This window comes from Zootoca vivipara, chromosome 5 (assembly GCF_963506605.1).
Source record: "Zootoca vivipara chromosome 5, rZooViv1.1, whole genome shotgun sequence".
In the NCBI taxonomy this organism is placed as follows: Eukaryota; Metazoa; Chordata; class Lepidosauria; order Squamata; family Lacertidae; genus Zootoca; species Zootoca vivipara.
This window is the reverse complement of record NC_083280.1, coordinates 44,353,366-44,640,007: the sequence shown is the minus strand read 5'-3', so window position 1 is coordinate 44,640,007 and position 286,642 is coordinate 44,353,366. Positions and strand designations below refer to the sequence as shown.

The window sequence follows — 286,642 nt, the reverse complement described above, 5'->3', positions numbered from 1 at the left end:
AAGGTAAACGGCGTTTCCGTGTGCTGCTCTGGTTCGCCAGAAGTGGCTTTGTCATGCTGGCCACATGACCTGGAAGCTATACGCCGGCTCCCTCGGCCAATAATGCGAGATGAGCGCGCAACCCCAGAGTCGGTCACGACTGGACCTAATGGTCAGGGGTCCCTTTACCTTCCCTTTACCTTTAATTTCAGTGTACACTAGTTACTATGGCTATTGGTCTGTTAACAAATGTTTTGTGACATTAATTTGCACAAAAATTCATCTAAATTGGAAAGTCTATTGAATCATTGATTGCCAATGCAAGCTGGCAATCTTCCAAGAGGATTCCATGAATCCAATATGCCTGGTACTGTATAGCCAGAGAATACTTTTATTGGTTGCGATACTATTCTCCCACACACAACAGTTTGAATCCAGTATTCCAAATTGCTGGTTCTTCCTGAATACTTTCCCCTCTAAACTATCTGAAGAAGTGTGCATGCACACGAAAGCTCATACTGATGACAAACTTAGTTGGTCTCTAAGGTGCTACTAGAAGGATTTTTTTTAAAAAAATTTGTTTCGACTTTCCCCTCTATTAACTTAAAAGTCACATACTGTATTTCTAATGGTTTTTATTATTTTTCTCACTTCATCCAGCTTCTCACATTTTGTAGAGAAAGCAGATGGTCTCAAAACTGGTATTCCCCCACTCCCCCAACAGAAAAGTATTGCCACATACTGTATATGGCTTTAGCGGGAGAACACATTATACCCTTCCCAAATTGGAGTGGGGTGGGGGGATTGTGGGGGGGAAAGACCACACGGTTGCTTTGGGAGGGCAGGATGTTCTAAACGTCGAGATTGTCATAATAAAATTTTATTATTCAAAACGTTACAGACCTAGAATTTGAGATTATGAAAAATATCTTTGACAGCGTGTTCAGGGCATAGCTGCCAAGTTTTCTCTTTTCTCGCGAGGAAGCCTATTAAGCATAAGGGAAAATCCCTTAAAAAAGGGATAACTTGGCAGCTATGGTTCAGGGTGGCGAGAGATAGGCTAGAAATTAAACATATTCAATTCTAGAAATTGTCACAGTCCAAGTTTATAAATGTCAGCCAAGCAATGCAGAATAAAGGAGAACAGCAACGATTTGTGCACTGGGTGGATTGCACAAAGAACTCACGCTGTAAGGCTCTCACACAATGGAACTACAGGTCCCACAATCCACCGCGAAGAAAAGCCTTCCGGCCCAGTGCAAGTACTGTACACTTTCGGAAGAGTAACAGAAACATCACATTAGGGATATAAAATGATTAGCAGACGGATCCCTTCAACTTCCGGGTTCGAATTACGCTTTTTTCGATGATGAAAACTAAGATTTTACTTTGTGACTGGTGGGTAATGTCCTCCCACCCTCACCCCCCCCCCAGGTAGCAGCACAGTTATTGTACGTAACTCGGGCTACCTCCAACTTGGGATAACAATACTGGGTGGGTGTAACATGAAAGGGGGTTATAATGCTATATCGCAGTATTCTGAATTCGCAGTAGACGTACAATACAACTCTTCCCTTGTCTTCTGAGGTAGACGTATGGCCAACCAACCTAACGGAGCTGTAAGGAATTATCGGCTGTAGCCAAACTCTAACCTGCAGTGTTCAGAAGAATCTTCACAGCACGGATGTTGAAAGCCAAGCTCTCCTATCCGCACCTCTGCAATATATGTAATGCACTACATTTTCAATGGAATTTGAATCGGCAGGACTATATTTTTAACAAGGCTGAAAAATATTTAAATGCTCAACTTTTCTTTTTTTTAAGGATGAACTCTTCTCTTGACTGCTTTGTTCTGTTTGGGAGTGGACGCGCTAAGGCACAATCGCGTAGCTACCTTAAAGCTTTGCCTTCTCACTTCCGCCCCAAGGCCTTGTATTTGATTTCTTATCGGAAACACGAAACGACGCGTTTGATAAATGCGATGGCCCCCTCTACCCTTTATATCTCTCGCTGAAACCCCGGACGAGCCAACAGGAGGAGGGCTTTCCTTTCCCTCGACAAGAAACTCGGTTTCCCAGCATGCTTTGCTTCGCGTCCCGAGCATGCGCTTTGCCGCCTGCGCTGTCGCTTGCTTTGGCTTTGACTGAGGCGGCGGCGGCGGCGCGCGGGCGCTCGCCATGGAGTCCTACGATGTGATCGCGAACCAGCCGGTGGTGATTGATAACGTGAGTCCGGCCTTGATTGGGCCCCTCCGTGCTGTGACCCCCTGAGGAGGTGGGGGCGGGGAAGTTCTGTCGCGATCCCTGCGGGGCGGGCTGCTGTGGCCTTTGATTCCCTCCTGGAAGCCGTTCGGCGCCTCCTCCTCTTTCCAGGAGGCTCCCCCTTCCTTTTCATGCGGTCCTTCGTGCACCATCACCTGCTTCCCGAAGCTGGTCCTTCTTGTCTCCCTTTCGATGACCCAGCCCGGGCTCCCATTGGCTGCTTCCTTTGCCAGTCAGTCGCTGGGCGGTGCATTGCGAAGAACAACAGAGCCTTAATTAAGGGGTAGTTCACGCCCTTTGGCCTTCTTCGTCCTCTGATTGGCTCCTTATGTTGCTACTCGCCTGGGTTTATCCACTCAGGCTTCAGGACCCGCCTTTTTGAAGTTCATTGGCTATTATTGGAGATTAGACTGGGCTAGTTGTTCTTCTTGACCCTTAAATTTCGCCTGGTTTGTTATGATTGGTTAGTGGTGGAGAAATGAGTATGTGGTCTGGTGATGTTCTTAAGAGTCTACGTAGCCTCCTGTGATGCCTCGGTTGTGTTTTCTGCTTTCCTCTGGAAACCAATGTCCATTCTCCTAGCAGGCATTTCTGCAGGTGGAAGCCAGTGTTATTCTTACAATCAAGTGGTGTGTAAATTTTATGAAATAAATAACAATAAACTACTAAAATGCGTAATATTCCCGTTATTCTCCTTAATCATGTTGCCTCTGCTAACCTTTTTGCTTCTCATTTAGAAGCATGAGCTTGTATCACACACCAAAGAGGCTTCAGTGCTTTTTCTTCATTCTATTTGGCCTTGGGCAGTACAGTGAGTTTTTCTGCACTTTCATTGCCTGTTTTCTAGTATGAGGGCTTAATCTGCCAATTTAAATATGTATATAAAGCTTCCTCTGAAATCTCTGGAAGTGCAATCTTTTCTTACTAATGTTCTGCATTAATGGACTTTGTAGAGTTGCATGCTGGGTAGCTTGTTAAAACTGACATTATTTCTCTCCTGTATCCAGTGTCTCCTAAATATTTAAATAGCTAATAGATGAGGGGATCATCAGAAGGCACATGACACAGCAACCTTGCTGAAGCTAGGATGGAGATTTTTGGGGTACTTTACACATACACCTCAGGGGCAGAGAGTGTGATATATTAAATAAAAGATCATTTGACTTGTAAGCTTAGTATTTTAAAAAAAAATAAAAAAAATAAAAAAATTAAGTTCTTAACCAGAACTGTACGGTGCTGCTAATGCTATTGGGGGACAGAAAAGCAGTAAATTAAAACTGTTCAGAAATCAGGAATTTAATCTATGGAAGGTTTAGGGTTGGAAGCGGATTTTTGATCACTCCACCAAAACCTCCCCATCCATTTGATGGATCATGATCATAACATAGACATGTGGATTAGTTTGCAAGGATAATTTACTCCAGTTTAATTTAAAAACAACACCAATAGGATGGTCTAAGGCAGGCATCCCCAAACTGCGGCCCTCCAGATGTTTTGGCCTACAACTCCCATGACCCCTAGCTAACAGGACCAGTAGTCAGGGAAGATGGGAATTGTAGTCCAAAACATCTGGAGGGCTGAAGTTTGAGGATGCCTGGTCTAAGGGCTTCTCTGGCTCTTTTCTTTTTTAACCATTGGAGCAAATAGAAATGTTTTTTTTTAAAAAAAGTAAATAAGCAAGGGATACCTTCAGACTACCTCGTAACTGCTCCATAAATATTTTTTTTAAAAAAACTGAAAGGTGTGCAGATTTATTTAAGATTTTGCCTTAAAAATTGAATGGATCTATGACAGAATGAATTAAGCTGAATTAAGAGTGTTTGACCAAACTACGGGAGGCAGTGGAAGACAGGAGTGCCTGGCGTGCTATGGTCCATGGGGTCACGAAGAGTCGGACACGACTAAACGACTAAACAACAACAAAGAGCGTTCTGTACATTTCTATATGGAGTGAGGAATCTCTGGTCTTCCCACTGTTCCTGGACTCCAATTCTATTATTGGGGTGTTCCAATTCCCATCAGTCCCAGCCAGCATATCCAGTGGTTAGGGAGGATGGGAGTTGTAATTTGGCAACATCTGGAGAGCCACTGGTTCTGCATCTCTGAACTATGTTTTCTGAAGTGCTTTGCATGCTGTTTTTCCAAGGGACTTGCAAAAGCAGATGTTGCCCAGATATGTGCAATGACTCTGTACAGTATTCTGTTAAGTTACTAGGACATATGATCTTTGGCTTCAGTGTATAAGTCATACATCTGGTTTTATCCGCTGCATTTTTTCTGTATCTTTAATGCACTCTGCAACTTGACTGGACTGGATGAGAAGAGCGGAAATAGGATTTGCTCCCCCTGGTGGTCACAACATAGACATTCCAAACACATTTACAGTACAGTGGAACCTTGGTTTATGAACACTTCGGTTTATGAATTTTCGGTTTATGAACACCACAGACCCATCTGGAACGGATTAATTCATTTTCCATTACTTTCAATGGGAAAGTTCGCTTCAGTTTATGAACGCTTCAGTTTATGAACAGACTTCCAGAACCAATTACACCCATGCTTCAGTTTATGAACGCTTCAGTTTAAGTACTCCGCGGACCCGTCTGAAACAGATTAATCCACTTTCCATTACTTTCAATGGGAAAGTCCGCTTCAGTTTATGAACGCCTCAGTTTAAGTACTCCGCGGACTGTTTGGAACAGATTAATCCACTTTCCATTACTTTCAATGGGAAAGTTTGCTTCAGTTTATGAACACTTCAGTTTATGAACAGACTTCCGGAACCAATTGTGTTCATAAACCGAGGTACCACAGTACTATCATGGAATTTCTGGGGTGTTTTGCCATTGTTTGCACGGATTGGGATGGTTACAGATAAATCACTTGTGCTACATTTAGGCTGATGCACTGTTTAGTTTATTTTTTACCAGAAATATTACAGGAACTGAAGCACCTTACAATAATGGTCTGTTTTTCTATAATTGTCTTCCATTCTTTTCTGCTCCACAGGGCTCTGGCATGATTAAAGCTGGCTTTGCAGGTGATCAGATACCCAAGTACTGCTTTCCAAACTAGTAAGTAGCTTGGTGCATAATTCTGGATTATATTATTGAGTCTCCATGAATTCCATATCAAGTGCAGTGCCTATTGTGGAGAAGAGTAGGTCTTGGGTTCTACACTGGCTCTGGGACTTAAAACTACAAGCTTTTCAGATCTGCCTTGACTGGCCTAATACAGGGGTGTGGTGGAGCAGAATTCCTTAATACTAAGGGCTTTGAGATTCTCTGTAATACCTGCTTATGGGTTTTGTATCCTTGGATATTCTTTTCAACTACAAACCGACCCTAAGTCCTCAACTCATTACTGTATTATTTCTGTACTGAGATTTGCATATGACACACCGTCCATCTCTGGTTTCTCTTCAGATCGTATAAATCTTTCGCCTTTTATCAAGCACTACTTCTTAATCAGTAGTTCTAGGATGGTCTCTCAGCAGTAAACTGAGGAATAAATTGTACTATTCAATCTATTCCTTGTGTTGTGAGATTATTTTTTCCACTATGTCTTACAGCGTGGGCAGACCAAAGCATGTTCGGGTTATGGCTGGAGCTTTGGAAGGTGACATTTTCATTGGACCAAAAGCAGAGGTAAGGCAGCTGTATTGTGCTCCTCTGTCCTTGGGGTAAGGCACCTGAAAAGGAAAACCTGCCCCCTTTCTTTAGTTCAAGCCTTTGCCTTACCATCACTTGCCAGTCATATGGTTTTTCTGATAACAAGTTCAGGATTCGGACACCTTGCCCAGAATACCAGGTCACATTAGCAATATCTTGGAGTCTGAAGGCCTTTAGTATATCTGAATGCCTTGTTTATGCATAACAGAGCTTGCATAACGTGCACATGTTTGTTAAGCAATAGGGCACCTCTGATGTGTATCGTGCATCATTTCTGCTGCCAGTATAATTTACAATTCAGGCCCAGTAGCTGCTGTGGACTGGGGAACCTGTGGCCCTCTGGGTGTTGTTTGACTACAACTCCAGCCATCCCTGACCATTGCTTATGCTGGCTGGGGCTGATGGAAAATGGAGTCCAATAACATCTAGAGGGCCTCAGCTCTCTGAGTTCTGGGTAGGGTTTGGGAAATGGTTGTTAAGTCAGTCCAGATAACAGTTTGTGTTAAGATTAATCACTGAATAGCTCTGCTTGCCAAAGTCCAGACCTGATCAAATCAGTGAAAAGTGAATGCACCAATGGAGAAGAGCTGATTTCAGGACAAAGTTCCTGATCAGTCTAACATGTGCTCTGAGACCATCTGACGACTCTTCCATGGTCCCTGATTTTGAACCGTGAACATTCAGAATGAAGGAAGGACAATGGCTACAGTAGCCATCTTCATATTTGTCTCCTTGTTTCTAAATAGAATAGAGATTCTCGTCAACATTGCTTCCATACTGTCAATAACATATTCCCTCCTGCACAAGAGGCATGTTGTTGTTGTTGTTGTTGTTGTTGTTGTTGTTGTTGTTGTTGTTGTTGTTGTTATTTAAATGGTGCTGCTCAGTTGGGTTCCTGGAAAGTAGCTCCATTAAGAAATGAGCTACAAAGTCTCTGTGATGGACACAGCGGGTGATTTATCTGGCCTCCCCTCTGATTGACTAAGTGCCTTGTTTTGTTTTTTTGCTTTTGCTTTGGCCAGGAGCACAGAGGCCTTCTTTCCATCCGCTACCCTATGGAGCACGGCATAGTGAAGGACTGGAATGACATGGAACGCATTTGGCAATATGTGTACTCAAAAGACCAGCTCCAGACCTTCTCTGAAGAGGTGAGCTAACTTTATATCCACAAGCCCCAATTGGCCATACAAAGAGAGCCTCCCATATCTGGTTTGGTAGAAGTGGTTTGCACCCTAACTGCTTTCTGTACTTGCATTTTCCATTCTTTATCATCTATCCACTCACAACTATCCTGGATACAGCTCCCTGTACTCACTAACGTTGAGGTTGTCATGTTTACAGGGTTTTAAGATATGTTTGATGTAATGTGATTTCACTGAATTCTTAAAAATACCTTTGTAAGCTGCCCAAAGGAGTTGGATGAATGGGTAGTACGTAACCACAGAAAAGAATTAAACGAAATAAGTTCACTGAATCAAAACTTAATGGAGAAGAGCATCTGCCTGGCCATTTGCTTCAACTTGGGTTGTTTTTCCTAGTGCCCACTCTGCATTTCAAACGTTTCTGCTTGACTGTTAATCCCCTTTCACATGAAGCACTCTGGAGCATGTTGCAGGGGTGGGGCAAGCACCTCTACAATGGCAGCTTCTTCAAGATCATTGTGAACCCTGGCTCAATTTCACTTCTTTCAACCTATTGCAACTGGTGACCAATTCTTCCACTGCCGTATAAAGTCTTGGGGTTGCCTTTTCGTTGCTTTGGGAGACCTGGAAACATCCATATGACCACTGTCAGAACCCTACTCAGCCAAATCTTTTGTGTCCCCAACCACCAGCATCCCGTGCTCCTGACAGAGGCTCCCCTGAACCCACGCAAGAACCGTGAAAGAGCAGCTGAAGTTTTCTTTGAAACCTTTAATGTGCCAGCCCTGTTCATCTCCATGCAAGCTGTGCTTAGCCTGTAAGTACTTCCCCCCCACCCCCCACCCCCCACCCCTTTTGCTTCCTTGGAACTCTCTTTCATGGAAGAGGCGGCTATTAATGGCTACTAGCCAGGATGGCTATGCTCCACCTCTTTTGTTCATGCTCTGTTCCCTGGTTTCCCACAGGAATCTGGTTGGCCACTGCGATTATAGGATGTTGGATGGGCCATTGGCCTGATCCAGTAGGCTATTCTTACGTTCTTTGGAGGAGAAACCTTTTTTTTTTGCAATGCAAAACAAGGGTTTGCATGGGGTCCGTTTTCCCTTAAGAAAGCGCGCTGGCCGGGGTGACTAGCTTGTGTAATCTTGTACATTTATTCAGCAGTACATTGTGTTCAGAAGGGCTTACTCTCAGCTAAGTGTGCACAGGATTGCATCCTGGATCTTGTCAAAGATCACATCTTGAGAAATGCTGGCTTCTTGACTAAATGAATGCTCAGGTGTCTATTTGTGTAAGAATTTATCACCATTGTTTGTAGAGTTCCTTCCAGTTCTTTCTGTGTCAATTCTAGTTATGTTCTCCAGCCTAACACTTTCTCAGAGCGTAGCTGTATAGTATAAACTTTATCCCTCTGTGGTCTGAGCCAACAAAGTATCACCGTCAGTGTGTTTTTGTTTTTAAAGATAGCTCCTTAGTTCTAGAGAAGTCAGAATGAATTAAATTCAAGCTACAAGAAAGAAGATTCCACCTAAACATTAGGAAGAACTTCCTGACAGTAAGAGCTGTTCGACAGTGGAACTTGCTGCCAAGGAGTGTGGTGGAGTCTCCTTCTTTGGAGGTCTTTAAGTGGAGGCTTGACAGCCATCTGTCAGGAATGCTTTGATGGTGTTTCCTGCTTGGCAGGGGGTTGGACTGGATGGCCCTTGTGGTCTCTTCCAACTCTATGATTCTGAATTGTCCTGGAGTAATGATTAGTTTAGGAAATGGTGTTGGGGAGTCCCATTAGTTAATGTTGACTTCTGCAAATTCTTTTTGTGTGTGTGTGTGTGTGTTCTGAAACATATTTCCTGTTTGCAGTTATGCGACAGGGCGAACTACGGGAGTGGTGTTGGACTCTGGGGATGGGGTCACCCACGCGGTTCCTATTTACGAAGGCTTTGCCATGCCCCATTCCATTATGCGGATTGACATAGCCGGCCGTGATGTCTCTCGTTTCCTTCGTCTTTATCTCCGGAAGGAAGGCTACGACTTCCACACATCATCTGAATTTGAAATCGTCAAAACCATCAAAGAGGTGCCTGGGTACCTTTAGTCTTCTGCGGGAACTGAGCGCTGTAAAATGGGCTGGGCTGCCACACCTGGTGTATCTCATCGTATCCAGCAGGGTCTGTGTCGAGATTTCAGGAGGGCTTGGGAAGAAAGGGCTGCGGCAGCTGCAGATGCCTCCTGAAACTGAACTTTGAGCTCCAGTGCAGAACTGCCTTTTCCCTGCTCTTCAATGGCACCTTCCCTTAGCACTAGGTCCATCTCTCAGACAGAAAGTGAAGACCAATCTGTGTTCAGAAAAATCACATGATACATCCCTTCTGGGGCTATTTCAGAATGTAGGTGTGAGGTAACAAGTCCAAACGCTCCTTCATGCCAGAAACCACCTTCAAACTAGTACAGGCATCCCCAAACTGTGGCCCTCCAGATATTTTGGCCTACAACTCCCATGATCCCTAGCTAACAGGACCAGTGGTCAGGGATGATGGGAATTGTAGTCCAAAACATCTGGAGGGCCGAAGGTTGGGGATGCCTGAACTAGTACATCCAAAAAATGAACATAACCCTTCTTGCTACACAGAGAAGTGTTTTTAAAACCTACAAAACGGGGAAGCTTTCAAACATGATTTCTCCCCGCCACCACTTTCTGAAGTGGTAGAGTTTTAGGAAGACTTCCCAAACATGCCCGTGTGTTGACACATTTACATAGTGCAAACCCTTTCATAGTAGATGTCATTGAGAGCAGTGTGTCCTATGCTTGGCATATTATGGGAGACCTCTGGTTAGCAATCTCATGTATAGAGTGCTATTGTGTCTGGGCCAAGAGTAATGTGGGTATTCTCACCAGTGTTTGTGTCTAGTGTGCCTTTTAAACGAATGTGCTTGACTGACCACCACTCTCTCCTTGTCTTTCTTCCACAGCGGGCCTGTTACCTGTCAGTAAACCCACAGAAGGATGAGACATTAGAAACCGAGAAAGCTCAGTACTACCTTCCAGATGGAAGCACCATTGAGGTTTGTGCAGAGGCGGCCCTGCTGGAAGTCAGATGTTAAATAAGTTATTATTCTGCAGATCAACAGACTGGTTAGGAATTGCGGCTGTTGTCTGCCTTTAGGCCTGTGGTGTTCAACATAGGAAGTAAAGTCTTCCTGAGGAAATTTCTAGAGGAAGAAAAAGCTCCAGCCCAAGTGTTTCAAGTGTTATAATTGGACCCTGAGGCAGAGTATATCAGCATGTCCCTACCCAGCATTGTAGTTTTCTTGCCTTTGGTGGCTCTGTTCCTCCTCATTTGCTGTGTCAGTGGACACTGGTGAGGCTTAATGAATCCCCCTGGCTAATTGCGGGGAAGTGCCTTCTGTGGCGCAATGGCTCAGTGCATCTGACTGTTAACCAGAAGGTTGGTGGTTTGAGCCCACCCAGGGACAGCTGTGGGTGGGCAGGATTCCTGCATTGCAGGGGTTTGGACTAAATGACCCTCAAAGTCCCTTCCAACTCTATGATTCTATGAGTCTATGATTGTTAACATGGAGTGCAGGTGTAGTCTATTCTAAAACTCAACAAAGGTGTCTATATATATATACAGTCTGTTAAGTTCCCTTCTTGTTGATTTCCTAGGCATCATATCTGAAAGAATCTACTATGCTAGCTGGGTCACTGTTGTTTTTTATTAAACTTGGAAGAAAGCTTGTTTCTTAACTTGATGGAATTTAATATGACAATGTTTGAGACTTGGCTTTGATAAAACAGACTCTTCCTCCAATATATTTGTTTTTTTAAAGTTGATAGACCAGCCCTGCAAACAAGCTACTGGTCAGTAACAATTTTTACCAGCTCAGTTCCCTACAAATACGTATGTCAGTAACTGGAGGTGCCTTCTCGATAGGAGTGTTTTCTTCACTGGGAGAGCTTCCTTGAGTTTGTCTGCTCCAAAAGGCTGAGGTATATGGCCTTTGGCTCCGAGCTTCTACATGTATATCACTTCAGGCAGAGGGCCTTCTCAGTAGTGGCGCCCGCCCTGTGGAACACCCTCCCTTCAGATGTCACGGAAATAAACAACTACAGTACCTGACTTTTAGAAGACATCTGAAGTCAGCCCTGTTTCTGGAAGTTTTTAATGTTTAATGTTTTATTGCTTTAATATTATTATTATTATTTTGGGAGCCACCCAGAGTGGGAGGGGAAACCCAGCCAGATGGGCGGGGTATAAATTAATTTATTATTATTATTATTATTATTATTATTATTAATTATTATTATTCCTCACTATCAGACTGCTTATATAGGAACAAGAAGGCCCACTCTCTCTTTTGTGCTGTTCGCAGATTGGCCCTGCCCGTTTCCGAGCCCCTGAGTTGTTGTTCCGGCCAGATCTGATTGGGGAGGAGTGCGAGGGGCTGCATGAAGTCCTGGTTTTTGCCATTCAGAAGTCTGATATGGACTTGAGGCGGACACTCTTCTCCAACATTGTTCTCTCTGGAGGCTCAACACTCTTCAAAGGTTCTTTCTGTTGGTTCTTGGTCTTTGGGGACATGCTCGGCCTTCTGAGCTTAACTTTAGGCTCCTTTCTATCCCTTCTTCCTTGAAGCTAGCAAGGTTTACATTAGCTTCCCAGGAGTGAGGATTGGCAGAAGGAACTCCTTATGGTTCCTTTCCCTGGGGAAAGGAGAGTTCCAGAAAGATGCTTGTTTCAACCCAGGTGGAGGAGAAGGGGCTTTATATGCAGGCTGGGTATTTGAGGAAATAGTATCAATGGCTTCTCCTCATGTCTTCTACATAATACCAAAGGGACATCATTATTCATCCCTGCTTGGATGGTTTCCTTCCTTCCATTGCATCATTTACCTGAAGTATGTCCCAACTTGTTAAATATTTTCTTCAGTGAGGAGTATGGGAAAGAGATGGAGCACGGCACCATCCATAGTGGAGGCTGCAGGCTCCTTGTCATTACCAACCGGGTGGGAGGCAGGGAGAGAAGCAAAAAGAGGGAGAGATTCCTCCACCACTACCAAGTCCCTAAATCAAGCACTTTGGGGATGCAGGGCCTCCATCAATTGGGGGGAAAGAAGCCAGAATCTTAATCAGCTGCCTTGAAACTGAAGTCGACTTTTGTCTTTGGTTCAGGTTTTGGCGATAGGCTTCTGAGCGAAGTGAAGAAACTGGCCCCCAAGGATGTCAAAATCAGGGTAGGTAGAGTTTTCTCTAGGCTTTTGCCTCTCGGAAGGTAACCCATGGTATTCTCAGCAGAACAGTCCCTGTGGGAGATGGGATTTGATCATCTTCTCTGTATAGTGGGTGCATTTGCTTGCTCAGTGTGAGCAGTTCCTCTGTTAACGGCTGTCTGCAGGGTCCTCTTCTTTCCGCACAGCCCATTTGCAGTCATGTGCGGAGTGGTATGGAGACAGCATTGGAATCACTGCTCTGTGCTTTTAACTCAAAGATACCCAGACCCTTCCAAAATCACTCATTCCAGAGGTTTAGCTGTCCATTGCAACAAAACTGGCAGAGTCGCGTGATACCTGAAAGACCAGCATATTTATTGTGGCCAGGTTTGGGGAGCCAAAGTCCATTTTGACATACGCAAAATATCATGGCTTCCTCTGTGGCTTCTGCAGTCGAAATGGAACCCAGAAAGGCTGCCGAGAGGCTCTCTACCCTAGACTGCAGACCAGTTGGATGGAGCATAGCTGGGACTGATGGGAAGTGATGGCAATAATATGCTAGGGAAGAACTTTGTGAGCTTAGATTGTGGAGAATACTGGCTCCCTCTAAATCCACCTTTCTTTTATTTCTCAGATATCTGCTCCTCAAGAGAGATTATATTCCACATGGATTGGGTATGTACAGCATCACTCCACTTGCTGCACTGGGGAAGCTCTCATTCAGGTGGAGGAAGAAGTGACTTGCAGCCAGTGCAAAGGAAGAAACTGGCCTGTAGTCATATCCAGTGTAGTGCATAGCTGCCAAGTTATCCCTTTTTTAAAGGGATTTTCCATTATGCTGAATAGGCTTCCTCGCGAGAAAAGGGAAAACTTGGCAGCTATGGTAGTGTGGATGTTTACATTTTTATTATTTATTGAATGTCCTTCACCATAAGGTCCCAGGGTGGGTTACCATAATAGAAAGAGACAAAATTAAAACCAGTTAAAAAAAATTCCATTAGCTACAGCTAATTACAGTGGTACCTCGGGTTACAGACGCTTCAGGTTACAGACGCTTCGGGTTACAGACTCTGCTAACCCAGAAATAGTACCTCGGGTTAAGAACTTAGCTTCAGGATGAGAACAGAAATCGAATGGCGCGGCGGCAGCGGGAGTCCCCATTAGCTAAAGTAGGAGCTCGGGTTAAGAACAGACCTCCAGAATGAATTAAGTTCTTAACCTGAGGTACCACTGTACTATAGTTGTAGAGTGGTGTGGTGGCTGCTTTGGAGGATGGTGAAACTGCACCACAACTTAAGGATGCTACAGAGAAGAGGAGAGATACCCTAGCAGGGCAGTCTGTGTGTTCTCCTAAGAGGGATGGGGCAGGTTGCTGTTGCTGCTGTAGCAGCGCACATTCTTTATCGTGTCTGCCTTTGGGGAATCATTTCCCATTTCTTTGTCTTTTGACGAACTTTTCTTCTGTAACAAGATTTTGGGGCATGTTGTGGGGTGGCGAGTTGATTCGCCCAGAGCCCAGGAATCCATGGTGACCTCGAGAACTGAACGCCACCTGCAATGTCCCCTGCATGTGCGCATGAATGAAAAGACGAAGGAGGGCCACCTCTTCTGGCATTAACGTTGAGAAACCTCAAAAAAAAAAAACCCGTCAGTTCTCCAGAAAACAGTTTGAATACTAGTAGCTGTAGAAGAAAGGGAAAATAGCCACATGGCCAGCCGAGGCCTAGCTGACTTCCTTGTCTGGTCTTCCCCACAGAGGCTCCATCTTGGCTTCACTGGACACATTTAAGAAAATGTGGGTTTCGAAGAAAGAATATGAGGAAGATAGTTCCCGGGCAATCCATCGGAAAACCTTCTAGCCTGGCAGCATTCTGGGGTCTCCTTGGAGCGTTGTTCCTGTTCTCGGCTCGCTTTCCTGAGTCAGTGTCTGAGGAGCTCCCCACTGGTGTGTATGTGTATGGGTAGATGAGTGCCAGCAGGCCCTGGACTTTCCCGAGGGAAGGGAAGGCTGGGGTGTTCGGCTTGACTTTTGATTGGTTTTGCAGGTGGCAAGTGAGAAATTGGAATGAACCTGTGGGCAAGCTCTGTTCCTTTTTCAGCTGGCCCATAGACTTTGTTTTGGGGGTGGGGAGGGGAGTACATTTGTGTCGCAGAAGGTGGCAAGTATGGCTGTGGAACTGAGCAACTTAGCAGGATGAAAACGAGAGTTCGGCAAAGCGGCCAGTGCATAGGGCTCCCAATGACTGGTGGAAGAACATGGGCCACGTTGAAGGTCCGTCATGGCACTCTGAGCACAGCAACTAGCTACGATCCAGTTCCTCTCAGTTGCTCAGCAGTGGTTTTTTAGATGGCCAATTCATCGCCTCCCCCCTCTACTTTTAGAATTCTCTTGCACACAAAAGCACATTCCAAGCTGTTACAAACCCATTTACGGTTGTGTGTGTGTGTGAGAGAGAGAGAGAGAGAGAGAGAGAAAGAATCTGTAGTACGGTGTGTGAGAATCTGGACCACAACAGGATGGTTGGAGCAGTTAATTTTAGGAACTAGTTTGTAATGCATGGTGTAGAACAGAAACACCCTTCCCTTTTTATTCTAGACAGTCCTTGCTTTGGCATCTGGTGATGAGACAGTCGTCCGTCATGCAGCCAAGTGCCCAGGGCCACTCTGCAATGTGGCCTCAATTCTCTTTTCCTTCTGCCAAGCCCCTCCCCTGCCTCATGTGTGTTCTCACGGTTTACAGTGTTCATTCTTTCCGAAAGGCCGAGGCTTTATGCCCACGTCACAATCCCCGCACAAAGAGGCTATTCAGCCACGCTTGCTGGGAAGCCCCGCAATTGCTCTTAGAATTTATTTATTGAAAGCTTTTGGTGGTAACTGATCTACTAACTGGGCCCAAAGTTAGTTTCCCCCATTTTTATCTGTCCTACTATCTACTACACGTCCTGTTTTAACATGTGCACCGGCACTGGGAATACCATACTTGCTTAGTAGCGTTGGGTCAGCCCTGCAACTATCCCCACTCCTTAGAGTACCCTGTTACTTTGGGAGTGGCTGTTTCCATGAATGCACCGCAGGATGAAACAAAAAAACTCTGTTATAACACTAGGAGTTGAGTAAGAGGCCCCCAGAGGGAGGCTGTCACCCCAGAGTTAATTGTCAAGTCCTTTGACTGCTTCGGTACTGCTACAGAAATGGAATGGAAAAATCATCTGCTTTGAATCAATTTTTTTATTCTTTTTTAAAAATATACACATTTGGTGCTTCTTATTGTAAAGGGTTATTTTTGTTGTTTTAATGCTGCTGCTGAAAACCAAATATTTCACATTCTTGGCCACTTAAGTGTTAGAAGATGAGACAGCAGGAAACAAGCATTTTGTCTCTCTGTAGGCAACTGTTGGAAGAGAAACTTCAGTAGGAAGCGAGTGTGCTGGGACTCAAGAAATCCAAGGTGGAGGCAAAGTAGTGTCCTGTTTGTTACCACTGGTTGATTTTGAATGTGGACCCCTTGTGCTTTGGCTGCAAACTTCAGCTTTGCCCTTCAACTCACTTTCTCAGAAAATGTCATGAGGATTAGAATAGGCCATTTAGTTTGTTAGGAGCAACCCGAGTTCCTTCAGTGGATAGGGACTTCTTCAGGGATAGGGACCTCTCATAACCTCTCCTACGCAATAGATAGGTGTTAAAATGCAGTGCAAATTTTGTGTATTATGCAACACACACACCAATGTTAAAAAAACACACCTTGCAAATAAAAATGTGAGGTAATAACTGTGACAGTATAAGCTTTCCTTGTCCTTCAGTCCCTTCCTAATTGTAAAAGCAGGTGTGCCCTTAGGAAGAGTAGCTGCATTGGAAGTTTTAGGCTTCTCTATTAGGATAACAGGCTTACACTTGGAAAGAAAGTGGATGTATATCTGAGCTAAGCAAGAGCTGATCCACAACCACCTTTCCTCCATTCTTTTCAGGACACCTTTTTTTTCCCCTGGGAAAACATGCTCTTTAGCAACCTGAGTTAACGTTTGCTCCGATTGAGCACTAAAGAGCAGGTTTCTGCAGGAAAAGCTACAGGGCAAAAACCCAAACAGTCAGACACAGAGCTCTTTAAGTGCAGGCCCGTGCCTGGAAAGAGTGGAGCAAAAGGCAAGTGTGGGTAATCCCCAAGAGAAGTTGTAGCTGGTGTTTCAAAGACAGACATATGCTACTTAAGGGAATTTCCCCTCCTGCACCTGCAAAGAGGATGTGCTTGGGCAGAGCAGTGCCATTGGTGGGTCCTGATTAGGATCTCAGCAGTATTCTCTTCTCTTTAGTTCCAAGTAACATGGCCCATAGGTGATGTATCATGAAGCTTCCCCAAGCAGGAGTGGGCAACACTGCCCAGACAGCAAATGCTGGGGCAATGTAGACATTTTTGCAGCGCGTGAGGACATAGCCACTGAAAGGTAGCATAGAGCCATATTGCAATGAATGATCTACTATAGTTTTTAATCATCTCAGGTGTCCCTCTTAAGACACATACATGGCCAGGAGACCCCTCTCTCCCCTGGGCACCTGCGGCCCTCCAGATGTTGCTGACCTTTCATCAGGCCCAGCCAGCATAGCCAAGGATTAAGGGTAAGAAAAGTTGTCCAGTAACATCTGGAGGGCCAAAGGTTCTCCTTCCCTGCTTCAAACAGTAGCAGTTGTATTAATACATCTTCACTGAACCAAGCCCTGTAGGTTTTTCAATTGGAGTAAGATGTCATTTCTCCTGGAATGAGCCTAGCAGCTAATGGTTTTGAATGGAGTCCAGATCCTGTTTTAATAAGCTACACTCAAATGTAAAGGTTTGTTGCATCCCTGAGTGAGGCCTTGAAACTGGTCTTCTCTGGCAGTTCCTATTCAACTTAGCTGCTTGGGTTTTCAGCCTGGGTTCAAGCAAGCATGCTTTTGCTATGGGGGAGATGAAGCTTGAGCAGCAAGTAGATCTGAATATGATTGCTAACGGATTCCTTGCTTCGACACATCATGCTCACTTGGCGGCAGCTGCATAAAGCTTGTTGGGGTGTTTTGACCAACACAGAGAGGTGGTCCTAGTGGTGATTTCAGTGGAACAAATACCAAAGGGGTCGTCCTGACTATTAGCTTCTCCCCTGGCAAGATGTACATCCATCAGGGTAGCCCGAGATGTTTATGGGAGGGTCTACACAACTTATGATCTTCTGCCATAAGTAAAAGAGAAGGGCTCATATTTCTTGCCTTATACTAGAAGAATGCCATTGTGTTTGACCTGCCTGATGTCTAAAATACCTGCATACCCAGTGCAGGCTCATCTATAAAGGCCTTGATTCTCACACAGTTTCCACCGGGAGTAGAGCTTTTACCCCCCCTAGTAACTGTTTGAAAACATGTTTTGTTTGTGTTAATGAAATGTCTAATTTCAAATATAGGGGGCTAGTCAGTAACAATGACAGCCAGTGCATCTCAGCTTCTACTGGTAGATGTGACAGAGCTACCCCTAGGTTAGTGTAATAGTCTCTTTCAGGCAATGCGTAGGGGAGGAGAGAGAATCCTAGAACTGTAGAGTTGGAAGGAACCCTGTAGGTCATCTAGCCCCCTCCTCTCTGGTCCTTTGTTTTTCCCCCTTGTTTTTCCGCATCAGTTATCCGAAGCAGCAATGTTACACAATGAACAAACTGACAGGTGCTTCCTACAATCTAGCATTGGTTCTATCAGGCTGGCACTGTACTTTGCACAGGTGTGTGAGCCACTGCTGGGTGCCGCCCAATGTACTTAAATAAAGTTGTTAATATACAATATGTAGTCTGTTTAATGGGGTCGTGAAAGATCTGGAATATGAGCAAGTGCCATTCTCCTTACAGCTATGGCAGCTTACTCAAGATAAAGGTTGTGAAGATGCTGCTTACAATAGGTGCCAACATTTAGCTTACCTATTTGTTCAGAACAGACGTTCCCTAATTCTTAAGCTAATTACTTCTCCTTTATACTAGAACCTTCATTTATGGGCTTAATATAGAATAAATTAGTAGTAGAGCTCCAGGACTCGAAACAGCAGTTTGGCTTAAGAGTTCTAATTCAAACAGCAAATGCAAGGAATAAGCCAACAAAGTTTTCCTCTTGTAATTCTCCATTCTAGCACGGATTTTGTACTTGTGCAGAGAACAGACCTGTCTGTGACATCCCATCTTCTCTGCACACTTGGTCACCATCTGCCTGGGATGGAGAATCTTTTCAGCTCAAAGGTTGTGTTATCTCAGGGTCAGGTTTCAAGAGGCCACATGCCAGAGCAATGGATGTGATCCTCTTTTGTATAGCAAGGTGCATTCCAGCCGTGAAAATGGCTCTCCAACCAAACGAGGCATTCTTGGAGGTGGGATAGAAACACTAAAATAAATAAAAAGCAGGTGCTTGCAGGAACAAGGACACTCTACAAGCTGGTAAGGACATCCTACAAGCTGTGCTCAGTGTTATAGTTGAAGGCATAAGAATTTCTGGCTTGGCAAGAGGATAAAATCTTGTCACACCAGCTCTTCAAAAGAGCCCTCCATCTTGATTACCGTGTACATTCCCAAAACACCACCCTACAAAAACAGCTTTAAAAAGAAAGACATTTTAATGAAACAAGTTTTGACGCACTTGGCTTGTTAAATTAGAGGAATAAATTACAATGCAGCCATCGAGTGATACAAAAGTGATACTGTAAACATTTTCTCATCATCATTGCTCTCACAAATTGAGAGGGGAAACGGCAATTACAGTGGCTGGCTGGGCTACCGCCTGTAGAAACTTGAGAACGCTTCCCCACCCCCTCCAAGTGCCACCTGCTTCGGCACACAAAGAGAAGGATGCAACTTGGTCCCAAGGAGATCTGGATTATTCCGTTTTCTACAACGGCGGCCAAAACCAAGGGCGGTCTCAGACCAAGAGCAGAGGGATATTCCAGTGAAGGTAGCTGTTGAACTCCGGGGGAGGGGGTGTCCCAGGCCTCTAACCCTGATTCACGTAGCCAGCTGCCTTCCTCCTTCACTGCTTGATGAAGGCAGGATGTGATTCTCAATCCCTCAGAGACCCAAGAAGATTCGGCTCCGGAGTAACTTCAGGGAAACCTGGCATTCCCCTAGCTAGTCATCAGAAAAAAAGGAGTTGTGGGAAGAGCAGGACAGTCCTGAAGAAATTCTGCTTGCCCTTCCTAAGTTGCAGAGACAATATGAGGAGTGAGGTAATTGCTACCTCTAGGAGGAGCCTGAGGGAATAACTCAGGAAGTCTCTCCTACCTCTCTCGGCTGTAATCTACAGTCTAGTAAATCTTTTTGTCATTAGGTGACGGGCAACTTCCTGTGACTGACACTCTGCAGCCAAGCTTGGTTTTGCAACTGTCAACTCTCCTCCAGGGCAGGGCATTTCTTCAGAAAAGGCATCATTTCCCCCCCTCAGCCTTGTGCATAGTACCACTCTCCAAGGTCTTGTCCACTTAAGTCAATTCTGTAGGGACTAGCGTAAGTCCAAATTGCTTTGCTCATGAGGAGGAAAGGGAGGATGACGACTAGTACCTCAAGTGTAAGTCCCAAAGGCAGGATTATCAAGTTGCCCTTGGAGATTCCTGTGCTGGTAAGTACAGTATAATAGCTACAATCTTAAAAAAATACTTGGTCCCACAGAAAAACTAGAATGAGTGTCTCCTGACAAAGGAGGCTGGTCTTTCATCCTAGCAAAGGGATGGGGGAATTGTGCCCCCCCCCCAGATGATGCTTGACCACAGCTCCCATCATCCCTAACCATGGGCCATGCTGACCAGGGTTGTCAGGACTTGGGGAAATTTTAGAAATTCATTCTGGAACAGCTTCATCCAAGGTTAAGCCCGTTGTGGCGTCAAAACTTGGTGGCCAGGTATACCTCCAAGCTTCTGGTGACACAGCTCTGCATCCACCTCACAGACCCCCCACTTTCAGCACAAATCCTGCCATGGCTGCCATGGTGTAAGAACGGGGCGCACTTGTTCTCTTGAAAAGGGTAAATTCTGAGAAGTAAGAGTGCTGATTCCCCACAGAGAGCATGTACTATAAGTCAAGTACCTGGATGTCTTCTGGAAGGAATCAAATCACATTTTGGAGAGATTCTGGTTTTCACAGTTAAAGTACGCCCTGATAGGATGGGTGCAGGGAGCGAGGTATGCCAAACAATCAAATCCAGTGCAGAGGGGAAGGATGAAAATATCAACCCTACTTCCTAGCACCCAAATAAGAGCCAAGGCTCTGTGTATGCAGTTCCCAAGAGGTTAGGATACAAGTACCAGGATACTCCTAGTTTACTCAATGTTTCCCCATCAACTTGTTATTAATATACAGCATCTTTACCTGACTACTTATCTTCCCAGTGACTTCCTCTGGAATGAATAAAAATAAACATGATCAGCAAGTCAATATTAAGATTATTTTTTTTAAGGCAAGGTGTTGACTTTTTCTGGACCAACTCTGGCTGAAGATAGCAGATGCAAGCTTTTAACACTCTCATGCCCTCTTCAAGGTGGATCCTACACAGTCCTGCCTTGGGGGGGGACTCCAGAGGTATATTATTTATTCAATTTCCAAACTGCTCTCTATCAATTAAGATCCCAGGGCAGTTTGGAACATTCTGTATACATTGGACAACAAAACAAAAACATTAGAACCATTAGTAACTAGTAACCAAACTGTATCAATACTGCTTGTAACCTTCATCAATTACAGTTGGCCTTACTGAATCCATTTCCCCCAAAGGTTTGGGTAAGGAGGTGCATTTTTAAGTGACGCCAAAAACCAAGTAACAGCAGCACCAACTCAAAAGCTTCCACTCACCAATTTTAACCAAGAAGAGTATCAGTTGCCCTTTTTCTTCTACCCATGCCTTGTTGAGTTGATTCTGCAAAAGTCCATAACGACCAGTGACATTTTCTGCTGATCCACAGGAAAATTAAATGGTCTTGATTTCTTGGGACTGACTTTCCGTGAAAGTCTGACGCTGAGCTTTCACTCTCTGGAGGCGCTTCCCATGCAGGCTGAATTGTGACCAGCTGAGAAGCTGCAGCAATGCACATGTGATGGGGACAAAAACAAGGAGGTAGAAGCAGCCCTGGCGCAGCGTCGGTTCCCAGGCTGTGTTGGAAGCCAACTTGGGCTGGGCACTCACTATGTTGCTCAAGGCATCCCGCTGGAAAATGTCGTAACCTGGAACATAAATTACTGAGTAAGCTGAAAGTGGACTTGTTGACATTATGAGTGTTGAGAGTGTCCAGTTTTGATCTAGTTCAGTGATGACCAAACTTGGCCCTCCAGCTGTTTTGGGACCACAACTCCCACCATCCCTAGCTAACAGGACCAGTGGTCGAGGATGATGGGAATTGTATTCCCAAAACAGCTGGAGGGCCAAGTTTGGCCATCACTGATCTTGCAAAACAGACACTGTGATTTCTACTTGAAACTTCTTCATTTCTTCCCTCTATTACGCTAGCCGCAAATCCAGGGGTCTCCTTTCCATTCACTGGAAGCGGCAATCTGTGTGTGAACTTTCTTTGTTAAAGGGAGAAGGCAGCACCTTTTCCCAAGAATTAAGTTTTCTTGGCTGCTTAGGAGAATCTGCTTGGAGGGAGGGCTCCATCCTTGAAACATGAAGAGGAAATCCCCTCCCATCCTTTCCCTTGAAAGGGGTCCTAAACTAAGGCCTGGGGGCCAGATGCGGCCCTTGCAAGCCAATTGTGCGGCCCCTGACAACCTCCGCTGCCGCCCACTCTTATCGGTGTGACGCAGTGCGGCTGCCCATCTCCGGGGCGGCGCGGGGCCAGAAATAGCTTGCGCGCGCGCACGGGCTGGAGGGCAGGGGAATGTGCTCCCATACGCGCACACACAAGCTATTTCTGGTGCCGTTACAACCCGGAAGTGCACAGGAAATGACGTCTGCGCATGCGCAGAAGCCATTTCCGGTGCCGCGACGCACCAGAAAAAGCAAGTGCACACACGTATGAGAGCACGTTCCCACGCCCTCCGCACTATCGGCGCCAGAGGAACCGACCCGAAGCCGGGGTAAGTTTGGGGACCCCTGCTCTAGTCAAAGGCACCTAGAAAAGGTTCTGAAAAAGGCAGCCAATCATCAGGGGAATGGGGCAACTCCCCTATGAGGAAAAGTTTCAATGTTTGTGACTTTTTCACTTAGTGAAAAGGGAGTAAGAGGGGACATGGTAGACATGCCTGCAGAGTCGGTAGAGCATGAGACTCTTAACCTGAGGGTCATGGGTTCGAGGTCCATGTTGGGCATATGATTCCCGCATTGCAGGGGGTTGGACCAGATGACCCTCGGGGTCCCTTACAACTCTACAATTCTATGATTCTATTAAAAGGATGCATGTTGTGGAGAAAGTAGACACAAAGATTTTTCTCCCACATGTTACTTGAACTCTGGGCCATCCAATGGAGCTAAATATTGGAAGATTCAGGACAGACAAGGAAATACCTCTTCACAGACAAAATGTGGAATTTGCTCCCACAGGAGACAATGACAGCCACCAACTTGGATGGCTTTAGAAGAGAATGAGATCAATAGCTACTAGCCATGATGGTTATGTCCGACTCTTGAGTGCCAGTTGCTGGGAATCACAAGCGGGAAGAGTGTTGTTGTGCTCAGGCCCTGCTTGCAGGCTTCCCATCGGCTTCTGGCTGGCCACTGTGAGAGCAGAAAGCTGGACTAGATGGGCCTTTGGCTCTTTTAATGTACTGAGGAAGTAGGATCTGTGCATAACTAAGCCCCCTAGCCTGCAGCTTCAAGCATCCAGCTCACTAGAGACAGAGAAAATACTGAACATTCCACTGTGGAAAGACAGTCTTCCTTAATGGTATGTTCACGTTCCAGCAACTGAACCCTTGGAACAGTGTGTCCTGAGCAGGGACGCAACATGTCAGGATGGGGTACAGATTGTACAAGCTACACCCAAGAAATATCCTGCGGGGGTGGGGAGTCCCAAATGAATATCCTCGCCTGTATTATTAACAACTATCGTCCACTCTGAGGTCAGAGAAACCATCCATTGTTGTCATCTCAATTCCCATTCCACTGTTCAGCCATGTGCCCAGCCCATCACCTTACCTGTATAAGCACACAGGAGCCAGGTGCCAATCAAGGGAGCAAAGGTCTGGCCTGGTTTGGTTACCAAGGCAACCATGCCAAACAAGAGGGCTGAGGCAGCCTGCTGCCTTCGATTCAGCACCAAGTCTTCATCTACCAGGTCGGTGACCACCAAGTTCAGCAGCTTACAGGTTCCTTCCGTGAACACGCGGTTGCTGGGGAGAAGAGAAGAACAGGAAGGTTAACAGCAGACACAGGCACTGTGGACCCTGAAGGGGGGTTGCAGATAAACGAAATATATACAGAAGAACCAGTAAAACCTACTATTTACATACTTGGGGGTACGACCTACAAGGAGGTAGTAGAAAACAAATGGGGAAAGGTCCTGTGGGTTTTCACCACAAGCAACCCTTAGCTATTTAGCACATTTTTAAAAAGTCCATTCCACAAATTCATGAAAGCTGGATTTTTATTTAAGAACCAACAAACATTGAAGATAAAGGACTCACCTGTTCAGGGGCATAGGAAGATAGAGGCGGTGGGGGCGGGCCGCCCAGAGCGGCGCAATCCCAGGGGCGCCATCGCAGCTGCCCATCCCGCCCCCAGAACGCGCGCCACGTCCCTGGGGGCAGCGCGCCTGCTCTCCACCCCCGGGGGCGGAGCATGAAGCTCCGCCGCTGCACCTGTTGCCTCTCTGAATGATCCTGAGAATACACATATTCTCGGCAGATATAAACAGCTGAGCACACAGCTAGGAATTCACAGTTCAGCAGTAGCAGCGAATGTGATACCCAACCCTGGAAGTTGATGGGCTATAATTTTTTAAATCTTTATTTAGATTGTTTCATAGTAGAAAGCTATCAAGGCGGAGTACAGAACACACAAAAGCATGTTCCGAAAATGACAATTCTCACCACCCCTGACGATTGGGCCTTTATGGTTGGGTCTGATGGGAGATATGGACCAAGAACATCTGGAGGGTATTGGCTACTCTGGCCTAGAGTCTAGCTTTGGCTCTATGACTCATAATACATGCTTAATCAACTACCCTAATGCCATGTTTTTCATACCCAGGCCAATTTCCCAGGGCCTTAGCAGGAGAGTGGGGTACCTGGCTATGAAGAAGCAGAGCAGGTAGATCCAATCTGGTCCAGCAAGGAGCATAATCACACCGAGAAACAGCTTCAGGAAGAAGAGCCCTCGCACCACTGCATATACCCCCCACCTCTGGCAGAGAGACAGGAAGTAGAGGTTGTTGAGATGAGGAGCCACGTAGGAAACTCCTAAGGAGAAAAACCAAATGGGTTCAAAGAGAGCAAGCATTCAGCTATGGCTCACTGTTGTCATAAGGAACAAATGAGGTATCAACGCATGCAACCAGCAATAAATAAACTTGCATTCTGTTGGAAACAATAAAATTACACTTGAGACCATCTGTTCAAGCCCAGCCTTCAAAAACCTTGTGCCCTCATTCTTTGGACTGCAACTCCCAGCTGTAGTTCAAGGAGTAAAATAGTCCTGGTTGGCATAGCTTAAGATTTCACTCCAACCAACACACTAGAGGCAGATCTAGCAACAAGTTTTCATCCTTCTTTCACAGCAGCTGCATTTATCTGAATTTTGGATAAATCTTCCCCATCCAAATCCCCACCAGTTTCTAGGCAGATCTCTCTAGTCCATTTCTAGAAATCAAACCTCCGCCCCTCCTACTCCCAACCTTGGACTCACCAAGCAGAAAGGATCCCATGGAGAGTGAGATACGATCAGACAGCAGGTGCTCCAGGAAGAGGGGAAAGAAGTTGTTGTTAAAGTGGCAGTGAAAAACCTGCAAAAAGACATTTGTGAGACCTCTAAAAATGGCAATTAGAACAGTAAATAATGTATCAAACCATAAAACAGGAATCTTCATTCCAATCACACACAAACATGCCACATGGGGAGGTAAATGGAGGTGTTATGCCAAGACGCTCAGAGTGTAGAACAATCTCTAGGAGCACAGGAAGAGAATAACTATCGCACAGGGAGGTGGGGGGGGGAGGGAGAGGAATGCTATCTCGTGGGCTCTGCTTTGACACCACTCTCTCAAAATTACCCTGAAAGGCTGTGCTCCAATCATTTAAGGTGCAGAAGAAGCTTATTTCCCCTCATCCCACACCATAGGATGGCTGTGTCTATATCAACATCTGCCTGGAGGTAAGAGGAGGGCTGATGCCGATCGTAACACCAGTCTTCCCAACTTTATCAGTTACACTGGGCAGGAGGCTGACCTCAGGAGCAAAAAAGATTTATTCTGTCATGTGGGAGGCCACCTGGACTCTGACAGGTGGGCCCATGCTACACCTACCTGGATCAGGTTCATAGAGACAAACCAGAGAAAGTTGCGGTGTCGGGAGAGCTGCTTCAGGTACTCAGCCAGAGTGATTCTCTTCTCTTGTTGCACAGATGGATGGTCGATATACAGTCTGGAGGAACAAATGGACACATTTCAGCCAGAATCGTGTGATGGATAAGGTGCCGAGTTCAAATTTGTATTCAGTCACAGACTTCACCTGGTCGAGCGTGTCACTTTTGCAGTCTTACAGAGCTTTTGAAAAGATAATATAGGATAGTATCAAGGCAGTCACAAATGAGCCCCTTGAAATGGCAGAATGCAAATGACTCTATGTTATTGCGCAGCCAATTTAGATCCTGTAACAATAACAACATCACACTGTTCTTAATGTTCTTACCAGAGAAGTCTGCCTTTGTCTTTTTCGTAGAATATGTTTTGAACTAGTTTACAAAATCAAAAGGCAATAAAAAAGACAATTTATGCTTGATTAAAAATTGACTAGGATAAAACTACTAGGGATTAACTAGTATCACTGAATTAACTCCAGGACAGAAGGCCAGAACCATACTTTTTTTACAGAGAAACATTTGGAAAATCAATTTGACAGCCTGTTCAATATAGTATTTTGCCCCCGTTTTTTGCTACCAGCATTGGACATTCTGTGGTGAGATCTATACACACTGTGGATGCTAATATCTTCTTTCATCCTTCTGCATCTCAGAATACTGAAGCTAACACTGTTATAGAAAGGGAGGCAGAGCAAGGGCAAAGACTGGCACTCAGCTATCTCTAAATATATTTAATCATATGAGGTACTGTAGAACACCTGGGCCTTAGCATCTATTGAATTATATGCAGTGCTCCCCCCCCTTGATATATGTTTAGGGCAGGGGTGTCAAACTCAAATTCATCGGGGGCCGCATCAGCAGTTTCGTCACCCTCAAAGGGCCGGTAGTATCTGCAGGACTATGTGTCCACTCTTTATTATCATAAATTATTGTCACTGCATTCAATTATTACTGTTTTTTGTAATAATATAAGTAATAACTAACATAGTCAGAATAATGGCAAGTAGATATTCAAATGTACAATTATTGTACAATTTATTGAAAAATGATTTTTGGTAACTGCACTGGGTGGTGGAGGCTCGCTAGGGTTTCATGCAGGAGCTTTGCAGAGCTTCTGGTACCTGGAGATGCTGGGGTCCTTCTGCATGCAGGACAGATGTTCTGCCAGTGAGGCACCACCCTTCACCAAAGGGACTGGCTGAGGTTGACTCACTGGAGCTGTTCTCCTGGTTCCAGGGTTTAAGGGCCAGAAGTATAAAGCAGCATCCTACCGTGTTTTCCCTTTTTTAAGACACCGTCTTATAACTTTTTTTCCTCAAGAAAACACAGGGTGGCTTATTTTCGGTGGGTGTCTTTTTATTATTATTACTGTAAGTGGTTCCAGCAGCACGCACAGAGGTTCATCTGGACCAGAGTCTTTTTTTCTTCTTTTTGGTACCAGGTGAAAACGTTGTATTACCCCAGACTTTTTAGATGTGGTTTTATGACCATGTTACTGCTGATTTTTTTTAAAAAAATGTGTTCTCCTTTAAAGTTGGTTTGAATGAGGCTCGGGGTGCGCTGCGTGCGCTGCTGGGTGTCGACCCAAGCCCCTGGGAGCCGGCAGGAGGAGGAGGAGGCTTGCTGGGTCGTCACCCAGCAGCGCACACAGAGCGCCCCTAGCCTCCGGCAGCCAGCAGCAGCAACGCTCCCAGAGACTCGGGGTGCTCCGCGCGCGCTGCTGTGTGACGACCCGACAAGCCTTCTCCTCCTCCTGCCAGCTCCCAGAGGCTTGGGACGGCACCCAGCAGCACGCACAGAGCGCCCCGAAGCCTCTGGAAGCCGGCAGGAGGAGGAGGAGGAGGCTTGCTGGGTCGTCACCCAGCAGCGCGTGCAGAGCACCCCTAGCCTCCGGCAGCCAGCAGTAGCAACGCTCCCAGAGACTCGGGGCGCTCCGCGCGCGCTGCTGGGTTACGACCCGGGAAGCCTCCTCCTCCTCCTGCCGGCTCCCAGAGGCTTGGGTCGGCACCCAGCAGCGTGCGCAGAGCGCCCCGAGTCTCTGGGAGCGTTGCTGCTGCTGGCTGCACTTTGAATCCTCCTGCTCCTCCACGCGGCGCTGCTGGGTGCTTTGTCTGTGCTTCAGCAGCAGCAGCAGCAGCAGCCGTTTCCAGGCGCCGAGCCGTGGCAGGAGGAGGAGGATTCAAAGTGCTACAGAGCACTGCTGCATCACTGAGGCTCGGGACTCTCCGTGCGGCGCTGCTGGGTGCTGACCTGGCAAGCTGCCTCCTCCTTCTCCTGCTGTGGCTCGGGGTGCTCCACGCAGCGCTGCTCCAGCCGCCTTCCTACCCCCCCAGGCCCCAGCTGTTTGTCGGCGCTTTGTCGGCGCGGCGCTTCAGCAGCAAGGTCCCGCTGCTGGGTCCCGCTGGCTGGGGCGCTCGGTGGGCCACATGACGAGGTCTGGCGGGCCGGATTTGGCCCCCGGGCCCTGTGTTTGACACCCGTGGTTTAGGGGTACTCTCAAAAGTACAAAGATTCACCAAATGTTTAGGGGTATGCGTACCCCCAGAAAAAAAATTGCACTGATTATATGTGTTGTTTATCCTGCCTTTCTAAAAGCAAAATTACTTTGCAAAATACACACAGAGGGAGAGAGACTTTAAAAGTACGATTTCTTAAAAATACAGTAAGACCATGGCTAGTACTAAGTAGGCACTGCTCCCAACCTTGATAGAGGAAAGGAACAAGAAGCAAGGTATCTCCAGAAGACAGGCCTACTGTGCACCCACTTGCCAGCCAGACCCTACTGCTTATGCCCGCTAGACACATCCAGAGTCTGGTATAAAATCCCATTAGCCCAGGTACTGAAGCCATGGTCACAAGTAGGTAGTTAATTCACTGTGTAAAAGCTTTCCATCACACTAGGAAGGCATGGCTTCCTTGTCCGGGGCCCATCAACCATGGATCAAGAAGCCCAAATGCATGCTTGGTTTTTAAACAAAACTTCACACATATTACTTACAAATCACTCTCCCTAAACTTGGGAACGTTTGTGCCTGCTGTTTCAAAGGACAGTCGTCAGACCTCCACGCTAACCTTGCAGCGTGTTGACAAAATGTCCGATGTTGGCCTACAAGCAATACACTGTGCTCACTGGACAGCATATTTAAAGGGAGAATGGTTATTATGCAACCCGGCGACACTCACTCTTTCAAAGCTGCGTTTTCATCCCACTTCACGCGTCCCTCAGTCTGAAACCTCTGCCTCAGGAGCCATGTGGCCAGGGTAAAACCAACTGCCGAGCCGAAAGCCAGCACCACGCAAAATATCCGGAAGGAGAAGAAGTCCTCCTTGTTCCACACAGCATAGGACATGAAGACAGAGAGAGAGCCAATGGCACTGAAGAGTGACGAGTAGAAATTGAGGCCGGTCCTGTCCTTTGCGGACACAGCGAGGTCAGCGAGCAAAGCGTTCTGGTTGAGATCCACCATGGTGAGGAAGCTGTCGTACAGGCAGAGGCAGATGAGAAACTGCAGGCCTGGGTTGGCCCAGGCAATCCAGAAAGCCAGGAACGACATAGCAAAGAGGGGGCCATTGCGGCTCAGGGCCTTGAGTCTCTTCAAAACCACTTCCGGAGTGGAAATTGCCACTCCAGACCTACAAAAGAAGAAACATATTGCCCATGAAAACTGGTTGGGCCTCCTCCCACAACTATAAAATTACATAGTAGTTTTCCTCCTCCTCTTCAGTCTTTTCTGTTATCTGTCTAACTCACCTTTCTGCTACCCTCTTTCATCACTGTTTAGCACTCTGCTTCCTGCTTTGTTTTGATTGCCTAAAAGTTTGTACCCCATTAAACCTCTCTCTCTCTCTCTCTCTCTCTCTCTCTCTCTCTCTCTCTCTCTCTCTCTGTGTGTGTGTGTGTGTGTGTGTAGTTTTCTCAAAACCATTCTAGCAGGACAATTTGCTTTGTCACTCTGGACACTGGCCCACCTTCCCTCCATTGTCATCACACACGTATATATATCACAAACTCCTTCTGCAAGTGTGGACCTTCATGCAGCAACAGTACCATCCACCCACAGGAATAAGGCATCAGCAGGCTTGGAAGAATCCAAAGTTTTGCAAAAGTGTGGGGGGGGACCCGCAACTTAAGGGGATGAGGACACAAAACAGCTCAATAAGGACTGAGCATGCTCAGGGGCCACAGTATACTGTCTGTCTGCTGTAGAAAACCAGAAAACGGGAGAGGAAGGGAGAGAAACAGCAGTTCCTTAAAAAGAGCATGACTGGCTGGAAGCTTAGACTCCACTGCAAGTGTACTGTTGTAGGTCCCACTTTTGTTGTTTATAATGCTCACGCTGAGTCATTGTGCACACAGGAAATGGCCTTAAACTGACTTATACCATTGGTCTACCTCCCAACTCAGTGTTGCCTGCACTGACTGGCAGGGGCTCTACAGGGTTTCTGACAAGGGTCTCTCCCAGTTCTTCCTAGAGATGCCAGAGATTGAACATGGAACCTTCTGAATGCTGGCCCTTCCTCAAAGAAGCTAAACCCGGATAATTCACCATCACAGTGTGCAAATTCATCATTCAGGGAAATAAAAGCAAGTCTCCACTATTTCCAAGAAGAGGAAGTGCATATGTAGAGGATAAAACTCATTACTGGTACCAGACAAGGAGGGGAGGGGGGACAAGATGAAAGGCTAGTCAAAACGAGGCCCACATGTACAACTGAATGGGTTAAAAGTTGTGAGAGTTGCCTCCAGAGAAATATGCTTGTTAAAAGAAACTAATCACTTAAACATGGTCTTTCAGTTGTCTCCTTGACCCTTCATAGCAATTCAGCACTCTTTAATATTCAGTGCAGGACATAAATAAAGCTCTGCTTACTGTTGCGTGCTAAGGAAAGCCCGATCACTCAGCCAGCCAAAGAGAGGATCGTTGAGGCTGTTCCAAATCAGAAACACAGTCTGGAGGAAAAGCACAGAATACCCAGTGAGACAGCCTGTGGTTAAAACCACTTCAACATCCAATTCTCCTGCTGCAGACACATAATTATTGTTTTAGTAGTTAACAATGTCCGGCTTAAAGACTTCTGCAAGCAATAATGGAAATGGTCACCGATACACAACAGCTTTTCTATGCTAGTGCTCTCCAAATCAAATACTGCCCTTGTGAATGGTCACTTTGTTGATTTTAAGTTTGACATAGATAGAATCACCACCACACACCGTACTTTTGGCACTTCGTTGCCATTTAATCTCACTATTTACCAAAGTTTCAGACAGAGACAGCTGTCAACTGAGGACAAACATTTAGGAACCTTATTCACAAAAGCTGTGCCATAAAATATACACCACTATTAGCCTTTATGATGCCACGAGCCTCCTTTGTTGTTTCAGAACCCAGTTATCTATCTCTGACAAAGCAGGGGGGAAATGTAAGTTGTTAAAAGTTCAAAACTCACCTCTCCAATCCAGAAAGAGAGTTTATCAATCTTATATACAGAAACAAAGGTGTCCACGTAATAGAGGAGGAAGACGTTGTGCAAAATGGAAATGAAGAGGGACAGAGACCCGTAGACCACCGCAACAGGCAGGTTGAAGAGGCAAGCCAACAGCCTGAAACCCATGGTGGCTCACTCAGAGTCCTTGGGCTGCCCACATCACCTCCAGTTCCAGTAGGGTCTCTCCCTCCAGCACCTACTAGTTCTCGGATGGAGCCGAACCATCATTACCCCTGTCAGAGAGACAACAAAATTGTGCAGTTCAGTTTCTTAGATTCAGTGCATTTCCTCTCCCTGACCCACCTACCATCACCAAAAGAACCAGGTCCATTTAGCTTGGAGCAATAAAAAAATAAAATAAAATAAAATCCAGCTGGAGGCAGTTTTTGCTCTCTGGTTCAAAAGGAGATTTCTAATAGGATTTAAAAGCTAAGGCTGTCTTACAGTAGCAAAGAAGGTTTGTTAAGCCAGGGCATCAGATGGCACAGAAGAGGGCCTACTGTGCTTTTATATGCTGCCTATAATGCTCTTCATTGTCTGCTTGAGACCCAGATTAGCTTGTATCCATAGCTTCAGGTGAGAGTGTAGAGGTGAGGAATAGCTAGCAGACCTGCATGGAGACACCAGTTGCAGAAAACGGAGCTGTCTCCTAGTTTCCATGAACGGCTCAAAAACAAGGCCATCCCCAATGCCAAAAGTAGCCCTTCAGCTCCCTACATTTACAACTTTAGTGGGCAGAAGATAGTCTCACCTGTGTGCCTTCCGTTACAGTAGAGTTAAAAACAGCTGTTGTGTGTCTAAGGTAATGGGAGGAGGTGAGCAAAGGGCAGGGGACAAATTTCATGAGCAAGGCATGATGGCAACAGTGACCCTTTGCTGTTCCTTCCTCTACATCTGAACACTGTGGTTCTATTTAGCCATCCTATCTAACAGCTGCCGAATGACTTGCTCAAAAGTAACATATCTACAGCATGCATATCCCTATAGACCAGCCCCTTCACTACTGTGTTTTATGTTGTAATCCCACATTTTAAAGCCACAATGTTTGAGGTGCTAAGTTGTTTAGTGCAGCCAATGGATTGCACCTGAATCGACAGCTCTCACACACCATTTGTTCTCAGAGCACAACTGGTTTCTTCTGAGGGCTACCCCACCTGTTCTGTTTGAGGATAGCCACTGATCCATCATGGTTAAAGGAAGCACGCGTGGGCTCCTGTAGCCCACTCCCAAAACACAGACTGGGAGTAAAACCACACCATTATTTGAAACTGATCATAATAAAAGAACTTGGGGCCATTCAAGGAAGCTGAAGTTTGAAAGACTCAGGATACATGGAAGTACTTCTTCACAGTGCACGTAGTTAAACTTAAGAAATATTCTTCCACAAGATGTAAAAAAGATAAAACAAATTCATGGAGAATAAGGCTATCAATGGCTACTATCCCATGATGGCTGTACAGTCATACCTTGGAAGTTGAATGGAATCTGTTCCTGAAGTCCGTTCGACTTCCAAAACATTTGTAAATCAAAGCACGGCTTCTAATTGGCTGCAGGAAGCTCCTGCCGCGCCGCCAATCGGAAGCCGCATCGGGACATTCAGCTTCCAAAAAAAAGTTCGAAAACCAGAACACTCACTTCCAGGTTTCACTCATTCGGGAGCCGAAACGTACGAGTACCAAGGTGTTTGACAACCAAGGTACGACTGTATATTATTTCCTATATTGGCTGCGATGCACCTTTGAATACCAGTTGTTTGGAATCACAAGTGCAGAGAGTGTTGCGCAGGCATCTGCCTGCCTATGTAATAACAGGAAGGGAATGGGGAAGAGGAGCAATCCATGCACTGCTTATTGAATTGCAAGGCAACAATGCATACAGGCCTATCTTGCCCTGGACACTGTTTTAACTTGCCCCAGATGAGTGGTTATTGTCAAGTCCTCTTTCAGTAGCACATCACTACCTAAAATGAATTAAAAATAAATAATTGCACTACAATACCTTGCAGAGATGACACAAGCAGGGATGAACTCTTGCAGCAGTGGCACATTGGTTCAGTCACTGCCTTAACTTGAAGGCATTAGTGGGTAACATCACTAAAAATGAAACACATACATCCTTGCACTGAGTGGCACATTGGGTATTCAGAAGTGGGCTCAGTTAATCTTAGAAACATTTACACATATTTATATTTTAGCAATGTGGCTTGAACAAAATGATTAAAATTAGCTCAGAAGTGTTAAATTCAGAGTTAGGGCCCAATACATTATTACTGTAATGTGAAATAAGTATCATGATATCTTTCTAGAGTTAGCCTGAAAATGAAACTAGGAAGTTTCACTTTTTTCCAGCCACATCAGCTTACATGTTTCAGCAACATGCAACCACTTCTTCATACAAGAAGGTATAGTCATAGCTTTGACTAATATTGTAGGCAGCCTTTTCTGTCTATGCACTCATTAGTCAAAATGCTGCCAAGACATTACTGAGAACCAAACTATGCTTCCCCACATCTAAAACGGCAGATGCTTAGCAGCTTGAGCTAGAAAACGAAACTATGCTCCCAGGGATTTATGGACCTTGTGCTCTTAGAAAGCACAGAAGAAAGCACATAACACAGTTTGAACACTTAATAATCAAGCCTCTGCTGGAAACCGAATGGGGTGGAAAGCATTTCCAAGCAAAGATCAAACTGACATACCTAAGTGTTACTGATAGTTGATTTTTCTCATTGTCTGTTCTAGACTGTTTTAAGTTCCTTGGGGGCAGAGAAATGTCTATTTTTACATCTATAACTCTCTAAGGCACCATGACCAATAATGGCACCATATCAATCAAAATACATTGGCTGTGTTCTCATCCAGAGACCCTATTGTGTCTAGTTGGGAGGGGATTGGCTGTAAAACACATAAAGCAATAGTAAAACGACCGACCCACCAAAGATTCAGTTGCATTTGCAAGACTGAGGCAGAAAATAGCCGGAAAAGGTAACATGGGTTTCGCCACAATGCCTCTTTCAACATGCTGGAAATTACACCTCGAGTTGCCAGGTGAAAAGAGTTAAATGCAACCAAGCCCCAGCTCCTCTGCCACATCCAGGAGTATAAAGTGGACGACGAGACATCTACACACACCTCTTACGACACCTTACAAGCGGACTGCTGAATAAGCTTTTGGTGGGCTTTGTAAGTCCACTTCCAGCCTTCATCTGGGTTACAAACGGAGAGTGAGAAAGGCATGATGATTCAACAGAAAGGCAGCTGGGCAAGAGGCCAGGGAGGGGAGCGCACGCGTTCCTCGCAGGGTCGGTGCAGAAACTCCTGTAAGCGCAAGAGATCCTGGCCAACTCATCACGCACCTAACTAACCGCCCACCGGGAGGTAATTTGCTCTTACGCGTCAGCCCAAACGTAGCTCTATGGAGCAGGCAATTAAGGCAGAATGAATGGGGAGACACCATTCTGCAATCGGGCGGAGTGGGGGGAAGAGAGGAGAATCGTGACAAAGCCCTTTAGCAGGCAGATCATTACAAACAGGAAAATAATCGAGAGCCCACCTTCTTCTACCCTCCGACTGTACCTGTACCTTCGGCCCAGATTCGCCCTCTTCCTTATCAAACTTGCGCAGTCGTACTTCATTTCCCACTAACCCGCCCTCTTTTACACGGCGTCAAGCGACTCCTGCGCGGCGGCCATTTTTGACACTGAAGGAATCCTCCTCTGGACGCCATCTTTGATGCGGGCACGACGGGCAACGGCTGTTCAGCCAGGGGCCAATCGCAGGGAGGTAGTGTTTTTCCCCTCCAGTGGGCGAGGAGAGAGAGGCTCCTGATTCTGCGAAGAGTGTCTCCTAGATTTCGATAGAAGTCCTGAAATTTATATTCTCCCCGGTTTTTAAAAATTAAATCTTGAAACCCATTTTTAAATTAAAACCCATTTATTTCCTTTTTTAAAAAAAGTTTACATTTTGTTATTCAGTTTATAGTCTCATCGAAATAGTTCTTCAAAACAATAGGTTTTTTTTATCAACTTTTTTTAAGGTGAGGGCATTATTACATTGTTTTTTATAATATAAATATACCCATATTTATTTAATTATAGGCTTTAATGCAGCAAAAGGTATTTCTATGTAGTAAAACAAGTGCATACTATGATCTGACAAATTATGTTATTTTTCTCCAGTCTATAGTGATTTGTCTCCAAAAAGACTCAAAAAATGTACTGGGGGAGAAATGTCTATTTAAAACATTTTCAAAACTTATACTGTAAAATCACAATAAATTCAACAAACTCCAACTTCAACTATATATTATTACCAACATACTGTACTGATGTTTTCAATGGCATTTGGACTGCTCTTTCTGTGTTTTGAGTTTCTACTGGCTCCTCCTGATTTGATTTATTCATTCTGGCTGCTGTGATGTTTATTATGATTATGTTTTCTTGTGTTAACTGTTTCTAGCGGTTAACTGTCTTGAAACACTGTAAAAAGGTAGGATACAAATCTATAAATAAAACATTCAAGTTAAATTGCCTTAATGAGCTTGCTGAATGTTGCCTGTAATATTTTTCACAAATAAAATGTGTTATCGAGGCAGAATTCAGAATTTTAATCTTGAACCACATGAGGATATGTGGAATTAAATGTTATTTAAGGTTGCAAACCTAACTCCACTAACCTGGGAGTAAGTTCCATTGAATTCAGTAGGACTTAATTCTGAATAGACATGATGGGAGTGCACTGTAAACCAGTGTGTGTGCCTCAAAACCAAAATAGTCTGGGAAATATGGGAGACAATGGTAAAGGAAATAACAGTGGTCAAAAAACCATTTGGTATGTTTATTTGGTCTTCCTGAGAACTGAGAACCATGTATGAGTCAGAGGATGGTGGTTATTCACAGTTCCATGAATATTATTTTATTTTGTCTCTCCTATTGTTACTAATAAATGATTCACATATTCCACTTGCCCAGGGAGGGCTATCATACAGCTATTTGTTTAGATTTAGAAGTAAGGAAGAAGGCAGCTGGGATGCGGGTGGTGCTGTGGGTTAAACCACAGAGCCTAGGGCTTGCGGATCAGAAGGTCCACAGAAGGTCGGCAGTTCGAATCCCCACGACGACGGGGTGAGCTCCCGTTGCTTGGTCTACTCAGAAGTCTACTCAGAAGTACGCTTTACAGGATTACTGCAGTCTAAATGCAATCTTCCTTTGCAAGAAAGGAGCATTATTTATTTTTATCCATGTGAATGCTGCAGGTTTGATCCACACTGCAAAGTCTAACAAATAATATTGAAGGATAATAAGAAACCTGCCATTAAAAGGTTGCATTTATCAGGTACGGTAATAGTCACAGGCTAATGAAATAACACCTTTTTCTGGAGCTTCATCTATATTGTTCATATGTTAATTGGTTCCTTCTTTGCATAATAACTGTAGACAGCTAAATTACCTCAGCTGCTTAATGTGGCTGATAAAATTAGCTAATGGCAGCTACTTAGCTAAAAGTAACAAGAGGACCTAGGTGATTACACTTACTAAGCTGTTCAGTTACAATGTTATAGCAAAAGGTGTGTGTACTTGTTACTATTACCGTAGGTGGAAGAATAGCACTGGGATTCAGTAGATGCTGGTTAATTGAAAATCTAGTGGAAAATCTTGTTAAGTAATATTTTAGCAAATCTGAAAATAGTAGTTTTAGGTATTATTAATTTTAATACAAAGCTCTCTGATTTACTTTGGTCTTACAATTATACAAGGTAAGTCTCTATTATTACTTCATGACTACAGATATTAAAACTATTATTTTCTTATGGCTCCCTTTTGAGTACATTGTTGAGCTTAACTTTGCAACCAGGACTCCCAAGTTCATAGCAGTATAGTTAAGAGCCTCTTTAGAAAAAATAACTTTCTTAGTCTTTTCTAGGAGGAATTGTTATGTCTCTTTTAACAGTTATGATCTACCCGCATATTCAGCAGCAGATCTTCCCGACATGTATTTGTGGTAATGGAGAAAACTTCACCTGTTGGATTGCTGCTTGTCATATAACTGCTAAAGGCAGCTAGAAAAAAAGGAAGCAACAATAAGGTGAACCAGTAGTATTTTCTGGACTGTAATGGATAAAAGAATCAACTTGTGTTGATTTTGTTTCAAACTATGATGACTAGAGGCAAAGGGGGTGGGGGAGGTTTGTTGAGGAAGGGCCAAGGCCATCTTACCCATTAGGGTTAGTGGCGCCCTGTGCCCTGGCGCCCGCCCATCAGGTGCACCCAGCAGCGGGAGTCGGGGACCGACCAGGAACAGCTGCGAGGGCATGCCGGCCAGCGGCGGCAGCTCTTCCTATGGCCAGCCGCGCTCTCTCCCTTCCTGCCTGGGAGAGGAGGCAGCAGCAGCGGCATGCAAAGCTACGCGGTGCCATTCTCCGTCCTGCCCGCCCCGTGCCAGTAGCGGGACTGCTGAGGAAGCCCATGCGGCAAGCAATCCTCGAGCTGCCCAGTGCAGGAGGCAGGGAGGACGGGGAGGGGGTGGGGCACTGAGAATGTTGCCCCCCGCCCCTTCCTTTGAGGAAAAAGGTGGAGGAGGGATTCATTCAGATTTGGGGTGGTGGGAGGGGAAAGCTGAGGGGGTGGCGCACTACCATTAGGACTCAGTTTGGAGGTAAGGATGGTCTCGAGAGCGTGCTTTCCATGCAGTTAGTGGTTAAAAACAGACAAACACCAACAAAAAGTCCTTTAAAGACAGGGGCGGGTTTTAAGGTCCTATTAGATTCAGCAGGGCTTACTCTCGGGTAAGTGCAGTTAGGGCTGCAGCCTTTGTGACCCAAGTTTTGTGTCCTTTTTAGGTTCAGGATGTCACTGCTTTACCCCCCCCCCAAACACACACACCCCACAATATTTGAAAATGTCAGCTTTGTACTTAAACACAAATTGGCTGGGAACTTCATTCTCTGTGTCTTTGTCAATTTATTTAAAGAACAACAAACTGGTGATTGCTTTAATTCTTTGATATGTGGTGATTTGAATCATGAGGATGATTTAGAAGAACCTCTGAGCCTTGAATGAGTCTTGCTTTGGAATTGAGGACTTCATTAGATTTTCTTCTGCCTTTTCATTTTATTTTGTTATAAGGGCTTGTTAGAGATAATGTGTAAGCGTGGTGTCAGCTCCCTTAAATAAAAGGTCAACAACTCTGGGAAACGGGGTGGGGTGGGGCGCCGGAGGGATCTTTGCACCACGGCGTCAGATATGCTTAAGACTGCCCTGGGAAGGGTTATAGCTCAGTGATGGAGCATTTGTCTCGGGTTCAATGCTGTACGTCTCCAGGTAGGGTTGAAAGAGATTCTTGTCTGATATCCTGGAGAGCTGTTTGAGTCAGTAGACAAAATTGAGCTAGCTGGATCTGTGCTTTTTTGCTTGGTATAATGCAGCTTCCTGTGTTCCTCAACACCTAAGAGTTGTGTAGAAAGGGGTCAGCAAACCTTTTCAGCAGGGGGCTGGTCCACTGTCCCTCAGGCCTTGTGGGGGGGGCTGGACTATATCTTTGGGGGGGGAATGATGCAAGAGCCCCACAAGCCCCAGTGGCTGCTTACCTGTGTCTTGCGAGCAGCAGGGACTGGCAGCAGCGGGATGATGAGTGGCGTGTGAAAGGGCTCTGGAGCGGGGCTGCTTAAAATGGCGGCCGCTTGAGCATTGCTGCTGCTGGCACCAACAAAGCCGAGCCTCCTTCCTCCTCTAGGCAGGGCGGGGAGAAGCCAAGAGGAGGGAGGGAGGAGGCACCGCCACCACCACCGTGTGAGGGCGAGGGAAAGAACACGCACACTGGTGATCCACATGGCGATTCCTGGACTGTCTGCAGGCCGGATCCAGAAGGCAATTGGGCCTGATCCGGCCTGCAGGCCTTAGTTTGCCGACCCATGGTGTAGAAGATGGCACTTTGACAGGTGTAGTTTATCATATAGGAGTGAATCACACACCCTCTCCATTTTTCTCCTAAAGATGGAGAAACCATGTTCTCCTTAACCACTGATCCAGTTTCCTGGATAGATCTTAGCAAGTGACATTAGCATATATCAGAAACCTTCTAAATTGGCATTTTATTGGTCAGTCACCTGTGTTTCATCTCCCACCATTGTGTGCCAGAAGTCTTAAAACTTTCTCTTTCAGCTTTTCAGTTTAGAAAATACTTTGACTCCAGAGTCAATGGCAAGATACACTGCAATCCATACCTCCCACTTGAGTAGTCCCACAGATTTAAATTGCATTTATGTAGTGTAAATAGCTTGCTGTTTAAAATATCAGCAGTCATGTTGGCATGTATAATCTGAGCTTCCTGCATCAACATAAACTGTCTGGTGCACTTTAGAGTTAGCAAATGTTGAAACATCATCTCTTTTCTCTGCCTTCAACCCCCCCACTTCTAGTGTTAGGCAAGTATCCAAGCATCTGTATAATCTATGTGGTTTGGTGGAGATGAAAAATGAGAACAAATTCATCCCCCATCCCAAATATAAAAGAATCATTGTTCCCACGACAATACATTCTCTAATTTGAGTGCTCTCTGCTGTTGTGTTGTATTGCACCTGTGGCTTGGAAGCCTTGCTATCAATAGCATGGAGGAGGGAGAGGATACATATATGAGGAAGTTGGCAGGAATGGTGGGGGGGGGAGGAGAGACAAGGGGAAAGTACTGTTGGTGGTTAGGATCTTTGAGGAAAGCAATAGGATTATGAGGATGAGGCAAAACAGTGGTGCTAAAGGTTAAGATCTTAAGGGACAGAAAGATGGGTGAAGCCAGACAGTAGGGGAAGGGAGATGTTCCTTCTTCTCTCCCTCCCCCAGTGGGTAGGGGATGTTATGTACTTACATATCAACCAAAACCTTGACTGCAGGCCTCTGGTCTCTGTTTATGTTGGGTTGTATTTATTTTCTTTGGCCTGGCAGATGAGGCTTCTTCTTACATGCTACTAATGCTGTGACATGCTTGTTCAATCGTTCTTCTGACAAACTGCAGGTTGTAAGCTTGTTTCTGGAAACCATTCAGCTGTGTAACTGCATCCTTGACTCCTCTAGGTGCCAAATGGTGCTGTGTTTTTCTTTCTATACTATCGGGTTGGGGGGATATGTGTGTGACGCCAACTCCCACAAATCTAAGAATTTCCCCAAACAACTTTTTTTTTAAAAAAAAACCTGTTAAAAAACTCCACCACTGATAACTGCAAAGGAAAATGAAGACTGCCCTTCAGTTGATAGTAAGTTGTGTCTCCACTTTTTTTAATTCTCCAAAACTGCTCCATATGAGACACTGGCAGCAGAAGGTTTATTTGGGGGGGGGAATTAGGGGGTGAGAACTACCAGGGGGAGTCTTGGTCAATCAAGAAAGATGGTTAAATCTGCTCAGACTTAATGATGAACATACAGTCATGCAAGAGGGGAAAAAACTTTTTTTAAAAAAATGGTGGTGTGTGAGCTGTGCATCAAGCCCAGACACAGAAAAGTGAAGAAGCAGTGTGTGGCCATCTGTGTGATGAGATGCCTATTTCTGGGGATCTAATCAAGAGACAAAAAGCAGAGTTGAGAAGCTTATGCCCTCTCCTCTTTGGGGCGGTCCAGCTGGTGCTCCAGCTGTGGCAGTGCTAAAATCATGGGAGAACACAACTCTCCTCGACTTGGGCCAACCCCTTGTTGAATGATGAGGTAGTAGACTGCAGGCAGGGGAATCATATTTTTAAAAGATACTTCTCAACATTTTTAAAAATAAAAAACACACCTTACTGCATGTAGAAAATGCTGTAGAAGAGAGCCAGGGGTATCCTCAGACCTTCAGGAAGCACAGACACTGGTTTATTGTTAACAGCATACATTGATAGGGATAACCAGGCACTGACCAGAGCCACCTCTGTCTCTGGTGCATTGGTGTTTGAAGCTGTGTGTATATGCCAGGCATAGGCAAACTCCAGCCCTCCAGATGTTTGGGACTACAGTTCCCATTATCCCTGACCACTGGCCCTGTTAGCTAGGGGTGGTGGGAATTGTAGTCCCAAACATCTGGAGGGCTGAAGTTTGCCTATGCCTGGTATATGTCATATATATCCTGTAGTTTCTTGAGAAATACTGCAGTGTGATGTGTTTTCCATCAAGCCAGCTGCTGTCCAATTTGAAACTGTGAGCCACATTCACTGCACAGTTAAGCTTAGGTTTGGGATAGCTATTGCACATGTGTGGATCATAGTTTAATGGGGAGCAGTTCTGTGGCGTTGCAGGCATGGGGAAACCAAATACCGTGTTTCTCCGAAAAAAAGACACCGTCTTATATTTATTTTTCCTCAAAAAACACACTATGGCTTATTTTCAGGGGGTGTCTTATTTTTTTCCTCCTCCTCCTCCTCCTCCTCCTGCCACAGCCGGCATTGCTGTTGCACCTATCACTATGTCTTATTTTCGGGGTATGGCTTATATTCCTTGAATGCTTAAAAATCCTGCTATGACTTATTTTATGGCTACGTCTTATTTTTGGAGAAACAGGGTAGGTAATGTGCACCTGGTGAAGACACCCCCATGCTTGAAATGCAGCAGGGAGACACTTGAAATGCAGCAGGGAGAAGAGACCTGACTGCATTTGAAGCCACAAACGTATGCACAGCCATAGATAGGGGAGGAGACTGACCCTATGCTTCTTACCTGAATTTATGCGTCATCATACCTGTGCCTGTTGCTGTCTGCCTAGAAACCATTCTTCCTTGGAACATGGCCTGAGTTGGTCGGTGCTAGGAGCAGCGGTTACTACAATAGAGCCTGCCTCTTTTCCAGAAGAGTTGTGCCTGAATCCCTGCAGCAAGGGACCACGTTTCTGCTTTAAAAAAAAGCAAGGGGGAGCAAAGTAAGTGGAGCCCTTGAGACTCTCCCAGCTGGTTCCCCCTCCCCCCCCCATTCAAGTGTCTGCACCTGGTTGCTATCCATTTCTGTGTTCTTTTCTCCCAACAACAAAGCTTGAAATCTGAGCTTGAGGGGAGAGAACCGTTGAGGACTAAGGAGCCAGCTAATTATGTTTCCTTGCCTACCTCCCGCGCTGTGCCAGAGACACTAAATGTTCAGCAATTGCTGGTGTGCCACCCCAGGAGTTGCTAGCACTTTAACTGGCTTCAGTCTTTTAGTCTCATGGAATCCCTACTTCCTACTTAAAGGGCACAGACTTTGAATACTTTGTAAATTTTGTAGACCAAAGTGGAATTATCAGGTAGGAGGGAGACGGCGTGTGTGATAGAAGAAATCAGAGCATGTTGTTGAGGGTTAGATTTATAGGATCTTGGAGCAGGTGAAAAGTTGAGTAAACAATCGTGTAAAAGTCTTGGTTTCAGGTCTTAGGTCTGTTCAAATCTGTTTTCATATTGGAAGTGACTGGATTTTGATATTTAATTACAGTAGTTGAAAAGGTATCTTTTCTCCTTGATTTGAAATAACGTTGTGGACAATGAGAGGGGCAGAAACATTATAGCTGTCCTCATTTGGCTGTCGTAACCCAGAGGCAGATCTAGTATGTCAGTAGCAGTAGCAGCAGCTCCTCAACTTCTGATGGTCATCCTTGTTAGTACCAGGAGATGGAGTTGGTGCTCATTTGCTACATCCAAATGGAGAAGCTATAAGGGTGCTCTTTACAGGGTGATATATTATTGCAGTGACCTTGACATTATGGAAGTTCTCCCCAGAGACAAGGAGTGGACAAACGCTTCAAATTTTTAAGTGGGCTTTATTTTGGGCTGCTGCTGCTTCATCAAGACTGTTATTTTAGAAAGCTGTTTGATAATAGAAAGCATTTATATTTTCTTGGAATTTATTTTGCTGATCATTCATTTTGATTGACCTATGTTCTTAAATATTTTTGCTATTAAAATTGTTTTTGAATTATAGTGTGCTTATGAGTGGTAGACAGGCTTTGGGTGGACTGTCTCCATAAAGGCAGCCTATAAATAATTCTACAAATAAATTAGGACAAATAAAACAGTTTTTAGTGGTAGTAGAACACTTTGGCAGACACCCAGATAATTACTTGTCATGTCCTGGCTCAATTTATTAAGGCCTGAAAATACTTTTAAAATCTTGTTGTCTGATGTGCATAAAATGAAGTATCTATTTGAATTGCCTTGCTGCAATTTCTGTATCCTGGCAAAGCAGGAGAGTGTAAATAGACAGCCTTATAAAACTCTGTGTGAGAGGGGGCAGTGGGAAGCTTGCTAGTTTTTGCTTATCCGGCAAGACCATTATGGGTCGGCAAGGCTTGTCCCAACGGGTTCCAAAGCCACTTAAGTATTATAGTATTATAGTATATTGTTTAAGGCACATGCTATTGTGAAAGCTCTGTTTCTAAGAAGCGTGTGTTTGTCTTGTGCAGCCAGGCATGTGATGAATCCTGGTATGCATCACACTCTTAAAAGAACAGCAAGCCTCTCTCAGTTTGACTTAGCTTCTGCAGGCCCATGAGGACAGATAACGAAAGTGTGTGGCTAAATATGTAGCTTTGCCGCAAAGCGGTGGTAAACTTTTGTAATGAATCAGCTTGTGCACATTTGCCTTTGCCACAATTGAGCACCTCTTACATTTGTCTCAACAGCTTGGGAGAAACCAGATGTGAGAAAGTGATGCTTGCTTGAGAAGAAATTGTATGCACCTTCTCCCAGGATGGCTCTATACTATCCAACTATGATGCAGACCTTTCCTTATAACTATCTGCCTCTTGGGCCAAGTCGACCATCAGATACTGCACACGCCCCCATGGTCCCTCCAGTCCAGATGCACAACTTCTACAACAGGCCTCTTGCTGTGATTATGGACAATCACAATGGTTACAACGTAAATCCAGCAAACCAAGTGGAGTACCATCACATCCATGGTGCAAATCCTTACCTCTCTCCTTACCCTTTCTGGTACTTCCCCCAAGTGAGCCCTCTTCCTCTGTACAACCCCTATGCTAACTATCCTCCTTATGCAGCCTACCATAGACCAGGCTGGGAGGTGTGGCCCGAGGGATTCACCTTGAGAGGAGAGCTCCATTGGGGTAAGCTGGAGAGGATTGTGGGACCTAGGAGGGACTTGCCGGAATTCGTGAAAGACGATCTCAGAAGGGTCTATGGCACCTATCCAAGGACGGATGTTACCATAACATACCACAGTGGGGAATTTATTGTGAAAGGGGACCCTAGAGTTGGAGAACAGGAATACAGGGTAGAGAAGAGAATAATCCGAAACGAACCCACCCCAACCGCTAGTGAAGCTGAGGACAGCAGTGAAGACCGCAATAGGAAGAAGAAAAAGAAATCAAAGAGATAAAGCAAGTGGTTCAAATAATACAGACTGAACACATATCCCTCTGTTTAGACCTAAGACCTGGCGGCAAAACTGAAAGAGATTTTCCTGTGACATTTTTATAGGTTCTAATAACTTTCTTAGTAGCTGTTGTATACTCACTAATATGCACACTTACTTTTCTCTTGTGCTAATAGGAAGATGTTGCTCATTTTGTCAACCCCTGCTCTTTTTTGAGCGACTCCAAATGAATGCCAGTAGTGCAGCAGCCTTTCAATTGGATCAACAAAAAACCTACTTATTTCTGGCACATTATCTTCCTAGTAGTACATTACCATTTTGCACCATAAATTCTTCCTGCCCCCCTCATTGTTGGAGGGATCTCTTTTCTTTCTTTCCTTCCCCCACCCCTGGCCAAGCATTGGCTACTTTAAGTAAATGTCCATAGAGTTCACTATGGAATTATTCAGAAACTGAACCCGCGGTCACAGTACAAGGTGATGGTATACTGAGAATCTGGTCACACTGTGACAATGGACACACAACATACATAAATAGGATCAGAGTACCTTTATTTTTAACATCAGCACAGACAAACCTATTGTGAATTCCACCTTCTGTAATATGTTTTATGCCATTTGTGATTCTTTCCTAGTGAGATGAACAATTGTAAAGAGTTCTGCTTGGCCATCAGGTTGCACTTTGTATATATGCAAGACATAGAGCATTTTAAATAAAGGAAAACAAGCATGTTTTACTGTGTGAACATTTCTTTGTGATAACTTATTGTAAGTAGGGTGGAAAGGACTGTTTCACATAAATAGTATTGTTTATTTGTGGGGCACCTGCAGGCTTTAAAGAATGAAATAATTCCTGTCTTATCACCAAACTGAAGTGCAGATGTTGTAGTACAGCATAGCATAAGATTATCTGCTGGTTTCAAGAAGTACACAGAGTTCAGGAATGAACAAGAGGATGGATATAGTTGTAAAATACAAATAATAATATTATGATTTTGATCCATGCACTAATCTTTTGAGTTCCTCCCTAATGTGGCTATACTTCTCTTAGAGCAGATGGGAAAGCTCTGTAAGCTTCATGGTGCAGTATGAAAAGAGTAATGAAAAGACTTAATTTTACTAAATATACCCTGTTTGATTAAGCATATGGGTCCATACATGCTGTTGGGACAATATTGAGGCGGCCAAGCTTTTCCTTCACGCCATGTATAAGATTGAAGCCTTTTAAAGTGAAGAATCAAAGTTAAATTCAGTGGGACATGGGAATAAACATGTTATAGGTTTGGGCTGCACATCTAAAGTATTGCCTTTTAACTTAACAATGCTAACTTTCTCAGCCATTGGTTTCATACTGTAACTTGTATGCAGATAGTCACACTCATCTACTATTTTTACACAGAGATGCCACCCATGTTTTGGCAAATGTAGCGAGTACAGGCAACACACCTTTTACGTGTGTTCAAAGAATGCACGATCGTGACACGTGGGCTGTTTTTGGACCCAGAAGAGGGCGTAACGGGGGCAGGGCAGGCTTATGCTTACACAGCATCATGCTGTCACTTTTAGGCTGATGGTATTTCTCTGTAGAAAGAGGTGGTGGATGGATTAGAAGCTAGTGTCAAAGTGCAGGTGTGGCAACATCACCTTAGCTCCATCCAGGTTAACGTGGGGTGTGCATGCATGCAGCTGCTTGAATAGGAGAGCCACCGAAAAAGGATAATCCAAGTAAGATGGCAAACGTTCAGCTATATTGGCTTATGGTTATGTGTCTTGATGGATCCCCTTGATGACACACAAGATAACACACAAGAGTAAACTCAGCAGCTCCTGGAGTTTAGTTACTGTCTAGCTGTAGAACTGAATCCACGGGGCGTTTCAATTGTTCCCAAAGCCTATGGAATTCAGTTCTCAGAGCTAGGCAGCCATGGGGGACTCCTGCTGGTTGAAGCAGCCATCTGTAGGAGAAAGCCAGATGCAATTATGTTACTAGAGATGTCAAAATCCTTAATATGACAACATAGGTGAAAAACTAGTACCCTAGATTGGTAGCATTAAAAAGAGAGACTACCCAGTATCAACTGCTAGCCATGGTGGATTCTATGCTCTGTCTCCATAGTCCAGGCATGTCAAACCTGCGGCCCTCCAGATGTTTTGGACTACAATTCCCATCTTCCCCAACCACTGGTCCTGCTAGTTAGGGATCATGGGAGTTGTAGGCCAAAACATCTGGAGGGCCGCAGGTTTGACATGCCTGCCATAGTCAAAGGCAGTGATGCTTCTGAATACCAGTTTCTGGAAACCACAAGAGGGGACAGTGCTCTTGGGCTCAGGTTCTGCTTGCGTATTTCCCATAGACATCCGTCTGGCCACTGTGAGAACAGGATGCTGGACTTAAATGGGCCCTTGGCCCAACCCAGCAGGCTCTTTTTATGTTTTTAGTACTTTTAAAAATAGGAAGTGTACAGGTTCCCCTACCTCTGCTACTGCAGAGGGTGAGAATCTTAAATCTTAGATTTTTTTCTTTGTCCTCCCATATGTTTTGAGCATGCCAAATTCCTGGTCTGCTTTTGCCCTCCTTTTTACCCATTCCACTGACATCTTCATCGGTCTGTGTTTAAACTACTCAGCTGCTGACTTCTGCCTCCTCTTAGGCCCTAGGTTTCTTCTCCACCAGGACAGAAATGGAACCTGCTGATTAAAAATAAATTGTGAAATCCAGGATTTTTGTATAGCTGTGATTGGGCAGTCATGTTGTATCTCTTCCACTCCCACTAAAATGATAGCAAAAAAAAAGTCGCTGTATTTTGTGTTCAATAGTAGGTTTGTTGTCTCTCCGGATGAGTTACTCTTAAAAAACAAAAAACTCAACAACCCCGTGTACTCATTGGTGAACTCACTGACCTTGTGGACGATCATAGGGCTACTTCTTGTTTTGTTACTATTTGTTACTATATGAGTATACATACTTCTAAATACTTTTTGTTCTCGCAACTAGGTAGAAGCCCCTAATTATTTTTGTGTGGCTACATGATTGAGTTGGTCTACAAATACTGCTCTTTTACCTTGCTGTTGGTACAATGGTGATCATGTTATTGTCACATAAAACAGGAACTCCTCAGAATGTCATCAAACAGCAGAAAACCTCTAGTACCATAACTATCCCAGCATTAAGCATTCCCAAGGAGCTTCAAAATATGGAGCAGGGAAGGGCCTGGTCTATGAGTTTTGAAAATGTAGTTGCAAGCTGAAAAAGTTTTTCCCAGCAGGAGAAATATTTCCAGATTGGTGGGGGCCAGAAGGATAGGTTGCTTGATGAGATGGCTTTAGAAATTCAAGAATAACAGAAACCGGGGATTTAGCCATTTTACTATATGTATGCCTGAAGAACCTCTCTCCGGATGATGCTACTTAGACTTGCTAGGGCTACACAGTAAGAAGATTCTCATCTAAGACGAAGGATATTTTGGATCAAGTGAGATGCATGCAACTCTTCTTCATCATCATCATAAACTGTGTGATAATCATCATCATCATAAACTGTGTGATAATCTGGCCCAACCCAGGACATTTTGCAGCAAGATGCCCCGCTCCCCATTCTATGCACAGAAGCAGACTCTGGGTTGAATTTTACTTCAAAATTGGTGAAGGAAACTCTGGGCAAAGCTGTGGAGGCTACCAAGCCTGCTGCTTCCAGGTGTGGTGAAGGAAACTGCCTTCACCACACCTGCAAACAGCAGGCTAGGTAGCCTCCACAGCTTTGCCCACCAACAGAATAATAATAATAATTTTTTATTTATACCCCGCCCTTCCCGATTTGAAAACTGGGCTCAGGGTGGCTAACAGTAAATATGAAACATTAATTAAAAGCGACTTTAAAACAGCATAAAATACAACATAAGTATAGCATCCATGTCAATAAAATTCAAAAAATTCAGGGTTATTTTTTGGGGGGAAACCCAGTTTAGTAAACATCAAGTAACCACCAGGGCCAATTGGTCAAGTTTGGTCCAACTGGTCAAGTTTGGTCCGGCTAGGGCCAGCAAGGAGACCAGGGAAGAGTTTAAATGTGGGGTCCCCAAAGGGTTTCTTCATAGGATCAGGCTAATTCAAATTGAAGGCCAGGCGGAATAGCTCTGTCTTACAGACCCTGCGGAAGGGGATCAAGTCCTGCAGAAGGGATTGGTCTGGGGACTTTTAGGAGGAACAGGGAGGGGGGGGTCTACTGCCCTTCAGCATCTGTCTTCTGAGGCGGTCTCCTCATTCTGTCTAATGGTATGGTCAGCCCAATGTGTGTAGCAAGAGCAAACCTTTGCCAGGATAACAAAAATGAGGGGCAAGTAAAAAAAGTTAAAAACAATAAAAGTGGTTTGGCCTTTGCAAGTTTAAAAGGGTTTATGTGTACAGGGCAATGGCTTGTGGAAACAGCCCAAGAGCTCTCCTTCAGACATAGGCCTGGCCAAAGCTGACACCAGTCTGCTTTCATTCTTGTGTTGTATGAGGGCAATTGGGATCCTCCCCTTCCAAACTAACACCGCCAAGCCTCTCGTGTGGTGGTGCCACAGCTCTGGAATGTTCTCCCCCTTGAAATTTAGGAACACAGGCAGCTGCGTTAGATTGAGTCAGACCATTGGTCTCTTCAGTTCAGTACTGTCTGCATTGGCTGGTAGTGGCTCTCCATTACTTCAGACAGGGACTTTCTCCGAGCCCCACTTGGAGATACCAGGGATTGAACCTGGGACCTTCTGCCTGCAAAGCAGGTGCTCTGCCACTGAGCTATGGCCCTTCCCCAATTTTTCAGGTGTCAGGCTCTGTCTTTGGGTGTCTTCCACCATAACTTGAAGGCACTTATCGACATAATCTTTTTAATGTGTAGAAACTAATTCCATTTCTGTCCATTCTAATGTGCTGCGTTTTTTTACCCTTGTAGCTGCTAGGTTATCCTCCTAGTTTTTCCCTCAAGTCAATTGTTGTGAGTGCAACAATGGGAAGTAGAAGCTGTGCTTTATTTTAGTTTTACACAATCGTCTCAGTATGCAGCTGGATGGGGGAGTATAGTGTCTCCGAACTGCTGGCACTCAGTGGGCCGGCACCTATTTTCTTCCCTCGGACTGTGATCTCAACTGACTTCAGCAGTGCTAGTACTCATTGCATTCAAGCCAGTTCACTGTGGCAAAATATGTTCTAAGTAGGCAGAGACTGTGTGGTTCAGATAAGTGATATGGAATGTAGGAAGGGGAAGATGTCTTTCTTCTGTTGTGCAAGTTCCATGTCTCATACTCATATCCTGCCACAATACCCATTACCCAGTTCTACAACAGAGTAGCTAATCCTTTCTTTTGCAGCTCCCACACATGAATCCTGTTTGCTGGATTAGCACAAAAGTGTTTCTGCCTTTTCGATTGGCGCACAGGGATATAGGAGAGACACCATTCTTTCAAAAGGAATATTGCCAAAAATAATAATCGCCTAATCCAAATATGTTCTTTCCAGTGACTGCCCATAAATATTAGAATAAGGCATGTTCTTGCTTTATTTCTGGCTTACTGCTTTTGGTTTATTTGAAACAAACCATGGCTCAGTTTGCCACACCAGCATATGCCTTGTTGGAGTGGCCCAGGCAGCAGAATTTGAATGGGGACCTGTATAGCCCGGGCAGACACATATTCATGATTAAATCAAAGTTTAAGACAAACTGTGGCTTATCGTGACATGTGAACGAAGCCACGGTTACAGACAATAGTGCAGCAGCTGCATTTGCATGAACGCCTAACCCTATAAAAGAAAAGCCTACAGTTTAAGTCTATAGTATAAATCTAAAGTATAAGTGCTGAGGCAGTTATTTACACAGCCCCTTCAAAAGTTCTCTATCTTTACTTATTAAATCTTTCAGTAATATGATAAATTTTTATTTATTATCCCCACCTGACAGAGGCAACTGAGGCTGAAATTGTGACTTGCCAACACTTCTGTAAATTTTAACTCTAATCCATGTTCAGTTACTTGTCCTCAGTGAGTTTTACTCTTCTCTCTCTCTCTCTCTCTCTCTCCTTTCTCTCTCTCTCTCTCTGTGTGTGTGTGAGAAAGAGAGAGAGAGAATTGAATCCTGATTATCCTTAACTCAAGTTTATGCAAACTACTTAAACTGCATTTTGTCAGATACCACCATCTAACTATTCCTACTGTTAAGATTTTTTTTGCTTTCCCATCTATTTAACCCAAATTTTATGTTCTTGCATCTTAAACAATCTCACCTCTTGCCCTTCCTTTCCTACCCACCAAAAATAGAACCCCTACTCAAACACACCCTTAACTGTTGACCAAAACAAACAAGAAAAATGTACAAAACACTAGTAGTTTGAAATGATAGATCCTTCTTCAAGAACTATGTATGCTGCTTTGATTTGGAATACTAGCCTACGGTGATACTTGCTGAGATTTAAATTTTAATACTTCAGGTTCTAGAACCTACAAAATGTAGTTCAAACAAGAAAAAATTCCCACCATACAGAGATGTTTCTCTGCCTTGAGAGGCACACCTCTCATTTTCAGCACATATTTTCAAATAGTGATATGAAAACAGCGCTTACCTGTTAACTCTTTTCTGCTGTAGCTCCAGCTGTTTCTTCCTAGACTGCAGGAGAAAGGCAGCCAGAGGCACTTAAATATGACAAGCCACTTACTCACTTCTCTTCCTGGACTGCTGAGGCAACTTCCACTGTCCCCTCCTTTTCAACCTTTTGGTTTCCAGGCTTTTCTGAGAAATGAGGAAAGCGTGGGAGGGCGAGTCAAGCATCCCGCAGAAACAAGCCTGCCAGGATCCAGTTCTCAAGAAACTCCCTGGACCTGTCATTGCAGCTGTCTATTCCCAGAAAAGGAAAGAACGCGTGAAAATAGAAAGGTGAGCAGGAGGGCAGGGAGCCATTTCTGCTGGAGGCTGCATTTTCTCCTGCCTTGTTTGAACAGAAAAGGAGGGTCCTGCCATCTCTGTTAGGTTTCTCTTCTCCCCACACCCCACTTCAGCTGAAGGACAATTGAATGGCTATCAATATTCTTGTTATTTCCAGGTGCATGCTATAGTGACCTCTCATTACAAACCCTTCTGGTCTTCTGGTCCTTAGTTATCTATTGATACCCAACTAGGGGAAAAACAGAATGGATCATTCCAGGTGCAGTGGTTGCTTCTTCTTGTCATAAGGGCAAATTTACACATGCTATTCAATCCAGGTAGATTAAACAAAATGTCTGCATGGACTGACAACCAAATCAGCCCTGCGGTCAGCACCCCCGGGCAACTGTTGGGCCCCCAGTTTTGACAGGGCTCACCAGCGCTGATTCCTATCCTGACACAAACCTCCAAGTCTGGGAGTAGCCATCTTAGTTTCCCACAATGCCACAGACCCCCTAATATTATGCCAGCAGGTTTTTTGGCAAATGTAAATGATCACCAGGTAATCCCATAGCCATGCCAAACCTGGAGCCCTTTTTGAACGAAGCCCATGAAGTAGTTGTGTGACCTGGTCCTCAAGTTCAGGGTCATTTCATATTTACATATTTACATATTTACGTATTTGTAAAATATTGGCACATGTGCACATGAAGGTTGTTTGTTGTTGTGCCTAGGGATTTTTTTCAGGCAGAACTCACGGGAACTCAGTTCCAGCACCTAACAGGTGGGTTCCATTGCCATTATAAGAGAACAAGCTCATGGTGAGTTCCGGCAACCTCTTTTTTCTAGAAAATTGCACTAGTTACAGCACCTACAGCTTCCCAATAACTCACTGAATGACTTGTCTAGAGCTACTCAGTCTCATGCTCAACACTGCCATCTGCAAGAACAGCCTTCCTCACTCTGGTATCCTCCAGATGTTTGGGACTACAATTCCCATCAGTCACAGCCAGCATGTTTTAGTCAAAACATCCAGGTTGTGGAAGGCTGTGCTGGACTCTAGCAGAGGAGAGAGTTAGAACTGCCAGTAGTCTGCACGTTTCATTACTGTGAAATGTTACACATTAGAAGCAAGAGCCAACTTAGGACTGCTGAAGTGTATGCTTGTCATTCTGTGATCCTTCCTACCTAGGCAGCAAAGGCTGAGAAAGTCAGTTACTCTGAAAGAATGACCTTTTTGCCTAGCCATCATTAGAAAGCACAATAGCCTATTGTTTATCCAATAAGGAAAACCAGAAATTTCCTGGATTCTGGTTTACAGGAAGCATAGAAACAGCATGAATGGAGGCAAGGAAATTAAAACTGGAAGGACAGATCAACAGGAAAGGTGATGTTTCTCTGGAAACACATCTATGATACTCTGTGCTGATACTTGCATGAGAAATTCAATGTGGAATATATTATTATTTATTTGCTTAATAAATTTATATATTGCTTACCTACAGTTGCCTCTAATCATTGTAAAGAATGTTCTTCTTTTAGTGTGTGTGTGTGTGTGTGTGTAATTTTCAGTGTCCCACAGTTGTCTGTATCACTGTTCTGAGCATGTTCTGAGTCTGTGTTGCATACTTATGATTGCATTCCTCCTTCCTCCATCTCCTTGTTTGGTTTATAAGCCTCTTGGGGCAAAGAACTGCAATGCCTCTTCTTTGGAAAGCATCATGTACATAGAGAGATCCTGCTACATAGAATAATATAATTGTAGAGTTGGAAGGGACCCTGAGGGTCATCAAGTTCAATCCCCTGCAATGCAGGAATCCTGCCCACAGCCTTCTCTGTGTGGGCTCAAACCCATGTTCTGGTTAACAGCCAGCCACAGCTGAGCCAGAGTATAATAGCAGATGCATATTTCAACAAATAAATGATGAAAACGTTCTGATGAAATAGCATCATGATCAGGCTCTTATCCCCCACATCATGATTTATATAGACAATTTAGGACAGTCTGCACTGGTGTTTCAGTTTTTGCTTTGGCGCTCTCTTATCCTTCCCACTCACTGGAAACAGTCTCACGGTAGCCCAACAGAGAGCCAGTGTTGTGACATTTGTTGTATGAGGTTATGAAATACTTTCAGGTGACAACTTGTTGGCATAGATCACTCTGGATTTTTGCAGTGAATAATCAGAGAAGACTCAAACCATTTTTATGCTAAACAAAACAACCCACATGGCACCCTGCCCCATGGAGGTATAATAATAATAATAATAATAATAATAATAATTCCAACAGAAGTATTAAAATACAATAATTTATTAAACATTAAAAGCTTCCCTAAACAGGGCTGCCTTCAGATGTCCTCTAAAAGTCTGGTACAGTAGTTGTTTTTCTCTTTGACATCTGGTGGGAGGGCGTTCCACAGGGCGGGTGCCACTACCGAGAAGCAATTGTCCCCACTTCATACAGTCCCTTTACTATGCTTTTTACAGGACTAATGTTAGAATTAATAGCACTTTACTTGTTCTGAGGAATTAACATGGCTACTGCGATTGTCCTGGCTTTGTGGATTAGGTACTCTTGAGCAGTGAGAGGAAGCTACTCAAAGAGTGCAACTGGCAGAAACTGACAGGATGTTTCATTGAAACTATTTCATTGTGTACTGGAGCAAAGGGGAAGAATAGGGGTTTTCTAGTTCACTTTTTAAAGTTATAGTTCCCTGCAAAGATTTTAATATTAATTTGAAAAAGCGGAAGTACCTATCTTTTCACAGCAGGGTGGCCTTTTGTTTCAGTTTGTGAAGTAGTGCTTGATAATTTCAAAGAAAAAGACACAAATTAAGGCTGTGTCCACCCTGTACCTTTACAGCACACTTGAGACACATTATTTCCCTAAAAAGTTCTCTCTCACAGTTCCCAGCAACCCTTAACAGTGCTTAGAATTATTAGATAACTTCAATACATGTACTATAATTCTTTGCGGGAAAGAATGTGCTCTGGATGTGCTAGTGTGTAACACAGCCTAAAGTTTAATGTCCAGTTCTTAAACCTAACAACTAAGCAAGGTACTACCTATGTGCACATTAGTCCTGAACGTAGAACTTGCAGCTTTCTCAATGCACAAGTCTCTCATTTGGCATTGTTGCTACTTGACTGTACACAATTAGCTCAGTTTCCGTGGCACTTGTACAAGCTTTTGGGGAAGGGGTTTTATTTAATGGTTTTCTGTCTCAGGTACCAAGAAGTACCTGCCAACCTTTTTTTAAAAAATGCAAATGTTTCCAACACCCTTTGTCCACTAGTTCTTATGATGTATCTGCGATCAGATATTTTTGATTAGCCCCATCTACATCACATAAATGTGAGTAATTATGTAAACATCTGCATTTTTATTAAGAAAGCAGTCAGTATGCTTAAGCATTCTACTTCGGGGTACAGTATAGTTAACAAATTATATAATTTACTACTTTTGACTATCTTATTCAAAAAGCTCTACATACTAACAATAAACTTTTATACTACTGTGTTCTCCAGTAACACTGACATATTTTCCATGCCAGGATAATGTAATCTCCCCCCCCCCCCCCATGATGTTGCCAATTGAGAAACTATCATGATTGGGCAAATCACATTTTTTCACATCTAAAGAGTTTTAATACTTTTGAGTTGTAAAGCCTGAAGTGACACAAAAGCACAAAACTAGATTAAAAGCAGACATTTGCTAGGATCCAAAGGGAGCCCCCACACATGAGAATCATATCAGAATTTGCCTTCTGATAGTAAAGAAGCCTAAGAGAACCACTATAGCAACTCCTGCTTGAGTATAAGAAGCTGCAGGTACAACCCTGCCCCACCACTTTTGCAACTGCATAATTATTCCCTACACAGTAGATTAGTCTTCTGTGCACAAAATTTTATGGACCTCTATTCCGCATACAAGGGGCGCGAGTGGTCTAAACCACTGAGCCTCTTGGGCTTGCCAATCAGAAGGTCAGTGGTTCGAATCCCTGCAATGGGGTGAGCTCCCGTTGCTCGGTCCCAGCTCCTGCTAACCTAGCAGTTTGAAAGCACACCAAAAAGTGCAAGTAGATAAATAGGTACCACTCCAGCGGGAAGGTAAATGGTGTTTCCGTGCACTGCTCTGGTTTTGGTGTTCCGTTGCGCCAGAAGCAGCTTAGTCATGCTGGCCACATGACCCAGAAAAACTGTCTGCGGACAAACGCCAGCTCCCTCGGTCTGTAAAGCAATATGAGTGCCGCAACCTCAGAGTCGTCTGCGACTGGACTTAACTGTCAGGATCCTTTACCTTTACCTTTTTATTCTGCATACAGTATTGTTTGTTTTAGCCAGTGTGGTATTGTCCAGATGCTGTTGGACTCCAACTCCCATCAGCCCTTGTCAGAGAATTGCCAGTGATAAAGGGTGTTGTAGTCTAACATCTTCTGGAGTGCACCAACCCTGCCATCCCCCATGTTAATCCCATCAGTAGTTTAACAGACGCTTTGATGGGCAGAGGAATAAGACTCTGATGCTTAAGTGCTAAGCTAAGGAGTTTAGTGGAGGCACTGAGGGTCTGTTTTAAAAAGCATGACTGGAGCTGTTAACCATAATACAGAGGACATGTCCACCTGGTTGGTTCTTTGATGAAAAATGTTGAACTAGAAGAGTTAATTACCAGTCTGCTCTTGGCGGTACATGATTGATCTCTGCAATATTAGGGGTGGGGAGGTACTTAATCATTCCCAAGTTGTTTACCTTTAAAATAGTTCCCCTCCTCACCATGTTTCCCCGCTGTGTGTGTGTGTACTCTCTCTCTCTCACACACACACACATCCACACACCCCAAGGGATAACAGATAGTAGTCTTCCTATATTTTTCTCCACAGGGTGAAAAATAAGCTTGAAGGATGACACAGAAATATTGACCATGAAGAAGGGTTAAATACCCTCTTCTTCCTATCCAGATTGCAAGCACCAGCAGCTGCTTTTCATTAAAAACTAACTCAGTTTGTCACTAGAGGCACTGCAATTTATAAAAGCCTTCTGGTTTTTTTTTAAAGGCACATTCTTTTCAAGTGCAAGCCACCTTTGCAGCAGAAGCGAAACAGGGATTATTGCAACATGAAAGGGCCTTGACAATAGAGGAAGTGGGCAGTGATTGATCCCGTTTAGCAATGCATCAGGAAGCTGGAATATTTACAAGTAGAGCAAGATGCGACATGAGAGTTGGCAGCAGTGTCAATGCCCTTTGTCAAAAATCATCCAGCATTTCATTTTTACATCATACTATGTACTTTTTTGCTGGTTTTCTGAACAGAACTTGCTTGAGCTATTGGCAAAGACTGTAACCTTAGCTCTATTTACTGGAAGTAAGCACCTGTGAATTCTGAGTAGATATGGTTAGAACAGCAGCCAATGTTTCAACACGTGAATGCAGCTGTTGCTATGTTTGCTTTTCTATAGCATTCCAACAACAACTAAAAATCTCCATTATTACTTCTTGGTCTATAATATTACGGATCACAGAAAGAAATTCGCTTTTGCTCTGAGAGGTACGCATCAAGGTACATTTTCCCAACCGTGGAATTAACATAACATATTAAATTCCACATTATGGATTTCTACCTCCTTCCACAGTCTATGCTAAGATTCAGATGACTTGAACAGCAACCTTTCTCTCTCTCCTCCACCACCCTTCATTTTTTAAAACATCCAGCCTGGTAAAGAATTAAGAACACAGAAGCTTTGCACTTTATTTTGTGACATTTTAGTTGGCCTAATCAAGGTGTTGCCCTAAAATGTATTTTGGAATTTGGATGGATTCCTTAATCCCTGAACTGCTGCATCTCTGTGACAAGGTCCTGGATCCCAATTTACTGGTTCTGCAACCCATCCCATGGTGATTGGACAAAGGCAGAAAAGGGCATATATCATCTTCAGCGGCTACCTCAGCTAGTGCTATTTCCCTTCCTGATAAAGTAGGATCTTGTCACCATATTTACCTACAGGTTAGACTACTGCAGTGTGCTCTCTATGGAGGCTTACAGCCCTTGAAAAGCATCTGAACAATTCAAATGGTGCAAAGATGCTGCTGCCAAATTGCTGGCTGAGGTCAGCTGTTTAGGACATAATACATCCACCTTGTTCAACTTGCGCTGGTTACCTGTTAGTTTCTAGGCTCAAGATAAGGCACTAGTTCAGACCTCTAATGATGTAAACAGTGGTAGTGGGTTACCTTGGGCCTGCTGTTTTCCATTTGTACCTTTCTGTATGCTTCATTTAACATCTTGAGGCCTTGCTCCTGGTACCACTCTTAAATGAGATATGGGAGGCAGCCATGAGGAACAAGGCCTTTTCAGCTGCAGCACCCAAGAGAGGTTTGTCAGGCCCTGGCACTATTCTCTTAGGTATTTGGATCAAAACCTGGTTGGCATAGCTGCCAAGTTATCCCTTTTTTTAAGGGATTTTCCCTTATGCTGAATAGGCTTCCTCGTGAGAAAAGGGAAAACTTGGCAGCTATGCTGGTTGGTCCAGAGGTTTTTTAAAAAATACTGTATTTATTTAGTTATTGTTCTTTTGACTTTGATCTTTTAGTGCTATTATTTCTATTATATATGTTGTTTTTGTTACAGAAATTACGGGGGGGCACATCTTTAAGTTGTTAAATGTTACAAATATTATGCATAAATGTATCATTTCGACTTGACAGCTCAGGGAAGTTACCTAGCTTTAAAAAATCATATAAAATCAACTCCTTTGCCAGATTTCTCCATTCCAAACCTATTTTGCCCTTGAAAGGGGACTCCAGGAAATGCCCAGAGGTGATAACTGCTGAGCTGATGGTTGGCCAAAGAAAGCTTAATCCCATCACCAGACTTGCCAAGGGGTCCAGACATGCAGAGGTGTTTGCCTATGCTCATCTTATACCTGGGTCTTGCCCTGACATGTCTGCTTATGCTAATCTTGAACCAAGGACCTGTCTGGACATAATAAAAAGATTCCTTCAGTAGCACCTTTGCTAGTGTAACCCCTGTCTACCCCTCCCCTTTTGTGACATGTCAGTGATGTAAAGATAACGTATCAGTGATGCTGTGCGAACTGTATTCTGGGATGTGGTGGGAAGTTTTAAAAGTCAATGTTGCCCTATACTCGGGGTTCGATCCTTTTTGAACCTGTTGCACAATATGTGGGATGTGTCACTCATTCAAAGAAGTGTCAGTCATTCCAAGAAGGACCAACTGTCATCTGTGTCAGTTTGTTTGGGCCGTTGAACAGTTAAGCTGCTGCTGCTGATAGATGCTATGAAGGAGTTGTTAAGACTCACTAATATGTAACATATAGTTTATTTTGTAACCTAAGTATGAATCTGACAGTAAACTAGTTTGTTTTCTTATAACACAGATTCATGTGTATTGTTTTTAAGAGGTATAAAAGGGATTCACAACTAAGAAAGATTCTAATGAGTCAGCAAGCCGTTTTGCTGCTGTGCAGACCTCAGTAAGGAAATGTTTGACTCTGCAACTAAAGTATATTATAAACGTTCCTACACAATAAACGTTGGTCTATGCTCTTTGCTCCGGTTGTTGGCTGGACTCCTTCCTTGGGCTCTTGCCCAGCAAGCTAGGTGGATTTTTCCGTAACATTTTGCTGGTTTTTAATTTTGTTGCCATTTTACATATTGAACGTATGATGCTTTATTATGTGAGCTGCCTTGAATTCGCATCATGAAAAAGCAGGATATAACTTATTAAATAAGCATAAATGGTTCTGCCTCCTCTTTATCTTAGCAGAGTTTGGATGCTTCCAGCCAACAAATAAGAGATTCCCCCCCCCCCACTAATGCTATACTACGGTAGCACCAGCCTTATTCAGTGCTAGCAATTAAGCACCATTTACCGGTAGCTTCTTTTGCTACTGCTCTGAGAATTTCCAAATTTCTGCACCTTTGTTTAAAAGTTCTAATAAGTGAGAAGTTCTGTCTTGTTTCCCACCCTCTTATGGAATAGACCTGAGTTGTTGTGATTTTTCTTTAAATTTCTAACATATTCGTAGTGTCAGATTGTCAAGTGTGGATAGGCAAATCAGTGTAAAGGTTCTCATGGCTTCTGTACCTTTAAATAGAAGCCTTCTGTGTCTCTTCTGCTGCTAACGGTTTCCTGTTGAGTAGAGTAGCAGCATTGGTGAGTCGTAGCTCTTCTTAGTTGCCCCTTTATGTTAGTCCCTGTTTTTTTGGGGGGGGGTATGGGGTGTGTTACAATTTAATTTATCCTATACAGTAATATTGTGATGGAAAAGCCTAAAAGAGCTCAGTGGGGAATTCAAAGTTGGGTGCAGGCACTTCCCTATGTCTCAAAGTGTTTTGCCAGGCTTCATTAATTTACTCTTTAACAACCAGCTAAACACTTTTGACTTAGAAAGTCCTTCTGGGAGGCCCAAATTCAGCCTTATTTTTAAATGTGCCTTTTAAAACTGGTTCTTGTTTATGAGCTTTATTTAAATAGATAAATCACCTTGTATGTTGTTTTGGGGGCATTTTATAAAAAAACAACATTATTTATAAATAAAACATATAAAGTTTGTACAGTAGGGTGATGACTTTTTTCATTTTCCCCCTCAAAAATTATTTCCTGTAGCACAAATGGATGAACTTTTGCCTATTAATGACTAAAATGAGGTATATTCCATTGAAATATTTAAAAAGGTTACACACAAACTGTTTTTATTTTTTTTGTATGCCATTTTACCATTTAATGAAATTGTATTAACAATTCTATATATATTTCGTCTCAAATTTGGACACAACACCACATTCCACAATGGGGAGTGTTCTTAGCAACATAGGGTATACAAATGTCACACCTGCGCAAGGTAAAAGCCCCTTTTTGGCACCTAAAAACTCAGCCAGCAGACCCTGCCAGACATGCTGGGAAAAGAACCTACAGGAGAGGTAGCAAAACATCGTCCTCTAGTGGCGTCTATACTGTTATTGCAGCTTAAAAAAAGCTTCCTTGTGTGTTTGATGACCCTATATAATGTTGTATATATGTGACTCTAAAGCTTGGGTTCAATTTTATATCTGCTTACAGTGACTTCAAAAATGGTCAAAAAACTGATAAATAAAATTTTTTAAATCATTTTGTGCATGAGGTTTTTTTATATCAAATCTCTTTGAAAGTAAGATTTTATCTAATCTTTAATGAAAGCTCATCAAATTATGATACAGGGAAATGAGGTTGTAAAAAAGTCATCACTCTATTGTACAGTTATCAAGAACTGCTGTCACTCAGTACTCTTCTTTAAGGGAGAGTATAATTACAGAATGTGGTTGCTAAGTAGCCTTATACTACTCTCTAGTGGCCAAGCTAGGAGATTTACAGAGGTGTAAGCAAAGAGCAACCTTATGAAGAGTATGTACAGTATTTAAATAATTCTTAGCAGCCTCTCAAGGCTCACTACCCTCACGTGACTGCTTCCAAAACATTTTGACCCATAAAAACCTCTCAACTACAAAGTTTCATTAACTTAAAATTTCTGCCACAATTCTTTTAGTCATTTTGGCTAAAACACCACTGTTTTTTATGGTTATTTTGGCTTCATTTTTTCTATGCTGTTACCTCTGTGATATATTAATAATAATAATAATAATAATAATTTTTATACCCCTCCATCTGGCTGGGTTTCCCTAGCCACTCTGGGTGGCTACCAACAGATTAGAAACAGAATAAAACATCAAACGTTAAAAACTTCCCTAAACAGGGCTGCCTTCAGATGTCTTCTAAAAGTCAGATAGTTGTTTATTTCCTTAACATCCGATGGGAGGGCGTGCCACAGGACAGGCGCCAACACCGAGAAGGCCCTCTGCCTGGTTCCCTGTAACCTCACATCTCTCAGTGAGGGAACTGCCTGCCAGAGGGCCCTCAGAGCTGGAGCTCAGTGTCTGGGCTGAACGATGGAGGTGGAGATGCTCCTTCAGGTATAACGGGCTGAGGCCGTTTAGGGCTTTAAAGTTCAGCACCAACACTTTGAATTGCGCTTGGAAATGTACTGGGAGCCAATGTAGGCTTTCAGGACCAGTGTTATATGGTCTTGGCGGCCACTCCCAGTCACCAGTCTAGCTGCCGCATTCTGGTTTTTTGCATATAAAATCGCTCAGATTCGGAGGGAGGTAGACTCCACCGTGGGAGCAGGGCTGGGCCGGGCCGGGGGAGTGCTGGAGCCCTGTCTAGTCATGTTTCATGGGATCAATTTCAATCTGTTACCTCCGAGGATGTGGACAGGCTACTTGGACGAGTGAAACCAACCACCTGTCTCCTTGACCCTTGCCCCTCCTGGCTAATAAAAGCTAGCTGGGAAGGGCTGGATGATGGGCTCCGTGGGGTGGTAAATGCCTCCCTCTATGAGGGAGTATTCCCAGACCCGCTGAAAGAGGCGGTCATTAAAGCGCTTCTTAAAAAACCATCTTTAGATGTGGCTAATATGGCCAACTATCGCCCAGTCTCAAATCTTCCATTCTTGGGCAAGGTGATTGAGCGAGTGGTTGCTGAACAACTCCAGGCATGCCTGGAAGAAGCGGACCATTTGGATCCCTTCCAGTCGGGATTCAGGCCTCATCATGGGACTGAAACTGCCCTGGTCGCACTGGTTGATGATCTCCGGCGGGCTAGGGACAAAGGTGAGAGCTGTTTCCTAGTTCTGCGGGATCTCTCAGCGGCTTTTGACACCATCAACCATAACATCCTTCTGGATCGTCTAGAGGGGTTGGGAGCTGGGGGCACTGTTATACAGTGGTTCCACTCCTTCCTCCTGGGCCGTGTTCAGAAAGTGGTGGTGGGGGGATGAGTGTTCAGACCCCTGGGCTCTCACTTGTGGGGTGTCTCAGGGTTCTGTCCTCTCCCCCATGCTTTTTAACATCTACATGCAGCCGCTGGGAGAGATCATCAGGGGGTTTGGGCTGGGTGTTCATCAGTATGCGGACGATACCCAGCTCTACCTCTCTTTCAAATCAGAACCAGTGAAGGCAGTGAAGGTCCTGTGTGAGTGCCTGGAGGCGGTTGGAGGATGGATGGCGGCTAACAGATTGAGATTGAATCCTGACAAGACAGAGGTACTGTTTGTGGGGGACAGGAGGCGGGTGGGTGTGGAGGACTCCCTGGTTCTGAATGGGGTAACTGTGCCCCTGAAGGACCAGGTGCGCAGCCTGGGAGTCATTTTTGACTCAAAACTGTCCATGGAGGCACAAGTCAATTCTGTGTCCAGGGCAGTTGTCTACCAGCTCCAACTGATATGCAGGCTGAGACCCTACCTGCCTGCAGACTGTCTAGCCAGAGTGGTGCATGCTCTAGTTATCTCCCGCTTGGACTACTGCAATGCGCTCTATGTGGGGCTACCTTTGAAGGTGACTCGGAAACAACAACTAATCCAGAATGCGGCAGCTAGACTGGTGACTGGGAGCGGCCGCCGAGACCACATAACACCGGTCTTGAAAGATCTACATTGGCTCCCAATACGTTTCCGAGCACATTTCAAAGTGTTGGTGCTGACCTTTAAAGCCCTAAATGGTCTCAGTCCAGTATACCTGAAGGAGTGTCTCCACATCCATTCTGCCCGGACACTGAGGTCCAGCACCGAGGGCCTTCTGGCGGTTCCCTCGTTGCGAGAAGCCAAGTTGCAGGGAACTAGCCAGAGGGTCTTCTCGGTGGTGGCACCTGCCCCGTGGAACACCCTCCCAACAGATGTCAAAGAGGAAAACAACTACCAGACTTTTAGAAGACATCTGAAGGCAGCCCTGTTCAGGGAGGCTTTTAATGTTTAATAGATTATTGTGTTTTATTTTTCTGTTGGAAGCCGCCCAGAGTGGCTGGGGAAACCCATCCAGATGGACGGGGTATAAATATATTATTATTATTATTATTATTATTATTATTATTATTATTATTATGGATTAGTTGTAGTTTCTAGGTTACCTTAAAGGTAGTCCCACGTAGAGTGCATTGCAGTAGTCCAAATAGTCCAGATATGTTGTTTTGTTGGTAATATTTGGTTTAAATTTTATATTGAATGCATTTTTATTTTATGTTGATGCTTTATAATGTGAGCAGCTGCTCTTAATTTATGTCAGGAAAAAATGTGATGTACAGCTTAAATTGTTTAAGAAAATTATTATAGGAAATTCTGTCAAATAATACAGCTTTATGAGTGTAAAGAACCATTAGTTAAGCTGAGTAGCTTGATGGACCTAGAGGGGAACCTCTAGTCTACAGAACCAATTAGACCCCCCCCCCCATGCCTCATTTGGTGGCAAGGCTGTTTTGGCCAAGCCAGGCCCACTGCCCTATACCTAACAGCACATATGATGTCAGTTGCAGGGCAAGCAAATGTGTAGTTGGGCCAAAAAGGGGATTGTATGCACCACCAGAAAATGGCAAAGTCCAGGGCTTGCACAAAGCTGCTCTGAGGCCCTAATCACTCACTGACAGGGTTTATCCCAAGTCACAGTGTCGCTGTAGAACTCTGAGGTCAACAGTCAATATGATTTTCTCACTGCACCAGCTGCAGGAGAAAGGTCTACCAGGTTTGCATGTTTAGCACACTATGTTAAGGAAGTGAGTTGTGGGCAACTTACACCTGCCTGGAGCGATGCCTCAATGCTTTCTATATGCTCTGCATCAGGAAGGTTTTGGGCATCACAGAGTCTCAAACAAGGATGTGCTCTTCCACACCCACATTCCCAGCATGTTCACCCTTCTGTCTCAGTGACGTCTACGCTGGCTTGGTAACATCCACAGAATGGAAAATGGCAGCATCCCCAAGCATGTGCTTTACAGGAGCTGGCTTCAGGCACTAGGCTTGTTGGCAGACCAACTCTGCATTACCAAGGTGTCTGCAAACATGACATGAAGGCTGGCAACATTAACCCCGCTGGCATCTTTCAAAGATGACTTCAGTGCCTAGAGACAGACAGTCAGGTGGTGTATCCACAGCAGTTACAAGAGTAGGAATGACTACTGGGAGAAACGCAGAAAGAAGAAATACCACGGTGCACCTGTAGCAGCAAAACTGAATGCCTTCATCTGCCCTGCCTGCAATAAAACATCTCTCTTCTGTATTGGTCTTTATAGTCACAGCAGGTGCTGTAACTCTCCAAAGGGGCACACTTCCATTTTCTCCCAAGACAGACTGATGCCAACAGCAATTGCTGGTGCTGCATAGAGCCAAAATGTATAGAGCAAAATGCTTGTGCCAAGATGAGTTAATTTCACTGTGCAGGTGAAAGCAGATTACCCCACACCACACTGACAGTGTGTTCAAAACTCCCATTGTTCTAGGTGCATTTTGTGACAGGGAATTTCATTAGCATGAGCTGTTTCTGAGCTCGGCACAGTACTGCACCTAAGATTTCAGATTAAAACTGCAGAATGGAAGGAAAGGAGGACCTTTCACTTCCAGCTATTTTCTAAAGACTGGAGAAGAGACCCTCTTAAGAATATTAGGGGGTGGGCAGGGAAAGGACTAGACCATATGAAAAATGAACAGTTCATTCATTTTCAGCTTTGTATTCTTGTTATTAAAAAAGTGTGCCTAGGCATTCCGTTGTTGCGCCCATAACCTAGGTTTAAGGTGCCATTTAGCTCCTAACTTTCATATGTTTCTAACACTGCACTGGCATCAGATGATTTGCACATGGGTAGCCTTGTCTGCCTGTCAAACTTGGCCACAGGCTAGAACCAGTTCAACAGCAATGGTGTAAGGCTTCATGTGTTAATATAAGCACCCTGAATTTGGCTTCATAGCACGTTGACAGTCAATGCAACGCCTTTGGAACTGGCGTAATGTGTTGTTACTTTTTTGGCTGCACAGGCCAGATCCTCATCTGGGTTGGCCAATTTGACAGGTAGGCAGGACCACTCAACTTTCAGTTGACTGACAATGATGTCAGGTGATTTGGTAGTCTAGCTGGGACTTGCACCTCACGGGCAGCAAGGTACAGTACAGTTAAAATGTTTAACAGCAGTTTCAATGCAACTCCCTTCCTGATACGGAGCAGGTTTGTAATGAATCCTGCAAATCAGCTGATGATTTGCTATATGGTATGTTTATATCTTAAGTAGTTTTTATTATGTTAAATTGTTATGCACCACTTTGGTAGTAGTATTTATTCCGTTTATATCCCACCCTTCCTCTCAAAAGAGCAGAGCGGCAAAGGTATAAAAACCTCTTTGAATCTGAATCTACACGTTCATTTTAAGTAATTACTTTAAGCAGAAAGTGAGTGCGGTGAGATGAATGCTGTGTGATCTACTCCTGCAGCTCCTTCCTCAGGTCAGTCAGCTGCCTGCTGCTTGTGCAAGTGGAGGACGGAGATTCATTTGCTCTTCTTGAGAGAAACAGCTGAGAGGATTGGGCTCAGAGGGAGGGGGGCAGCTGCTATTCTTTATTTCCACTTTCCCCGTTCACTGTCGCCTCACTGCTCTTGGGCAGTGGAGCATGCAGAGGAACCTGGCCAGAACCTCCACACAAACCACAACAACATGGCAATCCTGCTTTCCTGCGCGTCTGATTTGAGTTGATGGCGTGGGAAAACACAAGCGCAGGGCCATAACCAAAACCGGCTGCCCGCCCTGCGTTGCTTCCACCCGCGCGCGACAGCATCCTCTCCTCAACTGAGCTTCGGGGTTCATCCCACCATCGGCAGGCGAGAACAAGCGGCCCGCGCGCGCGCCTTCCCGCTGGCCTATCACAGCAAAAGGCAACGCTTCCCCCCCCCCCCTCACTCCCGCGGGAAGGAGCCAGAAGCAAATTGCATAATCGGATGAGGAAACCAGTGGCTGGTTTTTGAACGCCGTCCGTCCCGGCAGCCAATCCGAGGTAGCTCCTGGCTCTCCATCCCGCCCCGTTCTGCCACGGCAGTCTGGCAGCCTATGGAGGGGAGCGCCCTTCCCTGAGCTCCGCCAATCCTAGTGCCGCCTCGATAATTCTCCGCCCGGCCTTGCCTCCTGACCCCGGTAGTGCCGTGCTATGGAGAATGGAGCGCTCGGAGAGCAACGTTGTTGCCTGACAGAACCCACACATCGAGGCGGGCTGCGGCGTCCGGCGGAGACATGACCCAGAACTTCAGTAGCAGCTCCGCCGCGGGCACCCCCAAGAGCCACAGTAAAGCGGCGGGCCGGGGAGACGGCGCCGGGGGTGGCAGGTACTGTAGGGCGGCGGCGGCCACAACAACTCCCACCAGGCAGCGTGCCGGACGCGGGGGCGAAGCTCCCTGGGTGCCGCCAAGCGGCCTGTCCCACGCACGTGCCTGACGTGGGTTGGGGTGGGTAGTTATGTGGCGGGGGTAGGCGGGGGGGGGGTAGCGTCTCGCTTGCGAACTCTGCTCTTTGTAAAGGAAATAGCCTGCAAATAAAAATTGCCGTTAAGTGGAAGACTGTCTGGGCTAGAACCTTCACACCCTCAGGCGCTAGATTTTTCCTTGCAAGGACTTTTCTTTTTGAGGGTCAGCAGGGTGGAGCCATGTTATTTTGGAGGGGGCACTTCACAATATGCCATTCGGTGGTGGTGGTGAATTGTTCCACTTTCTGCTTCTGTGTGAGCAATAGAATGATTAAGATTCCTCTTGCTATCCTAAACTCAGATATATAAGCTAATCACCAAATGGCACCTTAAACCTAGGTTATGACTGCCACGACAGAATGTCTAGGTGCCAATCTTTTTTAAACAATGAGCCGCCTTATTGTTTTCATTATTTTTCATTTCTATACCACTTTATATATTAAAGAAAAAAAATCAAAGCGGTTTACAACACATTAAAACATCAATTGAAACAACCCAGAATAAAACAAATTTAAGCTTCAAAGAAAATATTTCAGATCCTTCTCTAAGTGATATTTTGCTTTCCCCATAATTATTTAACTACTTAATTTATATAGCTGCCCCATAGCAGAAGTACTGTAGGAAGTCAGTATGCTGTAGTGATGTCAGACCAGGACCCGGAGATCAGAGTTCAAATCCACACTCATTCATAGAGCTCACTGGATGATCTTGGGCAGTCACAACCTCTTAACCAACCTCACAGGGTCGTTGTAGGGATTAACTGAGATGGGGAGGTGAACCATGTACTCTTTGGAGAAAAATGTGGGATATAAATGCAGTAAATATGGCCGTCTGCTTACCTGCTTAAGAAAGCTGGAGGGGCCAGACAGATGGAGATGTCACCAACCTGGCAATCCAGAGATCTCCACAGGGTTGCAATTGGACCCGTGCCAGTTATAAAACGTGCCTGGCTAATTTCGGACACTGTTTCTCATTGCTAGGTTGCCAAAAGAGAGAAGGCAGGTAGGCAAGCGCCTTGCCACTGTCAATTCGCCACATGATTTCCGGGGTGGGGGCAGCCACTTCTGCTTGGCTGCCTACTCTAGGTAGTAGTTCTGGGTCTGATTCCCACCCCTCTCCTCTGCCCAGAGGGAGAGAGGAGACTAAGGAATGAAGGGAGCTGCTCTTTTGAACTGCTGTTTGTGTACCTGGGTTGGGGAGGAGGAGCAGGTGCTGCTGTTACTACAGGCAAAGCTCCAGGGGACCTTTCCTTCTGGTAGCTGATAGGAGAATGGCACTGATTGACCATCCCAAGATGCTGAGGCCTTGGCATCTGCTGTACAGTACTACCCCACTCTCCATGGGAAAACATTAAAAACAGCATTTCCTACCTGTAATCTGAAGAGGTGCGACTCATCTACCGCCTCAGGATCCTTCTTCCCAGCTCATACTGAATGTGCACACAGATCCACAACTGTCCTTTGGGACCAGTTATTCTTAAGTTCTACAGCTCCAGACAACTCCTGTCACTCAGTCACAGCATTTTTAGGATGGGTCATCACCTTGTTGCTGGATCATCACCTTGTCGTGGTGAGTGGGCTTGCATGTTCCTATGACCCTTGTGAGTGAAGCCGTTGGGAATCTCGTACTCCCAGCAGGGTCACCCAAGGCGGTAAGGTCAAAGGGAAGGAGCTAGACAAAGAATGATCTAAGAAGTCCTCAACGGCAGAACAGACGGATGATAACAAGCGGTATGTTACAACGGCTGTGAAGGCAGATGAAGGCTGCAGCAGATAGGAATCTACCGGTTTGTCATGACTACTTCATGCCATCGGAACAGAGCCCTACTGCGAAGACAGCGTTGGTCAGCGCGCACTGATCTACACACATAAAACAAATTCACGCACAGGCGTCTTCCAAAAACCCAACCCAAACCCCAAAAGGCCCATGGTGATCGGCAAATGGTAACGGGGGCAGGATCGTGAAATCTGGAAGCCCCTAGTCATGAACTGGAATATGGGCATAGTGACAGATAGAAACAAACCAGGTGGAACTTAGTGAAATATTCTAAGGCAAATTGTATGTTAACAAGGGGACAGCCAGATATTTTGTGTACTTGCAAGCATGACACTGTAAGGGTGACTGCTTTACTGTGTGTTCATAAGCCCTGGTTTTCTTTATTAGAAGTGTGTTCCTAACCGTTGTTGCTTAGTAGCTGTTTACTGCAATACCTAATAGAATTCAGTGCATCTTTTAGAAAGCCATCCAAGTTAGGCAGTTCTTAGAGAAAAAGATTCCATAATTATGCATTGTGTAAAGTACACTCTTTCCTGATCTGTTTTAAGATGGACAAATCACCTTCACTGATTGGGTACTGTCCTAATGTGGATTTTGGATTTTTTGTTATGTCTTGCCCAGCTATGGTTTGTGCACTTTCACTGTGTGACCCTGAGCGCTGTTATATGACAGAGAGAGTACACAAGCAATTAATCTTCTAACAGACACAAGAAAATTTCTCTTCAAAACCTATGAAATTGTTTGATAATTATGGAAATCAAGCACATTAATTTGCATGGGCTTTTTTTCAAAAAGCTGAAGAATGTTATTAGAATTAAGTATGGTGTGAAGAAAGAGGGATAGAGGGAAGTTTCTCTCACATAATACCAGACACTTCACATAATACCAATGCAACTGAATGTTGGAAGATTAAAGACAGACAAAAGAAAGTATGTAGGCAATAAGCCTCGGCCCAGGGGTGACACCTAATCCAAGTCTCAGACAGGTAGCCATCAAGATCACAACAAGAGGTAACCCAGGAATGGATTCTGACTTGGAGAACAAAGAAGATCATGAACAACTTGACCAGTTGGGTCAGGAAGTGTAAATAATTTTATTGTCTTGTGTTATCGGGTGTCAGGGATGGGTAAAGGGCGGGAAGGATAGCTACTTGACACCCATGTACCTTCCCTTTGATGATGTAGAAATGATGTACTGATGATGAAAGGTGGAAGGGACTGGAAAATTGGGGAACTAATAAAAGTTGGGAGCACCTTCTGCTCGAGGTTTGACTCATCTCTTTGCAAGAGGAGTGCGGACCCTGCTATAGCAGTTTTGCTTACTCAAATTAAGGTCAGGCTTCTCAGCCACTTTGCTTTACGTTTTGCCTTGGTCTTGCCTGTTTTCTTAAGGACTTGAGACCAGTCGGTGAGCATTTTGGTTCTTTTCACTGAGGGTAGCGCTTTGTGTTGAAATTACTAGAGGCATCTGAGAGAGAGTAGTGTATGAGATCCCAGCAGTTTAGTCCTGGCTACCCAATTTCTTGATGTGTTGATGCTTTTTTGGGGGGGGGGAATTACTTTGGGTAGGCTAATACAATTGGGTATAATGTTTCTGATGGTGGCAGCAGTTTGTGGGGAGGAGGTGATTAATTGCTTTCCCACCTGTAGAAAAAATAAACAATTATCGGGGATGAGTTGCTGCTAGTATAAATGCTTAGATGGGAATATTCATATCAAAGGTTCAAATCCTGCTTGCTAAGAAAAATGATGTTTTAACCTGGGCTGCTAACATTGCTGTGGTTATTATGAGATAACCACAACAAATATTCTTGGAATACATTGCTTATTGTCCTCCCCCCCCCCCGCCAAGTTTTTAATCTTGAATTTATTCAAGCATGGACATCTGAACTTTGTTTGCTATAAATCTAAAATCTTTTTTGACCTCCTCTCTTCCATCTGAAATACTACACCTGTTTTTGTACTGAATGTACTGTAGCATTGCTAGCCTAAGATTAATTAACAATGACATAAATAATTTATACCTTATGTGCCTTTCCAGCTGTGTGACAGGCAGATGGTTGTTAAACCATTTCTAGTATGGTATTTCATTTACTGTGTGGAGAAAGTGTCACCTGTTGTTGTATCTGCCAGACATCTTATTTCTCTTATTTCTAATGTATGTGTGGTCCCTGATACATTTTAAGTCTCCTTCCCCACCTGCAAAAGAAGACATAAATTTTCATATGGCGCATCATTTGTATGTGTTTTTTTGCAGAGGGTCCAATCCACATACTGTGTACTACTGGTAGGCCCAGAAAATTATGTTGGAATCCCAGTGTGGTTAAATTATGAAATTTGCAAGAGGTCGTGATGAATACTATCAATTGACACAGCTTTAAAAGAGTACTGTATTATTGGGCACATTCATGGTATAAAGGACTATGAGCATATGCTACCTCTAGGATCAGAGGCAGCATGCCTTTGAATACCAGTTCTGGGAACAGCAGTGAAAGACAGCTGCTCTGCGCAGGTGCTGCTTTTGGGCTTCCCATAGGCATCAGGTTGGCAACTGTGGGAAATAGGATACTGGATAGGATAGCAGGGCTCCTCTATGAGCAGGTGAGACTTTTTCTTTATTTCCTTTTCCTTTTGCTATTGGAGTCCTCATTCTTACTTTTGCAGAATCAATGTCCATGGTATTTCTATCCTACCTGGCTTTCTTACTAGGAGGACAGTGAACCAGTCTGGGGAGAAATGAAGCAGACTGCTGTCTTGGTTTTTACTGCTCTCCATTCTGATAGTATCTCTGCAAATGTTCCATCCTAATACAGTAAAGGTAAAGGGGACCCCTGACCATTAGGTCCAGTCGTGACTGACTCTGGGGTTGCACGCTCATCTCGCATTATTGGCCGAGGGAGCCGGCGTATAGCTTCCAGGTCATGTGGCCAGCATGACAAAGCCGCTTCTGCCAAACCAGAGCAGCACATGGAAACGCCGTTTACCTTCCCGCTGTAGCGGTTCCTATTTATCTACTTGCACTTTGACGTGCTTTCGAACTGCTAGGTTGGCAGGAGCTGGGACCAAGCAACGGGAGCTCACCCCGTCACAGGGATTCGAACCGCCGACCTTCTGATCAGCCAGCCCTAGGCTCAGTGGTTTAACCACAGCGGGGTACAAGGTAATGCAGTACAAGGTGACTAATACTAGGCCATGGACAGCATGGTACCCACAGGGTTGGTAGGATTGGGACCAGAATAGCAGTGAACCTCTAGGGTAGATCACACAAGAAGGCCTACCTAGGAAGGAAGGTTGCATACATAACAACCTTTGTGTGTAAGTGAAAAAAGGTTTCACAGGTGTGTGGGCTGCTTGATTCCCCCCCCATGCAGTCCTTTGTACTGTGTTTAAATTCTCTTCTGAGTAATTTTTATAAGCTAAATATCAAATCTCATTTTCTAGAAGAATCTTCATCTCTTTACAATGACTTAACAGCAAGAAATGCATGGTGTTTTTTTGTTCTTGATATCTTTGAAGTTCTGGTTTGGCCTGTCAGCAAAATCTCAGTGTCAAATTCTGTGCTATCGTGTCTTGAACCCCAAGAGGATCTGTTGCTCAGAGAAGTCTTAGCACTGATTAAAACTACAACCACAATCTCTTTTATAATGGAGACCACTCTAGGTTCCGGCATGCAATATTACATTTTATGTGTGCAATTCCTTTTTTTTTAAGGCAGTCTTGAAAGCAGAGTTAGAAAAGTTATTCACCACATAGCTCCTGGAACCTGGGCTACAGGCATAAAAACAGAATGGCTACTTGCCAGTACAGCAGCACTTTCTATTTAATTTTTTCCAAAATTCATGAATCAAAACTTCACAGCAGTGACAAATGGTTAATATCATATTTTTAATAGCAATTCTTAAGTTGACACCACAAATATAAATGGATCTCAGCCCCTGCGGTTGTGGCCAAAATCATAAGTCATTTGAATAATTAATATTTACAAATACCACTGGGTGGTTGTGTATGCACTAAGTAAAGTATTGTGCTACGTTTGAACTTACATGCTTGGCTTGGGGAGGCAAAGTGGCACAGAAGGCAGCATCCAGTGATCTAGCAGCAGTCTCATTGTGGGGCAGAGCAGGGAGCCAAGGCAAATAGGCATGGAAGGCCTAGGATAGTATTGTATCAGTGACCAGCTGAGGAAAAAATGATACTGTATTCAATGACAGTTTACTTGTGCTAAAGTTCTTTTCCATTCCAAAATATATTTCATTTAGCTATTCTAAATTTTTCTGATTGACAATAAAAAAGTGCCTCTTTCCTGCAAAAAAGTACTAGAGGACAGGAGGCTCATGATGATGATGATGATGATGATTTATTTGTTCCCTGGTCATCTGACTGGGTTGCCCCAGGCTTGCAGATCATATGGACAGACCGTGAAACTTTTAATCAAGGCAAGAATATATGAAGTGTGTGTGTCAATGTTTTACTCAAAGCCATAGATTGATTTCTGGCTACTTTTTAGGAAAATGAGGAGGGCAAATAGCTCGCACTGGCTGCAGTGGCACCAAAAGACGCATATGTTTTGGTGCCACGCTGCTGTGTGAATCAGCTGATTTGTGGAGCAGCACAGCACCCAAAGAGGTGTGTCTCTTGGTGCTGTGCTGCCCCGCATTGCAGCCACACCAGGCAGACAGATGGAGATGTTGGTGTCAAACCTGGTTCCTAGACATCTCTACTGCCTCACAAACAGCCGTTGCCTGTTGTGAAATGTGACTGGTACCTGACTAATTTTGAACGCTGCTTGAAAGAGGAAAAACAATGTAGACAATGTGATTTTAATTTCTGGAAAACTAGTTAAGAGTGTAGATTTTGAATTTCTCAGAGCAGCTGGCTGGCTGCATCAGGAAGGAGGGAGGTCCTTGTCAAATGAGGTGAAGGCTAATGCGGAGGAGTGATCTGGTTTACTGTACATAGGCACACCACTCCCTTCCTGGAAAGTGAAACTAATCTTGCACATAGAGGATGACTGCTGCAAAGAGTCCCAAAGAAAGCTGAATCAAAAACTATGAATTCTAAACCATCAGATTATCAAAGGCAGTCATAATGAAGTTGGTGAGTTTCTTGTGAGTTTTTTGACACTCATAAGACGTGTCAAGAGGGCATAGGAATTCTGCCAGAATTAATGTTGGTTAGAGTTTTTTTTGGAGAAGTATGATTTAAAGGTTCCATTCTTACTATTGATAAAGCTGGATTAAATTATTATTATTATTATTATTATTATTATTATTATTATTATTATTTTGCCTGTTATGCTTTGTATTATGTTTTTATTTTTGATGTGCCGTAAAATGTGTTTGTAATGCTATACACTGCCCTGGGATCTTTTGATAAAGGACGGTATATAAATTTAACAATTAATTAATCAATAACACTTTATACACTTGCAGGATATGGAAGCAAATACAGATTTAGTTCATAGTTTTTACTGTTTGCACTAAATATATGCTAGATTAGATCACTCTCCCAGACATCAGGAAATTTTCTAGTGCAAACCTAAAAATTGCTAATTTTCTAGGATTCAATCCACATAACTTGCTTTAATCTGAATGCTGAGCCCCAAAAAAGTGCCACGAGGCAAAAGCAGATTCAAAATTCTAATAATTACTAGCAAGTCATGCCTAGTTCTGAATGTTTAGGGCACTGGAAAGAAAAAAGGAGCTGGGGTTCTGAGCTGCAATGACAACCTGTGGGTCTTAAGTGAAGATGTGGTGTTAGAAAACAAATGTAACTTCAGGAGCTAAGTAAAAGTACAGTGCGTGCAATAACTGTTTTGAATTTATCTTGAAAGCGTTGAGACAATTCCCAAAGAGTATGTCAAACAGAATTGCAACTGTACCACAAGACAATTAATTGGACCTTGGGGTCAAAGTATCTGCCTATTGATGATGCTTCCATTTGCCTGATTCACTGCTCGGGCCTTCTTGTCGGGCTAGGTAATTATGCCACGTCTCTGTATTGTGTGTGTTTGGCTCAATCAGTCAATTCCTGACATTCAGACAAACCACAGATTACATGGCTCTGGAGGAGGCTGATAGAAAGTAACCAAGGTCAGAGCATAGAGGAGGCTGACAGGAAGGAACCAAGGCCAGGAGAGTGAACTATGCAAAGACACAGAGCAGCCTCTTATAAATGTAAACTAATTCTGCTTTGATGCACACACTAGGTTTGCCTCCTACACACATACAAAGCATGCAATGTACTTTTCTTACTCTTACAAACCTCTTACAAGTTGTTACTCTTACAAACCTCTTACAAGTTATTACTTGTGCATTGTTTTTCAGGTGTAATAGTAAAGTGTACCTCCACTATTGGAAGTCTGAGAAATACTACGTAGGCTAGACTCTGCAGGTGTGGCTGCAGAGACCCTGTTCTGTATCCACATCACTATGCATTGAAGTTGGGTTGCAATGAACTTTTTTTTTTTGGGTGGGGGGGGTGTATCTGATCCCATTGTGGATGTTCAGATTGTGACATGAGTAGCAGGAATGGTTCTGTGAATAGAAGCTGTGGTTTCAATAGTCTGATTGTGGTTCCACTTTCTCATATATTCCACAAGTTATGACACATTTGCCAAAAAGGTTTGCCATTGCATGACATCAGATTGTCAGTACAAAATGCTATCTGCCCAAACATGTTTAGAATCTATCCTTTTGACTTGACCTCCCATTTGCTATATAAGTTAAGCAGTATGTTTGTATAGCAGTATGTTTCATGAACTTGTTTTTTCTCTTATAGGAACCACTCTATTACTGACTTCTTCAAACCAGCTCCAAATCAAGGTAAGCAAATCTTTCTGTTTATAAAATGTCTAGTACAGTATTGAGATTTGGAGCTCATCTCATATTACAGTACTCTTTACTGTGAAAAGCATGAATTCCTGTACAGTATAGGTGAAAATTGCACAGTTCTGATTTATTGCATGTCTGGAAGCAACTGCTCATGCTTGCATCACATTCTGCCAGGCTCCCTGTTTACCAGGCAGAGGAAGGGGCAAGTTTCATAGCTGGTGACAAGTCTCCCACAGTACTGGGGATGAGATCCCCTTGATTTGGATACCTTGGTTAATCCCAGGCAGTAGTTTCACAGCAGACCTCTAAGCACTGGGCATGTCTATAAAGAAATCTTGTTCACATCAGGAAGTGTAACCAATGTGAAGCTTATTAAACTTGAAAATGAAGTATCAGACATTTGAATTGCATTTAAACTGGCATTACTTTTCAAAAATCCAACAGATTTTTGGAGTCATTTGATTGTTTAGGTCAAGATTACTATGAGAGCCACTGCAGTATTTGGATGAGGATGATTATGGTGTTACCAATCTTGATTGCTATTTATTAATGTTTATTTAAGAATTTGATTTTAATGGTTGGAAACTTGAATTTTATTTTTAAAAGTTTGACCTAAACCAGCCATCTCCATTGTGGTTCCTTCCAAATGTTTTTGAACTATAGTTCCCTCCATCCTTGATTATTTGCCATGCTGGCTGCGGCTGATGGGAACTGGAGTCTAAAACATTTGGAGGGTTCAGGGAGGCTGGACTGATTAACTCACACAGGAGAAAGAACATCTGTGAGACTTTGTTTGATATTTATATCAGCAGCTGGGAAACAATCGTGAAAGTGGAAAACATCTATGTGACTGTAAGGGGAAGATCTGGATTATTATGAACTTGAAGGACGATTTGAACTTTAGAAAAAAGACGGCAGTGGACAGTTGCGAGGAATTCCCAATTTCTTGAAGCATGGGAACCCAAATAAAAAATTCTTTAGATGATTTGGCATAACATTCGGTCTGATTGATATATATATGTGTATAATTTGAAATATTGAATGTGATATAATTGGTTTTAATTGGAAAATTAATAAAAATATTTAAAAAAAAAAAAATAAAACATTTGGAGGGTTCTAGGGTGGGGAAGTTGATCTGTGCTATCTGGTAGAATCTCTTCAGGTTTATTCTTTGCTTCCCAATCATGACATGATGGGAGGGGGGTCAAGCTAGCCACAACCCTTGGTTTGCACATAATGTGAAGCCAGCGCTAGTTTGTTTTCTTCCCAGCGTGGCAACAGCAGGAGCGACTTTGGAACTTTTGAGCAGCATGCAATAGCACTGTGCTCATAGTTTAAAATAAACCATGGTTTAATGCAGGCTTCTTCAAACTCAGCCCTCCAGATGTTTTTTGGCCTACAGCTCCCATGATCCCTAGCTAGCAGGACCAGTAGGGATGATGGGAATTGTAGTCTCAAAACATATGAAGGGCCGAGTTTGAGGAAGCCTGGTTTAATTTGTTGTGTGAACCAGTTTTGAGATTCTGGTATTTTTTTTTATTAGAGTCGAACCTTGGTTCCCAAATAGTTCCATTTTGGAACGTTTCGGCTCCTGAATATCGTAAACCCGGAAGTAAATGCTCCGGTTTTCAAACGTTTTCCGGAAGCCGAACATCCGACGTGGCTTCTGCTTGAGTGCAGGAAGCTCTTGCAGCCAATCGGATGCCACACCTCAGTTGGTGAACATTTCGGAAGCTGAATGGGCTTCTGGAACAGATTATGTTCGACAACTGAGGTTTGACTGTACTAACTTTCTGCTTTCTTTGTTCAGCATTTGTTGATTAACATAGAACTCTGTTATTGTTTTTCAGAAAAAAGAAATGGGAAAGCTGGGCTTTCAGTCTCATATACGGAGCATCCTAGAAAAAGCATATTATCTCCAAAACAGAAGAGAAGGAAGAAGTTGTCAATTCCACCACCCAATCGGAGTCCTATAATTGAGGCCTTTCTCAGAGGTGCTAAATCTGAGAAAAAGGACTGTCCAGATAATGGAATTTTTATGACATCAAAGGTTATGCATCCCAAAGCTGTTGCTCGGCAACTCTTCACAACAGATGGGTCCTCAGACTGTTCTTTCATATTAAAAGATAATATATGCACAAAAAACCTTGAAAAGAATGAAATATCTCCTGTTCGAACAAGGACACCATTAGTAGAAAATAGTAGAGAATGTAAAATGGACTACATGGAACTAGACACAGCTGGTTCAGGCTTGACTAAATGGGCTTCAACAGCAGAAAATGACAGTTTGAAAAAGGATAACCACACATGCCACCAAAAAATGGGTTGTTTGAAGATACCACAGTTTAGCCCAATTAGGTCTTCATCCCAGTTGTTGTCGGAAGTTGTTTGCAGGGAGATACAAGTGAAGGAGAAAAAGATGCTATCTAAGCAACAACCTTTTGGCCCTGTAAATAAATCCTTGGAAGCTAGCTTTTCTAACCAGGTATGTTAAAAGGGGTAATAAATACCAAAGCAATGAAGTTCTTTAATGATGTAGCATTCACAGTATTATCCAGTTATGAAATAGTAAGTATACCTTGCTGCTCTGGTCACTTAATATTTAAGTTACCGTTTGGGGATTTTTAAATAATATGAACTTTGGGGCTCCTTTAAGCTATTTGCAGTCTTAAGATTTGGAAAGTAATGGGCCTTGATATGGCATTGCCTTTATTTTAGCAAGGATGCTGCCTCTTTTATTTCAGTTTCATGCTAGTTTAAGTATGACCAGCCTCTGTATTATCAAAGCTGCTGTACTCTCCAGAAAGTTGTCAGGAAGTATTGCCACACAAATTGATTACACACATAGACAGTTAAAGTCTGTTATGGCTATTAACTGTGGACAGACCAGGAATCCCCTTTAAAAACAATCTTATTTAGTACATGTGTGCTTAGGTAAGCCCAAGGCTGTACTTGGTGGTTGCTCTTGGAACTATTCTGGGATGACTTAGCACTTACACAAGTGCCAGTCTGGGGTGGGGGTGGGGCGGTGGAGAGACTGTAGCTACCACCAACTCATTCATCATTTACATCTAAGTGAGTGTCAGTTCTGGGTATCCATAAAGAATCAAAAATATACTGACACAAGCATACTTTACTACATACTGGTGGCTTTCCAACCCAGTACTTGCCTTTTACATAAGGTTGCCAGACTCAATAGAGGACAGGACTTCTGTGCCTTTAATTGCCCTGCTCTCTTTTGAGTCTGGAAACCTTAAAGAGAAACCAGCAGACCCTTTGTTTAATTTCCAAGCAAAGGGTCTGCTGGTTTCTCTTTAAGGTTTCCAGACTCAAAAGAGAGCAGGGCAATTAAAGGCACAGAAGTCTTGTCCTCTATTGAGTCTGGCAACCCTACTTTTACATTACATCAAGCATAATTTCCAGAATTTAGGAAAGCTTTGTGGATTGGTCAGAAAACTAGACAGGGCAAACAAAGCATTAATGATTTACTCAGATATTATTAAACACACCTCCCCAAATAGAATCACATTTCTGCCTACTACTATTTATTTGCCATAGAAATTATGGAGATTAGGAAGGAATAGTGTACAAAGTGTACAAAGAATCTAGTTACCTTGGCTACCTTACTGGTTGAAAGGTTGTAACTGTCTCAGCTGATATCATTTGCATGTGAAAATGTGCATAAGTTCACATTTTTCCTTAAACGCAATATGAGCTGTCAGAAACTTAATGGTCAATCATCACAGCAAACTTGGCCGGTTATTGCTAAAATGACCTGTGGATGCTTCCACATGATAGTTTACTGTAAACGCAGTGTTTTTCATGCTAGGAAGCTTTTTGTGGTCCACATGATGTCATCAAAATGTCAGTCCATACTTAATCTTTGTTTAAGTTGGAATTTCCCTTTGAGAAATTCCATGAGTTACGTAAAATGAATGGCCTGCATTTGAAGTCAGTGCTGGTGTGAAAGCACCTTAGCACTTTTTTGGGGGTGGGCAGTTTTTCATGAGTGTGATGATGTCACTCTGCCATTTTGTTTTTAGCAGCACAAATAAAGCAATTCGCTGATCGCTCCATGTTGAAGGCACATACATGGTACCTATATCAGCCTCTCTTTAATTTTTAGTATGAAAGATTTAAGTATGACTGCTCTTGCACAAAATTATGTGTGTGCACGTGCCCCAAGAGGATATAAACAGGGTCAAAAGTTGGCAATTATTGCTAAGCAATGTGAGGAAGGAGCTGACAGGATGTGGCTCACAGATACCTTACTGAGCAGCTGAAAGAATGATGGTGGCTGTAGCCAGGTCGGGGTGGTGGCAGCCTGTTTGGAAGGTGCCCTGCAAGGAGGTCCCTTAACCAGCTGGTTTTAGTGTTCAAAATGTTTCTGGGTTGGATGATCTATAGGAAATCAAAAGCAGTAGAATGCATGGCACAGAGTATGGTAGAAATGAATATATTTGTGCTACAGGATCAAGCCCCTTCCTGCGAGCAAATAACTCCCTCACACCAATACTTCCAGTTTTGTCTACTGTGACACATGCTGGGAACATTTGCTCTTGGGTTTTTCCTTGGGGATTTTTAAAAGGGAAAACGTGTGTGTACATGTATACATTGTATGTCAGTCACACACACGGGAAAAAATTGATCTGAATACCCTGTGAGAACACCCTCCCGTAAAAAGACCCTGAATATGCAATTTCCCTTTCCTGCGTCAACATCCAGGTTGAAGTCTGTATCAATGAATCCATTATTAATGATAAGTTAAAATATTTGAGAGAGTTCCTTGTGACTTGGAAAATTATCTCTCCACTTCGTGTGTGTGCTTTGTTCATAGTAATCTCTGCCAAGCTGGACAAAACAGCTTTTTCCTCTGAGGTTTTAAAGCTATCTGTATAAAAGTTATAAAGAAAATAGTTGTGACTATATGCAGCCATAATCGTGAAGCATTTGCCTTATCTCTGCCATTTAACCTGCCTGCTCTGGGGATGAAGAGGCATATGAACCCCATAGTATTGTCTTGCATTAAACATATGAGGATCATATGTGTGCCTACATCCTATTTATTTGGAACCAGGTAGGCATATGAGAGAGCCCTGGCCACATGAGAGGGAAACATAGCATGGTGTATGATTACTGCCAGGTAGTTTTTTGCAGGGCCTGATAAGAGCGTTCATTTTCAGCACAAAGGCAAAATAAATATTTAAAGTTTAGGCTTTTTGTTTTAAAAAATGTGGCCATTTTTACGTATTTTAGTCTTCTGTTCAGCAGTCTCGCACATTTCCTTCAGGTCCATGTGTGGAATCGCAACTATCACTAGAAGCAGATATCAGGCTTTTTTGATTCCACAATACAAGTTTGATGGGTATGAAATAATGGATTGAGCTCTGAAACCGATCCTCAGTTATCAGTGTGCTTGCTTGGGCTGCCTAAAAGTAAGAGCATGCAAAGGCAAGCAATAGTAGTTATAGCTGAAAAGTAAGTACTAACTAGAGATTCAACCTGTAGCTCCTGCCTTCATCAGATGTGAGGAACTATTGGCCCTCCAGCTGTTGCTGAACTACAGCTCCAATCATCCTTGGCCCTTGGCCATGCTTGCTAGATCTGATGGGAGTTGTAGTTCAGCAACATAAAAGGCCATGAGGGTTTTCAGGTGACCTATGCCTGTCCTTTTGAGCTTCATTTACACATTTTAAAAGAAAAATACGTGGAATATACTTTAGGGTCCTATGACTGCAAATGAAAATTTTCATTGTCCCAAATAAATTTGCTGTACCCATAAAGCAACAATACCATACAAGGCATTGTCAAATCTTTTTTGCATCTGCTTATTTGTAGGATACCAGAGGTCTCTTAACAAAAAGATCAGACTCTACTTCGCGGGAATCCTTCTCAGGTATGAGCACAGCAGCTAATGATGTAGAAGAATTGGAACAAGTAGCTTACTGCACTGTAGTAACTCCCCGATTGATGGCTCCAGTTGTAACTAATTTACATAGAGTAATCCAGTGCATATTTACATGAAAGTAAGTTCCATTATGTTCAGTGGAGCTTGCTGTTAGGTAATTGTGCATAGGACTACAACCTGAATAACTCTATTTTCTTAAGATGTTCTAAATCGGGTAGACAATGTGGTGGTGCCCTCCAGATGTTGTTGGACAAGGCCAACAAACAATTCTGGTCAGCAGTACCCACCAACATCATGGGCCCAGTTGGCAGTCTAGATTAATACAGTCGTATACCTTGGATCCCGAACACCTTGCGGGTTGAAATTTTGGCTCCTGAACGCTGCAAACCTGGAAGCGAGTGTTTGGTTTGTGAATGTTCTTTGGAACCCGAACGTACGTTTTGGCGTTTCTGAACGTTTTGGAAGTCGAATGGATTTCCGGAACGGATTCTGTTCAACTTCCGAGGTACCACTGTCATTGACATTCTAATCAAACAGAACTTTTTCAATGATGTATCACTATTTTAGAGGCCTTGCATTATATAATAATTTTAGTTCATTTTCATTTCACAGCTGAGTCCTCTTCAATGCAAGCTTCAGAAGCAGAATTTCCTTCAGGATGGGCCTCTGATGAAATGATTAACATGAGAAAAAGCCAGGCCTGCCCATCAGTATACCCTGACTCAATACCTTTGTTGGGAATATCAAAACATAAAGAATATTCCAGAAAACGAAAAAGGAAATCTTTAGAAACAGATATGAAAAAATCAAAGAGGTCCATTGTACAGAGGTTTGATGAACACAATTTTAGTAGTTCACTGGAAAAACATAATTCTGACTGCTCAAAAAACAGAATGTTTCCTCATGTTGACTTGCAGGTAGAGGTTATGATTCCACCTGACAGTGATTTGCCTCTTCCCGTAGAATATATTGATGCTGAAGAAAATGGATATAACAGTATGGCTACAACAAAAAAAGATTGCCAAATCCAAATTACAGATGCCAAAGAGAGTCTGTTACAGACATTCCCAAAAATTTGTTTAGAAAAGGTGATTCCTTTGTTTCAAAAAATAGACCTTAAATCCATTAAATCTCAAGAAAAATTATTTTCCAAACAGTCAGCAGAATCTGAATCACACATTCTGCATAATAGTTCATGTGAAGCACTGAAAATGATGGTTCATCCACCTCTCACTTCTACTTTGCCTTCAGAAAATAATTCTGAGCATCCTGTATTATTGGGAGATAATGTTCTGTCATCAGAAGATTTGGATCTTGGCACCATCTCTAGCTCTTCAGACGATTTAAATGAAGGTTCCAACCTAAGGGCGTGTATTTTGAACAGAAAACCAAGTCACCTTTGTGATAATGTTGAGACCTCTGGCAGCAATATGGACAGCAGTGATGAAGAGATTCTCTTGCCACTTGAGAAAATACTAGCCCAGGGTGCCAGACCATCTGCAGAAAACCCAGAACAGAGAAAGGATGAAAGTGGTAAAACAGACACCATGAGTCCGTCACAGAAGATTCCTGTAAGTGGTTAAAAAGCTCATCTTAGTTTAGGATACCATTTGAATGGTTCAGATGTACGGTAATTATCTGAGGCTAATAAGCCATGCTGTATCATGTGCTTCTGTGCTTACTCCATATTTCTCCTTGTGCACTGGGCTTCAGCAATTTTATTCTTTTTAAAACAAAAAACTACAATTTCCTGTTGCGTCCAGCTGGGGAAACTGATCTAAACTCTTATAAACCAGGCTATGAAACCCAAGAGGAGAGAGGCAAGAAGTGAGCCTGCAGGCACAAGTCTTGTTCTCAGGTTGGAGAGCCATGGGCTGGGGTAACTGATGAACTGGACTGTTCTGTCTGTGTCAAATGTGAATTTCTCTTGAAGACCAGTATTTTATAGCACGGGTGGGAAAAGTCCTGGGCAGGTTTCCAGAGTTTTTGCCAGAAGTGACACAAGTAAACACAAGCTCATTCTGGTTTAATGTTTCCATTTCAGAAGGAGTACTGTTCCAAGGGGCTACTTTTACTTTGATAACTACAGTGGTGTTGGTATGTACAGTTAGGATGGGTACACGCAGGAATATAGCAGTCATGCAGAAACCTTGTTAAATAGGTATTATGACATGCTGAGAAGTCACAGCTGCTGTTTCTGGTACCTGAGTGTATGCCCTTCCTCTGTCCAAACAGAAAGGCTATCTTATATTTTCTCAAGTCTGCATCCAGGCTCGGTTCATGTGTTTTGGTACCTTAGCTCCTAATCAGAGCCATAGGCAGATGGGTAGAAGCAGTAGGATTTTGGACGGCCGAAGGCCAACAGGGAACCCAGACTTCTTCTTTTTTAAGCTGAGTTAAGTGGACATTTCTGGAAAAAAGTAAATAAGTCAAATTAGCTCAGATCTCCATCAATTTTCAGGGAATAGAAAATATCCCAGGAAAATTGCCATTTCAAAATATCCCAGAAAACCTGTATTACTTGAGAGAGTTTGTATTGCCCATGTGAAGATGGCATCTATCTGTTTTATTGCACCTATACATTTTGGGAACCTGTGGTGGTTTCCTAGCTAAAAAGAAGCAGTGCAGTCTTTGCAATAGAGGATGTACAACTTGCACACTTTTTGTATTTTTCCTAGTTTCAAGATTTTCCTTAATCTAAATGGTGATTGAGAACATGCAAAGTAGTGGTAGCTACAGTATATTCCTGCGTATAAGACTACTTTTTAACCCAGGAAAATATTCTCAAAAGTCGGGGGTCGTCTTATACGCCGGGTCGTATCTCTTATACGTCAAGTATATCCCAAACTGTATTTTAACTGGAAAAGTTGGGAGTCGTCTTATACACCCAGTCGTCTTATACGCCGGAATATACTAATAGAACAAAAATACTTGTATTTTAAATTTTCACTCTTTGTTTCAGCTTTTCACAGCTTCTGTTAAAAATGTCGATTACATGAATCACCTGGAGGATATCTTGAAGGAGAAGGAAGCATTCAGAAGGTATGTATGCCTGTGTGTCTCCTATCCCTAGTAATGCAATTTAGGATCACCCTCCATAAACATTATGTTGAAGAATGATACGACACCCTTGTTGGTATTGCCCGCAATGAATATACTCACCTTTCACTTAGTAGCAGGCTATTTTCCCCCATATATGGCATGAGAAAAGAGTGGAAGGGCATAAAATTAGCATTGTTTGTTTAGTTTTGCACTATGAAAATCTTCTACTAATCCATCGGATATTAATGGATAAGTATCTTCCTGTCTGCAAGGGTCCCCATTTCTACCTTAAGTTATAGTCTTTTTTTGTAGTAGTCTTCATTTTGAACTTGTTGAATTTAAAATATGAGATGGTTTTCAATGTATCAATACAGTCATACCTCGGTTTAAGTACGCTTCAGTTTGAGTACTTTCAGTTGTACTCCGCGGACCCGCCTGGAATGGATTAATCCACTTTCCATTACTTTCAATGGGATAGTTTGCTTCAGATTAAGTACGCTTCTGTTTAAGTACTCCGCGGACCGTCTGGAACTGATTAATCCACTTTCCATTACTTTCAATGGGAAAGTTCACTTGAGGTTATGTACGCTTCAGGTTAAGTACAGACTTCGGGAACCAAATGTGTACTTAAACCGAGGTACCACTGTAATTTGATGAAAGTCATGAAAACACTTGTTCTAGAAAGCCTGCTTAATGTTACAGGGTTTCTAGTGGTTACTAGGTTTGAAGAATAAATCTATCAGCCTTAAAAAGCGGTAATATTTGAAGTTAGTTCCTCACATGCCATCTACTATTTCCACCCACCATTCTCCCCTCCTTGTCATTGTAGTAGAGATCCGATTGACTGTCCTGACCTTTAAAACCTGGACAGCTTAAATTTGCTGTTTCCTATAGGGAAAATTCAGTGCTCAAGTATCAGTGCATGTGGATCTTTTCTGGTTTTAAAAGGCTACACTTTTATGACCAGAAGAGAACTGTGCTGCAGCTGCCATAGTGCTATGTTGCTTTTTTATGGTAGTATGGAGTTATATGAAAATTGGGTGATGACTTTCATTTTCCCCCTCAAAAATTATTTCCTGTAGCACAAATGGATGAACTTTTGCCTATGAATGACCAAAATGAGGCATATTCCATTGAAATATTTAAAAAGGTTACACACAAACAGTTTTTAATTTTTTTGTATGCCGTTTTACCATTTCATAAAATTGTATTAACAATTCTATATATATTTCGTATCAAATTTGGGCACAACACCACATTCCACAATGGGGAGTGTTCTTAGCAACATAGGGTATACAAATGTCACACCTGTGCAAGGTAAAAGCCCCTTTTTGGGACCTCAAAATTCAGCCAGCAGACCCTGCCAGACATGCTGGGAAAAGAACCTACAGGAGAGGTAGAAAAACATCGTCCTCTAGCGGCGTCTGTACTGTTACTGCAGCTAAAAAAAGCTTCCTTGTGTGTTTGATGACCCTATATAATGTTGTATATATGTGACTCTAAAGCTTGGGTTCAATTTTATATCTGCTTACAGTGACTTCAAAAATGGTCAAAAAACTGATAAATAATTTTTTTAAAATCATTTTGTGTGTGAGGTTTTTTTTAATCAAATCTCTTTGAAAGTAATATTTTATCTAATCTTTAATGAAAGCTCATCAATTTATGATACAGGGAAATGAGGTTGTAAAAAAGTCATCACCCTAATGAGAACTGATCTGAAGTTTATAGGATCAGGAAAGGTATCTAAGGTATATCAACAAATCATTGGCAGCGGGGAGAGAGGGAACTAGCATGCCATTTAACTGGTCCTGGGGCAATTGGCATTCATTGTAATTGCTTGCTTAGTTGAATCCTGACCACTGATCATGCTTTGCTGTGGTTGATGGGAGTTCTGTAGTCCAGAACATCAGGAGAGTACTGCGCTGTCTACACTGGCTTACTGCAGAGTTTGTACAAAGAATACATATGAATCTATTGATTTCTTGTGAAATAACATTTTAATAGAAAAAATGACATCAATGAATTTTAGCAATCTGCTCTATGTTGCTTTTTCTAACTCCAGTAACAAACAGAAATACCAGGTGCCTGTTTATAAGAGAGGAAACATGCCAATATTTAAACTTGCTCTAAGATGTGCTGTTATAGTTAGAGGCCAAGGTTCTTTTTAAACACCCGTCTCTGCATTACAGGATAGATGAACTAGAGAAGCAGCTACAGCAAGTCAATTGGGAAGTTCCAATAAATTGTCAACATGAAGAAGACTCTGATGATGGTGAACTGTCTGCAGAACACAGGTCTTCCTTCTAATTAATCCTTTTCTTGTGATCATACTCAATGAAATATTGTTTGTCTCATTGACCACTGTAATCTACCCTCCTACTGGCTTTCCAAAAATTTCCTTTAATGTCTCTCTGGGGTCCACTCTTATTCATCATTTATATCCTGTATACATGATTGGCAGTTGTAGTGTTAGGCCATGGCCTGGTTTAGATGATTTACAGTACTGTCATAAATTATGTTTCAGGGTGGTTATCAGGAACCATCAAAGCAAATCTGCTCCCCTCCTCCTCCTTTGTGTGTGAGATGATGAGTGAAAACTTTCACTTTAGTTCAAACCATAGTTCTGCATTTGATAAAGACTTTAAAAGATAGTGGTTTGTTTAAAACAAATCAAATCTCATATCCTGGTTTATCTAACTTTGGTTAGAACAAATCTCAGTTCCGTGAGTTCAGAAGTAACCTAGAACTGTGGATTATTCTAAAGTAAAAATGGACTTTGCACTCCTGCGCAGTGGAGGAGAGGGGAGTCAGATCATGTCCAAGACTTTCCATGTCCCCCCCCCAATCACTTAACCATGACTTAGGTCAAGGATAGGGGGCCCGTGTATTGCAAATCCCATCATGTCTAACCATTGGCTATGCTGGCTGGCTCGGATGGAAGTTGGAATCTAACAGCAACTGTTGGACATGATGTTGGCTGCTCTTGCTCTAAGTGGATAAATGTGTGGGATAACAGTTCATTAAACAGACTTTAAGGGTTATACATTACTGGTGTAATTTTGTGTTACAGAGAATTTTTAGAAAGATTTGCATTAATCAGTGATGCTATTCCTGACCAGCACCCAGGAGAAAATATATTTCATGTAGTACATACTGGGAAAATCTTCAGTCATCTTAACCTTGATTTGAGGAACTCTGGGTTTCATCCTCAAAATCCCATTGAAAAATATATTCTCGGGTAAGGATGGTTTTTAGTAATGTCCATTTTCTTAAAGTATCATACTAGCAAAATGTGTGGATAGCTATGTATGCATGCTAGTTGGTAGTTTGCCAAAATCAAAGAGTCTTCTGTCCCTAATGTATGATTGCTACCCTTATTAATCTTCAAATTGGAATTAGAGGTTGTGTTTATTGAAATGTGTCAGTCAACTTTGTGGTGCCTGTTTTAAGTGATCAGTTTGTAATTTACTTAAAAGACCACTGTAAACAGTTAAAATCTTTGGCAGGGATGTAAAGACACTTGTAATGTGCAATGGTAATAATGGTTTTAATGGTAATTATGGTTATATAATAGTTAGATAAGAGTAAAGATGCAGTAAATCTAATCTTAAAGATGGAACCTATGTAGGGAGGGAAGGAGGTCTAAGGCAGGCATCCCCAAACTGCGGCCCTCCAGATGTTTTGGCCTACAACTCCCAAGATCCCTAGCTAACAGGACCAGTGGTCAGGGATGATGGGAATTGTAGTCCAAAACATCTGGAGGGCCAAAGTTTGGGGGTGCCTGGTCTAAAGAACTCTGTATTTTAATGTTTGAAATCACTATGTTTTATATGTATATATTTCTTTCAAAAACTGAGAAAAACCTTTTAAAAAAAGTGATCAGTTTACCTTTTAGTCATGAAAAATATTGTGTACCACTTTTCAACAAGCCTAGTTATTCTTGCATCTGATTTGGCTTAAGCATCACCTGCATCATACGTCAATCTGTTAGCAAAAGCACCAGTAGTTGGCATCATATGCTTGTGCAAGAATTTCCTACGAGTCTGTCAAATGAGGCTGCAGTTCTCCTGTTAAAGCCTCTGTTATTGGGTAGAATTCAACATTTTTCTCTTGTGGTTCAGTCTGCGCAAGCATTGCAGTTTGCCAGATGGAACAATCCTTTCCTCCCCCAAATGCTTTTTTTTGGGGGGGGGGTTTTCCTGACCCCTCTGAACCAATTTGTGGGGAAGGAGGGGGAAGCACCACTGAACAAGCAGAAATCCTTGTGCAGGGCTGCCACTGGAGGGGCTGATTAGGTGATCCCACCCTGTTTCCTTATATCTGATAGTTTTTTTTGTTTCAGGTGTGGTTCTTTAAATCTGAGTTTTAATGCCCATGTTAACTTTGAAAACATGAAAGTGATTCTTGGTGGTTCTTTCTGCAGATCTGGAATAACACAGCAGCTTTTTGTAATCTCTGAAGGCTTGCTTCTGTCGGCTTACCACAATTCTCCATGTCCTGTTCCCATTTTAAAATGGATGTTTCAGGTAAGATGCATCTTATTTGATGTTGCATTGGATATCTGGAAGCCTTATTAGACTGAACTTCAATTACCGTATATTCCGGCGTATAAGGCGACTGGGCGTATAAGACGACTCCCTACTTTTCCAGTCAAAATATAGAGTTTATCCCAAACTTCCAACACACACCAAATAAAAATTTTCTGTATCTATTCCTCTCCCCGCTTTTTAAATACCAGTAAATGAAGCCAAAAGAGAGACATCAGTGCTTAAATGCACAGATGTTTAAATGCACTTACTTGCAGGCATGCTAAGAACTACAGGTAGCATTTTGAACTACCGTAGATTTCATTCGGAGGGAGGGGAGGAGAGGTGGAGAGAGGGAGAAGGGGAGGGAGCGCAGCCCAGAGCCGGTTCCAGGCACGGAGGCGAGTGGGGGGGGGGAGAGAGAGAGAAAGAAAGAAGCTGCTTTCCTTCTGTGCACGCTTTATTTCCGTGCTTTTCTTTCCCCTCTTCCTGCAGGGAAATAAAGCAGCAGTTGCTTACACGCGCGTAAACGGGTGCCGCTTTCTTTCTCTGCAGGGAGGAGGGAGGGGGAGAGAGAAAGAAAGCAGCTGATTTCGGTGCTTTTCTTTCCCCTCTTCCTGCAGGGAAATCAAGCGGCAGTTGCTTACATGCGCGTAAACGGGTGCCGCTTTCTTTCCCTGCACGGAGGAGAGAGGAAAGCTCCGTGAGGGAGGAAAGCCCCGTGCATCCCCTCTTCCTGCACAGAAAGCAAGCGGCAGCTGCTTACATGCGAGTAAGCTGCTCCTGCTTTCTTTCCCTGCAGGGAGGAAAGCCCCGCGTGTCCCCTCTTCCTGCACGGAAAGCAAGCGGCAGCCGCTTACATGCGAGTAAGCTGCTCCTGCTTTCTTTCCCTGCAGGGAGGAAAGCCCCGCGTGTCCCCTCTTCCTGCACGGAAAGCAAGCGGCAGCCGCTTACATGCGAGTAAGCTGCTCCTGCTTTCTTTCCCTGGAGGGAGGAAAGCCCCGCGAAAGAAAGCGGTGCCTGCTTGCATGCGAGTAAGCTGCTGCTGCTTTCCCTACAGGGAGGAGGAGGAAGGAAAGCCCCATGCCGCGTCCCCTCTCGCTTACACGGTCGCTGCATATGGCGGGGATGCGGCTGCGGCCGTTTTTGAGCTCCCCCACCGTATGCGGCGACCGCAGAATCTTATACCCGGCGTATAAGATGGCCCCCCAACTTTTGAAAAGATTTTCCTGGGTTCAAAAGTCGTCTTATACGCCAGAATATACAGTAGTTTATACCTTCCAGTTTAGCTTTTCTACGGTAGATTGCTAATGTTCTGCATGCACACACTCCCTGGTTCCTGGAGCATGAGCTGTTGGTAAATCCTGAGAATTAGAGAGCGGGTATATAAAATAATTCTTCAGTTACAATTCATTCTGCATTAACTCCTATCTAATTTAGGAAGTGTGAGCACACTTTTAAACTAGTCACATAATGTCAGAAATGTGTAATGCCTTGCATTTCATGTTGATCACTTGCTTACCTCTTCTCTCTGCACTGCCAGCAACCTCCAGGCTATATAATAATAATAAATAATAAATTTTTATTTATACCCCGCCCTCCCCAGTCAAAAACCGGGCTCAGGGCGGCTGACACCAACAGAATTACGATAAAACATAAAAACAATTAATTAAAATACAGATTAAAATACAGTATTAAAATTTAAAGTGCAGCCTCATTTCAAGTAGGCCATAAATCCAAGCCATGAGGGAGGAAAACACGGGTCAGGCTGAGTCCAGCCCTAAGGCCAGGCGGAACAGCTCTGTCTTGCAGGCCCTGCGGAAAGATGACAAATCCCGCAGGGCCCTGGTCTCCTGGGAAAGAGCGTTCCACCAGGTTGGGGCCAGTACTGAAAAGGCCCTGGCTCTAGTAGAGGCCAATCTAGCCATCTTATGACTCGGGATCTCCAGAATATTATTATTTGTGGACCTTAAGGTCCTCCGTGGGGCATACCAGGAGAGGCGGTCCCGTAGGTACGAGGGTCCCAAGTCGCATAGGGCTTTAAAGGTCAAAACCAGCACCTTAAACCTGATCCTGTACTCCACCGGGAGCCAGTGCAGCTGGTAAAGCACTGGATGAATGTGATCCCGCGGCCGGGACCCTGTAAGGAGCCTCGCCGCGGCATTCTGCACCCGCTGGAGTTTCTGGGTCAGCTTTAAGGGCAACCCTGCGTAGAGCGAGTTACAATAGTCAAGCCTGGAGGTGATCGTCGCATGGATCACTGTGGCCAGATCGGGGCGAGAGAGGTAAGGGACCAACTGCTTGATGCGGCGGAGATGGAAAAATGCCACCTTTGCTGTGGATGCAACCTGCGCCTCCATGGAAAGGGAGGCGTCAAAGGTTACACCCAAACTCTTGGCTATTATTTCTCTCCATACTGGCACTGTTTCACGAGTCATAGGAAGGATGCCATAAGTACAGTCAAACCTCAGTTGTCGAACCTAATCCGTTCCGGAAGCCCGTTCGGCTTCAGAAATGTTCGACAACCGAGGCGCAGCTTCCGATTGGTTGGAGGAGCGTTCTGCACTCAAGCAGAAGCCGCATCAGATGTTCAGCTTCTGAGAAACGTTCTAAAACCGGAGCATTTACTTCTGGGTTTTCGGTGTTCGGGAGTTGAAACGTTCCAAAATGGAGGCATTCGGGAGCTGAGGTTTGACTCTGTACACCAAAGCTGTATTCTCCTCATGAAAGGGGATCAGATTTGAAAGCCTATTGTATCTTTACTGCCATACCAAAATAGTTTACACAAGGGAAACCATGGGATGAAATAGATTATTATATGGTTGACTTCAGACATCCCTAAAAAAGCCAAACCTTAACTCCTTTTGCAAAACAAAGTTTTGCGATTTGAACTTCCTGAGCCTTCACAGTAGATAGATTGGAGGTACTTGAGCTAAATAGGAAGGTAAAAATGGAGAATATTTTGTTTGGCTGGAGTCTTTTTAGGATGGCTCTCTTAACACTTGCAGATTTGGCAGAATTGCATCTGTGCAGCTTTGTTTAAAGATATATGCCCCACTTTTTGATTATATGCCAATTTGTAGCAGAATCCAGAGCATCCTTTCCTTTCCTTTTGTAATCCCAGAGAAACGGGTGGCTGGAACAGAGTTCTATTTGGCTGGGAAAGTAAAGAAAGCTCCCATCAGCTGCTCACTCTGTTGCGAGGCTGGTCTTCCCATTGCTATCATACCCTTCCTGTGCAAGAGGAGATGCAACCTCCCAATGATCTCCCAGCCAGTGACAGACACTAGAGCACCATTACCTTTCAGTTCTTGTATTAAAATAAGTTCTTCTAAAAGTGTTTGACTTTTTAATATGCTATCAAATGCACTTTTAGCTAATGTATATCTGAAAATTGTCAAATGATTCCATCTAGCTTTACTCTGTGAGCATGTATTTTCCTTCTTAAAAAGTTAGCATATTATTCTCTCCCACTCTCTTGTCCTTTCTCTCAAGCTTACACTTAACTTCTTTAGTTCGTTATGTATACACTTTACGGGCCTGAATACTTGTCCCCAGGAAATACCCAGGATATCTTTCAGTTTGGAAGTCAAGGATTTAAGAGTGCTGCCTTCACTTTCCCCCTTGTACAGCAAATTGGAAGAATATTTAAAAGACCAAAACTTAGAGCAGCAATGGTTATTCTTATTTGCATTAATCAACACTACAGTATTCTTAACTACTAAGACTGATTCACATTTCTGGCACATCAGATGGCATTTGTACTGTATTTCAGTAATTCTTCAACACAATGCAAGAATACAGAATATGCAAAAGTTCTAATTGTCTTAGATGACCTTCAGTTTTGTTTCAATTAAACAGATGATGTCAATTCATCCAGACATTTCAATGTCAAGAAAGATTTTGGATATGTTGATGTCATTAACAATTAAAAATGGTGAGTATTTGAAGCTAAACTTCAGGAAGAACTTGTAGTTTTTACACATTGGGAATAACTTGTAGTTTTTACAAATTGACACAAAGTCTTGCAACAGTCTTCTCCCTTTTCACATAATTCATTCAAATGTAATTTGGTTGTTTTACCATCTAATAGAATTATTTTTAGTTTAATGTGGCTCACAAGGTTCCTTGTTAGGCACAACAATCTGGTGATGAAGATTCTGCCACTTCCTAAGCTGTTCTGGCTCACGGGAATGGTGGGAAGGCCTGCTTTTCTTAATTTTTCTTCTGCCATTCCCCTTCCAGTTGTGATAGATGGGAAAGAATTAACTTACCAGCTCTAGGCTTGGATAGCTTTTGGGAGAGTATTGGGAATGAGGGACCTTAGGATTCTGCAAATCCTCAGATGTTCCTGGAATACCTTGTTTCAGGCTGTATTTTCTACAGGCATGCTGGGGAGCCTTCCTCTTCACCAATTAAGCAGCATCTAAACTGCCACATAAGGCCTCCTCAGCCACCAAATGTCAGTTGTAGAATCTCACCCTAAGCCTTGTTCACACACCCTTCTGGTACAAAATACTTACCATTGAAGTAGCAGAGTTATTAGTCCATGAGGATGTGCATTTACAAGGAAATCACATGTTGTTTGTCTTGATAAGTTGAGATTAAAAAAGAACTATATAATGAGACCATGACCGGTACCGACTATATAAATATTTCTGTATCTTTCTTGTGTTTATATGCTTATATATTTTCTGCCATCTTTCCCAGGTTAATCACACTGACAGCTTATTTGCTGCTTTGAAGATGCTGCTTTGTAGCACAGGTGTACAAGAGTGGTGGGAAAATATTAAAATAGTACCCTTTGCCTTAGAAAACACTACAGTGTCCCAAAGAACATACCATGCTCAAGTTGCATTCTGCTATTTACTTAATGCTAATGAGTCTCCTCCGCTATCTTCATAAATTAACTACTTAAAGCAGAGCTCATGTCTGAGGGAACTCCATACATTAGCACTGGTATGCTCATTGTGCTTTCTGTTCCTCTGGTTTGGGAATAAATGGCCAAGTGTTATCTCTCTGCAGCTTCAGCTAGCAACGACCAGCCAAGGCCATGGATTCCATCAATATTTGATATAGCAACTGTGCTGCTGAATATGGGTGTTCCTTTCAGTGCACTGTTTCCTCTGCAAGATTTTCAACCTACCTTTTCTGAGGATGATATAATGTAAGTGTTTAGCATCATATCAGTTTTTTCAGTGGATTCATTAGGGAACCATAGAAATATTTGCCACTTCTGTAGGGATCAGATTAGCATGTTTCTGTGGTTTGCATTTAAGTAGGGATTTCATGCTATGCTTTTATTATCTCTTCCCCCTCCCCCGATACATATTTTCCTCTGTCCTGAGACCTCAAGATGTAGACTCAAATTAAATAACATTCTAAGTTTTATGTTCTATAACGTCCTACAAATGTGTCAAGGCAGATCTTTCTAGAGTAGTTCATTTTGTCAAAGTGTAATAAATTTAATGGGGGAAATTCTTTTTTTTTTGTTAGATCTGAAATGCATGAGACTATACGGAAAAAACCAAGTGGAGACATCTTTGGAAACTCGGTTCCTATTTTTCATCTAATAGACACTAACCTTTGCAATATGTCCAAGGTGAGATAGACCCCCCCACCTTTTCCTGTTTTTGAAAGTTCTCTTGTGTAAGAGAACCATATGTGATGATTGCTGGTGATAGTCACGATTCACTTGTGCAAGTAGTTCCAGTTGTGAAGCAAAATATTTGTGTAGTGATAAAATACAGTTATGGGCAATATATCCTTCTAAGGTACTTAAAATAGGAAGTACAATCTGCTTAAGCATTTCTTGCAGCTCATTGTTTAAGGATGAGAAATTTAGTCATCCACTTAATTCTTTTGATATCAGTGGGGCTGAAAAGTACCAAATTTAGCTGTCCAAAGTGTTTACTCTTTGTAATATGGTGCATGGTGTGTGTGTGTGTGTGTGTGTGTGTGTGTGTGTGTGTGTGTGTGAGAGAGAGAGAGAGAGAGAGAGAGAGAGAGAGAGAGAGAGAGAGAGAGAACTTAAGATGACACTGATGATACCCTCTGACCAGCAACTGTCAATCCAGCTGTAAACAAAATAAGTAGCTGGTAGATCTTGACTGTTAAAGCTTTTAAAAAAGAACTTTCTTTCAATGAGCAGTCTGTTTCTTATTGGTAGTTAGCAGAAATTGATCCCTGATAGGTTCAAGTCATTATCATCTCATTTCTCCCCTTAAGTTTCTGCGGCTCTGTATAAGCATATTCCCAGAAGGTTACACGGACAAAGAAATATTTATGTTGCTGTTGCTGCTGCTTAAACTAAGTTTGGCAAAAGAGCTGAAACAATTTCCCCTAGTGGACTTGGAATGCCTTGTTATAAAACTGCTGGAAAATATCAGAGAGTGGGATACCAAGGTAACTGCATCAATAAATGTTTAGTGTAATCTGTGTAAAATTGAGCTTAATTTTGCAAAAACCTTCAGAATTAGTGTGTTTAACCATGCCTTGAGGGAATCGCTGCTTTGGTTGAGCTCCAAAAGAAATATAATACTTTAAAATTCCAATCATTTGCTGATAAATACTACTTGTATTGGAGACACTGATTGGAAATATTCTTTTTTGTCTAAGAAGTAGTAGATGTGTTAAACTGCAGCTACAGTGGCAGTGAAGATAACACGGTAACCAATTTTTATCTCAAAAGTAAGCATAGATATTACAAGAGCACACTATTGTATCCCATAACATGTTATGGAATACTTATTAATTGGAATACCAATTCCCTCTGGAAGGAGGTATAGGGTCGTAAAGACCAGAACAAGCCACCTGAGAAATAGCTTCTATCCAAGCGATTTCAGTTTTGAATGCAGCGAAAGGTAGTCTGAGGGAGGGTCTGTATTCAGTTGTGGGGTATCAGAGTTTTAGGGGGCAAATCAGGAGGGGCATAAGAGTTTTTAGGGGGTTAATTATGTATAGGTGGGATGGGAAGTGAGTCTATATGCATTTTTGGATAATAGGCAGGTGGTTGTAAGTTTGATGTAGATTCTCAATTTTGTTGTTCTGCATGGGACAATGACAGTAAAGATTATCATATCATACCGTATTGTATTGAATTAAAGGAAAGCCACTGACTCTTGTGTGCATTGTATTGGAACTTTTAGATGTTTTTGCATTTGCTCTTAATTTCTACTAAGGAATGTTTCTCTTGTCTTTCTTGTAAGATGCCTGAGTTATGCCTCGCAATAAGTTACCTGTCCAGCCACCATCATGATCTCTTATGGCTGGTTCAGTTTGTCCCAAACTGGATGACACGAGGAAGGTAAGCCTCACTGCAATACAGTTCAATCTGCATGTTGCTTCAAAACACACAGAGAAACCACTACATTGTAGAAAATAATCTTTACTTAAATGTTATCGTTTCAGACAAGTAAGAAGGCATCTTAGCTTGGTAGTAATCTTGAAGCTTCTTAAAACCCATGTGAAAATACCCAGCAGCCATGACCAGCAGGTACTGTACAAACTCGCTTTATTAAAATATTGAGTTCTTAAGAGTTATCTTTATTACACTAATCCATGATCTTCATTGACTATTTAACTCTCCAAGCAGCTTGCATGACTTTCCTTGGGAGGGCATAAAATCCCAGAAGAACTCTTCTTTCTTTCAACCCCTTTTTCCTTTTATATTCCTTTTGTGAGCAAGGGAAACTTAGTTTTTGCTATTTACATAGAGATAACTAGGCTTCCCTCATTCAGGGTCTGAGTATATTAGCTCTTGCCAATCCTAGGGCTGCCTTCTTGAAGTCGCAGACTAAAAGAGGTGTTTGTTCCAAATGGTGTCCAGCTCCTCCTGCGCTTTAGAGGCTGACTTCAGCATCCATCAGTTCTAAAGGAAATCCTCTCTAATCTATTTGGAACATACTGCTGCTGTTCCTCTGCAAGCTTTTGAGTTGCTTCAGTGCTGTCTTGGTATTTTTATTCTATTTTTAAAATGTATGCCGTCACTTTTCTTGATAAAATAAACTCAAATTCTGTGCGCCCATCTTGTTTGGATTACCACCCAGAGCTGCTGCTCATCAGTACAACTTGACTCTGCTTGCTATTACTATCCCTCCTCTCTTTCTCATTCTCGATGACTCCCAATAAGATGTTTGCCCTGATTCATGTAACTTCAAAGTAAACTAGAACCCAAGAATTCTCAGGATTCATGAGCATGAATAAAAATTTGGGAGAGATCACATACATTAATTATCCTCCAGACTTTTGTCTTTACAAATGATTTAGGCTTGCTCTTCTTAATGGTGCCAAAAGCCAGGAAGTATTAGTAAACTGTGCTCCTCTCTAATCTGTGTGTCCCCCCCCTCTTCTTGGGATTACATAGATGTCACTCCTGTGTAAAGAACTAGTGAATATGAAACCTTCAAATCTGTTAAAGAGAATATCTGAGACAGTGGAACACCATGATGGTCTTAAAGAAGAGTCTTTTCTTCGTCAATATGAACCAGAGGTAATCTCCAGACACCATTCCTGGAAAAGCAGGGTCCCAGGGTCAAACTTAAGGCAGGCTGGGAACCAGATGGGCATTGAGTGTGTTGGTTATTTGTGTATAAGAGATGCTCATATCTCAGAAGGCAAGCATTGGCAAGGTGGGATGAAGTGAATGGATAAGAAAAGAGAAAGGGCTAAGTTTTGTGTGTGTGTGCAGGGGAGTTACTACTTTTTTATTGTATTGATTATCCTTTCGGGTAGAATAGTATAATATGCTTGAAGTTCTTTGCACAGCAGATCAACAAAGCTCCTGAGCAGATCAGCAGAGAACATACTGCTTATCTTAGCCCATCTCATTTTAGAAATTAATTAGGACAGAGTTTGTCCATGTTTTAGACTCTACCTAAAAACGTGTCTCTCTCAAGATCAAACTGATTCACATTTAGAGCCAAAAGTGAATACCAGATAACAACAATGCGTCAGTCACTCTCCCCAGCAATGTCTTCTCCTGCTAAAATGAGTGCCCAGATATCTAGATTTACATAGGTGCTGATTCCTCTGCAGCTTGTGGAACAGTCCAGGACGAGAGCTCAGCTATGTTGCACTATACAATATTGCCTTGTAAGCCTGCTTTTGGACTGTAACCTATCAAGAGGTATAGACTGGGCTGTGTTAATAAGCTTGCTTGTATTACAGCAAGCCCTAAAGCCACAATAAATAAAAGGCTTATTATTGCCTACTCATTTTTTCACCAAAGTCACATTAAACACCACTGTATTCTGGAAATTGTCCTTAATACTACCAAGGGCTGGTTCACATGTGACCACCATGTAGGTGGTACACTGGATGTCAGTTTGTGTGTTTGGGGGGGGGGGGAATTGGCAGTATGTGTGATACAACTTTTTGTTATAATAGACCCTTCCACTTAGATTTTGTTGTATATGCGTTCTATATAACTTCTGGCTTCAGCAAAGACGGATTGCTCTCATTCCAGGAATACATACCTGTCACAGTGGCCGGAGTGGACTACTTCAGAGTAACGACGCTACGCAGCTCTGCATTTTATTCTTTTATTGGTGCTGCGTATTTACAGTGCTCAAGTCATTGCTATTTACACGGAGCGATGTTGTCAGTCGGTTTCAGAACCTCCTAATGGCTTTTGGCGCGTCTTTCTCCAACACAAAAGCTTTGGCAGACCCATCCTCTTGCCCCTCCTCTTCCTGCGTAATTCTGGAGTTGGAGGGATGGGTCTTCCCCCCTTGCTTGCCCCTTCCTGTCCCACCTGGGACCCTGGCTCCTCTACCTTGCCTGAGCCTCGGACACGACTTCCTGCTTCCCCACTGGAATCGGAACTCTCCCTGCTTTCCCCTTTGCTCGGGGACGGGCTTGAACTCAGGAGGGGAGGGACTTCGCGATATCCCCTGTCCCTCACATCCACCCCCCTCCCAAGCTCTCCTTCACCCCTCCCCAGGCCCCCCCCATGTGTCGGTGACGACTGGAAGCCTAAGAACTCAGTGCTCTCCGAGCCCGTTGGTGTGAATACCTCCCCCCAGTCCTGCGAGCCCCCCCCTTCCGCCTGGGCGGACGGGAATCCCAAAAAGTCCGTGGCGTCAGAGCTGGTGGGGGTAAAAACGTTCTGCCAATCTGCTCCTTCCTCTGACTGGGTGGATCTCGGTGACACCCATACCTCATCCTCTGGTTCCTCAAACTCCGCTTCCCAGCGCCATGGTGAGCTGCTCTCCCGTGCCTCCTCCTCCTCCCCCTCCCTTTCCATGTGCCAGGGCTTGGGTCTGTGGGGAAAGAGGGCGTGAAATTCTTCCACCAAGAATTCCTCCTGTATCTGAGTGGCTGGGACCCATTCATTCTGGGACGGTGGAGCATCCTCCCATGCCATGAGGTACTCCAGTCCCCCCACCCCCCACCTTGAATCCAGGATGGCCGTGGCCTCATTGAGTTGCTCCCTGCCTTCCCTCTCCCCCCCTCCCTCGGGGGTTTGTTCGCTGTCTCGGAGCCTGCTGCTTTCCCTGTACGGCGACAGCAGCGATCTATGAAACACTGGATGCACCCTCATGTCCTCTGGCAGTGCCAGCCTGTATGCCACCGGGTTTACCTGTTGCGTGACCGTGAAGGGGCCCAGCCTTTTGGGTGCCAGCTTTTTGCACCTCCCTCTGGTGGGAAGGCCCTCCGAGGACAACCACACCTTGTCCCCCACCCTGATGACCTCCCCTTGTCGCCTGTGGCGATCTGCCCCCTTTTTGTACGCTTCCTTGGCCCTCTCCAAGTGGTCTCTGAGCTGCTGGTGCACCGTCTCCAGTTCCTCTGCCCAATCCTCAGCCTGTGGGCCCTCCTCCTCCTCCTCCTCCCTCTCCCTCTCTGGGAAAGATCTGAGGTCGCGCCCGTAATTGGCCTTAAAGGGCGACACCCCTGTGGAGACGTGCACTGCATTGTTGTAGGCAAATTCTGCTAGTGGCAAGCGATCCACCCAGTCCGTTTGCCGCTGGCTGACGTAGCATCTCAGGTACTGCTGCAGAATGGCGTTGACCCTCTCCGCTTGTCCGTTGGTCTGCGGGTGTCTAGCCGTCGACAAGCTGACCTCCACCTGCAGGAGGTTCATGAGCCGCCGCCAGAACCTGGAAACAAATTGGCGGCCACGATCCGAAATAACCCTTAAAGGTAATCCATGCAGTCTGAAAATGTGATCAACAAACAGTTTGGCTGTCTCTTCTGCCGAGACTGCCCTGGCACACGGTATAAAGTGACACATTTTGGACATAAGGTCCACCACCACCAACACTGCAGTCTTACCCCTGGACGAAGGCAGATCTGTGATGAAGTCCATGGACACCACTTCCCACGGCCTGTGTGGTGTGGCTAAGGGCTCCAGCAACCCTGGTGGCGCTGCTCTGACCACCTTCGCCCGCTGGCAGGTGGTACAGCCCCTTACATAGTCTCGAACATCTTCCCGCACCCCTGGCCACCAGAAGTGTCTCATGACTAGGTGAGCGGTTTTGTCCCTTCCAAAATGCCCCGCTGTAGGGTTGTCGTGCATCTGCTTGAGGACCGTACGTCGAAGCTGGGTGGTGGGTAGGTACAGCGCACCCTTGTAGAAAAGCAGCCCTCTGCGTTCTGCAAAGTCTTTTGCCTGCTCCCTCCCCCCTCTCAGTTCTCTGAAGATGCGGTTGGCAAATTCATCCGCTGCCGTCAGTGCTGTGAGTTCTGCCTCGCTCACCACAGCTGCTCCGCAGGACCATGCCGACGGGGGGAAAATGTGCCTTGGGGCTGGTGGCGCCTCCTCCTCCATGTACTCTGGCTTGCGGGAGAGGGCATCCGCCCTGACATTCTGCTCCCCCGGGATGTAGTGGATGGAGAAGTTGAAGTTCGAGAAGAACTCTGCCCACCGTATCTGCCGCTGGTTGAGCACCCTGGCAGTTCTCCAGAACTCCAGGTTCTTGTGGTCTGTGCACACCTGGATGGGGTGCTTCGCGCCCACCAGGAAGTGTCGCCAGTGCTGGAACGCAGCGTAGATCGCAAGAAGTTCCCTATCAAACACTGTGTAGTTGCGTTCAGGCTGTGTCAGCTTCCTGGAGAAGAAGGCACAGGGTCTCCACTCCCTGTTGGCGTCCAGTTGCAACAAAATTGCGCCCACAGCTTTTTCAGAAGCATCTGTCTCAATGCGTAGGGGCGCGTCCTGCACCACATGGAACAGGTTTTGGTCTGAGGCGAACACTCTCTTGAGGCTTTCGAACGCTGCTTGCGCCTCTGGTGTCCACTTGAACTTCTGCTTGCCTCTCAGGCAGTCCGTGATGGGAGCCGTAACGCGAGAGAAGTTCTTGATGAACTTCCTGTAGAAGTTAGCGAAGCCTAGTAGGCGTTGGGCATCTTTGCGCGTCCTGGGGCTGTGCCAGTCCAGGATGGCCTGCACCTTGTCCTTGTCCATCGCCAGCCCCTTGTCTGACAGCTTGTAGCCCAGGAAGTCCACCTCTTTGGTGTGAAACTTGCACTTCTCCAGCTTCACATACAGGTGGTTCTCCTTCAGGCGTTGCAACACCTCTCTGACATCTTTCACATGCTGCACTGGGTCATTCGAGTAGATAAGGATGTCATCTAGGAAGACCAAGCATTTCCTGAAGAGGAGGGACCCCAGGACGTGGTGCATGAAGGCCTGGAAGCATGCTGAGCCCCCTTGCAAACCGAAGGGCATCACCAGATATTCAAAAGAGCCCAGAGGCGTGAACATCGTGGTTTTCCATTCATCTCCTTCCCGGATCCTGATCAAGTTGTACGCCCCCCTTAGGTCCAGCTTGGTGAAAATCTTGCCCCTGCGTGCCGCTGTCAGGAGATCATCCACTCTGGGCATGGGGAAAGCCACGGGCTCTGTCACCGAATTCAGCCGTCTAAAGTCCACCACAAGACGGCGCTGTTGCGTGTCTTTCTTGTCCACCCAGAAGACCGGGCTGCCCCCTGCTGCCTTGCTTTCCCTTATGAACCCCCGCTTGAGGTTCTTGTCGATGAAAGCGCGCAGATCCTCCAGCTCCTGGTCTGACATGGCGTACAGCTTGGCTGGGGGTATCGTCGCCCCTGGCACCAGGTTGATCTGGCAGTCAAAAGGCCTGTGCGGGGGTAGGTGGTCGGACTCCGCTTCGCTGAAGACCTCCTGCAGGTCCCAGTACTGCTTGGGTATTGCCTCACCCCCTTTGATATGCATGGTGGCCACCGTGGCTATCGGAGGCCCCTCCCCTGGTTGGTGCTGCATGCAATGTTCCAGACAAAAGTCTGACCCAAACGTGATGCACCTCTGGTGCCAACTGATGGAGGGGTCGTGGCGCGCCAGCCAGCTCATGCCCAAGACGATGGGGGGGTCTGAGATGGTGGTGACGTTGAACGCCAGTGTCTCTGAGTGCCTTCCCACCGTCATTCTCATGGGGGGGGTTTGATGTGTGATGGCCCCTCCCAGCAGCTCCCTGCCGTCAATGGTTGCTACGTGCAGAGGAAAATCCAACTGCAAAAGCTGGAGTTGGTGCTCTTCTGCAAAGCTTCTCGAGAAGAAGTTGGCGGACGCCCCACTGTCAATTAAGGCTAGGACCGTCAGGGGATAGCCGTTTGGGAGCGTTAGCGTCACTTCTAGAACCACTCCTGCTCTGGGAGGGGTGGGCTGGCTCTGCACCTCTCTGTGCGGGTGGGCGGGCTGGGGCTGTTGTCTGCTGACTGTGCCTGGCTGCTGCCCCTTGTCTCCTGCAGCCAGGCTTTCCCGTTTCCCTGCTGTGGTGCTGCGTCAGTGGGGGAGGGCACCACCGTTCCCGCCTTTCCTTGCCACTCCCTGCGATGTGGGCAGTCTCTGACGAGATGCTGGGGTGAGTTGCAGAGAAAGCAATTCCCGCCCCTTCCCTCCTTGCGTCTTGGCGCCGCTGGGGTTTGAAAAGCCCGCGCGCGCGCGCTATCAATCTGCATGGGCTCCTGGTCCTGGCTGGCTCCAGGCGTGGCCTGAAAGGGTTGTTGAGGGAGTGGCTTCTCCTGCGACCGTGGGAACCAAGCCCGCTTTGCGCGCGTCGCTTGCTTGTCGTTCCACCGGGATTCCTGCCTCACCCCCACCGCCAGAGCTGCTTTGCTCAGCTGATCCATAGTACTGGGCTTTGGACCTCTCGAGAGTTCATCCTTCACCTCCTCGCTCAAACCCAAGTAAAACGCAGCTTGCATGGGAGGCGAATCCAAAACCCACCCCAGTCTGTGCACCAGCATGGTGAATTTCGCCCAATATGCGCGAACTGTCATATTTCCTTGGCGTAAATTATGCAGTTCCTCCTTAGTCTGGTCCAAATGACTATCGGACGAATACATCGTCCTCAAACCTTCTAGAAATTGTTGGACATTTTTCATGCAAGGATTCTTGGTTGCGATTAATGGTCTTAGCCACTCCCTGGCTGCTCCGGTGAGATGTTCCACAATAAACGCTACTCTGTGCTCATCATCGGGGAACTCATTCTGGTGCAGCTCAAGAGCATACACGATCTCAGTCTCAAAGCCCTGAAACTCCTTCGGGTCTCCATTGAACTTGCTTACAAGGGTCCCTGCTCTCCTTCCTGGCAGCACTTGGACTTGGGGAGCCCCTCCCGCCTTGTTTTTCTCTGCATCCAGCTTGTTTTGGAGGTCTACCGCCACCGCCCTTAAATGCTGCTCTTTTTCCTGGAGCTCTCTCACCTGTTCCGCAAGTTGTAGCCGGTCGTCCTGGACCTTCTTAGTCTCCTCTTTAGCTGCCTTCAATTCTCCCTGCGCCTGCAGCGACAGCTGTTGCAGTTCTAGCTGGGCTTGCTCAGCGATCTGCCGCCACTTCTCCGCCTCGGACACGCTCATCCCGGCAACTCCGAAGTAGCCCAAAAATGATTAGGAGGTTGCTGTCACAGTGGCCGGAGTGGACTACTTCAGAGTAACGACGCTACGCAGCTCTGCATTTTATTCTTTTATTGGTGCTGCGTATTTACAGTGCTCAAGTCATTGCTATTTACACGGAGCGATGTTGTCAGTCGGTTTCAGAACCTCCTAATGGCTTTTGGCGCGTCTTTCTCCAACACAAAAGCTTTGGCAGACCCATCCTCTTGCCCCTCCTCTTCCTGCGTAATTCTGGAGTTGGAGGGATGGGTCTTCCCCCCTTGCTTGCCCCTTCCTGTCCCACCTGGGACCCTGGCTCCTCTACCTTGCCTGAGCCTCGGACACGACTTCCTGCTTCCCCACTGGAATCGGAACTCTCCCTGCTTTCCCCTTTGCTCGGGGACGGGCTTGAACTCAGGAGGGGAGGGACTTCGCGATATCCCCTGTCCCTCACAATACCTTTCACACTGCACATAGACTCTTTATTGCAAGCTGGTATTATAGATGCAAATACCTATGTAAATGCCCCATATTTGTGCTATTTGTTTGCTCAAAAAATGGTGAATGAACTGATTTACTTGTCTGGGCATATTTGCACCTAACTCCTGGTTTATTGAGGCTTTGTTGATTTTTGTTCCTTTACCTGCTGCTTAAGAACCAGTTCTTAATCAATTTATATTGATATGTGGGTAGTTGAAAGGGGTAAGACACAAGTATTGGACTACTAAGAGCAGAATGTGTAAATCTGCTGTAATCTTGCATTGTTGGTATACTTTGGTAATTGTTGAATCTCAGTGCTATTTTTAAAGCAGTGGTAAACACACTAAGATGTATAGGATTTTCAGTTTTCACTGAGCATCTGTAAAAGTTGAACTGCCTTCTTTGTGAAAACTGATTGTTTTCCCCCTTGAAGTTGGCAACATCCTTACTACTAAGAGCTAGGCTTAATACTTTCTGTTCATTTTCTAGGCATACTATCTGGCCTATGTTCTTCTTCACTTGGTCAGGGAAGCTAGCAATTCTGAGGTTACAAATTCTAATCACAGGGTAAGTAATTGATATTTTGTAAACCACTTAGAGATTGTAATACAATCAAGTGATATTTAAATGGTGTGAAATTTTTTTAAAGTTAGTGTGTATGTGCTTTATACTACAAATTCATGGAAATGGTGGTCTACTGGTTTTGGCTGGGGTTACATTCCTCATCAAGGTAAAAGGTTTGCTTTTAGATTGAACTGTGTTCATGAAGGTTCAAATATCTTCTGTAAACATTTTAATGATTTTAGCTACATGGGTTCCTAGTTTCTTTCTAGGTACAGTAAAGCCCTATATAGTGTAGGATGTTGTTGTTGTTGTTTAGTTGTTTAGTTGTGTCCGACTCTTCATGAGCATATGGACCAGAGCACGCCAGGCACTCCTGTCTTCCAATGCCTCCCACAGTTTGGTCAAACTCATGTTCGTAACTTCGAGAACACTGTCCAACCATCTCATCCTCTGTCGTCCCCTTCTCCTTGTGCCCTCAATCTTTCCCAGCATCAGGGTCTTTTCCAGGGATTTTTCTCTTCTCATGAGGTGGCCAAAGTATTGGAGCTTCAGCTTCAGGATCTGTCCTTCCAGTGAGCACTCAGGGCTGATTTCCTTCAGAATGGATAGGTTTGATCTTCTTCATGGGACTCTCAAGAGTCTCCTCTAGCACCATAATTCAAAAGCATCAATTCTTCGGCAATCAGCCTTCTTTATGCTCCAGCTCTCACTTCCATACATCACTACTGGGAAAATCATAGCTTTAACTATACGGACCTTTGTCAGCAAGGTGATGCCTCTGCTTTTTAAGATGCTGTCTAGGTTTGTCATTCCTTTTCTCCCAAGAAGCAGGCGTCTTTTAATTTCGTGACTGCTGTCACCATCTGCAGTGATCATGGAACCCAAGAAAGTAAAATCTCTCACTGGCTCCATTTCTTCCCCTTCTATTTGCCAGGAGGTGATGGGACCAGTGGCCATGATCTTAGTTTTTTTGATGTTGAGCTTCAGAGCACATTTTGCGCTCTCCTCTTTCACCCTCATTAAAAGGTTCTTTAATTCCTCCTCACTTTCTGCCATCAAGGTTGTGTCATCAGCATATCTGAGATTGTTGATATTTCTTCCGGCAATCTTAATTCCGGCTTGGGATTCATCTAGTCCAGCCTTTCGCATGATGAATTCTGCATATAAGTTAAATAAGCAGGGAGACAATATACAGCCTTGTCGTACTCCTTTCCCAATTTTGAACCAATCAGTTGTTCCATATCCAGGTCTAACTGTAGCTTCTTGTCCCACATAGAGATTTCTCAGGAGACAGATGAGGTGATCAGGCACTCCCATTTCTTTAAGAACTTGCCATAGTTTGCTGTGGTCGATACAGTCAAATGCTTTTGCATAGTCAATGAAGCAGAAGTAGATTTTTTCTGGAACTCTCTAGCTTTCTCTATAATCCAGCGCATGTTTGCAATTTGGTCTCTGGTTCCTCTGCCCCTTCAAAATCCAGCTTGCACTTCTAGGAGTTCTCGGTCCACATACTGCTTAAGCCTGCCTTGTAGAATTTTAAGCATAACATTGCTAGCATGTGAAAGGAGCGCAATTGTGCGGTAGTTGGAGCATTCTTTGGCACTGCCTTTCTTTGGGATTGGGATGTAGACTGATCTTCTCCAATCCTTCCACTTCTGAGTTTTCCAAACTTGCTGGCATATTGAGTGTAGCAGCTTACAGTGTAGGAATTACCTCTCCCAATACACAGCCTATTTTGGGGGTGTTTATTGTTCAAATCGTTAGTTTCCTCATCACCTTACGGATTTTTATAATTGGAAAGACAGGATATACCGTAACTATAAGTAACACCTAATATTTTTTAAATCATACTGTTACTGAAAATGTAGATAACAACTTGAGTTTCAGGGAAGATGTCACTTTGAAATGCTTTCCCCAGTATTTGCACATTTGATCAGGAGAAAATTAACTCTTTTAATCTCACATTTAGGAATGGCTGGTGAAACTCTGCACTGCTTTGGAAAAACATGTAAAATGTGATATTAGAGAAGATGTTAGACTGTTCTATAAAACTAAGGTGAGTAGTCTTGTACTTTTTTAATCCTCAGAAGGTAAGAGTCATTGTGAGGACACTCTGCTCCCCCTTCCTCATATGCAGGCAAATATGAGTAACCTTGCACATTTGAGGAGTTTGCTTCCATTACTCCAACACCCTAACTTGGCCAGGGCATAGGTTTTCTTTTGTGGACTTCTGATTTCAGGGCTGCTTCTCACACTTTTATTAAATTGCAAGAGTGCACTTCAGTCCTGCATTTTTAGGTCTGATGAGAATAAGGTTGAAATAGAGGATGATGTAAGCCCTAGGTATCTGATTCGTCTGTGTACCTGTATATTCTGGTGTATAAGACGACTGGGCATATAAGACGACCCCCAACTTTTCCAGTTAAAATATAGAGTTTGGGATATACTCGCCGTATAAGAAATACGACCCGGCGTATTAGACGACCCCCGACTTTTGAGAAGATTTTCTTGGGTTAAAAAGTAGTCTTATACGCAGGAATATACAGTAAGCCCACTGTGTTCATTGATGCCTACTCCCAGGTAAGAGTATGTAGGATTGCACCCTTAAGCATCCTTTCCCCCAATTGGTTTCAATCAGTTTGTTTTCTCTTTCTAGGTAAAAGACTTAGTTGCCAGAACATACAGCAAATGGCAACAAATGATTCACAGTTCTCGGCTTACTCAGGTACTATGCAGTTAAAACAGCTTTTCACATTGCTATGTGATTTACAGAAATATTGTAAGTCTTCAATGTAATGGTAATGACACAGACTTCTGGAAGGGTGTCTTTGTGGCATGTTATAATGAATAAGTTTGCTCTTCTAAGAGGTGAGTAACTCTATAGATTAGCTAATAGAAGTTTGGATGTCAAAATAATGCTTGAGGGGTATGTAGTAGTAGTAGTAGTAGTAGTAGTAGTAGTAGTAGTAATATTTATACCCCACCCTTCCCGATTTGAAAATCGGGCAGCAAATATGAAACATTAATTAAAAGCGAATATGAAACATTAATTAAAAGCGAATATGAAACATTAATTAAAAGCGGCTTAAAAAACAGCTTAGAAACAGCATAAAATACAGCATAAGTATAGCATCCATGTCAATAAAATTCAAAAAATTCAGGGTCATTTTTTTGGGGGGAACCCAGTTTAGTAAAGGTCAAGTAATCACCAGGGCTAACTGGCCAAGTTTGGTCCTGCTAGGGCCAGCAAGGAGACCAGGGAAGAGTTTAAATATGGGGTCCCAAAAGGGTTTCTTCACAGAAAAAGGAAAAGGGAGGATCAGGCTAATTCAAATTGAAGGCCAGGTGGAATAGCTCTGTCTTACAGGCCCTGCATGCATTATATATTTTTAAAAAACCATTCTGTAACAGCCTGGAATTATTCGAGAATGAAGTGTAACACATTGGCTACAGAAACAAATTAGTGCAAATGTGCCTGGAAAGATGAATGCATCACTCACGCATGCTGAAAATATAAAAGTGCAAAGGGACAGAAATTGCCTTACTAAAAAGAAATATAATGGTTAGTTAGATTACAATGCTTAGTTAGTTAAGCCTTTAAACTGGAAGTTGTGTTGATCTGTATGTCAAAGAGGACATAAATTCCAACAAGCTAGAACTCCACTAGTTTAGAACTGGGGACATACTATCATTCCCCTGACCAAAATGCCCAGGCTGATCTTGTGATGTAGAAGGAGATCAATGGGGCATCCAAAGGAAAAAGTGCTGCAGTAATGTGTGGCTTCAGTTATCTTCACATAGACTGAGTGCATCTGTATTCCAGTCATGACAAGGAGGTATCCTAAATGACTGTGTCCTAGGACATGTAACTAGCCAGATTGGTGACAACCCTGGACTTAATCTTAAAGTGGCACCCAGGACCTGCTGTGAGATATGTGTTGTTGAACCAGTTGGTAACTGTGGCCATAGTGCTACCAAATTCAACATATATGTAAGTGGACAATTGCCAAGGAAGTCCAATATAGTCACATTTTACTTCAAAAGCAGAAACTTCCCTCAAATAAGAAGTTTGGTAAAAAGGAAGCTGAAAGGGAAAGTCAACAAGGCCAAATCTCTCCAGGTGCTTGGGTTCTTTAAAACCACATTTAATAGAAGTTCAACTACAATGAATACCACAGACCAAGAAAGGTGCCACTAGGGCAAGAAGATGTCAGCATAGTTAAAGATCAGAGTCAAGGAAGCTGCTGGGAGCTAAAAGGCTTCCTTCGGAAAATGGAAGCCTTGTACAAACGAGGAGAACAAAAGGCAACACAAACTTTGGCAAAAGAAATGGAAGCAAACACTAGATGCATCGGAGAAGCATATTGCTATAAACAAATATGAGCAACAAAAAGTTATTTATTTTTATTAGAAGCTTGAGACTAGCTAAGGGAGGTGGTTTAACCCAGTGTGTGGCTGTTGTGAAAAAGGTGAATTCCATGCTGGGGATAATTAGGAAAGGAACTGAAAAGTTTCAGTGTCACAATACCATTACAGTGGAACCTCTACTTACGAATTTAATCTGTTCCGAATGCACATTCGTATGTAGAAACATTCGTAAGTTGAAACGCGGTTTCCCATAGGAATGCATTGGGAAAGGATTAATTTGTTCTGGACGCTCACCTCCCTCGCTGCCCTGCCCTGCGCTCGCCGCTGCTGCTGGATCGGGCCCTCGCCGCTGCTGCTGCTACAAGGCCGGCTCTCCTGCCTTCGGCTTCTCCGCTCAGAGCGCAGCCAGAGCCGCCATGGGTGCCCTGGCTCGGCCTCCGACGTCGCCAGGACTGCAGCTCCCATCACCCTGCCGGGAGAGGTGGTGGCGATCATAGGCGGGGTGATGGGAGTTGCAGTCCTGCCGACGTCGGAGGCCAAGCCAGGGCACCCGTGGGCGGCCGTGTGGGACTTGGGCTCACATGGACACGGTGCGGGCGGCGGCAGCGATGCGGAGCCTCTCCCGGCGGGACCAGCAGTACCGGGCGGGCGCCTAGGCCGGGGCGGCGGCGAGGGGCGGAGGGCGCTTCCTTCGCATGGCAGCTCCAGCTGCGCTTTGAGCGGAGAAGCCGAGGGCAGGAGAGGTGGCCTTGCATTAGGTTTAGGACAAGCAAAATGAAGTATTTCTATGGTATGAATTAAAATGTGTCATTCGTAGTGGTCATTAAAAGAGGATTGGACTGATTCAAGGGGAAGAAAGCTGCCATTGGCTGTTAGTCAATGATGGCTATGTGAAACCTCTAGATTCAGAGGTAGCATGCCAAAGAGAGAGAGAGAGCATAAACAGAAGAGGACTATTGACTATTGTATTGTTTTCATGTCCCCATCATGTGCTTTCTAGAGGCATCTGATTGGCCACTGTGTGGAAACTGGTGCTGGAATATATAGATACATATACATACTACACATACAGCTGACTTTCAACTTACGCTGGAGATACGTTCTGGGGATAGTATGTAAAGCCAAAATCACGTACAGTGGTACCTCGACTTACGAATGCCTCGACTTCCGAAGGTTTCGACTTACGAAGTCTGCTAACCCGGAAGTATTTTTGCTGTGCGGGCATTCTGCACCTGCGCAGAAGCGGTGCGTGCGGTTTGCGCATGTGCGAAATGGATGCTTCGACATCCAAAGGTTTCGACTTACGAAGAGCGCTGCGGAACAGATCACCTTCGTAAGTCGAGGTACCACTGTATAGTTAAAACATTGAGTTCAGTGGCAAGTGGGAGTGCCAAAGTTTTTTTCCTGGACACCCACCCCCTTTCTACCTCTGTTTTATTTATTTTTAGTATTTTTGCCAAGCACTTAAAGCTGAATGTGCACAAGTTAAATGTCCGTAAGTTGCAAGTTATCTGTACATACAGGTCTTTGGTCTTACATAGGGCTGCTATTGAATTAACTAAAGTTTTGTTATTTGGTCTAAACCAATTTTGAAGTTCAATTTATTTTTATCTTAGGGGCAGATTCATGATTTTTGGGTCCCAGAGTCTTCAAATGGATAGATTGAAGAGAATTTCAAAATGGACAGTATGGCCAAGAAAATAAAAGGATGAAGACTACAGTGTGGCCTAAGAAGAAAAATGGCAGTAATCTGGATATCACCTCCACATATTTTATATGATTCTTACTTTGTTCTTCCCTAATAACTTAACTGAACAATGTTTGTAATTAAGAATCTTTTTAACATTGGGAAGGCAGCTTTTTACTGCTTGAAAGAAGAATGTCTTATCCTGTTTAGATGGAGTTGATAAAGAGTTAATATTTTTAAAAGTAAGGGTAGTTTTTATTTTTTGTCGTGCTTGTTACTATAAAATAGAACTATTCTAATATCTCTGTTGCATTTTTCCAAAGGACAGGACTGTGTAATTCCTTCCGTGAAGCAAAATTTAGAAACCACTGTATTTGTTTTGGAATGGGCAGGAAGTGCTAAAGTGAGCCTTGTGTTTAGAAAGTGATGGGGGAGACACTTGAGCTACAGTCCTCTATGCAATTGGAAGCAAATCTCATTGGTTCCTTTGGAGCTTATTTCAAAATGAGTGTACCAAGTGTTGCAGCCTTTCACCTGTAGACACATTCAGCTGCCTAAGCAATTGCGTGTCTGTAAGCTCGACCTAGTGAGCCCAGTTTTAAGTTTTCAAGGAAGTTAAAGAGATTAATTACAGTTCATACTTGGTTTTAGACTATGCATAAAAATTACATGCTAATACCGGTACAAAATATATGTTAGTCAATAGTCTAGGGGAGTCAATGTATATAAATTCAAAGAAGAGTTTATTCTCCTGGTCATGCCACTATAGATACTATATGTGAGTTATGTGTAGATCTGAATATTTCACGGACATCTCAGCCTTAATGCCAATAAATATAAGGAGGAGAGAGATTTTCTGAATGCTTGCACTGCTATAAATGTGAATAAACAAATTGTTAGAGATCATAACAGGAATTAAAATGTTAATATAAAGAAGTAGAGATAATATAAGTCTAAGATCATTGATTTTTATGAGGAGACCCTTTTGGCATTGTGTTTAATCCTATTTATCCATTTTAAGCAGAAGTATGCAAAATAGATTGATAAAGCAAGATGGACTACTAGTCAAGGGGCAGTTCAGCACTGTTATATCCATGGGAGTTTTGTCATTGATTTTAGTGGGAGAAAGTTTGTGCCCAATTTATCATTTCACACTTTCAGTGCTGCTCAGAATTTGTTGGACCCCAACATCCCACAGGTTGAGTGGGAAATGCTACCTCAAAAGGGACTAGTTTCTTTTATTTCTTTTTTGTAATGGGGAATATTTTACAGACCCTGCATTCCACAGCCAGTGTCCAGAGATTGCAGGGAGTGTGCAAGGAGATTGCAGGTGGGGGCGTCACTGATGTTTTTTCTTTGACCTGCAGCACCTTGTGACCTAAAGGAGCAGCTTTTCCAGCCAGGGGCTACAGTGAGAAGAGAAATGGGGAAAGCCCTAATGTGCCTGCACACTGTGCATCCCTCTCTGGATCCTGTCCTATAGTTAGAAGCCTCCTTTGTTGTTCATTTGTACTTTTGAATATACTCATGTATAACTTTTTTTAAACATTTCACATTAACTTTATAAAGTACAGAATATGCCTGCTCTCCCTTTGCCACTTTACTGTATCTTGTGTATTATATGAAGAGATACTATTTGTATTACTTTTCAAACACACTTGGAATTATCCAGGTCACAGTTTAACCACTTTTTTTAATGAGACAAAAGAATAAGAATAAAGTATGAAATAACCATGTGTATCTCTAAAATTTATATGTGAATATGAATTCAGGCATTATTCCTTACACTCAAGCAAATGAGATCCTTAGCACCATACCTCTCCTGTAAGGGGACCCCTGACCATTAAGTCCAGTCGTGACCGACTCTGGGGTTGCGCGCTCATCTCGCATTATTGGCCGAGGGAGCCGGCGTATAGCTTCCAGGTCATGTGGCCAGCATGACAAAGCCGCTTCTGGCAAACCAGAGCAGCACATGGAAACGCCGTTTACCTTCCCGCTGTAGCAGTTCCTATTTATCTACTTGCATTTTGACATGCTTTTGAACTGCTAGGTTGGCAGGAGCTGGGACCAAGCAACGGGAGCTCGTCACAGGGATTCGAACCGCCGACCTTCTGATCAGCAAGCCCTAGGCTCAGTGGTTTAACCACAGCGCCACCTGGGTCCCTTAACCTCTCCTGTACAGCATGATTAAATCCAGAAATGCTACCTTGCAGTAGTTTCCCATTGAACATGTACCTAGCTTAATAATTTCATTCCCCCCCCCAGACAATACAGTTTGCAACACAGGCATACTACTGGAGGGCTGCAAATGCTCTCTTGAATTTGTTATGACTTGTTATGTACCAGCAGATATTTGGAGTTGGTGTCATGGTTTTTTTCCTACAATGGAGGTTGATATCCTCAGTTGGGTTGCTTTCCCCACGTGCTCCAGAAGGTAGGGAAATGCAAAATAGGCTTATTTATGTCCTCTGTGGGGGACAGCAACCTCCCCCAGTTTATTGTCCAGCCTGCTCCATGAAGGTAGGCTCAGGCACATCTCCACTTCAGTTCTCTCTTTCGGTCTCTTGTTCATGTATGTGATAGATTGACACAGTCCTTTCGGGGGGTACGACAGCAGAGGTGACTGACCTTACTAGGATGGTGCAAATGACCACACATGGAAGCCACTGGGGTTGGGGAGCTTGTTTGTATTTGATCTAGCCCAGGCATCCCCAAACTTCGGCCCTTCAGATGTTTTGGACTACAATTCCCACCACCCCTGACCACTGGTCCTGTTAGCTAGGGATCATGGGAGGTGTAGGCCAAAATATCTGGAGGGCCGCAGTTTGGGGATGCCTGATCTAGCCTAATGCAAGTGGTCTGTGCAGGAGGCCAGTTGTTCCATCTGCTGGCTGGAGCTGAGAGTGGCTTGCTCCAAGACCACAGCTTAGCTTGGGTCAACAACATGACTCTGAAGGCATGTGTAAACCACCAAGGGGAAGAAGCTGCCAAACCCTGTTGAAGGAAGTTCATCTACTGGGCAGAGGAGAATCTTGCACCCATACTTAGCTGCCAAGTATCCCATTTTTCGCGGGAAACCCCCGGATTTTAATCCGTTTCCCGCTGTTCTCCTGAATGGAGAAAAATCCCGGAAATCCCCCGGATTTCCTACCTGCCAGGGAGCCTCCATTTTGGGTGCCGCTCTGCCCATGTGTGGGCACCGGAAATCGCTTCTACGCATGCCCGGCAGCCATCTTGGTGGTGGCAGCATGGCAGCAGCCATCTTGGTGGTGGTTGCATGGCGGTGGCTGTCACCAAGATGGCCGCCGGGCATGTGTAGAAGTGACTTCCGGTGCCGCGCTGCTGCTGATCCCGCATTTTTCAGCGGGAGACTTGGCAGGTATGCACCCATATCATCTGAGCAGGACAGCAAACAGAAGAGCAGATTGGCTTAGCTGGAGCATCTGGCTCAGGCAGAACAGGAGCTGAATTCAGAGGTGTTCCATCAAGTGATAAGGGTGTTCAGGCTCTCGGTGGCCAGTCTGTTTGCTGCTTTAAATGTACAGGTTCCCAAGTTCTTTTCCAAGCTCCACTCCATGGAACTTGTACTGTACATCAGCGTTTCTCAACCGCTGTTCCACGGCACACTAGTGTGCCGCGAGACGCTGGCTGGTGTGCCGCGACGTGCGGCGACAAGAAGGGCGATTTGCATTGTCACGTGCCTGGCGGCCGTCAATAAGCAACGCTGACCCGCCGGAAAGGAAGCCGGCCGGGTCACGACGCGGGGCGAGCGCAGCTCTCAACAGCCACCACCACGGGAGGGTGGTTTTAGACAAACTTAAAGAAGCTGGCTGGATGAGCTCAACCTGAAACTTGCTGAGCAAAGGATTGTGCTGGCAGAGAAATCAGCGGCTTGTGAAGCCTTATTACAGGAGATTGCAACCAACACAGCAATTGGCAAGTGTTTCTTACAGTCATAATTATATAGTCAATATAGGGCGGCACAGAGTTAAATTTTGTAACTTTTTAAATGGTGGTGTGCCTCGTGATTTTTTTCACGGAACAAGTGTGCCTTGGCCCAAAAAAGGTTGAGAAACACTGCTGTATATGACCCGGTGGACTGTTCTGCATCTTCCCACCTCCACTGCTGATTGCCAGGGAGCTAGCAACCCATATGTTACCAGGCTAAGCTGATGGGAGTTGGGGGGTACTACATTGGCTATCCCAGACATAGACCAATTGTTACATTGTCTTTTGTATAAAAGGTGGTGTTTGATATATTAAGTGCTCTGTTAACATTGCCTCTCTTGGGAATTTCTGTTCTCACAGAAAACCAAAGAAGTCAGGGAGAAAGAAGCCAATTAACAAGGTACTCTCTGCCACAAAGCAACAACAAATATGAAAGCTGGTCAGAAGAGTTTGGGAAAATGCTCAGATAAGCTTGAAAAAGACACACTAGTTAGTTTTCCCACTCAGTTTTTTCACAGGGCTTCCTGTCACATTTCTAGCTGTATCTGTGATTTTACCATAGTGACACCCTTCTGCTTCTTGGTGTGCAGCCTTCACTGTTTCCTTATTTGGGTTTTGAGTGTATATAAATATAGCAGCTTCTAATTACATTTGACTTCTTTACAGTCTTTTGTCAGAGTTCCAACACTGTATGTCTTATACACCAGACATTATTGCCTATCACCTATACAATATTGCCAAATCACTGGAGCAGGACTTCCTTGGAGAGGGAGGTTCATGCTCGGAAGTCTCCTTCTGGATGTTTGGAGAAGGTACTGCTGGTGTACCCCTCTGCCTTTGGTGCGTTAATAGAGAGGGCAAAAGTAGGATGCTGTGGATCTGCTGGATCCAAAACTCCCTGCCCCAGGATGGCCCTGAGGCAGGAAGCCAGTGAAAGACCAGTGAGATATGATGGTTCTGCTGTCAGACAGTCTCCCACCCCTGCCATCATTGGATTGCTTGATCTGGCTCTTCATTTGCATGGTTCTTGGGTATCTATGGTACCAAGATTTTATACAGTGAGAGAGATCCATGCACAAGAAACTCCAGGTGGCTTGGTTCTACAAAGCACAGAAATGTCATTAGTTGGCTTCTCAGCCGCCACCCCCCCACCCCAGAATTAGTCTTTGCTTTAAAAACATGTTAATCAACATGGTATTTCCCTGCCGCCGTCCCCCACCCCACCCCCCTGCTGGATTTGAAGATGAAATGTGGTAATTTATTAGGGTTCCAGTAGCTCAGCAAAGACTGCTGCTATTCAGAATTGCAGAGGCAGTTAAGCCTCATCAAGGCAATTAGTGATGCCAGACAGAGAATGATTAATGGGATTAAAAGTAGTATCAGATTTTCTATAAATAGCTCTCCTTTCCATTATCCTGTATGTTGATGAGTTGCTCCATTGTTTAAACTTGGTGGCAGAGCTTTCTCTAATTCTGAGAGATTACTCTAGCAAAGAAATGACGCCAAGAGATTGTATTTGTAAAGGTGACAAGCTTGCAAGGGCGAAACCTCACTGAGCAGATCTTCATAGGACAGGAATACGATGGCCAAATAGTGATTCGCTAAGCTTTGCACAGACCTCTTTCTGGCTTTGGTGTGAACGTTGGAGAATGCGTTGCCACACACATGATACATCTGTGGGGAATGTGAAGACAAATGGCTTCATCTAATGCTGAAGACAAAATGGCCATCAGACCCCTTTAGAGAAGCAACAACTCAGTTCTAGATTTCTAGCAGTTTCGCACACCATGCTTATGTAGCTTTGTGGGTGCTGACTCAAAAGACCTGTCACCCTTGAAAAGTATTTCCTATGTACCTTATTACTTGTCTCAGCACCAGGTGGTGCTGTTGCTCATGATCTCAAATTTGCTTCCCTCCTATAGTATAAGGAAGAATCAAGGTTGAATTAAAAACTACTCAGTTTTCTTTCATTTTATGCGGAAGAAAGAGCATTTAGGCAGGGTAAAGATGTTTGTCTTATCTCTATCCCTGTGCTCGATATTTGAAACAAGGTGTCTTGTTTTCTGAAACGAGAGCCCATTGTGGTTGTAAACTGGAACAAACTGGAGGATGCTGTCCAGAGTATGTTCCTGCTAGTAATACTTAGCTACACAGAAGTTACTGATAATATGGTATAGAACTGAGGGGTGGCCAACTCCCAAGAGACTGCGATCTACTCACAGAGTTAAAAACTGGCAGTGATCTAACCCCTTTTTTGGGGTTCGGGTCAAAGTTGTTGAGTTTTTTCAGGGAGGAGGTAAAATGTTGAGCTTTTTTTAGGGGAGCCACAGTTGTTCAGCTTCTTTGGGGGGAGCCAATGATCTACCAGTGATCTACCTCAGACGTCCAGTGATCTACCGGTAGATCATGATCTACCTGTTGGACATGCCTGGTATACATGAAAGGCAGGGCAAGCAATGCATTATTTGCTTCATCCAGTTTATATACTGCTTGATTGTAAGCACAAAAAACAAAGTGGTTTACAAAAAGAATAAAACAATGACATTACCAATAAAAAGGGTTTAATTTTTTAAAAATAATATCGACAGTGAGTTGAAGACCTCATTAAAATGCATATCAGAATTCTACATATCTGAGTAAAGGTAAAGGGACCCCTGACCATTAGGTCCAGTCGTGACCGACTCTGGGGTTGCGGCGCTCATCTCGCGTTATTGGCCGAGGGAGCCAGTGTACAGCTTCCAGGTCATGTGGCCAGCATGACAAAGCCGCTTCTGGTGGAACAGAGCAGCACACGGAAATGCCGTTTACCTTCCCACCGGAGCAGTACCTATTTATCTACTTGCACTTTGACATGCTTTTGAACTGCTAGGTTGGAAGGAGCTGGGACTGAGCAATGGGAGCTCACCCCGTCGCGGGGATTTGAACCGCCGACCTGATCGGCAAGCCCTAGGCTCTGTGGTTTTACCCACAGCGCCACCCGCGTGTGTTACATATCTGAGTAGGCTTGCTTCAAAATGTTGTTAGCAAGTGCTGAAAAGAGTACAGCGAATACGCCTGCCTGATGTTAATAGAATGCAGTCGGAAGGCACATAATGAGGAAATGGGTGGCATTGCCAGTGCAAATGGTGAAGCAGGCACCAGGTCAGTGAGAGAGCATGTGCTCTGCATGGAAAAAGTTCCAGGAGGTTCGGTCCTTGGCATTGCCAATTGCAAGGATCAGTAAGCAAGTAACAGGGAAAGGCCTTTGCCTGTGACTGCTGCAAGTTGCAGCAGACAATTCTACCCTAAATGGGCAAATAGTCTAACCTGGTACAGATCAGCTTCCTATGATGATGGGGCCCTATATTTTAACAGCTGTGAAACAAACTGATTTTCAGCAGAACTAGGAAAATGTGCACCTGCTATCATTCCCTCTTTGATGATGATGAGGATGATTTTTATACCACCCTATACCTGCAGGTGTTAAGAGCACAAAGACCCTATTATCTTTAGCTCATGGTCGTCTTATTACTGGGTGAGTAGGAAAACAAAGACCAAAATACTTCCTGTGTACCACCATCCTGACTTCCCAATCACTTCCATTTCCTGTGTTGTCTATATATGTGAACTTTTTGTTTACACGTGATATTTATAGACACATATATGCACACCTGCGATAGGCAACAGGCAGTGAGATATTAAATGTAATAAATCTAAACTACTACCGCATCATATACTCATGCATTTTAGATCTGTTTCATTAATCCAAACCCTCTGAACATCCATTAATCCAAACCTTTATCACCAGAGAAAGCATATCCCTTGGCAATCTCTTGGTAGCCGATACTTCTTGAAAGCATCACTCTGAAACGGTGTGTTTTGCTTTCCGAAGTGCCTTCTTGTAACCTTTGTTGCAGGTTTGCAAAACCTGCTCAGAGCCTACATCTCTGCTTTTATAAATAATGTGGCTTTTTAACAGCACCGAACTGCATATTTAAATGGCTTTCTGTGAAGAAGGAAGCTATTGTCTCCCCATGTCAGCCAGCCAGTGCTCTTCGAAATCAAGTGTATGAAAAAAAAAATGAAGTACCCAATAGCTGAGTGAGGTTCTGACTCCACTCTGCATAGCTGCTAATTATCTCATTATAGGGTGAGTAGATAATGCAGTTGGAGCCAAGAGGAATTGGGCCTCTCAAGCAGCTCTCATGAACAAGAAAGGCTCGCTGTAGACCAAGGCTGTTTTTACACAGGAGGCTAAAGCTGGTCGGACTTCTGATTCCTGCTGTGAATGTATAACACATGAGCTGGGCCATTCCTTTTTCATTCAGAATTCTCTCCTGCCTTCTCTATGTATTGACCACCCTTCACCAAAAGGCCACAGGGCAATTTACAATGTGATAAACAATGTAAATAAATGCAGAGCACAAGAACTTGAACACCAGTTATGGGCAGCAACCTACAGGTCTCTCAGCTGACATCATATGTGATGATGGGCCCAGGCAGGTAAAGATGCTGCAAAGGAACAATCAGGAGCTTAAAGGGCACTCATAAAGCATCAGTACCTTCAAAAGGTTGTGGATGAAGAGTTTACTATTTAAAGCTGAAGTGCTGGTAGAAGGAACTGGGAATCTCATAAGCTTTAATAAGTTGCCAGCATTTGAGCTTCCCTTCCATTGTGGTACTCAATAAGATTAACAGAATCCTATTTTCCCGAACCTATTAATGTGTTTGGATCCACTCCTTGGTGAATGAATCCCATCCCAGCTAAATCAGTAAGTGCTGTCCTGAGAAAAAGAGCCCGGCTAGCCTTTCTATTGGCTTGGATTGGAGAAGAGCTGATTTATCCCAGAGAAAACATGAGTGAGTATGCCTTATTAAGAGCTTTCCCCTGCACATTCTCTGAAATGGGTTGTTTTTGAGCAGATTGTAAGGAAACTTTGAAAAGCCAGTTGAGCTCATTTAATAATACAGTAAACAATTATATTTCCCAGTGTATTTGAGATGCATCTCCTTTTTTGTTTACTGCTTCATTTGAAAACAAGGGCTGTGGCTCTGTCATCTCACTTTACATTCAGGTGCAGAGGATGTTTTTGTTAACAGGACTCCTTTGTATGCTCTTTTTTTATCTATTTTCTTTATTCAGTATTTTTTATCTAACCATCTGGCAATTATTAACAATCAACAAAATTGCCCCAAGAAAAAAATAGCTTCAGATCATAATGTTCTGCAAGAAAATATAGCTTAGCATAAAACTACAAAATTCCTCTAAACCCCCCATCCCCCACTGCTGCAAAACCAACTTTCCTTTGCTTTCAATTGGACTCTTTCAATACTTTCCTATATTGTGGCCACTAGGCATAGCTGCCAAGTTTTCCCTTTTCTCGCGAGGAAGCCTATTCAGCATAATGGAAAATCCCTTTAAAAAAGGGATAACTTGGCAGCTATGCCACTAGGAAATAAATCACAATGGGGTTAGTGTGGAGCCTGTTCCCAAGTAAGTGGGTATAGGATGGCAGTCCTAGGCACTATATAGGAGGGACAAAAAGGAAAGGCAGGCCAGGTAGTTGAGTGCTGTCTTTGCTTTGAAGAAACAGACCTTATCCCTCTGACCTTATTACAGTCTCGGTATGCCCAAATTCTACATTGTTACTCCACAAAACGAAGCAAGCGCCTGCATTTTGCCTTCAACACAAGGACAGGAGGAACCAAAGTGTCTGAATGCTTTGACTGAAAAATATTTAAAGGATTCCTGTATTGGTAGTCAGAGTTCTCCTTGGCTTCCTTCCCTTCTCACCTGTGTTAGATATGGCAGCACAACTGCCTGCAGTGAAATGAACACATGCAGCTCCTACGCACCGGGAGGGGAGGGGGGGAATGTCTCGGTATTTTTGCAAAAGCACATACTGTATTTAATAAGCAAGCTGCACTAAGCAATGGTGCTGATTCCCATGATAATACTTTTTGAATTATTCTTAAAAAGGATTAAGTTCATGGAGGACAGATTCCCTTTTCTAACATGGAGATGTTAGTGACTGGAAAACGTTTGAACCAGATTCCCCTTCTCCTTTCCCCAAATACTGCCTAGAGAACTATTTCAACAATCCTTATCTTGGTGGGGTGGAGACATCTGTAAAACAGTTGATCCTCAGCCAGGTATTAAACAGAGAGAGACACAAACATCAAGCAGGAAGCAACCTCAACAGGGAGAAGGCCGGTTTACATTCACTTTCATAGAAGCCACTTGCCTTAAACAATCCGAAGCCAAAATCTGCCCCACCCAGATTTCTATGTTAATGATGCCTACCTAAAACAGTTGGCATCAAAATTAGTGCTGGCTGGCTAAGTCTGAATTCTCCTGCTCTACAATTCTGTGATTCTTGTACCTTGTAAAGAAACCTTTGGCTCTGCTACCGTGTTTCCCCCTTTTTAAGACACCGTCTTATAACTTTTTTTACTCAAAAAAACAGACGGTGTCTTATTTTCAGGGGATGCCTTGTACCTTAAGGCCTCCTCGGAAGGGCCAGGCCACTGGCTCGGGGTGCTGCTGGGCGCTCTGCGCGGCACCGAGGCGGCAGGCTGCTGGCTCGGCGCTCCGCCCAGCGCTGCTGGGCGCTCCGGGCGCTCGGCGCTGCAGACCGCTGGTTCCGGCGGCGGGGGGCAGGCCTCGGGCAGCTCTCCCCCCAAAAGAAGAGGCCAGGCGCTGCAGGGGGCTCCGAGCGCTCGGCGCTTCGGAGCGCTCCGCTCTGCAGCCGCCGGCCTCGGGCAGCCAAACAAAAAGAGAAGAGGCCAGGCGCTGCAGGGCGCTCCGAGCGCTCGGCGCTTCGGAGTGCTCCGCTCTGCAGCCGCCGGTTCCGGCGGCGGGGCGGCAGGCCTTGGGCAGCTCCTCCCCCCCCCAAAAAAAGAAGAGGCCAGGCGCTGCAGGGCGCTCCGAGCGCTCGGCGCTTCGGAGTGCTCCGCTCTGCAGCCGCCGGTTTCGGCGGCGGGGCGGCAGGCCTCGGGCAGCTCCTCCCCCCCAAAAAAAGAAGAGGCCAGGCGCTGCAGGGCGCTCCGAGCGCTCGGCGCTTCGGAGCGCTCTGCTCTGCAGCCGCCGGTTTCGGCGGCGGGGCGGCAGGCCTCGGGCAGCTCCTCCCCCCCAAAAAAAGAAGAGGCCAGGCGCTGCAGGGCGCTCCGAGCGCTCGGCGCTTCGGAGCGCTCTGCTCTGCAGCCGCCGGTTCCGGCGGCGGGGCGGCAGGCCTCGGGCAGCTCCCCCCCCCCCGCAAAAGAAGAAGCCAGGTGCTGCAGGGCGCTCCGAGCGCTCGCTGTTTCGGAGCGCTCCGCTCTGCAGCCGCCGGTTCCGGTGGCGGGGCGGCAGGCCTCGGGCAGCCCAAAAAAAAGAAAAGAAAAAAAGAGGCCAGGTGCTGCAGGGCGCTCCATGCGTTCACTGCAGCAACAGCAGCCGGTTCCAGGCCCCTCTGGCTGGCTGGGGCGCTTGGCGGTCTCGCATGGAGGTATGTCTTATTTTCGGGGGGTGTCTTAGATTTCACTAATGATAAAAAATGCTGCCATGGCTTACTTTCTGACTACGTCTTAAAAAAGGGGAAACACGGTATATCTATGAGAATTATTGTACACCTGGCAACAATCCGGGGGGGGGGGGGAGTCCAGCTTTGTCTGCTGAGCAGATGCTATGCTGAGAACCCTCCTATTGTCTCCAAACTGTGCCCAGCAGCTGTTGCCTAGTGATAAATGTTCATGGCCCTTTGACTACCACTGTGGAGTGGTCCAGAGTGCAGATTCAGGATAAGTTTGGTTCAGTTAAAATTTCAATATGAAATCACCTCATTTGCGCTTCCCCAAACAAGATGTGATGCAGTTAGCCTTCAAAATGCACACCTTTGAGTTTTGAGGTGCTGTTCTTCAACCAGAAAATGTATACAGAAATGTGTGTACTGGAGGACGTAAGCATAAACATGCATTTATTTGCAGAAATAATAACAAATGCATTATATGAGGGGAAACTGCAAAAATGCATTGTTATGAGTTTGTGGGGGAGGGGGGGTCCCTTCCAATTCTTGGGATCCTGTATCTGAGGGTAAAATGCATAAGAGGAAGCTGGTCAAACCTGTTCCTTTTTGAGGAGAATGGCTTTGGCGAGCTTAAGTACTGTACCATGACTTAGTACAGGGGTAGGCAACCTAAGGCCTGTGGGCCGGATGCGGCCCAATCGCCTTCTCAATAGCATCTAGATCAAGGGAAGTAATAGTACCACTGTATTCTGCTCTGGTCAGACCTCACCTGGAGTATTGTGTCCAGTTCTGGGCACCACAGTTCAAGAAGGATACTGATAAGCTGGAACGTGTCCAGAAGAGGGCAACCAAAATGGTCAAAGGCCTGGAAACAATGCCTTATGAGGAACGGCTTAGGGAGCTGGGTATGTTTAGCCTGGAGAAGAGAAGGTTAAGGGGTGATATGATAACCATGTTCAAATATATAAAAGGATGTCATATAAAGGAGGGAGAAAGGTTGTTTTCTGCTGCTCCAGAGAAGCGGACACGGAGCAACGGATTCAAACTACAAGAAAGAAAATTCCACCTAAACATTAGGAAGAACTTCCTGACAGTAAGAGCTGTTCGGCAGTGGAATTTGCTGCCAAGGAGTGTGGTGGAGTCTCCTTCTTTGGAGGTCTTTAAGCAGAGGCTTGACAGCCATCTGTCAGGAATGCTTTGATGGTGTTTCCTGCTTGGCAGGGGGTTGGACTGGATGGCCCTTGTGGTCTCTTCCAACTCTATGATTCTATGATTCTATGATTCAATCCGGCCCGCAGACAGTCTAAGAATCAGCATGTTTTTACATGAGTAGAATGTGTCCTTTTATTTAAAATGCACCTCTGGGTTATTTGTGCGGCCTGCCTGGTGTTTTTACATGGGTTGAATATGTGCTTTTATTTAAAATGCATCTCTGGGTTATTTGTGGGGTATAGGAATTCATTCATTTATTCCCCCCCAAAAAATATAGCCCGGCCCACCACATGGTCTGAGGGACAGTGGACCGGCCCACAGCTGAAAAAGGTTGCTGACCCCTGATTTAGTATCTCCAAAGAAGTTGTTCTGTGCCATAGAACAAATGGGTAGACTGTTTCCCTACCCCAGTCTTCTAGGAGAACAATAATGACAGTTGTTGGGTGTATGAACTGAAAGCTGGATGCTGGAAGCTGGAAGCTGCAGACAGATACATGTGTTGCTCTATGCAACTGAAAACCTGAAGGGGAGATAAGGTCTCTGGGAGTGTAAATGCTGTGAGCCCTCACATCCTATGCTCAGGTTGTATAATATGCATAAATAAAACCATATATCTGAAATGCACCACTGTTTCTGCTGACTTTCATCCTGAAGAAGCTGGACATCATGATATAGAAATGTGGCAGACAATTTAATATAGAAAATTTGCCGCCCCGGGCGTCACAGCACCTCGCTACGTCCCTGCTTACCAAATATGTGGGTGTTATTTTCTATGCTAAGAGGAAGAAGGAAACTTTGGAGCTCACTTTAAAGGGCATTTTTAAGGTTTTACAGCTGCACATTTTGTGACTTTAGATCTCTGCTGTGGTTCTCTCACCAAAGAGTACTTGCCCCAAACTTGGATCTTGGCATCCTGGAATTCTCTTTTTTATATATCTATTTTTTCCTTGAACCAACCTTTTCTACTCCGGTACTGCCTAAGACACAGAGCTTGCTCCAGGTTTGAATGTACTCTTAGGGCACTCAGGCACTTGGTCTGGGAACTGGGTGTCATTTGAATTTCCCAGAATGCTTCATAATGACACCACATTGGTTGCAGCAGAGGGAGGAAGAGAAGAGATGCTGGACCATCACCTGCTCAGCTGAGAAGCCAGGCTCCTCCCTCCCTCCATTGTCACTAGGCAGCAGTCATTCCTTCAGGATATAGCAGCTGGGAAGAGAAGGGATGCAAGGCCCTCCCACTTGCACAGCAGAGAAACCAGCAGCATTTGGCACCTTCATTCGTTCAACTGTTTCCATCCCAGCCGGTCATTAGAAGAGCTTGCAACTAAGAGCTGGCATGGTGACAACAGGCCTCCTTGGAAATGTCCAATTTAACTCAGCAGGATTTAGTTCTGAGTAAAAATGAACGGAATCATGCTGCATGTCTTATTTTCCAATGATTTAAATTGAGAATAAGGTATGCCACTAAAAGGGAAGCATACCCTATTAACTGTGGCTTGTGTTCTTTTATATAAAAACAACATTAGGAATAGTAGAAACAGGAAATAGATGTAAATAAAGCACCATCCTTTAATGGCTGCATTTGGAACTGCTCCTTGCTCTGTACACCAAGATCTGTAATTAGGGCCTACATTATTACTGAATTGGGAAGCAATGGTGCTGTCAGGGCTAATCTTTGAGCCAGGAGTCCAGACACCTATGCAGCAGAACAACACAGAGTATGTACTGGTAATCTGCAGCCAGGATCACTGCCGTTCAAGCATGGAGAAATCCCCTAATGCTGGCAACAAATATGGCACTTTCCAAATATGGAAAATTCTGACTTTTGCACATACACCAAACCATCAAGTCTTACCTAAGGGCATTTGGAGGAACACAGGAAGCTGTTGTATACTGGTACACACCCAGCCTTACTTTGAGATGCTGGTGATTGAAACTTGGACCTTCTGCACACAAAGCAGATGTCCTACCCTTGAGCCCTTCCTTATGATGATCTGTGCTCCTGCTGTGGTCATATGCAACCCGTTTTCAGTAATTCGTGCCTTCAAAGGTTTTGAGGCAACCATGCTGCTTCATTTCCAATCAGTGTATATCCTGTACCTTCCTGTTGAAATCCTGTAACCGTGTTTCTCCAAAAATAAGACACTGTCTTTATTTTTCCTCAAAAAACGCACTATGGCTTATTTTCAGGGGATGTCTTATTTTTTTCTCCTGCCGCGGCCGGCATTGCTGCTGCACCTATCACTATGTCTTATTTTCGGGGTATGGCTTATATTCCTTGAATGCTTTAAAATCCCGCTATGGCTTATTTTATGACTACGTCTTAAAATAGGGGAAGCCGGGAACTTTTCATGCCACATATGTTCTGGTTTCTTTTTCTTTTTTCTTTTCTTTCTGCCCTGCCTTTGTTATGCTATAGCCACTCTAGACAGCAATAATGTGGCAGATGGAGGAAGCATCGCAGAGCAACTAATAAAGCAGAATAAACTCACAACTAATGCACTACAGTGGAACCTCGGTTTACGAACACCTCGGTTTACGAATTTTCGGTTTACGAACACCGCGGACCCATCTGGAACGGATTAATTCACTTTCCATTACTTTCAATGGGAAAGTTCGCTTCAGTTTATGAACAGACTTCCAGAACCAATTACACCCATGCTTTGGGTTAAGTACGCTTCAGGTTGAGTACTCCGCGGACCCGTCTGGAACGGATTAATCCACTTTCCATTACTTTCAATGGGAAAGTTCGCTTCAGTTTATGAACGCTTCAGTTTATGAACAGACTTCCAGAACCAATTGTGTTCATAAACCAAGGTACCACTGTATTATCATGTCAAGAGCACGTTGCAGAATACACCTGCCTGGATGGTCCTGTGTTCGCATGATGAAAGGTTCATACCGCTATACATTCAAATGCTCTAGTCTCCAAATCCTTTGACATTTCAGCAGATACTGTATTTGGCATGTAAGTAAGGATCACTAGCAGATTTCAGCGAGGTGCTAGGTGGTGTAGGCTCCTGTTTTATTTGCTGTTGGACATACGGCTTGTTAAAGCATTGGATATGCTGTGCTGTGGAGTCTCTCATTAGAGCACTACTTCTGTAGCAATTGCCTTGCCATCATGGAGCAAAGGTAGAAACTGCTGTGTGAAAAACTGCAATACCTGCCTGCTCCCTGCACCCAGAATCCATTCCACCACTGAAATTCCACTGCTGATCTGATTGCAAAACTTATTCCTTGAACACTTGCTTACCCAGTATAGGGCCGTATTTGTTTCAAACACGGCACCTGCCCTGCCAAGGCAGCTGATGTTTTGTACGTACGTATTTTCTTTTGCCTCAAGCATATTGTGTGGTCACCGGGTCACTTCAAAATCTCTCTAGCTAGGCTAAGGTTGCAGGGGGAGTTTGCTGCCGCAGTAATTGCTGAGAGGGAGCCTTCCTCCTCATTAAATTAATAAGCTTGGTTGGGAAGCAGGCGAAAGCTCCCCCAGCGCTGCAGGATGTGGAACGCTTTGGCGACTGAAGCAAAATGCACACCTTACTGAGGAATGGAAGTGCAGAGGTGTGGGCTACATCAGAGGGAAACACATTCCCTGCCTCCCGCAGGGCTTTTGCAGTGTGGAAGGTCTTGGGCAGCAAAACAGGCTGTTCCCAATTACCATCCAGGCCTCTAATGAGGCCAGGAGCATCTGAGCCAAACACAAGCCTGCTGCAGTGCAGGAGGGAATTGACCAAAATGCCCACGTGGCTGGTGTGAGCAAAGCTGTGTCAGGCAGTTTTGCACAGTGGAGTTTGACCCAGAGACGGAGCCAGAATGCTGACTCCAGAGGGAACAGCAAGAGAACCTTCCAAGGCAATTGACTCAGAGATCCTATTGTCCAAAGGTTTATCGATTCAGAAGTGCTGTCCCGTATTCAAGACTCTTCTTGGCCTTGTTTGCACTGTGATTTATAAGCCCACATTTATCTACTAACCACTGAAATGCAGCCACCTCTGAGATGGCGAAAGAGCTTACGGAAACGGCATTAGTATTGCATTTCGGTTCTTTGCTGACTGACTGAGTACAATCCCTTTTTGTGTCAAGCTCCAATGACATGTCATGGACAGGCAGGCCTAGGAGAGAGCAGAAGAAATGCACCTTAAACATTAAGGGAATTCAGTCAGTCAGAAGAGACGGCACCACATGGATTTCCTATTTCGTGATGACATTTACTATGGCTGTATCCACCCCAGGGCACTAATGCATGTGTGGATTGCTGTTCCCATGTGTGTGTTTGAGTATCTTTGCCTGTGAGCACTTTCAATTTTACGCCTCTCAAATCTGTCTTGGTGAACACACAGGCAATTTGGGGAGATGGTACACAGTGTGGGAAGCATCAAGTAAACACCCCTCAAATGCCTCTTAGTGGGTAAGCACAACCCAAATGTTGGTGGCGCTCAGTAGCATCACTTGTATTTTGATTGTACTCAAAGCAGCTTGAGATTGGTTTGCCCTCTTGAGTGGGGTAAACTTGCAATCCAGCCAAATGAAAAAAAGACTTGATTATTTGAGTTGGAGGTACTTATCCTTGCTTTGTGCCATGGGCCCTCTTTGGCTGGAGGTGGATCTTACTCACAGACCTCCATTGTCTGCCGAGACAGGCGGATGCCAACCAGCTCATCCTTGCCTCAGGTCTGGGAGCAGCCTAACAAGCAGAAGGCCTTTGGGCTGAGATCAAGTATGAGAAGGGTAAGAAATGGAGCCATATGTTTACTTTGCACTTTTGGGAGGAATGATTTGTCTCGGAGGCAGTGACACCAGAGTCTGTGGGAATATAAGGGGTTCTGTTTTGTTCTGGCTATGGCAGTTGTAGTGCCCATCTCACCACAAATGCCCTGTGAGGGAGACCAGTCATGCCAACATTGTCCATTTGTCTGCCACACCACCTTCCTTCTTTCCACTGATTCTGGCCAGGAAAGGAGGCCAGAGCTATGAGCCAGTTCTCTACCTGGGTGAGGTGGCCTGCTATTAACACACTCCTGCCTCCACAGGACCAGGGAAAATTGCATTCCTCCTTAGGCACAAGTCCATATGGAGCCAGTGAGCCGAGGCACACATTTTCTTGTTACCAATACAGTCTCAGCCTCAAAGCCAAATTAAAGATAGATTTTATTAAGAATAAGACGAGGAGAGGAGGGAAGAGCGGGACAATACTTTAAAATAAATGAGACACCAAAGAAATGGCTAACCTATAAAGACTATTGGTTGTAGTCCCAACTGCACAGATTGGATCCTCTGCTGGAGATTTTGCAAACAGCATCCTTGGATAAACAAAGGAATATGGGCATGATATTTCATCTTTATGGGTCTGCACCCAGTTGGCCCTGGCTGACACGCTGCTTGGCCTGGCCAATGGGCTGAGTTGCTTATAACAAATAAAGCACTCTTCACGCCATTTGGGAGCCAGAACAATGGGTGGCCGAGGTGTTAAATAACAAGGAGACTGACTGATCTGCTCCTGATAGATTATATCAAAGGATTGCTCAGATTGTACACACAGAAGTGGTGGGAGTTATGTGACTTGGGCTGTGTACACATTACTAGCTAGGTCATTCTTTTTCTCAATGTGGACTGGAGCTCGTCTTTTGAAAAACACATCGAAACAGGGTTGCCTAAGAAATGACAGGATATATATAGTAAAGATATGGATTGTGGCTAATGCCATGTGTACACTGCTTCCCAAACCAGCTGTGGGAGCACACTGGACGTGGAATAAGTGAATGAGATTTACAATGAACAAGTTGCACTTCTTTTTATTTGAGCATTGGCTTTGATAGGGAAAATGGTGGCTTTTGCTAATCTCTGGCACCGCATGGCACAGCTGGTGCTTTTATGGCTACCATTTTTTAAAAATCTGTTCACTCTGACCTTGGCTAAATGCTGTGTGGCTCCCAGTTTGATGGGTTTTTTCTTGTTTTGTTTCCTTAAGTGAAGTGGGTGGAAGGAACAGGATATTTTGGCTCAGAAATGCTTAACTTTACCTCTTGAGAAATAAAGGGAGGGAGATACAGTTAATCAAACCGGAGGTTCAGCTGTGGAAAAGAATTCTCCCACCTCTGAAAAGTTAATTTATTGGAGACAGTATATTGCATAAGGTAGGCTTGTGCTGACGCACACTAAGAAAACAGGAGGAGGCTAAGAAAATGAAATGAGGTTCCTGGCTCTATCTATTGGTCACTATGTTAGGCTTGAGAAAGGAATCTCCCTTCTGTCCATGTTAGAGTGGTGTATCTGAAGGCTTTTAATCTTTAATAGATTATTTTATTCTTCTGTTGGAAGCCGCCCAGAGTGGCTGGGGAAACCCAGCCAAATGGGCGGGGTATAAATAATAAATTCTTCTTCTTCTTCTTCTTCTTCTTCTTCTTCTTCTTCTTCTTCTTCTTCTTCTTCTTCTTCTTCTTCTTCTTCTTCTTCTGAGGCTGATGCTGTGTGTATGTGTTGTGCTGTGTTGTGCTGTGTTGTGCTGTGCTGTGTTGTGTTCTCTTCTCTCTCTCTCTCTCCACACAAACGCTCTGTGACACATGACAAAATTTGCTTGTACTAAATGTGTCCAATTCAAGGCATGGGCAGAAATTTGCATAAAATTAGCATGTACTTATTTATATGTATAGATGCTTCTGGGCAAATTAAGATGGTGGGTGGATGGGTTCTCACCAGCACTGCAGTTTGGGGAAAGGAGCAGGAGATCAAGCCCTGGTGCAAAAGATCAGGGGCTCAGGCCCTGCAGGCTACCCGCTAACCATCTCCATACCTGGTATCCTATTTATTTTCTCTAGAGATGCCAGGAAGCGGAGTTGGAGATTTCTGTATGCAAAGCATGTGCTCTGTCACTGAGCTATGGCCCTTCTATTACTGAGATAATGAATAATGATTTGAAAAGATAATGGAAAGCAAGAACCACAGAATGACAAGATGCTGATTTGGCAATTGGCAGACTAGGCAAGACTGTCGGGGCCCATCAGGATTCAGACCTCAGCCCCAATGAAGCCTTCTCTATTGAGGAAGGGAGAGCAGGATCCTATGGGAAACCTGCATACTCACGAGCAGGGGCTGCATTCCCAGAAAGAGGCTCCAATACTGGGATCCCATTGTTCCTTGTTGCAACATCCATCCCATCTCTGAACACTCCCACCCACCATCTGGGACTACAGGAATGCCAGCAACGCTCAGGCCTGTCGATACAGAGCTTGAGGTCTCCCATCTCTCGGGCCAACATGGCAGAAGAGGCATGCTCTGGATCTCAGCTTTGAGCAGCTCTAGGCAAAGGTGGAACTGTTAGGTCTTTTATATACATTTAAAAAACAGTTCCTAGCTACTAAGTGCTGATATAATAGCTCCATGATTTAGCTCCTTGGTCTCTGAGTTCCAGAGCATGCCCTCCAACATTTGTTTGTTGGAAATAGGGATGTCCTATTCCATTATTATTATTATTCGCCTGCCCATCTGACTGGAAAGCGGGACATCCCAGCATCAAATCAGAAATTAGGACAGTTTCTGTAAATCTGGAACTGTCCCTGGAAAATAGGAACATTTGGAGGGTCTGCCAGCTCCTTGCTTGGCTCAAAATGGGACAAGGGCTGATTCTCATGCATCCCTTTTAGCACGACAGAATAGAGGCTAACATACCTGACAAAACAGTTCTTTGATCACAGTTTGCTGCACGGTTCTGTCACACCTCTGCTGACTCCTGTGTGGATCAGACTCTCATTAACAATATTAGACAAATATCAGGCAGAAACAGCAGATTAAGAAGTAGGCGAATACCCGTTTCAGCAATTTACATTCCAGAAACAAACTACAGCAGAAGGTATAACCCTGGCAGGCTTTCTCGCATGCTGGGGGAGCCAGCATTAACAAAAACGTGGTACAATTTAGGATGGTGAAAGAAATTGAAGGAAATGATGTGCCATGCGAGCTGGGCCTTTTCAAGTGCCCAAGGCAATCTCTCAAAAGAAGATTAAGTTCACACAGGATTTCAGGGATTTCTGGAGACTATATTGGAACATTATAGCTTTCATATGGAGGCTGCCAAAAAATCTTCCCTGTAGCAGCACTGTCCACACCGCAGTGTATTTTAAAACTTATTAAATTTTGCACCTGTTTTAGTATGTTGTTGATTTGTATTCATTTGTCAAATATCTATTTCATCATTCCTCCCAAAGGAGCCCAGGGCAGCAAAAATACAACAACAATAAAACAATACAAATAAAAACATGTTAAAACTAATATTAATATATATTAAACACCTACAAACTTATTAAAATGATCTAAGAACAATCACATACTCCCACAGTTAATCATTTAAAGGTTGCCGGAAATGGCATATTTCAGCCATCAGATGCCTGGGTAAAACAGAACAAATGGTTTTACTTCAAGGACTGCCTCTCCCCCTATAAACTGACCTGCACTGCGATCATCATCTGAGGCCCTTCTTCATGCGTCTCCTTCACAAGAGGTTTGGAGGGTGGCAACACGAGAATGGGCCTTTTCTGTAGTGGCTCCCCATGATAGATAGATAGATAGATAGATAGATAGATAGATAGATAGATAGATAGATAGATAGATAGACAGACAGACAGATAGATGAATAGCTAGATGGATGGATGGATGGATAGATAGATAGATAGATAGATAGATAGATAGATAGATGATAGATAAGAAGTCAAATAAATTGCTCCTAAACGGTGTTATAAGATCATATTGGGGGGGGGGGTGTTGCAGGACACCATTATTAATGAACAGAGAGGGGTGACAGAATTTGACAGCTGCAATACCCAGAATCCTGTTCAATGCCATCTTCCCTGTCTCCCCACCCCTCCCGCTAGGACGCGACCCTGCCTGAAGGAAGGCTTAAGGATCTGCATATGCACAACAGTTAGCATAAACTCACACATTTCCCCTCTCCACCTCCCCTCCGCCCAGAACAAAACAGTGTTCCAGAAGAAGGGGGGGGAACCGCCCAAATCCAAAGTGACACTTTTCTACTCAAGTTAATGATACAGCCTATTATATGTTCTCTTACCATGAAATCTCTATCCGCTGCCTCTGTATTAGAATTGCTGTTTTATATCTTAGAACTGTATATGTCAGGACTGCTACCTTTTAATTAGAAATCCCTGTATTAGGTATGTTTTCCAGGTATATTTTCTGTATGAACCCTGTATGATCCCAACCCACCTGAGCCTTGCCCTGCTACCACCCTGTGCCCATTCAGGGACACACGGACAATGGAGGGATTAGCTGGAACAACTTTATTCAAATAAATTGCCATCCTCAACGTAGCCCACCCTTCCATGGCCTGGAGGAAAACACCTGCCGGGCAGACTTCCACCCCACGGAAATCGCCAGGAACTGCCCCACCTCTGCACCCATCTCGACTGATTGCCCTTCCTGCCAAACAACAGGGAGCACCATCAGCGACAGGAGAAGAGCGATTGACATCTCTCCATCTGAAAGGAAAAGTCATCTCCGCACCCAGCTAATCCGATCCCCCACCCGTCGCCCTTGTCGCCCTTGTCTCCCCCTCCCTCCCAGTCCAGAGATTTCCATGCAGGGACAGGAGGGTATATAAGGGGACTTTACCATGAAGTAAAATTTAGACTGGTTCCTATGAACCCAGAGAAATGGATCTTGACCCAGGGAGAGCCCGAGGATCCAGGCAAGCAGACGAATTTAAGCGTCTCCTGCCCACCAAATAACAGAGACCAAACCAGGACGTACGAAGCAAGGCACTTTTATTTTCGCTGTTGCAACAGGGTCCTTCCTCTCACACAGGAGAACAAGGAAGGAACCCCAAACAAAGATGTCTTGCCCTTAAAAAGAAATTTGAAATTGGTTTCAGCCCACCCCCCAGAAGCATCATCCATGTGTCACAGAAGGGGTGTAGCCCAAGACCCCTCTCCCTAGATTCATCATAGGTACATCATGAAAGGGGAGGTCTGGTGGCAGTAATCTGAGCATCCTGGACCCTGCCCCCTGCCCCCAAAACCTAATCAACAAAATTGAGAGATATTTACATTTCCCTGTTTCCCAGCCAAGTTAATCACACCCTTTTGTCTGGCACCCAGGTATCAGGATGCCAGGGATTATCACTTTAATTCCTGAGACAATGAGAAGGTTCCCCCCACCCCCCTTCTTCCTTGCAGAGGAACACCGGGTCAGAGAGAGAGTCAAAATGGTGTCAGTCAGGCCTGTCTTCCTGTGCTGCTTCAGACATGTGCCTGTACATTCATGTACATGTTTTATGAACAATTATATATATATATATATAACCTCAAAATTCTTATAACAATCATTTCCCGGGGTTCCTTCCTTCTTTCCAGAGGCAGGGACCCTACAGCTGTAGCTTTGCATTCTGCAATAAAGGGATCAGTTTGCTTTTCCTGACAGCATCGTGTGGTCTCTGTCATTTTCCTGGCGGAGCTGAACTTAGTGCAAATTTTGGAGCTTCCGACCCGCGTCTGTCCTTCTTAAAAGGCAACGCATTTTGGGGTACATTTTTCATAACAACGGACAATCACCACTGGGAAGACCCTGTGCAATATGTGCCATGTATCCACATCAGTGCCGTCTGTCACCAGGGATGTGTGTCACGCTGCCTTAAAGATGCTGCACTTGGCTGGACTTATGCAGACGGGGTAAAAGGCTTTCAAAATATTACACCTGCCATGTGGAATACAGTTGTGAGAAAATACTTTTCAGTGGTTCCTTGTGTGGTTCATTGTGTGTTAAGTCCTCCACAGGGTTACTAGAAACTGGCTTACCAGGATGCCTTTCTTGTTCTTTTGAATTGGGAATGTTGGGGTTTCTTTACCTTTTGCAGGGTGATGCGTTCCAAACAGTTAAGTTCACTCACAATATTTCGTTTTGAAACCCCAAATTCCATTCCCCGGCAGCATACAAAAGAGCACACAGAATAGAGATAGGCCAGACCATGGAGCCATTCCAGAACAAAGTTCTCTCCTCCACTTGTTTTACAGTACAGCTGAAAAACGGGTGGTTGGTGACTGTACTTTAGTTGTAGAGGTGACTTAGAGAAAAAATGAATGAGCCTAGCTAAGTGTTTCCTACGGTACAAAAGGTGTCTGCTGAACTTAATTGCTGCCAATGCAGGGAGAGCGAGAGAGCTCCTCCTCTGATTCTAAATAAGAGCATGTTGTAAGTCTGATATCACAGGGCAAACGTGGATCATCCCTCTGGGGCAGGTACTGTTGACAAGCCGAGGGATTTGGGACCAAGCTGTTGTTGCATTGTTCCAAACTCAGGAGGCAGCCAGGATGAAAGGCTTTCTATGTATTGTCTTCAAGCAGTGCAGCGGGTCTGAACAAATAAAATTCTGATCCTTTCCCATGCATCTACCTTTGTATCACACCTGGAAAGCAATTACTGAGCAATGGGAGGAGAAAGAGAGGTGGAAAAAACTAAGATATGAGTTTAGAGGGTTTATTTGGAGCACTTTGGACAAGCTGGATCCCTCCTGATGTAATCTGCTGGACCTGAGGAAGATAGGGACCAGACAGTGGTGTAGCTGGATTTGTGTAAAGCTTTCTGTATTCTTGGATGAGGTTGTATCAAACACTTGAGACAGTCTTTGGGGGAAGGGTCGTGGCTCAGCGTGTGCTTTGCATTCAAAAGATCTCAGGTTCAGGTCTGGGAGACAGGAGTGTAGACTTCAATTCCTTCATCCACGTCACTTGTAAAGATGTTGAACAACATGGGTCTTTTAGGATGGTCACTTTAAGATCATCAAATGTGTACACATGGACCTAGGATAAACTGTTACTGGACAGCGACTCATGTCTATTTTACAGCTCTGCATACTGTCTTTTAGGCCCAACTGAGGCCTTGCCATCTGTTGCTCCAAAGAAAGTGTGTGGCCATCCTGCTAGGATCTTAATACAGTGGGACCTCAACTTACGAACTACTCGACATCCGACGTTTTCGACTTACAAGCGGAAAAAGTGGCAGCGACCTTACAATTTTTTCGACATCCAAATGGAAAACCCGTTCGCAACTAGATGCGGTTTCCTTGACTTACGAATTTTTAGATGTGGTTTCCTTGACTTATGAATTTTTCCATTTCCAATGCATTTCTACAGGAAACCGCTTTTCCTATGGGAAACTCGACTTATGAAGTTTTTGACCTACGAGTGTGCATTCGGAACGGATTAAATTAGTAAGTCGAGGTCCCACTGTACAGTGTACCTCAGAACTTGAATGGCTCCGTTCTCGAAGGTTTCGGCTCCCGAACGCCGAAAACCTGGAAGTGCTCCGGTTTTCAAACATTCCTCGGAACACAAATGTCTGACGCGACTTCCGCTGTGCAAAAACCTAGCTGTTGGCCATTCGGAAGCTGTGTCTCAGAACTTGAATGTTTCGGAAGTTGGACAGTCTTCCGGAACGGATTATATTCAAGTTCCAAGGTACCGCTGTATTTGCTTCCCCTCTTTGACCATGAGGGCTCACAGGCTCATAGGCACATGCACCCCCCCTTGTGTCATTCCTTTTGCCATCTCCCATTTCCTTTCAGTCTAGGAAATAGCTGTGTTCAGAGCTTAATGCTCAGTGCACCAGTCTTAATGCTGCCCATATTTAGAGATTAACAAGAGCCGATCAAATTCTGCTTTCCTTTTCTAGCAAGAATCATAATATGCCGTGTTGTTCTTGTGATAGGGCTGCTTGATTACTGTGGATGGAACCATCAGTTTGAATTTTTCCTGTTTTGGTGGCGCCTGATCACAGCTGAAATCTGACAAAAGAATGTTAATGGTCCAGGGTGGCTGAATGTCTTTTTACAGGAGCTAATTGTTAGAAGATGGTTTACTTTACTGAGACAGAGAGATCTCTGGAATGTTTGAAATACAAGAGTTGTCAGAGTTTGGAGAAGATGTGTGTTTGATGTATGTTTGTAAAGGAATCTAAGAAGCATGCAATAGGAATAATGGGGAAGCAAAATGGGCCATTTTCTTGAGACTCTGCAGTGCCTGACAAACATGGCACTAGCAAGAGCCAGGCACTGAGAGAGCTGAATCAGAGCTCAGGAAGAAGATTGGGGGCAAAGCAGTGACAGAAGCAGGAAGCAGAGAGCTGTGGGGTGAAAGGTGCCTTGTGGGTGCAGAATCTCTCTGGTGATCTGATTTTGGTTACCAGATTCGCTGCCTTGTAGAAATGCACATGCTTTTCATGACCACTGAATGTATGTGAAATGTCACAAGTCTCCAGTGCTTTCTGTCCCAAAAGAAGAAGCATCTTAACTTGGTGGTGGTGGGGAAGTAATAATATTGTATGTTACACTTACCTGTATTCTATAAAACCTGTGTGTGTGTGTGTGTGTGTGTGTGTGTGTGTGTGTGTATGGCATGCTTAACAGTTATATACACACAACAAACACACAAAAGGCTCACTCCGCTAGCCAACTGACCTATCCACCAATCTTTCTCTTAGGCAACCCCACCTTTACACCTCATCCACCTGCTCACCTTTCCCATCACAGATTGCCCCAAGCCTCACCCTTTTTCAAGGAGGGGAGGTTCTTCAGAGTTCTGAAGTGGCTCACCCCCTCCATTAAACCTCACTGCAGCTGCACTTATTGGAGCAGGGAGGCACTTCAGAGAGTGGTTTGCCAAACCATTCTCTGAAACGCCTCCCCTCCTTGGTTAATCAACTTGCCTGGGCTGAAATCCTGTTGTCACAGTGGAGTTGGCATGGTCACTTATTGATGGCCATGTGAAATGCAGCCTGATGGCAGCCTTACATACCGGTATGTGTATAGGAAGACATACACAGAGACACTCTATTTGTACACAGAACACTTTTAAAAAGCAACATAATCCCCTTCTCCCAAAGAAGAGTTTATATTCAAAATGTTGCCCTGGAGTGGAAAAGAGGACCTGGCTAACTGTTTTAAATGATTTAATAAAATTGAAGCTGCAAGTCACAATGAACTCACTGATCTTATTTCTGACGTGTATGGGAATGTATAGGAGTGTCTGAACAAGTTTCTTTGTTTTCTCTTAAAAGTTCTTTGTCATGTGGCACAATTTGTCTGGATTCCTTCATGTGAAATAGTAGCCCAGTTTGCATGACTCATGGAATCATAGTTGAAAACAAGCACTGCTTTAATGTCAATGTGGAGCATGCGGGTGCAATTTCTACTCCTGCTGGGAAGTAAAGCCAGAGTCTGACTTGTCACTATATCCAAACTCAGAGACCTGGTTTGTTTCCCTCAACCCACAATCTACTCAAGCTATAACTAGTGGCTCTTTCATATTGTTACAAGACCAAACCTTGGCTACTGCACATGGTTTGTTTTGGAGAAAAACAAACCATGAGCTTGGGTTCAGATGTCACAACAAGCCAGGCTGGGGTCACCTCCAGAATTTCAGCATGCTGTGGGAAAGATTCAAGTACAAACTTTAGGTTTGCGTAATTAAAGTGGATTAAAGTGCTTTGTCACTCAAGCCCAACAAATCCACTTAAAGACAGCAACAACAAACCTTTTGTGGCTTGGGAAGGCATATAAATACCAAACAAGCAAATCAGGATTAATGCTTACTGTCTTACAAAACAAATCAGAATGAATGTACAACAATAAAGGCCAGATATAATCTAACCTCTGCATAAGCAAATCTGCAGGAATGCTTAATAAATAGGTTGTCTGGCAGAGCCCTCTGTGTAGCAGCAGCAGGCATCAGGGAGGAGCAAAGGAAGATTTTTTTCCAGGAAACTGTGTGTTCACATTAAATAATAAACTATGGATTTTAGCTATGGGTTAATGTGATGGGTAAACTGGGCCACTGATTGTCCTTTCCCCCACACTCTTTCACATACCACGTTGTGAATCATCAGAAGGACCAGTGCATAATACCAGCTTGCAGCAGAGAGGATGCTGAAGTGTCTTGCAGCCACAGTGGTGCAGCTACAATTAGCCCAGATACAATTCAGTGCCATCTCCTATAGTGGACATTTTTCTGCATGTGTGAATGGTGAATGTTTGATTTGTGGAAGCCCAAAGGCCATTGTGGGGTGTGAACCCACAATTCCATATTTGCTATTGCCACCTGAGATTATCACACATTTTTTATAAAATGATTGTGGATTTTGAAGGAGGTAATCCTCCAGTCATGGAGATAAATGATATGGGATATACTCAAGCTTATTCTGGGGTTCATGGACACATCAACTTTAGCTCTTTTTAAAGTTTTTTGATTAAGCTGTGTTTGGATCTTCTGTGCAAACAAGGAATTGGAGAATCGGAAACTAGTAACCCAAGGAAGCACTTGGGGAGTGATATGAGACTATGACACGGGGGCTGTCGGTGCTGTGCTTTTGGTCTGACAAGTCCAGTGGACTTGATTTTGTTACTGTCAGTCAAAGGTTGAGAAGAACACGTGGTGCATCTTCCTTTGACAATCTTGACAAACAGCCTTTGATGAGCCGTTGTGTTTACCCGCCTTGCATTTATCTAATTGCCTTTGAATCTAGTTATACTGGCCTTTCTTTGTCATTAAGGTCTTGTTTACAAGTCTTGGCTGACAAAGATTTTTAGAGGCTTGGTTTGGAATAGCAACTCTGAATAGGCAGCCTTGTCTTACATGTGCTGTGTTCACTGATGCTATTGTCTTAGAATCTAATACTTACATCCTGAAGCAAATCCACCATATCAGGTTGAAGTAGTCACACCAGTATCCCCCCCCCCTCTGGGAGACGGGTTCTCTTTTCCTTCCTTTGTATGGTGCTCGGGTGCTAGCATGGCTACTAGGCACAATGGCTTTGTTCCATTGCCACTGTTCAGTAAGCCTCTGAATATTAGTTGCTGGGAATCACAAGTGGGGAGAGTGCTCAGGTCCTGTTTGTGCACTTCCTGCAGATATCTGGTTGACCCCTGTGAGAACAGCATGCCTGCCCGATCCAGCAGGGCTTTCCTTAATGTTCTTATGAGTTAAGCCAGCCCCTAACTGTTAACAACAACAACAACAACAACAACAACTGTTAAGGACCACCCAAATCCGTTTAGACTTCTTTTCCTTGTCTTTAATTTGCTTCAACTTGTGATTTATCTCTTGGCTTGAGTGTAAACAAACGTGAGGTTGAAATGGACTGAGAGTTGCTCAGATTAGTTATGACATCAGTCTTTCCTTTCCCAACTGAGCGGTGCCCCATGTAAAAAGTTTTGTTTTAAATTTGTTGCCTAGAAAAGTTAGTTGGAAAGTTAATTTTGAGAGGGAATCTATCTTGAGTTATGCCACCTGGGCAGGATAGGACCAATGTTAAACACTCACTCACACTACACGGAGCACAACATGACGTCGGTTGTGGGGGAGGGAATAGTGGAAAAAAAACTATTGGTGCAGTAGTGGTAACCTTGTATTTGGGGTGAGACTATCACTGGCAGAACACCAGCAGTGCAAAAGATGAAGAGTGGAAGGGAGATGTGAAAAACCCTACGCCCACTCCTGTCTCTTGCAATGGGATAACCTTCTGTTTACAAATGAGATGATGGAAGTTTTCACGTTCCATTGAAATTAATGGGAGTAGTCCCAGCCTTAACAACACCTTTCTTCACTTCCACAGCTACAAGGATTTTGATTAACCCTGCACTTCATCGCAGCATCCTCATGCAAGGCATTCAGCTGGTGTAATGCCAGGAAAATATGCAATGGGAAATCCACATGTTTCTATTAGAGAAATTCTGTCTTCTGAAATGAAGATTCTGTCTTCTGTGACTCTCTCATAAGTTGTTCCTGGAGGTAGATTCTGAGCCAATAGTTAATGTTGCATAGATATAGCCCTGTCTCAGCATGCCACCGGAAAAGGTAGTTCTGGGAAATCCCCAAATTGATCTCAGTATGCTATTCTGAGGAAATTCCAGGTTAGAAGAACTGTGGTGAACTCTGCTTCAGCTCAGTGTTGTACCCTCAACTACTATTTGGTTTTTAAAGGATTAGTAGGATTGGGTTGCCCACACTGTGTTTCCAAAGTTTGAGAATCCCATTAAGTTATGTATAACTAAGAGAGGGAGCTATGAATCAAGGAGTCTTTGTTTTAGTCTTGTCTCTACCGTTAACTCACTAGGTGCTCTAAGTCAGGGTAATCAACATGGTTCCCTCCAGATGTTGATGGACTCCAACTCTCATCAGCTCCAGCTAGCATGTCCAATGGTAAGGGATGTTGGAGCTGTAGTCCAGCAACATCTGGAAGACCACAGACTTTCCACCTATGCCTTAGGTTATGCTTGTGAAACATGGACCACTTATAAATGCCATCTCCAACTCCTCGAAAGATTTCATCAACGGTGTCTCCGCAAATTTTTACACATCACTTGGGAAGACAGGCGAACTAATATCAGTGTACTGGAAGAAGCAAAGATCACCAGTGTTGAAGCAATGATTCAACATCAACTTCGTTGGACTGGTCATGTTGTGCAGATGCCTGATGATCGTTTTCCAAAGCAACTACTCTATTCCGAACTTAAAAATGGAAATGCTGGTGGTCAACAAAAGAGGTTTAAAGACTGTCTCAAGGCAAATATTTTAAAATGTAGTATAAACACTGGCAACTGGGAAACACTGGCCTGCGAGCGCTCCAGTTGGAGAACAGCCTTTACCAAAGGTGTCATGGGCCTTGAAGAAACTTGATCTCAGGACACAAGGGAGAAACGTGCTAAGAGGAAGGCATGCTTGGCAAATCGACACCATGATCAACTCACACATGGAAACCAATGTCCCCACTGTGGAAGGACGTGTGGATCCAGAATTGGCCTCCACAGTCACTTACGGACCCATTGTCAAAATCGTATTTATGGAAGACACTCAGCTACGAGTGATCGCCAAAGAAGAAGAAGTCCAGCAACATCTGGAAGACCACAGACTTTCCACCTATGCCTTAGGCATATCACTCTCTCTTTCTCAACTTGTTTTTCTCTCCACAACCAGTACCTTCTTCAATATGGGGGATAAAAATACTGATTTAATATAAAGGTTGAAAGAATTGCAACTAGATAATGCATGCACAGTGTTTTGAACACTTGAAAGCAATATACCAGTGTTAAGTGTTATTATTAATGGCATCGAGTTTAATAGTACAGATATGATCTAGTTCATGGGTGTCAAACACAAGGCCCGGGGGCCAAATCCGGCCCGCCAGACCTCGTCATGTGGCCCGCCGAGCACCCCAGCCAGCGGGACCTTGCTACTGAAGTGCCGCGCCGACAAAGCGCCGAAAAACAGCTGGGGCCTGGGGGGGTAGAAAGGTGGCCGGAGCAGCACTGCGTGGAGCGCCCCGAGCCACAGCAGAAGAAGGAGGAGGCAGCTTGCCGGGTCGGTGCCCAGCAGTGCCGTGTGGAGAGTCCCGAGCCTCTGGGACGCAGCAGTGCTCTGTAGCACTTTGAATCCTCCTCCTCCTGCCACGGCTCGGCGCTTGGAAACGGCTGCTGCTGCTGTAGCACAGACAAAGCACCCAGCAGCGCCGCGTGGAGGAGGAGGAGGATTCAAAGTGCTACAGAGCACTGCTGCGTCCCAGAGGCTCGGGACTCTCCACACGGCGCTGCCGGGCACCGACCCGGCAAGCCGCTGAATCCTCCTCCTCTTCTTGCCTCACCTCCTCCTCCTCCTGAACGTGAGCTCAGCAGCGGCTCAGCCTCACGAATGTGCAACTCTGAGGCTTTACGCACTTCTCCTAAAACGGACACCCGCTGAATCAAGGCGGCGACCCCCCCTTCCCTTTCTTTCTTCCTCTCTCTCGTTCTTATTCTTTCTTTCCCTCTCCTTCCTTCCTTCTTTATCTTTGTCTTCTCTCCCTCTTTCTTTTTCTTGCCTTCTTTATTCCTTCTTTCCTACTCTTCTTTCTCTCACCTCTTTCCTTCCTCTCTCCCTCCTGCTCCCTCTTTTCTTTCTTTCTTTCTTCTTTACTTCCTTCCTTTCTTCCTTCCGTCCTTCCCATCTTTCTTCCTCTCCCTCATTCTTATTCTTTCTTTCCCTCTACTTCCTTCCTTCTTTCTCCCTTTCCGTCTTCTCTCCCTCTTTCTTTTTCTTTCCTTCTTTATTCCCTTCCTTATTTCCTACTCTTCTTTCTCTCCCCTCTTTTCTTCCTTCCTCTCTCCCTCCCACTCCCTCTTTTCTTCCTTCCTTCCTCCCTTCCTTCCTCCCTCCCCTCCCCTCCCTCTCCCTCTCCCTCTCCTCAGAAACATAGGATGCTGCTTTATACTTCTGGCCCTTAAACCCTGGAACCAGGAGAGCAGCTCCAGTGAGTCAACCTCAGCCAGTCCCTTTGGTGAAGGGTGGTGGCTCACTGGCAGAACATCTGTCCTGCATGCAGAAGGACCCCAGCATCTCCAGGTACTAGTAGCTCTGCAAAGGTCCTGCATGAAATCCTAGCGAGACTCCACCACCCAGTGCAGTTACCAAAAATCATTTTTCAATAAATTGTACAATAATTGTACATTTGAATATCTACTTGCCATTATTCTGACTATGTTTCTGCTTTCAGAGCTAGTTATTACTTACATTATTACAAAAAACAGTAATAATTGAATGCAGTGACAATAATTTATGATAATAAAGAGTGGACACATAGTCCTACAGATACAACCGGCCCTCTGAGGGTGACCATACTGCTGATGCGGCCCCCGATGAATTTGAGTTTGACACCCCTGATCTAGTTAAATCCTGAAAAATGAATCTCCAAGTAAAAAACATCTAACTTGTTCAATGGTCCAGTAATCAGTCTTCCACAAGTAATTTCTTGATGTACCAAAGACAACAAATAACCTTGGTCTTACTATAATGTATAGATAACTGATCTTTCCTGCAATAATTTCCCAAAGCTGTCAGATAGTGCCTCGTCAAAATTGCCTGGGCAAATGAAAGTTGAATTCATGTCATCCCTAAGGAATATATCTTGTAAAGTATATAGAAACAAACAGTTACTATTCAGATAGAACATTGCTGCAGCTCAGTGGTAGAGAACATGCTTTGGGGTGATGTGGGGGCAGAAAATTTTCTGAAATGGTACATTTTTCACAAGACATTTTCTGCATAATATGTTCATTAGTACCAATGAATGGCTGCAAACTGCAAATACAATATTAGTCAAGCTTTGAAGTTTCAGTATTTTTAAGGTAAAGGGACCCCTGACTCTGGGGTTGTGGCGCTCATCTCACATTATTGGTCGAGGGAGTTGGCGTACAGCTTCCAGGTCATGTGGCCAGCATGACTAAGCTGCTTCTGGCGAACCAGAGCAGCACACGGAAATGCTGTTTACCTTCCCGCTGTAGCGGTACCTATTTATCTACTTGCACTTTGACATGCCAGGTGGGCAGGAACTGGGATCGAGCAACTGGAGCTCACACCGTTGCGGGGATTTGAACCGCCAACCTTCTGATCAGCAAGCACTAGGTTGTGTGGTTTAACCCACAGCGCCACCCGCGTATTTTTAGCTGTTACTAAATGCAAATAAAATGAAAACACTAAATTGATAGAGCATTTGGATCCCCCCCCCCGCACAATATGTTCTTCATGTAGAGGGTCCCAGGGTCAATCTCAAGAATCTCCAGGTTCTGGAAAGACTTCTGCCTGAAACCTTTGAGATGGTGCTAGTGTCAACAGTGCTGTGCTGGATGCAGCAATGGCTTGAGCAAGTATGGCAGCTCCCTATGTTTCTGTGTAGTTCAGAAGTTGTTGTTGTTGTTGTTGTTGTAATTCAACATTTATTGGTTTAAAATCAACATAGACACACAAGGAAAACTTAGAAAAAGGAAAAGAAAAAGAAAAAAGGAAGGAAACAGAACAAAAAAAACACAGTACATCTCTTACAAATAAAAAATAAAATAGAGTACAGTACATCACAAATATACAATTTTTAAAAATACTTTTGTGTAGTTGAGAGTTTTTTTTAAAATTATATTTATTGAGGTTTTTAACAATAAAAAAAATACAGCACAAAAATACAAAAGCTTGAAAAATAAAAGAAGAAAAAATTAAGAAAAAAAGGGGGGAAAAGGAAAAAAGAAAGAAAAATAGTATCTCTAACAATATCTTGTCCCCGACTTCCCCGTCCCTCCCCTCCCGGGTCAATTCCATATCCAACTTCACAACTTCTTTTTTATACCCCACACAATAAATTCTATTAGGTTTTGAACTATATTACTCTTAACTATTTCTAATAATTTCCTTTAGCCTATAATTTCCCCCTAAAAAGATATACCTTTGCCTAATTCAGATTCTATCCAATCTTTTAACTAAACCTCCAAACCCACCCCCTCCCTCCCCAGGTAGCAGTTTCCCTTTTTCCCCGGCCAGCGTCTTCATATCATCCAATTTCAAACATTTTAATCCATCCATTCCTCTACCTTATATTCCTTCTTTACCCCACTCCCACTTTTAACCAATCTAAACCATCCCATTCCTCCTTCTTCCCCTTCCATTGTTTTAATTCTTCCACCAGCCTCCCACCCTCATATTTATTTCCACTGTCCCCTATTTCCAATCTTCTGTCTGGCCTGCGTCCCCTCACTCTCACTGGGGGGGGGGGCAAAGGCCAGACTCTTTACTCCCTCCTCAACTTGTTTGTTTCCTTCTGGGATCTGGTCGCCCTCTCTCACTGAGCAGACCAGATCCCAGGGTCCATCTTGGTCCTTAGTGTCCAAAGTCACATAGGTGATCAATGCTTCCTCTCTCACAGGTTGCATTGATTTCTCAGTCCATTGCTCCTTATTTTCTGCCTGTTGTTCAATGATTTCTTCTTGTTGCAATTCTAAAGTCTCCATTGGATATATCTGTTGCTGGTCTTCTTTTAAAGTCTGAATATTTCCTTTACCATGACGTATTTCCTCTGTCATTTCTTTAATAAAGTCTAGAATATACTGCAGTTCGACCTCCTCCATTTGTAAGAGGGTTGTTTTGGCTGGCAGCCTTCTTTGTCCTTCTGTGTTCCCGTGGGAATTATAACTTGATCCGCCAGCGATGGTGCTATAATGTCCAGACTAGTTCCTTTGTTTATTTCCAACCATATTTATCCTTTATAATTTAAATTCTTAGTCCAACTTTTCCAGTTCTCCTCTTTATTACATCGGTCAACTTAGATATAATCCAAAAAATATCACAGAGTCACAGCAGTTACTCTTTGTAAATCCTTATATTTGTCAGCTGGTCGCGGCTTTAGGTTCCTGCCCCCGGTTTCCGGGGGGGGGGTTCTTTGTCACAATAATATGATTATCGATGCAGTCTAAAGCATATATTCCCCCCCTTAGTTCTGCCTTCTAAGGGGGTACACAAGTTCAATTTTTCAGGGGGATCCTCACCCCTTCTCTTCGATCGGCTGCAGGCAAGTTAGTTGTGTCGCAGCCTTCCGGGTAGGGGGGGGGGAACGACCTCCGTTTTTTATTCCCCTCCCAGGTCCAAATTCTTATTTTTAAATCCAATAAAATTGTCTTACTCACAGTCCGAATCTTAATTTGAAGGTATCTGCTGCTCCTCTGTCTCCGGCTCGGAGCTTTCCGCTACCGAGGTAGCAATGGACCCAAGGCTCCGCCATGTACAGCCTGCTCTCGGAGGCTCCGACGGGGGCTCTCCGGGCAGTTTCCATGGCTTTCTGGAGCCCGCTGGGTATCCCAGCCCTCAGAACGCACAATCTGAGGCTTCTCCGGGGGGTCGCGGCGCCCACGCGACTCCCCCCCCTCGGTAGCGGTGGGTGTCTCGGGAGCCGAGACGAACCCCGCCGGCGGCTGATGGCGGCAGACCGGAAGTCTCTCGTGTAGTTGAGAGTTTTATGGGAATGCCATCTTCCCCAGGCAAGGGAAATTATTTTATTCTGTGAACCGCCCTGAGACCTCCAGGTATAGGTCAGTTTATAAATTTAATAAAATAAATACCGTACTTTTCCGTGTATAAGACTAGGTTTTTTTAACCAAAAAATTAGGTTTAAAATGGGGGCTCGTCTTATACACAGGTAGTGCTTAGGGGTGTTTTCTTAATTTGGAGTCCCCCCAAATAGGGGGTGTCTTATACATGGGGGTGTCTTATACACGGAAAAATATGGTAAATTAAAATTAAGGGTTTAAACACCTCTTCATTATAGGTAGTGCAGTCCTAATTGTGTCAACTCAGAAGGAAGTCATATTGAATTCAATAGGTGTTACCCTCTGGTAATTGGGATTTGGATTGCAACTTGAATCCTTTATAATGTCGTGGTTATCGGTGGCACTAGCTGTTAAAAGGGTTAAAAGCTGTATAGAAACCATTTTCCCAGGCCAAATTAGAAGTGTTTGCCACGAGTCAATTCTTGTTATCACAATTGTGATCAACTAGCTTCCAAGATGCTTAAGCGTCATTTCATCGAGCTGGGTGCTTGACTTCTTCACAAAATTGTTTCTGAAAATGGCATTTCTTAATTTTCACTACCATCTTATATCCTTACTTCCTAGCTCTCAAATTGTTCAGCACAGTCCTCTGAGTTAGATCATTTAAGCCCCCTAGCTGATTGTTCCATTGCTTTTTGGAGCTCATTCTATTAAAATCAATATAAATTGTTTGGCACCTTTCCCAAATCCCCCAAGAGCAGTCTGATTAAGTTTTGATGTTGGTGCTCACCTGCTTCTATCGCTCATTCTGGATCATACCACATTGATTTTTGGGTGGGTGTAACATACAGCAATTGTTAATAATAGTAAAAATAAACATTTATAAAGCTGCTTTATTAAAATTTGTTGAAGTGGGAAGAGAGGGAAGAGATGGATCAGAACTGCCCACATATAAAAATTCAGAGAAAGGTGTCCTGGAATGGTTCAAAATGTGGTTTTTATAAGAGGTGCAAATTTATTTTTGGATTTTCTGAGCACTAGGTAATTTGGGGTTTACAGAGGGGGGAAAGTGTGAGGTAGAAGCTGTATACAGTGAAGAACTGTGGGACACAGGGGAATTAATTGGCACACAAGGGGTAGACAATCCACAATTAATTGAGATGTGAACAGATCCTAAGCGGACCCATGGGATCATCCTGTTTGAGGGTTAAGTATTTGAGGGAGATAATGGAAGGACATGTTTCTGTTCAGATTCACAACCTGGAGGAGAGACCCCTCAGTGGGGTCATATGGAGTCTATATCTAGGCATATCCTCTAGCCTCCAGGGGCAAAGTCGACAAATTCCTCTCCCATGCAAAGATGCTCTGCTGCAAAGACGTGGGCGGATGGAAATTGCCCTTCTTCTATCATCGCTTCATCATCTTAACACAAAATGTGTTAAAATATGCTAAGTGGAGGAACTAATCTGCTTTAAGTGATTTTAGATCTGCAACTCTGAATCATTGGCTGGATTAGATAATATATACTGGTAATTGTTCACACAAGACATGCCTCTTGTAAGCTTCTCCTGAAGCCACTCTAGTACCTGTTATGGGGTCACAAATCCTTTTCTCTTGGGATCCTGGTTACCCAGGGTTGGCATTACTGCCCACTCCCCAACCTGGACAGGAGACTTTTTGCGGGTTATGGATTATGTGTACTCTGCACGTGCCCAGAGGGCTGCCTTCTTATTTTTGTTTTCAATTACTTCCCACCTTTCCGAGCCAAATCTTACCCCTCAAGACCAGTTGCGGTGTTACTTTTTAAAATTCCAATTATTTTTGAACCCAACCCCTGCTGCCCCCAACCCCGCAAGCCCCCTCCTTTCCCCTGGCCTGGCTGGCTGAGGGTTTCAGGGACCCGTGCTGGGCTTGGGAAGCCGCGCTGGCCGTGCTGAGGGAGCCCGCTAGATGGCGGCGCAGAGAGAGCCTCGCGCGGGTTTCCTCGCTCGCTGCCCAGCTGCGGCTTCTCGCCTCGGTGGCGGCGGCCGCTCATTCGGCACCGGCTCGGACCGCGAGCGGGAAGGCGAATCCGGGCCGGGGGTGTCTGGCGGGCGCGCGAGCCGTGGGGGACCCGCGGGCTGCGGCCGGAGCGCAGGTGAGACACGGAGGGGGCGGCTGCGCGTGGAGGGGGCGACGAGGCCGTGTGGTATATACAGTATATGTGTGTATGTGTGTGACAGAGTGCGCGTGAGAATGGGAGTCTAATTGGGGGGGGCATTCTAGGGTAGGAGGAGGTGGACAAAGAGGGCTCCTCGGAATATGCGGCTGCGGGAGGCTTGGGGGGCTACGGTCTTCTGAAGGCTGAGGGAGGGCGCGTTGCTGCCTGCAAGCGCAGGAGGGGTGTGTGTGTGAGAGCTCGGGCATACGGCGAGGCAGAATATAATGTGTATTGGGGGGGAGCTCTATGCTGGTCACGTATCTGGACCAGGCTTTGGGGTACGTGGGGGGCGTTCTGGGGAGTTAGGCTATGGCGGGTAATTGGGGCATTCTGGAGGTCAGGGCATGGGGGGGAGAGGATAGGGACGTGGAGGGGAGCAGGCTCAGGTGTGGAGAGCGGACGATAGGATCTGGGCCAGCCTGGGGCGGTGGGACCTGCTGCTGGAGAGGGAAGCTGCGAGGTGTGCTCCTCGAGGGCAATCTGCAAGAGGTGTGCTGCATGCTGCGGGCTTGCCACATCGGCTGGGGCTTTAGGGGGGCGGGATTGTTTAGTTGCGGAAGCATCTGGTAAGGAAATCGGGAGCGGGGGTGGTGCGTTGTAGAATACGGACTCGGAGGCTGGGCTAGAGGGGTAAAGTAAGTGGCCCATCGTGGTGGAGCAATCCGTGCGGCAGGATGTGCGATGCTGGCTTCAGCGCCCACCCAGGGGCTCATCTGGGTGAGGACAGGCACTGGGAATGGTGCAGGGTAGGCTGAAGAGGTCTTGGGGGTCTGCAGCCATACTCTTCTAGACTTAATGGACTTACACTCCTCCTCACCTTAAGATGTGACTAAAAATCCTTGTGGCAAGTCAACCCTGCTGCATTTCTGGCCCTCCTGCTCATCTGCTGAGTGGGGCACCAAAGTCCTGCCCTGAGAGCGCAACTGTTTGTGTGTGTGTGGAGATGCGGGGTGGGGTGGGGGGACATTATGCAATCTCTGGGGCAATCTTTTGTGTCATAGGGGTGGGATTTAAAGGAACAACTATGGAATAGTGGGTAGGAATACTAGACTGAGAAGGCTATTCTGGAGTGAAGCGGGGTGCTGAGCTGCCATTTCGATGGAGGTTCCCGACTACTGGATATATGGGAGGGATGGGCTGTGGAAGACGCCTATTAAGCCTCGATTAAGGGCTGGGGAATATATGGTGGGGAGTGGAGTGTGCATAGCAATGGGCAGAGGGACCAGATGACCCAAATGTCAAATACAAGGAGCAGCGTAGGGTGTCTGTTGTGAAGTGGTCTTGCAAAATCAATGATGTCCCTAATGGTGTTCTGTGCAGCTGTCATCCTGTGGAATAAGTCACAGTCTTGTGCCCCATTGGAATACAAGGGATCTGGAAGTCTGACCAACTTGTTCAGGTGATAGAAGGTATGTCAGCCAAAGGGACTGTGTGTCAATAAATGGAATGGCTGTGAGGGCAACTTGATAAATGTAATTTCCCCTATAAAGCTGAACATGTGTAAAAAAATCATGTGTGTAATTTAAGTAGGAAGCCGCAGTGGATTCCCAGTGAAAGCCAACTAGTGTGTAATTGTCACATTTCTCTTTCTGCCACACTGGTATAATGTAATAAGGAAAATACTGAACTGGCTCTCTGGTACCTTAAGAGTGGAACAAGTTGTTTTGTATGTGCAAAATATCTTATGAAGACTCTGATATTGAAGTCACCAGCTTCTCAGTTTGCAATGAAGTTCACAGAATCGAATTGTCCTTCTCACTAGCTCAGTTGGTCGAGCATGAGACTCAATCTCAAGGTTGTGGGTTTGAGCCACACATTGGCAAAAGATTCCTGCATTGCAGGGAGTTGGACTAGATTACCCTCATGGTCACTTCCAACTCTACAATTCTATGATTTCTATGAAATCTTCTTCAGCACCACCTTAGGCATGTCTGCTCAATTGTGAGTTCTATTAAATTCAATGGGACTTACTCCCAGGTTAAATGTGTTTAAGGTGGATAAAGATTTATTTTGAATGACAGCTAGAAGTCTGTGTCTTTCCCTGTATTTGTAGCCTTTGATCTGCTGGGTTCCAGGAGGTTTTTGTTAGTTTAAATACTGTAGCTTGGTGAGCTAGACTTAGCCAGTTCTTTAGTTCTATCAATTGGGTCTTCAAAGTTGTTTTTTTGTCTTAGCTCAGAAGGTTTTGTATGCTATTGCTGCTTTTGAGGAGGGGGTAGTGAACTAGACATTCAGAGTGCTGCAGTCATTTCACCAACACCAGCATAAAACTTGCACAGTAGCCCAGGAGGAAGGAAAAGTGTAGATTTCTCTGAAAGATTGAGAGATAATAATATTTAAGGAAGCTACTCTATTATGGTGAACAGTATGAAGGGCTGCTACACTACATGTGTGCTGATTCCCTCCTTCCTCAGCCTGTTCCTATTTTTAATGTAAGGTCTCTAGAACTGATGTATTAAATTAGGATTTGAACTTTATGCTGATTTCTTTCTTTTTTTTACCCAAATGCATTGTTAAATAGATCCTGCATTTTGCCAAGTTCACTGCAGGTTCTGGCCTGTGTAGATTTTTAAAAATGCAGTATATCTCTTTTCTTTTTAATTTCTTTAGTATGGGGAGGGATGAAAGCACCCCTTTTCATTGCAGAATCTGTTTGTCTTAACAGCTTGCAAAATGCACAGCAATTCCCTTGTGCTGCACTATTTAATTTTTATATTATTTCTTCTTACAAATCCACCTGAATGTTCCCTTTTGGAAATGTAATGGGTTCTAGTAGTAGTGTGATTTATTTAGTGGCTTTTGGCTGGAAGGCTGGCTGCAGTAAGAAGAAACCACCAGAAGCACTCAAAATAATTGATGCCCATCTACTCTGGGCTATGGAAGTGAATAGCTATGAAACTCACAGGGCTTTCTTTGGGAACCAGGCACTGCAAGTCTGTCTTAGCATCTCAGCAAGTAAGACTTCTGGCAGCTGCAGGAATGGCTTTAATGCGATCTTTAAAATCCTGCTTCTAAGAGATCTGCCTGAAAATGGACAGTTCTGTGTGTGATGTCTGATGATTTTATAGTAGCAAGGTATGGTTTGGCTTTGTCCTGTTGGGATAAAAGTGCCATTTTGAAAAGGTGACTTCAGATTGATAGTTGCAAAGAAGAAAAGGTTGACAATCCTGGCGTTGCAGGACCTGCTTTGCAATTGGAGCCATGCCAAATAGGTCACATCCTTTGACAAGGGAATCCTTGCAACAACTGTGGAAAGCAGGATAGGGAGCCCTCAGGCCCAGGGGCCAAATGCAGCCCTCCAGGTTTCTCTATTGGGCCCCTGGGACTCCTCCTAGGTCCCTGGGACTCTTCTGAACTACCCCACTCTTTGCAACCTCCTTGTGTGTTTTTGCCTGGCTAGAAGGTGTAATGAACTGGTTGTGCTTTCTGCTTATATGGATGGAGGTTAGAGAGAGAAGTGAGTGAAGAAATTAGCTTAGAATACAAAGGTAAAACTGCTCTGTCAACCTCTAGCTCAGGCACCACTCATCTGTGGTACATCGCCCCCAAAAAGGCCAGCCAGAAGGACTGTGGCCCTAAGACTGAAAAAGGGGCCACATCCAAGCTGTAAAGTGTTGTTCTATCCCTCTATTACTGAAATGGAGAGGGTGAAACTGAGAGACAATGGCTTACTTCCTGGGGACTGAGTGGCTATTTGAACCAGTGGTCTACCAGCCATGCCCCTAACACAGGCACCCCCAAACTGCGGCCCTCCAGATGTTTTGGCCTACAACTCCCATGATCCCTAGCTAACAGGACCAGTGGTCGGGGAAGCTGGGAATTGTAGTCCAAGACATCTGGAGGGCCGAAGTTTGGGGATGCCTGCCCTAACACATCTGTAACAACAGATTTGGAAGAGCCATCTTGCCCATTTGGGGAAATGCTAATCATAGAATCATAGAATTGTAGAGTTGGAAGGGACTCCAAGAGTAATCTAGCCCAACCCCCTGCATTACAGAAATCTCAGGCCACCCAACCTCTGCTTAGAAACCTCCAATGAAGGAGAGTCCACAACCTCCCGAAGGAGTCTGTTCCACTGTCAAACAGCTGTTACCACCAGAAAGTTCTTCCCGATGTTTAGCCAGAATCTCACTTACTGTAACTTGAAGACATTGGTTTGGGTCCTATCCTCTGGAGCAGAAGAAAACAAGCTTCTTCCATCTTCCATGTGACAGTACTTTAGATATTTAAAGATGGCTATCATATCTCTTCTCAAGTGTCCTCTTTCGTAGGGTAAACATACCCAACCCCCTCAATATCAATAATATCCTCTTATTATTTGGCTAGACTGATACTGGGACAAAAGCACTGCACAGTTGTCTCACTCTAATATCATTGACTAACCTTTTCACACAAACAACAGAATAAGAGAGAAGCTGTAGGAGAACCAATGAGTGGTGAATTTTCATTGATAAATAGTAACTGGGTGGGAGTGAGGGAGTAATTTTCACGGTTAAATTGGACGGGGGGGGGGGAATACATTGTCTCAGCTGAGATGGGGCTCCCCCCATGGCTGCTTTGGGCTTAAATACAGATAGGTGAGCCAAAGATGGGTCTCTTTTATCTTGTCTGGTTTGGCCCTGAGGCTCTTTTTATAACAGCACAGTCCTTTATACTCAGACACACTTAAGTTTAATGAGACTTATAAGTGTACATAGTATTGCAGTCTGAAAATCCCTGTGTCAGACTAGAAGGTTTCTTTTTGAAGAAGGTTGGTAGCACCTAAAGGATTTCGACACATAATAGAGGTTTACCCAACCTGTGTTTAGAAACCTCTAATGAGATGGATAAGTCAGTCTGCATCCAATTTGTGCAATTGCCCATCAATTATTTTGTTTCTTTATTATATTTAACCTAAATCTATCTTCCTGTAATTTAAGCCCATTAATTCTGGTTACCTGCAGTTGCTGTGGAGACCAACTGGTTTTCAAGGTGCTTAAAGCACCTATTTTTATCTTAAACTGCTGTTCTATTGCTTTACCCTTCCTCTCACACCCCTTCATCTTTTTGTCATCCCCTCTTTCTCCAGCCTAAATATGCTGAGTTCTTGTTACTGCTCACCCCTCTTCCTTTCTACCACCTCTCTCTTAAGTCCACATGGAATTAAGTTCCACTGGCACTATGGCATGTCTTTCCAGACAAAATTGGCTTATATAGCACAATAAATGCATAATTGTAAATGTGCAACTGATATTCAACTGTTGTGCTGGATTCCTTGTCTTTCAAGGTACTGTCTTTGTTGTGGATTGAGTGAATATTGGAGAAAATGGCAAATACCAGTATTTAGATACTGGGAAAATGCAATTCATTCCCTGCTAATTATGTTATAAACTTGCCCAGTGGCATTAGGCAAGCTGCTTTTTCAACTTCAAACCCTTATTGTATTTGTATTATGCTATGTGTGTGTGTGTAATAATATTGAGCAACCTGGTTTCTCTTTAACCAGGCCTTTGGCTGATTGACATCTGATGCCCTTTTGAAATGTGTCGTGGAAATGAGGAGTATTGGGTAGCCTTTGTTTTTGCTTTTATTATGTATTTTATGTTTTTCATATTGTGACTTTATGTTGTGAACTGCCCTGAGATCTATGGGTATAGGGGCAGTATACAAATTTAATTAATAAATAAACATAAATAAATACAGTGTTGTATGGAGTATTGCAAGCTAGTACAGTGGGTCCTTGGTTCCCAAACTTAATCCGTTCCAGAAGTCTGTTCCAAAACCAAAGCGTTCTAAAACCAAGGCATGCTTTCCCATAGAAAGTAATGCAAAATGGATTAATCCATTCCAGATTATTAAAAACAACCACTAAAACTGCAATTTAACACGGATTTTACAATCTAACGAGACCACTGATCCATAAAATAAAAACAATAATTAATGTACTGTACTATAGAATACACGTGGGGCGCGGGTGGTGCTGTGGTCTAAACCACAGAGCCTAGGGCTTGCCGATCGGAAGGTCGGTGGTTCGAATCCCCGTGATGGGGTAAGCTCCCGTTGCTCAGTCCCAGCTCCTGCCAACCTAGCAGTTTGAAAGCACGTCAAAGTGCAAGTAGATAAATAGGTACTGCTCCGGTGGGAAGGTAAATGGCATTTCCGTGCGCTGCTCTGGTTTTGACAGAAGCGGCTTTGTCATGCTGGCCACATGACCCGGAAGCTGTACGCTGGCTCCCTCGGCCAATAATGCGAGATGAGTGCCACAACCCCAGTGTCGGTCATGACTGGACCTAATAGTTAGGGGCCCCTTTACCTTTACTCAGATATGTAGAATTCTGATATGCATTTTAATGAGGCCTTCAACTCACTGTCGAGGTACCACTGTATATGTAAAGTGCTTGGATACTTCAAAATGTGTGTTTTTATCCACAGTAGTTGTAACGATGATATTATGTCCTTGCTGGCTCCCCTTGTTGTAAACCTTCAGCCTGAACATAATCTACCCTGTTCTGTGTGTACGTATGGAGTGCTGAGCTGTGCTGGCATAACACTGCAGATAAAACTGGATTTTTAAAAACCAGATTAGAAGGCCCCTTAATACCTCCAAATGTGTTTTTGGATCTGGTTGCCAAATTAGGTTCTTTGAGCTTTGGTGGCAAGCCCCTTACACAAGTAATATGGTACCAGGTGTATCTCACATTTAAACTGTATTCCTATATACAGTTCCTGTATTCCTCTTACCTATGTGTAAGTCCCATTGAACTTAGTGGAACACATTTCCGAGTGCATATATGTGTGGAACTGTGCTGCGGGTTGCTAACCATGAACAAATCAAAATCAAAATGGTGAATCAATGGAGGGAATGATTTTTGAAGTGGTCGCTCTGCAGAAATCTTAAATGTGCACATGTAGGGGAAGTGGTTTCAGTAGAAGTGTGGGGAGGGAATTGTGGGGAAAAAGATATGCGCATTTTAAGAATAAGGGTTTGGCTTAATGGGATTACTGGTGGTGTGAGCCAAATGGAGCAGAGCTTGATTTCCAAGTGTAGATTCCGTTTGCTTGGTTTTTTTTTTTTGTATATCGTAGGTAAAATTAATGAGAGAGTGCATCAATCAGGGAAAGAATGATAGGGTCTCTTCTGCACTCCCCGTCTGAGAACTTCAATATGTACATTGAAAATGCCCCCAGACCCAGTGTTAAGCTGAACTGAACAGAGACCTTAGCCCACAGTCCAGATTTTAATATTACTGAAAATAGAGGGGTAATGTATTATTCCCCTTCCTATTTGGGGATGCAGAATCCTTCATGCCAACCTTCTCCAACATGGCTCTGCTGCCTGGGACTGATGGGCGTTTTATTCCAAAACATTAGGAGGGTACCAGGTTGGGGAAGGATGCTCGTAAGTTCTCTATGAATATGGCCTTGGACCAAGTTCAGATGCTTCACATGCATTCTTACCAACAGGGTAAGGAACTGTAGGCGTTTGTATCTGCTTTGAACCAAATGATTGTTGGAATCTGGCTTTTATAAGCATATGAAGCTAGCCTTGATGGAACAATGCTTACCTTTGAAGCTTTAGGCACTGCTTTAGTCTTGGAGGGAGGTAATAGGAATAAGTGACCCGACTTTAAAAGAGACAGTGACAGTTAAAACCTACGGGACTGTATTGCATGCTGCTACAGTCAAGTTATTGCATAAGACTTCTCAAGCATAGTGCTTTTTTCTGAAATGTCGCTGGGAACTTCAAAGTAATCTCACTGCTTCAACATATTGTGTGGAGTGCTGCAGTCACAAAGGCTGTATGGCTCAAACACTGTAGAGAGTGTCATGTGTTGCCATACTTGGAAGGCAGAGAGGGCTGCCTTTACACTGCAGGGCATTGAGCCAACTCCTTCGTGGAGAACCTTAGCCACTTCTGCCACAAAGAGTTGAAGGTTCTGCATTGTCAAATATAGCCCTGCAAACTCTGATTGCAAGAGAGGCTTTCAAGCATCTGTTTTTCTCCTTCTGGAATGTGTTGGCATCAAGGTGCTCAGGATGGCCTTGAGTGGAAAAGGATGCTCCTAGCAGGAAGGACTGGGTGCTGATTGCCTTAGAACTAGAGCTGTCAACTAATTAAATACTTTTTCATTGATTAATCATCCAACTAAATTAGCATACTATAGGAGGATCAATATAATAGTATTTGTGCATTATTGAAGAAACTATGATAATGTACCCTTTAGTAAACAAAAGCTGCCAATTATAGTTCAAAGAAGAGGCCATCTCCAATACATCATTTTTCATTCTCTGACTGTAAACAGTAACTCAACAAATCAAAAATTAACTTCCAGAAATAAAGTGTTCCCATAATTTTAGCTTCTATTGATTAAAATTTGCCCTGTATCTTAAAATGGATCTCTACCAAGTAATCAACTAAATGTCAGTTGATCTACTAAGCAAACCAATGTTAAACCCTGGAGTCCTACTTTAAACTGATCCACACAATTGTTTGGAAGGGAGAGAGATGTGTATACAGTACAGCCAGCGGAAAATATACCTGGTTTGCGAGCCATAATTTGATATCCTGCACTTTTGGCTTAGCATCCATCCATACATGCTGCCTGAACACCTGACAGAGTGCTATCCGCTTGCCTATATCTAACACAGCTCTCCTGATCTTTTTGTTAGGGAGGCAGTAGAATCATGGCTACATGTACAGTAAGCAGGAGGCCATATGGCTGAGCAAGATGTGCCATTAGGTATTCTGCAAAAGTGTACACAGTAGCACAAATCTCAATGAGTGGTCTGTGCATTTGGCTGCCACCTTCCAAAATGCCAAGTCTCCATGGGGCTAACTTGATTCACTGTGTTCTTGGCCTCTTGCAGCCATGTACCTGATTGTACTGAATCTTAACAGGGCTGCTGCTGGGATCCTTGCAAGCTTAAAACATTGCACAAAGGATTGATTAAGGCCCAAATAGTCTCTGCTTCTTCAGGATCACTTTTGTTAAAACCTGTTCCCTCCTTTTTGGATTGAAGACTAAGATTGTCTAATGTATCCAGTATTCTGCAAGTGTTAAATCTATATTGGAAAGTGATTGGAGTTTATAGTTCAAACCTATTACAAAGGTGATGGAAATAATTGACAAATGCATGCCATTGTAGGGCTTTAACCTTTATTCGATTTAATTGGATAGGTTAACTGATCAAACATTTTAATCAATTGGAAACATGCCTTTGGTTGATTGGGCAGCAGACTCTTTTTTATTATTATTAAAAAATACTTTTAATGCAAGTATTTATAAAAACTGCAGGGCACAATTGCAATCTTAAAGGGTCATTCTCCACTTTCTCTCACATAGAACACCTTTTCTAAGAGAATGCCTGCAGCTACAAGCAAAGAAAGTGTGCCTGTGTTGTAAATTTAATCGATTAATTAACTGCAACTAGTGCAGCTCAGTGTTTACAATTTTCTAAATTAGGTGACAGTTCTACTAAATTGTATCTAAACAAACAGGAATAAGTTGTTGAGCTTTGGACAAACATAGTAATGATATATATACCTGTTACGTATGAAGGCATTGTAGGCATGTAGTTGCAGACCTGGGCCTTCAGGCCTCCTGTAGCTCAGGAGCTTCATCTGCATAACGAAAGACAGAGAGGATTAAAAAACCCTCCAATGACATTGTTTCTAGCTGGCGGGCTGCCAATCCCTGCTGAGATAGGGCCAGTGTTGTGATTCGCTAATTGCAGCATTAAAGCGACCATCACAGGTGGTGTGTGTTTTGCCTGGGCCGGCTTAAGGTATATATACTGGGCCAAGTGTCCATGTTTGTCATTCTTGTTCTTCTTATTCCTGATGTTCCAATAAATCCATTTTGAGCTGAATCTCTGCCTTGGGTCATGCCTGAACCCATCTACACTTCAATACCAAGTGAACTGTATTATATTTTTATTTATTATTAATTGCCCTTCATCCTAAAGTCCCAGGGTGGGCTACAACAATTAAAACAATATTAAAAACAGATTTAAACAACTTAGGGAGCACCCCTAAGCTGCAAACCTGCTCCTTCCAGGGGAGTGCAACCCGGACCAGCATAGGCCATCTTCCCACCTCCCAGATTTAGAACACATAATACCTCTGTCTTTCCAGAATTACATCTCAGTTTTATTGGCCCACATCCAGCCCATCATTGCCTCCATTGCACTGGTCTAACACCTCAGCTTCCTCTCCTGATTCTGTTGGAATAGAGAGAAAGAGCTGGGTGTCATCCTTGGATGTTCACGGCACTTCACTCCAAATCTCCTGAAGTTAGGAATCAGACCATCAGTCTGTTTAGCCCAGTACTGTTGACCTGATTTGGTAGCAGCTGTTCAGGGTCTCAGGTAGAGATATTTCCCAACCACATCACCTGTGATGGTGATATTCATCTGTACAGCTTAGGTACTACTTTTTTGAACTGTGGCTTCTCTCAGTAGAGAAATGCCCCCACCCCCATCTGCTTAGCCAAACTTTTAGAGTTACACTTTTATGGGGAATGCAGGGTCAATTCACAGTTCACCACCATCACAAGCCCACATGTTAAAAGTCGAAAGAATATTGGCGGGGTGGTGAGCTGATCTTCTAGTTCAGAAGTAGTGGACCAGTGCTCCCCCCCAGTTCTGACTATTGGCAATTTTGGCTGATGAGAGCTGGAGTCCAAAAGCGTCTAGAGGGCCACAAATTCCTCACTACAGCTCTAGCTAGTCAGTTGACCCCATTCAGATCCACAGTTTAGCAGCTGTTAAGCACCGTTAGGTCTGTTGCAAACGCACAGTCAGAAAGAGGCCTAGATAAACTCTGTCTGAAGTATTCATTTGTGTTTTTTATTTATGTTGCTGTGAGGGAGTTGCCTGGTTTTCTAAAAAAAATTGGTCTGGTTTTCATTTGTTATGGGGTAGGGTGGAGAAACAGGTTCTGAGCATTGCCCAATTTTCTTTTCTGTCATGGGTATTTCATGGTGCCCACATCAGTTCCTTAGATTTCCAAATGTGCCTGCAGGTCCAAAATTGTGGATTCCACAAAGTACAAATCACTTGAGATGCAAATCACAGTATTTGTGTTCTGGAATTGCAAACAACTGCTTATGAAAACTGAGTATCTATTGTAATTGGGAGTGATTCCATTTGAAGTCAGACTATAAATGAGATCCTGATTACGCTATTACACTCTCTCTTATGTTATTTCCTCACTGTCTTTCATACGCTTCGGTTTCTGAGACTTCAGTGCCAACAGCAGTGTTGGTCTCTCTGTAGCCCTCTCTGAAAAAGAGAAGCTTTTATGTGCAAGTCTCCCCACCTCCCAGCGTCCTATCAATGTTCAATTCTCTGAGTGGTTGATCACAGCAGTGACTTCAGCTAGTGGTACAGATTACTGGTAGTCCTTTGACCACAGTGTTGCCTTGCTAGGGTTTCCAAGGGTAACCTCTTGATAAATAGAAGAGAAAACATAATATATACATCTTTCTGGGTGAGTTTTCACAAAATGAAATAGTGTTTGATATTCTCTGAACTCTGGACCTGAATGAAGTCCACTGTGTAGCTTAAATGAAGCCCACGGTATAGCTCTTACTGCAACTCTGTTTGTCATGTAATAACTGCAGTCATCACATGGTTGTTTGCTTTTGTGTAATGGTGTATTTACCGTTCTATCACCTCTGCACCATACATAACAGTGGCTATATCCTTCTTGATCCCATGATTAATGGATCCATTCCACTTATTCTCTCAGACTTTGGTATCTGCTTGTCCAGAATAAGCCCTGACATGTATACTAAAGCCAACCGGTGTTTTTTTTTTTTTAAAAAAAAATATTTAATCGATTTTTCGATACAGACATCAACCATAAAAGACACATATAACAAAAACCATAATAACAGTAATAACACAATTTGACAATTCAGATTTGAATACACTGATATACCTACCGGTATGACTACACCTTTTTTAAAACAATATTTTCCCACCTCTCTCTCCTCCCTCTACTTCCCACCACTATCCGCCTCATCACTTAAATATTCATTCCAGATTTCTTCATATTTATCCATTTTTCTTTTGCATCGACATGCAATTCGTTCATATGTAGCTAATCTGTCCATGTTACAGGTAGGTAGCCGTGTTGGTCTGAGTCGAAACAAAATTTAAAAATTCCTTCAGTAGCACCTTAAAGACCAACTAAGTTTTTAGGACTCCAGGAGTTTTTAGGACTCCAGGAGGACTCCCCTGCGTGAGTGCCTTCAGGTCCTGTCCCTGCCACTCACCACCTGGCCCAGGGCGGGGCCTGGCGGGCCTCCTGGGGACTGCTGCCCCCAGCACTGTTGCTGTCCAGGAGGGCTCTGAACTGTGCAGAGTTCTTTTTAAAACGTTTTAAATTTTCTTTTTATCATTTTAAACACGTTATGGTGTGTGTGGGGTTTTTTTTGTGGTTATTTACTTGGGTTTGGGAATTTGTTTAATTTTGTTACTTCTGTAATTTTTTGTTTCTTGGTTAGTATTGTTTTATTGTGTGTTTTATACAGGTTTTAATTTGTTCTTTGGGGGAGGGGTCAGGGCTGCCTGGGAGTGGGTCCCAGCCGATAAAATGGCTGGGGTAGGTTCCACAGGGGTGGCGGCACTGGGACAACCGATCTCAGTGATCACGGGTAGGAGGAGGAGTTACGCTAAGACTAGACCATGTCATTACCGAGGAGGCAGGCTTAGTGTCGTTGTTTGAGGACTATCCCTGCCTCCGGGTCTGGTCTTCACCGAATGGATACTGGAATCAGCAAGGGATACCCACACAACCTGAAGGTACTGCTGTGCAATGCCAGGTCAATGATTCATAAGACCACTGCCACCCATGACTTGATCGTGGATGGAGGACTTGACCTGGCATGTGTGACAGAGACTTGGTTGGATGAGGCAGATGAGCCTGTTTTAGCTGCTGCTTGTCCACCAGGTTTCTCTTACGCACAGCAACCCAGACCTTGTGGGCGGGGAGGGGGGTTGCAGTGATTTTTAGGAAGTCATTAGTTTGCACCAGGCGTCCTATTGGGAAGACCCAGTTCTCTGAGTGCATGTTCTGGAAGTTGGGCTCCTTTATTCTGGCGTCTCCTCTGACCCTGACTCACTCATTGGTTCTGACCACTGACTCGTCTCATGGCTCCTGAGTCATCTGTGCGTTGGGCCATGAACAGCAACAGGCTGACACATGTGCATGTGCCCATGGATAGTTGGAAGGGATGGGTGACATAAGTTCTCTGCTTACAGGTGCCATGCCTTACTTGGACTAAATTGGGGCCATTAGTATGTAGCTGATCTCAAAAAGAGGATTTACCATCCAGGAGTGTGCTGTCCTTAAACTAACTGAAGAGCGTATTGTTAATTTTCTCCTCCCTTGCTGCAGGTCTGAGCTTTTAATTGTTATAAGCAGACAGAAATTCAACATGTGAAGTGTTTCTCATTATGTCCCTAATACACTGGGAAGAGCTTCACCTTTCAAATTTCTGTTTTGTAGGCTGCTGTTCAAAGCCTCAGTCATGGGGGAGGGGAGGTAGCAACCCTGTTTTGTACACTTCATTGTGGCGAGCCCATGTTCTTATTTAATTATGTCACGATTTCCGGTACTTAACCCACTTTCTGACAGCTTCCTGCTTGTGTGTTAGACTGAGTGGAGATACAGCATTTGGAGTTAAGGGAGAATTGGGAAAACACCCTTAATAAATGTTGAAGAAGCACCTGAGTTTCACTGGTCAAAGTTCTGCACCAGGAAGTAACAGATCCTGTTGTTGCTGATAGGATTCCCTCTCACTCCCCTTGCCAGAATTTTTGCTGTTTTTTTTCCCTTCATTTGAACCTTCACAAGTGCTGGAGGCTGCTGATTTTCTCCATATTCAGCGTTCCTGTGAATTAAGAATTGCTGGAGGGTGGAGTGGGGCTTTTCTCAGTGGAATAAATCCAGTTGCAGAATGCTCTCCAAGAGAGGCCCATTAAACATAATGTTGTCAGGTTGTGACTTGCCTTCAGAAAGAAAAAACCCGCCTTCATCAGTTTACACAGGCATTTCTAGGCTATTAGTGGTTGGGCCTCTTTTTGTTTTATCCTTGTTTCGTATTTCTAAACGGTTTTATTTTAAAAAAAGAGAGAAATCATGTTGGCATGTAAAGTATACACAAACAGAACGCCAGAGTCGTCTCAGATCATTATTTCTTTTAATAGGAAATATATATAACAATCTGAAACAAATTGGTAACAACAAAGGAAAACATCAGAGCAACAAGGAGTATAATACAAGTCTGAGCCTGGACTGGAAAAGGAGTGAAAGGTAAATATTTTCAGTACATTTTTAAAGAGATTCTCTATTTAAGACAGGGTGAGGAATTTCAGGTCTGTGGTCCAGAAGTGAATGTGACCCTCTGGCTGAAAAGGGGTTTTCATCCCTAAATTGGATGGTGTTGTCTGTTGATTATAAAAATAAGGTTCTGTGCTTTGGTTTAATAGGTCTTAAAAGAACCTCTCCTCTTTGATAGTTGCACTAATAATCTGGTTTCCTTATACAGGAACAATTTAGAAGTATTGAAAAATTAGCATCTGTCCATTCAGAAGTCTGCTCTAGTCTGTTGGTAAGTTTTAATGCCTCTACAAGAAAACAGATCTCCAAACTGTTTGTTACTGTTTTTTCCAAATCTCCAATGTTCATTTTACTCACTCAGGGTTATGTTATGAAACATTGACTTTTGCAGATAAGAAACTCCCTGATTTCTAATGCCATTTTAAAATAATATTCTCAATCCAGATCAGTGCACTTGTTTTTAAGAATTTTCTGTACCTCATATTGCTTCAAGGAATTTGTTTATTTACTGTTTTATGAGTGGATACGATCCAATCCAAAATAAGCATGTAATATTTCTGCTGCTCAGAGTGCTTTAATTGAATCTATTAGCTGCTTTGATTTCCATTTTGTTGGGAAAACCTCTGCCTGTAATGTTAGATTCACAATTTAGGATTTTTAATAGTTAGGTATGTTAAAACAGATTGTCATTGAAATTTGGAGGTAAAAGAGTCCTTGAATTGCTCAGTGGCTTGAGATAACAGCCTATTGCAGAAAGAGCCTATTATCCAAAAGAGCATTAGTATGCATCTTGGTGTAAAGTATTTTATAAGTATTTGGTGTGAGAAAAAAAACCTGATGGTAAAGTATCTTTATTGAGAAGAACAAGTATCTTTGATGTCAACTTTATATAATTGGCTCTTGGTAGCTTATATAAACATTAATTATGAATCTGAAATGAAGTAAGATTTTTTTATTTAAAAAATCTACTTGTCTTCAATTTTAGATGCTCTAATGGCTTCTGAATGTTGCTATTATAGTCAAGCTCATGCTGAGATGTAAGACTTATTTTGCTTCACCTCACTAACGCAGTGCCAAAGGTTGACCTACTTTCTGATGACTGTGCCATTGTGCCCTTGCAGGTTCCACTTCCTAAGTCTCAATAATGTATATTATTAAACAAGCCTATGCCTTGATGATATCCTTTTCTCTTCCATACCTTGTCATTATGTGCTAGGCTGGAACAAACCCTTCAGCTATGCCCCTGGAACTCTTGGGATTTTGTGTAGAATCTGGCACAGAACTTTCTTGATATTGACTTTTATATATTTTAAATAAAAATGATTTTCTAGTTCTCATGGTTAAAAGCAACTAAGCCCCCAAAGTGTTCGGGTAGTGTCTAAAGGCAGCCTAGGAAATCGACCAGAGGACTGATTCTTCCAGGCTTGAATCTGTGACCTCTATTGCCAAGCTCCCTTACACACCTATGGATCTTAGCACCTGTACTCCATTCTTATGCTACTCCCCTCGCTCACACCCTTCCTCTTCGTCATTATCACAGTCTCCCCTGCCTCTCTGGGATAATGTGACAATAAATGGGATAATCCTATGTCTACTGCACTGAGCTCCTTGGAGGAAGGGAGGGATGCCTATATGATGAAAAAAATGATAACGTCCTTATGGCTAAATGAGCCTTGAAGTCTAATGCATTTCTAACTTGATGTTTGTTAGAAGTCAAAACACTGGGGCTTCCTTCCAAGTAAATGTGTGATTTTTGATTTAGAATCACATATGTAATTCAGCAGTCAGGGCTGTCATGCCAGCTTATTTGCTGGTGGATATAAATGGTTCAGATATTGGAATACAGTATTCAGGGAAAGCTGTCTGTGGCCAAGAGACAGCAACTGCTGTCATGCGGTCCTTTGTAAGGAGCTATGATTGCATATTTTGGATGCACGGAAGTCTGCCCAAAGAAATCGTTGGACACTTTATACCAGGCATCCCCAAACTTCGGCCCTCCAGATGTTTTGGACTACAATTCCCATCATGCCTGACCACTGGGATCATGGGAGTTGTAGGCCAAAAAGTCTGGAGGGCCGCAGTTTGGGGATGCCTGCTTTATACTTATGCTTCCACTCTGACTCAAAGATCATTGATACATGGAAATGTCAACTATCAGACTCTGTGATACTTCATCCTGGTACAAAAGGCAGTGCTAATGGTTCCCAGTGGCAAGCATACAGATTAACCTTCCATGTGACTTTATTGAGCAGGAGTAAAAGGTTATGAAAGTACAGAAACGTTAGTCTTTGGGAACCGGAATTCAGTGGCCCTTTTCTTTCAGCTAACATTAAGCAGGGTTTTATCCCTCTGTTTTAATTTTAGATGGGGTTTTGATTGTGATAATTGTAATTAGGGTGCATCTGAGTCCTGATCTTGATTTTCCCCATTCCCCTGCTGCAGCTTTTATTGGAATGAAAAAATCTAGTTAAAGGCAACCATACATTTAACATTTCAGCTAGTTTCAGTCTTGTCTTCTGGCTGTCCACATATGCAGGGTATTATGCAGTAAAAAAAGAGAGCTGAATTCATTAATCAGGATAAAATAAGCAAATTAAGAAATGTGCACAAAATACAGAGTATCTGCAAGATAGGGCAAACAAGTGAAGCAGGCCATTAATATATTGCTGTCTGACAGCTAGAAATTCTACTGAGCCCCACTCTAGCTTTGGAAAGTTGACCCCACAGTGCCTATTTACTTTAAAGCCCATATTTCAAGCCATAAGGACTAGAAACTTGTTTTGTGTTTTTAAATGAAAGCTGGAACTCTTTGATGTTAGATTCTGTGCCTTCTGCTTTGTGGGGTGGGTGTGCATCAATGATCTCCCAAGGCAGGTTTTGCGTTGACTTTATTCGATTCCAGTTTCCTTAATATTCCTATTGTTTCTGCTTTCCTTATGAACTTTTTCTCATTCTGTGTATTTCATGGTTAAACTTTCCCCCTGGCAATATTTGATAGAGAATTTTCCTTTTTTGAATGGTTGGCAGTTCTTCCCTTTAAAATAAATATCTAACCTAGATGTTCTTCCACTTTTGCATACTGGGGTTGGTGTGCAAAATCACTTTTGGTCTTGTTTCAATACGAGTTTTGTATAGCAACCCCAGAGATCACAACTTAACAACAGCACCATCTGGAAACCTGGACTTGGCATGGTACAAATCAGGATCTGCTATCCTGCTCCAGTGCTTGGACTTTTCAGCGTGCATATGCTTAATCCAAGCTGTCCATAAGAGAGAGAAAACTGTTGCAGATTAAATTTGTGTCTAAAACGCAGCTGTGTGAGGCTGGCCTTAACTTATTCAGGCATGCTCCTGTTGCTTATACTATTTGAGAATGGAAAATTGGTTAGTGTGTAATCAAGCCCCCCAAACCTTATTATGTCAATAGTTAATACTGGTGTTGGTATGATCTTTGGTCATAGCAAGAGTCTCCCCCCCCCCCATTTATGACTTGGAATTGCTTGATTTACTTAATGGTCTTTGCCTGACAACTGCTCCCAGCTACTGAAATTTGTGTTGCATCCCACTTGTCTTGGTGGAGCTAAAGGAAACCATTGTGCTTCTCGCAAATGACCAGAGAAAGTTATAGTAGCCTGAAGGGTTGTAGCTGGTAGACATTAAGCAGCCCCCAAAACTGCTGTTGTTTGGGGGCACTGGTACTGGTTTGCTTTGCTTGTTACTGTGTTTTTCTTCCTTTGCTCAACTGGTACGCTCAGCAATAAAACCTTTTCTCAGTACTCACAAGAGATCTGACAGTGTAAAAAGCAAATCCCTTCAGATACTTGAAACAGTAAAAGCATTTGGCATTGCTTTGTCTCTAGCCTGCACTGCATTATTTGGTTTGTTTTTGAGCATTGATACGCTGCTTTTCCAACAAGTGTTCAAAGTGGCTTGCAAAAAGAAAGGAGTATAAAACATGAATAGTATAAAATGATACAACTTGAGTAAGAACATAGAGAGTTTAATTAGCAAATAGCCTCCACCAGGAAAACATGGTCTCTTGACACAGCAGTTGACAGCATCCAGACTCTGCCTGTCTTGGAAGAGCTGGATGTCCCTGCATCCCTTGATGAGCTGAAAAACTCCATCAACTCTCAAACGTGTGGTAAAGATTCAGGACAGAATCCCAACAGTGCTGAAAGCCGGCTTCACTTCCTCCCTCATGATGCACCTCCATAGTATTGGGAAGAAGGCTCTGTGCCACAAGACATGCATCTCTCTGGTGAGTTCTGTGCGGAAAGCCTTTGCCCAAGTAGTTCTCAATAGATTGTGCTCACTTGCTGACAGGGTCTGTCCCAGGTCACAGTGTGGCTTTAGAGCTTGGAGGTCAGTCAACATGATTTTCTCACTGAGCCAGTTGCAGGAGAAATGCTGAGAGCAGAGACACCCATTGTACATCATCTTTGTGGACCTTGTCCACCAAAAAGGACTCTTCACACAGCTCAATAAGATGATCATATCTTTACAGGAGAACATGCATGTCACCGTCCAATATGATGGTTCATCCTTGGACGCCTTCCCTGTAAAGAGTGAAATGAAACAGGGCTGTGTTCTCACCCCAACTCTCTTTGGCATATTATTCTTCCTGTTGCTTCCATTCAAGGAGCAATGGTCTTCTGTTCAACTGGCACATCTCTGTGCCAAGACAAAAGTGTGTCGTGTTCTTATTTGTGAGATGTTGATTGCACTTGGTGCAGCCTTGACAGTGCACTCCGTGGGAGCCCTACAGAGACTCATCAACCATTTTGCCCAAGTCTCTGTGGAGTTCGGCCTCACCATCAGCCTAACCAAGACCAGCAACCTGAATCAGGATGTTGTCAGCACTCCATGCATCAGCACTGGTGACCACACATGACATGAAGGCTGGCAACATTAACCCTGCTGTATGGGAATCCCTCAGATCCTGAGCCTGAGGCTCCAATACTTTGGCCACCTCATGAGAAGAGAAGACTCCCTGGAAAAGACCCTGATGTTGGGAAAGATGGAGGGCACAAGGAGAAGGGGACGACAGAGGACGAGATGTTTGGACAGTGTTCTCGAATCTACCAACATGAGTCTGACCAAACTGCGGGAGGCAATGGAAGACAGGAGTGCCTGGTGTGATCTGGTCCATGGGGTCATGAAGAGTCAGACACGACCAAACGACTAAACAACAACATGGGAATCCCTTGTGCACCATTGCAGTGCCTGGATACAGACAGTCAGGTTGTTCATCCACAGCAGTGACCAGAGGAGGAACGACTGTCAGGAGCAGCGCAGAGAGAAGTTTGACTTCACTCACAAAGATGTACTCTTCCATTGTCTCCTGAGACAGATGGATGCTTACAACTCATGGTTTACAGCTTGAGATGGGATGTCTGGAGTGAAGTTGTACACTATGCCTGTAATACCAAGCCTTTGGGATATGAGCTGGGATAGCTCAGTTGGTAGAGCATGATTCTCTTAATCTTCAGGTTGTGGCTTCGAGCCCCACATTGGGTGAAATATTCCTACATTGCAGGGGGTTGGACTAGATGATCCTTACAACTCTACAATTATATGATTCTATGATTCTGCTTTGGGTCTTGACTGACCTAGGTTTTGCTTATGTGCCTGCTGGGATCGTTGTTGAATTCCAGAAGTCAGGCAGGTGTTTTGTGCAGGTCAGATTAGTTGGTGGCTGCTGCTTTTGGGCTGGAATATGTTGGCCATTGAGATTATTTCCATCCATTTTCTTCCACCTATGTCTGAGTATAATAAATATAGCTGGCCAGCATAGATCTTGATGTTCTGCTTTTCATGGATTCCCAAAGATGAGGCAGGATAGTAGGTGAGGAAAATAAATTTGGAGCAGTTTTGGAAGATCTCAGAAATATAATTTTGTGCATATGTGTGTTTGCAGATTTGCAGGTGTAAAAAAACTGGAGTATGAAAAGACTAAAGTTCGCTAAATTGGTATGTGAACCTTATCCTTTTTCCTGCCCCTTAAATCTTACCAGGAAGCAACCCATATGTAACCTGCAGAGCAAATCCACTTTCCTGTGACTGTGATACTAATGGGGGATGGAGTGGACAGTGGCTGTAAACGTCACTGCACCCTGGGCGATATTTTATAATCATAAGCTGAGCTTTTCCCTTGACTGAACTTTGATGGATGACTTATTCTAATCTTTTACGTAGTCAGATAATCTCCCCTCCACTCCCCTCTGCTGGCATTAAAATGAAAGATTTCTAAGGAGTAAGGACTGGTCTGCCAATCCAATCCAATCCTAGGATGAGTTAACTTCCCAAGATTGCAACAGTTCTGGGTAAAAAATTAACCAGACCTTTATAGCCAATTGCTTGGTTGTCCAGACCAAAAGCTATGCACTGATCCCAAGCAAATGAGAACTTTGGAAACCGCTGTAATTACAGCTTTACAAAAACACAGATTCCACCATCTGTCTTCTCGTAGACCCTAGATGAGGAAAAGGTAAGCACAAGGGCTAGATTGTCCACTGCTGATCTTGCCTGTGTTTCTCTTGGATACCTCTCACAGAAAAGGAGGTTGTTGATTCTGCCCTGCTGCGATGGTTAAATTTTAGTCAACGTTTGTGTTTGCTTTGCGATAAGGGAGGGGGCCTGCTCTGAGGTTTTTCCTCTACAGGCAAGAGCAGGCTGGTTGTTCTGTCCACAGCCAATCACTTTCTAGAGGAGTAAATAGGAAAGGTAACAGAGTTCACTGCTTATTTGCTTTTTAGAAACCCAATGCTGCTTTTGCTTCATTTGTAACCAATAAGGTGGCATGATTTCCAACTATAGAATGTCTGGGTTGAAGTGCATTCTTTCATCATCCTAGTTTCTTTTTCATGTATGAAGCTAAGCTTTGCCCAACCTGTCTCAGGGCTCTTTAACGTGAAGATTAGGAACCTGTTTGTTATCAGATTTCTTCTTACTTCAGGTTATATGCACTGTTTGGAGTATAAATGTGGATAAATGAGGGAAAGACATAATGGAGCATAGCAGCAGATTATGCTTTCTTAGCATGGAAGAGAAAAGGGGTTAGTTTGTGAGTTTTGAAGAAAACAAATGGGAGTTCTTAAATTATTGGTACAGTATAGGAACTCAATAGAAGCTTGTTACAGCCATGTGGTCTGAGCTGCGGTAACCAGCTCAAACCTCCTCATATGCTGAGCTGCTCCGTGGCTAACCTTGACAGGACAGCTTACTCTGGCATTAACCCCTTCATGCATGCTGGTTATATGATGCTGGTTATCCCATATGTATATTTGTGTTTCAATTTAAAAAACTAATAAAACACAAATATTTATTTACCAGAGGGGTATAACACAACAACATTTAAGCACACAGATAGGTGCAGACTGCTGCTTATCTCTGTTGACAGTACTGAGCTAGATGGGTCCAGTGATCTGATTCGGTATAAGGCAGCTTCACATGTTCAACCTAATGGCAGTGAATGCCATTGTAAATACCTATTCTTTAATTGGTTAAACTATGCATATAGTTAAAGAATGGGTATTTACAAATGAGACCAGATTTAAGGGGTATGTCCCCCCTTCACAGATGCATTTTATAATTAACCCCTGCTTCCCAAATTATGTAGGGCACATTCTGACTGATAATACTTTGTGTGATCATAATAGAAAATAGCACAAGGAGGTGAGGTGATGGTGCAATTTATATCCTATGATCTATCAGTCTTTGTATCTCAATTCCTGGAGTGTTCACACAAATCCTTGCACCTTATTAAAGAGATACACAACTTGCACAAATAGTCTTGCATTGTCTTTGCTGGCAATTGTCTCCTCTTTCCACTTTCTTATCTGAGTGAAAAGCTCTATGCAACAAATTAATACCATATGCAGCTAGCTGTTTTGTTGTTATTTAACAGAACCTTCACCCTCACTACTCCACTATCCTGTTATTTCACTGTCTCACCTCTGGTTTTGGGTGAAATTGCTGTCGATCAGGAGATTGCCACAAGCCCACAATTTTGAAAGCAGAAAGCAAGGCCATATTCAGGAGTATTTGAAACACTGTGGGATTAAACTGATATGAAATGCAGCAAGTGATGGTGTGAACACAGCCTTAATTCTTGGGGGTTCTGTTCATTTATATCTTTTATCACCATGAAACTTTTATGCTGAACCTGACTGCTCTCTCTTGTTCTGTGCAAGGTATGAGACAATGGAATCATGTGAGCAGCACATATGGATGCCAGATGCCTACAGCTTTTCTAATAACTGGATTTCTCAGTGTCAGATGATGAATGAGTTAGATATGTAGAGTAGGAATGGGGAACCTGGCCCTCCAGATGTTGCTGGACTACAACTCACATCATCCCTCTCATATTGGCTATGCTGCCTGGGGCTGATGGGTTTTTTAGTCCAACAGTACAGTGGTACCTCAGGTTACAAACCGTCCTACTTATGAACACTTCGGGTTACGAACTCCGCAAACCCAGAAGTAGGTGCCATGGGTTGCGAACTTTGCCCCGGGATACGAACGTAATCTGCTTCTGGGGCCATGGGAGGCCTATGTAAGGAATGGGCGCTTCGGGTTAAGAACGGACTTCCGGAACTAATTAAGTTTGTAACCTGAAGTACCACTGTATATTGGAGAGTCACAGGGGAAGGGCGGTAGTTCAGTGGTATATTATCTGCTTTGCATTTAAAAGGTCCCACGTTCAATCTTTGGCATCTGTAGGTAAGGCTGAAACTCTGCAAAGCTGCTGCTAGCCATTGGTCTTCAAGTGGTGGGTTGGGCCCCTTAGTGGGCTACAGCTTGACCTATGGAGAGTTGCGGTAGCAATATTAATATATGATGCAAAATTCACATGTGGGGCCACAAATGCAGGTTTAAGTTAAAAGGGGTGTCCTCAGTCCGATAAGCTGAAGGATTGATGTGAAAAAATACTGAGCTAGATGGAGCAATGGCCTGACTGAATAATAACAATGTTCTCCACCTCTGGCATAGACGTTTTGGTTCAGTGTTGTGCAGAATCACAGTTCTGACAAATAGCAACCTAGGTAACATTTGAATTTGGAATCCCCGTTCCATGAGAGCAGGTGGGTTCATACAATACCTATACCAAGTACATAAAGCTAGCTTGACTGTTCCAATATGGAGTTTGGGAACTTTTAAAACGGATGTGACATCCCTATTTTAGAAATAATGGTGTTGACAGGTCAGGATCCTCACATGTCACATCAAGTCAGAGAGGATAATTACACAGTTTTTCAGGTTCTCTTTGCTCTTTCATGACATTTGCACTAAAAATGATGAGCCCAGGAGGAAGCTTCAGGTGACGCTGTTGGATCTGCTTAATGTGCCGTTGGCTCAGAAATGCAAAGAGGATTTCTTGCTAAAACAAGTGCTTGGCTGACTCATCCAGGTGATCATCTCTATATGAAATATTTAAATTGCAGGCAGGAGCTATGTGGGTTACGAGTTCACTTTTGTTGCCTTTTTTTGCAGTTGTGTGCTTGAGAAGGGACTGTTATTGTCTCTTGTAGGAGATTGTTCTGCCAATAAACATGTTCATTTTGTTTCATGCATCGTAAGTGGTTGAACGAAAGCTGGTTCATGTTGAGCTGTCCATGTAAGAACTCAGAAGGTGGTTGCTGTCTTGCTTTAAGAATTGCCTTTTGTTTCCTCACAAAAGTCTTTCATTTTTCACTCTGCAAACATTGGCATGATTTGCAGAAACCAGACAAAATTTGAATCAGTGAGGCTGTGTGGGCTCCCAGAGAGGAACTCATAGCAGCTTTGCTTCATCCTGACCTACATTGACCTAAGCCCCAAGGTTTGATTTAGTGTGTCATCTGAATTGGGGCTCACGGCTAAACTGTCTTCTCACCATGAGCTGTAACCAAAACAAACCTTGGTTACAGTGTGTGATTAGTGAGGAGGGAGCTTAACTACAAGTCCCTGATTCAGATGACATACCTAGTCAAAACGTGGCTTAATGTGGCACAGAAGCAAAAAGGACCAGAAAGCGCAAAGCAGCTATGAGCTCCTCTTATGGAGCCTGCATGCCAACACAGTTTCAGTAAGCTAAAGTTTGACTTAGCATGTTGAGTGAACCTGGCCATTGTGAGACCAAACCTTGCCGAGGATCCACTGTATACTATCACCCAGCTTGGAGTGGCTGTCTGGAGTGGCCAGATGTACCATATGTACTATGCACAGTGAACAATGACTGTAGGTTTTGCTTGAAGGTTGGATTTTGCTTTCACCATATGCATACAGAGGGAGAGGTGGGGAAATGGCTGCCTTGAGCCAGATGGTATTCTGCATTTTGTCCTTGGGAAAAGAGCTAAAGTTGGAGACAGAAATCCTGATGTTTTAAGAATATTTGTACTAGTATATTATAGTAGCATTTATATATTATTTTTCAGGGTGTATGGGGTGTTAGGAGGGAGGGGTTTTACCTCTGGTGGGGGACACATTGTGCTTCTTCTGGGGCAGTTTGTCCACCTTTGACCCCCATCCTGCACTCAGCAGGAACCTGTGGCTCTTAGAAGCTGTGACTCCTAGAAACGACAGCGGCCACACCATCTAAGAGAAGGAAAACTCTGATCCTAAACCTTCACTACCTTGTGGGATATCTTTGGGAAAATAAAAGGCCAATGAGTAAATCGGAGTGGAGTACCTAAGATGGTTGGATGGCGTCTTTTATGCCTCCTTCTGGCAACTCCTGCAGCCAAGCTGGTGCCAAACTTATTGTTCTGCTTATCTTTAGACCACATCAGTCTAGGCCAAGAGGCGGGTCTTATTGTCTGGGCAGCCCAGGACATCCATACACACTGCCCAAGCTTGTGTCTCGGGGAGGTCACAGCTTAACATAGTGGTTTGAATTCACCCTCAGAGGTGCACTCCATTGTCTCTCAAGACAAACAGATGCCAACAATATAGTACATTCTAAGGACTGAAAGCACCTCACATAGCAATGTGGGAAAGTATTGTTTCTGCAGTGTAGAGCAGCCTATGCTAACTTGGTGTCCTCCACTCCACTGCCATTCCCATGGGAAGCTGTAATCCAAAACACCTGGAGGACATCAGGTTGGTGAAGACTGGTGTGGGCAGACACTGGCACCAAGCGTACACCTGAGACACTGAGTACATGCCAAGAGGAGATTTGGCCTGTGGACTTTTCAGCTGGCATTCTTAGCCACCATAGTACACATCCAAAATGTTGTGTATCAGATGATTTTTACTGAGATGGATCTGCTGCACAGTTACTTGTTTGCCCTTAGACTACAGAGGAGTACTTTGGGATAGCCTCACGAAACATACATGAATATGATAGACTCCTGTAGTGCACTCTTGCCCATAGAGTGAGTGACCGCGAGTACAAAACTAAATTGTGAGACAAAGCATCGGACCATTATGAAAGACATGACATATTTAGCAATATAGTAATGCCTGACTAAAATCCACTGGAAAGGACGTTTACTACAGGACATTTCATTATTTCAGAACTCCCCCACCCTCCACCCTCCTACCCTGTTTCTCATATTTTAAGGCATCCACATAAAATAAGCCATAGCAGGATTTTTAAGCATTCAAGGAATATAAGCCATACCCCGAAAATAAGACATAGTGATAGGAGGTAGGTTCCTTTTCTAAAAGCTTTCAGCATCTTGTTTCCGTGTTCCTTTTCATAGTAGAAGAAATATTTGCCACTGGGTAGGCTGTCTGCAGCAAGCCTGTCTGAACAAGGCGTAGGTGTTTGGTTTACACATTGTTGTTTTTGTTTGTTGAAGGTAGCAACCCCCCAGAGTAAGCGAGAACCACGTTTAGTTTGCTAAATCGTGATCTCTTGTTCAGAATCTCTTTTCTCATTAGTTGCTTGAAATTAACCAGCAGTTCTTCTGATGGAAATGGAATTAAGCAACGTGGAGGAGATAATATTTTTTATCAAAGCCAAACCAAGCACATGGAAATGAGGCAACAGCATTATGTTCCAGTAAGGAATGCGGGTGGTGCTGTGCGTCAAACCACAGAACCTAGGGCTTGCTGATCAGAAGGTTGGCGGTTCGAATCCCTGCAACGGGGTGAGCTCCCGTTGCTCAGTCCCAGCTCCTGCCAACCTAGCAGTTCAAAAGCACCTCAAAGTGCAAGTAGATAAGTAGGTACCGCTCCAAGCGGGAAGGTAAATGGCGTTTCCGTGTGCTGCTCTGGTTCTCCAGAAGTGGCTTTGTCATGCTGGCCACATGACCTGGAAGCTGTACGCCGACTCCCTCGGCCAATAATGCGAGATGAGCGCGCAACCCCAGAGTCGGTCACGACTGGACCTAATGGTCAGGGGTCCTTTATACCAGCATAAGGGCTGTTCTGTTTAAAATCGGATGCTGGTGAGTGTGGTTGGGCCTGCCTTGAATCAATATTTTCCTGTTTGGATCCATGCTAAAGGTTCTGGGTTTCAGTGAGCCTGCAACTGGGAATGGTTGATTAATGACATATTAGCCATTTGAGCCCTGAAAAGCACTGTGGTTTTGGATGGCAACCCTGCTCAAAGGCCCTTTTGGACAAGATCATATTACTTCATCTTCAGTCCATGGACCTTTAAAATTCTCAATATCAATATGTTCAGGCTGATTTATCTGCTGTATATAACCCACTAGGCTTGCTGCTTCATGGTTCCAATCTGCTGTTCCTGGTTATAGTTTGTGTGTTGGATATCACTTCCTCTCTGTTCCTCTCTGGTCTTGAGCCAAATCTCACCACAGCATCCACATTTACATTTGACTTTCACCTTGCTTCCTGCTGCCTAATCATCTGACGCAGGCACCCTATGTGCTTCACACACGATGTACCATTAACCTGTTGATGGTTCAGTTACAGATGACGAACACACTCTGCTTGGGTATAATGGCTTCTCCCGTGTGGGAACAAGACTTGATATTCTAAGAAGCCATTTAAAATGTAATCTCAGAACTTTCAGTTGTAGGAGAATGAGGGGTGTGGCAGAACATGCCTAAGGGAGTGCTTTAAATATGCTTTCGTTTTTTATTTGATATTTGATAATTGAAATGAATACAGGAAGAAAGAATTGGCAGTTTCATTGTATATGCCATAGAGTTTTGGTAGCAGTGAAAGGACTTTTGGGTTAACCTTTCTGGAAATGCTGTTACTCAAGCATAGCCATATTGTACCACTTCCTTATCTATTGTTTTCACCAGTGTCAAACTTTTTATATACAAGGAAGTTGGGTGATTATCCATTACAGGGTTTCCCCTGCTTTGGTTACAAAGGTGTGTAGTTGTGGATAGGTTAAAGTGGAAGCACTAGCAGGCCCTACGTATAAGGGGCAATCCCAATTGTGCCCAGGGAGTTGCTTTAATTTTTTTGCTAGAGTGAATTGATAAAATAACCATTCTGTAACATCCATTGATGTTAAATCTCAGTATGGGGCAGCTGCAGTCTGATACTACTGCCACATGCACGCATGCCAACACTTAGGAGCAGTGTTAAACTCCCTGCCATTTTACATGCTGCAGCTGTTAAGATGTGAAATGCTGATTATAGGGCAATTGTGGTATTATTGGAATAGCTTTTTAGCCAATGGAGAAACAGTACTCCCCCCCCCACCCTCCAACTTTTAAATTTGGGACAGGCTATTGCAGAATAAATAGGTACAGCAGGCAGGGGAGAGCTTTCTGAAACATAAAATAGTGGAGGAGTTTTGGAAATTAGCTCCATTGACATCTTTAGTGCCATTGTTGTATACTTGCAACACTCTTTTGTTCAGCTGTAAAATGTTGGAAGACATGATTTTAAGATGCTGAAAGACAGGATGTTGGATACAGTAACTTACAGTTCCTCTTAAGAACCTTATAATGTTTGTTGTTTTGAAGTCTGGCAAAGTACCGGTAGTAATACTGTGTGCTAGGCCTGATACATAGCTTCTGTTTTCCAGATGGGTGTTTGGTGGTGGGGAGAGGGATGGGAAAGAAGGATGAGAGAGACTGAGATCAAGCGGCTTGCCTAAGGGCACCCAGTGTATTCACAGGTGAGCCAGCTTTTTCTTCAGCTTGTTTTCACAATTGCGTACTCAAGTTGAGTTATAAGCAGTACAGTACTGTAATGTGATACTGCTGCAAACAAGGCAAAAGGGTTCTTTGTACTGTACTGCATTGTATGTAATATTGGGGGTGCGGTGGTTGCACAGTCATCTACATAAAATTGCCTGTTGAGATGACTCATTCAATGCAGTATCCTGTGATCAGTTGTTATTCAGCACTCTTCTTCCTGGACACTGTTTTTTAGTTTCTTGTTTGCAACTTATTAACAAGGTAGAAACTTTTGAGCAATTTTTCTAGACAGAAGCATCCCTCTTCCTGCCTATTGGTTTCCAGAGTTCCTGCATTCCTTGCTACTTTCAAGTTTCTAGTCCTGATGACCAGGCTCATTTCAAAACAAGATGGCAGGAGTATTAAGGAAGGTGATTCTCCATAACTCCCAACTTCTGCTTTTGCTTCCCAAGAAGGGTATAGAAGCTTCCAGGCTGCTCTTCTCATATTTAGACCCTTCTTAGCATGCTGTCCCTGTAATGTGGTTGCTGACAGGCATGTGGCTTTCTCTGCTGCCATATGATAAGCCAGGATGACTTGGGGAGCTGATAGATGGAGCCAGCCGGTAACCATGTTGTGAACCACATCCCCAAATGCTCACTTCATTAAACGCTAGCTGGTAGAATAAACCTCGTGGGTGTCCTCGGTCCTCAAACCAGCAAATTAGACCAAGCAGAATTCCTGTGAGAGCATTCTCTCTAGCACACCACACACAAGACGCAAAGCAGCGTTTATATTTGATAGCTCTTTTCCTCTTCCTGTAAACCATGTGGGCGTAGCTTTGTTTCTGTGCAAAGACATTCATTCATTTGCATGCTTCCTTCACACTTAAAAAAAAATTGGCTGGCTGTCCTCTTTTTAAGACCTTAGGAACCACTGGGACCTGGCTGCTGAAAGAACAGAATGGAAATGCAGGCAGCTGCTTTCAAAATCCAGTACATGGCATAGATGCTGTTATGCATCAACATCCTGTTCTACTTGTGGTGGTCCTATGCAGTATTTAGCTAGATTAAGCCCATGGTCAAATGCAAATCATCCTTCTTAATACTAGCTGGCCATGTGGGAAGTTCACATGTCTAAAGATGGGAAAGGCAGACTGGAGGAGACTTAGAGCCCTTGTACCAAAGGGCAGGGGACCTGTAGCCCTGCAGATGATGTTGGACTATAACTCCCATCAGCCCCAGCCAGTGTGACCAGTCATCAGGGACAATAGAAGTTGTAGTCCCAGCAACATCTGGAGGGCCATAGGTTATTTAGCTGTGTTTTTCCAGGAAGCAAAAATAGAGGTGGAGTCCCCAGCCACTGGGGAAAGAGGAAGGAGGAATAATATAATTTTTTTTAAAAGTCAAAAGAAAGCAGAAAAGCAAAGAAGTCCACCTAAAGCTTTATGTTGCAGAGCATTTGATTTCGATATCGTGACCTTGATGCCCCAGAGATGAGCTTTTGCAGCTTAGGGGCTTAGCATGTCTCTTGAACATTCCTTCAGTTTAATTTGATGTTTCTCCACATTTTCATGGTCAATGCCTAGAAGGTCTAAATGACAGAAAATTGCTGGGCAGGGGTTGGGCTATATATAGAGGTAGCCATTGGTCATCATGTGGGATTAAGGTAATGGGAATAATGTTTTAAAAACCACTTGCAAACCTGCTCCAAGGGTAAAGAGGGAGGGTAAGGTGATGACAGGCAGTAATAGGTGCCTTCCACAGCCAGCTGACCATCTTGGAAGCTTGCAGAACCAATTTTCTTCCAGAGCTTGCACAGGGAGAGAAAAAGGTGCGTAACAGGTGCCATGTTTGCTTTCAAACAGTCACCACTGCTCAGAAAATGTTATACAGCCTTAAATTGATTGGGGTCAAGGAGGTTTGAAGATGGCCTGCTCTCATATGATCCTGCCTACTTGTTAAGATCTTCAGAGGAGGTTCTGCTCGTCATCCCACTTCTATTTGGTGTTAGGTTGAGAGCTGACCCTGTTGGGAAACAGACTGAAGCAACCTGCTAAATGTAGCACTGGGGATGAAGGCAGCAAAATGTCTTGAGCCAGCAGTAGTAAGTTGATGGATGGTAGAAGAAGAGAGCTTTCAGGCAGCAGCTTGGCTGAACAGGTTTTCTTGGTGGTGACTAGGCTGCAATACTTCCTTGGGATCCCTGCATGTATGTTTGTTTTTCTGGCATTTTATAAACCATTGCCTTTTGGCAGGCTTTTCATGACACCCCCCCCAAAAAAAATTTGGGATTGTGTACGTTAGTTCTTGGTGTTTGTGAGTTCTATCGTTTGTTGTTGTTTTCGTTATTTTGTCATTTAAAATTTTCCTGTAAGCCACTTCAGGGGCCTTTAGACAACACAGTGGCATAGAAGTGCTATGATAAATAAAATAAATACCTGTCAACACCATGAGAGGGAGAGAGCAGATAATGGGGAGACTTGCTGAAGGGAAGGCTTCGACTTAACTGCTTTAGGCAGGAAATCACTTGGTACTGTTTATCGCTCACTGAACTGCAATGGAAAGGCATAGGTTACGATTCAGCTCAGGGGAAGCCCTTTTTCTGCCCCATTGATTCTAACCAGAGTGATTTCAGCATGATTTCAACTCCTCCTGTTGAAGACAATGGGACATACTTTGGCTGGATGATAACCATGGTGTCTACCCTTGGTTTTCAGTTTGGCTATTGATAAATAAATCGCTGCTACCAGGCAAGTAGAGGGTCAAAAACAAAAGCTTCACTTTCCAGTCTACGGCTTGTTAAACACTTTTAAGATAAAGATAATTGGCCTTTTGCTGTAGAAGGTCATAAAATAAGCACCTTACACTAATGTCTGTCTGTGGAGAGCATTGGTTGACTCGTGTTGTGGGTTTATACCCTTCTTTCAGAGCTTAGGCACTGCTAAGCTCTAGATAACCAAATCTAGATAAGATTTGGTTAGGCTTGGACCTTACCATTTTCAGGACAGTTCTAAAAACACCTGTGCTGCTGCCTTTGAGTAATGTTTAGTCCACCCATAATGTAGGTGAGAGACCATAGCTCAGTGATAGAGCATACACTGTGCATCTCAAAGGTCCTAGGTTCAATCCATGGCATCTCCAGTTAAAAGGTTCAGGTAGGAGATAATGGAGAAAGGGCTATGCCTCAGAACACAGAAAGCCTCTGCTAGTCATAGTACTATTCCAGATGGAAAAATAAGCTAAGAACATAGGAAGAGGCTGCTGGATCAAGCCAGAGGCCCATTTAGTCCAACATCTTGTTCTCAAAGTGGCAAGCCAGATGCTTATGAGAAGTCTGAAAGCAAGATCTGAGCACAACAGCACTCTCCCCTCCTGCAATTTCTAGCAACTGGTATTCAGAAGCAAACCCTCCAACAGTGAAGGGAGAACATAGCCATCAGGGTTAGTTGCCATGAGGCGGTCCTGGCAGGATCTGTCAGAAGGGGAGGAGGAATGGAGTTTGTTGGTGGGAAGGGGTCTGGAGAGTCTGCTGCAAGACTCCTCTGTCCAGCTGCTACTGAACACCCCCACCCAACTGCTGCTGAATGTCCCAGTGGAGGAGGGAGAGTAGCAAGCCAGCCATCACCCCACCTCCAGAGTTTAAGATTGCCCTGTTGAATGCATTGATGTGAGAGACTTAGCCTTTATTTTGCCTGTCCTGAAATTTACAATGTTCTGCTTCATTGAATGCCCACTGGATTCTGGTGTTAAGAAATAGGGAGACGGCCTTTGCTCTGTCCATGTTATCCATGCCATGAATAAATTTATACATCTCTGTCTGTCACTTCACCTCTCACTCACCTTTTCTTTAAACTAAAAAGCCTGAGATGCTGACTTCCTATGTTCCCTAATGGAGGTGGCCTTGGAGGGGTACAACAGGGGGTCCTCATGTCCTTAAGACCCATAAGTCTGGATAAGGTGTGTTCCAGTATACAAGGGATGGGGGCGGGAGAGAGCATTTCCCAGGATCTGAAAATTGCCTGTCCTCAAGGCAAAGTGTAGCAAATCCTAGCATCCAGTCAAGTCTCTTGCCTTGATAGGTGAAAATGATGGAGCTTCTCCATTGGCTACCTTGACATACTTAGTTTTGACTCTCAGTCAATTCTGTGTCCAGGGCAGCTGTCTATCAGCTCCATCTGGTACGCAGGCTGAGACCCTACCTGCCTGCAGACTGTCTCGCCAGAGTGGTGCATGCTCTGGTTATCTCCCGCTTGGACTACTGCAATGCGCTCTACGTGGGGCTACCTTTGAAGGTGACCCGGAAACTACAACTAATCCAGAATGCGGCAGCTAGACTGGTGACTGGGAGCGGCCGCCAAGAGGTCTTGAAAGATCTACATTGGCTCCCAGTACGTTTCCGAGCACAGTTCAAAGTGTTGGTGCTGACCTTTAAAGCCCTAAATGGCCTCGGTCCAGTATACCTGAAGGAGCGTCTCCATCCCATCGTTCTGCCCGGACACTGAGGTCCAGTACCGAGGGCCTTCTGGCGGTTCCCTCGTTGCGAGAAGCCAAGTTGCAGGGAACCAGGCAGAGGGCCTTCTCGGTGATGGCGCCCGCCCTGTGGCACGCCCTCCCATCAGATGTCAAAGAAAAAAACAGCTACCAGATTTTTAGAAGACATCTGAAGGCAGCCCTGTTTAGGGAGGCTTTTAATGTTTAATAGATTACTGTGTTTTATTTTTCTGTTGGAAGCCACCCAGCCAGATGGGCGGGGTATAAATTATTATTATTATTATTATTACTCCTGCAAATGCCATCTTTGCTGACTATGTGCTGGTGTTAAGGTCCATAACGTGTTGGAATAATTGCAATGTTTGTCATTGGTAATGCCATGGGCGTTCTTCATTTCAGTAGATGCTCATGATGCTTCTGCAACCTCATTTCAGATGGCCCACTGAAATTTACAGCCCCAACTAGCTGGGGAAAGAATAACACTTCCTCAACAATAATAGGTTGTGTGTTGAATGTGGGGAAAAGGCAGCATCCTAAATGGAAGCGTTTCTTTGAATGATGTTATTTGGATGCCATCATCTGGATACAGTAGGTTAGTCTTGAACATTCATTTGTGGTTTTAGGCTGAACGTTCTTCTTTAGCCCTAGCTTGAGTTGGGGTTGTAGTGGTACATGAACTCGGAGGTATCTTTTCTGCAGCTACTTTTAGAAATCAGCTAACTTAAACTAGTACATGACTTGTTTGAAACAGGTGTCTGACTGGTGGAAAGAGAAGATTTGGGAGGTAAATGAATGGAGTATGGAGCATTCGACACACAATTGTGCTTGTCAGTATTCTAGTGCTAGTTTTGCTGCTTTGCAGAATTTGAGTGGATGAAATGGGACGCCAGGAGAGGGATCTGTGAGGGCAGCCCCCACAATTGCTCTTGAGCATCCTCCTCCTGTGTTTAAATGCTTCAAATGGAAATGGAGCACTGCATTGAATTCTCCCTTCAGAAGCTTATGGAGAGCACGCAGCCTGCCCTTTTACATGGATCCTGTTCTTAGACTTATGGATCAGCTTATAGGGACTAGAAGAATCCACATGGATGAAAATCAAGTCATGTGAGAGGAAACCAGGTTTTGCTGATATTTCCTGTTGCTCCTCTTTCTCTTTTTGGGTTTAGAGTAGGGATGGGGAACATCAGAACTAGGGTCCCTCAGCCTCTTCTTGGTCCACATCCCCTATCCCTAGGCTACAGCCCTCTGGCTCTGCTTTGTGCCCCCCCCATGAGTGCTTTTGCCTGGCTGGAATTTAACATAGAACTGTGATAATGTCTCTTGTTTGTGTTGGTGGCAAATAGAGAGGTGTGTGTAGGGTATTGGTGTATGTAGAAACTTCTGGCTTTTACTGTACTGTACAAAGATATGTTTTGTTGTTCTACTCTCTTTTGCTTCTGGCCCTGCCCAACAGGCGAGATGTGGAAGGTTGTCCCCAGAAGGTTGCCCAGGTGGGAATGAGGCCCTGGGACTGAAAAGGTTCCCTCACCTCTGGTTAGAGAGTATGAGAGCCCTTTGCAGAAAGGATCCCAGCAACAGTCTTGGAATACCATTTTTGGACCTTGGTCCTTATTTCCTCCTCTTCTTCCTAAAATGCACCCAGCTAGAGCATTTTAAGGAGTTCAGAGGTCTCTTTTGATGGACTTTTGAATCCTGCAGTACACTGCTGCCGCCTTTCTGTTCATCTTTGGAGTGGGCCTTTTTATATAACAGAGGCATTTATTTATTTATTTTTGGCAGAGATTGAAATCTGCTCCCCCCTGGCGTAGTGTCAGGGTTCAGGCTGGGCTGTGCTCAACCATCCTGCTTGTTTCCCTCCTACTGCCGTACTGCTCTCCAAGCTGCTTGTGACGATCACCCTAAAGTCAGGCCCGGTATAGAAGGGGTTAACAGGTAATGACAGTTAGAACCCTAGGGGGCGGGGTTAGGAGGACTATATAAACCCACCCCTGGGAGGTAGAGGGGAGTTGAGTTGAGGGAGTTGTGTGGGAGGTGGAGGAGGTGTGGCTTAGAGACTGAGGGTGAGGCATTAGGTGGTAGGTAATCAGAAAGGATAGAGTGTTTGGCAGTTTAGTTATTAAAGGTTAGAGGTAATAGGCCGGTATAGGAACGGTTATATAAGAATTCAGGAACTTAACTATTGAAACCATACGCTTATATACCATTTTTCAATAAACCTCTTTTGTTCAAACATCATCCTTATCTGACGTAGTGGATAGTTACCAGACTTATTACTGGCTAGTGGTTTGTGCGGACCGTTAAACGTCTGGGGGTCCTGTACAGGTGGAGGCAACCACCACAAAGCTAGTCTCACCCCTTGCAAAAGGAAGCATTGGATGGTTGGGTGACGCTGATTGCACAACATGTAGAGGATAAAGCTATGGTGGTTACACTTGCTTCCTCTCTTCTAGCTGAGGACCTGTAAAGAACAGAAGAGACCCCAAATCCAGTAGTTCAGAGAGCTGTCGCACAGAGGTTTCAGGTGTTTCCTCCCTAAGAGACACAATGTCGGCCATTTCTCCATCTCTCTCTATCCCCTGCACCTCCACACATTTCCTAACAAGCAGACAGGGAAATCTAGTGTCTGCATTGGCAACAACTGAAACACATGTTCAGATGTTCTCTTGAGTCTGTGATTTATATTAGCCATATAAGCATTAGCATACGTTGCTTTCACCTTTGTAGCTTTATGATCTCTTAACATATTTGTAGAGGTTGTTTTTCATGCAGCGTGTGTTTGGGTTTGTTTGTTTGGTTTGTTTGTCTTTCATTGTAACATTTTTACTTGTAATAAAGCAGAATTAAAAGGTGCATGAGAGTGATCCATATATTCAATAATATTCATAATTACCTTCAACCTAATTGAAGCCTGCATGTCAACAAATTTTCAGCGTCTTTCGATGTTGTTTGCAGTATAATAATGAACTGGCTAATTTGAGTCTCTGCTGTCTCTGACTTCCTGAACCCTCCCCTTCTAGTATGCAGGCTGGAGGATGGCAGAAGCTCTGTGTAGAGTGTGTCATAATATAATTAAGAGGGCACAAGTAGTTGTTTTCAGTGTAGTGATGAATATTGTATATTTCTCTTCCTTGCTCTGTGGTTTTCTGCACCTCTCTTGAATAAATAATAATGAAAAAATATATATTTTTTATACCCCGCCCTCCCCAGCCAAGGCCAGGCTCAGAGCGGCTAACACCAAATATAAAACAACTAGTTAAAATACAACTCAACAAGAAGACTGAATACATTAAAAATTAAAAATGCAGCCTCATACAAAGGGGGAAAAGAAAGGGAAAATGGGGGAGGGGATCAGGTGGGCTCCAAGCCAAATGCCAGGTGGAACAACTCTGTCTTACAGGCCCTGCGGAAAGAAATTAGGTCCCGCAGGGCCTTGGTCTCAGGAGACAGAGCGTTCCACCAGGTTGGGGCCAGTGTTGAGAAGGTCCTGGTTCTAGTTGAGGCTAATCTGATTTCCTTCGGGCCCGGGACCTCTAAGGTGTTACTATTTATGGACCTTAAGGTCCTCCGTGGGGCACACTGGGAGAGACGGTCACGTAAGTACAAGGGTCCTAGGCCGGAAAGGGCTTTAAAGGTCAAAACCAGCACCTTAAATCTGACCCTGTACTCCACCGGGAGCCAGTGCAGCTGGAAAAGCACTGGACGAATATGCTCCCATGGCAGGGACCCCGTGAGGAGCCTCGCTGCAGCATTCTGCACCCACTGGAGTTTCTGGGACAGCTTCAAGGGCAGCCCCGCGTAGAGCGAATTACAGTAGTCCAGCCTGGAGGTGACCGTCGCATGGATCACTGTGGTCAGGTCAGAGTGGGAAAGGTAAGGGACCAACTGCTTAATGCGGCGAAGGTGAAAAAATGTTGCCTTAGCTGTTGTAGTAACCTGCACCTCCATAGAAAAGGAGGCGTCAAGGATTACATCTTGAAGACCCCCATAGCTAAAAATGCACAGCTTCCTGCTTACAGCACAGATGGGCAACTTGTAGCCCAGGGGTCACATCTGGACCCTGACTTAATTTTAAGTGGCTCCAAACACACTTTTACTATTTTCTCCTTATTTTTCTTAGCTTTGCTTTCACTTGCTTTCCAGAACAAATACCGGTAGGTGTATTGGTCTGTTGTGCTAAAAATAATCATTGGTTTACTTATCTGAGAGTAATCCCATCAATCCCAGTGTGGCTTACTGCTGAGTAGACTTGCAAAGGATCCGGAGGTCTCATCTGAGGTACCAAGGTTAAAGTTGAAGCAGGGAAACCTTTCTTCCAGCTTAGTGAAAGCAGAGCACTCTTGACTTTAGTTCTGCACATTAGCAGCTCTGGCTACACCTATAGCTGGCCTTTTATTCTTGATAGATTTCCCCTGAGCAAATGTGATCCTAAGAACATAGCAAGAACCTGCTGGATCAGACCAGTGACCCATCCAGTACAGCATCCTGTTCTCATAGCTTCCAAGCAGGACATGAGTGCAACAGCACTCTGCCCACCTGCAATTCCCAGCAGCTGGTATTCAGAGACATACTGTCTCTGACAGTGGAGGCAGAACACAGCTATTGTGGCTAGTGGCCATTGATAGCTTTACCCTACATTGATTTGTCTCATCCTCTTTTAAAGCAATCAAAGTTGGTGGCCAACTCTACTAACTGTGGGAGCGAATTCCATAATTTAACTATGCACTGTGCGAAGAAGTACTTTCTTTGTCCGTCCTGAATCCTCTGTGCTGTAGGACTGCAGTGAGCAACCTCAGCAGAAAAATTGTTTTTCACCGCCGTCCTACAATGTATGTCTCTCGGAGCAAGCAGGGTACCTGAAAGACTGAGATAGGAAATGAAGTTTCTGATCTAGCTCAGTGGAATGGCAAACACTGTGATCTCAACCAGTGTCTGTCCAAGCACCTCTGATTTTAAATGAAAACAACAACAACAACAACAACAACAACAACAACAACAACAACAAGCAGCTTACATGAGACAAACGTGTTTACCTTACCATGCCCACATATCTAGCCTTGTAGACGTTCTCCTGTTGTGAATGGCAGAGAGCAGAGAAGCAAAAGCCTGGCTCTGTTTCTGTGCTGATTAATGATAAACAAGTGATGTTCATCACTCTGCAAACCCTAACTTAATGAAAGCTGGTGGGGTGAAGGAAGGCTATTTTTTGCTAACTAGCATGTGGGAGAGCATTTTTAGAGCTGGCGAAAAACGGCAAAACAGAAAGCAATGGTTGTTATCTGATTTGAAATATATTCTGAGTTGTCAAATAGAAATGACTCTTCCTTCTTTGCGTGGGTTCCTTCCAGCATCTGTCGGACTTGCATAACTCATAGGTAAATGTGTGTGTAGCCTCCAACCAACAGTAATGAGGTTGTGGATAGATTCTTCTCCTTCCCCAGCCTCTGCTGCTTTTTGTTTTGTTTCTCCTCTTAGAAAACAGCTAAACCTCATAAATTGCTGTCTCTGAGGGTGGCCACCCGCAGCTTTCCTTCTCCCCTGGAGCCGAATTTGAGCCAAGGTGACTTGCACTAATTGGCATGGGTGGGGTGGAATCAGGGAGCAAGCAGGGAGCTTTGTCCTCATCCTTTCGCCTTTGGCAGGTACCCGTTTCAAATTAGAAACCTCCCATAAACAGTGCCATCTGCTGCCACCCCAACAGGCTTCCTTTTATAGCCTTTTCAGTGGTGTTTGGGAGTACCTCCTACTTCAGATATAAAATCACAACAGTGTTGTATTGGTAATTTGTAGCACCGTGGAAGTGGCTAAGGATGGGTAGGCATGAGGGGGGTTTAAATCCACAGACACATGGATGCAATAAAGGAGAAAAGTAGGTGTGTGCACTGCAGAATCCCATAGGCCTTATATACCCAAGGAGAGAAGGTAGTTCAGGACCATAGCTGCCAAGTACCCCGTTTTCCCCGGGAAACCCCCGTTTTTACTTACCTTTTCCCAGTGGTCCCCCGTATCACTTCATCTCCCGATTTTCTCCATTATTCTCCTGCCGGCGGCCATTTTGTTTCTTTCTGATTTGCCCTTCTATGGGCACCAAAAATGGCCGCCGCCGGCTTCAAAAGTCGCATCTACGTATGTCCGGAAGTGCATAGACGCGACTTCCGGTGTCGGCGGCGGCCATTTTTTGGTGCCCATAGCTGGGCAAAACGACACTGGAAGTTACGTCGACGCAACTTACGGTGTCACACGGCTGCCGGTCCTGGATTCTGCAGTCCGGGACTTGGAAAGTAAGTTCAGGACTGAATTAAAGTACAGACTTTTTGTCCCCAACTACAAGCCCATCAAGAAAGAGGCAGCCCAGAGAACATATTCTTGACTATCACGAATTTACTGGAAATGGTTGGAAAGCAAACAGTTGCTTTCCAACCATTTCCAGTGAATTTGTGATAGTCAAGCAGGCACAGAGAAAACTGAACTGCCTGAGGGACTTCAGTCCCACCATTTAATTGGAAAAGCATTGACTGTTGGGCAAGTCTGAATGTCTCCATGCCACTGGTGATGTAGACCAGCCAGTTGGGGCAACTGCCATGTTTGAGAGAATCCTGGGCAAGGTGCCTTCTGGCAGCCCCTGGAAGGGACAGGTGTTGGCAGACAGGCAGCACCAGGGACAGTGCTGTGAAGAAAGGGGCTGGGCGAGGCTGTTGAAACCAGTTACTGCACCTTCATTATCTCTCATGGCCCTGGGCCCTAGCTGTGTTGGGATAAGGTGCTGAGGATAATGAAGATGGCAGTAGCTGTCTCACCTGGTGGTTCTCTTCACAGCACTGGTGCATTAACTTTATTTCTTTTTAAAAGGGATGCCAGTGTTGTTCGTGGTGGCACTCCAGGTGCAGATGCATCAGTACCACGTGGTGCTGATGCCAGGATGGTGATTAGTCCTGAAAAGGTAGTATAAGAAATGGCTTGTGAAAAGCCAGTTATGAGTAGACATTGTGATGCTGAGCTTAGGGGAAACTTTTGCTTAGCAAAAGGCCAATGAGTCTCTCAAATGGGGAGTTCTAGGAAGTGGGTAGAAAGGGAGAGAAGTGAACTTTGGCTCCCTCCTCAGTAAACTTTGGAACAAAAATGGAAAGTAGTAAAAGATAAGCTGGCCAGAGCTATGATTCAGGGTGGCTAGAAACCCAGTATTCCCATGGGCTCCACTGGAAAGGAGGAAAATTTGTATTAGGGATTAATTCAGATTTTGTTTTTCATGTCAATTATTTACTGGATGACGGTCCTGTCTCTGACATGTTTTTCACCATATTGTTTTATTTTCTTATGCTACAAATGCAAACAACACAATGAGCAAAATGACTCATAATACGAACAAAGAAGCATAGAAAGCTGCCTTATAATGAATCAGGTTACTGGCTCATCCAGCTCCTTATTGTCTATACCAGGGGTTCCCAACAAAATTTTCTCGAGGACCCCTCATTGAGCCGCTATTGTGACAAGGACCCCCATTAATTCCTAATCCAAAAATTAAAAAGTGAGAGCCAAATTAAGAGTCTTTTTATATTTTATATTTAAACGTTTTTTACAGTTCTTCCTCTTCATCTGTAGGCCTTCGTCGTTTTAACGAACCACTTTTTAACCAATGGTCCATTTTTAACTACGCGAACGGTAGCTTCCGCGAAAAACAACGCTTTGTTTACAAACACTACTGTTTTGCAAAGAGGCAGCGCGCGCCAGGGAGGAGGGAGGGGAATGGAGAAGACAGGGTACCTGCGCAGTAGCGCACAAATGAAGCCGACACGCGCAAAGCATCTTTGGGAGGTGAGCGTTAGTAGAATGCGCGCGCTGCCTCTTTGCAAAACAGTAGTGTTTGTAAAGCGCCACCTAACGGCATACAGCAGAACTACTGCCTCTATCTAATTCTAGTTTTGCGCTAGACTCTGCTCATGCAGGAAGCGGCCAAAACAAAAAAATCTGTTATCATACGAAATATATTTAATATATTTTTTATTCTAATAGCATCTTGCGGACCCCTCTGGCATAGCTCGCGGACCCCTGGGGGTCCCCGGACCACCTGTTGGGAACCACTGGTCTATACCAACTGGCAGCTGCTGTCCAATATGCCAAACAGATTCTCTTCCAGCCCTTCTTGGAGATGCTGGCGACTGAATATGGAACCTTCTGCATGCAAAGCAGATGCTCTACCATTGACCTGTGGTTTCCCTAAATGGGGAAACTTTGCACTCCCTGATCCATTTATACCGAGTATCCATGATGCAAGGCAGCACCATGGAAAGCTCCAATCAAACAGCTTTTGGCAAAGTCTGGAGCACTGAGGCCTTATAGTTGCCTCCAATCAGCCTGCTCCTGCCAAATTCTTTTCTGTCTGAAGAGTGTGAATTATTAAATGGCTTCCCACAGATGGTCTTTTCTGCCTGGCATACTTGTGCCAATGGGCAGGCATGTGTGGAGCAGGAAGTGTTTCATTCTTCAGGTGAATTGGGCTCAGGGAGAAGTGCCTGCTAAGCTCCTGACTTGGGTTCTGCATGCTCTTTTCCATTAGCCTCTGGTTCAGAATCCAGAGCCTGGTTGCTATCTGTATGCTGATGACACTCATTGCTACTTCTCCATAACATCTGAATCAGAAGAGACTGTGCAGTCCCTGGGCCACTGCCTGGGCACAGTGGTGAGATGGATAAGGGAGAACAAGCTGAGCCTGAATCTTGGCAAGGCAGTTTGGGTAAGTGTCTCCCGTGTCTGAGAAACTGGCCAATTGCCTACCCTGAATGGGGATGCACTCCCCCTGAAGGATCAGGTTGGGGGTGCTTCTTGACCCTGCTCTGTCACTGAAGGCTCAGGTAGCCTCAATGGCTGGATGTGCTTTTCACCAACTGTGACCGGTTTGACACCTACAGCCATTGCTAGACTGGGAGAGCCTGGCCACAGTAGTTCATGCACTGATTACTTCAAGATGGGATGACTGCAATATGCTCTATGTGGGGCTTCCCTGAGGCTGCAGTTAGTACAGAATGCTGCAGTGAGTTGCTCACAGGAGTGAGGCCTTCTCAGCATATAATGCCTATGCTCAGAGGTCTGCACTGGTTTCTGATCTGCTACCATTAGTATATATCACTCCTAAGAACCAGGGACCACTTTATCTGTGAGATTGCCTTACCCTATACATGCCTACTCAACTGCGTCAATTGGTGCCACTTAATACCCATCCTGCATCTGTAAGAACATGATCATTTATTGTGGCAGTACCAACACTTTGGAACTCCCTGCCTATTGATATTGAGTGCTTTCACTGTATTGCTTTTGGCACCTGCTGAAGACCTTATTTAGTCAAGCCTACCCAGATGTTTAGAAAGTTTGTGTGAGTTTTCATTTGTTTTAATCTATTCTAGTGTGGTTTTAACTTTCTGTATGTTTTAAATTATGGTTGTAGTTTTTTTAGTGATAATTTTATTATTTTAACTTTTTTTATAAACCAGTTTCTACAATCAAGTGGTCTATACATTTTACAAAATAAATAAGTCCTCTTCTTCTGACTCAGCTCAGGACTTGGGCCAATGTCCATGGCAGATTTTATCTAGCTCCTTAGAAGAAGAAGAGGAGTTTGGATTTGATATCCCGCTTTATCACTACCCGAAGGAGTCTCAAAGTGGCTAACAATCTCCTTTCCCCTCCTCCCCCACAACAGACACCCTGTGAGGTGGGTGGGGCTGAAAGACTTCAGAGAAGTGTGACTAGCCCAAGGTCAACCAGCAGCTGCATGTGGAGGAGCAGAGACACGAACCCGGTTCCCCAGATTACGAGTCTACCACTCTTAACCACTTAAATTCCTTAAATTCCTCAGTCTTACAAGCTGTTGACAATCATGCAGTGCTGTCAACTTTCCCTTTTTTGTGGGAAATTCCCTTATTCAGCGCCCTTACTTTCATATTCAACAGTTGACAGCCCAATAGGATTCCTCATTCCCAAAACCGAAGGTTGACAGCTATGGATCATGTGCTTCTTGTTTTAGAGCAATGATACAGTTCCCATTTCTTGCTTATGGATGTATGCAAACAAGCCCACTAATAAAAAAGGCAATCTGCTTTTCTTGTGAGTTTCCTTGCCTTCATGCATAAGATTTATTAGATTCTGCAAAACAGCTATGTCATAGTATTTGCAAGCCTATTATGTAATCGTAAAACTTGCACATTCTTCCAGTTCTGAGCTATTCATAATTTCTCACCTTTCAGCTTGTGAATTATAAATGCTTTATTGTTGGAAAAACTCCACTTTGTTCCATGTGTCATTTAATTCCATGGCACAACCGGCACAGTTAGTATTACACCCCACCTCAATATGGGTTCAGTGGGATATTCTGGCCTAACATTACCATTTCTGATGAAATTTAAACCCTGGTACAGACTGTGCAGTTATGCATATTGAAGTGTCTCTGCTTCTATCTCCAACCAACTCCATTCCAATTCACCTGCATAAAGAAGCACATTGAGGTCCTCTGTTAAGAAGCTCCATATTTCCTGTGGATATGATAATGTAACTCTGCTGAATAGGAGTACTGAACACAGCTGATAGCTACAATGCTATTATATTCACTGTACATTGTGTGATTATAGCTAGCATGTCTGCCCTCCATACCAGAGGTTTTCCACAGTGTGTAGATTCAAAATGAAAGATCTTCGTATGTAGTAAAGGGAAGTTTGCAAAAGCTTATGGAAACTCTTTCTTTTATGGAAACTCATTTTTAAATGTTGCCCTTTTCACTTATGGGTATTGAAGATTTCTTCCCAGTGGAGATCTGTTTGGTTTCCTCCTAAAAATGTTCAGGGCAGAGGTGGCAGACTTATGAGATGGTGTAGTAAATGGTACTTTTTCAGACTCCTGGAAGTGCACTGCATGTTAGAATGCCACTCCAGACTTTTGAAAATGACAACACCTCCCTGTGAACTCCCCCCCCCCCCATAGCTCAACAACTTTTGGCAATCCCCACCCCCAATTTATTTATTTTTGCAGTCCAAAAAAATAGGGGTCGTCTTATATATGGGGGCATGCTATACACTTTTAGAGAAGCCTTTGTCTATCTTTCTGGTGTCCTAGCACTGTAGCTCCTTGGTGAGGAAAGGGTAGATGAGAAATTTGAGGTTTGTTTCTATCTGAAAAGACAGATTTATAGTATTGGAAGGGACTCAGAGTCTCTGTAACCCAACCCTAGGCTGCAAGGTAAAAAAAAAAAAATCCATATAACCATTACCTGCCCACGAGTCCCTCTGATCCAAATCATCAAAACTCTGCAAGTAACATTTATTCAAAAGTTCCATATTTTTTGCATGCAGAACTTTATTTTTTATTTTTGCACAGATATATCAACATGAGTTGAGAATACTAATAACAAAGGAAATGAACAGAACAGAACACATCCTTGTCTTGCACTTTCTCTTTTAGCAAGAGTGTTCACCTACTAAACTTGTGGCTTTCTTTTTAACCAGTCAAAGGAGGCATTTGCTGACTACTCCACAGCTTGCCTTGTTCTTCAACACATTGCTGTAACACTTTTTAATTAATACAGCATATGTCTCTGAACCACTGCTGTCGAGAAACACTCTTGCGTGTGATTTATTCTAGTGATTGTGTGCCTGAGATGATGTGCTTGCGTGCCTATGTGTTGATTATGTTAGCTGACATCATGCTGATATTGGGTTATTGGCAAGCTCTGCAAAGATCACACGAGGCTGGTTCTGGATTATTGCCACATTCCGTAAGGAAATTTTCTGTCTCTTATATACAGAATCAACATTTAGCCTTGGAGAGGCCAGATTTCATTAGTGGATGTACACATTTGGCGTTTGAATGTTGCAGGTATCATGTTTGATAGTTCCTCCAATGTGCTTGCATGGAAAGAAGGCAGAATTGTGTTGGCCGTATTGATAATGTGGACAGTATAGATTATTTTCCTCCACTACAAAAGTCTTCTGGGGTTAAAATGTCTTTGTTGATTTTGATTTAAGAAATAACGTAGTATTCTGAAACAGCATATTAAAATCTTGCTTGCTATTTTTTGTGCATAATCACATGTTTAAAACAAAAGTAAAATATTTAAAATTCCAAAATCTTTTGAATGCTTTTTTTAAATAAAAAAGTAATTCTTAGAAAACAAAGAAGTAAACATGGGGAATAACTATTGCAGTTCTTAGGCTTCAACCTTTTGGTCTTCAGTGGCATATAAATATCAATTGATTAGCTGTTCCAGGATTGTCTAAACTGGAAGTCATGTTCTTGAAACAAGTATTACAATGGTACCTCGGGTTAAGAACTTAATTCATTCTGGAGGTCCGTTCTTAACCTGAAACTGTTCTTAACCTGAGGTGCCACTTTAGCTAATGGGGGCTCCCGCTGCCACTGTGCCACTGTTGCATGGTTTCTGTTCTCATCCTGAAGCAAAGTTCTTAACCCGAGGTACTATTTCTGGATTAGCAGAGTCTGTAACCTGAAGCATCTGTAACCCGATGTACCACTGTACATCCTCATTCTTCTGGGTATGGATCTTAATTGCAATCCTCCCTCAGGTAAACATACCATGGGTTAGGATGCATATGGTTACTTGCCGGAGTTCTAATCGGGTGTTCAGAACCCGCAGGAACTCATGAAGCTAGCAACATCCCATTTATGATGATTCATGATCAGCTTCGTCTTAATGTGGGGATAGGAGGCACCCTCTATGCAGCTAGGGTTTCCAGCATGGGTCTGAGAACATTAATTTAGCAAATCCTTGCTGTTTCCTACTTAAGCCCTGGTAAGTTAGTCAGTACCTGTGGGGATCAGGCAATAGCTTATTGCATAAGTGACTACTGTAGATCCAGTACATTGTACTGTACAGGTTGAGATTGGAGCTAATTTTTAATTTATATTTTTGAACTTCTTTCTGAGAGGAGGAAGCTGTGTTACTGAATATATGTGTTGGACAAGGAGTGCAAGTGGAAATGTATTTGTTATAGTTATATCTTGCCTTTCCTCTGAACTCGGGACTATTATTTGCACCCATAGCAACCTTGTTACATGTCCAAAGCCAACTAGTGAGGTTGACAGCTAGTGGAGATTTGATATTGGGAGCACCGCATTCAAACCTAACACACTCTAGCCATTGTACAACACAGCTTTAGAATTCTTTTGCAGCCTAAGCTGAATTATGCCATAGAACGATCGCCAGTCTCCACAGCTACTATGACATAATAGTTAAGATGGAGAATCCAAAATTTGCCATAAGCTCTCTCTGAGTGCAGTCCTCTCCTCCAAGGTTAAGCGTGTAGAGAATTGAAGCCTGTCTCAAAGGATAATATCAACCTACCTTACAAAGTGATTGTAAAGCTTATTGAGATAATGTATGCGAAGAGCTTTGCTATATCAGTTCTAAATGCTAAAAATGCCAATTATTAAAAGAGGATTAGTAACTACTGTACAGTAGTATAGAATACTGAGCTACATGGTAATTTTTAACAGGAGTTTGCAGATCAAGCCCTGCCCTGAAATTGATCTTCGATGAAATAAACAACTGTTACTTGTGTGGGTTTGAATTAAACCACTGATTTTGCAAGGCATAAAAAATGCAAAATATCCTCTCATTTAAGCACCTTCCTTGTTGTGTTTAGGATTTTTGGTGCCTTGCATAAAATGTAGGAAGATGGAGAATAAATAACAAATAGCATCTTGTTCTCTCCATGAAACATTTAATACATGGTATTTAATGATGCAGAAGGAATTGCTAACCTAAGTAGCAATGCTGTGCCTGCTGTAGCTGAGCAACGTCCAGTTTCCTAGAGTGTGAACGCATCCCTGGAGAATCCAGTTGTGTGGATGTTTAGCCAGTTGTTAGTAGCCCTGGGATTTAATGAGAGCAACTTTCAAAGCTTGGGAAGGGAAAACAGTCTTTGCCTTTTAAAGGATTTTGTCGACTCTGATGTGAATGACTATGCAGAGGCCCAAGACAATTTCCCATATGTGACACATTAGCTGGCAATTGGCAGTTGATTGCCTGAAATGAAGCAGAAGGGAAATCTGAAATATAGACTAAAAAAAAAGAATACAACAGAGTTCTGTGGCGAATATTAAAGGTGCAGGATTGGGAACGGTAGTGCTAAAAAGGAGTGGAAGGATTAAGAGGGGATATAGAGTTCAGTGGGGCTGGAGTGGCGAGCAGAGCAGCAAGTTGGGGTGTATAGGAAAGGAGTGGGAAGAGGCTTGGGGCACAAGTCAACATGCAGTAATGGTGGGCAGTAGAGATGGTGGGTAACCAAGCAAAGGCAACCAGTCTTATTTTGCATCTTCCAAGTTCTGGGAATGCTTAAAAGCCAAAACCAGAGAACCTGGACTGCTGTGGTTAAGCAGATTCTGATACATCTACATGCTTGGTTTGTCTTTATCGTTTTGGATAGGTGAAGTTATTTTTTTTTAAATGTAACAACAGTAGTTTCTAAAGGAAGAAGTATACGCAATATATATATAGCTTGGTAAATGGCAGATCCATATCTCAGCGTAGCACCAGAAACTGTGGAAACAGGAGGAGCAATGTGATTTTGAGGGCAAGGCTAAACTTGTGGCTTTGCAGACCTTTTTGCCACACTTCCCAAGTGAGCAACACATGAAGAAGGCTTGTGTTAGTGGTAAATCCTGGGGATAAATTTTATGAGCTATGAATTCTTTAGCACTATTAAGAAGCAATTTATTATTACAATTATTGTTTGTTAAAAGCTTTTATTTTGCATTTCAGGAATCCCTCTGTGGCCTCCAGTGACACTCACCAACTCAGCAGGAAGGTTCTCCAACCACCTCAAGGTTTTCTTGTAGAAAAGGGCTGTGTTGCCCAGTGGGCAGCAGCCTTTGTCGACCAGGAAGAATGAGAAGGAATGTACTCCTTTATCAGATGGTTCTCTTTGTGGTTGCTACAATGGGATATCCCTCCAGACGCTCTGCTGTAGATTTGGATGCCACACCCCGAATGACAATTGTCTATAACGGTAAAGAAGCTCTCCAGGTTTGCCTGAATTATCATGAACCACTTAGCTGGGCAAGTTTGCAATGTATATGAAGAAGAGAGATCTATGTGCCTAAATGGTGATGCTTCATAGCTGCATACACCTTGGTATGCAAATCCCATTCTCTTTCCCTTTGTTATCTCTATGTTTGGATTTTGAGCGCTTATTTACATGATTTCAGCTTTCCACAGTTACTAATGTATGTATTGACAACCTCCTCTGGTGTATATTTGCACAAGAAGGCAATTACACCGACTGTTTTGGGTAACCTATACCAGCTATGAATGGTAAAGCCCACATAATTTTACCTATTCAAAATGTTTTTCTTTGAAATTGTTTTCATGGCCAGTTATACTGAAAGTGGAGACGGGGAGCCCTTGTTAATCCAGAGCCTCTTGATCTAGTAAACAAATCTTAGCATGAAGCAAGTTAGCAGAGATTTTCTCCGTAAACAGGCCTTCAAATATTGCTGTGAAAGATCCCTCTATTGCACTGCTGGTGCAGTCTGTAATGTGCAGGAAAAATTGCTTTGAACTGTGCACGCATGTTAGGGGTGGATGGTCGTGGCATACAAAGGAATCTGTGGCAAAGGTTTTGCAGTCTGCTGTCTGGTATCCTTATTATATGGGAATGGGATGCAAGTTGGCCATTTAGGAGTTGACAGGGCCAGTGCTTATCTAGTCCATTGATGTTGTTGTTTAGTCGTTTAGTCGTGTCCGACTCTTCGTGACCCCATGGACCAGAGCACGCCAGGCACTCCTGTCTTCTACTGCCTCGCGCAATAATCAAACACAATTGGGAAAAGGCAGAGAAAACCTGTTGTGGGCATATAAAGGGAATTTATTGATCGGTTCTTGATTCTTTGACAGCTTTCTGAATGTTGCAGACTGGGAATTGCTGGTAGAGCTTGTTGGAGATATTTGCCTTACGTATGATTTAATACTCAAGTGATGAGGGCTTTGTAGTTTTGCACCTTTTCTGTCAGTTGTGCTGTCACAAAAGGAAGATTGTAGGAAGCTAAGCCATTGGCTTTAAAGACTTGCAGAAGATGATGTAACCCTTTACAAGAGAGATGGAGAGGAGGAAGGAATGCTCTGTTATATAAACTTCTTTCGACTTCATTTGAAAAAGTTGTTTGTGTGTAATAATCAGGGCATTACCTCTCCCTTTTTTATTTTCCATTTGATTTTTTTTAAAGCTGCTTCCAAATATTGCAATAATACAGCTCTCTCTCTGTTACTTTTTGTATCAGATTTGAGATGTCTCATCTTACATTCAGGTGACAAAATTGTGATTTTCTGCTAGGGTTGCCTGCAGTGTTAGAATCAGAAGTTGGCATCATTGGGCATCTGCCAAAACCCACATCCCAGCATGAGGTCCACTACTGTCCTATGGTCTTGCTCCATTTCCTCTTTGATACCGATTGACCTGTCCTCTGTGTAAGAAGAATGACAGGATCAAGGGGAAGGAGCAGTAGGTTTCATTTGCCATTGCCATCTCCTGGGTAGTGGTGCAAATTGATCCCCAGGGAAGAGGACACTTATAGTGCAGAAGGGAAAGGTCCACTCAGGGTGGAGTCTTACTGAAGGCCTCTTTTTCAAGGACCCTGCAAAACCTGGAATTGGCACTGGATGCCTCTCTCTCCAGACCTCCATGGCATTTACAATTGTTCAGTCCTCCAATGCAAACAGAGAGGAGATTGGAAATGACTTTGTGTTGTGGTTTAGCCGATTACTTTATGATTGGCTAGAAGGCTGAAGATGAAAGGCAAAGATGGGTAGATGTAACATGAGGTAGAATTAAAACCATGGCAAAACTGCTGATACTGTGTAGAACAAGGGATGCCAAAGTGGTGCCCTCTTGATTTTGTTGGAGTACAACTCCATCAAATTTCAGCCAGCACAGACAGTGGTTAGGGATGATGGGAGTTGTAGTCCAACAACACCAGCAGGGAACCATCTTGGCTACCTGATGCAGAAAGAGCACAGCTTGGTGTCATAATGATGACAGTGGCATACAGGCAATTTTCACATTGTGGTATGCTTGGAACAACAAAGGAAATAATCACTTTTGAGAGGCTTCCGCCGGGCTCCTGCCCTTTCGTCCCACCTTTCTTTCCTTGCCTTCCTATTATGGAAGAGGGAGAGAGGGAAAACCTGTTTTGAAAGCCGTGTGGGAGCTGCCACTGATTATTATATGCCAGATTGGCGCTGTCAGCACTGCTGTCTTTCGCCTCAACATGCATGTCTGGTTACATCAGCATCTTGGAGCAATCTCCTCTGCCTGCTCCAGTTTCCCCGGGACCCTGAGGCACTACGAACACATGATCACAAGCTTTTTTGAGAGTGCAGAAGAAGGGGGTCAAGAATTTCCTTCTGTTTGCCTTTGTTACTTTGCGCTCAGATCTCCTGTCTTGGGTAGCTTCTCAATTCTACAGCAGTATTCATCTACCCCACCACCAGAGTTGCTTAGTAAAGCTAAGGCTTTGTATAATCTGTGCACCCTCCTTAATGGGAGGGGGTTTGTGAATCAGATTTAAGGGAAGCATAAATTCATGTACTTTGAATAAAAATGTTATGTAATTTATTCCGATTTCTGTGAACAGTCACAGAAGCCTGATCAGGAAGCAGGCTGATGGCTCTGCCTATAGGTGCTGAATAAGAGACTTAGTTTATGGACTGCTTATTTTTGGACCATTTGTCCACGGTTCTTGCAGTCCTCATTATCTTCAGCCTTCTCCCCCTCCTTTGATACCTCCAAGATGGTACTGGCATGCAGTGTCCTAGAGCTTAGACAATGCCAAGATATTTGAAACATTTTCATGCTGTTGCCAGAGATGGGCAACCGGGTTGTGTTGGGATGGTAATGTATGGGCTTTGAAATTATTGGCAAGGGCTTAAAATAGTGGAGGAACTTCTCTAAGGTCCCTAGAGAAGGGTAAGGAAAAGCGAAAGAACAGAGTTCCACCTATTCCATGACCACTGAGATGTCTACTTTCTGAGTATTCAGCATACTATTCCTCTGCACTTACATGCATCTATGTTGCATCTATGCTGGTTTGTAGAAACAGTGAATGCAAAATGTTATTCTTAAGATTTCAGATTCTGAGTGTGTGTGTGTGTGTGTGTGTGTGTGAGAGAGAGAGAGAGAGAGAGAGAGAGAGAGAGAGAGAGAGAGAGAGAGAGAGAGCAGCACTATAATATGTAGCCTGATTTGAACTATTAAATTTGTCAGCTCAGAGAGTGCTGGTTTTCAGAAATTGCTGCTTTTCAGTTGTTGGCTTGCTACCCATGAAACATTTTTTAAAGGTTTTGACGTAAGATCCATGGGTAAATTATAACTGAATTCAGTTAGCTATTAGTCCGGGAAGACATAGTTAAACATACGACAGGGTCCAAATGGCTGGAAGTTCAAACCAGAAGAGATCTGAATATTGAAAAACATGGATTTAGTGCAGTGAACCATCAGGCAATCCTGCTAGCAAGTTCTCAATTTCCTAATGGCTTTTAGTTGGAATTGGATGCCCCTCTAAGGAGCTGCTCTGGATGATTAACAGCCACTTTCCCTCAAAACAGCATGGTATTAATCTAGGATTGCTACACTGAATATTTTTTTTGAAAAAACGTTGCCCTACCCCTCCTCTGAGCTGTTAGGGTTCCTTTGACCCTTCTCAGAGGATGTGGCACTTAAGGAAACAATGAGTCCTTTTTCCTGTTAAATTTTCTAATAAAATAATTGGGGGGGGGGGAGATTTAAAAAGATATTTGAAACAGAAGACACCCCATCCCGCTTCCCAATGATACAGTTGGTGATACAGGAAATGTAACATTAAGTATCCATTTCCCATAGTTTCCTTCCTTCCACCCTCCACTTTCAGCCCGCTGGTGTGGTAAGTCTTGTGCCTTACATATTAAACAATTTACAGTTATCACTCTTCATCAGAGATGAGCAATAGACTCTTAAAGTTGTAATGATGTCTCTAACACGTTCCTGGCTATTGGCTATTCTTCTTTGTCATTATTGTAACTACATGTGGCAATGGTAGTCACAATGTTGGTCATCCATCAAGTGGCTGCTTAGGATAGTCATTGTACTCCAGGAGATGACAGGAGTCCATCCATCCTAGTACTGCTTGGAAACTTGTGCTTCTGCACAAGAGGAGAAGCAAATGAAGGCTTGAAGCTCTATGGAAGGAAGGAAGCACCAGGCCACAAATAAGCTATGGATGGAAAAGGAATCCAGTGAACACTGGGTTCTGTATTGTTGGGAATTGCTGACCAGGGCAGGTCGGGCGCCCTGGCGCTGAGGTGCGGAGATCGCTCCGGCACCCCCCTCGCAGCACGCAGGGGGGCTTCGCCATGCAGCGCCCCACCTGCCGGCCTGGCGCCCTGGCACCCCGTGCCACTGGAACTATACCTAGAGCCGGCCCTGACCACTGCTCCAGAAAGTGAGCTGCATTAGTGCAGTTTTTCAAGGAAGCACCTTTTTGAAGGACTCCACCCAGGCTGGCCATTGACTCTTCCTGGACTGGAAGGAGTATAAAAGGGCTTCCTGTCTCAGTGGCACTTTGCTTAAATAACAAGACGACCCAAGTTCTGTTGTGCTTATGTGTTCCCTTTGATCTTGACTCTTGGCTTGTTCTCTGGCTCTTGATTGTTATTAGGCCTGAGCTGCTAGTTTCTCGCCCAGCCCTGACAAGACAGAATGGTACAAAAGATTTGATGAGTATCAACTGGGGGTGTTAGTGGTAGGGCTGATTTGCTCAGCGCATAGAGGAGGTGGGAACTCTGTTGTGGCTCAGGATTGAACCAATAGCTCTAGGAGCTCAGTGGCCAGCATGGGGGTGGAGTAGTGTGACTATGTTAATATTTTGCTTAGGGGTGCCCTCAATAATGGTCAAGGTATTAGAATGGGCCTGCTTACCCCACTACTACCTGCTCTGATAGATTGGGGCAACTAAAATATGAACCGTGTTCTACTATCCGTAGTGTCCAGAGAGCATTTGGGATTTCTGTGAAATGAAGTGCTGTCCAAAGGAAATACTTATCAATGGAACAGCAAGGCATGCTGTGCCAGTACTTGGATAAATGCAACTCTGAAAGCCTGTTAACATATTTCATGTGGGAGGGTGTTAGCTGATTAATGGCTTTTAAGTTCTTTGTTTTTATTTAATTCAGTCTATTAGACAAATTAAATAAATAGCATAGCCTATTAAAGCAGACTTCTCTCCCAAGCAGTCTTGCTTCACTGACACTGTTTGTGTCAGAGGCATGGCTGTCAAGTTCTCCCTTTTCTTAAGGGGAATTCCCTTATGCTGAATAGGCTTCCTCGTGAGAAAAGGGAAAACTTGACAGCTATAGTCAGAGGAGCAAGACCTACTGAACGAGGTGCTCAGTGTAAGCCACTGATTCACTTCTACCCATTGTCTGAATCATGGGACTGTAGATTATTGATAGCAAGGTTACTGTTGATTAACATCTTTGACTGGAAGTTGCTGCAATTGAAATATGATTAAAAATTAAGCTACAAATAATACATTGCACCTCAATTAGGGCCTATGACAAAGGTCTCATTTAAGATCTTTTTCTCCATTCCCTCCAAAGAAGTCACATCTCCCTTTGAATATACAAAGTACAGAATGGGTTCTGTCTGCCAGGGTAGCTAGTTAACGCTGCAATAGCCCACCTCCCAACTTCCAGAAGTACTAGTGTGGCTGACTTTTGATTGGTTAGCCACAGCCATCAGCCAATCAATGCCCACCTGGGCCAGAAACTTTTAAAAAGATGACTATTGCCAAACAGTCCTTAGTCCCTCAAGCTTACCATCTATGCTGCTATGTTTTTTATGCTGCTATGCTTTTCTCTGTTTTTTTAATTCTTAACAAAGTTCATAAGATTTGGCTGTTGGGGGTCTTGGGAGCAAAAATGTGAAGGTTCTCTTGCATGACTGGCCTACCTTGACGGGCAGTTGTGGAATGAAGTACCCTCTTCCACTGAAGTGTCCACCTTATCCCAATAATTCAAATGGGAAATGGTCATTTTGCTGTAAACTGCACCAGAGCTTTCAGGGAACAGCAGAACGTAGCTACACATTTCACACAAATGTGTATAACAAAGCTGTGTGTGTGTGTGTGTGTGTGTGTGTGTGTAATGAAAAACACCCTTGGAAGGATGGTCTTCAGCAGCCTGTTTGGTATAGAGGTCCAGCAATTTCAAGCCCTAATTTTAAGTGGTGTGTAGTCATACCCACTGCCTGATTTTCAGCCTTCCTTCCTTTGTGTAACTAGGGCCCCTCAGCTTCTCTGTGGATTCCCTGGTGCAGTGGGGGGGGGGGGTCTTGCAGCTGGCGCAGGAGCCATGAGTAGGAACTGGCACTCAGCCTGAAGGCTTTTCTCAGACTTTTCCCACAAAGCATCGCTAATTGCATTATGGCTATCTGGCAGCCAAACTGAGAAGACCACAGTCCTTACCTTGTAGAGGTGGCATTTGGATCAGCGAGTTTAACATTTTGCAAATGTTATCTAAATGCCAAATAGAACAGGAGTAACTGAGTCTGTTTATGGAAATATTTTTTTACATGTAGAAACAGCTAAACCTTGCCTGATACAGGCATTATTTGTACAATCAAAATACCAACTTGGGTGCAGCTTAGTTTTTGTTGAGAACAAGTTGGTTTGATCTAAAACACCTTGTTATGGCAGAAATGCGTAGCTGCTGCTGCTGCTGCTGTGTGATTCTGCTAGTTTCTAAAGCTAGTTTGCTGGGATTGTATGCCCCATCATGCATATAGCTGTCTGAGACATCTTGATAACTTTAGTAGATTTCTACCAACCTCTCATACTCATGTATGGAGGGAGAGTTTAATATCAAATCCTTGCATATAGACCATACCATCTAAAGCAGGGATGATTGACCTGTGGCCCTGTAGGTTATGTTGAATTCCTGCTCCCATCAGCTCCAGTCAGCATGGCCATTGGTCACGGATAATGAGAGCTGTAGTTCAACAACATTTGGAAGGCCACAGATTCTCCACTCCAATCTAAAGAGTGAGATCTTGCTGGAGTTTCCCATGGTTAGAGAGTGTGCTCTGTAACCATAAAAACAAGGAGGTTCTCCTCTTCATCTTCCCCAGCTGAAGACTGTAATTTTCAGTGTTCTAACACATTTTGATGGCCTGGACAACATTTTCAGTAAGTAGCCTGATTAGGGTCTTTGCATACGTTACCAATTTGCATAAAGAGCTGGATTTTGTTACTTGCAGTGTCAAGAATAACGGATGGAGCAATGAAGTATCACTTTGGAGATTTGGCTTTGGTTCTTCAGTCTGCCACTCACTTCACTGTGTAAACTGTCAGCTCTTTGCATTTCTGTTGACACAATTCTATGTGCGTATATTCAGAAGCAGGTCTTCTGAGTGAGGCTTACTCTCAAGTAAGTGTGGGTAGGATTGCAGCTGATAATTCAGTATCTGCACATATGAGCTGGGGATTTTGGAAGTGCTCAGCACCGAAAAATATGAATGCCTCATAGCTGAGCTTTAGAGAAGCAAAGAGTAGAGCTGTTCCTGAAATCAGCTCACTGCAGAACAAGTAATGAAGTTAGCCTTGGGGTTAGCATACTTTAGAAGTGGCAGAAATATAATGGGGAAAAAGTGAAATGATGTAACATAATGGTGCCGTTTGTGTCTTTTTTTTACACCAGTGTTGACATGGGTGTATGAGTTGATAATGCTATATTTTATTTTATTTTATTTATTTAGCCCTAAAAGACTCTGGACCAGTTAAGGACTGTCTTGCTCCTTATGTCCCTTCCTGAACACTCTGATCATTGGGAGATATACTCTTGGTGGCGACTCTTCACAGTTGTTAGGAGCAGGGTGTATAGCACTGTAGCACCTGCTTGGTAGAACTTTCTCCTGATTAGTATCAGGCAAGCATTTACTCCCTGCCCCCTGGCAAAAACTTATTTTATTGAGGCAAGCATTTACAATGCCAACTTTTAAACACGTGCTCAAAACTTTTTTTGTTCACTTGGACATTCCCTGAAGTGTGACAGATTACTGACCATGGCAAATACTATTGTTCAGTAGTTAGTTGTGTTTTTACTTTGGATTGTATGTGTATACCGTTTTCTTACTTCATGTTAGCTGATATTTACATCTGTTATCTAACTAACTAGTTTCTGATGGCCACTCCAAAAAGAAAAGAGCCCTTTTCTAAAGGACTGACTTCCAACAGGGGTGGACACTGCTATAGGTTAAATGTTTCATGTAAAGGTAAAGGTAAAAGGACCCCTGACCATTAGGTTCATGTCGTGACCGACTCTGGGGTTGCGGCACTCATCTTGCATTATTGGCTGAGGGAGCCAGCATACAGCTTCCAGGTCATGTGGCCAGCATGACAAAGCCGCTTCTAAAGAACCAGTGCAGTGCACGGAAACACTGTTTACCTTCCCGCTTGGAGCGGTACCTATTTATCTACTTGCACTTTGACGTGCTTTCGAACTGCTAGGTTGGCAGGAGCAGGGACCGAGCAACAGGAGCTCACCCCATTGCGGGGATTCGAACTGCCAACCTTCTGAACGGCAAGCCCTAGTCTCTGTGGTTTAACCCACAGCGCCACCCGCGTCCCATTAATGTTTCATGTAGGGGCTTGCATTCAAATATTTGCCTTTTTCAGGTCCAGCTTGATTTGTAAAAGTTTGGTGCAGTGGATGATGTGTTAGCTTTAGATGTGTGGAGGCCCAGTCTCAAATTCTTGCTTTATGGAGCACATGCTGTAGCTTTCTGTGCTAATTACTTCACAATGTACTTGTTGGGATTTATAAAGAATTATAAATTGCATCATGTTTGAATTTCAGTGTTGCTGAAATTCCTTTGGCCACCAAAACCTACATTTTGCAACTGTGAATTCAGGCATTTTAAAGTGACTTCAGTTCTCAGAAGCGTTTAGATTAAAATAAAATAAAATAAAATAAATGGTGAGTGTGCAGAGAGGCTTTGATGAATTCAGGTAAAATTTTCCTGAGGTAATAGTAGATCATGAACTTTTAAGGACTTGATGGTGAGGGAGAGTTGCCTCTTGCATCTATATTTGTAAGTTATATTTCAGTGGAGTCGCTTATTGAACATTAGTATATCTACAAATCACAATATACTATTCCAGATTTTCATGATTTTTCTTCCAGTTATTACCTGAAAGGGCTGTAGTACTTTTGATTTCTGACTTCTTACTTCTCATACTGACAAAGCTTGTTGCTTCCAGTTGTTGTTGTTGTTGTTGTTGTTGTTGTTGTTGTTGTTGTTGTTGTTGTTGTTGTTGTTGTTGTTTTGCTATTTTTGACTACACATCCACTGTGGCAAGAGGGCTGCTCTCTTCATTTGAGTTTTTGGAACCAATGGATAGTTGAGCCTGTTCCCCTTCCAAGTCTGATGTGGTTTGACAGCTCCTTTGTGGGTCTTTGCCTTTCAGATCTCGTAGGAGGATAAATGGCTGTAGCTGGCCACTGAATGATGAATTTTAGCAGCTGGAACTGCAACCATCCATGAAATAGACACGATGCAGACTCCCCTGAGAGCTAGAAGGAGCGATTGAAAATTAATATTGTTTGAATTGAACTCCTTAGGCCTTTCAGTTAAACTCATAATGCAGGCAGCAATTACAATCGGATCTGCTACAGCATGTCACCACAGCAGAAAGCCTTTGTTATTGTTTCACAGTGGTATCGGCAGGCATGCAATATGTGGGGTAACACCTCTGAGTAGTGCATGTCTGTTGGTATGTGACTGGGAGGAAAGCATTGGAAGACAAAATAAATGTACTTTACCAGAGGACTCACTGCTTGGCTCATCCAGATCTGCACACATCCATTTTCTATTCAAAACAAGCATTAAATACAATATCAAGAAAAATGATGGCTTAAATATCAAATTGCCTTTAGCATACGAGGTATTCACTAGAGGCATGTGCAGAGGGGCAAGTCTTCCGGATATTTGCTAGAAGAAGGGAGGTGCTTGTAAACATTACGTGTCCTTGGGTGATGTACGTAACCATGCCATAAGAACAGTCTGAAAAGGTAATTGTAGAAACATGTTGGAGTGATTGCAGTCATTCTTGTAAAGAGAAGGAGGGCTCTCAAGAAATTCTTTGTGGCAGGCAGCTCTTGCCTGGAGCTTATCTTTCTAATGGAGCTTTTAAAATGTACTGAAACAACCTGTTTTATGGTTTCTTAACCCAGAGTTTATCACCCTTTCCCCCCACCCTGCTACTTTGGAGAGAGAGAGAGAGAGAGAGAGAGAGAGAGAGAGAGAGAGAGAGAGAGAGAGAGAGAGAGAGAGAGAGAGAGAGAGAGATGAGAGATGTTTTTCTTTGAAGGACATCCTCCCATTACAGAGCTTAAATGTGGTAGTTTTGCTTTTCAATCTCCCAGAACCTGCAAATTAAGTTTCTAGAGAATCAAACTGCAGCAGCAGAAGAGGGATTAGGACCATGGTGGTGCAAAGGAGAAAACAGCTCTGATTACTCAAAATAATAATTCTAATTCGTGAGGAGAGACTTGCAGTGGATTTACACGTGTTGAATCGCTCTAGTTAATGACTCAACATAATCCAAATAGTGACAGGTTTTATTACATTTATACAGTATTCTGCCCTTTACCCACAGTTTTTGTTTCTCAAAAAAAAGAAAGAAAGAAAGAAAGGAAAGAAAGAAAAGAAAGGAAAGGAAAGGAAAAAGCAGAAGTTCAGCACTTCTGTGAGATTGGCAGAAGTAAACTTCCACCTAGTCTCCATAACTGAGTGCCTAAGGCCAAATCACTGCAGTGCATCGTCTTATGTCTGGAAAAGTTTTTTTTAAATGGGCTGAATTCAGATATGCTACTTTATGTCTGAGCATCTGGATTTTTTGGTAAAGTTTATTGGAGTGCCTGGCGTGCTCTAGTCCATGGGGTCACGAAGAGTCGGACACAACTAAACAACAACAACAAAAAATTACTATTACTATTATTATTATACCATGTTATAATTTATATAAAACAGAGAAAACAATGATAGGATCAGACAAAAATTAAAAGATGAAAAACAGCACATGACTCCGACCATATGTTGAACCATTCAAAAGATGTGCAAATATATTGGAAAAATCAACTTGCTTTAACATCAGCTTGTGAAAATGATCTGTGAATATGTGCTCAATTTGACTAGGCAGCAAGGACTCTATTCCCTGGCAGGTGGGATTTCAGTGGTAAACAACCCTGCATTGTGGTATGAGATTGAGTTCTGTTGCTCTGGATTCTAGAAACTATCTTCCACTCAGTCTCGGGCAAACTGATTCTTTTATTATTGAGAGCAATGGGGCTTTTGCTTGCTCAAGGGAGCCGTGAATTGTAACACCAGAGATGGAAGGCATAGTCTGAGCCTTATAGGAAGCTGTGTGAGTGAAGTTCTATGTTGTACTATTATTGACATTTTAGATGTTTGTGTACAATGTGATTTAATGCTTTTACAAGCTGCCCCGGGAGTGTCAGTTGGCAGTGAAAACTGGGATATGCATCAGATCAAGGTAGTTGCCATAGTGCTCTCCAGATGTTGTGGTCTACAACTCCCATTAACCTCTGGCCAGCATGGCCAATGGGCAAGGATCATAGGAGCTGTAGATCACAACATTTGGAGGGCACCATGTTGTCTACCCATACACTGGAACAAAGATGAAACAGCTGGGGGCATGCTCATCTAAAAACTGTGATATCATGCATATTTTACAGAATGATACGTATATATCAGTTCAGTCCATAATGGGTTGCCTTATCTTAATAACATCTGAGAAAACTTCTCACCACATTATCCTAGTGTGGCTGAAATTTGAGGAGGAATTTGTGGTCATAAGACTTAATTACTTAAGGGGCATCTAAGAGAGCTACGGCAATCCACGTTGGTGCTACTGAGTGGTCTGGTAAGGAGAGGCAGCTGTTAATACAATCTTGTTCCCTCTCAGTGACTTGAGTAGTGTTTGCATGAAGTATGTATCCCTGCAACCCTATATTATATAATACTGCGCTGCTTTAAATCTCGTCAGCATGATTACCGGGCATAGCTACGGAGGCATCCTCCAGACCTAGTAAATAACGTTTCATTTTTCGACAGGAGTGATGGATGAATGCGGCATCCTTGCTGAGGATAAACTGAGAAACAGCTGTCATTGTACAGAGCATTTAGCATTGTACAGAGCATTGTACAGGGCAGACCTTGATTTCTTTTGGTTTCTTTGTGAACTTTTTGGAAACAGTTATGATAGCATTGTAAACAAGCCCAAAAAAGTCCCTCTCCTGTTTTTTTGCTTTGTTTTTGTAAACTGATTTGTGGTTTTTAAATAATCAAGCGGTGTATAAATTTCATGAAATAAATAAATAAAAATAACACAGCCAGCAAGGCTGATGGGGAGCCTTGTTATAGTGTGTGAGTTTTGAACCATTAGTGCTGAGATGTTCCTCCTTCAGGGAGTACATTTTTTCATGCTCTTTCTAAAGAAGCGGCAACAGGAAAATCTCTCCACAGGCCACGCTTTTCAATGCATCCCTCTTCCATTTGTCAAAGGGATGTTCCTATAAACATAAACAGTGAATGGAAGATAAGTAGCTGGCTCAGAAGTACAGAGGGTGAATTCTGCCATAATCTTTTGTTGTTTGATCTCTGTGGGAAATAGAAGCAGGAAGAGTGGCTGACAGGCTGCTTTCTGTGCGTGTATTTATTCTGACATACCTCAATGGAGCTTCTGGTTCTGTTGTTCCATTGTCTCTCTGGTGTCCATGTATCTAGGCTGACCTAAGGCCTTGAATCCCCAGATGCTATGGATGCACCCCGCTATGGGATGATGTATTTGGCACTTGCCCCTGGAGTGTGTGAACATGCCCATATCTATAGACAGGTTTTAATCTAGAAGAAGAGCAGGTGTTGTGTACAACGTATAAGTAGTGGACTAAAACATGCTGGCAGGTTTGCAATGACATGTAGATTTTTTTGTTCTAATTTTGTTTTAGCACTTCAAATAAAAACCAAAGCCAAGTGAACCTAGTGCATAAAATCCAAATTGGGGAGAACTGTCCAGCAGTGTGAAGCAGTTGTTTCTGGCTCCTAAATGTTGATCTCATCCCCATAAAAGGAAGGGAATTGTCTCTCTTTGGGACCTAAGCATCCTCTGTCATTGTTTTTCAAGAAAATAGAGCCACTTTCTCCCTTTTGAAAGCACCCAGTCTTTTTCCCCTGCAAAACAAACAAAAACAGTTGGTCTTTGCTGGGACTTACTCCATTGCACAATCATTTATCTTTTTATGCTGTCTTTCAAAGCAGCCTTCGTTGGACACCAAACTGTTTCCCTTGAAATGAAAGCATCAGGAGGCTGTGCAAGCAAACAACATTCAGAGCTGCTTCGAAGTAGACACTAGGCTTATAAGGCTCTGGAATCTAGTCTGTCATCCACACTCTAGTTTCCTATTTTGTGTAGTACAAGGGGTGCTGACTGTAATTGTATTATTAGAGCATAAACTAGCCTCTAAGGTTTGTGGAAATCAATGGGACATACATACTTGGCAAATGGAGGTAAGCACACAGGACTCCAAAGTGCATGTTCTTACAGATGCAGACTTCCACTAGCTTCACTGAGCATTTTAACTTGTACAGATTCACACAATTGTCTGAAATGCTAAGTAGAAGCTGACACCCTGAGGGCTCAGTAGCACGTATTTCCTGGAAATGGCAAGGGGTGGAGGAAGGCAGCACAACCCAAAGGAGACAGAGAGTGGAGCTGAAGGCAATGGAGCTGTGCAAACAGCAAAACAAAACAACTGTACCCACCAACCCAGAGCAGAAGGGTATTCTCTGGTCTACGGAGGCTAGAACCCAGTGTGGCTAAGAATAATATCCAAATGCTGTTCTCTTCTACTGTGTAGCACAGGAGAATTTCTATTGGCCAAATGTTCGACACCTTTGACCTTACGCACATATAAGGCTGATCTTATTTCACAAGGAGAGAGGCAAAGGCTGAGAAGGATAAATTGAAAAACTGGTCCAAGATGAACTGCTGGAACGTAGTGTATAGAATTGCTGTCACATCAGAATACTTCCTCACATTAAAATGTGTAAAACACATTGTGAGATTCCCATTTGGTGCAAGGATGGTGCTTTGAAGCTGAAGGTTGCCAATGGAGAAAGCTCTTGGCAGAGAAGGCGGATTTTTCTTTCAATCTCTACTGTTGTGATTGTAGAAGCCGAGAGGCCATGAAACCAGTTTGACTGGAGATTGCTGTGGGTAATCGCTCTTTCCTCTAATCACACAAAAATGAGGAAGTACTAGAAATATTTTGGCTCAAAAACATGCAGTGTTGGACATGGCTCCATAGTGGAAAGTATTTAGTAGAGGGTGGTTCTCTGGATGTTGCTGGACTACAAGTCCCATTATCCTTGCCAAAAGAGTTGTTGAACTTTTGGACACTGCCAACATTGGTTGCCATACATCGGGAATTTCCTGGACATTTCACTGATTTCCGCCCAGGATTTGCTTCTGGCTGCAGTATTCCGGGTATGTCCTGGAAATTCCAGACATATGGCAACCCTGCAGTGGATCAGAAATGGACAATGATAAGTATTGATAATAGAATCTTATCCCGCTGGCACAGCTGGGTCATATTCACAATTCAGGCTGCACCTCTTAGTCACTGGTTCCCATATGGAATCTCTCTCACTTACCTGGATGGAGGGCAGAGGGAGTGTAGCATGGAAGGTGCTTGTTGTACATGGGTAAAAGTCTGATCTGGTGCTCCTCCCACTTTTGTTTTGGGCTCCACCCGTCACTGGCAGGTGGCCCCTGAATTAGTGCAGCCTTTGGACTGAGAAAGGTTCCCCATTTCTGATCTAGACAGAACAAATTTGATAGGTGCCAGTGCTAAAATGTTTGTGGTAAATGTGGGGTAGGGATTCCCTTTGGTCTGGAGGACCAGAACTTAATTTCCCTCCACTGCATGGGCCAATGTTTGCAGGTGGGCAGGGTCACTCTTGCTGATCAGATGACTGACAGGTAGGTAGGATCACTCATCTCTCAGAGTTAATCCATTGAGTGGGGAGAGGGGGGGTTCATCTAGTTGGGGTTCAGTCCTGCTCTCTGCAGGGCTCTACACCCAATGTGACTTACATGTAACAGGATCCCACTCATAACTCTGGCTGTGTATCTAAAAAATACAGTTTCTATTCCAGAAGGGTATTGATGGGCTTATTTAAATTTCAAGAAAGCCTTCAAGCTGTTTTCTTTGAGCCAGTTCCACTGTGACATTTCAGCTTTACCAATAAGCTTCAGAAACTCACCCCATGTGTGCAGGCATGTAAAAAAAATATTCTGCCCAAGTGACACAGCATGCATCTGGGTTATCTCATGAGCTGAGGTTGGATATGTGGATAGTTCTAATACATAGGATTATTTACCAGCAACTTGTGCATGTGCACAAATCTAACAAATACTTTGCATTAATTAATGTACCTATAGGATTCATTCTCCAAGCCATTTTGTAGGTGCTTAATATTGCAGGGACCCAGGTGGCGCTGTGGGTTAAACCACAGAGCCTAGGGCTTGCCAATCAGAAGGCCGGCGGGTCAAATCCCCGCGACAGGGTGAGCTCCCGTTGCTCGGTCCCAGCTCCTGCCAACCTAGCAGTTCGAAAGCACGAATGCTACAGCGGGAAGGTAAATGGCATTTCCATGTGCTCCTCTGGTTCGCCAGAAGCAGCTTAGTACGCCGGCTCCCTCAGCCAATAATGCGAGATGAGCGGCACTACACCAGAGTCAGACATGACTGGACCTAATAGTCAGGGGTCCCTTTACCTTTTTAAATATTGCATCAAACCTGGCTTTAGCTTCAGCATCTCACTTCCATAAGTGATATTTTTTGTTCAAACAGTTAAATCAAGGGGTAAGTCTCTGTTCTACTGTACTGGAGAAAGCAGCTCTCTTAACCTCCTTTCAAATTCTGGGATTGTTCTCTTAAAAGCTTCCTTTTCCAACAGCACTGCATCATCCTCAGTAATTTCTGATTCACTTTGTTCTTGCTCCCCAGTATGGCAGGAGCTTTTAACTTGCCCTGCAGCCATCTTCCTCCTTTGCTGCAGGCAGAGGGCAGAGCATTTTGCTCTTTTGCAAGTTTTAACTGAGCCTCAGAGAGAAGGTCCTCTCTCTCTCTCTCTCTCTCTCTCTCTCTCTCTCTCTCTCTCTCTCTCTCTCTCTCTCTCTCTCTCTCTCTCTCTCTCTCTCTGTGTGTGTCTTTCCATCCATCCCTGTGTTTCCAGAGCATCTGATTTCTTGGATCAGACAGATAATACCAAAAAATATTCATTGATCAAATAGTTACACTATGGTGCTAAATACTTTATGTGGTCTGTGGAAGTTAAATCTGTTTGGAGCTTACTCCCACATCAGAATTTTGGCTTCGCAGAGTTAATATTTTAAGGTTCAACCCTAGCACTGAACCTGAAACAAATAACATTTCATATTTATTCCACACATTTGCAAAGTTGCCTTATGAAGTAGTAGTAGTTCATTTTTCCTGTTTACACTTGAGAAAACCAAGTTGGGCCTGCTCAAGGTTATTCGCAAATGGATAGCAACTGGGATTTCACTTCTGCTCCAGGCTGAATGCTTTTTGCACCAATACGACTTTTTAATAGCAAAGAACTGTTTCTCGTGGTCCATATGCACATATGAGGACAGGTAGCACTTGTTTTCCTGATATTTACACATTATCTGATGCATGTTACTTGTTATCTGTACAGAGGTGTACCTAGGCTCCCCCCTCTCCAATTTGCCCCTTGGCAAGAAAATGTATCAGCACCTCTGAACCAGGAGAGACCATGTACCAGAAACTAAAGGGGAAAAAAATATTGTTGCCTTTCGTGCTCTGCCAATGACTTCCTCTGCAGCCATCGGGATCAGGTCTGCTCTGCTCTTCCTCTCTTCCTCCATTCGTCCGTCCGTCCATCTGCTTGCCTGCCTCCCTCGGCTCATTGCTTTCCCTTCTGGCTTCTTCCTTCCTTCTTTTTTTCCTCCTCCTGCAACTCATGCCTGCTCTCTCCCTCTTTCTTCCCTCTGAGCCCTGCTGGGTGCATCACTCACACTTCTAATAGCACCACCAGTCAACAGTGAAGGGGGCCCTGCAGGACCCATGCCGGTGACCAGATTCCTCTGCCAAGGTGCCCGGAAGAGCCTGTGTGCCTCACCTGGCTGCCCAGAACAGCAGAGAAGTGGCCTCTGGTGTGTGCAAGCGGGTGGAGGTCTCCTAACCGCTCCGAGCCAGAGTGGAGAGGTGTGATTTTTGCATCCCTCTGGGTCTGTGCCCTTGGTGGCGGCCAACCTATCCAACCCCTAGGCATACCTCTGTATCTGTATGCATGCAAAAGAGGCCTCAGCCCTATTTGAGTTGAAGCAGTTCTCAAATTGGCAAGAGTGACATCATTTGAACAGCACAATGCAGAGGTTGGGGGCAGGGAGGTAGCCTTTTTTGGAATAGTGGAGATGTTGTGCTTACCTGCCATACTTTCATTTGTAAATCCACAAAATTCACAGGTTCCCTTCTCAACGTCTCTTGCCTATACACATTTACTTTTACTGACAACTGGACTGCTTGCATGCTTTGGTGTTGTTTTGTTACACACTGTTGCATTTTTTCAGTCTACAGCTGCTAGCGGCCATCTCCCCCCCCCCCCACCAAATCTCACCCAGAACCAAGGAGGTGGATGAGAGCCATTTGTTTAGAGGGCTACTCCCACTACCGGTCTGGCTTATTCCATGCCACTTCCATGCCATCTTGGGCAGCAGAATAAAGTAAGCTTGCATTCAGGGCATGGGAAAGAGAGAGTCTATGGTAGGCAAGACTCCCCTTTGTGTTTTGATGCCAGTACTGAGAACAGAGCACTCTGCTCATAAATTTTACCAGCATTTGTCTGTTTAAGGAGATCTCATCCGCTTGACATTTGGATTAGTTTCACCCTTTCCTATCCTCATACTGATGAATAGGTTAGCTGTGCAGTGTGGAATAAACATTGATTAGGATAAGTGGACCGTTCAGCTGAATTACGGATTCAACCAGCCACTTCTCATACTTTACTGCTTCTGCCTGTCCTTTCTCACAGAGGAGGTTGGTTCAACTGGAGCTCTGCACATGTCCAGAATTGTGTATATGGTTTTGCATATTTCTAACATAGTAATGAGAGAATACCATGTGATCATCACAGGAAGCCACTATTGTGTGAGGCTGTGCTGGTATAAACTGGAGGTATAAACAGGGAGGAGGTTACACTGTGACCCAATTAATTCCAAAATCCAGTCCAATACATCTAATGTCTTTTTTGCCTTTCCTTAGAAGTCCCATTTCAGCAAGGATGAGAGCACCTTGCCATAAATATCTGTATTGGCAGAGATATCCCTCTGTCTCCTATGTTTCAACCTTTGGCACGACACCAAATTAACTGAACTTGGGATGCACCATGAAGTCTCTACCAATGTCCTTTGTTATGTAATGTCATTTATGTGTGAGCCTGGACCCTTTGTAAAAAAAAAAAAGCCCTTTCAGAATCAGGGCAAAGCTATTGGATCAGTTTTTCCTAAAACTGGGTACATAAAAAAAACCCAGTTTGTTCAGCTTTTGGGGAGATACTTCAGGAGACAGGAAAACCACCACTTTTCATGTGACCCTTTACCTTTCCTCATTCTTTCTCTCTCCTTAAAATAAAGCTGGATCTTTTAAGAGTGCTTCTGTAGTGACATTTCAGAAAGACACATAGCTCTTCTGCTGTTCATAAATAATTTCATATTAGCAATTTAAATCTTTATTCATTCATAATATTGCAGTTGCAGCAACAGTGTGGCTGTTGCTGGTTCTCTGTAGCAAAGATACTAATATGCAAAATCCCACAAATTGATCAAGGTTATCAAAGCAAATGCAATTCTCTCTGTGTACATGCGTAGTGTTATTCATTATGCTTCCAGGCATGTATATTCTGTACAGATTTTCTGATGCCTATACAAATGTTGCCTGTCAAATGCTCATTGTGGGGCAGATCCTGACATTCAGGTGTGAACTCTAATCGGCACTGACCCCATGCAGTCTGTGCGGTTTTCTGTTCTCCTCCCTAGAAGTGGGAGATTATTTTCCTAGAAAACCCTGCTATTCTTGCGAGGGGCTTCTTTATGTGCATACGAAGTCCTTCAAAGAATATTAACAACCTGAGTGTGTTGCAGAGGCCTAGAAGTGATGATCCGGAGCTACAGATTTGATCAGTTCAGGCAACCTTGGAAAGGAGAACTGTGTGAAATGACTGAGAAACAGGCTGGAAAGGGCATCCAGCAGAACGCTTCCCACTTGCAAAGCGATTTGAGTGTCACCTTTCCTCATGGCAGCACAGGTGGCGGAGGGGGGGTGGGGATATCACATTCTCCCTCAAAGCTGGAGCTAACTCTCTCTCAGAGGTTGGGAGGCTGTGGCTCCCCCCACTGAGGCTCACCCTGCAGTTCTGCATTTTGGCACAGCAATGACACTTCAAAGGCAGATACCTGCCATCTGTCACCAATCCGATCCCCCTCAAGGTAGGGCTGCTGCAGCACCAAGAAGGTGACTCCAACATTTAAGCTTTGCTCAGGGAATTTGTTTGCTCTACGTAGGCAGGTTTAGTCATTAAGGCTTATAACTCTGCAAACACCTTACAATTTGAAGTGATTGGTCTGCCTTCCCTGTCTTGTGCCTCATTCATGTACAATATCACTGCCATTGTTCATGCACATCAACAGAGCTGGTGTTTTCATAAGTTGTATACCATTTGAATAAAATGATTGTTTGCATAAAGTTCCAGGATGAGCTCAGAGTGTTCCCAATCTCTCTCCCCACCCCCTCAATCATATACCTTTTTGAAAAATTGCCCATTCTGTTGAGGGGACAAACTAGAAACATGTCAATACATCTCAAGCTCCATTTTTCTTTCTGCAAAATCATCTTTTTCCAAGAAGAGATGAAGTACGGTATTTATAAATATACTTTCTACAACAGTTTAGGTTATGCCTGCACTTGCTGTATAGTTGAGGTCATTGCTTGCTGTGTATATGATTCGTGTCAAGCTGGCCACGTCAACATTGCACACACATTCATCCCTTCATCTACTGAGTATTACTTGTAATAAGGGAAATAGTGTCAGTGTATGGTTTATGATGCAGCGCTAAGCTATCAATTGGGATCTGTGGTCCTCCAGATGTTATTGGATTCCAACTCCCATCAGCCGCAGCCAGCATAATCTGTGATCATGGAAGATGTAGTTCAACCAACAACATCTACAGAACCATAGGTTTTGCAATCCTGATCTATATGGTTTAAATAAATTACAGGTGTGGGCTACCTTCTGAGGCATCGTGTGTGTCAGTGAAATCATGTATACTTGAAACACCATTAAGAAAGCCTGCAAACACCCTGCCCCTTTTTCTGAATTTTTGGGTCGTTTCTGGATTTGGCACGATGTGGGTGTGCACAGTCACACACATATTGAACTCAAAAATGGGGGGTTGTCTGTATGGTCATTTAAACTGGAGGGGTGTATTTTTTGTTGTGCTATATATTTTTGTGTTTTTATATTATAAACTGCCCTATTATCATCAGATGAATGGCAATATAGAAAAATAAATAAATAAATCTTGCCCCTGAGCCCTTCCCATGCTGATAACAATAAGTGTTCAAAGCTGCTGTATCTGATGAACTATGGCCATGTTTTCCTTTCCCAATAGCCCCTGTTTTGTATTTGTGAAATGCTAAATTTCAGGTGGTACAGTTATACACAGAGAAAAGTATGGAAGTGCACAATTGTACAAATCTGTACATAAGCCAGAGTCACACCAACACTACTAAGACACTGGTGCAATCTTATCTATTGTGAATCCCTTTTGTGGTAAACACCTGACTCATCAGATAAGAGTGGGGTCAGCTGCAGTTACATGGCCTTGAACTGCTTTAGGATTACATGGCAGAAACATCACACAGTTTGAATATAGCTGGACGCATTGTTGCATTTCAGTCCACACCGGGGGTGGCAAACCTGTTGCTGGACTACAGCTCCCATCATTCCTGCTTATTGGCCATGCTGACCGGGGCTGTTGGGAGTTGAGATCTAACAACATCTGGCGGGTCAGTGAGCTCCACCCCTGGAATGGGATGGAATAACATGGCAAAAACAAAAACATACAAAACACCACATTTCAATACTATAAATATAACAAGCTTGTTTAAACAACATGCTGCATCCAATAGAAAAAGTAAGAAGGGTGTTTCACAGGTTCACCTTAGTCCTAGAAGCACTCCTCTCGTAATGTTGCTCACAGTCCCTCTCCTGCAGCAGCTTCTGATAAGGCTTCCAAAGCCAAAGGGTGGGGTGGGTTCAAGTAAGAGGTTCCAGATAATAGTTGCAGACACAGATTGACAAAGTTTGCTGACTAACAGAAGAAACTAGAATATAGTCTATAGAATGAAAATGCAAATATTGCAGTGGTATCTATTACAATTTGCTATTTTTTGCTCAAATACTCATCCTCTCCTCCTGTTGCTTTCAGTTTCCAGCATATACTAAGGATTTTTTCTACCAATGCTGAAATAGTTCAGCAAAATGTATTGGAGCGGAGTGGGGCATGCCCTTTGTTAACATATTGGCAAATAGAAGAATGATGCTAAGAAGTGGAGCTCAAAAGCCCATGCTTTGCATGAAGATGACTTTTTGGAAGACATTGTTTTCTCCTAGGTTATGAATCAGATCACGCAAAAAGTAAAGTTTGTGTAATAAACCAACCAATATCAAAGGGCCAGTTCACATGTGTACATGTGTCATTTGTTGATGAAGCTATGTGAATGAGCCACCCCAGATAGTACTTCAATATGGAAGTTTTCAAAGGGAATCAGTTCACATATTTGGTTGCAAGACATCAAGTGATGGAAAAGAATTAAATTATGTCTATGCAGATGTGAACCAGCAAATAAGATTCTTTGGCTCCTTGTTATCACATGTTAATTGGGTTTCTTTCTTTTTTAAAAAATGCTCAATTTCTGTCACTTCTCGCACATCTTGCATTCTAACAGCATTGTCATTGTCACGCTCCTGTGATCCCTCTCAGATTTTTACTACACACGCATTATAAACAACAATAAACAGTTTTCCAGCTGCACCTCTCCAACTGAGCTGAATTTTGAGTGGTATTATTCTTATTTTGACATGGTACCTTCTAACCTCCAAACAGCCGTGACTTCTTTTTACAGCAGCCTAGTTAGTAATCAGGAGCAAACACTGGTATTTTGCAAGGGAGAGAAAACACTGATAAACCAGAAGTGCCTTTCACCTTCTTCTGCCACAGGCATTTAAATGATCAGGAGTGGGGAGGGGAAATGATGGTTTTGAAAGCGGGAGGGCTCAGGACTCGCTGCCTGACCTCAAACTGTCTCCCAGCCTGCCATCCCTGCTCAGAACTGGCCTTCTGGTGACTCAGCCTGAGCAGTCCTAGGTAAGGGATATAAATAGCACTTACTATCGAGGCAGCTGTCTGCCTCAGGCATTTGTGTCCCAATCAAGATTGTTGGTTTGTCCCTGACTTCCCTCAAGGGACTGTGGTTTGGAAAGCAAGTCTTACCTCCCTTAGCTCAGTGTGATTGTGTGGAAGAAGACATGACTGGATATGGCTGTATGAATGTATGGAAGCATTTTCTTACATGTTATGAGGCAGTGCCGTCTTAAGCGCCCCTGGCGCCGTGGTGCGCCGGATCCTTCCGGCGCCCTCCCACCCCGTTTCCCAGCGCGGTGGGCGGGTGGGCGCTGCAAGCAGCGCGGCTGGCGGGTAGACGCAGCGCGGCGGGCCGGCCGGCCAGCGGGGGGGGGGGCGCAGCTGGCGGCGCCCTCCTGGCGGGGTGGTGCCGCGAGCCACCCAGCCTGCACGTAGGGCCGGCCCTGTTATGAGGCAAAGTATATAACACTATTTGCTCACAGTTTCTGCTTGCGTCCACACCAGACATTTACAGCTCATGGCTTCCTCCAAAGACTCCCTGAGAACTGTATTGCAGGGGGCTGGAGCTCTGTGAGGTGTAAACTAAAATTCCCAAGATGGCTTTGGGGGAGCCATGTGCTGTCAATGTATGGTGTGGGTGTGCCCCTTTCTCATTTTCACTTAATAGCAGGCTATATATGAAGGGTTGTCACACAATATTGATCAGTTTCCGGTAGGAGTTTAGGCACTTGTCCGAAAGGGGTGCTTTTGCTATGAAAACGTGGTGCTCTAATAACAACTGGAGGAAATTCAATTGGTTTTTCATTGCAGCTTGGACAAGGCTAGGGTTAAATTCCTCTGGGCGTATTACGGTTTGCCTCAGTATATTTATTTATGGTTTTCTGCTTCCTTCAGTGCTCCCATAGGGAATGAGGACTCGCATTCTCAAGCAGTCAGATACTGATTTAGTTTATCCACCTTCCCTTTCATTCACTCGCCCACACACGTCGGCTCCTGAAAACATGCATTTCCATGGTATACTTGAAATTCCCCTTGAAAAATATGGGCTTTGTTAAGTTGGAAGGAATCTTCCATAATCAGTTTTCACTGTTCCACAGAGCATAACTTCGGACTGCATTTCTTCTGCATGCCCTGTTCAAACTCTTGATATCCACAACAGAAGAGTTTGGGACATGAGGTAGCCAGAGAGAGAAACAAAAAACCAGAACAGGTCATGGTGTGCAAGCATTAAGGCTGAAGTCCAGGGTTGTGTGTGTGTGTGTGTCTCAAACCAGGGTTTCCAGCTTACCTCCTGCTCCCCATTGCTCAATTCCTTTAATGAGCCTGGCAGACTCTGGATTTCAAGGCTGCAGCACTAATCTAGCCATCCAGTCAGCTGACTCTATGGGTCAGTCTTAGAGCACTAGATCTTTTAATACTCTAGCCTCAGAACTAACTCCTTAGTTTAAGCCACTTGACTCTAGTGTAAAGACTCTCTCTTACCTGGACTATATAGTTGCTTCTTTGGTAAGGTTGCCATATGTCAACGACGTTTCTCTCTGGATTTCCTCTTTTTGAAATATGGCAACCCTATCTTTGGTTCTTGCCTGCTTTAGACTACACTTGGGGTATTTGGGTGGACAGCCAGCTCCCGGGATTCCAAACAAGATAGCTTGATGCCTGTGCTTTCTGGGGTCTAAAGTAAGGGACCAGATAGTGTTGGCTAAGACATCTAGGCTGCAATGCTGTACCTACTTACCTGGAAGTAAATCCCACGGAACTCAATTGGACTTAACTTCTGTGTAGATAGGCATAGGATTATGCCGCCACTTAGGGATAGCTGTGCTGCTATTTTGTGGGTTACTTTGGTTGTGAAGGCTAGAGAGAGACTTCTCAAGATTGATCTTAGAATTTGTAGTCTAAGAGAAAACAAGCTTATGCAAAAGGGAGCAGCTTCAGGGGCCCAGTGAGTGGCCTGGGAACACCTGAGGCTGCAGAATTGTTACAGTCCCTCGTATGGGAAACCAGTAGAAGCTGTTCATAAGAACTGGCTGTATAAGCATAATCAATCTTTCAAATGAAAAGCAGTTTCAGATGTCATCACACTCACAGTAAAACAGGTTTAATGGGAATTTGAGATGCAGCAGATACTGGATCAATGATGACAAAAAGCCAGCAGTGGGTTTGGTTTGTTTTTTTTTTAAAAAAGATTCATGTTAAAGGCATTGAGGTCTAGTAAGGATGCCCATAATCAACATGGAAGAAAATTAGAGTTTAGTTTTTGAGCAAAGGTCCCTATACTTACAAGGTGCAACTTCTTCCCCCCTTCCCCCCCCCTTCGGTGTCCTCTGCTCTGGGCTGTTATTGGTGTCCAAAGATTTTGCACACACACACACACACACACACACGGTAGATGGTTGATGGAAGGGCACTTAGTGAGAGGCAGGGAAGGGAAGACTTCCTCAGGTGAAAGACTGGGAGAAGAAAGGCAAGCTCCCAGGTGAGATGTGAGAAGGTCCACCAATTCCTGGGTGAGACAAGGATTAAGAACTACCTTTGAGAGAGGACTCTGCATTTTCTTTTCTCTTTCTCCTTCTTTCTCTGTTTTTGTTTTCTTTAGTTTTTTCTACCTTACTGTGTTATGAAAAAGCTTTAAAAATATTATTTTTTAAAGAAGAAACCTAGTAAATTGGTTTGGGCCAGTTAGGAATACTCCCAATTTAAGCAAGGTGAACTCGTACTTAAAATATTTACTGCCCAATTTGTAGTTTTATCCATTAATTTATAATGTTGATCCAGGGAATAGTAATTTTTGACCCAGCCAAAGGAATGACTACCGCATAGAGCTGTGCAGTTTTGGACAGCTTGATTTACAACTTGAAACTTATTAGGGATTTATATTAAGCAGCTAGCTAGAACCTCTGTTTAATTTGTTTTTGTGGTTAATGGCATGATCCTAGTCAAGCTTATCCTAATGTAAGGCTCATGGAATTGATTAGGACTGACTCCCAAGTAAGCTCAAGGCTTCAACCCTAAACACACTCCCAGGGGAGTAAGTACCATTAAACACAATGGGACTTCTGAGTCAACATGCGTAGGAATGAGCTGTTAAGTCTGTAAAAACACCTCAAACCTGACGTCTTTTTGGTAGTTATGTTTGTTTCTTTAAATGTTACTTTAAGATTTTGGGGGCCCCACAATATCCCTTTGTCATAATCATGTATATATATATATATATTCTTTGTAATATATATATATTCTTTGTAATAATCCATTTAAAATTTCACTGTTGCATTATAAAAGTTCTGTTTGGCTTATTTGGGTTTGAGAAATGTGACATTCTGCTAACAAAATTCACCCTCTATGAAGAGGAGAGGAAACACTGAGTAGCAGATCATGCCTCCCTTATCTTCCAATATTCTTCTGAATACCAGTTGCTAGAAACCAAGGGTGGAATGCTGATGCTTCAGGCATCTGATCAGCCACTGTGAGACTGGGATGTTGTACTAGAGATGGGCCATTGGCCTGATCCAGCAAGCTTTTCTTATGTTCTTATGGCAACCTCAGGATCTGTGGGAAAACTGAGAACTGCCTTATCTGACAAGGAACTCCTGGGGGAGCTTGCAATGCTAATAGGGGATTGGTTCTGTATTCTGTCTAGAGAGATTTTTTTTTAAAGTGTACTGCTTATTGGGGTGCCTTGCAGGTCTACGTCCTCCTAAAGCAACAGTTCAGAGCCATATCAAACAGAGCTTCACTATTTCAAATAATTATGTGTTCCCCACCCATGCTTTCAATTGAATTGCCAGCATAACAAGAGGCTTCACAATATATTTTCCTTTCTGGCCCAGTGAAGAACATTATCAACCTGGTGCACAAACAAGTTAAGTTAGAAGACATGGGTTGATCCCATGTCTACATATCCCTCTCGACGTCAGTAGTGGGATTAAGGCTACAAACCTTCGCATTATTACTAGGGAATAAGCCCCAGTGTATGCAGTGAGACTTTCCACCAATTAAGCATGCAGTAGGGTCTGTCTGCACTTCATTTTAAGATCCAAGTGCTCTGATTTAATTGAGCTGAAGATCAGGCTCTGTATCCTTTGAATCTCTGGGTTAAATGTTGATCCATGGAAGGGTTTAAACTTTAAAGGCTTTCTCCCCCCTTCCAAAGTTGCTGCATATATTGGAGAATATTTGAAAATCATTTTTGGAGGTCCTTGAAAGTGATCAACTTCCACACTCTGTCCTGATTCACATTTTGGTTTACAGTACTTTTGCATTTTTCTGTTCCCATCTTTCAAATGTCAAACAGCACAGTAGTAAGCCTTCAGTTCAGCTGCCTCATCCAGGGTATCTGGAGTGCCCAAGAAACCTCTGTGGTATTGCTTTTTAAACAGCCTGTGTTTCTTTCCCCAGATTTGACCACTGCAAGACGTTTTAGCAGCCATGCCCAGAACTACACTACCCTCCTGCTAGAGGATGAGAAGGGAATTCTTTATGTTGGGGCCAGGGGGGCCATATTCTCCTTAAATTCCAGCAACGTTTCTGATGGCTCCCATCGGACAGTAAGTGCATATTTATCCCACTGGCATGTTCACAGTTAATTCCCTTTGCAAAGTTTGGTTTCCAAACCCATTTAGAGCTACATTTGTACCTTCAAGGAAGAACGAGTACAGCTTCCTCTTTATTTAAACTTTAGACTCTGCTTTGATTGGGGAGGGATCATGGCTTCATGACTGAGTCAGCAAATGGCCAATCAGGGCTGTGCATATCAAATTTCTGCTCCAAAGTAGAAGACTAGATTTCACCCTGAATCTGATTGCCTATGTGCAAAATATGTGATGAGTGCATTTCCATAGCAGACTCACTGCTGGAATAATGTATGCCTGCATGCAGCCTTTGTTACATTAGAGTCACCAAGAGATACCCTGAAAACAATCTGCTCTGAAAAAAATGATAAATGCCTCCTCATTAAAAATGGATGCATCTGTCATCAAATCTTGTTTCCACAACAGATATAGACAGATATGGACCCTTTTGTCCACCTCCCATGTTTGTGAAATGGGCTGGGGCCAATCCTCACTGGTAGCCAATGGGTTCCTGAACTACAACTCCCACCATCCTTGACCATTGGTCATATTGGCTGGGGCTGCTGGGAGTTAGAGTCTAACAACGCCTTGAGGGCACCATATTGGCTCCCCTTGCTGAAGTACACAAAGGTCCTTTAAAGTACCTGGAAGTCTCTGGTGCTTCTTACCAGGTATAACATTTGTTCACTCTCCTTTGAGACCCTTTATCTCAGTACGGTTTCTTTTCTGGACCCTTATTTTTTATGCAAAATGGGAAGGGAGCTCTTGAGCCAGGTAAAAATGAAAACAGCAGCCACCCTCTGCTGAAAACCACTTGCTTTTTTGGCCTCCTTCCCTCTCCCTTTCTCCCTGCTGCTTCCTTATGGTATTTGTAACAGCCTGGTTCTCATTTCAGTCAAGGACCTTTAAAAGCAAATGGGCTACAAAAATCTGCAGCGCTCCCCCGCTTTGCACTTGAATAAATCCACTTATTCTGGGGGAAGGCGAAGTGTGAACTTTGAAGAGCTCTTGTGATTTTCACGGGGCTTGCTTCTTAATGTCACGCTCTACCACTATTTCCTGGGCTGGGAGGCCCCAGTGAATAATGATCCTGCTTTGTGTTTAACTCTGCAGATTGATTGGGAAGCCCCTCCTGAGAAGCGGGGAGACTGCCTGAAAAAGGGCAAAAACAACAAGGTATGTGCTCCACAAGTCTCTGCCTTTTTGCCTCTCTGCCTGTGCTTCTGACCTGTTTGTGCCTGTAACTGATGAACAGGCCATTGTCAGGACTCTTGTGCAAATGACACCCTCCCTTCCTCTTTTGCAGACAGAGTGTTACAACCATGTCAAGCTTTTGCAACGGCTGAACACAACCCACCTGTATGCCTGTGGCACGTATGCCTTCCACCCGCTCTGCACATACATTGTGAGTAAAAGAAGCAAAAGAATCTACTCCACTGTCTTGCTGTCTTTGCACTGAAACTGACTGACAGGCAGATGTCAGCCATGCCCTTTGGTTCCAGAAGCAGCGCAATATTATTAGCCAGTCAGATACCAACTGAAAATCACTCAGATTAACTTTTCTGCACATGGAACTGGTTGCAGATGAACTCTATAGGCAGGTATCCAGGACAATAAACCAACCCCAAATCCTGGCTCCTGCGTCAGTAATTCCTGCCAAGGAACGGAAAGGTCATGAAGACCAGAACTAATTTTTACTGCCTGCCAGAAGGAGGGAGGTCTGTGGGGAGGCTCTCCCTTCCAAGTGTTTTGTTCTCCAAGGCTGGCTGCTGATTTCTGGGAAGCCTAAGAACCTGGACTGATGCTTTAAGGTGCCTTGCCCATGGGTTTGCTAACATACTGTCTGCATAAAGAACTAAAGGAAAAGGCCAACCCTACCATTAGGCAATGAGACAACCATCTCAGGTGGCCTGGGCACTGATTATTTATTTATTTATTAAATTTCTATATTAGTTTTTAATATATAATCATACAAATTTTTATGACAACAGCCCCTTCCCCGTGTTCCCCTCTGCTGGAGGACAGAAGAACTGTGTGTGCCCTGTGCCAGTCTAGAAATAAGATTCAACTGTCATTTGACTTGGCTTCTCTACATGGGAAGGGGGTGGTGGTGACAACTTGTTTTCCATCATAGGCAGACCCTGAGAAGCATAAGCATGCCTTTCTTTCATTCCTTTAAATTCACATTCAATGTGTTAACTTTGGGACGCTTTCCCGCTGTTTGGCATAGTGGATAGAATATTGGACTGGAACCTGGGAAATCAGGGGTGGAATTCTGCATTGCACTCTTCCAGTTGTTCCATCTGTGCAAGCATTGCCAATGACAACTGCCCCGCCCCCCACGTGCTGCTATGGGGGTTCTCCAGACCCAGAGTCAATTGGGGGGGGCACATGGAGGGAGGTGGAGGAGAAAGCCCTGTTGTGCAAGCAGAAGTCCTTGTGCAGGGCTTCCACTTAATAGTGCTGGTTTGGTGACTCCTGCCCCAGGGTTAAAATCCCTACTCAGCCATGTGGTTCATGAATGATCTTGGGAAGTCACTCTTTCTCAGATGGCCTACCTCATGGCATTTGTGTGAGGGGTTAAAGGTCACCCTGGGCTCCTTGTATACACCATCCTGAGCTCCTTGGTGGGAGGATAAGAATACACACTTGCACTAGATACACATGCATACTAGAGATATAATAGAAAATCATCATCAGTGTAAGCTAGCGGCTGGATACACAAAGGAGCTTTGATAAACAAGCCATTTAAAGAGCTTTGCAGGCAATTTGGGGTGATAATGGAGGTGTTATTATGAAGCTGTTTCTCAGTTAGCAGAACCCAATTTCCTGAAGCATTTGTTTTTGCTGCAGAGTAATGGTTCTTTAGGGATGCAGGTGGCACTGTGGTCTAAACTACTGAGCCTTGGGCTTGCAGATTAAAAGGTTGGTGGTTCGAATCCCTGCAACGCGGTGAGTTCCCCTTGCTCAGTCCCAGCTCCTGCCAACCTAGCAGTTCGAAAGCACGCCAAAAGTGCAAGTAGATAAATAGCTACTGTTCCAGCGTGAAGGTAAATGGCGTTTCCATGCGCCGCTCTAGTGTCAGTGTTCCATTATGCCAGAAGCAGCTTAGTCATGCTGGCCACATGACCCAGAAAAACTGTCTGCGGAGCGGACAAATGCTGGCTCCCTCGGCCTGTAAAGCGAGATGAGTGCCGCAAACCCAGAGTTGTTTGTGACTGGACTTAACTGTCAGGAGTCCTTTACCTTTTTAAATGGTTCTTTATGTACATTCAGACCCAAACACACACACAGCTTTGGAGCTGTATGATGGACCCCCTCCTCCTGCCTCGCTTTTTATTTATTTATTTGGGGCAAGAGGGGACCTTAGTAAAACGTGTATGCAGTTTGTTAATTTGTGTACAAGCATTTGCCTCTCGTTTTATTATTATGAAGACAGACATTAGTAAAAGGAGAGCAATAAAAAAGAACAGAGGGGCAAACTGTACCCTTTCAGTGATGGCAATGCCTCCTACCTGAGGCACATTGCCCTACTAGTGATGTGTGTGGGGAGAACCTTGTCAGTTTAGGCAACTCACCAGAACACTTTATTCTGATGATCGAGAACTCATACCTCTGCTCTGTTGTCAATACTACAAGTGACTTATTTGAACTTTCCTCTACCACCCAGTAGTGTTTCCTGCATCGTGCTTAAAGCAGCAGATTCAAAAAGCTAAGGCTTACTATTTTGTTCCAAAACTAATTGTTGGAGCCAACCTAGTGCAATTTCACTTTCCAGGGCTGGACCACCAATAGGAGAATGTCCAGGTTTGGCTTTGCCAATGATTGTTTTTCACCCAAAGTTTATTTTTTATTTAATTATTGATTCACATCCCACACTTAACAATGCAATCCTTTGTAAGTTTACTCAGAACAAAGTCTCATACAGATCAATGCTGCTCACTCCTAAGTAAATTTATTTAAGGATGCAACCTTAGAATTCCAATAATGCAGCAGGTAGCTATTATTGGGATGTTTTGAGTGTTAGGGTCAAAGATCAGAAAGCAGGTATGTAGTCTTCTGTCACTGACACCAGTACATGATATTTTAGATGCATGTACTACATGCATGGGATAAACAAGTTTTCATAAAGCCTCCCTTCCCGTGTTTTAAATGTACTCAGATAATGGAAGAGCTGAGATCCAGGTAGCTTCAATGTGAATTTTCCAGATACTTTGTCAAATTTGTCAAATGATAAGAACATCTCTCTGGAAAATAAAGTGTTAGCTCTTACAGAGTTAAAGAGTGGCCATATTTTCAGGAAAGAGACATTATAAAACCAATGGCTTTGGGGATAAAGTAATCCCATTTAGGACAAAAGCTCTTCCTATGTTTGCATCAACTATTGGTCATGCTGGACAAAGAGCATTGTGATTGATTCTGTAGTCTAATTTGGCTGTTCTACAGAGAGCATTCCACCTTTAGATTGATCACATTGGCTGTAGAACCTCTCTGTACTAGTTCCTCAGCATGTTTATGCAGGATGTCAGAGTCCCACCAGCCCTCATTCTTTGAAACATGTTGCTCCCCAGAGTCCCAGCAGTCATAGAAGCAAGGAGGTAACATCTTTCATTGAACTAATTGTCTATATTGGCTAACAAAGATGCTGTTCCCCCTCCCCCCTCAATTTGCAGCCTCTAGATACCTGCCACCTGTTCAAACAGTCATTTAGATGGATCATCTTCTATTTTAATAACATTTTCTATAATCCAGAGCTTGCCCTGGACAGTCTCATCTATCTTGTGTTCATTTTTGTGCCTTGCCACATTTCTGCATGCCATTTTTAGCTTCCCTGCCCGTATGCCTCTCTTCTTGCATTTCTGTGGAAAATACACTTGGTTAGAACCAGTACAATGCCGCTACCCCAGCCTCAGCTTAAACTGTGATACACGTGTGACCTTTGAATAGCTTCTTTAAAGTAGCTGGGCTTTGTGAAGCTTGTCCCAGAGATCTCCTTTCCAAGGCAAGCCGGGCAGCCAAGGACCTTCGGAAGAGAATACATTGATAGCATTGGCCTCATCTCTGCCTAACTAAAGGCTTAAATCCATCAGTTAGGGTTGAAAATCTGCTCTGGCCAAGACATTTTCCACACAGGCTGCCTCCTTTTTATATCCATTATCTCTGACTCACACCCCAAGCCTACCTGTTATGATACTGATTGGGTCATAAGAGGCTCCTGAAGGATAGCTACCCTCACATACTTTGCTGTTTAGCAGCCCCTTCATCCACCTCTTCTTTCTTGTTCTTTGCTTTGCCAGTAGAGTTGTTCACTTTTTTAAAAAGCCATCACTACCATACATCACTGAGGGTTTAAAAATTTCCCCTGCCCCTCCCCGGATGGGTTTTCTTTATAATACCTGTTCTCAAAGCTGTTAAAGAATTCCCTGCATTCCTGCTCTTTTCTTTACAAACAAACCTTCCACAAGTGCCTGGTGCTCTCATCTGAGCACCCTCCAATGCATTAGTCTCCTGCTGGAAATAAGTTGCTTTTGACTGATCTATGGATTTTCTGAACAGCAGGAAAAGGTGCCATTTGTTAGCCAGCAGCAGGTTCTGCTACTCCTCTGCTGTTGGAATGCTACAATCAACTGCAATCCTCTTTATCTTTTGCTATCTACCTTGCTTTTCAAAAAAAAAAAATCAAATGGTGACCAACAGAGAAGCAAAAATAAAATAAAGATTAACTCTAACAAGTAAATAGGTATCGGCAACGTAAGAGAAAACCAAAACAGCAGCACAATGTAAAGCCAGTGGGAAGACCAAAAAGAAAGAAAACCCAGTAACATTAGATTCAGACTGATGCTAAAACACACACACAAACACAGTCTGCCAAAACCTGGAGGTCTTCATGGACTGGTGAAAGGCAGGAAGTTCTATGTGCTCACCTGCCTTATCTTGGGTCAGCACTAAGCTGAGGCTCAGAGTTCAGCATCTATATATTGGGATCCATGTTTGTACAAACTGCACTCCCAGGCTAGTTTGTACTTTGAACTGCACACCACACCCAGAGCCAAGAATTATGGTTTAATCAGAATCCTATCCAAGAAATGGGCCTGCTTCTTTTAGCTAAAAGTTCAGATCCAACCGGCTGAAGCTCCTGAATCACTAAAACATGAAATAAGGAGATTTGGACCCGATCCATGGCTTGTTTTGTACAACAGAGGGCTACCCTACTAATTGAAAATTAGAGCAGAATCTCCTCCAAAGACTGGTGAAATTGAGCAGGTTCAGGTGGGAGGCGACAGTGCTTAGGTTATCTTGGTCCCATCTATTTAGGGCTTTATGGTCAAAACCAGCGCCTTGAATTGTGCCTGGGAGCCAGTTGGTGATGCAGTAATTGGAGTTGTCTGGCATGCACACTTAACTTGCTCAGACTTTAAATCTGAGCAACCATACATAGGATCAGGCTTCTTCTTTGGCCCTTGGTATTTGGATTCCTGTTATAATCAGAGGGAGTTACTGAAGTTATTTTAGGAAAGTTAGGAAAGGCAGAGATCAGTGAAAACATTTCCATCAAGTTGAAATAAAGCTATGATGCATTCCCATCAGTGTTTGCGTTTCAGTGTAAACACACTTCCTTCACTGACACCAGCTTAAATGGGATGGGGTGGAGGGAGGAATCAAACATGAAATACGCACACATAAAACAAAGGACTGTTTGTAGTCTCAGTGGAGAATTGGATGGTTTAATTGCCCAAAATAGAAACTGAAGTAACTGGACACAGTTTATCACCGCCCCAATGTTTTGTATTAAGATAAGTGTGTATTTGTGGTAAGCCACTTTGGACACAGCTCACTGTGGAAAGGTGGCATATAAATAAATATTTCACCAAACCTCCAGATTCTGTTGCGTACATTGTGGTGGTACTCATGCAGGTTTCTAAATCAGTGTGATGCAGAGCACAGTGTTAAGTTTTGGAAGTGGCAGATGTCGGTTTTAGATCTGTGCTAAGCCTTGAACTTCCATGCCTGTGGCAGCCCAGTGGGTGATCTCAAGAGATTGTTGTGAAGATAATGATATAAAAATGGCAACAAGTTGTAATGCCCAAAGCATGAGTTACGAGCTGTTAGTCCCTGATTCACATCTCAGCTCATCCTTGAGTTTGTTGGCTCATCTGAGCTAAGCCGTTGTTCTCTGAACCTTGACCTCTCGTCTGAACATTGGGTATAATACCACCAACCTATATGACAAGCTGCTGAAGATTACTGCAGAATCGTCAACTAAGTGCTGAGATAAAACAACTGTGCTTTTAAATGTACGGTGTGGGTGTGGCCCTAGACCTAGCAATCAGCGCTACTGGAACTTTAGCTCAGTGGGGGACTCTTGGGCAGTGAGGGTTGTGAAGGAATGAGAGTCTTTGCCACAAAAAGCATCCCATTGTTACCTTTGGAGAGCTCAGGATCTAACGGGCCCTGAAGACCTGTCTCTTCTCTCCCCTCTGAAAGAACTGTCCTACTTGTTTCTTTCCAACCCGTGGCCTTTGGTCTTCAGGATCATCAGAAGGATTGATTACTTTAACGGATGCAAGCAAACCCTGTGACCCCCTGCCCAGAGGTTGATCTGTTTCTTCTCTTTGTGTTCTGCAGGATACCAACAAGTTCACACTGCCCTCTCACTTTGAGGAAGGGAAGGAAAAATGCCCTTACGACCCAGCCCGGGGCTACACAGGTCTCATTGTGGGTATGTACATGCTTTCTCCTCCATATAACAGTTCTGCTTGGAATCCAGCTGGAGTGGGAAGAGCAGGCAGTGCCTCCATGCCGTGGGTGTGTGGTGCTCCAGAGGAAGGCCATGCTCGCTCGTCATCCATCACCCGAGGGCCCACTGCATCTCTATCTCCCCCATCCCTTCCAGCACTTATGTTTCCTTGCTCTTTTTAATGTCAGAGCAGCTGTAACCTCCCTGCCTGTGCAGCACCTCGGCCTCGCTAGCCACATGGTGCGGCTGCTTCTCTTCCACTCTAAATGTGGCCGGAGTCATAAACCAACCAGGTGCTGCTGCATGACAAAATGACAGGGAAGTTATGGGTAGGTGATGCTCTGGTTATTCCTCGAATGCTCTCTTGGTGCCTAGCTCTGTAAGGGAGTTATTATGCACCGGCACACACAAAGTCAATAAATCTCGGGAGCGGGTGTGTGGTTGTTATCAAGGGTGTGCTTTTCCTGCTTAGAGCAGGTGCAGAAGGGTTAGCTTAACAAGGAAAGAAGCCTTTCGGGCCAAGCTTTGTTAGAGTGATATTGATCAGACACTCCGAAAACTGGCCTTTCCTTACTACTTTTGCTCCATTGTCTCGCAGATGGCAGTTTATATACGGCGACGCGCTACGAATTCCGCAGCCTGCCAGACATCCGACGCAACAGGCACCAGCGGATTCTGAAGACCGAAGAATCCCCCTTGCACTGGTTGAATGGTAAGCCCCACTAATCCCAGAGCAGTACCTCTGGGATCTCTTGTCTCTTCCCACACTGGAGGTGGCGGGAGTCTTGTTTTTGTAAGGCCCTAGTACTGGTAGTGGTGGTACATTTCCCAACTCTGAAGCCAGAGCATGTCCCGTTCCACTGCAGAAAGGAGCCTAACTGACTCCTGGACAGATCTGAACCCAGTTTGTTCCTGGTTTCCCTCTCTGTTGCCTATCCCATAGCCATGACACCCAGGCTTGAGATCATTTAGAGTTGCTGTGTGAACCCCATCTAGTGCCTCCTTGGGTAGCTGTCCTCAAAATATTGTGCCAACCCTTTCCCTCTCTCTTTGGTGTTTTCAGATGCTGAGTTTGTGGCATCCGTGCTGGTCAGGGAGAGTGTGCGCAACCCTGTGGGTGATGATGACAAGATCTACTACTTCTTCACTGAGAGAGCAGGAGAGGAGAGCACTTCTGTATTTGACAAGGCACAAGTGCCCAGAGTAGCCAGGGTGGCTCGAGTGTGCAAGGTAAAGAGATTGGTGTGTTGGAAAAAGCTTGAGTGTGCTGAAGGGCATCAGGAGGATTAATTCAGAATTTTATCTAGGAGTGCTTGGTGGTAGTCATTTAAAAATGCCCCTCTAAGCCATACAGTTACAGAGTCATTAATTTAAAAGGGAGCTTGGAATCAAATGAGATGTGTCATGGAAGATCTCTTGCAGGCCATCCTGATATCTTGGGTTAAAAGGAATTGTGGGGGTAAGCTTTGCATCAAGGATATAGTCCTAGGCAAGGGTTTTTCCCAGCTGTTTCTTCCTGTTCTATTTTGATAGCTTTATCCCTTGCAAAAGTATATGTTGGTTCCTTCCCCCTCTGTCGTTTCTTCTTCTTCTCCCGCATGACTTGGCAATATAGAAATCTATTTTTTAAAAAAATAAAGTCATTTCCAGTCTTTTAAAAAAATAACAGTTCAGAAAAGGTCAAACAAAAACATTACTCTTGAAGTGGTGTTTGTACACTCGACCTTTGGAGACACATGGCTGACTTTCTACATTCAAAGAAAAAGAACTAGGCTATGCAGATAAGTATCATCAAGAAACACTAGAAAAATCCCAGGTGCTTGGCTGCCCAAGTGCCCAAACATTGGATGATGGCACCTGAGAATCTTGAGCATAGAGCCAACCTTTGCATGGGACAGACTACCTCAAATGTTAAATACTTAAGAGTCTGAATTACACACACACCCCTATCTCTGACATTATGTATAAAGAGGCTCAGGCAACTCATATATATGAATAACTCACCCCAAGAAAGGCTATAGGGAGAAGTAGTAACTCATCCAAGTTATGAATGAATGAATGAATGAATGAATGAATGAATGAATGAAGACCTAAAGGCCCTTTTTCCTGGTAGGGTGACCAGATGGCTCCTGCATCTTTAATAGTTGTGCGCAAGAGAGAAATTCAGCAGGTGCAGTGTTATGTATTATGTATTTAGTTTGACTGCAGTACTCATTCTGGCCACCATGGCTGCAGTTCTTACCCTGCCCATAGTGGCTGCAGTTCTTACTCAGGTCTACAACATGCAAATGAAGGATTGAGACTGCTGTTCGCGGATTGGGTAACTAGGGGAAGTTTGTTACTGTTGCAAGTTACTGAGTACTGTATAAGCCAGCCGGCTAAGATATTGTGCAGTCCAGGACTCAGAGCTGAAATAAAGAGCTGGTTGTTTTAAGAGCTGTGTCTTCATCCATCTTTCCCACGACTCAACATGCAGCTTGCTTTTTCACCTGAATGCTGCATGTGCTGGCAGGTGATGCTCAGGCCTGGTGTGTATCTTCAGTTAAAACTAGAGTTGAATATTTGACTGAAGGGAGCAGGGCCACTTCTTAAGCAAGATCCTGATGGGGTGCAGGTTGTGATGGGGTGCAGTGCGCAAAGCAGCCTGAGAGGTGCAGGCCGAAGTGCAGTTTGGTCAGCCATGCAGCCCAGCATGCAGCTGTGGAGGCTTGAGCCTCAGCTTTAGCCCTGCATGGACCTGGTACTTTGCTTCAGCCACCTGTATATTCCATTTGCACGCTGCCAAGCCCTTTGTTGCTCAAGTTCTAGATTGCAAAGCCTTATTCACAAGTTTTATCTCTGGCAAATATAACCATGATTATCCCTGTTAGCCTATTACTGTTCTATCCTGATTACCCTGTTGCGTCTCTTGAGATGGGTAGTGTCCATGGCTAAAACCCCTTTACAGCCCCTTTGTGTTGTTCACTGCTATAGCAAAACTAGCTACTGGTGCTTAGGTGCCATAAAGCATCCAAAATAAAAGGAAGAGGCTGAGTTTGAACCAGGGAGATTTGCAGTATGATCCTAACTGTGGTTGCCATATGTCCTCTTACGTCCTCTTTTTCATGCGTAGTGGTCATAGTGATCTGTAGTTAAAAGCAGAAGTTGGCAAATGTTTCCTCCTCCCCCCCCCTTCAAAATACGGCAACCCCAACATCATAACCCAGAAATAAGTCTCACCAAGTTCAGTGGGACTTAGGAGGAAACACATGTGCTTGGGATAGAAAACCTAGGTTTCCTGCTCAGCCAGAAAATTCTAGAGATCCTAAATCTGAACCTGGCCTATCTCACAGGGCTATTGCAAGGATAATGTCAAATGATCCCTTTGGCACTCCTTGAGCTGTAGTTCCAGTGTGGGGGAGGCTAGCTAGATTTTTTTTGTCCCGGGTGAAGTCTCCAGAGGGGCACCATTGAGGATCTCAGCCCCCCCCCCTCTGTATGCAAATGCATGTGGGGAGTGCCAAACTGGGTCTTACACCCGGGTGAAAGAAAGCCTAGTTTTGCCCTTGCCTTGAGGGTGGTGGCAGGCTGAGGGGAGGATGCAAATGTGATAAATGAAAAGGGCTAACCAAACCAACTGCAGTATACTGCAAGTACGGGCACTGAATCTCTTCTGCCTGTGATGCCAGAGCACAATTAGCTCAGATGGAGGTGATACAGGCTTCTGTCTGTGCTCATGGCAAGGTGCCCTTGGCCCCAGAATGAGCCCTATCACTCCAGTGACTGCGGCAGTTAGCACTGGAGTTGGTGCTCACGAGGTTTTCGAGAAGGGAGGCTTGTCAAAGCAGAAGTCCTTCCACTGGGTCTGCTCCAGGTGCTGCCAGCTCTGCTCAGGGCATTGCAGTGAAACCCACATTCCCAAAGAGGCTATGCTGCCCACTCCCAACCTCTTACGAATGCAAGCCTCCGTGGCTTGAGAGCCAGAGTATTCCAAGTGCATCTAAGTGAGGGCAGGGCAGAGTCAACAAGGCTGCATGGGATCCATCTTTCAGCTGTTCTGACAGATGGTTCTGGGCCCCGGGAGCATCCAGGACTCTGCTTGTGGCTCTGAATTTATGCATCAGTCACCTTGGCTGGTTATACAGTACCTCAGTCCTTGTAACCAGGGCAGCAGCAGCAGCAAATTGGAGCAGGCAGGGAGAGAGAGAGAGAGAGAGAGAGGAATGGGAGAGTGAGCTTGGCCACGAGAGATTTAAGGAGCTTGAGATGTGTGCCTGATCACAAGGTTAAGAGGCTATTTGATTACTGCACATAAGTATGTTCCCAGGGAGAAAGCGCTGGGAGGGAGGGAGAAACAAGAGTTGGCAGCAGGATGTTAAAGCTATGTACAATCAAATTGGAAACCAGGTTCTTACGAACAGAAACAAAGCAACAAGGGAGATTAGCGCCAACCGTTTGTGAAAGGGATGTGCGCCATTACACCCAGAGCCCTGTGTCTTTGGCATCAGGTGTTGCTTGTTTTCTCCAGGGCCTGAGGTTTCAGTTGCATCTTGGAACAAGAACGGTCTTATCCGGAATACACAAGTTCCCCCTTGGCATTGTGCTCTGATCGCTGGGTTTTGTCACTACAGGGGGGAGGGGCGATCAAGCCTCTCTCAATCCTCCTCCAAACACTGGTCTTGCTGCGTTTGACTCACAGGGAGGCAGAAACACTTGCTTTCAGTCCAGATTAGTTACCCTATTGTAGCACTGAGAGTTGTTCAGGGGGCTCATTTTACAGTAATTTTGAAAAAGTATTGAGCCTTTCCTAGAGTGAACTAAGTTGTTAATCCTGGTTTGTTAATAGGCAGTTATTTTCAGACGCCATGAGCGCAGACCCATGTAGTTTCCCAAATGATGTGCATTTAAATGATTTTGATTTAAATGTTTAGAAGCTGCTGATCTGTTTCAGTAAAGCTCCAACTGGAGATGAGTTGGAGCCATCCTAGAAGACCTTGGTCCCAGCTTGGACCAAACCAACATTAGTGCAGAACGTTCTCTTCACATATACCAGTAGAATGCCCCTTGTTTATGGTCACAGTTTCCACAGGGGTAGACCTCTTGCAGCAAAACCAACAAAGAGCCTTGAGGCACATCAAAGTCAAACACATTTATTATGACATAAGCTTTTGTGGACTTACAGTCCGCTTCATAAAATATATGAAGCGGAACGTAGTTTATGAAAACTTGTGGCATAATAAAATAGTTGGTCTTCAAGGAGCCACAAAGCTATTGATTGCTCATTTGTTCTCCCCTCCCCCACTGTCCTTGGGCTTTTCATGCGGTGAAACTGTTCAAATGGGACCTTTCCACTTTGTTGGAATCAGAGTTGGCCTTGTGCTTGGCTTTGCCTAACAGATATCAACTGAATTGGAACTTGGCTTTAGCCTCTGCCTCTCTTTCTTTTTCTGCATTCCAGAATGATATTGGTGGCAAGAAGATTCTCCAGAGGAAATGGACATCCTTCATGAAAGCAAGGTTGGCCTGCTATGTTCCTTACTATGAGGTACTGAAGGATGTTTTCAGTCTGGATGGTGGCGACTGGAGGAGCACCGTTTTCTATGCAACATTCACTTTATCAGCACAGTGGTAAGCCAAGCATGCTAGCTGTGTGTTGGGTACTCAAATAACTGTAACTGTTCTGAAAAGATACTGTACATGGAGTCTGTTGAATTACACAAGTGCCATGTGCTGCCACCAGCAAAAACAAATGAAATACAGTGGTGCCTCGCTAGACGAATTTAATTCGTTCCACAGGTCTTTTCTTATAATGAAAAAATTCGTCTAGCGAGTCCCATAGGAATGCATTGAATTTTTTGAATTGTTTTTTGCCCATAGGAACGCATTAATTGAATTTCAATGCATTCCTATGGGAAACCGCGATTCGCTAGACGAAAACGCATTCGTCTAGCGAGGCAACCTCCGCTCGAAAAATCCTTTCGTTAAGCGGAAATTTCGTTAAGCAGGGCATTCGTTAAGCGAGGCACCACTGTACTAGGGATTATTAGGTAATGGTACAGAACAGAGCGCAGGACGTGTCACGGTACCCTTGAGTACCAAATGTGGTTCTCAATCTCCTGCCTGCTGCATTGCAGAACTTGACTTGCAGTATGGTACAGGACACAGACAAAGCATTCCAGGGAGCATCTGCATTCACTTGGGCAAATTGGTTCAGTCTCTGTATTCCAAGGCAACAGGTATGGATTCACCCCACACCTGAAAGGTTTTCAGTGCCTGTTGTGGCACAATCCAGATGTATGCCACACTGTTCAAAGCTTCATTAAAGACACCAAAAGAAAGTAACTTGCGTTGAATGGAAAGAATGCCATTGTCAGTTGGTCCTCAGAGTAAAGAGGCTTTCAGCTGCTTAGACTGCGCTGGCTCTGCCAGTACCACCTGCTATATTCTCAGATACTTTTGCCCTCTGCTTCTGAGTGAGGCAGGAGGCTTGCCCCTCTGTTTCTAAGGCTGGCCTGCCTGTGCTTTTAAGCTGGATGGGGTCCACTGATGCTTTCATCCCACCTGAGCTTTAGTCAGTGGTGTGATGGTGGATGGAGGCTTTCAGTTTGGTTGCCAGTAAAATCCTCCTTGCCCTTGTAAGTATTTTGGCACTTGTGACTGATTCAGTTTGCCTGAGTCTTTCTTGCTGAGGGCAAGGAACAGATGGGACACTATGAGCACTTTGTGAGACAAAAGTCCTATGGGTGAGCATCAGTAGAATAGATTAATAATAGCTGCATATGCAGGAGATGGTGTGGGATGGGATGGAAAGCTTAGCATTCTGGAAGGGCTCATTTTGGCTTAATTGGGAGCAAGGGCCAAAGTGTTCGCCATATGGATTTTAACCACAGCAATAGCTGCTGTGCGACTTCACTGTTTGTAGACTGAGCCCAGTCTGAAGTCATAGCCAGCCTTTTGCATTTCCTGTTAGTTTTTAATGGTAGTATGAATTTTAACAAGTTGTCCTTGGCTAATTAGTAGCTTTGTGCTTGTAACATTAATCAAGGTGGAAAGTTGACACTGGCAGCAAGATGGCACCCACTGAGCTACCGTCCTCATGAGAGGGGAGCTGAACAACATCAGAGGCATTTATTAATGAGCACTGGCCGTTGCATCTCAAAGGCTATTGAGAACACACAGGGTATTTTGCACATGGCCTTTTCGGGGATGTCAGGGGAATGGTTAAAGAGACAGAACTGGGGCAGAAGTGCCAGCTGGTTGTTATAATTATGTGACGATGAAGGAAAACCAGGGGGCTTTGTAGGGCTGACAGTCTTCCCCACAGAATGACAAGAAATGAGGAAACCTCCAGGATTACACAGGAATATCCTGCTCCTGACAGAAAGTCATTTTGACTCATTTGTCAGATAAGCAAAAGCTACCACTTATTCGGAACCTATTCTCTTGATCTGGCTTTGCACTGAGAAGAATTTCAGAGAGCAGGGTGCATAAAGGAGACCACTGCCAAATCCAGGGAGGAGTGCAAAACTAAGAACTCACCATGCAGCACAAAGTCCAGCAGGAGAAGCAAACATTTGCAAGCATCAGCATGAATTAGCACTACAGGGATAAAGGAGTCCAGTTGGAGAGGGCCCAAAATATTTTTGTGTTTGAGAATGAATATATAAATGGTGTCACTGTGACAGCAATTTGCTGTTGTTGCCTGGGGCAGGTGGACTTCTCCTGTCTAATGGTGAATCCAGACTCCCCAAGTCCAGTATCTCTTGTGCAGAAAGGCCACGCAGGTGCAATCCAAAGATTGGCTGGAAGTTCATGGAGGGATAGCAGGAAGACAGAGGCAATGATAGCCAGTAAGTGGTAGCAAGGACAGGTGTGAATTATTTGTTATTTATTTATTTCATAAAATGTATACTGTACATCACTAGATTGTTTAAAAAATACTCAAAGTGGGTTAGAGAGAGAGAGAGAGAGAGAGAGAGAGAGAGAGAGAGAGAGAGAGAGAGAGAGAGAGAGAGAGAGAGAGTAAAACAATGCCAGGGATACAGCTGTAGAGAGAGGGCAAGGACCCTGAGAGAGTGTCTTGTTCAGATGCAGAATTAGGCAGAATACCAGGACTGGCTCCATGTTTTAAAGGCCAGAGTGCCAGCTGGCAGGCCCCAGCAGACCTACCCAGCAGTGGCAATGGGGTAGCAAGTACCAGGCAGCACCACTGCAATGCAGTGCTGAGCAGCTGGCCCATAATGATTCAGAGCAGTACTGCACTGGGGGGCATTGTAGAAAAATTCAAATAGCGGCTCAGATCCAGCCTCCCAACGAAGGGGTGGGAGGTATAAGCATAGCTGTGGAAAATTCTGCTGGCACTCCAGCAGCTGCACAAGCCTTCTGCATAGGGAACTCAAGTGAGCCATTTCATCTTGGTGCAGGGACTGATTACTCTTCCAAGCTCCACCTGGCAGCAGAGAGTGAAAGGGATTAAAGGTGTTGCCCTGTCACTCAGACTTTTGCAGAGTTTATGGCACCAGAGCTTCTCAATGAGTTTTCGCAGCCTCAAGCAAAGGTTCTTAGAGGCAAGTGGAGTCTTGGGTAGCTGATGACAGTGCCTTGCATATCAGCTGGCCAGATCACAGGAGGACAGAACAACTGCGCTTTTAACTGTTGAGTAGAAGAGGGAAATTCAGGAGGTGTGGCTGCTAAAACTCCCTCTTCCATACAACCATTAAACTTACAGGAGCTCCATCCTTTTGTGCACCTGGGCACTCCAGATCTATAGTGAGGTATATAAGAACTATTTGTACCAGCAGCTGCTCCTGCTTTCTAAAATAACTTGTTCAATTACACAATATAAATGTGTCTGGCTCTACCCACATTCTGCCAAAACATTAGAGAGTTCCAGGTATAATCCCTTTAATGGGGCAGTGCCTGGGCAGCCAACTGCTTGAGAAAAAGGTTGCTAGAATGCTGCCTTTCTGGTAGAAACAACTGCTGCAAACTGCTAGACTTAAGAACCCTGTAGTCATGACTCTCCACAGCCAATATAGATTTTGCAGCTGATCTTGTGGCCTTTTCTCTTTTTTTAAGGCTACTGTCTATCCCTGAAACAAGAAATGTTTCCTGCAGAGAAGGGCAGGGGTGCTTCATTCATGAGCCAGGTTTTATCCAATCTTGGGCTCTATCTAATCTGTTTATCTGGAACGGGAGAATAATTTTTCTGTAAGTCAAGTGGGCTGGTGATGATACCCAGGATTTATCACATTCTCCTCCAACATGCAGCATCTGGGTTTAGTTCGTGAAACCTGTTCCCTGTTGGTCAGACCAGATGATCTTCAGATTCCTTGCAGCCCTATAGTGCTACAAGGATCGTTTTATGTCGAGGGTGCAGAGCCTGTGGCTCTCCAGACTATAACTCCCATCCTCTCTGCGCACTGGCCATGCTGCTTGGGGCTGATGGGAGTTAAAAGAGCACAGCAATATCTGGAGCATCACAGGTTTCCCCATGCCTGGTTTCTGTGGACCCAGAGGAATTGGCTAGAAGTGGAACGCTCTTGTCCTGTGCTATGACCATGTCACCGTGTCTTTCAGGAGGAGCATGGAGGTGTCTGCCATCTGCCGATACAACATCTCTGAAGTGCGGGCAGCCTTCGAAGGGACTTACATGGAATACCAGGACTCCTCCCGCAAGTGGTCCCAGTACACTGGGGAGGTGCCAGTGCCCCGGCCAGGATCAGTAAGTTACACACCCAACTTAATAGTCCTTAAACATCACTGATAATATTCTATTTAAGTCAGTTCGGAATAATGGCTGGCTTTTAGTTTTTGAACCTGAGTTTTGTTGGATTAGTGCTGTAGGTTTTAATCTGTGTCAGACTTTATGGCTGGATTTTATCTACTGCTGTGTTGGTTTTTTCTGATTTATGATTTTACTGTTCATTTTAATTTTATCTATTTGTCTGGGTGCATGTCACCTAGAGAACAGTTTTTTATTAGGTGACTCATGCACAGAATAGCATAAATAACTAACGTCTTATTTTGCCTCGTCTCAGATAAAGGAGGCGGGAGGCACTCTCTTCCTCCCAAGCAACACAAGAGTGCTCATAACTAAAACATACAAGTAGAATCCCTAATATGCAGCATTTCATACTGTGGGTGAAGGCTGAGGGCTCCCCTACCCAAAATAATCCATACCAGCAGAAAAGTAGAAGATGCTCCAATTAGACTTTTCACAGGCATTCTAGGTTTGAGTGAACAGGGTATATTGCATGTAAGGTTGTGTTCAGTCTCCTACCTGCAGAGTGAAATACAACAAGCCTGTCAACTGGTGTATCAGAAGGGGTATGTGTTTGTATGCTTTAGCTGTTAGAGCAGGGGTGGAGAACCTGTGGTCCTGCAGCTGTTGTTGGACCCCAGCTTCCATCAGCCTCAGCTAGCATGGCCAAAGGTCAGGGATAATAGGAGCTGAAGACCAGAAGCATCTTGAAGTTTGGTGTGCAAATAACGCCCATTTCTCCTCTGCAGTGCATCACCAATCGGGCTCGCAAGAATGGCTACAACACCTCCCAGGACCTGCCCAACGGTGTGCTGGATTTTGTCAAGCTCCATCCACTGATGTATGAAGAGGTGAAGCCTGCAGATGGAGTCCCCCTATTGGTGAAGAAAAATGCGGTTTATACCCAAATAGCTGTAGACAGAGTCCGAGCCCTGGATGGGCGAGTGTACGACATGCTCTTCTTGGGAACAGGTAGGTGTGTTTGCATTCCCCATGCATATCTAAGTGTCTGTGTGTCCTCAACTGTTAGGACAGAACACACATCTAGGGAGGTTACTCGTTGTCCTCACCCCTCTCAACCTTTTATCGGAATGTAGAGGAGACAAAGAGTGCAACCCTATTATGCTCTCTAAGCCTTCCAAACCTGTGTATATGAATCTGTGTTTTTTTAAAAGGAGAAACAGTTGGGGTTCCTGTATGCTACAGATCCTCCCTTTCCCTAAGTTGTTTCAGTGCCACTAAATTTCGATTGACAGCTACTATGCTGTGCTTAACACTACTAAGCTGCAAACAGGCATACCTGTAAACAGGTATGGTTGCTTCCTCCCCCCCTCAAGGTGAGCCTTGCTTTTTCTGGCTTTTGCTCTTCAAAGGACACAGAGAATCAAAGGTTGATTATCTCTTCTTCTTTGCCCCTTTCCCATCACTTCACTTTGTGGGTTTTTGCCTCTCTCAAACATAAAAGGTTATATTCCTCTAAGTTCTACTCCAAGGGATGCTTTTTTGATGACAAAACCCCAGCATCAAATCAGTTCTGGAAAATTGCTCTGAGAAAGGGAGAGGTAGCTTCATGATTGCCGGTGAAGTTCCACTATGGAACTTTGGCAGTTGCAACTTTGTGCCTGTTTAGAATTCAGTTGAACTCCTCTCAGAACTACAAATCCCATTATTCTGAGGAGAGGAAAAGAGCAGGAAAAGAAGTGGCAAAACTGTTGTCCTGCAGCATAGACTGGCTCTACAGTGTTCAGGCACACTTCTGCTTCTTGTAAATCTGGAAGTAGACAGATCCTGTCACTTGCCAACCAGACCCTTGAATTTTGCCTGCATGACTGATGTCAAGAATGAGACTGTGTGGGAAATTGCCTTTTTTAAATGTTTACTCCCGTTTAACAGGTAATGGCTGGATTCACAAGGCTGTGGTCATTGGTTCCATGGTCCACATCATCGAGGAGATCCAGGTCTTCAAAGTCCCCCAGCCTGTGGAGAACCTTGTCATCTCTAAAAAGCAGGTACATGTGGCTTTGGACCCCACCAAAATGCTTTTGGTGAAGGCACACATGCCCAACAAGGGTGCAGTAAACAAATGTAGGAAACAGGTCAGCTGGAGAATCAATTCAGGATAATCTGGACTTCATTGCTAACCTATGTCCTGCCACTTCTTTTCCTCTACCAAATATGTAAGATAGGCCCCTTTTCTTTACACCACTATAACAGGAAAGAACTATCCATATTAGCAAACGCTCTGTCAAGGTGTGGTTCCCCTTTGCACCTTTCGCCTTGGAAGGGAAAAAAATCATAAGCTTGTGGAGCATGGGCGGTGTTTTTCTTATGTATTCTGACTCTGTGCTCTCTCTGCCAATAGGCAGCCCTCAATAAAACTGTGCCTCGAGGGTGTCCAAAGGCCCTGTCATGCGCTGTCCTACCTCGTTGGAGACCTTTGCTCAGCAGTCTGGAGCTTGTTCCTCCACATTCCTTGCAAAGCTGCCCAAGTTTAAAAGCTTCCCTTTCCAGCTCCCAGGAAGGACTGCCGTTTTTTTTGTGACTTAACAGATTCAATTCTGCATGCATAATTTGCATGCCGCCTTTTCACCGTCGAAACCATGCTCAAGGCGGCTTGCGACATAAATTCAGCATAACAAAAGGAGTCATAAATAAACAAAACATCAAAAAATACGCAACCAAACTGAACAATTTTCACATAAATCACAAGGTCTAAAATAAAGATACACAAAAACCAACAGCAACAACACCCCCCCCATAGCAACAAAACACCCCAGCCCAAGAGTCTGTTCAGCAGCCTCAGCTTTTGTAGCTGGAGTCAATCCATACCCCACCCTCACAGGCCAGGTGAGAAAAGGCTTGCAAGGCAGGGAGCAGGTCTTCCAGCCAAGATGTGTTGTGCCTCTATGACAGGCAGGAGGGGGGGGGGAATCACTAGATAAGAACCTCCATCCTAGCAAATGCTGCATCTGTTGAATTCTTCAGTTCCCATCAGGCAAAACAGTAACAGCCCTATTTGCAGCTCAGTCCCTAGTTCCTTTCTCAGTGTGACAGTGAAGGTTTATGCCTCCCTGGTACAGCTGTCAGGGGAACTTGTGAGATGTACTGCAGGTGGGATGATATTTTAGTACTAAAATATGTGCTGTCATGTGTGGTTCTGCAGGCTCCTCCGGATCTTGTTAAGACTACAATTCCCATGATCCTTGACCACTGACCGTGGGCTGGGGGTAATAGGAGTTGCAGTTCAGCTACATATGGAGGGTACCACAGGGGCTAACACCCTTCCTGCTTTCTCTTTGGGCTCTTTTTCTAGGGCTGCCACTTTTTGTTTTTTACTGGCCCTGCCCCTGTACCTTGCATTAACCATCAGCCACACATGCAAATATTTAGTTGGTTGTGTTTTTCCTGGCTTGGAGATAAAAAGGGTGGGGAAAGGTTAGGCAGGCAAACGCCTGCGTGTCATGCTGCTGTTAAAGGGAAATGGGACTCAAGGAGGGACTTTTCCTGGCCTTTGTTCTTTCTCTCTCATTTCAAGCATTTCCCTCTGAGTGGTCAGCAGGGAATGCAACTCTGCCCTCAGACTTTTTTTGATGTTAGGGTGGCTTTGCAGACGCAGCAAATCTACGCACCAGGTGATGAACACATACAGCAGCAGGGTGGCCTTGAGCTGGGAAGGATAAATGGCTGCAGGGTGACCCCATGACTTACTCTGGTTCCCTGCTTCCCTCTGCTGGTCAAACACTGGTGCTGAAGCTACCTGTCACCAACACATGATATTGTGTGTACGTTACCGCTGAACCCAGCTTCTATAAAAATCTTGGCTCCGTTTTTGCAGTTCTGCCTTTTAAGTCATTCCAAGGTATGGTCTGAAAGCCACCACCTTGCTGAAGTGAAGCAGGCCCAGTCAGCACCTGGAAGAGTGGCTACCTGGGAACAATGTATTTGCCACCTTAGGTTCCATGGCAGAAGAAAGGGAAGATATGAATGTAAGAAAAACATTACTGTGTTTTTCCATGTATAAGACGTTTTTGGGAACTCCAGATTAAGAAAACACGCCTCAGCACTACCCATGTATAAGACGAGCCCCAATTTTAAACCTCATTTTTGGTTTAAAAAAACCCTAGTCTTATACACGGAAAAATATGGTAATTAACCTGGGCCTTGAAGCATTGCACCTTACATTGCCTTTCAACAGTTAATTGGATGTTTCCGTTCCCTGCCTTTGCATCTCTGCTGAGTGCATGTCCTCTCTTTTCTCTCTTTGCAGAGGAGTCTGTATGTGGGGGCTCAGAGTGGAATCCTGCAGTTACCATTTTCCTCCTGCAAGCGCTACGTTTCCTGCTTCGATTGCATCCTGGCCCGAGACCCATACTGTGGCTGGGATGGCGAGACCTGCAGAGAAGTAGCCGAGATGCTGGACAGGTAATTGAAAACTGACTACAAAGACCTGGAAGTGTATATAACACTGTGCACGTGTTACTCGCATGTGGAGTATACTTGTGCACAAACTGGAGCAGGGCCCTACCCTGCTCATCCCCCATTTGGATATTTGGTTGTTGTATTTAAACAACTGCCCATTGGGTGTGTTTGTCTGACTAAGAAGGCCAATGTGTGAGCTCCTGCTGGCACTCCACATGACTGGGACACCAAGTTGCCTGGATGTCCCAGTCAGGCAGATGCCCTGCATGCAAGGAGGAACTCATACATTGACCATGCTCAATGCAGCTATTAAAGAAAAGATGACTTGATCTGGGTTAAACATGTGCTCCCCACTCTGGTCTGTACTCAGGCATGTCCTACATATCAGTAATGCATGCATACAGTTTGCATCCAAGACCAATGTTCTCCATCCCTTGGTGAGGCCATGGCTCTGTTAAGGCACCACTAATGCGCTTCTGCATTGAGACCTATCCTAGATTGAGGTTTATTGGAGTATTAGTTTGTGCTTGTTTGAGACTTAACATTCCTTCACTCTATTCCTCCCTATTGAAAGTGGGCATCTGACAAGACACCCCTGTTATTTGGCTTTAAACATCTCAGGGCATCTCTCCATCTCATACAAATCAGGTTAGGTTTAGTAGATTCTGATTTTGCAGGATATCAAAGAAGTTGTAGTCAGTGGACAGGAATAAGAATATATTCCAGAAAATTAAATGCTTTACAACAATGAAAGTTTTGAGTGTGTGCACACTAAAATATAAATCCATTACAAGAATGTATAGATAGGGCAGGTAGCTAAATCCTATAGGTTGCTAAATCCCATAGGAACTCACTGAAAGCCTAATTAAATAAACATGCTTTACATTGTGTTCTCCCCCCCCCCAAACAACAACAACAACCCTGCAAGCTTGGACTCAGATTGGGTCTTCCTTAGTAATGCTTTCTCTTTAAGACCTCGACTACAGCTGAGCAGCCATAGCTCCATACTCTAATTAAAGGGGTCACGCTGAAGAGCTCTGTATTTTGTCGCTGGAATTGTCTGCTGGCTGTGCACGTGCCCTTGTGTGAGGTGACATATGCAGGTGAACCAGCAGGTGTCAGCAAAGCCTGCAGTTTGTGTATTGGATATTGTGCAGCTGTGCATATTGGGGTGCTTATGCTGGGGAGGGGTGCCTGCTGGAGTATGTAAGATTCTGCCCACAAGAGTATTAATACCCACAGATTTCATCAGGTGTGTGCTGCATGCTGGTGAGATTGAGTATCTTTGCGCTGCTGCCTTTTCCCTGCTGATCAAGGTTTTGCTTATATTGGCTTAGGAGTCTACTGATCCAGGACATTGTGCATGGCAATGTGGGCTGCTCGAACGACTCTGCCCAGGGTAAGATTCTGATACTGCCCCTTCTGGAAGCCAACGGAGCCTTGCCTCTGCTTCCTTGGTCTGGTGCTCTGGGTTGAGAGAATGGATAATGATTCCTTCCTAAGGGTAATTGTTCATCTGTTTCCAACCTTTGCTTCCCTTCTTCCCATCCAGACTCAAAGTTTGTCCTTAATTAATTGAATATTTCCAGCACAGGGCTATGTAAAACAACAACCCCCCCCCACAAGATTATGGACACAAAGTAGTGCAAATTAAGTAGGACAACATACACTTCTTTGCATTGTGGGTTTTTCTTTTATCAAAATTATTCTTTCACTCATTGTTTTTGCAATAGCGTGGAGTATGGGAATGGGGGAAGAGAGTCATGAATGACGGATGTTTTGAATACTAACCACTCACTATAGGGGCTGTGCCTATCCCATCTAAGGGATCTAAGCTTTCTAGAGCTGCCCTCAGATTCCCTTTATTATCTGTACTTTTAAAGAGTGCTTTTGCTTTTAAAAATAAAACAACCGCCCAAACCCTTTGGGTGTCCCATCCCCTTCAGCTGGAGAGCTCAGAGTGCTTCTTCCAGAGTATTAACTGGCACTCCAGTCTGACACCTGAATTGTTGTGGCTCAGGTAGGGCAGCACGTCGGTGCTTACTACGTGTGTTTGTGTCTCCTGCAGCCACACCCATGCAGAAGAACCGGACAGTGCTGTGTGGCGATGACGTACTCTTGCCTTGCGAGCAGATGTCCAACCTGGCCCGGGCGACCTGGCTGGTGAACGGCACCAAAGTGCTGGCGGAGGACGGACAGGGCCGCTTCCGCCTCGGGGTGGACGGGCTGCTGGTGACGGACACTCAGCCAGAGCACAGCGGGGAGTACCGCTGCTACGCGGAGGAGAACGGCCTCCAGGCCCTGGTGGCTGCTTACGCCCTGAATGTACTCCCTGAGCAGCGAGCGCCACAGCAGGCACCCACCGTGCCGCCCCCGTACTGGCACGCCGCCAGCGCCACTTACGGGGACGTGAGGTTCATCTACATTGCTGTCATCACGCTGCTGGGGGGGCTGTGCCTGGTGCTTAGCATTGTGCTGCTCTATGTCTCCTGCCTGCAGAAGCGCAAGGGCAAGTACAGCCTGGGGGTCCCCCAGGCGCCCAGCGTGGAGCTGCAGACGGTCTCTTCCAATTGCCTGGGCAAAGGAGGGGAGGAGGATGACGAGGACGACCCGGGCACCTACCTGGACGGCTGCCTGCAAATCATCCCTGGGGAAGCCCCCACCGTGCCGTCGCCCTCGAAGGAAACGCTCCCCATCCCACCACCGCCCCCTCCTCCGCTCCCTGCCGAGTTCACCAACGGCATCACCACTTTGCCCAGCATGCTGCGCAAGATGAACGGGAACAGCTACATGCTCCTGCGGCAGAATGAGGAGCCGTGCACCTCTCCGCTCTACAACTCCTTCACGGAGGAGCTGAGCAAGATCCTGGAGAAGCGGAAACACACGCAGCTGGTAGAAAAGCTGGACGAGAGCTCCGTGTAGGGCAGGTTGGAGGGCACAGGGAGCCCACTTTGCTGTGAACTAAACCCCCTAACTGCCCTCTGTGATTCCTCCTCCCCAGCCCAGCAGAGAAACAGTGTTACGACTCAGCAACTACCTCCGGCCAGCCCTCCGGAGCAGCCACAGGCTCCATGCTCATTTCCTCCTCCTTCTCTCTCTCTCTTTTTGGTTGTTGTTTTTTTAGTTGGCGTTGATGGTTTGTTTTCCAATTGCTGTAAAAAAAAATCTTATTTAAATGGAATTATATTTATATATAAAAACAATGATCGATAAACAGGAGCCACAGCGATCTGTTGGGTTTGTCTGGGTGGGGTATTATCAGAATGTGCCCTTGGCTTGTGTGGGGAATGATGCTGTTGGGCTGGACATTGGGGTGTTCAGAGGGTAGTTTCCTACCAATAGTTGCAACGGCCAGAAGGGCATCAGCAGTCACAATGAGGGGACAGGACGTGCAGCTGCCATTTCAAGAGGTAGGTAACAAAACTTCTGTGTTACATCCAAATTACGGTACGTCAAATTCAAATCACATTTCAAATACATCTATATAAATAGAACTAGGGGTATTTTTTTCTGAGCATCAGATATAAATGATGGCTACTGGTTAATCCTTCAGAGGTTGGGTTTTCCTTAGATGACATTAGGAGATGCTTTCAGTTCCTTTGGGGTTTTTTTGGGGCACAATCAGAGTCCACAACTTGTCAGGGTTGGCCCATAGCAAATGGTCTCTCTGCTATGGTATTAGAGGGGCTAAGCAGCTGAATGGAGAAACCTTAGTATATCACAACTAATGCCCAATAGCTTCTTTAAAAACTAATTAAACTATGGCTTACAGCCCATGAACTTTTGAATGACACCTTGCTGGTGCAAAACAACTGAGCTGTTTCATCCAAACTTTGCTGTTTGCTTATGTGAACCTGCAGGAAAAGAGTGCCCTCTGCTGAAGTTGAATTACAATTTGTCCAAACTATCTCCTGTTGCCCCGAGAGCAAAGTGTTTGTCTCACTGTCATTTCACCTGTCTGGCAACGGGCCTTCTGCAAGAGTAGTGGGTGAGGGTATAGGTTTCAGTACAACCTTAATAATCTTTAGAAAGTTTAGTCTTGCCATCTCCAATGTACAAGAATAGTTGTTTTGCTCCTGGTCTAAACTAGCACGAGTCTCTTGCTACATCTAGGTCATGGTTTCTCCCATCTGAAATTATTATTGCTTTGTCAAACTGGGGTAAGGGGTAAGAGTGACACCCCCCAATACAGTGGTACCTCAGTTTTCAAACGTCTCCGTTGACGAACATTTCAGTTTACGAACACCATAAACCCGGAATTAAAGCTTCGTTTTTTGAACACTCCTCAGAAGTCGAACATGCCACACGGCTTCCGCTGAGTGCAAGATCTGGAGGCCTAGCTGTCAGAAACCACGCCTTGATTTTCAAACATTTCTGAGGTCAAACGGTCTTCTGGAATGGATTACATTAAAAACCCGAGGTACCACTGTATTCACAGTTGTGTAAGGCAGCACCATCCCTAATGGCTGACTAGAGAAATCTCTTTCATAGAGCTCATAATGGTACCCTAAGGCAGCGTTTCTCAACCACTGTTCCGCGGCACACTAGTGTGCCGCGAGACGCTGGCTGGTGTGCCGCGACGTGCGGCGGCGAGGGCGATTTGCATTGTCACTAACCCGCCGGAAAGCAATATTTCTCCTCTTTCCCAAAGCTCAGTGCAAACGAGCCTGGCGGCCGCCAATACACAGCACTTACCCGCCGGAAAGCAATATTTGGCAAGTGTTTCTTACAGTCATAATTATAATATAGGGCGGCACAGAGTTAAATTTTTAAACTTTTTTAATGGTGGTGTGCCTCGTGATTTTTTTCACGGAACAAGTGTGCCGTGGCCCAAAAAAGGTTGAGAAACACTGCCCTAAGGACTAATCAAAAGAACCAGCAATGTCTGTGCGCTGCCATGGGCAAGGACTGGTGTCTGAGCAACCTGTGGGTGAGAAATGACAGGGAAGCAGGAGTAGAATCTGTCAGCCCAATCCACCTGCAATACAGGCTAAAGAAGCCACTAGTCTACATACCACACAGTTTAGTCTTGTAAGGATATATTTGTGGTACACTTAAGGACGTTCTTGTCACTGTCATCATCTATCATAGTGGTATGGCCTTTATGGAAGCCAGGTCATAGCTCTGCGACAAATCAAATGCTTTGTGTGCAGGGAAGCTCGAGTTCAATCCTGATCACCTCCAGCTAGATCTGGGGTAGAAGGGGCCAGAAAATATATCTGCCTGGGATTCTCAAAAGCCTCTGGCAATCGCAATAGGCAGAACTCAGCTAGACAGAGCAAGGACCCAACTCAGTTTAAGGCAGCTTCATATTCTGACCCTTCTACCAAGGTAAAAAAATCCCATTTCACGTATGTAGTTCCTTCTGCCAAGAATCTTGCGCATGTTGATAATATATGACAAAATCTCTGAAAGGAACCAGATGAGAACTTGCTTCTGCCAAGCTGCTGGATGCCTTTTTTCTTTTCCTGCCAATATTGCTAATTAATTGATTCAGATTCCCCAGTGCATTCCATTAAGAGATGGCAGGGGTTTTACAAGGAGGAAGAGTCCTCTTTAATTTATACCGTGTTTCTCATATTATAAGTCATGTCTTATATTAATTTTTTCTTCAAAAAAACACGACATGGCTTATTTTTGAGGGATGTCTTATTTTTTAATAAAGTGCACGCGGGCGCTGTTTGCCGGGCTTGTCAAGCCCAGCAAACAGCGCCCGCCGATCTTCGGTGACAGGCAGGGGTGGGCGGAGAGCGGAGAACGATCTCCGCTTCCACCCCACCCCCGCCTGTCACACAGCACAGGTCGGCGGGCGCTGTTTGCCGGGCTTGTCAAGCCCACCTAGGAGCGCTCGCCGATCTTCGGTGACAGGCGGGGATGGGGGGAGAGCGGAGAACGATCTCCGCTTCTCCCCCACCCCCGCCTGTCACACAGGACAGGTCCGAAGATCGGCGGGCGCTGTTTGCCGGGCTTGTCAAGCCCAGCAAACAGCGCCCGCCGATCTTCGGTGACAGGCGGGGGTGGGGGGAGAGCGGAGAACGATCTCCGCTTCCCCCCCACCCCCGCCTGTCACACAGGACAGGTCCGAAGATCGGCGGGCGCTGTTTGCCGGGCTTGTCAAGCCCAGCAAACAGCGCCCGCCGATCTTCGGTGACAGGCGGGGGTGGGCGGAGAACGGAGAACGATCTCCGCTTCCCCCCCACCCCCGCCTGTCACACAGCACAGGTCGGCGGGCGCTGTTTGCCGGGCTTGTCAAGCCCAGCTAGGAGCGCCCGCCGATCTTCGGTGACAGGCGGGGGTGGGGGGAGAGCGGAGCACGATCTCCGCTTCTCCCCCACCCCCGCCTGTCACACAGCACAGGGCCGAAGATCGGCGGGCGCTGTTTGCCGGGCTTGTCAAGCCCAGCAAACAGCGCCCGCCGATCTTCAGTGACAGGCGGGGGTGGGGGGAGAGCGGAGAACGACCTCCGCTTCCCCCCCACCCCCGCCTGTCACACAGGACAGGTCCGAAGATCGGCGGGCGCTGTTTGCCGGGCTTGTCAAGCCCAGCTAGGAGCGCCCGCCGATCTTCGGTGACAGGCGGGGATGGGGGGAGAGCGGAGAACGATCTCCGCTTCCCCGCCACCCCCGCCTGTCACACAGGACAGGTCCGAAGATCGGCGGGCGCTGTTTGCCGGGCTTGTCAAGCCCAGCAAGGAGCGCCCGCCGATCTTTGGTGACAGGCGGGGGTGGGGGGAGAGCGGAGAACGATCTCCGCTTCCCCCCCCCCACCCCCGCCTGTCACACAGGACAGGTCCGAAGATCGGCGGGCGCTGTTTGCCGGGCTTGTCAAGCCCAGCAAACAGCGCCCGCCGATCTTCGGTGACAGGCGGGGGTGGGGGGAGAGCGGAGAACGATCTCCGCTTCCCCCCCACCCCCGCCTGTCACACAGGACAGGTCCAAAGATCGGCGGGCGCTGTTTGCCGGGCTTGTCAAGCCCAGCAAACAGCGCCCGCCGATCTTCGGTGACAGGCGGGGGTGGGCGGAGAACGGAGAACGATCTCCGCTTCCCCCCCACCCCCGCCTGTCACACAGCACAGGTCGGCGGGCGCTGTTTGCCGGGCTTGTCAAGCCCAGCTAGGAGCGCCCGCCGATCTTCGGTGACAGGCGGGGGTGGGGGGAGAGCGGAGCACGATCTCCGCTTCTCCCCCACCCCCGCCTGTCACACAGCACAGGGCCGAAGATCGGCGGGCGCTGTTTGCCGGGCTTGTCAAGCCCAGCAAACAGCGCCCGCCGATCTTCGGTGACAGGCGGGGGTGGGGGGAGAGCGGAGAACGATCTCCGCTTCCCCCCCCCACCCCCGCCTGTCACACAGGACAGGTCCGAAGATCGGCGGGCGCTGTTTGCCGGGCTTGTCAAGCCCAGCAAGGAGCGCCCGCCGATCTTCGGCTCTGTCCCCCGATGCGCGACGGCTCGGGGAAGCAGGCAGGGAGCTCCTGCTGGGTCCCGCGCCTTCGCCTCTCGCTCGGTCGGGGCTACACGACATGGCTTATTTTCGGGGTATGTCTTATTTTTCACCAACCCTTAGAAATCCTGTCATGGCTTATTTTTTGGGGATGCCTTAAAATATGAGAAACACGGTATTTAATAGAAGGGAGGAGAGATGGGGCAACTTGTATAAAGGCAATGGAAAGCAGCCACTGAATGTAGACAATGGTGTGTAGACTTGTTTAGAGAAAAGTTCCAGCTGATTTCTACTTGCCTGAATTTTTTCTCTCTCTCTCTCTCTCTCTCTCTCTCTCTCTCTCTCTCTCTCTCTCTCTCTCTCTCTCTCTCTCTCTCTCTCTCTGTGTGTGTGTGTGTGTGTTTGTTTGGAATGGTTTGGAAACCATGTATGAGAGTTCCAACTCCAATATCCGAGCCAAACTGCAGCTGAGTGCTAAATGATGTTTGATTTCTAGCATCTCCAAATAAGATGATACCTGGCACTACATCTGAACAACGACAAAAAAGACCTCTAGCCCAGACTCTTATGAAATTCCAGTGAATAGGGAGATTTTTATACATTTGCTAATTCAAAGGAAGGGTGGATACCTCATTGCTTTTTTCTGTGCTGGCCAATGAAGTTTGGTAGTGTTCCCACAGGCTGAATGTCAAAGGTAACACTATTTCAGTGCAAATGAATCCTTTCTATACAGTATGCACAGGAAACACTGACTCTTTCCAGTACATGACTTTCCTTTAAAAGTTGTGTAGATGCTACCTCTGAAGGCATGAAGAGCCAGACCTTACTATGTTGCACCATGGAAAGCTGGCAGAGTAGGGAATCAACACCTTTATCATCTTGCCTTTTTCTATCTGGAGCAGCCAAGGGCAAGGTACTCAGACTTGCTGAGCAACTTAGCACCATCCTCTACAGGCATTTTCATGAGTATGTAGAGGCAGGAGGGAAGGTTGAACAAATGCAAGTGCCACCTTCAAAGACCCCTTCAGACCTTCACTTACTGAGCTCAAAAACCTCAAGAGGACTTCTAGGCATGTTCAGCTGAGTATAGCTAGAAGCCTCCCCAAGATCAAAAATCCTAACAAGGCAGGGGTCCCTGTTTGTGTAAAATCTTCTATAACTCGGATCAGAAGCCCTCTCCAGACCTTTGTACTAAACATGCAAAAGCCAGGGGGAGGAAGGAGAGTGAGTGCCTGACATGCAGGGCACACCATGGGTTAAGGTGCCACATGCAGGCTTGGCCCTCTACAAACATTTAGCCCTCCTATGCTTGAGTTGAACACTAGAACAGAGCTTAGGAAACAATGATCACTGGCTTCGCAGCTTCCAGTGAAGGCAGGTATTCACAATTAGTCCTCTACTGACTTCAGCATTTGCAACTCAAAGCATGTTCATTAGCAAGAAAGCCCTCAGAGAACCTTACAGGTAGGTCCATCCATTTATTTCCAATTCCAGCAAGAGTAGCATTAGCTGAGGGTAACATTCAGCACAAAACATGGATAAGAAAAGCTACCAGAACAACAAGTAGCTGGTGGTGTAGAGTACAGTCTCCTCTAAAGTCTCTGCTACTCTCTTTAGGAGGAGGAACCAGTCCCATCCAGTTCTAGGCCTTGTTCATCATTGACCTGGGTTGGCCTGTGACTTAGCTGATAAAACACAACAAAACAGGTAGGAAATTGTCCCATGTCAACATATAGTAGTTTGGAATCCTTTCAAATCCCATTTTCTTCAGGAGAGGGATGATATTCTTCCTCCAGATGAATATCAACGTAGCTTTATAATCTTGGCATGGATACAAGAAATTCCCACTCACAAAAGCCCCGAGTGGTTTGCACCATTGTAGATTTAGTTTTCTGGGAGCTGAAGAAGCTGCTGACCCACAGCTTCCACATTGAGCTTGCTGGGCTTATTTGTGAATGGGTGCCACTGGCCTTGGATACTGGGGTTATCTGTATGGAAAGGCTTTCGGATACGGATGATCTCCAGGCCAGACTGGCCTGCCAGCTTCTGGATGATCTTTGCAATCTCATCCACTGTCTTGCTGGTTAAACACTCTACCTTTACGGTTCCATTCACTAGAAAGAAAATTAGGATAAAATGTGGACCAATTCTTTTTATGTTTGGAGAGATAAGATTCCCTGGGCACTTATACCCAACCCCCAAGGATTTTCCATTGATGAACCTCAATAATTCCACACATCCACCCTCTTACTCCTGAATGTTACAAACTAAGGCCTGGTTTACAGCTCCTTGGTGTGTAATTCTTTCAGCAGGTAGCACACATCAATTGCTGCTGAGGGTTGCCTTGTAAGCCTTGTTGAGACAGGGTGCACCCTCCCCGCTGATTTTTAGGAGCAAGTTTCACAGGAAATGCCAATAACAGCCAATGCCAATCTCTCGTTAACATGGCTCTAACATGCAGGCATCCTCAAACTTCGGCCCTCCAGATGTTTTGGACTACAATTCCCATCATCCCTGACCACTGGGCCTGTTAGCTAAGGATCATGGGAGTTGTAGGCCAAAACATCTGGAGGGCCGCAGTTTGGGGATGCCTGCTCTAATGCAAAGCTGCATTTTCGATACTTACAGTATTCAGCAGTCAACGTAGGGACCCTGCACTGCTTTGGAGTAACATAGAACACAATCCCAGGGTTCTGCCTGGCAAAGTCCACCACCTTTTCTTCAATGTATTGTCTAGAACAAAAAAGAAAAGAGTCACTGAGGTATTTAAATAACTGTTCTTATGAACAACTGAAGGAGAGCTCAGGAAAAGCTGCCACCACCATCTGCAATTGGGGGATTTCAACTGCAGTATTTCCCAGTGGGCAGCATTGCAATCTACATATAAACTGCAGGCCAGGTAAATATTTCTTCTGTGAGTCTATACAAAATTATTCAGAACAACAGAAAGGACATGCAATTCCCTTTTGGCAGCCACCTACACACCTAAAACAGCTCAAGTATTCAAAATATTAGTAGCATAAACATATGGTACTAGGCAGGCACCCTAGTTATAATGTTTTAAGTGGATGCTAAAAATATATTATTTCAACAGGCTTTTCCCCAACACACAGTTGGGATATGTGATTTTAATGTTTGCTAATTTTATCTGTGTTTTACTGATAATGGTTTTATGTGCATGGCTTAGAGGGTTGTTGTTTTTTCATTAAGCAGTTTAAACATTTTTCTAAACAGATGAAAACGACCAGATTGTAATATGCCAGAAATAGAAAGCAAGTGGGGCACTTTCTAGAGATGCATGAAGGCCAGAGACTTAAGTTTCATAAATACATGCTCTCAATAAGCAAGTGAATCACAAACAAAAAGAATGAAAAAAATATCCAAAGCCTTGTACATTACTTTATTAATATGAGTCAGTAATATTTCTACCTGAATACCAGCCACCTAGGGTACAATGATCCTCTTCCACAAAACACACAATTTTCTCATATGCCTTGAGAACCTATTTTGATTCTGAGCTATAAAGCTAAAGCTCCCATACATGGAATATTAGCTTTCTCTACTGCCTAGCCAAGTGGCTGCTCTACTATAATTACAAACCTGAACACAAGACATGTATTCTTGTACAATACCACATGTGACTCCTGAACAAGATCCTGCAACTCCACACACACACATCCTAATCTGGAAACTTCAAACTGAATTTCAAGGCCCTAAAAAGCAAGAATTCAGTGGCCCCCTTGGATTTTTTTTGGGGGGGGGGGCAGGGACTGTCTCTTTTTAAACTGAACCGAACTTACTTTATCATAAATGAGCAATATAAAGTTTTACTTATCAGCCAGTCAATAAGAAATCAATAGTGCTTCACAGTGTTTTTTTTCTTTAAAAAATGTTTAGGGGTACTCTCATTTTGACTCAAGAAAACCACCATTTTATAGTTCACATCGGGAAAAATAGATACAGTAAATGGACAAAAGTACTGTACAAAAATTCACAAAATATTTAGGGGTATGCGTGCCCCTACGTCACCCCAGGAAAAAAACGTTTTTGGGAGCCTCTCGTGAAGGGCACGGTGAAAACATCTCACGACTGCAAGGAGAGGCTGCAGCGTCCGCGTTGCCCAGAGCCGAAGAGTCAAGCCCCGCTCGAAGTCCTTCTATGGAGGAGACTAGCAAAGGGCCCCGGCACCTCTTTGCAGGAGGAAAGCAGCCTACCTGGCGCCCCGCGAGCTCTGCGCATCCCGGCTGACCGTCAAGGTGAGGCGCTGGAGCTGCCCCACGTAGCGGCCCACCCCGTTCCTCAAGACGCTGGCCAGGAAGCGGCTCGGGGTGCCTCGGCCGGTCATGGCAGATGAAAGCTGGATGGGAGCAGGTTGGCCTCCTCCCTCCCCTCCTCACCGGAAAAAGAAGCAGCAGAGGAAGTGACGCACGGAGGGCGCTAGCGCCGTAGAGCTACACTGTCGGGAAAATCCTACGAAGGCTCTGACGAACACTTTTTACGCCCGTCTTTTCTTTACCTACCCGGTAGAAATAGCAAAGGTCAGTGCTAGTCTGTGCACTTAGGAGCGCCTAACGCGCCACGGCCGCCCTATTATACAATCGCCAAGTGCTAACATGGGAATGACGCCTTTATACTTTCCTATCTCTATATGCCCGGCTCGACATTTGAGGCCAGGATCCCCGCGCGGAAGTGACGTTTCCGCGTTGTGTTGTTGTTCCGGGGCGCGGCGATCGCGCGCTCCCCGCAGCCGCACGTGGGGGAAGGATGATGCTAGATCCTAGGCAAGCGCGAAGCTCTCCGATCGCGCGGTGACAGGACGGCGGGAGGGCGGACGGGGAGGTCGAGTTTGGGGGCAGGTGCTGCTTGTTGCCGCGGATCAGGGCTTCATTCAAAGCGGCCGGTTGCCGAGGGCTGAAATCTGGGGCTGCCGTCTCTTTGCCCATCGCAGGGCAAAGGGGGTTATGCGGCGGGACTTGCGCCGCGAGCGAGGAAGCGGTGGGAGGGCGAGTCTCTGCGAGGTGGTTGGCGTGGCCGGGAGGGAAGCGGCGAGGCAGAGGAGGGGATGGTTGAGGACGGGGTTGCTTCTCTGATGAAGGCGGTGTGCGCGCTCGTGTGATTAGGAGGGAGAGGTATTATAGCAAGGTGAAATAAGGCAGTCTCGATATGGGAAGGGTTGCTCTTGGGGGAAGGTTTCCCAGTAGAGATGTTTAGTGTGCCACTCTGGAAGGTTAGTATCTTGAGAGGATGCTCTTGGCAGGCATCTTTCTGCCACCTGTACAGAAAAAATGTGGTTCTTCACCCGCTCCTTGTGCAGTCTTTCAAACCACTGGCCCCTTAGGGGCAGGTGGATCCTTACAGGGAGCAAATCCTGCAGATATTACAAGAAAGAGACGCTTCCGTCTCCAGAAGGGCCAATCCCCCCTGTTTCAGTCACAGAGATCCGCCAGTATCTGAGGGCGCAGGGCATCCCCTTTCATGATGGCTATAGCTGTCTTCACGTGCCCAGTATTTTTGTGGAGGAGCAGCAGCAGGTCCGCCATAGCTACAGCCTCTTTATCGACAAGACCACTGGCCGGTTTGTGTGCACAGCCTCATTGGCTGAAGGTAACTGGCAAGACTTCCAGGCCAGTGTAGAGTTGCGACATAAAGGGATGGCTGTGGGTGGCCTGGAAGAGGCCAGTGGGCAAAGAGACCAAGATGGGAAAGATGCCATGCATATATGGGAACGAGCCCTGCCTCTCTGGGAACTGCTGGATGAGCAGGAGACGCAGGAGGCCAAGGCTATGTTCGGCATTTCCAATATCTCAAATGCCACACTCAAACGGTTTGGGGTACGTTACTTGCGGACAGCACGGGCCTTGGTCTTCCCTTGGTTCAGCCCCCGTGGCACCAGCCTGAAGGGGTTAAAGCTTTTGGGAGTTGAGCACCAAGGGGAAATGGTGCACTACGTGGAGAACACCCTGCCTCGCCCTGCGGCCTATCACAACCTTTTTGGACTGCCTCTGATCAGCCGACGAGATACAGAAGTCGTACTGACTGGCCGTGAGCTGGATACATTGGTGCTGCACCAGGTGACTGGGCTACCCACTTTGGCCCTGCCCCGGGGGATTTCCTGCCTCCCGCCAGCCCTTCTCCCCTACTTAGAGCAGTTCAAGCGGATCACCCTGTGGTTAGGGGAGGACCTCCGCTCCTGGGAAGCTGCCAAACTCTTTGCCCGCAAGCTGAACCCTAAGCGTTGTTCTTTGGTGCGGCCAAGTGACCAACAACTACAGCCCCTGGAAGCTTTCACCCAGGGCATGAACCTCACCAAGATTCTGCGCTCTGCTCTACCAGCTGGCCACAAGTCCATCATTTCATTTCGCCAGCTGCGGGAAGAGGTGTTTGGGGAGCTGGCCAATGTGGAGCAGGTGGCAGGAGTCAAGTGGGCTCGTTTCCCAGAACTAAACAAACTCCTCAAGGGCCATCGAAATGGGGAGCTCACTGTATTCACAGGTGAGTAGCTATGTGGTTTGTGGCACTTTAACTCTCATTCTCCATTCATTCATTCACTCTCTCTGTGTGTGTGTATGTGTGTTTGAGAGAGAGAGAGTGTGTGTTCACTTGTAAATCTCAGCTGGATGTCTTCCCTGGGGTCTTTCCAAAGGATACTGCCAGTAGCTTACTGACTTTACATTCACAAGTCATTTACAAACCAAGGCTTATTGAGCCTTCAATTAGAAACTGGTGCGGTATGCTTTAGTACTGTGTGGTTCTTGGCTTTTTTGTTGTACTGCCTGCTTGCCAGCTCAATGACTTGTTGCAGAGTTGCGCTACCTCAGTCTGGTGGCTCTTGAGCTGTCCATTTTTTTCTTCAGGAATGTAAGGAATCTAACCTATATTTTGCTATTTTCTGCCTTGGGCCAATCTTCATGTCACTACTTGCCATGAATTCTGATTGCCGTTACTCCCACTAAATAACTGGTTTTTTTGTTTACATCTGAAGTGGGTGGTCTTTCAGAAGAAAGGGCATGTTGATCTACACATGAAAACTCAAGGTGAAAACCATCTGTTCTGTAGGTTGCAACAACCTGTCCTCGTATTAATTTTATCCTGTCTGTGGAACAGGCCCAACGGGCAGTGGGAAGACAACCTTCATCAGTGAATATGCCCTGGACCTCTGCACACAGGGAGTGAACACATTGTGGGGCAGCTTTGAGATCAACAATGTGCGCTTGGCCAAGATCATGCTTACCCAGTTTGCCATGGGGAGGCTGGAAGAGCAGCTGGAAAAGTATGACGAATGGGCAGACAAGTTTGAGGATCTTCCGCTCTACTTCATGACTTTCCACGGGCATCAGAATATCAAGTAAGGTTCAGGGTGGCAGCTTCCCTCCTGCATTTCATGGGTTAATGTTCTTGATGTGATGCAGTGGTGGGCATGAAACGATGTTTTATTTGCTGAGATACTAAGGCGGTATTCCTGTTCATATTTCCATGTGTGACCCTTATTTCAATCCCTGCTTTTTCAGGATTGATGATGAAATATGTGTGTGTAATTGTGATGGTCTCTTCCATGCAGGACAGTGATAGACACCATGCTGCATGCTGTGTACATGTATGATATCAGTCATGTGATCATTGACAATCTCCAGTTCATGATGGGCCAGGAACAGCTCAATGTGGACAGGTAAGCTCTTCCCCATGCATTCATCATTTGGCCTAGACTCTTTTTTTTACAACACTGCATTTCTCCTCTACCTTTTTTTTAAAAAAATGACTCAGTGTATCACTTATTTACAGTGACCTGAAAATAATTGTAATCATGCCAGTGCAAACTGTAGTCCTGACTGAGTGTGAATTTCCTCCTTAACCATAGATAAGCTTTATTTTGGTAGTGAAAGTAACCACAGTTAGGTCTTCTAGTCATTTTTACGTTTTATTTTTTGTGGTCATTTCATGGTATTTGGATTTTAAAAGTTGTACTGTACAGTACTGTGTTTTAAGTGTCGTGTAAGTCACCTTGATACTTTTTATAAAAAAGCAGTGAACATAAGAAACAAATAGGAACATGTTCAAGAGGAAAATAGAGTGTCTCTCACTGTGAGAATGGAGGTCAGTCTTGCAATTCTTTTCATCCTCTGCTAACATTCTTTACCCCTCTCTAGCAGGTAAACATTAACCTTTCTTTTCAAATTGTGTTCTTTGTACTTCACTATTCATGTGTCTAATGTAATTACTTTTGCTACAAGGTATATTTATTCCACCATGTTGCCATTCTAGGCTTGCTGTGCAAGACTACATTGTGGGTGCCTTCCGAAAGTTTGCCACAGAAAACAGCTGCCACGTGACTGTGGTCATTCACCCCCGGAAAGAAGATGAAGAGAGGGAGTTGCAGACGGCCTCGATTTTTGGGTCTGCAAAGGTGAGTGAGTGTGTGTGTTGTGTGTGTGTGTGTGTGTGTGTGTGGAAGTGGGCAAATTTCGTCTTTGGAGAGCTTATATTTCCAGCTTAGCTCAAAGTGTGTGTACATAACAATCAAGAGTTCATCGCACCACTGTATCCCTAACATAGTGGCTGCTGGAATTGCTGGAATTGCTAAGTCTGGTATGCAGACCTCTGTCCCTTTGATCCCTTCTGGCTATAGTGGGTATGGATAACATGTGGACCTTCAGTTGTTGTTGGGCTACCACTTCCATCACCCCTGGTTATCCTGGTTGGGGCTGATAGGAGTTGGCGGCCAACAACATCTTGAGAGCCACAGGTTCCCTATGTCTGGCCCATAAGAATCCATTTCCCCCCCCTGCATATTTGGGGTGGTCTAACTAAATAACCCATGTGCCTAGATGCTTGGCAGTCAGGCTACTGGGAATTTAGGATTGAATAATAGAATCACAGAATCATAGAGTTGGAAAAGACCCCAAGGGTCATCTGGTCCAATCCTCTGCAATGCAGGAATCTCATCTAAAGTATTCATGCCAGATAGCCAACCAACCTTTGCTTAAAAACCTTCTGCCTAGCAACTCCTAGTGACAGAAGTAGGACTGCTTCAGTTGGCACCCTTTGATGTACTTGTGCTTAATTTCCTCCCGTTACAGTCAGTGGGACGAAAGTGCTTACTTGTTTATCAGATTGTATCGTTCTCACTTTTAAAGAGAAGTGCCATTATTTTTGGTCCGTTGAAGATACCTACATTGTGGTTCTTGATCCTTAGACGGCTGGAAGCGCTGAGAAAAGTACTGCATGTCTCAACTTCTTGCGAATTGTTTCTTGAGGGGGAAACTGCAGATCACCTGGGGAAACTGCAGCAAGATCACCTGTCTGGCCTAAGACACACCATATTCAGTACAATTGTATTCATATTGCGTGTACTCTAAATCTGCTTTTTTTTAGCTGCAGGCTCCTCCTCCTCATACTGCTGTGCTACATTCCATGCTGTACACAATGGCCGCTCCTTCTCCCCTCAAACAGTAACTTTCCTTCTGCGTCTCTTGCGCAGGCCAGCCAGGAAGCTGACAACGTGCTGATCCTGCAGGACAGGAAGCTGGTGACAGGCCCAGGAAAGCGCTATCTACAGGTCTCCAAGAATCGCTTTGATGGGGATGTGGGAGTCTTTCCCCTGGAGTTCAGCAAAGCATCTCTCACCTTTTCTACCCCCATCAAAGGCAAAGCCAAGCTGAAGAAGGTAAAGGATGACAATGGTGCGCCTGCCAAGAAACCTCCAGCAAGTGCCGGTGGAGCTTCGAAGAAGCAGAGGTCTCAGTCCCCCAGCAGCACAACCCCTGGCCCAGGGACCTCTCCTGATGAGCCTATCAAACCAGGAGGACGAGGAGGAGGAGTGTAGGACTTGGAAAAGGGTTGGAAGCCAGCAAAATCACTGCCTCACATCTGATCATAGGAATAATCATTGGACTGCAAAGAAAGGCACTGGCGGGATCTTTCCTGCTTGGTTGCCTGTTTTCTGTTGGGATAATGTGCTGGAAATTTGCATGACAAATTTGTGGGGTTTCCACAGGATTTCCAGTATCCTTTTACTAATCAAGCAATAATCTGGAGAGGAAACTTTAATATCTGCCTCATTCCAACCAAGAGGCAACTATTGGGTGGCTCCATTCATGCAACACAAAGGAGATTGTGCTGTTGGTGCAAGGAAGTGGCTTTGTTTTGCCATCTTCGGCTTAGCCTTGGCCTGGACTCAGTAGCTGCAAAGAGTGAAGACTATATCAAAAGGAACATTGAAAGTACTTCAAGTTGTGTTATGTATTTCTTGCACTAGTATGTATACAGAAAAATGGTATGCTGCAGTCTAGTAAAGTGTTAGATCCCTGGCATGGGATCAGGGGGGACTTGCTGTATCCATATGCATTGCAAAAATCACTGGTTAAAATTGCAAATGTTGCAACAGGAGCTGTGCTTTCTCTCCTAATCTCAGGGCTTGAATTAAAGAGAGAATGGTTAAATTGAGCCAAGGAGGAGTCAGCAAATCCTGAGATTTAAATGAGCCATGGGTTCGGCAAAGGGGATTGACAAAGCACTTAGCTGTGGAGGTTGAGTAAACGGTTGGCACAAAGGTAAATCAGTCTGAAATGCCCTTCCTTCCTTCAAATTATTTCTTATATGCCTGTTCCCTACTGGCTCTGGGCTTTACTGTTCTAGCCTAATGTGAGTTCAGGAGAGGAGATTACTTGAAGGAAAAACCACACTATTAATGTATTCCAAAGGGGGCTGTTGAAATGCTGCCATTAAGAAAAGTAGCAACTTTATTGAAAAAGACTTTTCTAAAGCATTCATGGTTCTATCAAACTTTTGGATCGATCTTCCTGGTTTTGAGGCTGGAGATGGGTTTTGGTTTTGTCCTCTTCAGTTTTAGCACCAGAGATACCTCTGTTTAGGATATAAACATGTAGAAATGGCTGCTTTTTTAATACCTATCTCACAACTGACTCTGATCAATGCATAAACTGAAATGCTTATGGAAGTAAAAGTGTGTTTTACTTCCTCAACCTTTACGACTTTAATAAACTGAACGACTCTTGCGGGGCGGAGGGGCAGGAATCCAAACTAATTCTGACTCTGATTTGGTGTGGCCATGCACACACTGGGAGGAGGACTCTCTGTCTTTTAACGGTATTTGAAATTATCTATGCATTCTAGAAATTACGGGTTAATTGACATTGTGTTGGATGTTGTGTCATTTATTTAAATTAAAAACAGTACAGTTTGTATTTAATGTGTGCTGTTCCTTATACTGTCCACAAGAGGTCAGTCTGTTCAAATGGAAGATTTACATGATATTCCCATGCTAACCCACAGTACCTCCATCACGTGCCAAGCACTGGCATGCTTCTTTGAGCTCTGAAATCTCGCAATCACTGAATAAGAGCAGACCTTGGAAAGCATAGAAGGACCAGCAGAAGTGATGCAGGAGATGTTTGGGAGTAATAGTTTTTGTGAGACAACAATGTGGCAAGAGCAACCTTTTTCATCTGATCTTCGGGTTTCAGGGCTTAATTTGTAGGCTATAACCACTCCTTGATCATTGGCTATGCTAACTGTGGCTGATGTGAATTGTAGCCCAAAATGTCTGGAGGACACCAGTTGAATCAAGGGTTAGTTGAAGGTGATGATTTATGCCATTGCCAATAGAAAAGAGCAGCAGGTCCACACACAGTTTGTTATAATGCTGGACACATAATTACCCACTAATGGGATGACATCATCTTTTAAAAGTACACTTCCTTTCGCAGGAACGTGGCTGTGTTGTATCTTTAATCTCTTTTGCCTACTCCGAGTTGGACATCATTTTGGCAAAATACATGGTTAAATTAAGAGTGCCATCCTGCGCTTTGTAGGAACATTAGGAATCCGCCTTACACTGCATCAGACCTCCAGCCTATATAATTCAGTACGGTCTACAATCTTCAGTTCCCCAGATGTTGCGTTCGACTACAACTCCCACCATTGCTGACCACTGGCTTTGATGTAGTCCAACAACCTCTGGGGCCCAGCTCACTGGAGAACAGAGATCTGCTGCACAGACTGACAGCAGCTCTCCAGACAGGAATATTTCCCAGCCCTCCCTGCAGAGCCCAGGGACTGAAGCTGAGACCTTCTGCATGCAATGTGTGATATCTACTCCTTCCTCTCAGTTCTGTCTCATTGGTCAAAGCAGTGCCAATTCTAGCTGAGTTGGCCTGGACGAAGTGCTGTCAGTGTGCCTCATTCATGAGCATGGTTGCCACTGCCTATTTGCTTGCCCTTCCCCTTGGGTCCAATTGGTACCGCCTCGGGTTAAACTACAGAGTTGCTGATCAGAAGGTCGGCGGTTCGAATCCCTGCAACGGGGTGAGCTCCCGTTGTTCGGTCCCAGCTCCTGCCCACCTAGCAGTTCGAAAGCACATCAAAGTGCAAGTACATAAATAGGGACTGCTCCGGCAGGAAGGTAAATGGCGTTTCCGTGCGCTGCTCTGGTTCGCCAGAAGCAGCTTTGTCATGCTGGCCACATGACCCAGAAGCTGTCTGCGGACAAACGCCGACTCCCTTGGCCTATAGAGCGAGATGAGCGCCGCAACCTCAGAGTCGGACCCGACTGGACCTGATGGTCAGGGGCCCCTTTACCTTTACCTTTACCCAGAGGGAAAGAACAAGAAGGGTGCAAATCATTGTTCTTTCCCCTTGCTCCTCTCACTACTTGCTTGCTCAAGGGAGCAGGCAGCCTAGTCAAGCAGAAGACTCAAGAGGCTGCAGAAAGGACAGTTAACCTGTGGTCTTCCAGGTGATGTTGGACTCCAGCTCCCATCAGCCCTAGCAAGCCTGGTCAGTGGTCAGGGATGGTCGAAGTTGTGGTCCAAGAGCAGCAGGAGAGCCATGCATTTTCCCATCCCAGGGCTATCATGAGTGGCAGTGAACCCCCCTGCTTGAAGCATAAGCCCAAAGAGAACTACAGTATAAACCGACTAAACTGAAGAGTTTCTGAATTAATCGGCATCCCTGTCAATCTGGTTGCTGAAATATAGAAGGGTGCAGTCGCTTCTTGTGTAGAGCTACATGGGGTCCGGAGAGGAAGTCTTGGCGTTTTGTTGAATGTCTCTGGCGCCCAAGGCCTCTTGTGCCGTTTGTTGCTCTGCTTTGCCAAGCCTGGAAAGTGTTGCTGGAGCCGGACAGTCCTGCACCTCTCCCTATCAGCACCGTCTGGCACGAGGCCTAACTGCTATGAGAGGAAAGTTAACTTCCTTCAGGGCTCTCTGCGAGGGTCTGGTGGCACAAAAACCCTGCCAAACAGCTGTGTCGGGTCTGTTTTCATGGTCTGACACAGACCTCTGTTTTCTCACACTTGCCCTCATTTGTGTCAGAAAGCTACATGCCTGTGGGGTATGATCAGGTCAGGGTGAGGTGAAGGCAGAAGGTGAAACCTTTCTCTAGTAATAGGTTTTTCTCTGTGGCTAGGTTATTTTAGAGACTGTTCCTCTCCCCCACTCCACTCCGCTTAGCAGCAATCCTTTCCCCTCCATGCCAATGTTTGAATTGCAGGACGGAACCAGCCCCATATCTTTTGCGATGGCCCCTGCTTAGAAAGGCTACAGGGAGGACATGGTTGTCTAAAACAGGCCAGCAGGGAGAAGGGGGCTTGTGGATTTTATTATGAGACTGTTCCAGCTTCCTCCCTGTATCTTTAAGCGCTGGTTTTGTTCCCTTCCTCCATACACGGTACTGGCCTTTATCAACTTAGTACCTGACAGCAGTTTTTAACAACAACTCCCATCAGCCCCAGCCAACATGAGGCTGCCCGGGCCTGATGGGAATTGTAAGCCAAAATGTATGGTGGGGGCCATCTTGGTGAAGTGAAGTACACTGTACAATTGCAGGCTCCAAAGGTTTATCCCACAGCAGAGAGTGGCTGATCCTGGAAGGACTCTTTACTACATACCCCAACCTAGTTCTAGTCAGAGCATTCCCCTCTGTTCTGTCAGAGGGATGGAAAAGGACCTGGGCAACTGCCGCTTTTAAGAATTAGCTTCTGGCAGCACCAGGGCAGGATGAAAAGAACTTGGCCACTGAATGGTGGGAACTGGAAGGAGGCAGAGGAACAAGGGCCCAGGGTTGGCTGAGAATGGGGTCTGAACACTGAGCCATGGGCAGGGCCTGTTCCTCTGAGAGGATGACCCAATAGCCCGGTTCCCAGTTAGCCTTCAACTTGGCAGCAAGGGATATTTTGAATCCAAACATCACACATTGCAACAGTCTGGACAGAGCGGCACACCAGACTCTAAGCGTGTTTCAAAACTCTTCTGCCTCTTGATTTGTGGTTTGAGTTGAAACCAAGGCTGGAGCCTGGAATTCAAACGGGGCTCATTGGAAGCTGAGCTGTGCCTGGAAGCTATTTCCTTTGCTATGGCTAGCTGCTCTTGAAGCATGATTCAATCACAGGCTTCCACCCTCCCTAACCCAAAGCTGTGGGCAGACCAGACATTTGCATCTGTCAGGAAATAAGTGATTTGTGCAACATTGGACCATCTGTATTACAACATGTTTTTCACACCCTTCAAAGAGCCCCTCCCCATGTACCCTTATGAGGTTTATTTGGCTGAGAGAACCCAAGGTCACCCAGGGCTAGGCTTATATGCCTCAGTGGGGATTTGAACCCTATCTTCACATTCACACCTTAAAGCGCAGTGAATGTTTTTTTTTTGGTTCTTTTTCGCAACACATTCCCTCGCTGTCTGTTCACACCACCACTGGTCAGTGCCTAATTCATTTCTGCGAATTGGGAAGTGTGTGTGATTCCTTACCTCATCCATAAACAGGTGTGTTTATTGGTTTGGTGCCATCTAGGCATGATGCCTGGCTGAGGTTTAGTCTTTTGCAGAGGTGTTCATGCCCTTAAAGGAAACAGATCAGGCACATGCTGAGGAGGAAAGCCAGCATGAAGCTGCTTTGAGAAGCAATGCATCAAATGGAAGGATTCCATGAAGAAGTCCAGGATCACAACACATTCTGGTGTGAACTTGAGTTAAAAAGCCAGCACTGGAGCTGCAGTAAACAGAAGTGTGGACACACCCCAAGTACCTCATTCCAGTCCAACTTCTGAGCTTAAGGCATGCTGTTTAGATCAGGCACCAGTGGCTATCAACACCTAACTTCAGTAGAAACTGCTGGGAACACAGAATGGTGGGGAAAGGAAAGGTGTTATCCTGGTCACAGAACATGATGGTTGTTAAAGGTGTGCAAAATGGGTTGATGAGATGATGCAATGTTTGTATTTCGTAGATCTTGTCCATGGGCGTACCCAGGATCAAAACTAGGGGGGCAAGGGGAGGGGCCAAGGCACGGAAGGGGAGGGGCCACAAAGTGGGCGGGGAAAGTGCAGTCAGAGGCGCCGGGCTGATGGGCAGAGGCGGAGAACAGCCCGACAGAGCGCACCGTGGCGCGACCTCCCTCCAGCTGGGAGATTGAGTGAGAGATTGAGAGAGAGAGAGAGAAAGTGAGATCTGGAACCGCGCAGACGCCCCTCTCTCCTTGCGACCCTGTTCTCAGCAACTGCCGACCCCTGCATGGTTTTGCATGCGGGCAGATGACGGAGCCAAGCTCCTCCCGCTGCCTCACGGTGGCCCAATCGAAAAGACCCTGGCCAAAGGCGGGCACCTTTGTCACAGAGAGGAAAGCTGGGGAGGCGCCGGCAATAGTGCAGCCGCCGCTGCACCAGGAAAGGGGGCAGCAAGGCAGGAGTTCGCCAGGGCAGGAAGGCCCCCCTGCCGCGCTCCCTGGTTCCCCGCCGTGCATGGCTTTGCCTGAGGGTGTGACGGGGAGCTGGAGGGAGAGCGCGGCGCGACGGGCGGGAATGGCGAACTCGCGCTCCGCTGGGCTGTGCCCCTCCCTAGAAGCAGGGCTGGTGGTTGGAGACAGAGCCCAGCCCAGCCCAGCGGAGCGCGAGTTTGGCGTTCCCGCCCGCCGCGCCGCGCTCTCTGGTTCCCCGCCGCGCTTGGCCTTGCCTGAGGGCGCGACGGGGAGCTGGAGGGAGGGTGCGGCGCGGCGCGGCGGGAATGGCGAACTCGCGCTCCGCCGGGCTGTGCTCCGCCTCTGCCCACCAGCCCTGCTTCTAGGGAGGGGCAGCCTGCGGCCCCCACTTGCCCCGCGGTGGGTATGCCCTTGTGGGGGGGGCAGCTGGCTTCTAGAGTAGGGCAGCTGCCCTAACTTGCCCCGTGGTGGGTACGCCCTTGATCTTGTCTTTAGGGAGATATGTGGGAAGGACTCCAGAAACTCAGCAAAGATTTCTGTACAACGAGCAAGAGCACACCAAAACACATCTGCCACATAGCTACTAGCAGCTTAATCTGCAAACCAGTTAAACTTGTGTCCTTGCATTAATGCTACCGGTACTTGAGTCCCTTTGATCCCAAGGAGATTACAGTTAAATGTCCCCACTAACCAGCTTGTTAATGAGGTGGTTTGTTTCAGTAAAGCACAGCTACCTACCCAGTTGAGGCATTTCTAGAATTCTGACCCAGCCATGGGTTTGTTTGTTTTTGCATTTAAAACAAGATATTGCAAGAGCCGAGCATTAGATCAAGCCAGAATTCCTTACTAAAGGCGTTTATTAAGCAATACCAATTTTGCAAGATACCAGATGTGACTTGGTTCTGATTAGTATGTAAACTTGAACTGAAGTATTATAAAGCCTATGGCTCAATGTGCAGTCCAGTCTTAAACAGTACTGAGTTATGTGGGGCGGATTATCTCATGTATGTAGAATTCCAGTTCTTAATAAAATATGTATGTGAGAAGGTGAAGAAAGGCCTGAGCTGCCCACCATTTTCCTAAACAATTGTCAGGTGTCTCCTGTTATGCTTTTTCATATGCAAAAAAGGTACTTAAGAGGCCTATCTGACCAAAGAAAAACCTTCAAAAAGCTGGGCTGCTTCTTGCAACTTGTTCTCCTCAACACCAGAGAATCCCACTCCCTTTTCAGCTTTAGGGTTCCAAGACAGAATCTTTATAAGAAGTTGACCAGCCTTGCTGATTCATTGTGAGTAAAGTTGAAAGAAGGGTTGTTTTTAGGCTATGATTAGTTCAGACTGTGCTCAGGTTTATTTTGTATTCTGTTTTGACCTTTTGCCTATTCTCTCTTTCCCTTTATACTGTATGAAGTTTCTTAATTTGACCACTGAAGTGTGCATGGTTGCCAGCCTTAGAGTTTTAGAATTTCCATGTGCCTAGATGCTTGGCAGTCAGGCTACTGGGAATTTAGGATTGAATAATAGAATCACAGAATCATAGAGTTGGAAAAGACCCCAAGGGTCATCTGGTCCAATCCTCTGCAATGCAGGAATCTCATCTAAAGTATTCATGCCAGATAGCCAACCAACCTTTGCTTAAAAACCTCCAAGGAAGGAGAGTTCGCCACCTTCTGAGGGAGTCTGTTCCGCTGTTAAACACCATCAGAAAGTGCTTCCAGATGTTTAGTTGGAATCTCCTTTCTTGTAACTCGAAGCCATTGGTTCGGGTCCTACCCTTTGGAGCAGGCGAAAACAAGCTTGCTCCATCTCCCATGCGATAGCCCTTCATCAGATATTGAAGATGGCTACCATATTTCCTCTCACTCTCCTCTTTTTCAGGCTAAATAGACCCAATTCCCTCAACTCTTTCTCATAAGGCTTTGTTTCCGGACCCTTGGTCATCTTGGTCACCTGCACATGTTCCAGCTCGTCAATATATTTCTTAAATTGCTGTTCCCAGAACTGGACACAGTACTCCAGGTGTGGTCTGCCCAAGGCAGATGGCAACATATAAAGAAATAGCACCATGGTTTTGGTTCAGAAATGGACTTCTGAGATAATCAGGGCAGAACCATTTGATGCCGGAGTTTCCCCCCCCCCTTACCTCCCAAGAGATTGGGTGATTACTCTGGCAAAGGAAGAATCCTTGGCTTGCTGCGTCCCCCTCCTTCCTGAGAAAACTCTGCAGGGAGGGTTAAAAGAAGGGAAAGGGAGACGCTGAGATGCTGGGCAGGGGAAAACCAGCAGCTGTGTCTTTGCCCAGTTGTCGAAGCCACAGAGATGGGGACCTTTCTCACAGAAAACTGGCAGCTGAGTTCCAAGCAGTTCATCTCCAGGCGGGTGGAAGAAGAGGAGAGTGGGCGGGTGGGAGGCTTAGGAACAGGGATCATATTCCCAGCAGCTGGGCCTGGCTTTCTCCTTGCCACTTTTCCTCTTCTCATCCCTAATTCCCACACTCCAAACACTATCCCTCCCCCCTCATCTCCATCCTTTCTTTAATCACTCATTGAAAGGTTTATTAGGGAAGGGTTGACTTAAAGGACAGCTTGCTACCCTTCCTTCTCTGCTCCCCCCCCCCCCTCCAAAGCCATTGAGAAGTTTCTCCTGCCAAGCCCATGTACTGGTCGGTGGAAGTAGGGGAAGAGTGCTTAGCAATTGAGGAAGGCGCTGTGTGAATGAATGGGTGGTGCAGGCAACTGGATAGAGTCTGTTCACTGTTCTAGGCACAGAACGGTGCCAGCAAAGTCTAACTGCCAAGTGTGAGAAAGGCCAGTCAGTGACAAAGGAGCAGCTGAGGCATCAGTTTCCCCACCTTGCTCTCTCCCAGCACATCCAGTTGGGTAAATTGCCACCCAGACCTCTAACACCCACCAGAACCCATTCAGTTAAGCACCCCAAAGATCCCACCATATTCACACATTCCTGCTACCCTGCCTCCCACCTGCTCTGCTTTGGAGGGAGCGCGAGGTTGCATTGCAAACTGACACCTGGAAGCCTTGATCACTCGAGCTGCCCCAGGTGCCACATAGTTGAGCCCCTGGCTAAGCACTGTAGTGTCTCTGGCATTTCGCTTTTGTTAAATAAGCAGCTTGTGTGTGGCAGAAACGTATTGAAGACTGCAGCACTGTTGCTCTGGCCCTGTGGTGGGCAGACACTGTGAAGGGTGTTCATTGAGCTGAGCACCTTGGAGGAAATAAAGGATTAAAATATGTTATGTTAAGATGTCTGTTTTAGCATGTGATGAATTCTGCAAAGAGCTGCCTGATCCACATTCCCAGCATACCAATTTTGTTGCATTAATCAAGCCTCACTGTTATGGTTTGGAATTTGGGGCCGTATTTAGAATATGCAAACACGCACGAGCCTGAGTGATTTACCCTTTTGTGTTTTAAAATAGAAACATATTGCATACCAAGCAAAATAATTATCCTGAATGTGTTAACTGGAGCTGGAAACAAAACAAAAAAGGATGCTAGTCAGTCCACAAAAAAGAAGAAATGAAAGTCTTTGTAAACTCTGAATCCCATTCTACACCTCCAGCTGGGTGCAGACCAGACATCCTAATTCATTACCCTAATTAACTATGATTACTTCTTCTCATTATGCTAAATTATTAATACTTTGGGAAATTAATTATAACTTTCATTTTTCTCCCACTGGTGTCTTTCTCGTTCTAATGGAAGCCATGGTGTCAGTGATCTCTCATGATCAAGGGACAAAAGAACATTGCTCTTAACTCTGGAGACCTGTGTGTCTGTGCCAGAATATTGTCGCTGAGGTGGGCAGTTTTATTGCTTGTTATTTTAATTACATATAACAGGCTGGTATAAATTTCTGAATTTCTTAAATATTCTGACAAGGCTGCTTAGTCATGATATTTAAGAATTCCCATACATTGGTTTAATCCTCTCTGGATTATTGCTCCCTTTAAGGGAAGGGAAGAGCTACAGCTCATGTGCTGCCTGCAAAGGGTCCTGTGTACAAACACCAGGGAGGGCTTGGAAACACTCATGACTTAAACCAAACCATTGAGAGATGCTGCAATCTAGTAGACCAGGCATCCCCAAACTTCGGCCCTCCAGATGTTTTGGCCTACAATTCCCATCTTCCCCGACCACTGGTCCTGTTAGCTAGGGATCATGGGAGTTGTAGGCCAAAACATCTGGAGGGCCGCAGTTTGGGGATGCCTGTAGTAGACAATACTAAGCAAGATGGTTGGCTACTGGATAGAGCAGCTTCCTACATTCCTGTGAAGGTGCTAGTTTTTGTTGTGTTGCCCTGCATCAAACTGTGGGCTTGAATCAATCAGTCAACCACTAAGAAGTAATGCCTTTAATAAAAGAAGGAAGATATCGTACCACACACGAAGAGCTGGCTCAGCTGGTTTCAGTTTCCAAGTAAGAGCTTATCCTGTTCAGGAATAGGGCTTGCACATCCCATAGGCATCTGACTGACCATTATGAAAACGGGATGCTGGACTTGATGGCTTAATCCAGTGGTCTGTCTAAAGTCCCCTTTACACCTCAGCACAATTGTACAATTGCTTCAGTTTTTTAAGTATGGGGGTGGGGTGGGAATGACCACTCAGCCATGAAAACCACTTTAGTAGCTGTGGGTCTCAGCTTGGCTTTCTCCACAGAATTGTGGCACAAATAAAATGGAATAACCCAGGGGTTCCTCAAACTCTGGTCCATGGGCTGATTTTGACACAGATGGTATGTAGCATATCTATGGATTTGTGGTTTTAAGACAGGAGACAGCACTTCCATCACATTAAACATGTGATTTTTAATTGTATTTGTATTGCCTCTTTTCTTTCTTATATTGTACACATTCCCATTTTAATTGTATGGAATTCAAACTGCAATATGGTAACATACAATATCTATGAAATGAACTGAACAATAAACCTACAATTAAAAACCATACAGCGCCTAGCACAGTGCATTGCAATTGCTACAACATGAAGTAAAATCATTATATCATCCGCCAAGACCCTCAGCAATTTTTCAAGTGGTCCATGGAGAGAAAAACGTTTGGGAACTGCTGGAGTAACCTCGTGTATGCAATCCTGAGTTCCTAAGAAGAAGAGCAAGATACAAAAGTGACAGAAATAAAGCAGAAGCTGGCAGCCAGCCAGTTGAAAACTGAATGTGCATTCTAGTCAATGATGTTTTTGTGCTCATGCCAGAAGGCAGCGAGAAATGAAAAAAGAGTTCTCGGGATGGAGTCTCGTCCAGAGTAGGGGGATACAGCCATATAGTGTCTTAGGCCCAACTCCCTTGCTTGCTTTGTGATTGATCAGGCCCTGCATAAAGTGGGTTTTGTGTTTTGGAGTCACTGAGGGAAGTGACAGAGGCATTGGAGGGAACCTAACAACACATGTCCCTCTCTGCTTTGATGCTGCCTCAGCATTCCCAAAAAAGCAGTGCACTGTTTAAATATTCAACATCTAGGTTGAAATATTAAACATTCTGACTCTTCTTCCACAGTGGGAGGCTGGACACAGCGAAAGTGGAGACAGGGCATTGCGCCAGACGGTGTCTTCTTGATGGAACTGTCTGGCTCTGCTCAAACTAACTTGACACACACGGGCTTAGTCCCCCATATGGAAGGCTAGCTGAGGGGCAGGAAAGCAGTTCTGAAGTACTTGGAGGAAGGTTGAATGTTCTCAGTCTAGAAGCAGAAGGCCTATCCTTCTTGCACACTTGGACAAGCACCAATTCATGTGACCACTGAGAGAGAGAGAGAGAGAGAGAGAGAGAGAGAGAGAGAGAGAGAGAGAGAGAGGAAAGAAAGAAAGAAAGAAAGAAAGAAAGAAAGAAAGAAAGAAAGAGAAAGAAAGAAGTTTAATAGGCACACTCTGCCATCCTCTGAGCAATAGCAAAAGATTCAGTGGCATATTTTCTTATTTTGCAGTGCAGTACTGAAGGGGCAATGTCTCAGATTTGGGTCTCAGGTGAAAATTGTTTACATGAGATGCCTGACTCAGATGTTGGTAAAGTCCAGAGGTCTGGAGACCTCTTGTGGTTACCAGGTCCTGGGGGAGAAACACACATTTTACATACTCTTCTTTAGTGCTCAAAAACAGCTTCTTCCCTATAGCTATTTCTTGTTTTTGTTTTTTAAAAGATCTCACGTAGTCAAGCATTTGTGGTGTGTGTGTGTGTGTGTGTGTGTGTGTGCGCATATGCATATAAGTCCTTATGAATCTCTTGGTTTTGCCTTCTGGCTTTTATTCTGTATTTTCAGGCCTTTCCCCACAGCAATAAAAGATACAAGAAAAGGTGGTCATGATTTAATCATCTGACTCTGGAGGGTGTTGCTTGATGTTGGATCTGTCAAGGCTGGTTGATGGAACAGGGCGGCCTAATTTGTGGTTCGCTGAAGAGCCAGTGTGCCTAGATTTCCACCTTTGTAGAACTGCCAAATTCCAGGTTTATAGGCTGCCTCCTTACCTTGTCCTGCTGCCTTCTCCAGATGCTTTTGTTCATATCCTAAAGTCATGATGACATAGTCATTACATGTTCTAGTGAGAGACCAGCAAGCAGCATATTCCACCCCAAAGGTGACACATTTTCTGTATACGTAAAACTTGTAATTACACTTTGGTTAAACCATAAGCGAGTTAATCTGTTGCCTTACAGATAAGGTTGTTATTTAAAACTAATAAAAAGGTAGGAAGAAAAAAGTTAGGGTGGTGGATGAGTGCACAACATACTTGTCAACTTTTTTTCTTACTAAGGAGATAATATTTAGATTTGTTCCTCGATGCTGATGTTTTGTTGCATTTGTCCCCCACCGTTTCTCTTAGCAGCTCTGGAGAACATGCATGAATTATTTCACTTTCACACAACAGCCCTGTAACGTAGGTTAAGTAAGCTGAGAGATAAGTGGCTTGACACTCAGACTTTTTTTTTGATGAGTTGGAATTTGAAACTTGGTTTTACCTCACATTACCCTTGCCCCATGACCCACATTTGTTGACCAGAGCTCAGTTAAGAAACACACACTAAAGGTCTATTCAAAATAAAAAAAAATTCCTTCCAGTAGCACCTTAGAGACCAACTAAGTTTGTCTATTGTTCAGCTCTTTTTTGTAATCTTAAGTGACTTGTAGCTGACCTTTTGCAAAATTCAGCTTGTTTAACTATCCAGCTTGTTCTGTTACCAAACTGTTCTTATTCCCTCAGTGCAAGGACAGTTCAGCTGTGGCCCAAATTGCCTCCGGAGACTGGTATCTTGTTCTTTGGGAGTTTCAAAGAAAGAGGATCTGCATATACTTGTCAGAGCAGTTATAGGAATTTTTGCCTAAGAACAGGACATTGAACTAGATGGCCTTTCTTCTCTGTATGATTTATGTAATTGTTATGCTACTTTACAAAGGAGAAAGAGGACACTGTTTCAAGGAACTTACAATTTAAATATAAACACAGGGCATGTGAAGGAATTGGACTCTTTATAAAAATAAAAAATAACAAGTTTGGATTGAGAATTATGGGGTTAATTTGCTCCCTCTAGCCAACCTTGTCCAGCAGGTAAACACTTCTTTATTTATTTAACAAAAATTATATATCCCTTGATTGTAATAAAAACTCTAAGTGGTTTACAAGAAACATTATCAATAAAAACAGCTAAAATAAGTGCTTAACATACTTAAATGGATTTTCTCCAAAGCAAGCTGGTATTTTTGCTGCTCCCCCCAAAAAAACCCTACTGCCCAGGGCACATACACCCCTTTGCCCCCCCCCCAATCAGGCACTGCTTGGATTGCTCTGACTTTGCTTCTCGCCTAACCCTTCATCGCTTGCTTGCCTGGTCTCCAACCGACCTGCCACTGGATGTTGCTTTGGTTGCTGCTCACCTTTGGTGTTGCTGCTGACAAATCCTTTGGTTACTCAGCTACCCAGTGAAAACAGGACAATTGATACTGTGAAAAAAAGGAAAAGGTGGTTCAGGGATATAAATAGGGCAGGGGTGGCCAACTCCCAAGAGACTCTGATCTACTCACAGAGTTAAAAACTGGGAGTGATCTACCCCCTTTTGGGGCGGTTCAAGTCAAAGCTGTTGAGTTTTTTTTAAGGAAGGGAAGCCCTGCTTTGGGGGGTTTAGGTCAAGCTTCTTTTAGGAGGGAGGGAGGCCCATTTTTGTTTAGGGCTTCAGGTCATAGTTCAGCTTTTTTTTAGGGAGGAGGAAAATTTTGGGTGAGCTTTTTTTAGGGGTGCCAGTGATCTAGCAGTGATCTACCACAGAAATCCAGTGATCTACTGGTAGATCACAATCTACCTGTTGGACGTGCCTGAAATAGGGTGTTGCTTGTGGAGATCAAGGGATCAGGTGGATCAGATTGATTGAAGAACTCAAGCTTGGTGCAGGAGCATAGCTGCCAAGTTTTCCCTTTTCTCGCGAGGAAGCCTATTCAGCATAAGGGAAAATCCCTTAAAAAGGGGATAACTTGGCAGCTATGTGCAGGAGGGAGAAGAAAGGGCTTGAATTTTAGTAAGTGAGAAGCAGTTTAGATAGGTCTGGCTGGGTGTATTTCTGGTTTATTTCTTTTGCTCTTTGGGGATTATTTTGTGACTATGAATAATTATTTCTTCTTTCTTTCTTCCTTCCTTCCTTCCTTCCTTCCTTCCTTCCTTCCTTCCTTCCTTCCTTCCTTCCTTCCTTCCTTCCTTCCTTCCTTCCTTCCTTCCTTCCTTCCTTCCTTCCTTCCTTTCTTTCTTTCTTTCTTTCTTTCTTTCTTTCTTTCTAACAACTATCCTCTTTTGCTTTGTGACAGGACCAATGGAGTCCTTTATGTTTTAATGCCTAGCCCCAACCTGGTAGCAAACATGGTCTCCTTAGAGGACAAACCAGGCACCCCACAGGTCAAGGACCTCGAGGAGCAAGCAGAGCAATCTGAATCCAACGCTGAGGATCTCCCTGAGGGGCCCTCCATGTTAAAAGTTGATGAAGAACCCCTGGAGCTGTCAGAAGAAGTGGAGCCATCTCCTGGGACCCAAGAGCACTGGTGCCAAAAGCTTCAGGTTCAGACCAAAGAGTAGCAAGAGCAGCAGCAGCAGCAGCAGCATGTGTCTGCAGCCCCACAGTCATTGGTTAACTTGTGAGTAAGGAGTCTGCTCATGAGTAAACAATCCTAGGCACTCCTTCACTGATAGCAGCTGAGGTTAGGTGTGGCGTAGAAGGGCAGAGTATATGAGGCATCCCTCTTGAGCTCATAGCTTCTTCAGTCTCCCTGCATTGCTGGGTTGCACCTTGCCTGAACTCTTTGTGATGTTGACCTTGGAGTGTTGTTCCATGATTCATCTCTGAATCATGCTTGGACTTAAGACTGATTATTTGTGCTTCCTCTTAGTATGTTCGGACTGCATCCGCAAACTCTGCCCTCCATTGGTGAGTACTTTTTAGTGAAGGCTTATAGATTTGGTAACTGGGACCCTAGCCCCTGGGGGAAGCTCTTGGCATGTGACACTTAGTTTAAAAAGGTCTCCTAGCTGCCATGCCACAGGTGCTATCCTCTGGCTATCTTTCCTAGAAGGCCTCTATCTGAGGAAGGACCATTTGGCCCTTTCTCTGAGCAAGGCGGGGGGAAGAGGAGAACCTTGGGCCCATACCTGCCAAGTTGCTGTCGGAGAAATAAGGGACCGGGCAGAAGTAGCAGACCGGAAGTAGTGCTGCCGCCATTTTGGAACTGGGCGGAGCACGCTCAGAAGTGACTTTTGATGCTGCTTTGCCCAGTTCCAAAATGGCCGCTGTGCCAGAAGCCGCACTGCAGCCATTTTGGAACTGGGCAGAGCAGCATCAAAAGTCGCTTCTGAGCATGCTCTGCCCAGTTCCAAAATGGCCGCCATGCCAGAATAAACCGGGGGGAAACAAAAAAAATCTGTTTTTTCCAGCTAGGAACAGCTAGAAAAACGGGGATTTCCCGGGGAATACGGGAGACTTGGCAGCTATGCTTGGGCCCTGCCTTATGTGGATGGTGGCAGATTCAGCAGCAAGATTAAGTGGACAGGGAAGCAGTTTGACACCTTCTTCATCCCCTGAGGCACTTGTCTCATTCTGCTTCATGATTGTTCTTGTCCTGCTTCCCATCCCAGCTTCAGATTGCTGTAAGCTCCTCCCGCCCCTGCTGGTTAATTTTAATTCTTTTAAAAAATGTTTACTGGGATGTTGTGTTGTCCCCTCTTGTACAACTCAAACATAGATGTCCTCTTTCAGCTCTTGAAGGTAGCAAACACTCACCATATATAGCTCAATGGCGGAGAACACGTTTTGCATAGGAAGGCCCCACATTCAATTCTTTCGCCACTCCAAAAGATCAGATAACAGATGATGTGAAAGGCATCTGTTTGCGATCTTAAAGCATGGATGTGGGATATGTGGCCTCCAGATGTTGCTGACCTGTAACTTCGGTCTTCCCTGACCATGTCTTCCCTGCTGTGTGGCACTCCTGGGAATTGAAAGCAAGCAACATATGGAGGGTCAGAGATTAGCCACCTTTGTCCTAGAAAGCCACTGCTAATCGGAGCACATCATACTGGGCATGACAGACAAATAGTCTGTCCTAGTCTAAGGCAACTTCCTATGAAGGTCATGCCCTCTCCCAACAGCAGTGCTGAATCTTGTGCAGCAGAAAATACGTGTTTTGATAATCTGGAAGCCCTTCAGAAACCCATATAAGCCCGGCCATAGGTGGTTTCCCCTCACTATTGTTGCTGGTGTGGGAGCAGACCATACTTATTATGCAGGCCACCCAATAAATATATTATTTAGGTGGCTCAGAAGAAATAAAATAATGCAACATAATATTGAAAATTTGAGAACAGAATAAATAGCATCACGAAACCTTCTCAACAACACAAAGAGAGAAAACCAGTCATATACCAATATTACAAGCCCAGATTTCAAGATGGCAAATTATTTGAAACTGTCTGGGTGAATAAAATGGTATTTGCCTGGTATAAAAAACACACTTAAAATGGTGTTTAGAATTTCAGGGTGTGTTGTCAGGGTTTTTTTTAAGCAGTCTTCACTTTTGTAGACAGGTTTGGTTTTTGTTTAAGTGTAGGGTATCTGTTCTAAAACTCAGATCTCTGAACAAATTCATGGATGTCGTCTTCTTCTTCTTTGGCGATCACTCGTAGCCGAGTAAGATTGTCTTCCATAAACACGGTTTTAACAATGGGTCCGTAAGTGACTGTGGAGGCCAATTCTGGATCCACACGTCCTTCCACAGTGGGGACATTGGTTTCCAGGCGGGAGTTGATCATGGTGTGGATTTGCCAAGCGTGCCTTCCTCTTAGCACGTTTCTCCCTTGCGTCCTGAGATCGAGTTTCTTCAAAGCCCATGACACCTTTGGTAAAGGCTGTTCTCCAACTGGAGCGCTCGCAGGCCAGTGTTTCTAGGTTGTCAGTGTTTATACTACATTTTTAAAGATTTGCCTTGAGACAGTATTTAAACCTCTTTTGTTGACCACCAGCAGATGATAAGGCTACCAAAGGCTAGTAGCCTTGTTGGCTATGTACTACCTCCATTGTCAGAACCAGCATGCCAGTTGCTGGGAATTGCTTCTTGCAGGCTTCCCATAGATTGGTCACTATAAGAACAGGACTCTGGCCTAGATGGACCTTTGGTCTGATCCAAGGGATTTTTATTATGTTCTAATTTTTTAAAAATAAAATACCACATTACTTGTTTCAGTAATCTCCTGCAAGTAGCTCAGCATAATGTTGTTTAATGCAACATTGTCCTCACAGCAGCAATATTTTGTTACTGGAGAAAAGCCATTCCTTTGCATTTAGTACATCCATTTCTCTGTTCTTCTCCCAGTGGCTATAAACAATAAGAAGTTTTGGCTCGGTGTTGCCTGAACCCCCACAACTTTGTGACCAATATATTTTAAACTTGTACAGTCATACCTCGTTTTAAGTACACTTCGGTTTAAGTACTTTCAGTTTAAGTACTCCGCAAACCCGTCTGGAACGGATTAATCCACTTTCCATTACTTTCAATGGGAAAGTTCGCTTCAGGTTAAGTACGCTTCAGGTTAAGTACAGACTTCCAGAACCAATTGTGTACTTAAACCGAGGTACCACTGTATGTGGAGCCAAATCCTAACCTGCCTAATAAATAAAACACCATTTACTTGTACAAATGTCCCATTCTTGGTTAAATTCATCCTGATTTATTTATTTGCACCCTGTGCCTTTGAGTTCCCCAGACAAAAATTTGTTTTTTCTGTGCAAGCTTTTAACCTCAAATAATAGTTTTTCTCACTTTTGCTCCCCCCTTTCATGTGTATGTTGAATTTTATACACACAAAGCCCTTTTTGTAACCTGAAATGCTCCCATAATAATAATAATAAACCCTCAAAGAGCAAACTTGCTGACTCATGGGCTGATTGTTTTGGTTGCTGCGCTAGCTGACAGGCGTATGCCAGATTTCCAACATGATCAGTTTGGGAGTTGGACCAAATGTTTTCCTGGGGTCTCTTAATTGTTTCTTTCTGATTATCTGACGTCACTTGACCACTGTCTCAATTGTTCATTCTGTCTGGACACCCAGGAGGAGACAATTGTCGTAGCATCAGTTCCTAAGTCTGTGTCTGAATGGGAGCAAATAATGGGAAATGGTTGCCTGTGGATCTTTTTGCTCTCTGCAATTCTGTATGCCTGGATTTGATATACTTCAGAGCTGTTTTGTTTGCTTGCCTTTATTGTACTCCCGTCTTCTTAAATCACAATAAACTAAAACAGATTGACTATAGAAAAAACCCTTTTCTGTTTCCTTTCCTGGGGGAACTTCCCTGAACAGCATAATGTGTATTTTCATTTTGGCAAAGCACAAACACCCCCCCCCTCCAAAACTGTGGAGAGAGAAAAATGTTCTAATCCTCTGAATAAGTCAAGTATCTGTTTCTTCATGGTTTTGAGAAGTTTGAACTCTTCAGAATAATAATAAAAAAACCTGATATATTAAGTTAAAAGTTTTGCAGTGACAGGGTTGGTCTGAGGAAAAAATATCTTATTAAAAATGTAACTACTTTCTGCATACAGCTTTGCTATAACTTGCTGATGAAATTTCGGAATGTATTTTTTTTTAATCCACATGTTCTTGCAGCAAGCAACATTTGCAGTATGTTCTCCAATTTCAAATCTGTGTGGTTTTCATTATCACACAAAGATCATTATCTCTAGCATGAAAATTGTACTTTTCATTGGCAGCTCTCCATGGGCCTGTATATACAACCAAATAACACGGGTGTAACTGAATACACTGGTGCTACTTGGTCAAGCCTGATTGTTGCTGTTCTTAGTGGCATACAATGCTTTCATCGTACCTGCAGTATTAGGCAACTGCGACTGATTAGGAGACATTAATTGCGTTGATGGCAATAGACCTGTGGTGTGCTGAGCTCCACTTTGATCATAGCCACCAGGGCCTCTTCAAGACATTTTGCTGCTTGAGGTAAAGGACAAGATGCACAGAAGCCAACTAGACTGGTAGTTGAATCTTTCTCCAATATTAGGGAAAGGACAGGGTCTCGCTTCACAAACGGCAAGCACCTAAAAAGGCAGCCATGTTGGTTCCTAAGAAAGAACTCTGAAATCCACAATTGAGGAATACTTTTATTGGGATCAACCAGAATGCCACAAGGGGGGGGGACTTTTGAGTTCCCTAGAACTAGTAATTATGCAAGATGTTTCACGAAACAGAAGACGAAGGAGACAAAGACAAATAAAACATGAGAAGTACAGAAATTTGGCTAATGTTGTTTCCATGAGATCAGCTTGCAGGCTCATTAGAGACAGGACACCCCACCCCCCCCATATGGGTTACACTCCTAGAGTTATAGCCAATGTTGGTTTATGAGTAATTTCAGTTGGTCCATTAATTTCAGTGGGTCTACTTTGATTAGTACTAAGTTAGATACCATTCCTTGGATTCTAGGATGAGGAACCTTTTTATCCATATTGGTCCCAAACTTCAAATGAACTTTAAGCCTAATTTTTGTACTTTTTGCGTTTTGTTTACTCCTTGTTCTTCTTGCCTCCTGTTTTGTGTAACATCTTGTCTGATGAAGACTTCTGAAGCAGTCAAAAGCTTGCCACCTTTTGTGACATCTTGTTGAGTCCCAATAAAAAATGTTGAAGTTGAACCTACAAAATAGCCATGTAACCCAACCCCCCATTGCAATTTCAAATTCTTAAAATCAATTATCTGGAAGAGGCATGGCATTCCCTGCCCACCTACCTTGTGTGTATATACCAGGCATAGGCAAACTTGGCCCTCCCGATGTTTTGGGACTACAACTCCCATCATCCCTAGCTAACAGGACCAGTGGTCAGGGATGATGGGAGTTGTAGTCCCAAAACATCGGGAGGGCTGAGTTTGCCTACCGTATGCCTGGTATATACAAACAAACAAATCCTTTTGTTTAAAGTATTATCTATCTCTGTATAAGCATTACTTACCAGCACACATTTCTGGAGGAGAGGTTGCAGCTTGATGGTAGGTTGCATGCCACCCATACAGAACATCTCAGTTTCAATCCCTAGCATCTTCTGGGAAAGGTCTCGGAAAAGCAGTAGGGACACTAACCATGCACAGGGACTAGTGGTCAGAGGAGATGGAGGTGGACAGGGAAAATGTGTGTGATCTTCCACCCTGGCTGCATGTGACTTAGACATGGTTTCATCTCCATATGTTTGCTTGTTAATGTGTAGTCTGTGCTTAATGCTCACTGACTTTTCAAAGAAAATCTCCAGCAGTCTCCATTAGCCCCTGTAGAGAGAGTTGACAGCAATCATGTGTGTGTGTGTGTGTGTGTGTGTGTGTGTGTGTGTGTGTTTGCCTGCTTACATAACTAAGACCATGGGTAGGCAAACTAAGGCCCGGGGCCTGAATCCGGCCCAACCACCTTCTAAATCTGGCCCATGTACAGTCCAAGAATCAGCGTGTTTTTACATGAGTAGAATGTGTCCTTTTATTTAAAATGCATCTCTGGGTTATTTGTGGGGCATAGGAATTCGTTCATTTTTCCCCCCTTCAAAATATAGTCCGGCCCCCTACAAGGTCTGAGGGACAGTGGACCAGCCCCTTGCTGAAAAAGTTTGCTGTCCCCTGGCCTGACTAAGAGCCCAATCCTTGTATAACACATTGATTCAGGAAACAATTGCAAAATGCTGCATCATACAAGGGCACACACACACACACACAGTCACTGGAAGCCTTGCAACAGCAGGGCTCTTATGCCAGGGGCTCAAGGCAGTTATGCAAATCTTGGAGCATCAGTTAATGGCAACACTGACTCTTTTTTCTTTAACGTTTCATAAGCTACGGTACTAATCAAGTTTTTTTTTTTAATCTTTAATGTTTCATGCCCAAAGTGTCTCCCAAATGCTGTGTGATTTATGTAAGGAATGAAACACAGTGAGCGCCTAGCAAGTCGACGCTCGGTACTGGCTTGGCTAATTATCTGAGCTAAAAATGATGTGAGCGAAAAGAAAAAAATCGATAACACGGTTATGGAAACTACTATGTGTGTATATTGCGCGGGGGCGGAGGGATGCGTTTGACGTATTTGGGTGGAGACATTTCTTGGAGTAGGCGGACAGATGCTGCTTGGTGTAAAAAAGAATAATGCTTTTAGTACGTCGCAGCCTGATGCTAAAAAAAGACCACACACATGCACACAAAACAAAACACTCCCAGCTTCGTCAGCAAAACAGGAAGAGGTTTGTCCATGTGCTGTACAAAACATCTCCCTGACTCCATTACTCCAGTGCTGCCTCTGAGATCCTCTGTTTATGTGCTTGTTGCATGAATATGAAGGTACATCAGGGTTCTCAGCCCCTCTGCCAGGGTATTCTGGCCCTAGGAGCTCAGGAGGAGTTCCCACCTCGATGTAGAAATTGCTCTGAACCTTGTATCCCTCCCACCCTATTATTTTGTGCTTCTATAGTTTGGAAATAGGGGTCTGTGCTCTACTCCCTGCTTTTTTGGGGTTGGGGGGGAGGGGCTCCAGGCATCTTCTGCAAAAGGTGAACAAATGCTTTATTCACTGGAGATACATGGTGGTTAAAAGGAATGTAATGGAGTGGAAAAACAGGCTGCTTCTGCTCCCTGCCCTTAAAAGCACAGGAAGTTAACTCCTGTCTTGCAGGCAACATAGGAAAAGTCACTTGCCTTGAGATCCCTGCATAGCTAATGTCAAATAATGCATGCTCTGTGACAACCCTACGTGATAATTCCATTGGAAATTATGGTTAATTAACTACACACAGTCTTTTTATGCCAGCCTTTCTTTTTCAAGGAACTTAATTGAGTTCGATCACTCATGTGTCTCCCGCTTTGCAGAGGTTTGTTTATTTGCTTGTTCCAGCATGCATTTTGCCAGATGTCCCTTCTTTTTCTAAGATGTTACAGTGTGATAGTCTCCTTTTTCCAGGTTGTAGTAGCTTGGCAGAACTCTAAAGAACATCATCAACAACTCTAGAGTTTCTCTTATGCCATTCCCCACTCCCTTCAAGCACTTGCTTTACTTTTTTTGTTTTACTAGTTGATTTTCTGCACTGTCCAATAGCAGAAGTTCTCCGGGCGGTATGCAATGCAAATGATTAAAGCCATAAAATTACACATACTGTACACAGTAAACAGCAAGTGATAAAACCTGTTCCCATAATGCTATCAAAGGAAGCACAATCTTACTATTACAAAAGCAAAGTGGCAAACAGAGAAATATTAGCAGTGGCATTTTAGGCTATGACTCTATTGAAACGCCTCCGTCCCTTGGCTTTTTTAGTACATAACGCCCACCATAGAACTATTTTGCTCCTGCAGTCTTTACCAGAATACACAGCTGCTCAGCTTCACTTTGGCCCAGACACTCAAGTCACATGCACACCGTACATGTTTCCCTCCAAATAATCCTATGAACTGCAGTTTGTTAAGGGTGCTGGGCATTGTAGCTCTGTGAGGGGAAAACTACAGTCCCCATAGTTCTTTGGGGGGAAGCTATGTGATTTGAATGTATGGCTTGCACTGTGAGAACGGAAAAGAATAAAACAGACAGAGCATATGCAATGCTTCAATAAACGTGATCTTCCTCATAATGAAAAATATTGAATGAGTTCCAGTGTATAAAATGTGTGAAGTGCACAGGAGTAAAAAAAAAAAAATGTAGGTAACTAACTCTCTTGACCCAGTTACAGGTAGGTAGTCGTGTTGGTCTGAGTCGAAGCAAAATAAAAAAATCCTTCAGTAGCACCTTAAAGACCAACTAAGTTTTTATTTTGGTATGAGCTTTCGTGTGCATACACACTTCTTCAGATACACTAGAAACAGAAGTGTCAGACCCTTGTGTATATACAGAGGGGGGGGGATGGGTGATGCACACGAAAGCTCATACCAAAATAAAAACTTAGTTGGTCTTTAAGGTGCTACTGAAGGAATTTTTTTAATTCTCTTGACCCACTTGAAGAAAACAACCCCAAATGTTACCATATGGTAATACCCTTATGAAGAGGAGTAACTAGAGCAAAGTAGTGAGCAAGCTTTGGGGTTCTTCAGAGCTCTGAATGTTGAGCAAAACAAAGGGGAGGGGAGGGGAGGGAAAGAAGACAAAATGTTGGAGCCTCGCAGTCCACAATTTGGGTCTTAAAATGGAGTGCAGGAGGTGTTGGGAAGATCATACACTCGTCATACAACAACTTTCAGGTTGCACCTTAAAAGTTACTGTGACCAAAAAAAAAATCACCCATAATGACAGTCCCTCCTTCCGCAAGTAGGGAATCAGTTATTATTGCTTCTGTGTCCCAGCAGCCCTTGCTGCAACCTGAAATCTGTTCTGCACCTACAGAGTCTAATCTAATTAAGTCTGCCTAATGCCTCCTGCACTCCAATTTAAGGCTCTTACAAACTACAGACTAGTTTTTCTCGCCATGATCCACCCCCAACCTCCCGCTGCTGTCTTATGTTTTGCTTGACACCCAAACTGAAGAAGAACCCTGGAGACCTCGAAAGCTTGCTTAATTGTTGCTTTGTAAAATTTTAGTCGGTCCAGAAATAAAGATATGTCTCTGAAGGC

The 286,642-nt window shown here is 44.5% G+C and overlaps 7 protein-coding genes across 33 annotated transcripts; 5 read left to right on the top strand and 2 right to left on the bottom strand.

The window, feature by feature from the left end:
* The first annotated feature begins 2,083 nt into the window (after positions 1-2,083).
* ACTR1A (actin related protein 1A) lies at positions 2,084-18,033 on the top strand. Its single transcript, XM_035132676.2, has 11 exons — positions 2,084-2,204; positions 5,250-5,314; positions 5,812-5,887; positions 6,934-7,059; positions 7,746-7,870; positions 8,911-9,127; positions 10,021-10,113; positions 11,422-11,596; positions 12,221-12,282; positions 12,893-12,933; positions 14,015-18,033. Exons 1-11 carry the CDS (start codon positions 2,157-2,159, stop codon positions 14,115-14,117), a joined length of 1,131 nt encoding a protein of 376 aa, XP_034988567.1. The 5' UTR covers positions 2,084-2,156; the 3' UTR covers positions 14,118-18,033.
* Positions 18,034-18,080: 47 nt separating this feature from the next.
* On the bottom strand, positions 18,081-34,947 carry MFSD13A (major facilitator superfamily domain containing 13A). Of its 7 annotated transcripts, XR_004693643.2 has the most exons (12): positions 34,786-34,946; positions 33,232-33,326; positions 31,195-31,466; positions 30,618-30,697; positions 28,930-29,379; positions 25,691-25,808; positions 25,075-25,171; positions 24,458-24,629; positions 23,368-23,561; positions 21,090-21,458; positions 20,610-20,638; positions 18,775-19,376 (listed from the first exon to the last, which is right to left on the bottom strand). XR_004693643.2 is itself a non-coding variant. In XM_035132675.2 (10 exons), the coding sequence occupies exons 3-10, from the start codon at positions 31,357-31,359 to the stop codon at positions 21,205-21,207; spliced, it is 1,482 nt and encodes a 493-aa protein (XP_034988566.2). In that variant the 5' UTR covers positions 31,360-31,466; positions 33,232-33,326; positions 34,786-34,947; the 3' UTR covers positions 18,081-21,204. The 7 variants fall into 7 exon arrangements, 4 of the variants coding, with proteins under 4 accessions (XP_034988566.2, XP_034988560.2, XP_034988564.2 ...); XR_004693642.2 differs by having other exon boundaries at positions 18,775-20,638; XR_009557595.1 differs by having other exon boundaries at positions 18,776-19,376; positions 20,610-21,458.
* Positions 34,386-45,276, top strand: C5H10orf95 (chromosome 5 C10orf95 homolog). 6 transcript variants are annotated; one of them, XM_035132677.2, is made up of 2 exons: positions 34,386-34,610; positions 43,833-45,276. In XM_035132677.2, exon 2 carries the CDS (start codon positions 43,901-43,903, stop codon positions 44,546-44,548), a length of 648 nt encoding a protein of 215 aa, XP_034988568.1. In that variant the 5' UTR covers positions 34,386-34,610; positions 43,833-43,900; the 3' UTR covers positions 44,549-45,276. The 6 variants fall into 6 exon arrangements, with proteins under 6 accessions (XP_034988568.1, XP_060130688.1, XP_034988570.1 ...); XM_060274705.1 differs by lacking the exon at positions 34,386-34,610 and adding an exon at positions 35,214-35,268; XM_035132679.2 differs by lacking the exon at positions 34,386-34,610 and adding an exon at positions 41,943-42,104.
* Positions 45,277-66,407: 21,131 nt separating this feature from the next.
* Positions 66,408-112,522, top strand: SLF2 (SMC5-SMC6 complex localization factor 2). Of its 2 annotated transcripts, none has more exons than XM_035133422.2 (20): positions 66,408-66,614; positions 75,307-75,350; positions 77,210-77,844; positions 81,198-81,255; positions 81,880-82,838; positions 84,230-84,309; positions 86,499-86,603; positions 87,380-87,547; positions 88,733-88,835; positions 92,697-92,772; positions 93,861-94,002; positions 94,332-94,437; positions 95,064-95,240; positions 96,044-96,141; positions 96,246-96,330; positions 97,201-97,326; positions 104,640-104,717; positions 106,684-106,770; positions 107,371-107,439; positions 110,699-112,522. In XM_035133422.2, exons 1-20 carry the CDS (start codon positions 66,523-66,525, stop codon positions 110,741-110,743), a joined length of 3,333 nt encoding a protein of 1,110 aa, XP_034989313.1. In that variant the 5' UTR covers positions 66,408-66,522; the 3' UTR covers positions 110,744-112,522. The 2 variants fall into 2 exon arrangements, with proteins under 2 accessions (XP_034989313.1, XP_034989314.1); XM_035133423.2 differs by having other exon boundaries at positions 66,541-66,574; positions 110,699-112,521.
* A 35,759-nt stretch (positions 112,523-148,281) lies between these two features.
* Positions 148,282-250,921, top strand: SEMA4G (semaphorin 4G). 14 transcript variants are annotated; one of them, XM_035133610.2, is made up of 18 exons: positions 148,282-148,393; positions 149,777-149,865; positions 162,653-162,758; positions 162,994-163,056; positions 196,076-196,322; positions 223,290-223,438; positions 224,576-224,638; positions 224,769-224,867; positions 231,089-231,182; positions 231,799-231,912; positions 232,264-232,430; positions 236,638-236,807; positions 240,759-240,903; positions 241,692-241,914; positions 242,836-242,951; positions 245,210-245,364; positions 246,699-246,760; positions 247,430-250,921. In XM_035133610.2, the coding sequence occupies exons 5-18, from the start codon at positions 196,202-196,204 to the stop codon at positions 248,281-248,283; spliced, it is 2,532 nt and encodes an 843-aa protein (XP_034989501.2). In that variant the 5' UTR covers positions 148,282-148,393; positions 149,777-149,865; positions 162,653-162,758; positions 162,994-163,056; positions 196,076-196,201; the 3' UTR covers positions 248,284-250,921. The 14 variants fall into 14 exon arrangements, with proteins under 14 accessions (XP_034989501.2, XP_034989500.2, XP_034989506.2 ...); XM_035133611.2 differs by lacking the exon at positions 148,282-148,393 and adding an exon at positions 149,038-149,173; XM_035133609.2 differs by lacking the exon at positions 149,777-149,865.
* Positions 250,922-254,265: 3,344 nt separating this feature from the next.
* On the bottom strand, positions 254,266-257,213 carry MRPL43 (mitochondrial ribosomal protein L43). The gene is made up of 3 exons (XM_035133619.2): positions 257,016-257,213; positions 255,428-255,534; positions 254,266-254,915 (listed from the first exon to the last, which is right to left on the bottom strand). The coding sequence occupies exons 1-3, from the start codon at positions 257,144-257,146 to the stop codon at positions 254,686-254,688; spliced, it is 468 nt and encodes a 155-aa protein (XP_034989510.2). The 5' UTR covers positions 257,147-257,213; the 3' UTR covers positions 254,266-254,685.
* A 285-nt stretch (positions 257,214-257,498) lies between these two features.
* On the top strand, positions 257,499-262,981 carry TWNK (twinkle mtDNA helicase). 2 transcript variants are annotated; one of them, XM_035133608.2, is made up of 5 exons: positions 257,499-259,293; positions 259,906-260,146; positions 260,360-260,467; positions 261,061-261,202; positions 262,277-262,981. In XM_035133608.2, the coding sequence occupies exons 1-5, from the start codon at positions 258,087-258,089 to the stop codon at positions 262,619-262,621; spliced, it is 2,043 nt and encodes a 680-aa protein (XP_034989499.1). In that variant the 5' UTR covers positions 257,499-258,086; the 3' UTR covers positions 262,622-262,981. The 2 variants fall into 2 exon arrangements, with proteins under 2 accessions (XP_034989499.1, XP_060130680.1); XM_060274697.1 differs by having other exon boundaries at positions 262,171-262,301.
* The last annotated feature ends 23,661 nt before the right edge of the window (positions 262,982-286,642 follow it).

Bases quoted from the DNA above. Each gene is read 5' to 3' on its own strand.
- ACTR1A (XM_035132676.2), top strand. From the start codon at position 2,157: ATGGAGTCCTACGATGTGATCGCGAACCAGCCGGTGGTGATTGATAAC. The intron at 11,597-12,220 runs GTTCTTTCTGTT...TCTTTGGTTCAG, and splicing joins AGGCTCAACACTCTTCAAAG to GTTTTGGCGATAGGCTTCTG. The intron at 12,934-14,014 runs GTATGTACAGCA...TCTTCCCCACAG, and splicing joins TTATATTCCACATGGATTGG to AGGCTCCATCTTGGCTTCAC.
- MFSD13A (XM_035132669.2), bottom strand. From the start codon at position 31,359: ATGGGTTTCAGGCTGTTGGCTTGCCTCTTCAACCTGCCTGTTGCGGTG. The intron at 29,380-30,617 runs GTAAGCAGAGCT...CTTCTTTTGTAG, and splicing joins GCTTTCCTTAGCACGCAACA to GTCTGGAGTGGCAATTTCCA. The intron at 23,562-24,457 runs GTACCCCACTCT...TCTTCTCCCCAG, and splicing joins CTCTGCTTCTTCATAGCCAG to CAACCGCGTGTTCACGGAAG.
- MRPL43 (XM_035133619.2), bottom strand. From the start codon at position 257,146: ATGACCGGCCGAGGCACCCCGAGCCGCTTCCTGGCCAGCGTCTTGAGG. The intron at 255,535-257,015 runs GTAGGCTGCTTT...TTTTTGTTCTAG, and splicing joins CAGAGCTCGCGGGGCGCCAG to ACAATACATTGAAGAAAAGG. The intron at 254,916-255,427 runs GTAAGTATCGAA...TTTTCTTTCTAG, and splicing joins TACGTTGACTGCTGAATACT to TGAATGGAACCGTAAAGGTA.
- C5H10orf95 (XM_035132677.2), top strand. From the start codon at position 43,901: ATGGCTCTATACTATCCAACTATGATGCAGACCTTTCCTTATAACTAT.
- TWNK (XM_035133608.2), top strand. From the start codon at position 258,087: ATGTGGTTCTTCACCCGCTCCTTGTGCAGTCTTTCAAACCACTGGCCC. The intron at 260,147-260,359 runs GTAAGGTTCAGG...TCTTCCATGCAG, and splicing joins CACGGGCATCAGAATATCAA to GACAGTGATAGACACCATGC. The intron at 261,203-262,276 runs GTGAGTGAGTGT...TCTCTTGCGCAG, and splicing joins CGATTTTTGGGTCTGCAAAG to GCCAGCCAGGAAGCTGACAA.
- SLF2 (XM_035133422.2), top strand. From the start codon at position 66,523: ATGACCCAGAACTTCAGTAGCAGCTCCGCCGCGGGCACCCCCAAGAGC. The intron at 81,256-81,879 runs GTATGAGCACAG...TTCATTTCACAG, and splicing joins TTCGCGGGAATCCTTCTCAG to CTGAGTCCTCTTCAATGCAA. The intron at 82,839-84,229 runs GTAAGTGGTTAA...TCTTTGTTTCAG, and splicing joins GTCCGTCACAGAAGATTCCT to CTTTTCACAGCTTCTGTTAA.
- SEMA4G (XM_035133617.2), top strand. From the start codon at position 196,202: ATGAGAAGGAATGTACTCCTTTATCAGATGGTTCTCTTTGTGGTTGCT. The intron at 223,439-224,575 runs GTAAGTGCATAT...TTAACTCTGCAG, and splicing joins CTGATGGCTCCCATCGGACA to ATTGATTGGGAAGCCCCTCC. The intron at 245,365-246,698 runs GTAATTGAAAAC...ATATTGGCTTAG, and splicing joins GTAGCCGAGATGCTGGACAG to GAGTCTACTGATCCAGGACA.